The 243,793-nt window shown below is 38.3% G+C and overlaps 7 protein-coding genes and 1 long non-coding RNA gene across 16 annotated transcripts; 7 read left to right on the top strand and 1 right to left on the bottom strand.

Annotated features, from left to right (window-relative positions):
• Positions 1–1,603: 1,603 nt before the first annotated feature.
• Positions 1,604–36,558, bottom strand: setd2 (SET domain containing 2, histone lysine methyltransferase). 3 transcript variants are annotated; one of them, XM_082149953.1, is made up of 23 exons: positions 35,795–36,551; positions 33,969–34,068; positions 25,269–25,391; positions 23,823–23,844; positions 19,746–23,722; positions 18,117–18,248; positions 17,756–17,884; positions 17,539–17,662; positions 17,349–17,426; positions 16,973–17,070; positions 16,729–16,873; positions 16,002–16,136; positions 15,741–15,869; positions 14,397–15,563; positions 13,469–13,517; positions 13,091–13,367; positions 12,071–12,866; positions 10,704–10,829; positions 10,016–10,152; positions 9,720–9,831; positions 6,251–6,325; positions 6,045–6,146; positions 1,604–2,118 (listed from the first exon to the last, which is right to left on the bottom strand). In XM_082149953.1, the coding sequence occupies exons 3-23, from the start codon at positions 25,295–25,297 to the stop codon at positions 1,948–1,950; spliced, it is 8,010 nt and encodes a 2,669-aa protein (XP_082006079.1). In that variant the 5' UTR covers positions 25,298–25,391; positions 33,969–34,068; positions 35,795–36,551; the 3' UTR covers positions 1,604–1,947. The 3 variants fall into 3 exon arrangements, with proteins under 3 accessions (XP_082006079.1, XP_082006078.1, XP_082006080.1); XM_082149952.1 differs by lacking the exon at positions 33,969–34,068 and having other exon boundaries at positions 35,795–36,550; XM_082149954.1 differs by lacking the exons at positions 10,704–10,829; positions 33,969–34,068 and having other exon boundaries at positions 35,795–36,558.
• A 3,198-nt stretch (positions 36,559–39,756) lies between these two features.
• Positions 39,757–44,677, top strand: rbm12bb (RNA binding motif protein 12Bb). Its single transcript, XM_082149936.1, has 2 exons — positions 39,757–39,950; positions 42,310–44,677. Exon 2 carries the CDS (start codon positions 42,332–42,334, stop codon positions 44,225–44,227), a length of 1,896 nt encoding a protein of 631 aa, XP_082006062.1. The 5' UTR covers positions 39,757–39,950; positions 42,310–42,331; the 3' UTR covers positions 44,228–44,677.
• Positions 44,678–44,821: 144 nt separating this feature from the next.
• On the top strand, positions 44,822–53,718 carry gra (granulito). Of its 5 annotated transcripts, none has more exons than XM_082149941.1 (8): positions 44,822–47,939; positions 49,030–49,097; positions 49,241–49,269; positions 49,409–49,514; positions 50,936–51,045; positions 51,179–51,243; positions 51,372–51,496; positions 53,443–53,718. In XM_082149941.1, the coding sequence occupies exons 1-7, from the start codon at positions 47,884–47,886 to the stop codon at positions 51,379–51,381; spliced, it is 444 nt and encodes a 147-aa protein (XP_082006067.1). In that variant the 5' UTR covers positions 44,822–47,883; the 3' UTR covers positions 51,382–51,496; positions 53,443–53,718. The 5 variants fall into 5 exon arrangements, with proteins under 5 accessions (XP_082006067.1, XP_082006068.1, XP_082006066.1 ...); XM_082149942.1 differs by having other exon boundaries at positions 49,027–49,088; XM_082149940.1 differs by having other exon boundaries at positions 49,027–49,097.
• On the top strand, positions 53,579–56,826 carry upp1 (uridine phosphorylase 1). Its single transcript, XM_082149937.1, has 8 exons — positions 53,579–53,717; positions 53,887–53,937; positions 54,332–54,443; positions 54,534–54,692; positions 55,026–55,140; positions 55,304–55,513; positions 55,597–55,743; positions 56,009–56,826. Exons 2-8 carry the CDS (start codon positions 53,900–53,902, stop codon positions 56,155–56,157), a joined length of 930 nt encoding a protein of 309 aa, XP_082006063.1. The 5' UTR covers positions 53,579–53,717; positions 53,887–53,899; the 3' UTR covers positions 56,158–56,826.
• A 3,933-nt stretch (positions 56,827–60,759) lies between these two features.
• stmn2a (stathmin 2a) lies at positions 60,760–67,767 on the top strand. The gene is made up of 5 exons (XM_082149614.1): positions 60,760–60,949; positions 63,042–63,137; positions 64,467–64,642; positions 64,852–65,043; positions 66,209–67,767. The coding sequence occupies exons 1-5, from the start codon at positions 60,931–60,933 to the stop codon at positions 66,266–66,268; spliced, it is 543 nt and encodes a 180-aa protein (XP_082005740.1). The 5' UTR covers positions 60,760–60,930; the 3' UTR covers positions 66,269–67,767.
• Positions 67,768–67,936: 169 nt separating this feature from the next.
• fabp4b (fatty acid binding protein 4b) lies at positions 67,937–75,367 on the top strand. Of its 2 annotated transcripts, XM_082149489.1 has the most exons (5): positions 67,937–68,037; positions 68,232–68,332; positions 74,560–74,735; positions 74,871–74,972; positions 75,178–75,367. In XM_082149489.1, the coding sequence occupies exons 1-5, from the start codon at positions 68,000–68,002 to the stop codon at positions 75,229–75,231; spliced, it is 471 nt and encodes a 156-aa protein (XP_082005615.1). In that variant the 5' UTR covers positions 67,937–67,999; the 3' UTR covers positions 75,232–75,367. The 2 variants fall into 2 exon arrangements, with proteins under 2 accessions (XP_082005615.1, XP_082005616.1); XM_082149490.1 differs by lacking the exons at positions 67,937–68,037; positions 68,232–68,332 and adding an exon at positions 71,204–74,383.
• A 7,249-nt stretch (positions 75,368–82,616) lies between these two features.
• Positions 82,617–129,787, top strand: ankib1b (ankyrin repeat and IBR domain containing 1b). 2 transcript variants are annotated; one of them, XM_082149969.1, is made up of 21 exons: positions 82,617–82,772; positions 87,478–87,742; positions 89,074–89,374; positions 92,331–92,513; positions 92,675–92,792; positions 109,181–109,389; positions 112,335–112,423; positions 112,538–112,682; positions 114,078–114,244; positions 117,414–117,502; positions 117,628–117,758; positions 118,801–118,935; positions 119,149–119,235; positions 119,691–119,757; positions 119,975–120,120; positions 120,211–120,389; positions 122,752–122,803; positions 123,030–123,104; positions 124,343–124,454; positions 126,395–126,438; positions 126,532–129,787. In XM_082149969.1, exons 2-21 carry the CDS (start codon positions 87,555–87,557, stop codon positions 127,303–127,305), a joined length of 3,291 nt encoding a protein of 1,096 aa, XP_082006095.1. In that variant the 5' UTR covers positions 82,617–82,772; positions 87,478–87,554; the 3' UTR covers positions 127,306–129,787. The 2 variants fall into 2 exon arrangements, with proteins under 2 accessions (XP_082006095.1, XP_082006096.1); XM_082149970.1 differs by lacking the exon at positions 123,030–123,104.
• Positions 129,788–132,137: 2,350 nt separating this feature from the next.
• LOC309483935 lies at positions 132,138–133,863 on the top strand. The gene is made up of 2 exons (XR_014200674.1): positions 132,138–132,570; positions 132,637–133,863. It is a non-coding gene; the product is annotated as an uncharacterized lncRNA (long non-coding RNA).
• Positions 133,864–243,793: the final 109,930 nt, after the last annotated feature.

Below are 243,793 nucleotides of genomic sequence, written 5' to 3'. Positions count from 1 at the left end.
AAATTCTAGGGGTGTCAATAATTGTCGCCAACACACTTTTTTAAATGTACATTTATAATTGGCAATACTTGAAAATGTCTAGTTGGGTAGGGAGTTTAGTACATGACAATATAAAATTCAATTTACTTTTGGAAAAAAACAATTATATCAAGCTTTTCTACAGTAAATGGTTATATATATTAGAAAAGCTTCCTAAAATATATTACCAATTATAAATGTACATTAAAAAAATTTAAGTGTGAGATAAGGTTTGTTTCCAAAGATAAATTGGCTTTTTATATTGTTGTACTACAGCCAAAGCAAGTGATTAATGTATCATCTAAAAAAATGATTTCATCCCATTCTATTTTAGGAAATATAATATAACAATTTGTAATATCTAAACATATAACAATTTTAACCTAATTTGCATTTTTAAGAGATAATAAATGCATAAACTAGATTTTTTTTTTTTCAAGTATAGTTTTATAATTCTAAATAAATATTAATAAAATAATGGTAAATAAATTAATGCAAGTAGTTCCAGAGCAGCTTTTTGGAAGTAGCGGGAGCCGTTTTCGTCACCCAGGATCAAACACAGTAGCATGTTATTGCTGGACGCTGATGAACAGACACTATTTCTTCAACACATAGGCATTAGGTGATAAGAAAACCAAGCCTTATTTTTTAGAAAACAGTTTATTTTATTTTAAAATGTTTTTACACTCAGTATGACAATGTGCTTGCACAGTACTTACAGTGGAGTGGGGTGAGACTCCTATTTGCACATAAAAAAAAAAAAGATTTCTCTACAGAGAAAGCAAAGGAAAAACAAACCATAATGACACCCCAACCTTTAAAATTCAACCCAATAAACGGAGCAGTGGGATAGTGCGGAATTCTGCTTGATTTAGGAACAACGGAGCTGCACCCGCGGGGCGGAGGACTCGGATCTAGTTGCATCCTTCTAATCCCGTTTTCCCAGTCTGGTATATTACACATATTTACACAAGACATTGTGGACCTTGTCTCTGCTAATGGTCTCAAAAACTAAATCTCAATATATTCACATATAAAGCAATATAATACATGTCTTGAAACAGATTTAATGCAGGTTAATAAGGTGGGGTGAGTTAATTAATGGCCAGAGCTTATGGGATGGTAAACCTGATCAATCTATACGTGATGGCCACAAAAATAAGCTACAAACTGCCAGGAGGGCTTCACATATTGTGACATGAATAAAAAAAGTTAATGTAAAAACAGTGAAAGACGTTGATAAAATATCATTGCTACATAACCTTCCCCCCAGTCGAGAAGAAAAATAAGACCAGGGCAAATGGGGTTAGATCACAGACCTGCACACTTCTATAGACTAAAATCCATAAAAACAATGCTGGGCGACCCATGGCCAGTAAGTCCAAAATGACTAGTTCTGTGGATAGTTGATCTGAGACATACCATAATCCTTAGCGTCTGTCTTTCTCCTACCCTCTTTCCTCGACTAATATCAGCGAGGAATCGGGACCTTCGGCGGAGCAGGTAAGCTAATAAAAGCCCTTGGTAACAACTACAGTAATGGTGTGGGGATTTTAATGGTCCACTTATTCTTTCCCCCCCCCCCCCCCCCCTCTAGAGTTTAGGATGATCCTCTTCTCCAAATTGATGAGACTTGCCTTAGAGATAGTTTGAGAAGACAAAAAGATCTTGGAAAGAGTCTGTGTAGCACCCATGGATTGCGTCCTCCGCGCTTCATACCGCAGCAGTTTATCTCATAATTAAAACATCCCCTGCGTGGGACGGCTCAGGCAATGCCCCCTCCCAGAGCAGCATTTACGACATGGTTAGAGGGTCAGTGGAATAAAACAACAGGACTCGCGCTTGAGCCGCCCTGTCCTGACGCACCAAAACTGTTCAGGCCAGGGGTGTTCGGTTGGAAAGAGCTGCCAGGAGATTCCTGGAGTTGCTTCAGGCTAGTAAGTCCAGCTCTGTGTCTTCCTTGGGTCGGTACACAGAACCAAACTTCTGCATGTACTTCTTGATGTACTCCTTGGTCTTGTGTTTGACGTTCTCATTGCATTCAAGATCTTCAGGGTTCTTGCAAGACTTCAGTTCCTTGTTCATCACCCCATGAGTCAGCTGTGAGCAGACACACACACAAACACACTCAGGTTTAGAGATGTAAAATAAATCACATCTATTAACATGACATGCAGCAATCCAATGACATCGTAATAAAATACTTCAGTAAGCACATCATTTGCTCCCCCTTATGCCATCCCAGATTTATATGACTGACTTTTTCAAATGAACAAAAATGATCAATTACTTGTGAGTCCATAGTAGACAGATCGCTCATAAATATCTAAATAAAAAATAACCATGGGCAGAGAGTGGCATAGGCTAGGGGTGTGACGATAACCGCATCACCGCAATATCGCGTTAATGAGATGCCTACCGCGGTGTGAGGTCATCACCGCACTTTTTTTTTTTTTTTTTTTGAAAGTCACAGGAGTGCATATGGTGTGTGATATGAACTATAAACACATTAATATTTGCTTATAATTTACTGTATTCTGCGAGTCCCATGTTCAAGTGCTTCTGGAGAAAAAAAAACGCTTCCTGCGCAAGGGAGGGACAGTCCGTTAAACATATGGGGGATTTATTTTTGTGTGTGTGTCTGATTATTATTAATTAACTGCTAGGTTTCAGTACTTGTGATGTTTACAGATAATGTTCAATTAAATACAAACAAACACAGGCATAAAAGACAACGTGAACAGTTGGAGTTAGATTTTAATTGCAAGTAGCGATCTCTCTCATGTGGTAGGCTATAGGCAATAACAGTTGACGGCGCTAGCCGAATGATTTAAAAAATAGCCACGAATCTAGTGTCTAAGCCAAATACTGTGTCGCCTTTGAGGCAGGTGACAATTAAGGGGAAGCCGGTGAATTTGGACTAGGCAATATGCCGTATTTGTCGCACAAAAGTATCCGTCTCGCGAGAGATACCACTAACTTAAGACCACATCTTAGAAAAATTAACCATCCTGTGGCGTTTGCTGGACTTTAGTGCAGCACACCTGACCTACCTTAGGTCGGCGACACTAGCTGCGTGGCGTGTCCGTTTTTATTTCGGCTCCCATGTTAACAGGTTAGAGCTTGCACACTGCCTGCGTGAGACGCGCGTCTCAGTTGCGGCACGAGCCGCGCGGAAAAAAAGCGTGCATGCTAGAAATAGAACCGACGCCTATTTTTCACGCAAGCCTGTTGGAAGCGTTTCCTGGCAAAATAGAATAGGAAAAAAAAATTTGTATGTCATTTTGACATGAATACATATTAATAAATTACATTTTGATGTTTGAAAGTTTGGGTTTTGACATAAATGCAGATATAAATGTAATTAAAAAAAAATATTATCGATTTTCAAATATTGCACCTGTCAATACAGAACGAAATATTCTGTAGCCTATTTTGCCATCAATACTGCCGACGCTGTCTTTGCTGTTATATATTTATGTTTAACATTAAGTATAGGCCTTCCACAACTCTCTCCCCCATATGTCGAATATATCACCAATGAGGCTTATGTCTCCTAGCAGCAGCAGCGCTGTTTCTGGTGTGCAAAGACATAAAAAAAGCCACGCAGCTGACACGCAACAGAAACGCCACACTCACACCACGCAGCCAAGTGTGTCGCCGGTCTTAATAGTTAATTATTAATATTTACAATTTAATATAAATGTTAATTTGTTTATTTGTTAATAAAGAATACTGCTTTATGTTATTCATTTCCATTGTCATTTACAAGCTACATGCGTTCTTGATCGCGTCTGCAGTGTGTGACGCGGCCGCGGGTGATTTATTTTTATTTTTTTTGGGGGGGGGGGGGGGGGGGGGGGGGGGGGGGGGGGGGTGGGGGGGTGGGGGGGGTTGGGTGGGGGTCGGTTAACCGCCAAACCGCGAGATTTGTTGCTTCTTTACCGCGGTAAGAAAAAATCCCATACCGTCACAGCCCTAGCATAGGCACGTCAAATGTTTCTATCTACAACGTGTTTTTGCAGCATTGAGCAATGTAGCCAATCACAGGCATTTCTGTTGTTTTTCTAGATAGCAATGGCCAATAAGGGGTCTTTAAAGTTTGAATCAACTCACAGCTCAAAGCAGAGTTTTTGTCCAGTGCTGAGTTATGCTCACTCCCAAATCCTCTCGTTATAACGAAGTATAGAAAAGATATAGACAGCATTATTGATTATAACGGAACTTCGTGAGATCGCGTCATCGAAATGAACTAAGATGAGTGACAGCTTTTTAGTGATTATAAAGGGACTGATCTTTGCCCACTTTCAAGGCAATATAAAATCAGTTCAGAATTCGAATACATCTTCATGCTTGACCAGCAGCACATACATCCAGCAAAGTTTCGGGACTAGCCATCCTCTAAATTCATGTATCTGAGCAATTATTATTGTCATGTATACATGATTTATCTTATTTCCCACACACAAAAAATGGTCTCATTTAATTGGGTGGACCAACCATCAATCTGAGTGGGCCAGTCTCACCCTGGCCCTTGTGTAGCCTCACCACTGCCTCTGACACGGGTCGAGTCTGATAATAGTGGCCTCGGGTCCCGGGTAATTTAAAATAAATGTGCTTTTACAGAGTGGAATTCTTTTAAACTATCCCAACCTCGCACACAGAAAACCACTTTATAGCTACAAGATCCATCAGGAAACGCCACAGGTCACTGCATCTTCATGCAGGGTTTTTCTTTTGCGTGCAGAAGCGGTTCGCCAGAGCGGAGGTAAATAGTGTTGCAGTCAACACACTAGTGGATCTGTGATTTATTAGGCTATCCATTTCATTTTTGGCACGCCATCAACTTTATTTTTCCAATCCACTGGTCACAATTAAAAGAATTGAAATTCTGGCCGAAATTCAAAAATCACTTGTCTGCACTGGGCAGGCTATAATATAAAGTAATAATAAGTAAATAAATAAATGAAAATGAAAGGAGCAGTTGGCCAAATCAGTCGCCAGGTCACGGGGATTTCTAAGAGCTCCCGATGGCCAGTCTGGGCCTGACTGGTGCATGTGGTGCTGCAGGCTGTGCACACGTCAATGCCGTTTACGTTCAGTCGGATTTGAAAAATTGCCGTTGAGTCGGGTCTGATGTTATGGGGTCTGTCTTGGATTGGGATTTTCTTTTCTTTGTTTTTATTTATGCACGCTGGGTTCGGGTAAGAAGTGATGTGTGTACAGATGTTTGGACCAGAGAAGACCTCTACTTCTTGCCTGAGTTTCACAACATGCTTACATTATGCTTCACAACATGCTGACGTTTCAGTCACATGAATAAATGTATGACAGTTGGCTGAAAGCAGTGATTTATAGCTTAAAAAGTTGAAAATATGAGTATTTTTCTCACACACCCCTATCGTTTTGCTTCAAAAGACATTGTTTCGATTTATCAATTGTGAGGGATGCATGACATGGACTCACAGAGATGGATTACTTTTAAAAAAAATCAGTTTTTTGTTCATCTGAAGAAAGAGTTTTAAAAAATCTGGGACGGCATGAGGACAACAATTTACATTTTTGGGTGTAGTATCCCTTTAAGGGTGTGTAAACTACATATTTTCAAAATCGATTAGTCGGTAGGGTGGCTGAAAAAGGACACTGTGAATAATTAGAGTATTAGATAAGTTTCCTGTTTAATTTGTTCATGTATTAAATGTTTACATTTATTATATTGCTTTTTACGGTGTAATTTTTAATCAAAATGTCTTAACTGCATCTTACGGTGAAATGACAGACTTATCTCTGGTAACACACACCAGACTTCTCCAATCATTTAGTCCCGCTTTACCCCATTCCTTTATTACAATCAGCTAAAAGCTTGTATTCAGATCTGCCTCCATCCAATCAACAACTGATATATTGAGCCATTTTTTTTCTTTTCAATAATCCATTTCACACGGATGTATGTCACAGACGTAGAGTCAACTCTTTTCTTCTGTAGTGTTTCACAGTTTTAAAAAGCATACAGACACACACATTACCTTTCTAGCAAGATGTTTGAAGTCTTCTGTGTTACTGATACGGCCCAGCTTGCAGTCTGGCTTGCGGTACGGATTAAGGCATTGCACAATAAACTGTGACATCTGAAGAGATAAGCAGGAGAAATTGAAAGGTTAGACGAGTCGGACACACATGAGCTACCGCTTTAATAATTTGGTAAAAAAACCCAGGAGAATCTCAAGCTCACCTCCTTGCGGAAGACTTCTTTGCTTTTTTTGGCCAGCTCACTAGATGTGTCTGCCTCGGCGGTCTTTGTAGAAAACTGTGGAAAGGGGTCAAACAAAAGCCAACGCATGAAAATAAATAGTGAATTCTGACAATTTGTTTGGAATATAAAAAACACTGACGGTTTATTTCACATATTACTCATGTAAGTGTATCTAGAAATTGTTTTAACATTCTTTTCCAAAACATACTTGGGAGACTAAATTCTGCAACGAGCAACATTAAACACTGTAACTCCCAGTCACAGTCCCCTTAGGTAGCCGATATGACATAAATGAGAAAAATCAATGCCAAGAGTGTCAACTCATTGTCCCAGAAAGAAATCCAAAGGGCAAATCAGTGCACATCAAACAAAATGCTGACATACTGACAACAAGACCCCTTGGCAACGATATCTGTTAAAAGTTTAATAGTTACTATATTTTGAAGTCTAAAATGAAAGGACGATTGCTGAAAAGACAAAAGAGATTCTGCAAAGCTTGAGTCCCAAACAAGAAACCACACATAAATGAATGCAGTTTCAACAGCTGGGTTTGATTAGTATCAAAGAGAGCCAGAGAAAACACCAGCAAAAGCCTGAGAGAGAGAGAGAGAGAGAGAGAGAGAGAGAGAGAGAGAGAGAGAGAGAGAGAGAGAGAGAGAGAGAGAGAGAGAGAGAAAAGAAAAGAAAAGAAAAGAAAAGAAATGCAGAGTGGGTGATGAGGGAGAGAAGACTTTAGTGAATGACAGACCAAGCTGGTTGTGACCTTTGAGTTGACGTCTTTAAAACAATGTTTACTGTAACTTGTTTTTGACTTTGTTTTAATTTGGTTTGGCCCGGTCATACCTCTTGTTTATTTGCATCAGATAATGTCTTAGAAGCCAAAGCCTTTTAAATGCTGAGGGTAAATCTAAGTGCTCTAAGTGTTTTCTTAAAAAAAATCCAAATAGCTTTTCTCTATTTGGATGAGCCGCATCTGCGAACCATTCCACTCTTGATGACTGGAACAACATCTTCAATTATCCAGTGAGGCTAGGACAGTCTCAGGCCCAACATGCATGTACTTAAGCGAACACTAAAAAAGCACTTAAGTTCTAAGTCGATACTAAATCAATCAAATATAAATGAATAAAAAAAAAAATAAACACCAGTATTTTGACAGTATTGGGTACTTAATTTGGTACCAAAACTTTCTGAATGCACGTCTTGGTCAAAAAGACTTTGATACCGGTTCCTGAACGATACTTTTTTCGATACCAATGAAAACTGTTTTAACAAGATAACATTAGCCTACATATAACCTAAAAAAAACGTTGGTTTTATTTTTTTAGTTTGTTGACTATTTTTACAGACTCAAAGACTAGGCCACTGGGGGGTGGAATATATGCCCCGTGCTCAAGCGCAGCACTCGCAAAAGTAGCCTAATGGTTATCAATGTGTCTGGAAAAAATAGCAGTATACAGTAGTGAACCTGTGAACGCCTTTTTCGTTTGGATTACATAATCAGGAAGTATTTGTTTTCAATTCGAATTGGTTCGTTTTAAAGTAGACATTTCAAGCTTTCTATATGCCTATTTCTCATGTCTGTGAGGCAAGTAGCCTATAACGCCGAGTTTCGGTTCATTTGTGACGCGCTCCAGTTCTTCTTGCAGTCAAAGACGGAGCAACTTTCTGCTCTTAAGTTTATTCCGTGCACTCATCAGTGCTTCATCAGATTTGTTGTATTGCCTGTCTTGGCAGCAATTATCTTGTCACAAATATTGATTAATGTTGGCATCGTGCCTGGTGAAATGTAGCCACACTTTTGATCTTTTACATCGATGGGGGTTGGGGCGCTTACAAACTACAGCCTCACGTGTGAGCCACGTCTCTGGGTGTTACCGGCGTTAAACTAGTGTTTTTCCTTGATGCATCGCCACAGCCGTTGACGCTTTAGGTATCGAAATTTGGTACCGAACAACAAGACATTTTTTGATACTCGATGGTGTCGAGGCAATTCGGTCCGTGCCTAAAAAGTATTGAACTCGATTCCCAGCCCTAATAAAATTGGTTTATGTACCAATATATAAATACATAGGAAATGAAGGTTGACCAGATTTTGCTGATACAGTAATTATGTGTTTAATGAAAGGCAATAAACTGATTATTGTGGCAAAACTAGCAAAATCTATATACTGAATGCACTAAAACAACATTCTTAGTCTTTCTGTCTTGGAGGCAGCCCAGAGAGTCCAACTAAGTTTAAACGAAATGCCAAAAAATAACTGAAAATTGGATCATGTTCACAAATATTTCATGCCCCCCAGATTATTTTGTTGTATGAATATCTGAACATGCAATATGATCTTTCAATATGAAATTTCTTTCATATCTTTCAAAAGAAAGAATAGACACTGCTTTTAAACAGAAAAAGCTGTTTTATTCTAGCCTCATGCATTCTTTTTTATTAACACTTGAATGGGGGCAAGTTCCATAAAAAAAAGAGCAACATTTGAGCAAAAAGCTGAGAAAAATCGCGTTTTTGTCAAAGACTACATTCAGATCGGACTTAGAATGATGATCAAAACACAGATCGAGTCCATCAACACCCCTAATGTTTGCACAGTCCTGTAGCTCGTCCTGGGTCGACATTTCATTCAGTAACGTTAGGCGGTTTTGATTTATATGCCGTTTAATGTTGATGAACGCGTTATTTTACATATGCATATCATTTTATATGATATCGCTTGATTCTGCTGCTTCTTCGTCAGTGTTTTGATCAGGAAATTCTGTACTCTTTTAGAAGATGTGTGTCATAGCGCCCCTTTTGAAAACACGGAAAGCCAGAAAATTCCCTCAATGGCAGGGAAGTGTTGTCTCACAAATAACGGAAATTTCCGTCGATGGTGGGGAAAGAGATCATTTAAAAAAAAAAAAAAAGTGTGTTCTTTACCGTATTATATGCAAATACATATGACAGGCAGGTAGGACATCCTATTATTGCTATCGGACCGAATGCAATGATTGGACACATTTTTTGGTCCTGAGACTTCCACAGATGATATATATACACATCTTTTAATATTTAGACCACTTCTATTATTGATTGCTATCAGGATGTGAAGAGTGTTTCAACCAGTAGAACAAAAATTGTTTATGAAAAACTTAGCCTACTGTACCTTTAAGACATCTTAATGCAACTAATGCAATTATTAACTCCTATGCATGTGAAATGAGTAACAAATGTCCAAAGTTGCTGATCTAATCTGTAATCATGGACAGGCATCTGTTAATGTATTTATAGTGGTGATGTCAACACTGTAACAATTTCTGAATTATCCGTTTTTGCTGTTTCGTTTTAGTAGATGATCTGGGTGTTATTAAAGAAGAATTTTTCTAACCATATTTCTAACTCAAGGTTGATGAAAATCCCAAGATATTTCCCTTTAAAGCATGAGGAATTGTTTAATACCTTTGAAGGATTTTCATCATATGTGGGCGTCCCAAGGTCCATCTCAGCCTCGTGTTCTAGACTGCCTTCCTCTGTAGTCCCATCCCAGCTGGGAGGATCCCACTGTGTTTGCCTGAAAGAGAGAGAGCACATGAAGCAATTACAATAGGACAATGGAAGACATGGTCTGTCTGTGATGTCGTAACTCAATAAATCAATCCATGCTGATGTCGTCAAGCTTAATTGAATAAAAGGAGGTTTGATTCTTGAAGTTTTAATGATGTACAGACTGCTTGTTTAATAAGGACCATTCATACCTGGTGATGATGTGGTAGTAATAAATTCTGCCCTCTGGGTCTCGCGCCACTTTCCAGCTGGGAGGCAGGATAATGGTTTTAGGTTTGGGAGGTGAAGGAGGCGGCAGGTCAATGATGCTGTTGGGTACGATCATTTCCTGTAGTGAATCACAGTTCAGGGGAGGTTAGTCAGAATGTTGAGATTCCTGGAACCCTGTTTATAGTCTATAAAATACTAATTACAAGCTGTCTAACAGGACCATGATAGTATATTATAGACTATGTGACCACATTAATTCATATTTAAGAGTAATAAACATATAGCTTATAGTTCTGTATCAAATTTACACGCATCACACTGAATCAAACCCGCATTACAACTTGAAGACACAAATCTCCAAGTTCCCGTCTTTCAGAGTTCCCGTCTTTTTTCTTTTCTTTTTTTTCTATAAACAGGAATAGCTTGTTCAAGTCATCTTATTTTGTTACTGGTTAGTGAACGCATGTGGAATTTATTTATTTTTTGACTAATCGATTACTCATTTATGAGTTAAATTAGACTACAAAATGACTTGAAATTCCAATTCTTAGTCCTTACATGTCTTTATGATTACCAAGAAGGAATGCTTAAAAAGAAAGTAGGAGTAAGAGAGAAAGAGAGAGAAAGAGTAACAGCACCCTCGTCTGGTGACAGGCATGACTTGCATACCTGTTGAACTGTCTGAGAGGTGACAATGGTGGTGACGGTGCCTCCCTGCTGCACTACCACACCCTGTGGATGACCCGTGTACACCTGCTGCCCATGCAAGTAGTTGGCAGCTGGCTCAGTGTATGTCTGTACACAACCACAAACAACAGTATGCCATTACATGCTACCTGTTAAGACTGATTACGCTTAAGTGTTCACTCTTCAAAAAATGAGTGAAGAATGAAGTACATGAAGACCAGTGAGTTATGCCCTGAGCTGTCATTGGGTTTAGATATTGCATGAGATGTCAGTTATACTCCTGTGTGACAGCACTGGTCCCATTAGTGATTATTTCCCAATGGACAAAATCGAGTCCCGCCTATCATTTTTTTTTTCTCATTCGCAAAGTGGTTTCACTCAGATCCACGTCACAATAGCGAAGAAAAATGGTTGCAAATTCAGTTTCATGCAGACTTTAAAATAAAGTCAGTTACAATCTTTTTTCTTTTTTTTTCAGTCTAGCCTAACAAAAGTTGTTTTGAGATCCTTTACCCTCCCTGTAAGGATATCCTGTCTCTAGCCACTAACATAAACGGTTCGTGGTTCAAAACCAGCATGTTTCCAAATGAAACTGATCTGAAGACATTATTGTGGGGTACATGCAGGTAAAACAGATTATCGAAAACAAGAAAGTTTAAGTTTAGTAAGAAGTTTAAGTAGACTAAATGATTAGAAAATTCTAGCAAGAGAAATGCGTTTTTCACTGTAAGATTATTTTCAAATCAAGTAGAATCATTTACTGTAAGATCATTGACATGCATTTAGAAAACAGATGGGGTTGTGCAAAACCAGTTTTAATCAAACAAGAACTGCCTTTTCTTTGATGTAAATGCACAAATTTGTGCAGCGTCATAATGTTTTAATTACGAATCCATACATTCTGGCCAACACATAAAACTAAATGCTTTAAATCTCCAAAGCTCCAAAATTTATTTAGGCATTACATTATAATGTACAGTATAAAATAGGATTTTTATTGTGGTATTTGTTAAAGATTACCACTTATTAAATGAGAATAATATTATTAAAGGTAAACTAAATGTAAAAAATAGGGGAAACTAGCAATATATTAAAATAAAATCTGTAATATCTGCCAGTAACCAATATTGTACAGATATTTTTTTCATCCCTAGTTTTTTTTTCCTTTTGCATGTACAATGTTTAATTTGTAAAATGCCTCATTTGCTATCATTTTATGGAATAGCATTGCATCATATTTTGTATTTACAAAAATACCTCTCTGCTCTCGAGATATCTGCAATGAAAAGCGTTTACCAGTTGACCACTATGTGAGAATAATGATTAAAAGGGAAGTACTGGTATCCAACCTGTATGACAGGAGTGCTGGTTTGCGGGTAGCCTGCAGGAATGCTATAGATGGTCTGGCAGGGCTGGCCCTGATAGTAGATGGCCGTCTGAGGCTGTGCCGTGGTAGAATACTGCTGGGTGGGCTGCGTCTGCACCGTGACCGCCTGCTGTGTGTTGGGGTCCCAGAGCGTGGTGTAGCCCTGCTGACTCTGGACCTGCGTGTTGGCTGTTTGTGCAGGCACCGACAGGACGGCCACGCTCGGGTCCTGTGCTGGCACAGCAGGCTGGATGAACTGTGTGCCAGAGGAAAGCTCCAGAGAGGCAGAGATATGTGCCAAGCTGGAGGCAGGACAGGCCTGGGTGGTGGTGGAAGAAGAGGGTGAAGCTAGACCGAGATCTGATATGATGGGCTGAGTAGGTGTTTGTTCGAAGGGACCAGCAGCTGGGGTGACACAAAGAGGCTCTACAGGAGGTGTGGGCAGGAGCACTTTTCCTGCATTGGGATTAGTGGGATCCACATAGGTCTGGATAGGGTATCCAGGTGGGTAGGCCATGAAGCTTGGACTGGAGGTGTAGGCCAGTGGGTTAAACGGAAGCGTCTGTAATTGCTGTTGCTGTTGTTGTTGTTGTTGTTGCTGCTGTTGTTGTTGCTGCTGCTGCTGTTGTTGTTGTTGCTGCTGTTGTTGTTGTTGTTGCTTCTGTGCTTCACGCTGAGCCATTTCCTGTTCAAAGAGCTTTCGTCGTTCCTCAGTGGACAGCTTGTTACGAGACTCTTTGGTGTGGGGTTTCTTCTTGCTGCTGTTGGCCTGCTCATAACTACAGAAAATAATACAAGAAGATCTAAGTGCCGGTAACCAGACTTTGAACATCTCTCATGTCTTTTTAAGGAATAGTTTGTCTGAAAATGAAAATCATGTTTCATGTTGTTCCAAACACTTTCTCTAGGAAAGAATGAAACTTGTACAAGTTTGGAACAACATGAGGGTGATTAAATCATTACAGAATTGTATGCATTTGTTTTATTGTGCCGTAAATCTTACCGGTCATCGTTTCTGCGGCCCCTTTCATAAGCTGAAGGTGGAAGAGGGGAAGTGGAGCCTCGTCGTCTTTTCCTATCTGCACTGCGAAGGGACGATCTCTCTCCATCCCTCTCCCGTTCCCGTTCCCGCTCACGGTCCCAGTCCCGTTCACGCTCCCAGTCTCTGTCCCGGTCTCTGTCTCGATCCCGATCACGTTCCTTCTCTCTTTCCCGCTCTCTCTCTCGACTGCTCGAAGGAGTGCGAGGGGTCATCAGGGCTTCCCGATCACGACTGCGATCTGTTAAGAGGAAAACAATGGATCAGAGGTCATTACAAAAAAGTATGAAATGGTTTAAATTAAACTGGGTAGGATAAGAGTATGATGCGTTCTTGACCTACCATTTGACTCTTTTTCAACCTGGCTCTTCTTTGGTATCCTGTAAACCTCCTGAGAGTGAAATAAAACAGCTTGTTTATTTGTGACCAATCATTATCTAGTCTTCAAGTACACTATTTCTTTTAAAGGGTAACTCTCGCCAAAATGCTACCTAGGGTCTTTTTGTTAATCTACTCGAGGCAAACTTTCGTATAAAAGCATAATTAGAATGGAAACGTCACTTTTAAGTTTGACCGTATTTTCATTTTCTGTCAAATTGCCTTTTGAATGGGAGTGCTTGGGGCACTACTGTGATTGCATCAAAAATCGCTATTATGTTTTAGAATATTTTTAAAACACTAAGAAGGCTCGACTATTTTTGACTGACAAAATGCTGGCGGACACAGCTACAGTGAGTTGTTCAAAATCTTTTTTTTTTTAGTAACCTGTGTACATAAACAATATTCTCAATGCTCGAGTTCATGTGTAGAGCCCCTGGTGATACTTCGAGCAAAGTTTCATGTTGTGTCGAGCCTTCTTAGTGTTTTAAAAATAGTGATTGTTGATGCTATCATAGTAGTGCCCCAAGCAATTGGAACTACAACTACAATTGAAAAAAATTCAATGCGCGGGTGCGACCTTAGCATACAGAGTAAATGTGGTTAGAAAAATCAGACTGTGTGCGTACAGTATGCACTTACTATGCTAATAACAAACGCACTGTATGCATACCCTAGGATACACGTAAAAATTTTTTTTTAAAGTGTACTCCCGGCTTTTCTAGTATTGGCTTTAAGTTAAACGCTACCTCAAATGATCAGTCCCACTGTATTGTACTTAAAAATTACAGCATTACAAAAAATACAGATATTATTGAGAACCAAAAAGAATCAGTATTTGCACTTGGCCTCCAAAAAAACTATATCTGCTTTTAACAAATCTTAGTCTTGCCTTTAAGTCTTTCCAACTGTCCAGCAGCCGGGCGGCCATGTCACAGATATCAGAAGCCCGAACTTGTGGCTCCTGACTGCGCTCGCTTTCGACGTCAGAAACGCCTTCCTCCTCATCTTGAGAGGGCGTTCCCACTGCAGCGCCCTCGGCTGGAACAGCCACAACAGCCAGGGCCGATGCATCAGCAGACTCTGCAGCTACAACAGCCTCTGATGATGTGTTTTCAGTAGAAACAGTAGCAGAAACAGGTGGAATGTTCTCCAAAGAGACAGATGGAGATTCTGTAGGGGTGCTCTCTATTGCAACAGCTGTAGAATCAGAGGTTACACTCTCCATTATAACTTCTGATGGTTGCGTGGGTGTGATTTCTGCCATGCTACAACTTTCATTCCCTTCAGAGCTGCACTGTTCAGAAGATGCATTCTCCACCTGGGTCTCAGTGATGGGAGTTTCCACATCAGCAACTACATCGTTACTAACGTCTTGTGTAGATGTGGTGTCTGTGACTGAGGGGACACTGTCTTCAACGGTCACTGACTCTGTCTGGATCTCTGATGGCTCCTCACTCTTGGTCTCTTCCACCATCTTCTCATCCTCTAGTTGTTCTTCAGGCTTACAGATGAGTTGTTCTTCAGGTTCTTGCATTACAAGTGTCTCTCCCTCACTGACAATGGCCTCTGGTATTGAAAGTGAGATTTCTACAGTTTCAGGGGGTTCCTCTTTCAATCCTGCCTCAAGCTCAGCTTGACTTTCAGAAGGTGCTTCAATGCTTTCTACTTTCACCTCCCTTTCAATCGTGGCTTCCAACCGTGAAGCCTCATCCTCCATCTCTTCCTCTTCCTCTTCCTCCTCTTCTTTTCCATCTGAAGCTTTACTAGCATCGGACAGTGCGCTGTCCAGACTGTTTTCACTGATGATCTTCAACCTACGATAGACAGCTCGCTTGGGAGTGTCCCCGTCCAGCTCAGTGACCAGCTTGGCCGGTGGACCATCAGGAGTGTTAAGGGGCGTTTGGGCACGGGAGGTGCTCTCACTGGAATAACCATCCTGTTCAGCCGGTTGGCTGAGTGGTCGGCTTTGAGCCCAGCGCTGGATAAACTGCAGCACTCGGCTCTCCTCCAGCATGTTCTTCGTTGAGATGGGTAGCACTGCCAGAGCCTTCATTATCTAAATAATTTGCAACAACAACAAAAAAAACCTTCAAGAGGCTGCACCTTAAATTTCTATGTATGAGTTTAAAACTATACAGCCTTATAATAATTCAGCAACATTTACTAAAATATCAGGCCACAAGGAATTTCTAGAGTTTGCTAAAGGAACACAGCAGAAATATTGAACTTTTACCTCCATCTGTAGTTTAATGTTGTTTACAGAGTTGCTCTTAGCCTCAGAAAGTTCAACCATAAATATCCACAGCAGCGAGAGGCCGTGGTGATCCAAAAACTGCTTCAGGCACAAGGGATTCTGGGTATTCTGTACAGGTGTGCAAAAAACTCATTTTTAAATGCTTAACGCAAAAACATGCAGCAAAATGTCTTCAAACACTGCAATGCTGTGCAATCTAATAAATCAAATTCATCTCAATGTGACATTGTTGTAGTTTACCTGGATGAGTTTAAGGCAGGTAAGTCGCTGCTCCATCGTCTCCACTCGCACCATTAGTCTGCAGAGTGCGATCACATCTTTCTCTCCACATAAGCCTTCTCCATTCTCCTGCAGAGCCTCCAGTTCCTCATCCAACTGCAGAACAACGTCAACCAGTTTAGACACCAGCAGCGTCACAGGGGAAAACTTTCTTGTTCTCGATCAAACTGTGACCGTAGCAAAAGCTCACTTCCAATTTTAAGACATTTCATTTCATGTACGAGGAGGACGTTTCCATATTATGCCAGAAATGAAGAGTGCTAGAGTGCAAACAAACTAAAAAATCCTTAAAATGCAATTAGCTTGAATGCATGCAAAATATATTAGCCACGATATTTGTAGACTGGAACAGGTCCTGAAAGTCTCAGAGCAATTAACATGCAAGCAAGAACAAAGCTGACCCAATTCAACCACAGATCACTTCTCTGGTACTGCTGGTTTAAGATTACGCTTTGCCTACAACGATTTGAAAATCTAGCAGGCCATGTTGTTTGCGTCTAGCTTTAACACATAATTCTTCAAGCACAACTGTTGTGAATAACTAACAATGTGTCTGAATAAATAACAGATTAATATCAGAGGGACTTGACATGTAAAAGACTTTCTGTCAATGCATGGGTTCATTCTGTCTTTCTCCTGTTATTTCCAAAAGCTGGATGTAGCACAATAATTACGCCCTCTTCCTCACCGTGGTAAGTGCACTGTCAGTGTCTTTCTTCCGTGAGCGTTCCTTCTGTTTCTTCCCACCTGCTGCTCGGACACTGACCCGAGTCTCTCCACCAATTAAACCCCGACAGCTAGGAGCTCCACAGAAACACTTCTGGGCCTCTTTACTGGTTGATAGAAGAAGGAAGTTGTGACATTATGGTCAACATTTATGTTGTTTCATTTTCAAGAACAGTAAGGCCATATGTAATAATTAGATCTTTTACCCATATCTTTGGAACTGATAATCAAAAGTGAGCTCTGTCCCAGCTGTCACAGCTTTGGTGGTGAAGAAGCCAACACGGAGCTGGCCATTAACAGTCCACTGCAAAGGGTGCAATGGATTAGAAATTCAAAACAAAGATTTTACATGGAAATCAAAGGCTCTGAGTTCCAGTAGCACTTATTCCTACATAGGCAAAATCATGTAGGGATGTGCAAAACAGACACAATCAGATGCATTTCTTAGCAATATTTGGATATATGAAACAGATATTAGGTTATAGAACAAGTATGGCTAAATAACCATTTACTGCATGTTAGTAAGTAATCAAGTAGTCATCCTTGATAATTGACTAGCCTAATCATTTCAAGTGCACTTACTTTCTGAGTTTCGCAATTGGGTTCACAGCTATGATTCATGAAACGGGAACAGTTTCCTTTTAAAGTAGCATCAATTATCTGCAGACATAATGGAGACATATGCTCATCAATACATTTTTTAAACTTAATTCATGAAAGTTAGCAACAACACTTCTAATTTTCATCTTTTGCACCAATGACACTAACTCACCTCATTATTTTTCAAAGCCATGAAATAATAGTGAATGTTCTTGTTTCGTGCGTACTCCTTCACCCGTGTTTTAAATTCCCGGTGATCCAAAACTTCTCCGCAGTATTCTAAAACAAAGGTGTTCCTGGAAAAAAATTATATATAAATAGGTAACTTACATAAAAGACAAAATAACATATCTAATAAGCACTTGATAACTGAAGCAAATAGTACTTACGGCTGTAGGTCTTTGCCTGCTCGTAAACCCCAACCTTTGCTCTCTGTCAAAATTACCTCAAAGTCTGCATGCTGTTTCATTTGGAAGCGCCGGTTGGAGCAGTATGCCCCATTTAAACACCGGGAAGAGCTTGAAAGAACAAGAAAAAGGAAAAAAAATATATATAATCATTTTGCCTTCCATGTTCTTTCTGCAAATTAGAAAAAGTTTAACCAGTTGGAGATTCCAGTCTCAACAACCGCAATCTGCCAGTTATATAAAATAAGCCAGTAACATAAACACAATATATTAATTACAGTCTATCTCAACAGGTTATCTCTGCTAGAAAGCAAATATTATGATGTAGTAGCAGGATATCTACCACTCAATCATCAGCAAGCGATTGAGGCAATCTTCCCCACAGGCCATTATCCCTCGGGCTCGCTCTTCTCTTGAGAGGATAGCACACTCACACTGCATACGCTTGATGTCACGATGAGACTTACTCTTTTTGCTGCAAGGACAAAGATCAGATTTGATGAGCTTTAAGAAAGTTCAAATTAAATGGACAAACACTTAGAAAATCAAAAACAGTAGAGCATGGTGCTACCAACTAGAGCTGCACGATTCTGGCTAAAATGAGAATCACGATTTTTTTTGCTTGGAATCAAGATCACGATTCTCTCACGATTCTGAAAAGCTTTATTATTTTAAAGATCTACAAATCCTGAACATTAGGTTACCAAACAAGATAGAAACAAAATAAGACATAATACTCTTGCTTCAGTCAAATTTAAATAAATGCAGTAAACAAAAAGAATGTAATATTTAAATAAATAAAAAAAATGACAATTAAACATTGACAACATTAAAAGATTCAACATTCAGCCAGACTAGACCTATTAAAGATTCTTAGCAAGAAACACTATCAACATTTTTGGGTATGGTGTTGCGTTGAATAGCGCTGCTTTTATAGACGTTTGTTTCGTCTGGCCGCTGGTACTTTGTGATTGAGCAGTTTTGTTTTTAACCATCTCATACTGTAGTTTAAGATAAGTGTTTAATTGAGATAAGTTTATATTAACTTTGCCATCATTGCCACTACATTTATTACTTAAAGCTCAGTTGAAGTTTTTCGATAGCTACTACATTAAAAACTACTAGCCTAACTGATAAAGCTCACACATTATTTAAAACAAGTGAAATGTCAGTAATAAAATAAGAACAAATACACAAATTACAAGCAGAGATGAATACTAAATAAAGTTTACAAAGTCTAACAGTATATTCAGATACAGAAATTAATAATTAAACTTAAATGTAAAATAACACTATTTGTCACTATAAATTAAATATAGTTTAATCTTTGTTAAAGCTGTATTTTATTGTTTTATTTATATCAATGACACAGAAAACAGTATATAATATTAAGTGTGTGATGTCACTTTAAGACTGCACGGACCGAAAAAAACTGACAAATATCCGTTTCTATCTCAGCTGTTCACATATGACATAAACGAGAGGATACTTGTCGAGACGGTCATTTAGACCGGTATTTTGAAAATGTTGTGTTTATGTGTCCATTTGAGCGCTGTCTGAAATGAGCCTCTCTCTCTCTCTGTGTGTGTGTGGCTGTGCGCACAGATAACGTGCGAGTCCCGGTTTTCGGCTCTTCTTCCGCGATTAAAATTGTTTGAATGTGTAAATTGGCAAGTCGATACACATCCAAATGATGAACTTTCACTCTATGATGGTTAAATTTAGCAGTTAATCCGCAAATCACATTCGTGCCGAACCGAATCTAATGCGATCCGTTCCACCCCTAGCGCGTTATCTCGTTGAATATCATTGGCAGAATCGTAGAAATGCAGGATTAAGATCGCGTGGGGGGTTGAATCGAGATCGCGATCTTTTAACGATTAATCGTGCAGCTCTACTACCAACACAAAGAATATGAATTAATTTGCCAGGGACAAAAATGGGTGTAAAAGGGAAAAAAATAGACACTTACCGTTCAGTCAGATACATATTTTCTTCGATGAGGTCAAAGTAGGGTGGCATTTTTTTCTGCTTTGCCTTTTCCCTCCACACAGATGGATCCCGGAAGTTGTTAAGACTGAGCAGTGGGCGCTGCACCTCTTGAATTTGATGGAAAGATTCCTTACTATCTTTCAAACTCCTTGAGTTCTCATCCAAACTATCCCTTTTACTGGTCAGACCGGGCTCAGCCTCATTATCTGATTCAGATTCAAAATCTTGACGTCTCTTCTTAGGTGGGCCCCTACCTCGATGAGGCTTTTGGTTGTCTTCTCGAGGGGCTTCTGAGATGTTCTGATTTTCTGTGGTGAAGCTGCAGTTGCTACTTATCTCATGGGCTTGAACAAATGGGGATGATCCTGGAAGATCAGAAGACAGGATAGATCCTTGTTTGATCCCTACTACCCTTCTCTCACTATCGTAATCATGGTCATTGGTCAGAGAGTCTGGATGGATCTGGTTAACTGAATTGTGATACTGAAAAGGCACATGCGTGTTGACTAGTCTGCTGGTTTCAGAGATGGCAGAGTGAGCCCATGGAACTTGTCTGTGAACATTATCAAACAGAGCAATTCCTGGCTGAGAAGGGCGTTCGGTGCCATGACTGCTGTCGGGTTGCTGAAATGTACTGCTGGGCTGTTCTGACTGATTGAAGTCCCAGGCCAAGCAATAACCCTTCCCACCGCTGAAGTCATTTGAGTCCCCATATTGCTGCTTTCCTCCCTTCCTTCCATTCCAGCTATCTGGTCTATCATGGTACTGATGGTGATCTGATTCGGGTCGCCTGCAATTCTTCTCAAAACTCTGAATAGAGGCTTGGTTTACCTGGGCACAGACATTTGGTCTTTCTTGGGCACCCCAGTTCTTGTCCACATGAGCACTGGTAGCCTCTGAATGGCTGGTGCTATCAATCATGTTGCTCTGCGATTGGTAGGAGACACCTTTAACATCTGGAATTGCAGCTTGTGCGCCGGCCTTAAAAAGTGCAGCTGATGATTCTTCAAGCTTGGACTTGTTGTTAAAGCCATAAGCAAATTCCCTATTAATGCTTCCATGTGTATCAGTCAGTTGCTGGCCAGAAAACACTGAGGACCCAGGAGACGGTTCAGTCAAATCATTTGTCTCAAGAGCAATGGTTGAATTTTTTGGCACAACCACCACAGAGTGCAACCGTTTTAAGGAGACCCGCTCATCATCTGAATCAGAGTCCGATTCTTCACTCTCACTGTCCTCACTGTGGCATTTACCATCATGGTTTAAGGAATCAGGGTCTTGAGTTTCAGGCCTTGGTTTGTCTACATCGATTTTCTCTTTACCAGTAGAGTGGCAATTAAGGGGAAGATCACTAAAAACCGCGGCATTTGTTGACTGAGGAATTTCAACACTCTGATTTTCTAATTCACCATGGGTATATTGGTTTCCAAGGTCAGATGTGTGGGGAATTACTTTGTGATGAGATTCAACTGAGGTTTTGTCCTGTATTTGTCCTTCTACAGATTTTTCAAATGGTAATTCAGAATCCTGTTTCTGTGTACAAGATTCATCAGGGGTAGTATCATTGTTGAACTCTATTTGTTTTACTAAAATTACCTTTTTCACATCTGGATTCATTATTTTCATAGGACTTTGATATTCTGACGTGACTTGACCAACAATGTCCCATCTGGATTTTTTAGCACTACCATCCTTTTTCAAAATCTCACTAGGTTGTTCAGAATTCACGCTAAGTTGCTCAGAATCTTTTTCAAAAAGTTGAGCACTTGGTGTGACAGGTATACTGATTGTACTAATGCTTAGCGATGACCCATCCAATTTAGTGTTTAATTTCAAGCATCCTCCAGCTGGTAATTCTTTCACAGAAAGAGAAAGATGGTCTGCCAGTGATCCTACTGAATCCTGACTGGGAGAGTGGCCTACGCAAAATGACTCGGCCGGCTCTTCCGTCAGAGCTTCGCTTTGGATTGGAATCTCATCTTTTATTCCAGGTTTATCAGCCTCAGTGGAACTTCTAACTTCAAGGCTTCTACTTGTTGTGGAAGTGGATTGCTTCAAACTCTCAGGGACATTTGTGCACTTTTCCAAACTACTAAGATCTTGGTTTGGAGGCTGATGCTCGGTTTGTTGATTTGTTTCGAACAAATTAACTTTGAGTGTAGCTTCATGCAGCTGTTGAGAAATGCATTTAGCTTTAGGCAGAGTACAGTTGTCATCAATTTTGTTGCATTCCTTCTGAGGAGTAACTGAACTGGGGACTAACTCTGACTGTTTTGTGTTATTATTGTCTGTTGATTGTCTCTCTGTTCCAGTAACATTATTTAAAGTCTTGTGATCCATTGAACCTGTTTTTTTGGATGAAGTCCGAGACCCAGATGATCTGTCTGATCCTTGTGACAGATTTTTTTTTCTGTGCTCCTCATCAGAGTCAGAGCTGTTTTTATGGACCTTTTTCTCAGATGTTCGAGATGAGGTAGCTCGGTTGGAATTTGAGGTTTTAGCATTAATTTCCGATTTTGAGTGGGCACCGGATTTCCTGTGAACTGCTTCTGCTTCAGGAGAGCTCTTTCTATTGGATTCAGAATCACCAGCTTTTAAATTAGATCGTTCTGATTTTGAATGCGGTGTTCTTTTGTCTGACTCAGATGATCGAGAACAATCTGTGGGTTTTAAGTCCCTGTGGGATCTGGAGTGAGTGGATGATTTTGATTCTTTTTGTGAGCTAGAGTATGTAGAGGATCGGCTCGAGTCACTACCTCGAGTCCTTGTCCGCCGGTGGTCATCCTCCGAGTCAGAGCTGTCACGAGACCTGCCATCAGTTCGAGACCGCGAGCTTCTCCTTTCACGATGAGGAGAACTTCTATGAAACCTCCGCTCAGAATCATGGTAATGTGACCTTGACTGTCTCTCACTCCTTGACCTTTCAGATCTGGAATAAGAACTTGTTCGACAGCCTCGAGATCTGGACCGTGAACGACTTTTGGTCCTTCTTCTGTCTCTGTCAGAACGAGATGATCTTAAAGACGTGTGCCTGGAGTCACGCTCAGACTTTGTCCGACTCGACCCCTTTTCATCTTCTTTCCTATCAGGCCTCGGCTTTTCTAATTCCTCTGTTTTGAAATTAGAGGATCTTTTCACTTCATTTATCTGGGATTCAAATTTTATTTTATTTCTGTGGTCACTAGATTTCTGGCTAGATGATGTACGAATGGAATCCCCATCAGACTCCGAACCTGGAAGTGTGCTTTCTGATCGTGGCTGGGATTTTCTGTTTTCCTCATGCTCAGAAATATTGGAAGAGTCCATATCTCCCTTCCCAATATGGGAAGAAACAGGACCTTTAAGGCATGAGTCTAATTTCTCCTGAGGGTTTTCCTCTTTGATAACTATTTCAGAGGAACTATCAATGACAGAGTTCTTGTGAGACTGTTGCACTGAGGTGTCAGTTTCAACCTTGGCTGAAGATCTAATTTTGTCTGACTCAGGTGGGACTACTGGCTCTGAAATATCTGCTGAGGCAATGCTGACAATGGAGTTATCCTCAACAACACTAACGCTGAGAAACTGTTTCTTAAAATGCATCTTTCCAAGAACATGTTTTGATTTGAGTGGGATGGATACTGGAGCAGGTGCAGACTGGTTCTCCCCCACTGCTGGAGTACTTGTGTCCACATTCTTGGTTTCATCAGTCTGTCCTGCTAGATCTGTAGTGGGTACAGCTCCAACTTGCAGTGGAGAAGAATGTTCACTTGCAGATTTCTCTGGGCTTGGTGGGGCTAAAAATACATTTTGACGTGGTTTCTTTGTCTGTGCAAAGCTAAAGGAGACCTTCTGTCGACCCTGTTCCTCAAGGTTTACCTTCGCCTTGTTTCCTTTAGGCAGGAGATGGTTAGTCAATACGACCCTGGGTGCAAGGCCTTTGAATATGACTTGCTTCGGGAGGCTTTCAACCTTGATCTAGTGATGCATATAAAAAAAATTGAATTTAGCATTTTATAACCATGTTGTGAGTGTGTACATTTAACAAACAAAAAGATATCTAAACTTAAAGACCTACCGAACAATCGTTTACATCTTCCCTGTTGTCAAATGAACAGCATGAAAGAAAGAAAGCAGAACATTAATCCAATTTAAAATCTCATTTTAAAGAAAATTAACAACCTGCAGCCAGTTGCATAACCAACAAGCAATTAGTCAAATGGCAATCAGTATTTTTATGTAACTGGCAGTTATGAACAGTATTAAAACAAAACAAATTATGACTAACTTGTTATACTAGTTATAGCAGTTTATACAACCAGCCCCTTTCGTGAAATAACATTATTTTATCCAAAACGTCAATGCCTAAAAGTTATAAAAAGGTCTATGACACACAATTATATGGTTTATATTTTCTTCCTGTTTTTTAAATATCTTCATATCATACAAAACTGACACACTTGCAACAACAAATAAGCATACAGCTAGTTCTAATATGAAACCTAAATGAAGCTACCAAGCAACAACTAGGTTGCATGTTCCTCTGAGACCCATTTTCTTCATCTGACCTTCATAATGGAGTCGCCCCACAATGATAATAGTAGTTATGGGAGGGGCATCTCATGCCATTCATTTGTCATATCTGTCAGCAATATTTTAATCTACCATGACCCTATTTAATATTTTTTTTTTATAATGGAACCATCAAGAATCAGGTATAATAGAATGAATAGCATTTTGATGTGTGACCCACTTTAGCCATTCTAATGCAACATTTCTAATTATACTGCTAAAAAAAATATATCCCTAATGACACTCACTAGAAGCATAAAATAAACTGAAACATCAGGCATGTGAAATTCATTTTATACATGAGCTCAAATACTGAACACTGCACAAAAGCTAAGTGCTACACTGTTTGTTAAAAATGCATACAGCCATTTTCAAGCAAGTCCAGCACATAAACGTGGCAAGCAAATGAGTAACAAAAGTACTGTCTAATCTGAATTTAGCCCACAATATTCAGGTTTGAATACAATTACTTATGGATTATACATTATACAGCCCATGGCCCCACACATTCCAGATGATGATGTCGTATATTGTGATAAAAATGCTTTGGCGTTTCTCTAAAGTTTGTTTTAAAATAACTAAGGGGCAGACTGAGAGGTGAAATGCAAAAAGGTTTTAAAATCTTTTAAGCCTACATAATATATGCAAGCACTCGGTTATCTAAAATCCCTCAATAGTGCAAAACCAAATTTAGCCTGGAACTGGAGAAGCAGGATTAATATTGCGGGGATGCATGGCTTAACATTCTTGCATACTGTCCGTTGACATAAGGAGCTAAAGATATAGCCTATTGGCCCATGTCAAATTGAAATTGGACATTGAATTCTGCAATTCAAGTTATGTTCACTGAAACACAATTGAAGATTACTGCAAAGCCTCTGTTCTATTAACAGCCAAAAGTGAAAGTTTTGTTTTTGCTTGCAGTTTAAACAAATAGTATAATGCACCCTACCTGAGATCGGGATTCAACAGAGCATCCATGTTGAGGCAGATCTGATGCTGAGCAGCTTGAAGGAAGCTGCAACACTGGGGCAATCCAACTCAGAGAAGTATGCTCTCTGACAAAATGTCACACCTATGGAGAAGAGACAGCATGCCTTAATTTAGTCAATGTAGATCCCCTGATGCAAATATATTTGTTCTCCACATTTGAACATACAGTATTTTGTCTACAGATGAAGCTTCCAGGTATCTAAGTGTAAAAAAAAAAATCCTCCACAGATACATCACTAGATGTTTCTATAAGTGCTAAAATATATTTTAAAGTTGCAATGAAATGGATAGAGCTATAGAATATAATCATTTTTACGATGCATTGCAATGTTGATGTGAGCGATTCTGAATTGATGCATGAAAACTAACTAATACATTTTTTAAATGTAATTAAATAGGCCTATCAAACATACTAATACACTGGTGTATTTCAAATAAAGTACTCTTCTCATGTATTAATACAAATGGTTGCATCCTTCAGAAGCAAAGCACTTGCATCTGATGTTGGCAGATAATGTACCAAGCTTCTTGAAAGCAGATATTTGGGCACATTTCGGCTTTTATGAAAAGAGCATGCATGAATGAGAAAATTAAGTGATGTTAAAAGGAGTTATTAAGCACAATAAGGCACGAAAAAGATCTCAATGCATTACCCGCGCTGACTGACACACCTGAAGCGTGTGCACAGAAAGACCGTCCGTTTGTCCTTTGTGTCAGAAGTAGCGAGAGCATTTGGAGTACTGTCAGGAATTTAGTGTGTCATGTTGCGCCACGCCACATGTAGACCGCATCGCTGATTATAATGGGTTCAATTTGATTTTGTGTTGTCCCACCACTTGCTTCTGGTGTAGACACATTGTTTTGCTAGTTGTGACGTTTTAAGCAAATTCATCATCTGTTTTACCTTTACCTGGCACTAGCAGTCCTTTCACAAACTTGTCCATTATATTTTTACACGGCAATACTCAATTCTGATTCTTCAATCGGGCCGTGTAGTGCTCTGTTATTCCACGACAACAGCCACTGATAAGTGGTTCCAAAACTGCCGTAAGTGATTGTAAAAAATCTGACGTGTAACATGTTAGATCCATGCATTATGTCTTAATATAATAAACCTGCTGCTGCATGCTTCATTAATGTTGATCAAACAAAAACAATAAAAAGAGGGAATCACCCACTGCTCTTGACAGAATAACTTTTGTATCATCATCGTGATGCACTGAGAATCGTTTTAATAATCGAATCCCTTTTTGACGTCACTTTCCTGCCGGAACACGCCCCCTCAGCCGGACTGAGTGGCAAAAGAGCCTGTTGTGTGATTGAATAGGCGAAACTGCGAAAAAGCGGGTAAAACAAACGATTATCAGTTTAAACTAAAGGTTGGATTTGACACAGGGTTCCTTACAACTTACCAAAGATCCAGTGATCCATGGATATTGACATGCAGCCAGGAATCACTTTCCTGACATTTATATGTGCTTGATTTCGACGTGGGGGAAATACATAAAGCAAATTTGCCCGTAAACGCTTTATATAAATAAAATATAGGTAGGTCTAAATTCGGGTGATCACTTATATCAATGTTATATGTATCATCCAGCCCTAAAACCTTTTTTTTCAGTTTTTTGTCAGTGTTTATTTAAAAACATCCAATTATGCAGAATGTACGATGGTAAATATTTAATTGATGAATTGTCAATACAATATATAACAATACAATATAGGGTATGATTTTACCCCTAAATTCAGCATATTAACACAAAATGGTAACTCGCTGCCTGGAGTCCAGTTGTTTCTATGAATTGCAGCATTCCATTTGTTTCTCTGCTCTGTAGCTTTTAGGGGTATTTGCTAGGGCTGAACGATTAATCGCAATAAAACCGCACGCGATTTGGCAAAGGCTGCGATTATTTTATGCGCAGCTTGTCAGTGGAGTGCGGCTGATTGGTAGTAAATACTGCCCCATTTGAACACCAGAGGGCGCTCTCATGCAAACACGATAAATATGCCCCGCTGCGGCAAGTACAATAATGCTCATCATTCCAGGAAATCCCCAGGGGGGCAGGGTTTCATATTATTTTGAAGTTTCCCCGGGCGCCGCCATTGGCTAGCGGACCCCCACCTGCTGTTAGCATCCCATTGACTCCCATTCATTTTGGCGTCACTTTGACAGCGAATAACTTCACATCTGAGGCGTTTAAAGACTCCATTTGTCCATTATTTCGAAAGAAACACAAAAATATATAAAAGGCTCCATTACCTTGTAGCTTCCATTATGGTCCCGTAGAAGCAATTTTTGTAAAAATAGGCTAACGATTGCGTCATAACTAGGGCTGTAGCTATCGATTATTTTAGTAATCGAGTATTCTACGGATTATTCCATCGATTAATCGAGTAATCGGATAAAAAATTGTGGTAATAAAAATAGATCCAAGTGAACAACAGCCTTTAAAATTACTTAAAGACAAATAGGTAACACTTTACAATATGGTTCGTTAGTTACTCAGAATGAACAATATTTATTTCTACAGCATTTATTAATCTTAGTTCATGTTAATTTCAACATTTGCTAATACATAATTAAAATTAATGGTTGTATTTGTTAACATTAATGTAATGAACTAACATGAACAAACAATGAACAGCTTTATTTTTTATGAACAAATGTTAGTTACAGATGTAGCTATTGTTCATTGTTAGTTCATGTTGATTAATACATTAATGTTAACTAATGAGCCTTATTGTAGTGTTACCCAAATAACAATAACAAGCAATAATTATTGGTTCAAATAAAGTATCAAAGTAATCATATGGGTTTTATTGAACAACGCTGTTAAAATACACCATGTAAAATATATGATAACTAATAAACATAACATTTAATTCAAATGTCAACTTAATCTTTCATATTTGGTCACTTCTGTACGATAGAAATGCAACAGCTGCCGTAATTTCTTGAAAAGAACATGTGCACGTCAAAACATGCAAGCAGTGCAAGGGTTAAACTTCTATTTTTGAAATCGCGATGAACAACAATTCGCACATGAGAATATATGCGATTGCGAATATATTTCTGAATATATTCAGAAACATACTTATGTATTCTCCTGTGTTGGCGAAGATTTATAAATGAGCTGCGTTACGAATCTTGTGAAACGGCGCAGACTGCGTGCAGATGAACGTTATAAGCCACACAAACTCACAGCATGCAAAGATGGAGTTTGAGAAACCCGAGACGCTCCATGCATATAAATGATGACAGTAAGTTACTATGAAACACGCGTCCGGGGTTTTGCGTTCCCAAATGCACATTATTGGAAACTTAAACAAACAGCACATGCAGAGACTGAGTATACGTGTGGAGCAGCGTTTACTGTGAACGGAGCTGAGGTAGGCCTATTTTTAACACAATCTGCACGCATGTAAATAATTCAACCGTCATGCTTCTCTGTGGGAGAAAAAAAACAGCGCATATATTTATTTAACTTAATCTTAGCCTTTGTGATTTCACAATATCATGATTGTAAACAGTTAAATATATCGCGTAGCCTTAGAAAACTGTGTAATGCGGTTCATGGACTCTCGTCTGTGGAATGCGCCACTTCCGGTATTTTGCCGGTTACTCGACACGGGTAAATTGCAATCGAGGATTTTTTTAAATCGAGTACTCGACTTTAATCGAGGAATCGTTACAGCCCTAGTCATAACCACGCGACTCTGTCGCACAGTAGAGAATTACCGTATGGACAGGAGGAGAAGCTCGCGCGCAATCGGGGGGACGTGGAGGCAAAGTGACAAAATAATTAATCAGAATACAAAGCAAAAGTTGCTCCTGCTCCTAGCTCATGGACACCTCCTACTCACACTCTCCGTCTCTGCAAGTTTCAGAAGGGAATGATTCAGATTTCTCTTGGCACAGCTACTAGAAGACAGACGGGTTGCTCACGTCACATCTACGTCGTCAAGCTCAGTTTGAGTCTGCGCAGTACGCTCGACCATCAGGAAGTAAGTGCTTCTAATTGACTTCACTTGTCTCCGTTGAATCCAACGCTGTGTCCAGTTTATATACTGTCTATGGAAATCCCTATCGCTGTAGCTGAATAAACAGAAGATGAAACGCTTTGATTAAACATGACTTATAAATACACGACTGCCTTATTCTGTGTAAGAAGGCACATCATCTCACAGAAGGATGCTCAACTGTCGTTATGAAGTGAGTTTGGAGTAAATGCATGTTATTAAATGTTGTCTGTTGTTGGACAAGAGGTTCATAAATGCTTCATGTTTTGGAAAAATGTTTGACGCGTGTTGTTTTTTCAAATGCACGTTATAAGTGACTCAAACTCACAGTGCTTTCAGATGGAGCAGCTAAAAGCCGTAGCCTAAACCTAAACCATAGCCGTACATCAATGACAAGCGGCGCATATAAAATAATAATCGCAGCCTTTGCGATTTTAAAATGGCGATAAGCCATCTCGATTTAAGTGCGATTACAAGGAAAGTGCGATTAATCATACAGCCCTAGTATTTGCTGCCTTTTACTGCTAAGAGGCACTACAATCACCGACTTTGAAAAGTGTCAGTTTATTCTCTCTATTGCGTAATCTGACGCGGCTCGTTGAGAACTGGCCAGCAGATAAATTCAAGTGAAACTTTGTAGTTAAACGAATTCATAATCCCAATACTGAAATTACAGCACAAATTTAGAACTGAAACAAATGTAGCTTTCTATTATTGCATCAAATTTAAAGGGGTGGTATAATGCCCTTTTCACAAGATGTAAAATAAATCTCTGATGTCCCCAGAGTGTGTATGTGAAGTTTTAGCTCAAAATACCACACAGATATTTTTATATAGCATGTTAAAGTTGCTATAGTAATATCTTCACTCGTGAAAAATCCTCTCACCGGCCCCCGCTCCCTCTAGTGAAGATATTACTGCGCCAAGTCGAAGTGCTTACAAGCACTTGCTATGGTATTCCGCCATACAAAATAGTTATCCATTTTACACGCTTAGAAAAGCGCAACGTTTTGTTTTGTGTCACCGTCCTAGGTCGAGTTACACTTCGCGAGTAACTATTTAAATAGGGAAAACGTGGAGGTGTTTGGTAGCTTCTCTGCTTGGCCCATATTAAATGAAGTGGGCTAACAAAGTTTCGCCGCAAGACAGAGGGATTTAGTGCACGCACTGAGACGAGAGAGGTATGCATCAACTCGTCTTAGTTAAGGGAATAACATAGTTTAATATGAAAAAACGGTAGAGTATCCCTTTAAAGGACAACTCCAGTGAAAAATGAACCTTGGGGTAATTAACACATGGTTACCGAGTCGATCGTTCCCTGGGGTGCGTTTTCATGAAAATCGAATATAAAGTGTTTTATCTCTAAAAACAGATTAGCTCATAACACTAGTATATGGGGCAGAGAGTAAGTAAAAATAAATCGCTAGTTAATACCACTAACAAGGCTCAAAATAGCCTCACACTAACACGGTAGCATAATGAGGGTCCCTACATACAAAACGAAGCATGGAGAACTTTGTAAGTTTACAGACAGTTTAATAAGAAGATACTTTATAAAGCCAGTACATTACGCATTTACAGGCAGGATCCATCTTGGAAAACAGTATCGACTAGTCGAGCCACGAACGCCCTGCTACATTAGATTTCACAAACGTAATTCCTATCGACCAGCTCACGTAGCAGGGCGTTCGTGGCTCGATTAATCGAGTCTGTTTTCCAAGAAATCCTGCCTGTAAATGCGTAATGTACTGGCTTTATAAAGTATCTTCTTATTAAACTGTCTGTACACTTACAACGCTCTCAATTAGGGATGCACCGAATCCAGATTTTTGGGGTTCGGCCGAATACCGAATCCACTGTTTAAGATTCGGCCGAATCCGAAACCGAATACCGAATCCTACTCGCATCCTTACTGCTTAGGGTCCTTGCCACCACGAGACAAATCGACATTGCAAATTGAACATAAAGCTCGACTTGAATCGCCTTCTTTTGGTTGAAAGTACTGCCAAACAAAACTTTTTTTGCTTACGAGTTCCATTTTCAGATTCTTACAGCCTACTACATTCGAACGGTCCTATGTAAACACCTTCACGTAATCAACGGCCGTGTGACGTCGACCAGCGTAGTGCAAGTCTAGGGTTCGGTTTCGGTGGAAAATAAATCTAAGGTTCGGCCGAAACCGAACCCTGTCAAAAAGCCCAGGATTCGGCCGAATCCGAATCCGAATCCTGGATTCGGTGCATCCCTACTCTCAATGCTTCGTTTTGTATGTAGGGACCCTCATTATGCTACCGTGTTAGTGTGAGGCTATTTTGAGCCTTGTTAGTGGTATTAACTTGCGATTTGTTTTTACTTACACTCTGCCCCATATACTAGTGTTATGAGCTAATCTGTTTTTATAAATAAAACTCTTTACATTCGATTATCATGAAAACGCACCCCAGGGAACGATCGACTCGGTAACCATGTGTTAATTACCCCAAGGTTCATTTTTCACTGGAGTTGTCCTTTAAAAATCGATTTCTGTAAAAGCAAATATCTCCCTTTGCTTTGAACTTTGAGCATCGTAACTTTGCAGATGTTGCTTATGCTCAAACAGCAACATTACACACTAACTAAAGTTAGAAAAGTGAAATCATAATCAACCACCCCTTTAAGCAAAGTACACACGTTAACATTGTGTGCCCAGTTTTTCTATAGCTAGAAAGGCAATGCATGTAAAGGTTACGTGTCTTATACTTCGTGTTAATTTAATTTGTTAGTAGCCCTAGATTTATGAACTGAAACACAACAGTGAAATGAATTAAACTAAATGATCATAAAATTTAAACATTGTCAGGACTTGCTAACTGATGTTAGCCGGCAGCATTTGTGTTTAGCATTAATTAAGAATTAAATAGGCTTAAAGTAGGTTGTTATGATTAGCATAATTTTCTTTAATAAATAAATGAAAACATTTAACAAACATTGCAAATAGAAAAATGTCACATCAATGAGGCTTTGCGTAAGCATAAGAGGTTAAGCTCATGCTCATAAGACAGCGTTCAGACGATAGCTCTGTGGTCAACGCTTCAGACGGTCTTAGTTCAAATCTCAGCTCTACCAGCTTCATACTTTTTTTTCTGTATGTTTCGCCCTGGCAAATCGCACCTTGCTTACAACCATTTTTTTTTTTTTACTCTTTCTGTATAGGGAACATTTTCTTTCTATTTTTAACAGAACTGCTTTTGAAATTATGATTGGAATTATTATACAAATGTAAATTCAGTCATTCTGTTGGATAATACTTGTTCCTTAGTGTAAAACGGAAATGCATGGTCATTTTATTTTATAAATATAAGCAACAACAAAAAAAAAAAAACATGGTGTAACAGAATTATAGAACTAGACATATCTCTCTCCATTAATAAAAAAAAAAATTACAGTAGCCCATGTTTGATCGGGATTTGAATCCGTGTCATCTAAATCATTGAAACCTAAGTTCTACCATTCGACCACGAATTTACTTGAAAGCCCTGAAGTTCGGTTGTTTCGCTCACACGAGAGAGGAGCGCTCTCTAGAATAGAATAGTAAAAATAATCAGCGTCACTGCACCTAATTTATTTTCACTGACAGCAAGATATGCCGATAATGGTCTTTTGGTGTATTTTTTGTTATCGCGCTGCTCCGCAGAGGAATAGGCTTCTGTTGCCCACCGACATCTACAATATGAAATATAGGCTAAAACTTTTTTTTTTTTTTTTTCTAAACGTTTTTTCAGACATTTGGTGCGTGTGCTTGGCTGAGGAGCCACTGGTGCGAAGCTACCATCTGCGGGATTATGACTGAACGCCTCTAAGTCATTTTTTTTCTCGTTCTTGTTGAAATAATGAAATTTTTTTTTTTTTTTACAAGACCTGTGTGTTTTTTTTATTTATTTATTTTTTATAAACAGATAACCTACAAACAGAGATATATTATAATATAATAATAGGCGGTAATCGGCCTTCTGGTTGACTACCTACTGTATAACATACATTTTTCAATTTTCATTTCATGTTGACTTTAAGAAGCAACTAATTATATAATTGTGCAAAATTAGTTCTGTCATCATTTACTCACCCTAAAGGCCCAGATATACTTCAAGCGAAATTGAAGAACAAACTGATGTGATGTCATTTCGAACAAAATCGGGCCTAAACGAAGTTCGTTTGGAGTTTGAAACAGCTGCTAAACATCTTCCTGCTACCATTGGTCTGTGGCTACCATTGGTCTACATATTAGGTAGGTGTGCTCGGATGCTCCGCCTTCTTTCACATGCAAATCTTTTCTGGTTCATGACATGTGGCCTGTTCAGTCGCTCACGGTCTGACGTCCTTGAATGAAAACATGAACACCCTGGAGAGCTGCTTTACAGTAAAAAATTAAGTTGTACTTCTGATGAAACGAGACACAGACACTGTTATCATGTTTAATACGGTAAAGCTGCTGGATTTTAATCTATTGTATAAAGTGATATGTAAATAAACGTGACTTTAAAATATCCACAATGCTATGATCATATGCTTTTCTTATGCTTTAATAAAATGCTTGCTGTTTTCTTAATTTTGTTGTGTATTAATTTTGTGATTGAGAGGATAGTGTGCAGCACATATTTACATATTCATCTAAACAGCGTTCTCCTCTCATCAGAGTCGGCGGCGTCAGATGTTTGATAACAGTATATCGCTGCACACGTATTTCGAACTTCGTTTTACCCCTAAATGAAAAACGAAAAAGAACTTTGTTGTGAGTATATCGGGGCCTTTACGTTGTTCCAAACCTGTATGAGTTTCTTTCATCTGTTGAACAAAAAAGAAGATTTTCTGAAGAATTTTGGTAACAAGACAGTTGACGCTTAGCACAGTAGGAAAAAAACACTATGCAAGTCAATGGCTACCCTCTACTGGTTACCAACATTCTTCAAAACAGATTTTGTGTTCAGCAGAAGAAAGGCACTCATACAGGTTTGGAACAACATAAGGGTGAGTAAATGATGAGACTTTTTTGGGTGAACTATCCCTTTAAGACAGTAAATTAAATAAGCTTATTGACATTTCAAAAGGGAAACACTTTTCATTTAGCTGTCAAAACTATCTTTACAATATTCTGCTGCAAATTAATCTGTCACTTGTCTTGAATATTAATATGGCTGCTTATAGTAAAACAATATTTGGTCTAGTGTTTGTTCCATGTTTCTGGCTGGTAAATTACTTCTGTGTTATTCATGGATTTACAAAATGACTTTTCATATTCAGCCTACATGTCATATTAAGCATTTTGCATATGAAAGGATATTCATGCATATGCAGTTAATTGTAATAGGCTATTCATTAATTTCAAGTTTGATTTTTAATATCTTTAAGAATAATAATAGTTAAAGCCTTAGATTTGCTATGCTTGTCAAAACGAGAAAATGTAGAATTGAAATGGTCATCTGGCTGCTTGTAGCAGCAGACAGAAGTGGAGGGAAGAGCACTTATCTGGCTCAGCAGGACAAACTGCCTTTTGTCTCAAATGTGAAAGGTAAACTACGTGCCCTGGACGCACAATATGGGTTCTGACATAAATGAGTAAGATTGGATTATGTCGTTTGTTATGTCCAATAATTATAGCTTGATCGTTGATCATATAATAAAGGATTATAAATCGACATGTTGTGGTTAAGTGGCAAAATAAATGCTTAAATACGGCAGAGGAGCGCATGTGGGTGACATTTGTTTGCACAACATAGCAATGTTTTGTCTACAGATGTCTCAGTTCAATTATTGCTGTGGACGACCATAACGAAACTGAGGTTATTTAATAACACGGCCTTCGGTTAGTTACCAGTAACTCCAGCAATGACTGTCTGGTTCATAATGTAAACGAGCTGGCCCTAAACCGCGCGCGGGCAGCTAAAAAATTTACCTCGTGGATATGAGGCCTACACGGAGGCCTCGCTGCATCTATTTTCACTTGTGTATCCAGGACATTCGATATACATTGACATTACAATATTGTCTAATAATATTTTAGACATTCTGTGAATTTCCAGCAGCAAAGACCATCACATTTTATATAATCTTACTTACATTTTTTGATCGGTCCCTGCATGTAGTAACGTTAGTTCCCTCGGCTCGCTGGCTAACAGTGAACTGTCGCTATGGTCACCCATTTGAAACGTCTATGATTGTTTATTTTTCATAACCGAATCAATTTGTTAAGCTTAACGGGTTATCTACAATGCCCTTTTCTCTACAAACCAAAATGTACAGTTTGACCTACGGTTTATGCTCTGAACCCATGAAAACGGGTCACCGTGAGCGTTCGGTTAGCGAGTTAGCAGTAAAGGGACTATATAGATAGCTCAATGGCTAACTGGTTAAAATCTGTAGTGCATGTAGGTTTTCATTGGGTATGTTTTATGTACCAAAACAAACGCACAGCAGCTGTAAAGTACTTACTTCGTATACTTCTCCAGTTCGGTCAAGCACTCCATCTTGTAGGACAATGATGGCAGTTTCTTTCACTTGTTTTCTCCCTAAACATCCAGCAGAACACAGACGTCAAATCCACACGGGTCAACAATTCGCCTGGTGTTAGATAGCATGCAGCTAGATCCAAATGCTTGCGTTTAATGCTCGGTCCACGGTGATCAAATAAATACACATTAGACGACTCCTCTGTACTGTACTACTGGTTTATCAGTACGAAGCGGGTTGTGGAAGGCACCATCCTTTTTGTTTCATGGTGTAGTAGGGCAGCCTCAGATGATCTGGCGGAGTCGATATGCGATGCACCGGTCGCGGGACTCGCGGCTCCTCCTCTCTCGTTGCGAGCCACAGCTCATGCAGTGAAGAAGAAGGTCGACTGATGTCTCTGCTGTCCAGAGGGACTGATGACGATCCTAGTCGACGATCTTGGGGCCTTTGTTAAGCTACGAAATCTTCCATTACTAGATAACGTGGAATCAAATAGTTTTAATGCAAAGAGAACGCGCGACAGGCTCAGCTAAAGACTATTTAGTGCAATGCTTTTGGTCAGACAGACAACATGGAACCCGGATAGGCATTCAGTGGTGTGGGAACCCCAAGAAGTCAGTTCAGCATCTTTAGTAGTATCAGGGAAATGTGAAATTCGGAGGAAAATTGGCAAGTTGTATATGGCAAGCAGTTTATTATTTAACACAAACTAGAATCGATTTTAATGTTACTAGTTCCAGTGGTAAGTAATCCAATTGTGACTATATATTTTTCAATTTAATTTCACTAGAAACTGAATAGGCCCATTTGTCGCTATTGGGAAAGTTGTAGCAAAGAAATAAATAGTAGTAGGTTATCTAATCAATATACTTGCATTTATTACTTTGCTACTACTCACTTTCCAAATAATAGCAAATGACTATTCAGTTTTAATAGTATCAAATTACTAATTTTGCCATATTTTAGCTGTGGTCCAGATATCAATTATTCACTTAAGACTGGTAAATGCTTCAGTTGTTTCTGATGCTTGTTTCACTTTATCTTGCCTTACCAAACCATTCATTACTGTTAGTACTTGTTTCTTTGTTACTATTTCCATTTCTAATATATAATATGAATAATACTAGTGACTAGTTGAATACCATTAGATCACTAACTACTAGTAATTAAAATAAGTATTAGTAACATAAAATACTATATACAATAATATATAAATTGTTAGTTTTAAGAAATCAATGTTAAACAGCTTGTGGTTTATATGGATGCAGATAAAAGCTTTGGAAATGCTGACTTTTCTCCATCTGTTGTATTCAGCAGTATCTTAATAAAATATTTAATTTATAATATATTGTGTCTGGTTTTATGAAAAGCCCTTCCAGTGATCTCGTTTTGAACCATTCCTTGTCATTTTTGCCAGTCTTTAAAATAACCAGTAGGGTTTATCATTGCACTCAGACTATATATAAAGTATTTTAAAAGACATTCAGTGTATACAAATTGTCAAATGCTTTGCATAGTGATGCCACAGATACCTACTGGTAGGTAATTTTTAACTAAATGTCTAATTGCACAATAGCTGTTGTGTTTGATGTTTTCTGTGGTCGGCAATTCACTCAGTTAGTTTAGTTACTAATAAAACAATTAAAGGCAGATATTCTCACACAGAATTACTAGCAGAGATCTCAAGCCACAGGTATGGACATTGGCTCTTCAAATAAAGGCATGTCTTAAACATTTTGATGTCTATCTCTTCTGGGGTCTATTCATTTCCAAACATGGTTAACTTGCTAGTTTGTGTTTAGAGCTTGAGAGTCTATCGTCTTTACTTAGTAACTTCATTACCAATTTCAGCTGAAATGTAAAAATATTTGGGCTCATAAAAAGATTAAAATATATAAAAAAAAACAGTAGCAGGATTATTTTGTAATAACATGGTGTTTGGTTTGGTGATGATGCACAAGCCTTGCTGATCGAAGTACATAATGTAAAGTGTGTTGGTTATCTGTGTCTGCTTTATCTCACTGTTCAGTCATTGCTCTTAGCTTCATGAGGAAATTTGTGATGAGTTTCCAGTGGGAAACATCCTGACAGTTCCAGGTGGAGCCTCGTAGTGGAAATAGCCCTGCCTAATCCATCTTGTACTGTGCAGGACTCTTTCTTGTCTTCAAAAGTCTCACACTTGATGAATTGTTTGTAATTCTGTACATTTTCTCTCTTCTACAGGTCTGATGTTTTGTTGTTATCTTCAAATGGCCGTGTCTGTCTAAACATATTTTGTTTGGTATGTTTGTCTTTAGTGAGAGTTCACAGTGAGAACACTTCAAAATTCCAACTTGATGACAGACCTTTTTTGACTCATTTACTGTATTTTCTTTTTCAGTTAATTCCTGTGTTTTATCTATGCTACCTTTTTCCTGATTTTCTATCATTTTTTATTTATTTGTGAATATGGTATCTCAGCACCAGGCTCAGTATGATTATTTAGGCAGTGTTGGCAGCTGGACAGGGTAACCAGCACAACCCCTTTATCATTTCTAAAGCCTAACAGAGGTTAAAATGAGGGCATCATTGTGTTCAATGGACCACTGAATCAGTAACCCTTTGTTGTAGCCCTATCTCAGTTAAAGGGATCTGCTCAGAGGACTATTCTGAAATCAGGTTGTTTGTAAATTTCTAGATTACAGGCGTCATTTGCTTGTTGTTGTACCAACCGTGAAACAAGTATAGGGTCGTTTAACCAGTATAGACAAGGGGGGCCAATCTGCTTTTCATGTTTGAAGTTTGCATTTTCAGGCCCCCAAAACGCCAATATCGTGTAAATGAACGGTCAAAATGCATAAACATTTTTCCGGTTTTAATTTGAAAATGGTGACGTGTAAAGGGCCTCCTAAGACAAACTTTTGCAGAATCAATATAAAATGTAATTAATATAAAATACTGAATCAACTATATTTAAAATTGTGGTTTGACATTTAATTGAACAATTGATCAAAACAGACAAAGCCAAATCCCAGCTCTAAAAGAGATTCATCTGAAATTTACATTTATTCTATGACTTAAATACAGCCCATATTTAGATGGAATCTAAATAGACGGCACCACCACTAGCCCATCTTACCGCAAAGGTCTACTTTTTCCTTTTAACTTCAAAATTAAAAAAATATATGTTTACTCCATAAATCTAAAACAATGTGCACTCAAATCCCTCATTAACAAACATGCACACAAAAAAACTTGATATTCAACATAATATGTCATAGGTCACCATCTCCCATGTTCAAGACATGGTTATGGCAGCAGGAACCCACAGAACCTGTGTAAACATATGTCCCTAAAAAGAGAATTTCCATTGTCATCAAAGCATATTTTTTAAATGTGTAATATTAATATAGTCAATAGTTGATAATATAATATAAGCTAGTCAAAATTTCTAGGTTGTGTAACTGTCAGAAATTAAAAAAAGAAAAGAAAATTAAATAATCGTAGGCTTAGTATATGTAAGCATAGAATTTGGCATAATGTTTCATTATTTATTTTTTAAATTTAAAAAAAAAAACATTTTATATATCACATTTCAACTTTTTTTTTTTTAAATGTCATGTTTTGTCCAGGTGTAGGGAGATGTTAAAAAAATATGTTTCAAATACAGTTTGAACTTATCTGTAAATATAAAGTTGTATACACTGGTATTCAAGATGAAATAAAATGTATTTTACACCACATTACACTTTATAGCCATTAAATATACATTTTATAAATAGAACGTTCAATAAATAATATATTTGTAGTCTGCAATTTTGTATAGGCCTACATCTTTTGAGAGGTATCATTTATTCGTAGGAAATGGGTCGTTGAAGATATTGGAGATATTCTAGAATGATCAGACAGGCGTCTATTGTGCCTCGTCTATGTTTCTCGGTTGCGTTTTTGTGTTCAGCGCCTCCGGGCTTCCGTAGTTTTACAGATGGCGTTGGAGGAGATGCGGATGCTCTAGTTTCTTTCGGTTCGTCCTTGCGTCAGATATAACAAACATCGAAACTGTTGTTTAGTCACGATTGGAATCGGATATACGACACCGCAGATCGGCATTAGTTTCGCATTCCTTTATATTTGGAAAGGATTGATATCTTTGTTTTGTGTAAGTTTGATTAATATTGTGCGCTTCACATTCTGGGCCTCTCACGTTTAGCATTGCCGATACTACGGAAGACAGCTGCTGCACTCTTTGTTTACTCCAATGTTTTTTTGTTATGACGGAATTGACGTTGCTCTTTATGTCATATGTTTGTTGCCGAGTGTTCGTCATTGTGTATAAACTTATATTGTACTTATTAAAACAGTTGGGTTGGTTGGTTCGGCTGTATTCGACGACGCTCGTGAATGCTAGCTGTTTGATTCGGCGCAGTTTTGATTCTGAAAGCACAGAGCTCGCGGTTCAACACAAATAGAAAGCACGAGGGATACTACAGAGGTCTACTTGTCGAAAATAAGTTTGTAATTGTAGCCAGTGTTATAAAATCGTTTGAATTTAAAGAGGGGATTTTATGCACCACGGATTTTTTTATTTTTACCGGATGAGAAAGCGGAAGCCATGTACAGACACTGGTTTTTGTGTGTGTGAAAATGCGCCCTCAGTCTTGTATTGGTTACATAAAGAAGTGCAGCGAAATGGGAAACTTGGTTGTGAATTCGAGTTGTAAAAACACCTCTTTCTTTTATCTGAAGAGTATTGCAACTGAAAATAGGACTTGTTTACTGTTCCTAGTGGATGGGCTCTGTGACATTGGGAATTGACAGTCTTAAATTGACTTTTTTCTAATAGAGAAGTTTGTAGAAAATATTTTTTCCTGGATACTTGAGATGTAAATGTGGTGTGAGCTGTATGTGTGTTTTATGGGCAATAAAATGGCAAGTTTGCTGAAGGGTATTGCATTTCTTAATCTCATAATTCGCATTTAAAACAGTAGTTCTCACTCTTTTCTACCCCAAGGGCCCCCATTACGCAAAACAGTGAAGGCTGATATTTCTTTAAATTCTTCTGCTGTAATGACTTAAATCTAGGGATGCCCTGAAAAGAAAATTCTGTGACAAAAGTTCTGGATGCACATGAATGCTTTTAAAAAAATATTTATTTATTTTTTAAAATGAGCTTTTTGGGGGGGATAATTTTATTAATATAATACTTTTTAATAAAAAAAATGATACTGAATTTTAAAAAAATGCAAGCCAATAAAATAATCACACTTTTATTTTAAAAAAGTTAGTCTAAAATTGAACTGAAAATATATTTATTTAATATCAATATATTATTCTTTATCCAGTTTTATGGAACAATCATATTTATCATTATTTAATTTTTTACCAATTATCCAAATAATGTATATTCATACAAAGCAATTGTTATCAGAGCATGTGAGCAGAGCATAGCAGGAAGTGGATCAGTGAACGAGAGGGTGGCGTTATTTTACCAGGTTTCCCCAGAATGGCTATATGATTTTGCTTTCCTGACGAGCATGCATATAGCGGAATATTGAGAAGAGCGTCACACTGCGCAGTGATAACGGCTAGAGCGAGAGTGAAACCCGGGCGCTGAACACTGAGGGGCGTTGCAGCATATATTTTTGGCCAAAAACCGGAAAAAAGCCATTTTCGGCCAATAATTTTCCGTGGCCGAAATTTCGATGCATCCCTACTTGAGTCAAACTTTTTTTTTTAGCTTGTGGTCCTTTGCCGATCTTGTTCCCCTCTTTCCTTCCTCATTCTTATGGCATGAATAGCACAAATAATCTATGTCGTCTTTGCTGAGGCCCCCTTGTGGGCCCAGGCCCCTGCTTGAGAACCACTGATTTAAAAGCTTTTATAATTCACAGTTTGCACACCGGTGAAGTGGAATTGTGTGTGTGATGTATTGGGCTGTTGTTTTGTTATTTGGTTTGATGGCTGTGCAGTTTGTAAGTGGCTGTTGAGCTTCATGTAAAGTGCCTTGTTATTTTAAATACTTAATGAGTTGCTGTTGATCGGTTTCTGTTGGAAATTGTGGATATATAAAACAGTAGCTAATAGAATTTAAAAGGACAAAGTATTTTACAGTTAAGCATCTGCAATATGTGTATGGATGCTAGCAGTGATATTTGTAATTTATTGTTACTTGTATACATTTTTTATGATGTTTCTCTCTTGATAGTGCGGTCAGCTGATGTATTTGTGAATGGAGTTCATATTACTTGCACATTTGCATGCGGAAGCTGAAAGAACGAGGTTAAAGGTTGGAAAACTAGTCTTTCCTGTTAATCCGAGGCACGTTATCTTGTTTTTCTGGATCAGAAGCACGTTATTACTTGCTGCAAACTGGCTGTTATTGTTGTTAGCTATATTTATTGGCCGTGAGAGGTTTGTTTCTCCTAATTTTGTGGTTTAACCTCGGTTTGAAAATTGTTATATGGAGGCAATGGTTGTGTCAGCGATAACGCTATTATATGTACCCCTTTTGTCTGCAGGTGCTGTTGTGTGTGCTCCATCATGGCTGTGGTCATCCGATTACAGGGACTCAGAATCACGGCTGGTTCTGAGGACATTCGCAATTTCTTCACTGGGCTCAGAATCCCTGATGGTGGGGTTCATATAATTGGTGGGGAGCTTGAGGAAGCTTTTATAATATTTGCATCTGATGAAGATGCAAGACGAGCGATGGCGCGCTCAGGGGGCTGCATTAAGGGCTCTCCTGTCAACTTGCTCCTGAGTAGCAAGTCAGAAATGCAGAGTGTTCTCGAGGAAAGCACTAGAAGGTCTGAGTTAAAAGGCAGGGGAATGTACAAGGAGGGTGTCAAAAGACCTTCTGCGGAACGAGGTCCTCTGCCATTCAATAAAGACATAAGAGTAGACGTACGAAGGCCGGATCATCAAGACACAAGGAACAGGCCCTCTCCATCTTCATTCAGTGAGATACGACACCAGAGAGAAGCAGAAGTGCCAGAGAGAGCGGATCTTTACTTAAAATTGACAGGGATGCCATTCTCTGCAACAAAGGACGACGTCCATACATTTTTCAGTGGGATAAAGATTGAAGATGTTCTGTTTTTGAGAAACCCCCGAGGAACGTTCAATGGACAAAGTATTGTGCGCTTGGCTTCCAAAGAGGATGTAATCGAAGGTCTGAAAAGGGATCGACTATACATGGGGGCACGGTATATACAACTATCAAGATGCTCCGAGGAGCAGTGGCTGGCAGCAGGAGGTGTCCCTAGACAGGACATTCGGAAAAGGCCGTCCTTAGAGCGAACGAGATCTCGATCTCCCGTTTCCTTCAGGTCTAGATCACGCTCGCCCCCTCACGAAGAATACTGTGTCATGTTTGAGAACTTGCCTCATGCGGTTGAAAAGAGGGATTTGAGGATGTTTCTTCATCCGGTTACTTTGAAGGATGACCAGATTATTATCTTTTCCCAAAAAAAGGACGATAAGACCAAATCGGCTGTTGTGGTGTTTAGAAATCTCACAGACTATTGTGCTGGCTTGGCTCATAATAAGGAATTGTTGCTGCATAAGGTAGTGTACGTGTCACCCATCTCCAAGGAGAAAATGGTCACCTTGTTGGAATCGTCCATTGACGAGAGAGAGGAGGTGAAAGGGTCGAGACGATCAGCTGAAGTGCCCCAGCCTCAACGAAACACTCCTGACTCTCAGTTGAGGTGTGTCTACGTACGCAATCTCCCGTTTGATGTTCGCAAGGTGGAGATCATGGACTTCTTTCATGGATTTCCACTTTCAGAGGATAGGGTTGTCTTATTGCATGACGAAAGAGGAGCTGGGCTCGGTGAGGCGTTGGTGATCTTCCAGTCTGAGAAGGAAGCCATGACGGCACAGTCCCTAAACGGACAGAGGTTTCTTGGATCCGAGGTCATGCTTAAGTGCATAACGATGGCCCAGATGCAGAATTTTGGTGTGAATGAGCAGTTGACGGTTAGCCCACAAGAAAGGAACGAAATTTTGAATGATGGTCCTCGTTTTTCGAACACCCAGATGCCTCGAGATGATTGTGAGATGCAGCCTAATTTGCGCCAGGATTATGGAGGTCATGATCGCTTTGAGCCTAATTTTGGCCGCAATAATGCATTTGGGCCCGGACTGGATGGTAATGGAGGTCAACGTTATGGATCACCTGACCAACAACTTGATGGTCCGACCGGTGTTAAATTGCTCAATCTACCCTCTCAGATAAGGATCGATGAGATTTATGATTTCTTCTATGGATACAGATTGATTCCAGGATCTGCTTCATTGCAGTATGACAGAAATGGAGCTCCCAGGCGTGCTGCAACCGTAGTGTTCGAATCCTACAGGGAGGCGCTCACTGCTCTTCAAGAATTGAATGGAAGACCAATTGGCACCAGGAAGATTCAGATTGTGTTTGATTAGATATGCTTTTGGGCTACAGTTTTGATGAAACTTGTGCTTTTGTTTCTTTCTCTTATAAGTTGTATGTGCATTTTCAGTGATTTGACAAGTGCTTGTTTTCTTTTTCTTTTCTTTTTTAAAATATTGCTTTAATTTAGATTCATACCTTATCTTGACTATTCGGAAATTATGCATTTGTATGCATGTCAGTGACAGTATCTAGACTCAGTATTATTTGTGCTGTTAAATAAAGAGTAATGACTTTTGAAAGAATAAAGAGTAATGAAAGAGTAATGACTTTTCTAATCTAATGAAATTTCACTGTACAGATGTCAGTAATGTGTGGTTTGCAGATAAAAGCAGATTTAAAAGAATCTTCTTAACATTGTGAGATTGTGAATTTCCTCCTACAACCATAAAAACTGTAATTTCGTGTTCAATGCAATTAAAGACATCAGCTTGTTCTTCTGATTTCTTTCTAAGTGTGTGTTTTTTTCTTTTCTTGCGGTGCTCCCCAGCGGGTTTATTATTCACAGTTGGTATGGGTTAATTTGCAATCCAGTAATAACAATATTTTCATTAAGTCTGAATACTTAACCCAGAACTGAATAACCCAGCAGCTGGAGGGCTACCTTTCTTCAGACTTCAGTTTTAACCCTGCTCCAACTCACTTGACTTTTATTAACAAGACGGAATCCTGAACACAGACTGCATCTGAAAGCGCTCGCTCTCTCAGTATGTTCCTATTAGGGGTAACCAAGTAATTTTTAAAGTTATTTTGAATGTGTGTAGTATGAATGTAACCCTAACTCAAATGACCTATCACCATCAGTTGCGTCCCTTCCCTGCCATTCACAAATCCTCTCCAGTGGCTTCATTTCAGAATCTCGCCAGAAGTAGTAGGTCAACTAAGTACTTTTTTGCCAACTCTTGTATGAGTCCTGTGAATTCAGACATACTACTAGTCACATAGGCTTACTGTTTTTGCCTACCATGTAGTTTGGAAGCATGTTATTTCGGATGCAGCCCTTGATTAGCCAGTTCAGGATGATAGCCTTCCAGGAGAAGGGTTGGCTACCCCTGATCTATCCACATTTTTTTAACACAAGCACGGACACAGCCATTTTTACCTTGAAATGTGCAAGGCTTCCGGTGCCAGCTGCTTCCAGTTATTTTAGCTGTACAAAATAAGTCCATTATGCTGCAGTGCTCGATGCAGCAAACTGGTATTTGCAATCATATTTGAACTAATCTTAATCATATAAACACTGTAGTGCAAATAGTTTCACCATTTACGACACTTTGTTATTCTTCTAGTTTAGTAGTTAATGAATCAGAAGTCTCAAAGATTCACAGGAAATAGTTTAATTTTGTGTGAAAAACTAAGGTGGATAGGGAAAGATCTGGTGGCAACAGCTAAACCACATAATGTGTAATTATATATTTATTATTATTATTCCATGTTTCAAAGGTTTTCTCATAACATTTGTTGATGTGATGAAGTAAATTTAAGGAACATTTTTAGAAAAAAAGAAAAAGGAATTTAAATTAAAGCTGCAAGCAGCGATGAAAAGGGCCCTCGCACCCATGCCACCGCCACCCGGCGCCTTTAGGAAAACAGAGCACGGTGGGCAGTAGATATATAGGAGGACTATGTCAAAGTCATTTGTATTTGCCACACTTCCTGCCACCAGCAGGTGGCGCTATTACTATAGCTTAATATTGGCATGTGGCTGTCTTCAGGACAGGACTCTTATCAAACATGTAAAGGTCGGACACACCCTTCAGCGAAAACTCAAGATCTTCACAATTTACCACCGCTAAGGCCTTAAGATTAGACTGACCATATATGATGCTGAACTGGTTAAATCTCTATAAGGAGTTAATCACAGTGTAAAACGTGTCATTTCCTGTTGTCTTCAGGCCAGGACTTTAATAAAACATGTGAAGTTTGGGGCAGATCGGACACTGTATGTCCGAGTTACAACAAATTCCTGTTTCATAGTGAAACATCAAATTTCTGACGCGTGTGCAAAGTTTTGTGAGTGGGCTATATGTAAATATAGGAATATATTTATTATTTATTATAAGAATATCCTTATTTTTAGAAAAAGGGACTATTTGCTTTTGAGTTGCGTGGATTTTTTATGAACACTAATGTTCTGATTTTTGGATGCAGCCTATAAAATGTGTTTTAATGCCATACTGATCACACATTATTTCACATTATTACTGTGACTAATAATGTGAAATAATAAAAAATTGCACATAACTAGGTTTCTGTAGGCGTACCATGCAGCATTAAGCATCACAACATCAATTGTCTATTTGAAGCAACTGAATCAGTATTTAATGAATTATATGTATATGCCTATTTATATGTAGATTGTATAAATTATATTATGCTTATTCCATTTAGTTTTTTCACAGCATGCTGTTCACAAGTGGTGAAACTATTTATCAGCATTCAGGCTTTTTTTCATTTTGCCTTACAAACTGTAGCTCATTGTCATGGGGCCATTTTTCCAGGTAATTCAAACCGCAGTTGACAGCAATTTTAACAGCAAACAGTCAAATACAACCCACAACAGCTTTTCATACTCATATAATCTACTGAAAAAGAAGAGGCCACTAGAGGGAACTGCAGCACAACGGATCCTGTAAAAAACAAACCAAAAAAACAAACCAAAAAACACTGCTATGGTAGAAGTGGGCCTTATCCTTAAAAAAGAAAAGTAAGAAGGTAATGCAAATCCTGTAGATGGTTCGTAATAATTTTGAAGAGTTTGGGACACCATGTGTGAAAAGGGTGCAAAAATCATATAATACACTAAAGACAATGGTCATATTGTCACATGTAGGGTGCAACCAAAAAGGCATAAATTATAGGAGTTAAACTCAGAGATTTTACGCAAAGAACGAGCTAGTTGGCCTATGTGCATCATTGTGATTTCTATTGTCAGATATTGACAGAAGGGTTGCAGGAAACAAGTGCACAAGCAACAGGTTGGTATTGAGGTCATACTATTGGGTCAAAATGGCCAGTGCAAAGGTTTTGTGCATAGTCAAGTAAACCTAAAGCAAAGGTCTGGGTGAGAAGTTGGTGCACAGGTGAAAAGGGGGAACAATAAGCCTTTGTTTCTCAAAACTAGTTTGAAAAGTTTGTTCAGCAGGCTGGCAGTCAAAGCTTGGGCTTCCAACTAAACAAACTGACTTGAACAACAGACCATGGAACCAGTGTTTTTGGCCTCTTACCAGAGTTCACAAGTTCACCAGACCAAGAATCAGGTAGCCTAGCCTACTAGTTCAATGAAGAACTTGCCTTCTGGACAGTTTACCTTAGTGAATGCTTATAAACCTCATGACCAAATCATAACTCAAAACCTTTCCTCGAGGATTCATTTATACCTATATCAGTGGGTGTACTAGATACATTTTATGAATAATTGCATTTGCATATCATAAAATTGTTTTTGGGACGACCTTGAAAAAAAAGTATTAAAATAAACAATTTTTTTTCTTTCTTTTTTTTTTGCAAAACTTGCTGACAATCAAAGATGTGGATAAGCACAATAATAATAATTATTATTATTTTCTATATGTGATGTTGGGTGAGTTCAGTGATAATGAACGCACAGATGGAGTCACGAGCTCAGGCGGAATGAATTTGTTTGGAAATGACAGAGATCTACAGCGCGGTGACTGAGGCTGGACGCTACAGTGAGAACAACATGTAAGTTGCCATTATTATATTTACTCGTTTATTTTAGACTGATTGTGTGGTAAAATTCTTTTACATTTTTGTCTATCGTAAAGATGTTATGTGGAGAGAGAAAAATGTGATTATCAAGGGAAAAGTTCGCAGTCATGGTGGCTAGCAGCTAGCAGCACCGTTGATGCCGATTGAGTCAAATGATAAAGTTCACGCCACCTTTATTTTTTTATATTTTACACGTATGTCGGTTTTATTTAACAATGGTATGCGCCGTTCTAGTTTTTACAGCTCTGCAGGACACTTCGATGGTTTTCAAAAAGTATTTTTTCATGACTTATGCGTCGTGTGAAATATTACTGAATTAAAGCTGAATAAAATTTGCGTTTGGTAGCTTATAATCTATCATCATAACTTTTCCAGGGGTTTTTGTATTTGCATTGCTAAAAATGCAGCAACAGATCTGAATGCACCACCTTGCACTAGATTGGTGACCATCTGCCTCAGTTGTAATGCACACTGGACAGGTTATTTGTCTGAGTGTGAATCAGGATAATACCCAGTTAAACCGTGATAACAGAAGCCCAGAAAACAGCTATTGGTGATCTACAAATAACCAATATTTACTTAAACTAAAATATGCCCTTTATGGGCATCTTGAAAATTGCATTTAAATAGGCTAGCCTAAACAATAAATGATGGTAATCCAAATAGCATGTTAACCGATCTAATTGACTTCACAAGGGCATGAAAAGGATATTCTGATAAAGTCATATAAAGCTATTTATGAGCTTAAATTCCAGTTTTACTCAGACTTGATCCTTAAAAGTAGGGGAGGGCTCTTTGTGGGAAGAAAACTGACATTTGAGTACTTGAGTAAACATTCTGAACTTTAATTCTATAATGTTATGGCTTTTAGACAGAATAATTTGAAAAGAAAAAATTGTGGCTAATTCTTCTAGTTGATCTCGTCCATCCATGTGGAGTCGGAAAATGCCCAGAATTTACTTGTCAATGGAAATTGATGAAAATGCAAATGAGAAAACATGCATTTATTACTTCATGAATGTTTGTCACACATTAATATGCTGAAATGTTTGTCCTTAAGCAGAAGAATGGACAAGAGGATTGTAAAACATCTGGAACCAGCAAGGCCACTGCGCCGTCAAGGTTCAAAATGTGAATGTTCTCACTAAGTTTGATTCTTAAAAATGCAAAACACTGTGTCACTGTTTCATTTGATGCCAATTTTGATTTCTTATGTGTTTTTTTTCTGTGTGTGTTGGTGTGTTTGTATGCTTCTTTGGATATCTCACTTATAGTGCCTCAAAGCTGTACTGAGATTATGCCAGTAAGTCCACTTTTATTGTCCTAAGATAATATTGTCAAGTTTTGGATTTTAATTGTAGCTGGTGGCCTCTTCTTTTTCTTATCAAATTTCTCAGAAAGAGTGTATTTTTCTGTCAGGTAACTGTTTTTACTGTTGACAGGACAACATTATTAAAGTGGAGCATTTCTATGAAATCCTGCATCTTCAAAGTCCTCAACCAAAGAAGATAGGCATGTGTCCACCTCAAAGCACTCTTCAAAATAAAGGTGCTCTATTTGGTATTTATGGTCCAATGGAAAAAAAATCTATGGAGCCTTTCAATAGGCTCTATGCACGAACGCTGCTGACGTATTTCCGGTAGGATCTCAGCCAGTGTCTTTACTTCCACATAGAGCATTCTATAGCGAAGTGTATAGCGGCAAAACTTTAATAAAATTCATTTTCTCAGAAACGGAGACAACGATTTTAGAAACTGATTCGCTAGTCGGATTTCGCGCGATATGAGAGAATACTCACCCTCAAAGTTGTCGATGTAACTCGAAATTTATAATTTAAAGCCCTTCTCTTTCTTTCTCTTATGTGTGACAGCTAACTGCCTCACAATATTGTTAACATCATTCACATTAACCGCTGCAAGTTCTTGTAAACAGCGAGTGTAATTTGCCATTATCTCCACCTAATGCAAAAACGGCTTCCGACGCAGCACCGGATGTAACTGGGCGGGCTGAGACAAACCGCGGAAGCGATCGTGCATAGAGCCTATTGCACAGAAAGTTCTTTATAGCAGAAAAAGGTTATTTAGATTATTTAAAATATACTTCACACTATTTTAAGAACCATTTAATGAAAGATTATTTGGGGAACCCAAAATGGTTCTCATATGGCATCACTAGGGGCTTTCGCACTGGGTAGTTATAGGACCTTTACACCATAGCAGGGCAGAGAACTAAATATTCTCCTGGGGCCATTTTCCTTGTTGCATTTGCACCACCAGTTGGAAATCTGAAATGATGTAAACCGTCCGACAGCGACGTCATTTAAGTGCGGTATTCTACAACTAGTGTAAAGGTTGAGGAGTACCTGGACTTTGGCTTCAGTCCATCTGTCACTGGAAATTCCTATTTTGCCTGGACGAACCCTACTCTGAAGTAGGATCTAATTGAGTTCAATGGGTGGAGCTTACATCTAGCTCCCCTTCGCTAGACGTCCAGCGAAGAGGAGCGAATGTAATTTGGGTCTAATGAGTGGAGCTAGAATATCCAACCACACCCTAACCCTATTCACAACTCTGTCCCTCCACCACATTAGACGTCCAGAGAGGTGGAGCTGGACGTCATTTGACTCCGCAGCGAGTACCACTTGAAAGGCGTTCCTATAACTTATATTGTTCCCAGTTCCTGCGGGGTGAACAAACCAAAAAGCTGGTACTTCTGCCAATAGTTATAAGAACCATGAAACCGTTCCTCTGGTGCAAAAGCCTTTTGGAGCCTTTATTTTTAAGAGTGTATAAACTTTATAGAAGTATTAGGGAGATGACTATTCTGGAATTAGAAGTAAAACAGTGGGATGATAATAATGAGTACAGGTTAAATATTTTAATTTAACTAAAGTATTAAAATATTTTTACTAAAGTAGCCCTTATAATATTATTATTATTTTTTTTTTTTTTTTTTTTTTTTTACTGTAGCCGAAAGAATTTGCTACACTCGGGACTTCCTCATCAAGATGGCAAGTTGTCCAATGGCTAAGAAGAAACCTGAGTTTTTACCAGAACATCCAATCGTTTTGGAGAATGGAGTGAGTTATCCACAGATTTGATTTGATTTAGATTTTTTGAAGCACTTATTTGTCAGAAAATGGTTTTATAGGTGTGTGTGATAATGAAAATGCACAGCACAACTTCCGATTATCATCTTTTCACCCAATCTAGAGAACCAATGCCGTGCCCAGATACTTCTTCACCAACTACAATAACAACAACGACGACGAGGACATGTAAGTGCATTCATCAAACTAAGATCACAACCAATGCAAGAGTTGAAATGAGTATTTTGTGTGTTGCATATTAACGGTTTCACTTAGGGGATGATTAACAGTTTATCTATTTACATTTCTTTACACAGGGCTGCCTAATGTGGAATTTCTTAAGTCTTTTTATACAATGGTCTAAAACTGCAGTGCATGGGGGCCAAAGTGGAAAGTGTTAAAAAAAAAAAAGTTAATTTATTAACTTTCATTGTTATAAAAGGTAAAAACAACTGAGGTTTTGTAAAGAAAGAAAAAAAAATACTGTCCTTGAATTCTTGACCACATTTGTATTCTATGTGGGTGTTGCAATGCTTGTTCCTGACCAGTCCACTGTACAGTGTTAAATGATACTAACAGGACTGATGCCTTTATCCTTGCAAAAGATTCCACAGCCTAATTTGTTGTTTTAAACTCACTTTTTGTCCTTTCTTGACTTTCATTTTACCTTATCTGACGGTGTTGATGTCGAACTCAGGCTTTTGATCCTTGCCTAATATAGGTTGTGTTACTAGTCTAGTTTCATGATCTGCTGTGTGAAGATTTAATTATTGTGGATATTTGGACTTGAAGTGTTTAAGATTGAAGTGAAGTGCACTTTGAATTATAGTTTGACTTCTAGCAAGTTCATATGTCAGATTGGGAATTTGTTCACTTTGCTTAATTGTATTAACACTGAACACTATGGCAAGCAAAACAGAATTTTTTGACAATTATTGAGCCTGTGGATGGGTAATAATAAGCTTTTTTTTTTTTAAGGTACAGTAAGTTATTTTCTCTTTTTTTGCAAGCATGACACTCGAAAATAGATCTCTTTTGTTTACATATGCCTTTGCCTATGTTTGAAATGTATTTAATTCACTGCTGTAAAGTGGATTAGAGCACAGAATAAGTGTTTGTTACAGTACTGTAGCCCTTTCAGTATTTTAATATTGTGTTATTAGGGGTTGCTAAAAATGTAAAAATAATCAACCACTCTGGATCTTATGCAAGGATGTGCTTTATTGTTTTATTGAATTTCTTGCATTTTTATATATATATATATATATATATATATATATATATATATATATATATATATATTATTATAATAATAATAATAATAATATTATTATTATTATTATTATTATTCATGTTTTTGAAAGAAGTCTCTTATGCTCATCAAGCCTGCATTTATTTGATAAAAAATACAGCATTTTTTTTAATATTGCCAAATATTATTACAATTTAAAATAATTGTTTTCTATTGTAATATAATTTAAAATATAATTTATTTCTTTGATCCAAAGCTGAAGTTTCAGCATCATTACTCCAGTCTTCAGTGTCACATGATCCTTCAGAAATCATTCCAATATGCTGATTGATTTATTATCAATGTTGGAAACATTTGTGCTGCTTAATTTTTTTTGGAACCTGTGATAACCCTGTGAATAAAAAGTAAAAAAGAACAGCATTTATTCAAAATAGAAATCTTTACTATCACTTTTTTCAATTTAACACATCCTTGCTAAATAAAAGTTTTAATTTCTTTAAAAAAAAATGAACTGACCTCAAACTTTTGAATGGTAGTGTAAAGTTACAAAAGGTTTCTCTTCTAAATAAATACTAATCTTTTTTTTTTTTTTTTTTTACTTTTTATTCATTAAAAGAATACCGAAAGAACGAAGTATCACAGGTTATAAAAAAATCTGCATATTAGAATGATTTCTGAAGTATCGTGAAGACTGATTTAATGATGCTGAAAATTCAGCTTTGCATCACAGAAATAAATTATATTTCAAAGTATATTAAAATAGAAAACCATTATTTTAAATTGTAATATTTCACAATATTTCTTTTTTTTTCTTTCTGTATTTTGATCAAATAAATGGAGGCTTGATGAGCGTACAAGACTTCTTTCAAAAGCATTAAAAATAATGTTTCCAAACGTGTGTGATATATTTTAAATGTACACATTTTATTGCATTGATTGCATATCAAACAAAAGCTGTTGTTCAAAATTAATTAAAATATTAATTAATACAAATTATAATTATTATAAAGTTAGTGTAACACATCTATAGTTAATGTAACGTGATTTCAGGTAAATTAAGCAACTTGTGACGGTCATCTTAAAAATGAAAAATTAGCCCAATGTTGTGTGATTTTTGAATGACGTCACGGCGTCAGTATCCAGCCTATGGAATCGAGGCCCCGCCCTTATCCTGATAGTTGCTATGAAGGACTTCTCAACTGTCCAATCCGTTGCTTCATCGAGCTCATCCTGCCGCAGGAGGCGGGTCTTGCGTGGAAAAAAAAAACACGATACTCGTGCTGTGGCGTCACGTACACCAACGGCACAGCCGGATGTTTTACAGCAACCGCTACTGACAGAAACTGGCCGTATTTTATCAAGTGACCTTCCCGGTGGACACTGAGTCAGGAGGCGTTATAAACATCTAACGGTAACGAACACTGAGCTTCACTGAGAGAGACTATTCTTTTAGGAATGCTGTTCAGTACATTTTATTGTTCGACAAAGTTAATTCTGCATAGATGTAACTTAATATTTATTTGTTATACCAGACGATTTTTTTTACGTGGAAAAGTAATCTGTTGATGTGTCCATCTTAGGAGAAAACTGAAAATGCCGCTGGATGAAGAGAAGAATGGAGCATGCGTCAGGTACGAATCAATCTAATGTGTTAGTGTGTTAATTTACGTCCTTGTCATGGGCTTTCAGCCCTTCCGTTTGATATACCATTGAATGATTTATGTAAATATTTCATATTCTTTACCCAACTCAAAGCATTGTATAGCGCACTGGATAAATGACAGATTTCATTCGCTGGACACAAATGTTACGTTTAAATTAACGTTGGATTCAGTTTTGAGAAGTGATACAAAACGGAAATGATGTTCTCTCACGACCCCTGGGTTATAGTCCTCCTGACTGACTGTTAATGTTATGGTGTGTTGTTAAAGAGTTACTTTAAACCGTTTTCGTAATACTAGGGACAATAACCAACAGCTATGCTGTTTCACACCTAACTGTCAAACTTGTATTTTACCTGAATAGGTCAATATATGTGAACAATCCCCATTTAGACTCCATGACAGATGACATCCTTTACCATTTTAACCTGGGAACATCCACTCACGACTTGCCAGCGATGTTCGGAGATGTTAAAGTAAACTTTATTTCCTTTTCACTCTAAAACATGACACCTTCAGAATGATCTGGGTCTGTCTAACTCACTTGGTTGGACTTTTTGTCTCAGTTTGTGTGCGTAGGGGGAAGTCCATGGAGGATGAAGTCTTTCACTGAATACATTGCCAAAGAACTGGGGCTTTCAGGCACCAATGCAGAATATCCAAATATATGTGCAGGAACCGATCGCTACGCCATGTACAAAGTTGGGCCTGTGCTGTCTGTCAGTGTGAGTGAACTCAAACTCGTCCATGTGCACACTACTATTCCAAAATGTTGGGGTCAGTAAATGTTTCTTGAGCACCAACTCATCATATAAGAATGATTTCTGAAAGGATTATGTGAAACTAAGTATGTTTACATGCACTCATTTTAATGGAAATGAATGTGCACAAGATAATTTTGAATCTGACTGAGAAATCACGTTCAGGCGTTTACGTGCTTAATTTTTTTTCAGGTCTACACCATCCCGTTCAATCAGGCCGTAATTAAATTTAGATTGCGCTCTGTCATTGCAAATGAAGTTTTTCTGAATATTTACATTGAATATTCTCTGTTTTAGCATGGTATGGGCATCCCATCAATCTCTATAATGTTGCATGAGCTTATCAAGCTCCTGTACCATGCCCGCTGCACTGATGTCACCGTAGTGCGCATCGGAACGTCAGGTGGAATAGGTACACTGCATTTACTATTGAACTGCTTAATCAAAAGGGTGTTTCCATGCTTTCAAAATCAGCTCTGACCTCACCGTGGTGTTGTAAACCAGGGGATTTTTGTGAATCATTTCCTAAGTCTCAGAGTTGTCTTTGAGCTGTTTTTTTGTCTGTCTTTTGTCAGGTTTAAAGCCAGGGACTGTATTGATTACCAAAGAGTCGGTGGATTCTGTGTTTCAGCCTCGCTTTGAGCAGATCATCCTGGGTAAACCAGTGGTCAGGAGCACAGAACTCGACGGGGAACTTGCAGAGGAGCTGCTTCAGTGTGGCAAAGACCTTGCAGAGTTTGACACCGTCATTGGTAACACAATGTGCACCCTTGACTTCTACGAAGGTAGAATTATTTTCAAATACACTCTTAAATATAATAGAATATTATGATCATTTTGCACTGAGGTGTTTGCTGTCTTTGTACAGGTCAAGCACGGCTGGATGGGGCCTTCTGCTCGTACAGCGAAGAAGATAAACAGAGATATCTTGCTGAAGCCTATGCCGCTGGGGTTCGTAACATTGAGATGGAGTCGTCTGTGTTTGCGGCCATGTGCAAACTGAGCAATCTTCGAGGTATGTCGTCTTTAACACACCAATTCTTCAAGTTAATGAGTAATACATCCACGAGTTTGTGTTGTTCCATTGGTTGTTTAGGTTAATGCAAATGGGCGTTTATGCATTTGAAATGGGTGCTAGAGGTTTATGATCTTTTATTGCAGTTAGTCTGTTTGAGCTGACTGCTTTTGACCTCTTGTCAGGCATTAAGCCTGCTAATGTTGTTTATTGTGGATGGGTTGAGATTTGATAATATGAAAGAGCTTTTTTCCTCTATTTTCAGCTGCGGTTGTTTGTGTAACACTGCTGGACAGACTGAAAGGAGACCAGCTGACCAGCTCTCATGACGTCCTGAAAAACTACCAGGAGCGACCTCAGGCCCTGGTCGGACATTACATCAAAAAGAAGCTGAAAGACTCCAAGAAAAGCTAGTTCACTACTAGTCAGAAAGCTTTCCAAGCAAACTTTCAGAACAGTCCTGAGCTGAAGGTAGGGAACAGTATAGTGCAGTTTTGATCAGGACAACGATTATATTAATATATGGTAAAAAGAAAAAACGCAGCTCTTATAAGTTGACCAAAGTAACATAAATATCGTAAAAATTTTATACGGTTTAACACTGCAGTTACTTACAAGCTCATATAAAATCATGTTTTGAACATAATAGCTTCATTTACTTTTTTTAAAATGTTTTTTATGTTCTAGACGGTTTGATTTGTCTTAAATACCGGCTATTTGTTATTGTTTTAAAATGCGCTGTATTTAAACTACTCCTGATGAAGTAGTTGTGTAAAAGGGAAAAATGTTTTAGAAATGAGAGAGAACTAAGCAGTTTTAGCAATAGTTACTTTATAAGAGTCCAAAGAGACTTTTTAAATGACAGTAAATCTCTCTTGCTTATTTTTGTCACTGTATGGTTTTGCTACAAACAAATTTTGTAAAATTCTACTGTAATGATCACAATCGTCTTAAAATATTATGCAATATTTAATTAAGTTTGCAATGTTTAACATGCAAAGTGTTATTTTAATTATGTCTCTGAATGTTTTGTTTTACACCATTCTGAGAAAAAAATAATTTAATAAATGAAAGTTGAATGAAGTTAATTTGTCTCATAAATGCAAAAAAACAAGTGTTAACAATGTGACAAGATTATGCACATCAAAGTCCAATAAGACTTGAAGAATATTAAAATATGAAAATGTAATAGAGAATATTAATAGAAATGTCTGACTGAGTCTCGGAGCCTACTGAGTTGCCTCAACAGCAATTATGTTTGTATGCAAGCCTTTTAGATATATTTGATATATATACTGTATATTTACTGTTACTAACATAAAATTAACCTAGCATGGTGGTTTAGACCTTTATGACTTTATCCAACATTTGAAATGAAACAATGTCACAATTTTAGCATATTACATCTATTTCATTTGTTTAATTATGCTTGGTTTCTCTATTAACCCTTTTCACATTTCCGGGTTTCTCAGAAGCGGAAGTCATCATAGTTGGGTAAACTTTAAATATATATTTTTGTGTTCCCATTTGCTCAAATAGCAAAAGAAAAACTCTGTAATAGTGTTTTCACACCTTTCAAAAAGAGTAAAAAATAGATGGAGATTGAAAACGGCAGTCAGAAGAGAGGATGATGTCGATTTTACCTTCACTCCCATAGACGCTGTATTAAAAACACCCAGTGCCGTTAACTAGTTTTTTTTTTTTTTATCATTTATTGCAAAGGTAACATAATACAAAGTATAGTAGCCTATATTATAAATGTACATAAATGTAAAAAAAGGATTTTTGCAGGATTTACGTTGCTGATGACCATTAAAACGTGTCATCACAGTCTGTGAAAAGGGTCCATTACAAAAATGTAACATTGCTTAAAATTGCGACAAAACATAATTTACATCCTTCTCTCACAAATTAAGTTATTGTAAAAAAGCACATAATAATAATAAACTTTATTTTATATAGCACCTTCTCAAGGCACTTTACACAATAAAAAATAAATTCACTGATAGAGAAACAAAGCAGAGAAAGTGTAAAAATATATATATATATATATATTTAAAAACATACAATTTAAGAAAAAAATGCTATGTATCTCTATGAGAAGGGTTCCAGAGTCTATGAAAATATGAGCAAATGATGCTTAGGAATATTAGGGGTGGTGGTAGCGCAATGGATAAGACACATGCCTTTGGTGTGAGAGACCCGGGTTCGAATCCACTGTGAGACACCAATGTGTCCCTGAGCAAGACACTTAACCCCTAGTTGCTCCAGAGGCGTGCGACCTCTGACATATATAGCAATTGTAAGTCGCTTTGTATAAAAGCGTCAGCTAAATGAATAAATGTAAATGTAATGTAAATGTATTATAAGCGCAGACAGATCTGAGGGGCCAGGCCATGCAGTGATTTATATGTGAGCATAAGGATTTTAAAATCAACGCAGAACCTGACTGGGAGCCAGTGCAAGGACTTCAGTATTAGAGTGATGTGTTATTGATGCTGTGTCTGATTATTTTGCTCAGGTTTCCTGGCTGGAGCAATGGTGTAGGTCTAGCTTTCTGTCAATCAATGCTGTGAAAACAAAGGAGCTGATTTTACATCATGCAGAACCATCCCTGTCGCTTACTCTCTGTGGTCAAACAGTGGAGATAGTAAACAGTTTTAAGTATCTAGGTGGATGATAAATTAAGTTTCACTGAAAATACTGATTGCGTCTGTAAAAAAGCCGGGCAGAGAATGTTTTTAATTAGGAAACTGAAGGAGTTCGGTGTTAGTCAAAACATTCTGGAGAAAGTGTATGTCAGCCTGATAGAGAGTATTCTCGTGTTTAATATCTCGGTCTGGTTCGGTCACTTAACACTTATAAATAAAAATAAGTTGGGCAGGATAGTCAAAACAGCAGGAAAGGTAATAGGTCGGCAACAAAAGTCACTGGATGTCCTTTATGGTACAGCTCTATATAGAAAGGCCCTGAGCATCATTGATGACAAAAAACACCCCCTCCATATTGAGTTTGAGCTGCTCCCTTCAGGACGATGATACAGAGTGCCTCTGGCAAACAAGAATGTCTATAAGCGATCTTTTATACCTAGTGCAATACATTTAATGAATAAACCACACTAAATGGTATTTTTCTGGAGAGAAAGTATACTGTACACGATGTGTATGGGGCAAACTGCAGTGATGTGATGTGATGTGATGGGCGGAGAGATGTACGGCACCGATGTGATAGGATGTTGGTATGTTTATATTATGTTTATGTTTGTACAATGATGTTTTTATAGGTCTGGTGAGACCAAAGAAAATTTTCCAGCCTTGGCTGGACAATAAAGTGGTATTCTATTCTATTCTATTCTATTCTATTCTATTCTATTCTATTCTATATATAATTATATAGGCTTTATTTTATATAGCACCTTCTCAAGGCACTTTACACAATAAAAAATACAAGGAAAAAAAAATCACTGATAGAGAAACAAAGCGTAACAAAAAAACACAACAAAATATAAAAGAAAAGAAAAAAAAAAGCTATGTATCTCTATGAGAAGGGTTCCAGAGTCTATGAACATATGAGCAAATGACGCTTAGGAATATATAAAGTTATAAGCGCAGACAGATCTGAGGGGCCAGACCATGCAGTGCCTTATATGTGAGCATAAGGATTTTAACATTTTCATTTCATTTTTTTTCATTTCTTTATTTATTTGAGCATCTGAGTTCCACAAAGTTCTACGTAGTAACAAGTTTCAGCACAGTAGGCAAAACTAAAGAAGGATACATGCGCAAATGATAAGTAAATAAATAACAATGTGGATATGATGCTCAAAAGGAGTAGGCAGAAGCTTAAGCTTATTGACGCCTACCCCATTTTATACATTTGAGCAGTAGATACATTTATTACAATCAAGAAGACAATTGACACATATCTATGTTGTCCAATTCCAGTAACTATACAATCAACAATATTAACTCACAATCATTCTGCTGATTCCAAGACAAGGAAAGAAGACTCTTCAATAAGTACAAAGACCCATCATTACCAGTGACAACTAGTCACCAATCTTTTAATTTGATCTTTTGTTCCTTATTGTTATGAATTCAATACATTCAATGGCCACAATTGTTTACAATTATAAATAGTTTAATTAAATTTTTTTTATTATCTTATATTATCTTTTTTAGTATGCCAGTCAAAAAATAATTTAAAATACAACATAAATGGATTGCTCTGCAGCTAATTCCCTTTCATTAACATTCTTCCGTCCAGTACTTAGACAGTATGACTTGTTTATACTTTGATTTGAATTGATAAATGAATGGGCACTGCTTGAGTTGGGCTCTCAGGTTATTCCAGAGCCTGACACCACACACAGAAAAATCAACAAAATAAAAAAATCTAATACTTCAGTATTAGAGTGATGTGTTATATATCTTTCTTAAACCAACATTTGGTCCCAAAGTGGCAGTTTAATAAAATAAAAACTCTGTTTCCAATTTTTTCCTTTTTTATGATTTAGTTTATTTAATGTTGATGTTTATTAATTGTTACGAAATTACAGAAATTAGAATTATAAACATTTGTAACAGGGTTTTTTAATATTACAGCTAATATAATATTTGATTTTGTCCTTGTAATGGATTAATGAAATTGAATGGATCATTGTTGTTTGCTATTGCTGTGATGTCATATGAGTGACAGGTTGTCCCGCCCCCGCGGCAGTAAACACGTCATCGGAGAAGAGATTTCGTTGCAAGACGGAGGGGAAGTTATTTTGATTAAAGATTACGGTGGCATATCAAAACAAAAAATTATGTGAACGGATAAATTATTTAGAATAGGCTACTACAATATTCCATAAAAAATATAGTCGATTGATTTCATGGTGTATTTGATCCAAGAACATGGCTAAAATATAGCGGACCGCGATGGTTACAGCATCTAGCGCTCGATGAGATGCAGGCCAGTTTTTTTTCCTCCCACACACGTCAGTGAAGTGAAGTGCTGCCTGTGGCCAATCTGCTTTTGCGCGCGGACTGGATCATAAGTCAGCCGCTCCCATTCCTCACATCTCTCCGCGCTCCTCATTGTGCTCTGCTGACTCAGTGCCTTAAGCATCATCCGCTCTCAACGCCACTGGCACAAACCACGACCATTGTGGAAAATAACACGGATTCAAGAAAGGACACCATGGCCAAAACAGCTATCGGTACGTGCTGCGCATTTCTTCACTTGTCATCTTATTCCATTGTTGCATTTGGAAACGCGTCAATGGAGACTGAATATGTCTATGAAAAGATCCACTGCGCGTTATACCATGTACGATCTATATAGACTATATTAAAAAAATGCTATATTAAAATATTTTTCATATAATAGCCTATTCGTGCATAAAACACATTGTACAGCTATAAGCAACTGCGACTAGAGTCTACGTTTACATGATCGGAGACATCCTATAAAGGTACGTTTGGCATTTCCCCCATTAATATAGTTTAGAATATTCAGTGAAGTGAATGTAACTTGCATTATGAATTAGAATAAATGGCGTACTTCGTACATTTCGGAATATAGTGGCATGTAAGGAAGATGATTGGCGATGGCGCACCTGCTCCTGCTGCCTCGCATCATAATGCAGAAAGACCGCACCCAAGAAACGCTGCCCAGACAATATAGCCATAAAAACACACACACATTCCTCCTCACGGAGCATTTACCTTAATAAGACATATTTAACCAGCGATACTTGCTTAATATGGAGTAATCATGAAAATTAGAGCAGCTTTTTTGTTATGGATGTCATCGTCCTTGTTTCATAGTCATGAAGTCTGAGTGCTGTCATTAACTGGCATCAAAGATAAGGTGACAGATTCTCATTCACACTCCATTTTATGTTTTAAAATAGCCACTTTATGCATTTATAAACTGAAAGCAGACTAATAAGGCTCGTCTAGAGATATAACACACAGGCCTGGCTCATTCATCACATGCATTGTTATAGGCTATAACAACATTGATATTGCTCTGCTCATTTTAGTATATAAAATAGATAAATAAATACAAATCTAAATGGTCTATTGTGTTTATTTCCCTTGTAAAATCAGCCTCTATTTTGTTGTGGAGTCTGGTCCATGCAATTCATGACCAGATGGCATGGGCGGATTTCACTGTGCATTTTTTTTCGGGCTCTGGGTATCTTGTAGAATTACTGAAGCAGTAAAGTCGACTTTCCGAATATATCGTGGGCTGTTCTGTCAGGATGCATTGATCAGTGTAAGGCTCCTGAGCCGTGGGCCTGCTTGTTGATATTGTTAAGAGTTGCAGGAGGCCGAGGAGACGTAGATTGGGAGACCGGCCAGCCCTGCAGCAGTGGGATGCTGCATGGTGGCCTTTGCAGCACCGGACAAATAAGTATTGACACTATTTTGGACACCAGTATGTGACCCTGGGAGGAAATTGCTCCTGCGTGTGATTTGGACATTGAAAGTATGGGATATGTAGCTCATCCTAGATTAGAACGACTTGATGACTATCATATTTACTTTATTTTCTTATACTTGTCTCCTAGTCTGACTGATGTGTGACTGTAATTTTCAAGCTAATGTGCTTGTAATCTGTAAAACGCTACAGAGGGCAGGAAATGGGAAGTGTCATTAGTGTGCCTGCTGCATTTTTCATGAGTCTGCCAGCTCCATTTGTTCGAATGTAGAAAAGTCTCTCAGTAGACTCCATTTTTATGCTTTGTTGTATTTCAGTATTGCATTTATCCACTAAGCTGTACAAAATGATTTTTCTAAATTGTAAATGAAACAGATTATTGAAGTATGTTTTACAAGAAAATGCTTTTTCGAAATTTCACATTTAATGCAATGTTGCTTGCCATTTCTTTGTATTTGTGAAATCTACTAGCAAAGTAAAAATTTAAATCCTACACTTTTTTCAGTGTGTATATATAGTGATAGTGTTTCGAAATGTCCCATATTTTTTATGTATGTTCTAGTATGTTCACTGAATTCCAGACGAATCTACTTTTTTCATTGTTCATGGCTGTAATGATGATAATAATAAGCTTTTGAAAAGAGCTAATGTAGCTAAAGTAGCAGTGTCAATCAGTCACTCAGTTGAAGCATCATAGAGACAGACACTCAGAGATGAAGTACAGGGTATGTTATAGCCCCCAATTGAATCCTCTAGAGACCGGGTGATATGCTCGGGCCTGTAAACTTCAGCACATTTGTGCTTGAGTAGCCTATAGTGGATGTGTGTATGACTAACAAGGGGCCAATTTTGTGTTGTTCCAGCATACAAAGAGAAGATGAAGGAGCTGTCCATGCTCTCGCTCATTTGCTCCTGCTTCAGCCCACAGACGCGCAACAACCTCGTCTGTGAGTTTGAAGGTAAGCGAGAGAACAAATTAATTTTCATTTGAAGCAATATAATATTATATATGAAATGCATGCTGTATGCTATTTTGGTAACACTTTACAATAAGGTTCCATTTGTTAGCATTATTCATCTACATTAGTTAACAACTTACAATGAATTTTTTTTATTAATTTTTATTATGTTAATTTCAGCATTTACGAAAACATTAAAATCAAAAGTTGTCTCTGTTGCTAGCATTAAAATCAAGTTGCTAACATGATCTAACAATGAACAGTTGTATTTTTATTACCAAATGTGTATTACCAAAGATTAATAACTACTGTAGCAAATGTATTGTAAAATTTGTTGTCAATGTTGTTAGTTAACATTAGCTAGGGCCTTGTTGTGAAGTGGTAATGATATTTTATAAAAAAAAAATATAGAAAAATACATTTGACATAATAAATATAAGGAAATATAAGATGTTTATATAATAAATATAAATAGATAAATATAAGAACATATGAAGAGTTCAGATGCAAAAGCCTCTAAATGCCATCTGAAATTTTCTCATACAATGATCATTTTTTATCAAGCTTGTGTATTTAAGTTCAGTAATTTCACTTAAATGACAATTAATAGGTAATCTTAATTGCCATTTAAGTTAAACTATTGAGTTTAAATATACGAGCTTGATAAAAATGATCATTCTATAAGAAAATGTCAGATGGCATTTAGAGGCTTTTGCATCTGAACTCTTCATATTTAAAATGCTGATAATTTCTTGATCAGAATCTTGATTAATTATGCTCTGAAATTTATGAAAAATAAATTAATTGAAAGCCCATTTGCACCACATAAGAAAAAAATCATCCTTTAGTAAATCAAAATTATGACATAAAAAGCTGAAAAAATTTCTAATTGATATAAAAAGTCTTATTACAATCTAAGTTGAAATTATGACAAAGCATCTAAATTCAGAGATAAAAAGACAAAATTAAACATTTTGTCATAATTATGACTTTGTAACTTAATTAGTAATTAGAGTAATAATTTCTACTAATATTCTCATAATCGACTAATGTCAACTCAACTTTTTATCTCATAACTATGACTTAGTATCTATTTTATCTCATAGTATCTCATTATTATGTTATCATTTCTACTTTTTGGCATAATTATGACTTAGTATGTCTCAATTTTGACTTTATCTCATGATTATGACTTAGTATCTCAGTTATGTTATCTTTTTTTTTTCTTATGTGGAGGAAATGGGCTTCCATAATGAACTGACATGCATTCATTGAATCTATGCCTGCTTTATTAAGTGAGGTCATTTAACATTGGTCATTGTCTTGTAGATATGGAAGTAAAGCCCATAAACAAAAGGGCATCAGGCCAGGCCTTCGAGGTGATCCTGAAACCGCCCTCACCTGTGTCAGATGTGGCCCACAGCATCACCTCCCCTCCAAAGAAGCGGGATGTGTCACTGGAAGACATCCAGAAGAAATTGGAGGCTGCTGAGGACCGCAGGAGGGTGAGTGGAACTGAATGTATAGAAGCTTGCTTAGCTGTAGCAATAAAGCTTAGAATTTTATTAACACAGACAAGTGTACATGAATCAATGCATCAATAAATATTATTCTACCACTTTGAAATCCATTTAACCCTCAGGATTCAGGAAATGCATGCCCTTCCATGCCTTAATGCTTGAATGCTCATGTATATAATGACTTTCATCAACAGTCCCAGGAAGCTCAGGTGCTCAAAGCTCTGGCTGAGAAACGTGAGCATGAGAGAGATGTGCTGCTCAAAGCTATGGAGGAGAACAGCAACTTCAGCAAGATGGCAGAGGAAAAGCTCATCCTGAAGATGGAGCAGATCAAGGAAAACCGGGAGGCTTACCTGGCAGCCATGATGGATCGCTTGCATGAGAAGGTGAGCAAAATCGTTACACACTATATATATAAAATTATTTAAAATATTATATATATAGTAAGTTAATTGCTTATTTTTTATACTATTGCATTATATCTAATAATAAATAATAATAAATTAGTTTGTTAGTTAGAGGTACACTGAATTCTTCATTTTGTGGAAGGACATTGTTTTGGTTGTGCTTCAGCTCTGTGTGACTGAGAGAGAGATTATCCTACTGCTAATAAAACATTCACTATAGGCTTATAGTGGCCTGCGTATTCACAACGAGTACAAATAGTAATGCAGATTAAGACTAGGCAATTTCCTAAGCAGATATTGACTTGGGACTATATTGAGGGGGAAGCACAGGCAAAGCACTGCAAAAATCCGCTGAAATCCGCTATCTCTGCGCCCAAGATATCTGATATCTCTGCGCCCAAGTAGCTTTTAACATTTTTTTTTTATCACTTTTACTCACGACATGCTATCCGGCAACAAAGGATTCCATTTATTATGCTAAGCTAAGCTAGCGGCAGTGCTGCCAGACTAAGACAATGCATGCACTGAGACAAAAATGCGTTTGCCTACCTATCTAAATGTAGGGGAGATGGTGAATAACCCTATTTAAAAAAACGGTGGCGTGTTCCTCTAAGACATATAATCAGTTTAGATGGAAGGGATCTCAAGCTGGCTTAAGACATTGCTGTAGCTTTACCCATTAATAGACACGGTACTTCCTTGAAAAATAAATTCCAGCACAGCGTTACAACGACCCTAATGAAATGACCCTTCACAATAGATAATGCTTTACAATGAACTCCGAGGTTTAGTTGCTTCATGTCAACCTTTCTCACTCGCTGTGACAACTAACCTATGCCTTTCCCACACCACACACGCGTCAAAGAAGCCAGAGCAATTTTTCTCGATTCACACGGCGAGTGACATATGTACGCAATTTCCGACGAAAACCATCACAGTCTAAAATATAAACACTTATAATAGGCTTACCATTGTGATTCAGCGTAAGACAAAAACATTTTTGTATTGATGTATTGACTAATTTAAATTTTGTTAATTTTGAACAACAAAAAAGTTAGTGTACCTTTAATTATTCTAATGTATACTTAAATTAATGATCAGTATGATAGTATGTGATACCATGTGTCTGTTTTGGTCCTATCAGGAGCGACATGCTGCAATTGTCCGCAGGAACAAGGAGCTGAGGGAAGAGCTAATAGCATGAAGTTCTCCTCCTCCTCCTCATACTCTTCATCAGCCAACCTGTCATCCTATCCTGTCATCCTATCCTGCTTACGCACACTCACACACAACCACTGGTCAAAACCAGTCAAAACAACTAGTATCACACTCGTATACTGTTTGAACGGTCTTGCTTGATTTCATAGAGTAATGGGAAGACACAAGTATTATTTTGTAAATACATCTTTTTTTAATCTATCTATCTATCTATCTATCTATCTATCTATCTATCTATCTATCTATCTATCTATCTATCTATCTATCTATCTATCTATCTATCTATCTATCTATCTATCTATCTATCTATCAGATTGAATGATAACAAATCAAATGTATCAAATCTACAAGATACATTGTTAATTCTTTTATTATTATTGTAAGTCAGTTTCTCAGTTTTTATGTTTTGTTTTTTCGATTCAGGCACGTCTGGTTTGATCATGTGAAAGGTTTTTGGTGTTGTGAGAAAGCTGCTCGCTTACGTTTGCAGTGTTAAATGATGTGAAGTTTGGTGTAATTGTGAAGAATGCAAAAAGCTTCAGTGCTCAGGCCCCAGGTCAAGTTAGATTTACATTTTAAAAAGCAAACATACCCCAAGACTCATAAATATATATTGCACTTAAGTTTATATACAGCATGATCAAGACATAGCTACTTTTTCCTGACCAAATAGCTTGAGATATGAGTACTGAAACGAATAAAAACATGTTCACAGTGTCTCATTTGAAATTCTGTATTTTAGTTCCTTTGCTTAACCTCTGTGAAATGAAATATCCCTTTCTTGAAATGTTATGAACATCTGCATGTCGACATCTGCAAACGTACTCTTTTGTTGGCTGACGATTGGAAACACTGCACCCTTTCTGGACCCTTTGGACTAGACAGCTTGATATCGCCTGCATTATATTAAAAGAAAAGGAAAGAATAACCAGCCAGTTCCTATCCTGTTGCTCTATTTGGTGGCCTGCTCCACACCCACACATTGATTCAGGCCTTCGGCTCTCAAGGCTGATGTTTGTCATCTGTCTTTAGCAGGACATCTTCATTAGTACAGCGGTGTAATTAAAGGAGTTGTATCTCCCCGAATGTTCTGACATGTGTTTGGCTTGATAAAATAGGTAACATCTTTACCAGCTGAATGTATCCCCATATACTCCCAACTACAGCCTTTGACGTGTGACTATTTTCTATTTGGTTTATTTTGTTGAGATTGGAGTGAGTGTGTGTACTGTAAGTGTGTGTGTGTGTCCATGTTAGGTTGACCGAGCATTTGTGTCCTTTCTCTCCAGAGGTGAAGTGATGGGCAGATGCAGAATATGCACTGAATGATTATGATTTTATTTCGATTCATTTTCTTTCTTTTTTTAGATCACTGTCTCTTCTATAAATATGCTTGAAGTGTCTCCGGCTGCCAAACTTGTCTTTCCCCCTCTCATTTCTGTGTGTGCAAACTTTGGTGAAAATAAAGGTTTGGGGTTCTGTGAACATGGTAGACTGTTGTTTGCTTTTTTATATAGCTTTTCGTAATGTCATTATAGCGCTTCACCAGCAGATGACAGTAAAGCTATTGTAACATGGGCTAAGCGAAAATGTAAATATCTAATCATCCAATTGCATGGCAGCAACTCTATGCATGTGGGCATGCAGACATCGTCAAGACGATCTGCTGAAGTTCAAATTGGGCAACAGAAGATTGGAAAAACGTTGCCATGGTCTGATGAGTCTCTATTTCTGCTGCGACATTCAGATGGTAAGGTAAGAATTTGGCGTAAACAATGTGAAAGCATGGATCCATCCTGCCTTGTATCAACGGTTCAGGCTGCCGGTGGTGGTGTAATGGTGTGGAGGATATTTTCTTGGCACACTTTGGGCCCCTTATTACCAATGAGCATCGTTTAAACGCAACCTGAGTTTTGTTGCTAACCATGTCCATCCTTTTATGACCACAGTGGACAGTCTTCTGACGGCTACTTCCAGAAGGAAAACGCACCATGTCAAAAAGCTCAAATCATCTCAAACTGGTTTCTTGAACATGACAGTGAGTTCATTAGTAAGTATATTTAAATACCTTTCACAGACAAGGAAGGGTCACAAAGTGCTTTACAGTAAAAAATAATAATATCAAAACAAATCAAATAACAGCAGTACAAATACCATAGAAATGTAATAAATGCCAAACCATATTTTTAATTAAAAAGCTTGTCCAAGACATTGTCCAAGCTTGTGTCTTCAGGTTTAAAAAACCTCTTGTCTTAAGATGTGTTCTGGGAATAGTTAAAAGGTCTTGGCCTGAAGACCTCAGAGACCGAGGCGTGTGTGCATGTAATAAATCCTGGATGTAGGGTGCTTGACCATGCAAGGCTCAGTAAGTTATGACTAAAGTTTTAAAATGCGCTCTTAAACCAATAGGAAGCTCTTAAACTCAAATGGCCTCCACTGTCACAGATCTCAATCCAATAGAGCACCTTTGGGATGTGGTGGAATGGGAGATTCGCATCATAATATAATGATATCATGTCAATGTGAACCAAAATCTCAGAGGAATGTTTCCAGCACCTTGTTGAATCTATGCCACGAATAATTAAGGCAGTTCTAAAGGCAAAAGGGGGTCCAACATATATATATATATATATATATATATATATATACAGTACTGTGCAACAGTCTTAGGCTTGTTAATAATACCCTAATAAATATCATTTTAGAGGGCAAAAAAGAAAACCCTTTTGACAAGAAAGTTTGTCTCATTCTTTCCACACGGATTCCACTTTACCAGCTGCTCAGTAGCAGTGAGAGCAGGTTCAGCCTGTGGGAAAATATGCGGAAGGCAGTAATTGATGCTAGTGCAGCAGAACAAGCAATAACATAATCATCCCTCTGCAAGAAGCCTGTTATTGCCCTACATTTTCTTATTTTCCCCCTCGTTCTGCTCTCTACAGATTCCTAAAACTAATTATTGTTTTGTTGAGTGCAGATATTTACACTCAAAAGACCTTTGTGCTATATTGTGTATTCCATTATGGTTTGCTTCATTCTGTATTTGCGGTTTCAACCACATAATTGTGATCCCCTAAAGTCCCCTAAAGTGCTATTTTCATGTGCTGCACTGTTTGTGAAGGGAGTAGATTAACTTGACACACAAACACAAGCACTAGTAAATATTATTTACTACACATGCAACTTTTTTTCGTAAATTACTATTTATAATACTAAACACATTTGGTTGTAATTAATTAATAGCAGTTATCTGGTATAGGTCAGAGATTGAACAGCAACGTATGCATGACTAATTAAGGGGAATTAATGTCTGTGTTTTATAAATTAATAATTGGAGGTGAGCTTGATGCCGATGCACCTGCACTGCCAACATGTTTGGGTTTACAGTGAAAGGCACAAAAATGAATATGAAAGTCTTCATGATTTTTAATAATAGATTCATTGATGTGAAATGAGTATAGGATGCAATCATGACACCATATGTTTTTCAAATGGTGAGAGAATCGATAAACATGTTAAATACATTCTAATGACTTTTATTTTTAATGAAAAATATTGGCATATGATTTAAATGGAATATTTGTAAATTGATTTTCGATTTTATTTTTGTTTTAATTAAACTGAACATTTGCATTAGAGTTGGGGGGTGTTGCACTGTCACAATTATAAAGGTCCAAAGATGAAGATGAGTCAAAGGTTCCAATGCAAATGTATTTAATAAAGATATAAACTCAGATAATCTACTACATAACAGCATGTCTACACACAAACAATAACCGACAATGAACTGAGGAAACACAGGAACTTAAGTATACAAAGATAACGAACTCAAGTACAAACAGCTGTCATGATTAATGAATATCTATGGTAACAAACATGTGGCGGGAAACATGAACAAAGACAACAGGAAATAATGACAAGCAAACTAAAAGTCCATGAAAAGTGAAAACTAAACTGACAGTTTGTGACATTACGAGAAGGCGTGGCCTCGTGCTGTGGTAAGGGAGACGAGGCAGTTTAGGAGGCGGATGAGGAGCAGGCGAATGGTTGGTATTTGGAGGTCTGGTTGGCAGGAGAGGCCAGGTAGGAACCGGAGGTGGCAGAAACCAGGGATGTGATGATGGGTGTGACCAGGACGGAGCAGAAGGTGGTAGAAGCCAGAGTGATGTGATAAAAGGGTGATTCCCAGCTCCCCATGGCGACGTTGCCGGAGAGAGGAACCATGGTGGTACGGAGTTTAACACCACCATGAGGACGTCGCTGATGGAGAAGGAGCCCTGGGTGCAGACGGAGGATAGACGGATCTGCACGACACTGATGGCATCGGCGACCGTGATGGATCTGCCACAACGACCCCCCGAGGTTGAGATGAAGATCCAGAGGTCTGCGTCGGAAACGGTGTGACTGAGGACTGTCGCGAAGTCTGAGGGAGGGCCTCCACTCCACGCTGGAGCCAGACTGAGCCGCAGGGGTAGAGTCCATGGCGATAGGCTGGCGAGGTCTGACCCAGGTGGAGCTGGCAGGTCAAGTGAGCCCGGTGAAGTTGTGGGCCTGATGGTCGAGCCAGACTGAGCCGCAGGGGTAGAGTCCATGGCGATAGGCTGGCGAGGTCTGACCCAGGTGGAGCTGGCAGGTCAAGTGAGCCCGGTGAAGTTGTGGGCCTGATGGTCGACAGAGGAGCCAAGGGAGGGAGCAATAGAGGCAGAGGAATTAGGGCAACGGCCCGAGGTGGAGTAGCAGGGACAGTGGCCGGAGGCAGAGCCAGGGAATCCCCCAGCCCGGTCGAGGATGGCTCATGGGATGTCTCAGGTGAATCCCTGATGCAGTGAGGAGGTAAGGGATGAACAATGGGGTAGACAGGAGGTGACAAAGACAGGGCTGGAACTAGAGGTGGTGGTAGAAAAGGGAGGGAAGGTGGGATCAGCATATCAGTCTCCCAGTCCAGCACGCACTCACTGCGATGAGGTTGTGGACGGGGAACTCCTCCATTCTCTCAGACTCCACTAGTATTTACTCTGTCACGGGCTCGGTGGTCGTCTCGCACTCCAGGTCAGACGTAAGGGGCTCAGGCTCCGGTGCGATGGTGGGCATATCCACTTCCATTGCCGTTGGCAGCTCCATCGTACCAGGCGCTGGCACTCAATCTGCTGGGAGCTCTGGCTGTTGCTCCGTGTCGCAGGGTGGTAGTGGACTGGGCTCTGGGTCCGGTGATGAGATGGGCCGGGGGTATAACCTCTCTAGACATAGCAGAATCGCATTCCTCCATCTGAGTCCTTGCATGTCTGGGAGATCTACTTGATGTTCGTAGTTCGCCCTGATCCAATACAGAGGTTTGATTATTTCGTCATCAAATGGTGAACGAATGGAAAGGTGGCAGAATTGAAGGGTGCAGTCCAATAAATTTTGGCCACTCATGGCCAGCGTAGCAAATTCAGCTGCATAATCCCTTTTGTGGTCGGTTATTCTGTTTCAATTATAAAGGTACAAAGATGAAGATGAGTCAAAAGGTAGTGATGTTACGTTTTGTGCCGAGGCTTCGGAGCATGTGTCGAGAAATCCCGGAAGCTTTCAGTGAAGCACGTATCGAGGCCATAGACAGTAAAAGAAATGGACACAGCGACCCCATAGACTTCGACGGAGATCAGTGAAGTCAATTAGAAGCACTCTCTTCCTGATGGCTGAGCGTACTGCGCAGCCTCAAATTGAGCTTGACGAAATCTGATTTCTCCATAGTTATGTTATACAATCATTATATACCACCAGAAAATACACATTATATTCATATAAATAGATTAGTCTATTTGGAAATAGATTTTTTCTTCACCGTAATTTCTAAGCCTTAACTGGCGCAAAATACAGTGTATTACAGATCACATCAGGTCATCTGTAATGTAATGTCTATTGTTTTACACTCTTTGACCACCAGGTGGTACTGTGAGCAAATGAAGCCTCGGGAAATTAACCCTTTTGTGAACCACTTGGCTGAAAAGCTTCAATGCTTCATGAGGCTTCATCTCACCACCACTATCAAAAGGTTCCAATACAAATGTATTTAATAAAGATATAAATTCAGATAATCCACAACATAACAGCGTGTCTACACACAAACAATAACCGACAATGAACTGAGGAAACACAGGAACTTAAGTATACAAAGATAACGAACTCATATCCAAACAGCTGTGATGATTAAATGAATATCCATGGTAACAAACAAGTGGCGGGAAATGTGAACAAAGACAACAGGAAATAATGGTTGCGTCCAAAAACTTAGGCAGCTGACTTGTTGCCTCACTGCCCTATCAAGCAATGAATCTGCAGGCAGTGTTTGCGCACGAAGGTACCTCACGAAACTGATTTCGGACAGACTTCAGGGGCAACGTAGCAGTTTAATGATCTACCAAAAAATATAGCGAACTTTGGTGGAAACTAAGTGAATATTTAATGACTAACGTTACAATAGTAATTTCTCGCTAGAAATGACATCAGGGGAAAACGTTGATCAAAAATGTACATTTACACACAAACTGACGACCAGCCGCAAATTTCAGATGCCATCTTTATTTTTCTAGCTCAACTGTCACAGAATGGAAAGTACAGGATTGTAGGATATCAAAGGCAGCGAAGGATCCATCTATGTGGCCTTCAAAAATCGATCAGATGAAGGTATCTCAGGAGACAGGAAGTGAAACTAACATTGCATTCGGACGTGCCTTGATGCCTTCCTACCTTGGAATGCGTTCTCCGAAGGCAGCATTTATTAGCTTTCGGACACAGCCAATGATGAGCAAACTAAAAGTCCATAAAAATGAAAACTAAACTGACAGTTCGTGACATGTACATGGTTTGGATGTTGAGAGGACAAATACTAATTCAATTCAATTCAAATTCAATTCAAATTTATTTGTATAGCGCTATTCACATATTAATACATATTGTTTCAAAGCAGCTTTACAGAAAGTGCATTTCAGAAATGTACATAGAAAAATACAGTTAGTTAATCATGTATTAATTTAGGGCATAACATATCGCCGGCGTCGAGTCGTCTCTTCACAGGCGTCGAGTCGTCAATTAGTATTGAATTAGTATTAGTACTGACAAAAACACAGGAAAAAAGTAAATACCTTTATCATCCGACTTTTTAAGGTAAAATTCTTTTGAAAATATAAAGCTTGAAATTGCTGAATTAATTTGCTTATAAAATTTGAGAGTAGTTTTTTCTCTCAGACGAATTATGATTGTAAGTTATGACTGAGGATTGCTGTGGATTTGAAATGTTGCTTATGATGGCAGGGCTGAGACTTCTTGCAGTGATTTTAGATTGAATACCAAACTGTGAACACTATCTCTGTTTGACATGTCAGTGTAACCTCCAGCACTGACCCTGAGAGAATAAAAACAGAAACCCTATTGATGGCCCATCTGTGTGACTATAATACTCTATATCAGGACTATAATCCTGCCGCCTATTCTTTGTTGCAGAATTGCTTTATTATTAATCATCACCAGTAGATGTCACCGTTTCCTTTCTGCACTAAACTTGACCAGCGAGATTTATTAACCTATTTATGGACTTGTGCCAATTTTGAACTGTTAAGCTCATCAAGAACAAAGCTTCAGTTTTGCTCTTGATGTGCAGTCTGTGATATCTAAACTGCATCAGGTCATTCCATATGGTAATTCTTCTTGTTTAAAGAAGTTGTCAAGTTAAATGTTTTATTATTATTATTATTAGCATGATCAACATGCCCACTTTATTTATTCTACAGAAGTAAACAATTTCTTTCTTTTTTTATATGGCTTGACTTTTGACCTTGTATTTAAATACAGATCTATCAAGCCCTCCCCTTTTAAAATCTGTTATCCAATCAAATTCTCAAATATCACAGCAATGCCACTGATTGGTCTGCGGGTGGTGACTCTTATCCCTGCACTCTTTAAATCTCCCTCTGGTCTGCACTTTTGCAACACTTTATAGCCTATACATATATTAAAGAGTAAAACGTCTTGTCTTGTAATTATCCTGTAACAATGGTTGAGCAATTCGTTGGTAAATGGAAAATGACTTCAAGTGACAATTTTGATGAATACATGAAGGCTGTAGGTAAGACAGAAATCAACTAATATTATTGTAAATACACAATAATAACTATGTTTGTAGCCTACTATGTTTTGTTTTCATGCACTTATGTCAGAATGCAACTTTTTGTCCAGTTGTAGGCCTACAGTCATGCACCTGTTGTAATACCATAATGTAATTATTTGTTTTGCTGGTTGCAGGTGCTGGTTTTGCCTCTCGGCAAATGGCTAACCTAGCAAAGCCCAGTCTGACGATTGCTTTGGATGACCAGGGGTTCATCTCTATGAAAGCTGTCACTACTTTCAAGACCCTGGAAATTAAATTCAAATTAGATGAAGAATTTGATGAGACGACAGCAGATGACAGAAAAGTGAAGGCAAGGGCATTGAAACAAACAAATAAATAAATGTGTGTTAGAAATATATATAATATATATATAATATATATATATATATATATTAAGCATTATGTGTCCTTTCATTGTCATTCATTTCTTCATTCTCTCATTCAGACTGTTATGAGCCTTGCAGATGGTAAACTTTTCCAAACGCAGACCTGGGAGGGGAAGACCACAATAATTGAAAGAGAGGTTCTGGACACCAAAATGATAGCGGTATGTGTACAAGTCAAATGCTTTCTTTACCTATGAAAATATTTATAAAAATTATATTATAAAATAAAATATTAATTATATATATATATATATATATATATATATTTATATACACACACAATTATATTATAATATTTTTTATTGATTAGGCTTTTAAGTGTTACATCCATTGTTAATCTCTCTCCTTTTTTCCATATCTGTACAGAAATGCACCATGGATGATGTGGTCGCTATCAGGACATATGAGAAAGATGCATGACCGGATCAAACTGTGTTTCAATACAGATTAAAAACTTTGTTAGATTTTAATGACTGACTCTTAATTTGATATGATATATAAATTGCTTTGTTGCAATAAAAACCTTTTTTTTGCTTTATAAACATAATAAAGTAATAAAAAATATCAAATGTCTCTTTACTCATTATTGATTGGATATAAAAAAAATGTTTCCTATATAATAACAAAATATATGAGCAAATAGGTAAAGAATTGGAAAATAATGACATGAAATTAGTTAAGTACACACACAGCATAACTTAAAACAATTAGAATGAAATAATCCTAATGTAGACACTTTCATTTGAATTTGGACACAGATAAAATGGTAATCAACATGTAAAAAAAGTTGCTGCCTTAAAGCCTACAATCAAGTTGAATGTTTAAGTCATTTCAACTTAAATTACATTAAACTGACTTGGAAAAATGAGTTGAATCTTGAAAATGGCTTAACTTTTTGACGAGTTAAAGCAATGTAAAACACATCTTGTAATAACTCATTGATCATATAATTTTTTACAGTGCAAGTTTACAAGGTCAGATCAAGTTCTGCTAGTTCAATGCTATTGCACACTTTTCTCTTCAGACTCCCCTTAAAGATTTCAAAGGCAGCCAATGCAACATTGCAGCTCTAGAATAAAAATGATATCAATTGCCATGAAACAGCTGCCACATTATGAGCCTGCATCATGCCCAATACTGTTTTCCATGCAAAATGATTCATATTTCCATTCATCTGTGGCGTAAAATTCAAACCGCAAATGACTGCTATGGCAAGATGCTTAACATCCAATCACATACGTAAAAAGATATCATCCGAGCACTATTCATCAGCACCTCCTATAGTGCCCAGTGAACATGTGATGTGTTAATCCTCAGCAGTCCAGTTCACAATAGTTTCCTGAGTCTAATAACCTCAATACCCCCAGGATTAGCACTACTTTAGCAGTTGGAGTGGCTGACCATGCACTCCTTGCAAACTTCTGCTTCTAAAATATTTATTCCTCTTCTGTGATCCTAATCTTACCGAGTATTATAATGCAATTTATATTAAAGCATGTGGTATGAAAGAGGATTTTGATTTACTTGTAAGGATTAATGTGCATTCATCGGGACCCAAGTTAGGGTATACTTTGACCAAATAATATTTTAGGAGAGGCATTAAGTATTGTGCATTTCTATGCTTTTAATTAGCTTGCTGGAAACCATTCTTTATTTTCATTTAATTGTTACACAACATTTGTGTGTTTAGTTTCATTTTCATAGACTTTTAGTTTACATTCGTCAGTTGTAAAGTTGTTCGACAGTTGTTTCCTGTTCATTTCGAATGCTGTTTCCTGACATTCGACAGTTGTTTCCTGTGTTTCCTTTGTCCCTAGTTCCCCGCCAGTCATCAGTTGTCATGGACACTCATTTGATCATCACACCTGTTTGTTATGTTGTCATTGGCCCTGTCCCAAATGACACCCTAAACACTTGCGGTCTTCCTACGAGTCCGCACTTTCATGATGTAACGCCGCTTTGACTGTCAGGAAAAAGTCCAGTACAAATGTTACTGCCGCTCATCAACGGCAGCTGTCACAGTTGCTAGGCGACAAGAACAGTCCTCCGTAGGCTAGAACGTCCCACTAAACAACGCTCAGTCCGACCTTCGTGGCCTTCAAAGGATCCAGCCTCTGAAGTCTGAGTCCTTTGAAGGATGCAGCCTCTGAATTGGGACACACTGCGTATTTAAAGGGATAGTTCACTTTGAAATAAAATTTTGGTATGTTTTAGCTTACCTCAAGGGCATCCAAGATGTAGGTGTCTTTTTTTCCGCAGTAGTTTAAATTTTTATATTTTTAGGTCAAACCGTTCTTGTCTGTCAGTCATATAATGCAGGTCGATGGTCACTGTCTCAAAGAGCATGCACAGAGTCCAAATTAAAACAATTCCCCATCGTCCAAATTAAACAATTCCCCATCGTAAGTACACATTGATGGCCCAAGACACGAAACGAGTGGTTTGTGTGAGAAAACGAACAGTATTTATATCGTTTTTACCTCTTGTACACAGCCACGTCCAAGTGATCTGAGAGCGCGGGCGGGTATAGATATATACACTAGATGTCGCATTGGCTACGGTTTCGTTCCAATGAACTGCAGTAGCCAAGGCGACTTCTATATCTTTACCCGCCCGCGCTCTCAGATCACTTGGACATGGCTGTGTACAAGAGGTAAAAACGATATAAATACTGTTCGTTTTCTCACACAAACCGCTCGTTTCGTGTCTTGGGCCATCAATGTGTACTTACGATGGTGAATTGTTTAATTTGGACGATGGGGAATTGTTTTAATTTGGACTCTGTGCATGCTCTTTGAGACAGTGACCATAGACCTGCATTATATGACTGACAGACAAGAACGGTTTGACCTAAAAATATAAAAAATTTAACTACTGCGGAAAAAAAGACACCTACATCTTGGATGCCCTTGAGGTAAGCTAAAACATACCAAAATTTTATTTCAAAGTGAACTATCCCTTTAAGTTCCTCTTTGTGCTCCTTTCAGTTGTCTGGTATTGTTTGTGTGTTCACTCTTATTGAGTTCTACACGCTGGTCCATTGCTGTTTCTAGCCATTGAATTACCTGAGTTTACTTTGTTTCACTTTATTTCAATAAAAGGACATATATTTGATCTTATCTGCCTCTCCTGTTTATCATCATACTTACTACATTGCAGAATACCAGACCTTAAAAGAAATGAAGCTGGATCTTGCCTCCATTAATTTCGCTCCAATGGGGATCTCTAACAGACCCATCGGGACGATTTTTATGTTTCAGGGAGGTAGAGACGTATGTGGATGAATTAGTCCATGTCAGTAACCTCACCCATTGCAATGTCGTGAAGGGGTTTTGGATCGGACTGGACGATGAGATCCAGCTGTTGATGCTATGGGGAAACTCCTGCTGAACACTGGCCAAGTACATCAACTTTGCCCTCTAGGTAAATGGATCTTCTTTAACTGTGGGCTAGGTAGAAGAGGATCCCGCCGCCAGCGTCCAGCCCCACTCACCATCCATCACCAGGCCAGACCCAGCGACCACACTCTCCGCAGATAAGGAGCCAGAGCACACCGCAGACAGAGACCCATCATTACCCACCATGGACATCACTCCTGAGGCTAAGCTCGCAACGGAGACAGTGCCAGCTGCAGAGTCCATCCCGGAAGAGATGCCTGAGGTTCCAACTAATCAGGTGTGTCAGCCAGCCATTACATCCGTGCCTGTGGGAGTTTTAGTGGAGCTGGATAAGTAAGAATGGCCCCACCTCGTCCCTCTGAGTACTCAGCTTCACCTCGGACTGTTGACCCTTCAGCTCCAAAGGACTCCTTCGTCCCACCAGCTCCGCACTGGTCAGTCGTCACTCCACCAATGCCAAGGACTTCCGGGCTGTCGAATGCGCTCCATTCCTCAACCCCTACGGCATCCCTCCGGCTTCACCAGGGTCCTCACTCACACCGACATCGCCTTAAGGTACATAATAAATAATACACTGGCTAACTTTTTGAGCAATGTTGTTGGGTAATGTCAACGGACAACCAGGTGAGACACAGGGCCCACGACCGATCTAAATGATCCAGATAGCAATTTGTTGCCCATTCTCAATGTAAAAGTGCCCAAACAACAATCGCTCGGCAACATTAGCCGCGGTCAGGCCAGTGTGAGCCAGGGCTTTAAACGGGTCGTGCCGGGCTAAAAGCCTCGGGCCTGTAGCACAGAGCCCAAAACCACGCTGCGTTTCCACTGTGGGGCCAGAAGCTCCACAGCGCTTCACTAAAACACGCCCGTAACACGCCTCTCTGGAACAACGTCACACAAACCCATCATTTCAGCAACAAATGGAAGTTTTATCAGAAAACTAATCAGAAAGAAATCACTGGAAACAGCGAGATCGCAAAACAAACATGATAAAAGCGACCGTTTGCCGTTGTACAGTGGAAACGTGGCTAATGCCCAGCAACATTGCACAAAAAGTTGCCCCGTGTATCATCACCTTCAGTCTTCCAGGCCCACTCAAGCAATGTTGCTGGGTCTTGAGGTCCATCGGACGTCGCCTGGGCCTCACTATCTTCCTTAGTCGGTTGGGCTCAAATTACCATCTTGGCTCCTCCGTCCATCACCGCCGTTTCCTGGGTCAGTCTGAAATCTCGTTTACCGTCCGCACCTCCTTGGACCCTACCACCATCCACTCCTCCATGCAGGGGCGCGACCATCAATTTTGGGCCCTATGAAAGAATAAGAATTTGATATGACCGCACCCATTCCGTTAATAAAATCGATCTCTGGGGCCCCCAAAAGTGCCTGGGCCCTTAGAATCGTCCTAACTTTTCCCCCCTTAGCGGCGCCCCTGCCTCCATGGGCCCTTCCACCGTCATCTCCTCCATGGCTTCTCCTGCTGTCTTCTCCGCCCTGGTTCCTCCCATCTGCCCCCTATGGGTTTTCAGAGCATCGCCGGTGCCTCGTCCACCTCTAGAACCTCCTCCCTCTTTTCCCTCGATACCCATCACGGCGCGAGGCTGCTTCATTGCTGGTTTTGTTTTACTTTATTTAAATAAAAGGACTTATATTTGATATTATCTTTTTTCATCGGACTTACTACATTACAATAATAAATGTTCACAATGAAAAATGATTATTTTCATATTATTTTCATAATTAATTATTCGTATTATTAATATATACAATTAATTGTTATTTTCATAAATTATTCTTCTCCTACATACAATTATAATAATCATTATATATTATAAGCTAATTATATATTGTTTATTATTATTATTATTTAACAACAGAAAAAAAAAGGAAAAAAAATTTATATTAATAATAATCCTTCTAAAAAAAATCCCCAAATGCTGTATTTCTGTACGGCTTCAGGCAGTGTTATATCAAATGATGTAAGCTTTATAGGGTCATGAGACAGGTTTAAGTCTGAGAGTGTGAAGCCTTGCATTTTCTCTCAATGGTCCATTGTTTTCGAGACTTTACTTATAAGGGACACCCTTTTAAGAATGCCCTTACAGCTTAAAATGTCATGGAATTTGATGATATTACCCTGCAGCAGGAGCGAACTGTTGGATTTGAATTAGCCTGTCAAGTAATTAAAGGGATAGTTCACCCAAAAATGAAAATTCTGTCATCATTTACTCTCCCTCAAGTTTTTCCAAACCTGTATGAATTTCTTTCTGCTGCTAAACACAAAAGAATATATATATGGGTAACCAAACAGTTGATGGGCCTCATTGACTTTTATAGTATGAAAAAAAGTCAAAGAAAGGAGAAAAGTGGATACAAAAGATACAAAAAATATTAGCTTAACAGAGATCCCTGTAAACTCTTAGACAGAGTTTATATGCTACAGTTAAGCTAACATCTGTCTTTAAAATATGAATCTGTCTTTATTCAATATGGAATTTTACAAATGCAGTCTCGTCTTTGTCTGACAGTTTAAACAGTAGTTACATTTATATTTGTTTATTTATAACTAAAAATACTTATTATAGTTATTTATAACTATAATATTCATAACTAAATACTTATATTTAGTTCATTTGTGCAACTTGAAGCGTGTTTGCAACGTTAAGTAGGCTATGAGGAGCAACATTTTATTACAACACTGCCACCTGGTGTTCAATATTATATCACGTTTCTTGTTATCGTGTTCAATAACTAGTCGAGCTTCCCAGTACTAGTGATGTCATACTCTTCAGTATTTTGTAAATTCCAAAATGTAAAATGTATGCTATTTTGGGTGAATTCCTTAAAAACATTTTCTATTTAAAAGACATTGACATGTATCAAAAATAGTTAATAAAGAATTAAAGATGAAAGAGAAATTTTGCAACTTTTAAGCATATTTGTAATCATCACCTACAAAGAGACACTATAAAAGTCTTGTTTCCATAGTTACCCATTCATTGCTAAGGGGACAATGAATAGAATCACTCCAAGTTTGTGAAAACAATATGATTGTATGAGAGACAATATGATAAATGTAAGGTAACACTTTATTTTACAGTGTCATTGTTACATAGGTTACATGTTAGCATAGTAATAACAGTAAATTATGCATGATTACATGCAACTAACCCTCAACCAAATCCTAATCCCTAACCCCATAAGCACATGCAGTTTATTAATATTACCCAGTACTTAAATATATAATTACAGCGTAATAAGGACACCTTAAAATAAAGTGTAACCAAATGCAATAACTGGTAATCAGATTCCAAAAAAATAGGCTTGTAATTAGACTATATTCTGCTTTAAAATGCTCCTAATCAGATTACAGTTAGCCTACTTTTTATGGATTAAATGATTATAATAATAATAATAATAATAATTCATTACATTTATATAGCGCTTTTCTCGGCACTCAAAGCGCTTTACATAGAAGGGGGGAATCTCCTCAACCACCACCAACAGAATGTTACGTTTACAGAATGACAGAAAATGATTCATAAACTATTGATTCTATCTAATTCTTCTTGTTTCACATGTCATGTCAGATATAAAAAAAAACAAAAAAACATTTGAAGATATGCTGGTTTTCTCAACACTGCATATATAATCAATTCCTGCATGGCTAACAAATTTAGTCTTTCAAATATTCCATTTATAGTCATTTATTTATATTTAAAAAAAAAGTACATTACCTGAAACATGTCTAATAGATTATGCTACAATTTTCTTAATGTAATTTGTAATCAGTAACGGACTGCAATTTTAACACAGTAAACACACATCTCAGCATGTATGTCATTATAAATAGAAATTGTAACCATATACCATGGAACTGGGATAAGGGATTACAGTTGTTCCAATTTAAAATATGATAAATTAATTAATTCGATAACACCAGGGAAACTGGCAAAAGTTCGATTTGTGCTGCACTCTAGTGGAAGTCAATTTATTAATCTAATTGATTAATTTTTAAAATATACAAAGCAAAAGCAAAGTTGTTTGTTTAACGATTATTTTCTTTTAGAAATACTTGCATTACCACTTCTAAAATAGAATAGTTAGCCTACCAAAATTATTGTCATTACATTTAAACGGGGCTAACTTAGCAGGCATACAATATTTTACGGGTGTCAGAAAAATAAATTATTATAACAGATTAAAATGTGTATAATCGTCTTTTATTTACAATTTTTTTATTTAATTTTTTATCTAAGATTAATAAACAGTGAACTTGGAACATATTTCGCTTTGTAGTAACGAAAAGTCGCGCTTAAAAATAAGACAACCCTTCCTTTCGGTACTGTAGTATGGGAGCGCAACTGGTGGGACTTTTAATTTGAAAAACAGAATTTCAGTGAAGGCATCGGCGTGATTGACGGAGGCTTCACGGCGGCCGAGGAGGACCCGTTCACAACAAAGGCGAGAGGCAGATTTTTATTTGGTCAAGAGTTTCACCAGACAACCGCTAAATCATTCGGAGTCAGAAATAGAAAAAACGGCCGCTATCGTCGTGCTAATTTGGTAAGTAGGTTATTTAGATTATTGTTCTCCATCGGGGAAATGACTTGTTTATAACGACATGCAGTATTATTAATACGTGTATGTGTCATATGGTTATAAGTTATGCTTATAAACAGTTTGCATCTCTCTCTTTGATGTAACATCTTGGTTGACAAGTTGCCAAGCTAACACAGTTATCATGACTGATCTGTACATAAGCGAGCAGCTCGTGTATTGATTTTATAAAAAGAAGTAACAGATGCGCTTTTGTGCGCAATAAGGAACGTGCAGGAAAAAATAAAACCGTCCAGCTATTAAAACAGTCGCTGAAAACACGCCCCGGTGACTATTTTCGTCAGTGTAAATAATGTTTTGCAATACATGACAGCACAGTCGAGTGTTGATTTCCTCGTGATTCGAGTGTGTATCTATGTAATGTGTATGTAAATTGCAGAGGCTGTAAACATGTCGCCCAGCCCCTTCTAGGAAATCGACGTTTGGCTATAAACAGCGCAAATAATCTGGAGCAGCAAGAACACACACACACACACACACACACACACACACACACACACACACACACACACACACACACACACACACACACACACACACTCACAGCTGACTTCCTGCATGCCGAGCATTTCACTCTCCAACTGGAGAAATTAAACGTTAACTTATCTTAATACCCTTACAAAAGTTACCATGGTGCCCATAGTGTCCGCTCCAAAATGCCATAGTTACTACATTTGTTGTTGCTACTGATGACGAGCCATAAAAGATTTAATGAGGTCTGCTTCAGATCGTGTTTTACAGTCTCTCTGTCTCTTAAAGGTGCAGTCAGGAATTTTTGCTAATTAAACATTTGCACACAAAGGTAGCATTTTTGAGAAATTTCACATAAATGATGTACATCCACATAAAATGAAGGCTCCAGATAAATCAGGCTTCTAGAAAAAGCTGCTTTGTTCTACATGGAGTGGGTCGCCCACTTGTGGGTGCTGCCATGCTGACACCACATGACTAGCATTATTGTAATGTAGAGGCATGCATTTTCTGTAAGCTGCTTTGAAACGATATGTATTGTGAAAAGTGCTATGCAAATAAATGTGAATTGAATTGAGTTATGCAATTGAGATGCATCTAATACTTCATATAGGCCTAATGTTTTACATAACAGACATATAAAAGCACAAAAGTTATTGAAAGTCCATTATATGGATGAGTTAAGAATGTGATGGAGAAAAACATGCATACAAATGAACAAAACAAGAAACCAACAAGTACTGCTGGTACGAAACAGATGCAGCTGCTAAACAAAAACTTATTTTTGTGAACAATTTTGAAATTGCCATAGTATTATTGGGAGTAACAACTGTTTTATGGTGGAAACTATGGGTAGCATGGTAATATATTTTTTTAAGGGTAGATATAGAAAGAATAAAATGATGTGTGTGTTAAGCAATCATAACCGAGTGGCTTTCTGGTATATTTTGCCTTGGAGAAGCTTAAAGAGATTGTTCATTAAAAAATGAGGTTACCCCTCATTTTTTGTACCCCCTCATGCTGTAACAAAACTCCATGACTTTCTTTTTTTCTGTGGAGTATAAAATAAGATATTTGGAGAAATGTCTTGGGCTGAGTCCCAATTCGCCTACTTATACTACGACCTAAAAGTATGTACTTTTTTTGTGATGAAAAAGTACATACTTTTGAGTGTGTAGCAAAAGAGTATGCACGTTCTGGGACATACTTCGATGACGTCATGCAACGTAAACGAGAACGTGGTTGCCTAGTTATGCACACCGCGACTGTTAACAAAACATTTTACATTTTATTCATTCTTATATATCCAATATAATTTTATTTACTAATCCCATCTTTTTTTCCACAATACATTTACAATGTGTTTTACCAAATGTAGGAGTGAAGCAGGGCGTCGTCGTAGATCAAACAAACGCAGGTCGTGTGTGAGGTGGCTGGTTCTGACGTTCATGTGCAAATGTGTGTAACGAAAGCTATTTATTTTCTGAGTTAAAATATTTAAAGTTTATAGTGTAACTATTGTTTAACGTATTTTATACTTAATCTTATACTTATGTATAATACTTAAAAATACCCAGATGAAAATGAACCATGCTTTTACTATAGTAAAAGTGTAGTAACCATGTTTCTTTGGTTGGACTGATAAAGTTAACATTTGTACAGCCACAGTATTACTACAAATAAGTCAGACAGAAACATCAAAAGAAATACATAAAAAAGACACTTGCATGACACTTTACTGGAGCCTTTTTATTTATTGCTTTTTAGCCTGCAATGAGGCGCTCAGTATCTTCATCGGACCCTACAAGATAAACACGGTGCTTTATTGGCACAACATAAACCCATTAATATTACGAGACAATAAAATATAACTTTAATTAGGGTTAAACATTTTAATTCTTACACTTAAAAACTGAGGGCGCATCTCCGCTGCTGCATCCGACTGCCATGTTTACATCACCACAAAGCTCCTCCCTCCCGCACGCAATGGGTTGTGGGCAATATTAGCCGTTAGAGTGTGCATTGATCTGCACTTCGAATTCTAACCGGAAATAGTAGACCATCCGGGTATCTTTGGAATACTCATTTGAACATACTACGATTTGGGACGTACTAATTCTAGTTTCGCATACTATTTAGGACGGATAGTATGCGAATTGAGACTCAGCATTGGTGTTTTTCCCCCCAGATACAATGGAAGTCAATGGGAATCAAAACAATTTGGTTACCGACATTCTTCAAAATATCTTTTGTATTTCACAGAAGAAAGAAAATGACATGAGGCTGAGTAAATAATGGCAGAATTAATTTTTTTGCATGCACTATCCCTTTAATGTTGTGACTGAGACCCCACTTTAAAATATAGTTCACTCTTATAGCTCTATAAAAGCCAACTCAAGACCACCCAAAGAGGTTAGCCATGAAACTAGGCCAGTCGAGTTTTTACCCATGAGGTTGCCTGTCTGTGGTGAAATTGAGTCTGTTTTTGCAAATGGCCTGATTTATTTTTTCTGCTGTTGAGATACTACACCCATAATGTCAGTGTAAATATGAATACAACTGACACCTCAGGTGTCCATGTTGACAGATGGCATTTGTGGGGGCATAACTTTTGCCCTGCTGAATCCTGCCCCTCGACAGAACCTGCTCGCAGTAGGCCGACAGCAGTTGGCGGAGTGAGCCGGAAGCCCCTAGTGTTCCTGGAGGAAGTCTGTTTCTTTCCTCACAAGCTCCTACAGAGAATGAGTCAGTGTTGTTGAGACAATTAGCCGTCTGCCTCTGATCCAAGACCTGTTTTAATTTCTCTCTCTGGATGGTCGACAAGGATTTGTGTAGAAGATGCGCTGGTTTTAGGTCAGTTCTCAGTGGCGTCTATGCTCTTGCAGGTCTTCTAAAGGGCACACATGTGAAGCGGGACACGTTTAGCATCTGTTTCTGTCAGGCCTCTTCTGTGGTTAAATGCATTAGTTTGTTTTGTAAGTGCTGTTTGGTTATGGTGGCGACTTGGGAGTCAGTTCACTCCTAATAACACTTCAGGCCTGTTCCTGCAGGTTTTGACTAAACGTGGTTGTAAATGTTATACATTTAATAGATTTTCAAATAGGATTTATTTTCTATTTGGCTAGTTTTGCGAATAACATGCTCTGTGGTGGAGTTAGATGTTTCCGATATTTGGTATGACCATGTGGACACTGATGTTAAATTCAGTTGTCAGTTCGCCTTTTAATGCTTAATCCTGTTCTGTAAGCACATAAATCAACTACATTCTACAACCGAATTGACTCCCAAAAAATTCAGGTAGTAACAACTGCATTTACAAAAATTCTACGCAGTGTGTACGGAGCCGAACTGAACAACTAGGCTATTTGTTAATGATGTATTTAAACGCCCATCAGAGTTCTTTCTCTCTTCTGTATGCATGGTGCAAGAAAACCACTGGGAAAGAGGCTTGACTCATTCATGTTGACAGATCTTGTTGGAAATGACACCAAACAAGAAAAATCCCATAATAAACGGAAATAAATCCAAATGCTTTAGATTGAAAATAAGACCAAATATTTGTCCCTCACCTTTTTGCTTTAATAACTTCATAAACCTGATTGTTTTATGTGCCAAGCCCTAAAATGCTTATGTTAAGTGGACATGGCAAAACTTCAAGAGAATGCTTCCCGAAGCAGCCTTCCGATTATAAACAAAACACAACGTTTGATGTTTGTTGACAGTGGTTTAGTCAAAATCGTAGGAAAATAACGAGAATTTGGTCGCTGTAATATTACTTTGGTCAAAAATAGTGGATAACAAATGTTAGAACATTGGAATCTTTGCAATTGTGGGAGTGAGTCTTGTTCCATTCACACACAGAATAATAATTCAGGGGATTCACTCCTGAAACTCTACAGTCTGTAATTGGCCTATATCAGGGGTGTTCAATCCTGCTCCTGGAGGGCCACTGTCCTGTAGAGTTTAGCTCCAACCTCAATTAAACACACCTGAACCAGCTAATCAAGCTCTTACTAGGCATACTAAAACATCCAGGCAGGTGTGTTGAGGCAAGTTGGAACTAAACTCTGCAGGACAGTGGCCCTCAAGGACTGAGTTTGGCCTACATGATATAGCCAATGCCTATCTGATGAAGTTCTCCGTACATTGGACACATTGTTTGCTTTATTCTTGTTCCCAGGAAGCACACCATGTCTTCTATCTGTGGGCCCACAGGCTGAAGAGGTCTGATCGTTCTGGAGAGCTGGGAAGCGAGAGATGGGGAACACGGCCACCAAGTTCCGTAAGGCACTGATCAATGGCGATGAGGTTCTGGCCTATCAGCTCTACGAGGGCAACCCTCAGTTCAAAGAGTCACTAGACCCAAACACCTCATATGGGGAACCGTACCAACACAACACCCCGCTCCATTATGCTGCCAGACATGCCATGACACGCATACTCAGGTAAGACATAGTTTCTCCAGTAATATTTAGCATTTGGGCATTCTGCTTTGTTTTTATTTATCTCTCGCAATCATTATGGGTCAATGGCACTGTTTTAGCATCTATTAGGCCTAATGTATTATTTTGTAAAAATGTCATTCATTTATCAAAGTACATTTTATCAGTGACTTGATACACCTATTCTTTGATGAGCATATTTTCAATTTCTGAATTAATATTAATATTGATATTTTTTGGTGGGCATAAAATTAAATTAAAAAAATGCTTCTCTGCCAAATACAAGTCATGTGGTCCAACCAACATGAAAACATTTTACAATAAATAATACTATAAATAATCATGAAAACCCAAATGACTGTGTGTCAAGGTCAGTATGTGTCTTAAATTATCTCATAATTTAACCTTTTTATGACAAACTAAGGTCGGTTCTGGTTGTAAATTTCGTAAAATGTCATGTGGTGCAACAACTTAAAGATATAATGAAATTTATGAATTAATAATCCATATTTGTAAAAAAAAAAAAAACATGATGAAGACTCAGATTTATTCAAAGTGACAGGAAAATAAATATGATATTACTTTTTTGATGGTTACACCTCTTGACATGGCACTTGGTGTTTTAAGCCCCCAACGGCGCCTTCCAGGCAGCGAGGGGATGGGTAGGTTTAAGGTTGAGGGTAGGGTTAGCTGCCTCTAAGGAGCCATTGGGGGCCTAAAACACCATCGAGCTCTTGACATGAATACAGAGGAAACAATTTGAAGAATTTGGCATGTTTTAAACCTTTCCATCATTGTGGACTCTCCTATATGTCATTGACCCGCATAGTGCGCATACCAATTTAATCTCACTCTCGTAGGCCATCTGCCAGGCTCCAGGCGTGATTTTTATAAAGGATGATTTGTTCTTAAATGCTTTCATACTGTTAGAAGTACTCAAGTCATGTACAATCAATTTCTGCAATCTGCTGTCTTTCCTGTCCAGTTTGAAATGCTTTGGCCTAAAAAGTGAGGAACCTAAGCTTTGAAAGTTATTTTAAGGCAAACCAGCTGTTTCAACTACAAATGTGCTGAAGATTCTGGGTCTGAATCTGCAGGCCAGTGTTGCTCAATTTATAATTTTTGGAAAGAGACTTGGAAAGCTATATGTTCTATCTGAGGGTAGTGTGATGTCAAAATAATTATCAGCTTATTGTATCGTCAGAATTTTAATATCGATATATCCTCAAAATCTGTTCCTTCAGTGAAACCAATGATTACTCATTTATTTCGCAATATTTAAGTGCTTTAGTTTTTACCATTTATTTGTGACTCATCATGCCATCTTTTCACAGGTCCTTCCTCTTCAGCAAGGATGGGAACCCCAACAAACGTAACGTGCACAATGAGTCCGCACTGCATGTGTTGTGCATGGGGCCGCATATCCTGCTATCTGAAGGGGCGCTGCAGCCGCGACTGGCCCGGCCCTATGAAGATGAACGCAGGCGGGCTGAGTGCCTCCAGATGATCCTAAAGTGGACTGGTGCCAAACTGGACCGTGGTGAATATGAGAGTGCAGACGCCAGTGCCACTGATAACAAAAAGAACACACCATTACACTATGCCGCTGCTTCAGGGATGAAGACATGTGTGGAGGTATGTAAAACACATTGTAGCCTAGGTGCTTGTATTTGTCAAAATGTGCATGTGCACTGACACTGTTTTTCTGACCCAATTCATGTATAGTGAACACTATCTAGAGAATAGGGAAAAGTCTTTGCACACAGTACCTGTCTACACCGAAACAGGTATAGCACGATACTAAGGGTACGTTTACACGACAACAATGTACTAAAAACATTTTTCCTTTGCTTTTTTTTGTGTGTACAGACGACAAAGTTCCCCATTCACATCACAAAGTTCCCCGTTCACACGGATCCACGGAAATTATTAAAAATGCTGTGTGTTATGCTGCCAGGCCAGTAGTTAGCGATGTCATTTTGTAAAGAAAAGCTACACGCCTATAAACTGAACATGGTATACGCATGCGCATGACGTCACTGTTTTCACGAATTCACGTTTTTGTTGTTTACATGAGGACGATAATGGTATTGCTTTCAAAAACTTGCACTTTGAAACCCGTTTTCAAAAGTTTGCGTTTTCAGGCCCCCAAAATGCCATTGTCATGTAAATGAACGGCCAAATCGCATAAAAAGTTTTCAGTTTTTAGTTGAAAAGGGTGTTGTCCATTTAAACGGTCCCTAACATCTCTCTGTATAGGCAGATCATAGGGAGACATTTTAATCGTTTAATTTTAATCGTTCTTGATCTAATATCGTCATGTCACATATTTAGACCCCTGACCTGGAACATTGTTTGTTTTGACAGTAGAGATTATTAAATCATCTGTTTGCAGAAGCCTAAGAAATCCATTCAAAGAACATTAATTCCTAAAAAGTGTGCATGTTTATTGGACAACACTTTACAATAAGCTTCAATAAGGTTAATGTTAGTTACAGTGGAGAAAATTATTATTCGATCCCCTGCTGATTTTGTTAGTTTGCCTACTTAAAAATAAATGGGTCAATCATTTTTATGGTAGGTTTATTTTTACGGATAGAGACAGAATATCAACCAAAAAATCCAGAAAAAACACATTATGTAAAGGTTATAAATTGATTTGCATTTCAGTGAGTGAAATAAGTATTTGATCCCCAAGCAAAACATGCCTTAGTACTTGGTGGAGAAACCTTTGTTGGCAAGCACAGAGGTAAGACGTTTCTTGTAGTTGGTCACCAGGTTTGCACACATCTCAGGGGGGATTTTGGTCCATTCCTGTTTACAAATCCTCTCTAAATCCTTAAGGTTTCTTGGTTATAGCTTGGCCATTCGAAGTTTCAGCTCCCTCCACAGATTTTCTATAGCAGGGCTATTCAGTTAGAGCAGTTTCAAAGTCAACTAAACTGCGAGTTGAACTGAAACTAAACTGAAAACAGCGCTATTTGTTCTATATTTGTTGTTACTGACCGAGAAACAGCTTCAGATGATTCAGTGGCACTGGTGAGAGTTTTTCATTTCCTGAAAGAGCAACACGGTTGCGTTTGCGAAAACGTTTCTCTGGTTAGTCGGAGCGCTCCTGGTACGCACAGTGCGTATAGACGTACAGCTGCACGCGCCACTACGGCCACTCGCATATCTAGCCAAATGTAGCCACACCGCCAGGAAAAGAGGCGGAGGGAGGTTGGGGTGCCTTTGGCCCAGATGGAGATGATTGGCGGGGCCGTATGTGGGCCGCCAATTGAATAGCCCGGTTCTATAGGATTAAGGTCTAGAGACTGGCTAGGCCACTCCAAGACCTTAAAGGACAAGTTCGGTATTTTACACTTAAAGCCCTGTTTTCAGATCGTTTCTGATGAAATACAATGGTTAAGATTGAAATTTGGACAAATGCTGCTGGCCCGAGAATTTTCGGTTTCTGTGGTAGCACCCCCCCACCTCCACAATGGTTGCATAGGTGCACTGGAATAATCCTTCCTAAAACGCATTCAACTTTCGTTTACAAAGACGTGAAACTCACTGATGTCTCTATACATTAAAATAAACTACCATAACAATTATAGACCCTTCATTTCTTTGTAAATGGGCAAACTTACAAAATCATCAGGGGATCAAATCATTATTTTCTCCACGGTAATGCATTAGGTATCAAGCTAACATTGAACATCACATTTTTTTTTTTTAAAGCTAATGTTAAATAATAAAATAAAAATGTTCATTGTTAGTTCATGTTGATAACAGATTAACTAATGTTAACTAATTTGTACAACTTGAAGTGTTAATGTATTAGTACATATTGAAATTTACATTAAAATTAGATTAAAGGACCTATAATGCACTTTTTCAAAGATTTGATTTTGTATTTGGGGTCTACTAGAAAAGGTTTTCATGCTTGACGAAACTGATTGGTTGACGAATGTTCTAAGGTGTGCAATTATTTTCAGGAAGTAATTCCAGGCAGATCTTGACTGCATTACAGTTCCATATCACTTCGCCAAATGATTTAAGTAATTTCAAAGGTCCTTTACAGCCAAAAAAAAAAAAAAAAACACTGACCGAGCAAATAAATATAGTAAACAATAGGATAAAAACGACAAATTATTTCCATGTTTTTTGCCACAAAATTATGTTTTATATTGTACGGAAAGCACATAATTCTCTGTCTCATGCTCTCTCTCCCACTCAAACACTCATACAGTATGGACACACACTTGCACAGATACGTGTTGTCAGCGCTGCTCTGACGATTTTATCTGTAAAATAATTTAACAACTTAAAAGCTACATTAATTTCTCACTAGCGAGATCATAACTGCCCTGTTCTTGGAGCAGATAAACTTACAGTTTCGCTATTACTGACGCTGCTGCCGAATACTGTTGAGAGAGACTTCACTTGCTCTCTCTCTCTCTCTCTCTCTCTCTCTCTCGTGTTGATCTTCATGCATTAAATGTACAGTATGTTTTCATAGTTCAATGAACACTCGTTTCAAAAGATCCAGGAACTTTTTATTATGAACTGTATATTAACAGTATTTCCCTCTCGAACCCCTCTGCAGTTTCTGGTGAAGCGTGGTGGAGACCTGTTTGCGGAGAATGAGAACAAGGAGACCCCATGTGACTGTGCAGAAAGGCAGCATCATAAGGAGCTCGCGCTCAGTCTGGAGTCTCAGATGGTCTTCTCCACTGACCCCCATGCCGAGGATATCGAGGCAGAGTATGCAGCCTTAGACCGCAGGGAGGTAAGCTCTCCAAATAAACTCTGGAATTTCTGGACACTAACATTGGCCTCAAGCCCTGATGTCCAGATGTGACAGATTTTAACCTGCATTTTTTTGCAGATGACTGAATACTGATTTCGCTGTGACTGAATGATTAACACGTAACTCTGTCTGTTTTTAAGTTTTATGAAGGTTTGAGAGTGCAAGATCTCAGAAGACTGAAGGACATGCTGATAGTGGAGACGGCAGACATGCTGCAAGCTCCTCTCTTCACCGCAGAGGCTCTTCTTCGGGCTCACGGTACGATTGTGTCACAAAATATTTTGACTCCATTCGCAGGCCCAAATTTAATTGTTATGTGTTGAACTACATATTGGTAGCTGAAAACTGGGTTTTTCTGAGGGCAACCCTCTACAATGCAAGGTAACATACCAAATTTCAAGACAGGCGCCTAAAAATGCCTCTAATTAGCCAATGGCTAGTAAATTGTATGATTTCACTCGCATGTGATTGTAAGAGGCAAAAAAAAAAGTTTAGCTCAGATATAATTTCATTGCCTTCATAGCTTTATGCACCATCGATTGGCCGATGCCCTCTGTCGCTTTCTCTCACACATGGCACTCACCGTGAGCGAAAGAGAGAGGCTTACACATGCTATGTAAAGAGAATTGAAAGTGGATCATTTGCACGTGTTTTTAAGTCTTGGCAATTTTTCAAATTTTTTTTTATTGAATTTTTTGAACTCAAAAACAACTTCCATTCATTGACAGAATATATTAACAAACATACAAGAAAAAAAAGAAAAAGGAGTATAATCTTCCATTGCAAACTATTAGCTCACATTATGGATAAACAAAGTGCTCATCAGTAAAATCCAAACAACAAAGTCTTGCCAATTTAAACATTCAAGCGCAAGGAGACGTGAAAGAGAACTCAATTTGGTACCCGCTGCGCTTGAATGGACAATTTCACACAAAATTGTGTCAAAATGCCCATCTTGGCGAGTATCCTAGTAAACATAGCTGGTTATGTCTTAAGTGAATGTAAACAGTCGAGAAAGACTATGCATGTGTAACAGTATCAGTATATTGGATCCGTGCACCGTCTTAAAGTGACAGCAGCGTAATATTCCTGCTGCTTGCTGTGTTTTTAATGTTAATCAAACAACGGACTTACTGTAAAAAAATCACTCAATGCTCTTGACTGAATAACTTTTGTAACTTTAAAGAAATAGTTCACTTAAAAATGAAAATTCTGTCATTTACTCACCCTCAAGTTGTTTCAAACCTGTATAAATGTCTTTCTTCTGCAGAACACAAAGGAAGATATTTTTAAGCATGTCAGTAACTAGACAGTTGATGGACCCCATTGACTCAATGACATTAAAGGGTTAGTTCACCCAAAAATGAAAATTCTGTCAGTAATTACTCACCCTCATGTTGTTCCAACCCTGTAAAACTTCTGTTCATCTTCGGAACACAAATTAAGATATTTTTTTATGAAATCTGAGAGCTGATCACTCCTTCATAGGCTGCTAGGTAATTGATATCTGCCAGCCCGGAAAAGTTAGTAAAGACATCGTTAAAATAGTCCAAGTGACTACAGTGGCTCAACCTTAAGTTTATCAAGCGACGAGAATACTTTTTGTGCGCAAAAAATAACTACTTTATTCAACCATCTCTTCTCTTCCATGTCATTCTCCTAAGCTGTTGACGTAGTGTAACAGCACAGCGCGTCTGGGTTGTACGTCAGAACGTAGGCTCACTATTGGACGACGCTGGTCATGTGTAGTGGTGCAACGGATCATCATTGATCCGTGATCCGTTCGGATCAATATCTTCGGTTCGGCACTCACGTGATCCGCGGATTGATTGATGAAAAAAAAGTTGTGCGCATGTTCAGTCCACACACAGCGTGGTCATGGCGAGCGTTATGAACCGCAGAGAGCGTGACGCCTCATTCGCGCCGCAAAACCTCCAGACGTGCGTAAACGCGTCTTTACATTGACTTCACATTGAAATCACTCGCGCCAGACGCTCTATTCGCGTTTGGTGTGAACGCAGCATGGGTGACGGCGAGAGAGAGAGAGAAAGAGTGCCTGCGAGTGCGAGCGAGCAAGGTAATACGTTGTCAAATATGTTTAAACTTAAATGAACTACACAAGTAGTTATGTCTCTTTGTATTAATTTGTCCTGTTATTGACATAGGCCTAATGCGCATCATTGACAAAATGCGCAACCAGATGTTCGAATAATTGTGTTTTATGTGTTTTTTAGAGGGAATATTCGAACGTCATTTTTGAGCAATTTTGACAGCCCTATATGACAGTGGAAACACATAAAGCATTGGTCCATGTTTAAAGGAAGGAGATGCCTTTTTATGTTGCACTTTAAGTTGTTTTTCATTAATTATGTTAAAAAGAAGATATTATGCCTTGTGCACTTTAAGTTGATTTTATATATTTTAATTTAACAATTTAAAAGTGTTAATAAAAAAATAAAATAAAATTTTGCTGATCCGAAAAATGATCCGATCCGTGACTCTGATCCGAGAAACGATCCGAACCGTGAGTTTTTTGATCCGTTGCACCCCTAGTCATGTGTGTGATGCTAGCCAATAGTGAGCCTACGTTCTGACGTACAACCCAGAAGCACTGCACTGTTACACTACGTGAACTCAATTAGAGGCCCACACAGAAGAAAATGAATAGTTGAATAAAGTCGTTATTTTGGGGGTTTTTTGTGCACAAAAAGTATTCTCGTCGCTTGATAAACTTAAGGTTGAGCCACTGTGGTCACTTGGACAATTTTAACAATGTCTTTACTAACTTTTCTGGGCTGGCAGATATCAATTACCTATCAGCCTATGAAGGAGTGAGCCAGCTCACTGATTTCATCAAATATCTTAATTTGTGTTCCGAAGATGAACGAAGGTCTTACGGGGTTGGAACAACATGAGGGTGAGTAATTACTGACAGAATTTTCATTTTTGGGTGAACTAACCCGTTAAGCATTTAAAAAAAAAATCTTTTCGATCAAAACCCGCTTGACTAAAAACTGATGGGCCATGTAATTTGGTTTGAATGGATACAGTGCTACTTACTTTTATGTATATGTTGCTTCTGACTATTATTTAACTAACAAACATGCAAGGGGCGAGAAATTTGTAGAACTTTGTGTTGGCTGGCCGTTTGAATTCTGTGTAAATATGTAGGCATATTCAGTGCTGGTCTACTTATTAGGTTCATTCTGATGCTATCCCTCCAGTTCCTAACTCATGAAAAATATTGCTTCATGTGCATTTGAAACCGGTATGGTATTGTGCCTGGAGAAGTTTAATAAACTAAGGTATTTTGCTTTACAGCAAATCTAAAACGCATTTGTAATCTCAGAGCAGACCAAGATTCTTTCTCCTTAATTTTACAAGAGCACTCATGTTTCGGGCTGCTAAACTCTCTGGCACAAGACTCATAATTGGATCAGTGCTTTCTTTAATAATCTCCAATTATGTGAGCAGGCTGTCTAGCAGGCCTTGTTCCAGATGACTAGAACCCATGGGAGAAAAGGGCAGAGCTCTGATTCGTGTGCGCTGCTATTATTGCCACAGCCTCTCTTGAGACCACCAGCTGAGGCTCAATATATGCAGTCTCACCTTCTTTTAATCTTAAACCCAAATTCACAGTTTTGACTCCTACAACTATGATACTAAACACAGTAGAGTACAAACAATTGGGCTTGCTGATGTAATGCATTTTGAGGATTTTCATTTGGGAAAACCTTGCTTCTTTCTTTGGAAGTAAATTTTATTTGGTTGTAATTATTTGTTTAGCCTTGGTCTATGGACTGTGTTATCTGTCTTTTGCTGTCTGGACTGTCTCCAGGATTTCCTCTGAGAAGTGGCATTTCTTATCTATTTTTACCCTAGTGCTCTTCATTGATGCTGACCGATAAGTTAATTCAAAGATATCAAAGTATATGTCCTTTTTTATATGTCACCACCACTGTCCCATTGTGTAGCCTTGAACAAGAGGAACCTTTGTTCTGTTAGCAGAAACCTGGAGCTTGGAGCTAGTTCAAAACTCCTGTTTTTTTTTTGTTTTTTTTTAAAGAATGTAATGTCTTTTTGGATTTATTATGGATTGAATGTCTTGACATGCGTTTTAATAGCTTTTTTTTATTGTCTTATTCTTAGTCCTGTGTCAAATGTCTTTTTTATTTGTTTTTTGTTTAATCAAGTTTTAGATGACTATCCCCTGGTTTCACAGACCAGGTTTAAACCTAGTCCCAGACAAAAATGCAGGTTTGAGCTGTTTTAACTGAAAGCAACTTGTACTGACACATCTTAAAATATGTCAGTGCCATTGTTTTGTCTCACGATGCACATTTTGTAAGGCACGTTTAAAAAAGCTACTTAAATGCCCTAATTGAACTAAGATCTAATCCTGGCTTAATCTAAGCCCTGTCTGTGAAACCAGGCCTAAAAGTCTGGGTATTTTTGTCTAGATTTAGTCAATGAAAACTTTAGTCATGCTGCACAAGTTAAACTGATAACAACTAATTTGCTCCAAATTGTTTACTGATCATGTCTTTTTTTTAAATACTTTTTTTTAAATCAGAATTATTGTACTTACACTTACAAGCACAAATCAAGACATCAACTCATAAGCTTGATATATTTTACTTATATACTCATCAAGTTTCCTGGTTTATAATATTATCATATAAATTAAAGGGATAGTTCACTTTGAAATTAATTTTTGGTATGTTTTAGCTTACCTCAAGGTTCAAACAATTCACCGACGTCCAAATTAAACAATTCCCCATCGTAAGTACACATTGATGGCCTAAGACACGAAACGAGCGGTTTGTGTGAGAAAACGAACAGTGGCTGTGTATAAGCGGTACAAACGATATAAATACTGTTCGTTTTCTCACACAAACCGCTCGTTTCGTGTCTTAGGCCATAAAAATATCAAAATTGAAACTACTGCGGAAAAAAAGACACCTACATCTTGGATGCCCTTGAGGTAAGCTAAAACATACCAAAAATTAATTTCAAAGTGAACTATCCCTTTAACGCTCTCTAAATTAGCCTTTCGCCGAGCCCCGCCCCCCTTAGTTACTGTTGCTACGTCCGACAAACAAATGGTCAAACACGACCAGCGCCACAGATTGCCATGACGGGAAGAGGTATACCCGTGCGTGTCAGTGACCTTTTTTGGAGCAATACCTCCGCGATATCCTCCAGATCGAGGCAAAGGTGGTTACAGTATGCAGTGGAGGGATATATTCAAAATATAAAAATACTCAATGAAGGAGACACGACTACTATCGAGGCTTACCGGTCCATACCTGTCAAGTTTTGGATTTGAAAATAAGGGAAATTTTTCCGGCGCCCACCGCGAGCAGTCCCACCACCCCCAACCAAGCTCCAGTATCCCTTACATTTTAAAGGGATCGTTCACTTTGAAATTAATTTTTGGTATGTTTTAGCTTACCTCAAGGGCATCCAAGATGTAGGTGTCTTTTTTTCCGCAGTAGTTTCAATTTTGATATTTTTAGGTCAAACCGTTCTTGTCTGTCAGTCATATAATGCAGGTCGATGGTCACCACCTCAAAGAGCATGCACAGAGTCCAAATTAAAACAATTCCCCGTTGTCCAAATTAAACAATTCCCCATCGTAAGTACACATTGATGGCCTAAGACACGAAACGAGCGGTTTGTGTGAGAAAACGAACAGTATTTATATCGTTTTTACCTCTTATACACAGCCATGTCGAAGTGATCTGATCTGACGTGTACGCAGACTGGTGCATAGAAATATACACACTAGATGTCGCCTTGTCTACGGCAGTTCATTGGAACGAATGTCTTTAAGCCGACATCTAGTGTATACATCTATGCACCAGTCTGCGTACACGACACGTACTGTGGAAAAAAAGACACCTACATCTTGGATGCCCTTGAGGTAAGCTAAAACATACCAAAAATTTATTTCAAAGTGAACTATCCCTTTAAGACAGGTGTAGCCTACAAGAAAGCTAAAATCACCACTTGACATGCAGTGAACATTCATTATAGCCTAAATGAAATATGAAGAGCATTTATTTAAAGGCGTATTTGCGTATTTTCTGTTCATTTAACATTGCTTGTCTTTACATTTACATTTTATTTTCATTCCACACATTCTTTTCATTTCATATTGCTTTTCTTTTACAGTTTTTCTTTTCATTTCACATAACTTTTCTTTACTCTTTTAGTGAGTTATTGTACAAATTTGTTGCAGACTTTGCATTCGCGGTATTTAACTTACATGAGGGTTTTGTTTTTTTTACAGGAGTGCCTTCCGTCTCTGTCGTAGCGTCCATCATCCGTCTCTGTTTTTATTTATTTATTTTATTTTTTCGCGTTGTCACTCATCATCTGAACTCACACACTAACCTCGCGACAACTGCCACCGACAGTACCTAGGCTACTGCAGATGGCAGTTATTGCGAGGCTAGTGACAGAGCATTGGGAATGTTTTTTTTTGTTTATTTTTTTTTACTCCGCCCGGGCCCGGGGTATTATTATTTTTTAATAACGCAGGTTAAAATACGGGAGATTTACGGGAAAATACTAATACGGGAGGACGGCGGGAAAGAAGGGTAAAATACGGGACTTTCCCGGCCAAAACGGGATACTTGACAGGTATGTACCGGTCTCAAGCGAAATCTGAGAAACCCCATGACAATCGCAAAAAAAATAAAATATGAGCCTTTATATACATAGTGTTTATAGTGCAGCAGATTAATGGCATATTTCAAGAGAATCGTTCAAATTGGTATAAAAGCATGAAATTTGGCACAGATACTCTCTAAGGGTCACTTTTTGGGAAAAAGGCATTGGCCACCGAAAAATTCAACATGGCGGCCATTTTTTCAAGATGGCCGCTATTTCTGTAAAATGCTCATTATGTCAATTGTTCAAACAGTGATGTAGGCATAACATTTTGTGAAAATACTCTCTTCAGAATGTTTTTTTGGAAAACGGTGCTTGTCCCTCAAAAATTCAAGATGGCTACCAGTTTTCAAGATGGCCGCCATTTCTCTTGAATCTTTACATCTTTTTTTCAAATGGTGCTGCTATCATGAAATTTGGTACAAATATTCTTCAAGGAACATTATCATGGAAAAAGGTGTGTGCCGCTCAAATTCAAGATGGTGACCATTTTCAAGATGGCCACCATTTCTGTCAGAGCTCAATTTAATGTGTTAAGGAAGGTTTTGTTTAATAGAGTGAACGTCATTACACAGCCAGGGCACACTGGTGACTTCACTGCTGTGGAACTCAGCATGGGGTTCAGTGTCAGCTGATCTAGTTTTACTTACACTGTAGTTCTTGACTAGTAGTAATAGTATAGCTAAGTTTAGTGTCCCAAATGCTGTCTACCAGCCCCTCATCAATTAGCTAGTAATAGATGTAGTTAGATAGCCGCACCTGAATTGACTGGTTGTGCCAGCGCGGGAGAGCCGAGCCAAGGGTAAGCGGGGCAATACATGACTTGTTCATGTATGCTTACCTGGAAGGTGTACAGATCACACGGGACTTAAATGGCACTGGATGAATGATCGGGCTAGGTGTAGGTGACCCGTACCTAGTTGTATCCCATACCTGAATGTGTACTATGTCTATGATTGAGGTGGTAAAAGGATAACCCCTCGGCCTTGATCAGACAACAAACCCCCAAAATGGCAAATGAAAATCCCTCAAACAGTGATGTAGGCATAACATTTTGTGAAAATACTCTTGTAACGTAAACGACTCGGGGTAAATGTGAATTAGCTCAAGAATATAGGGAATATTAATATTTATAACGCATGGTCATAATTCATAAGTCGCATGTACATTTATTTTATCAATTTTCGAGATTACCTTGTTCTGTACTGTCTGATCATTACAGTTAAGAAGGGGTATCCCTTTTAAACTCCACGAAAGTTTTATCTTCTGGCCGCGAATATCAAACTTTCTGAGTTTATGAATTAAAACTACTCAAGGTAGTCAATATCGAGCTTGTAGCTTAGATCTTGAAGTTTCATTGACTTTTATAAGGTGGGTTTTCAAACACAGAGACAATTAAAAGTATAAATGGGTTTATTAATAAAATGGCACACACTAGAGATTATATAAACTACAAACATAAACGTACGTAAAAATGCAAACAAACCAATAAACATTTAACCGAACACAAAAACATGAAATGAAAGAAAGAAAGATATAGAGGGAAGATAGAGGGTAACTTAGTCCACAGACCTAAGACCTAGACACCTGGAACAGCTTTTATAGGAATCAATATACTTGCGAGTGTTCTTTTTGGTCAGGCTGAAGCTGATGCAAGAAGCGAGGATGGTGTCCTGTTTCTGCTGCGTCTTCCGGTGTCGCGGGAAGCTTGAAAGGCTCACTGAATGTGATGTTACCGAGAAAGTTCAGATTCGTCTCCCGGGATGGGAGAGGCTGGAAATCTTAGTTGCAGAGACCGGCAGCTACGACTGGAACATGGGTTCGTTCGATGGAGAAGGCCAGGGCCTCCTTCAGATGTTCCTTGGAGAAGCGCTGCGCCGGGGAGGAGGGTCCAGAGAAGTTGGATGAGTTGGAAGCGGAAGGATGAGAGAGAAGAGAAGAGATTTTGGACTTTTATCAGTGTCCCAGGTGCCGTCCCCTCCTTCGTGAAGGACGAATCAGCTGTCGAGATTTTTCGAGCGGGAAGATTCCTTTGTCCGGTTAGACACGCCCACTCGAATGAGTCATGATTGACTTTAACTGGAGAGGATTTTCTCCAGACATATGAACTTATAAAACAATGCGCATCACTGAATTCTGTTATAGGAATTCAACTCCGTTAGCTGGAGAGGATTACAAAGATATCAAAAATAGAATCTAGGCGTTGTAGCCATGCAACGATACATTATTATGCATTTGTATAGGCAATAGCAGTTCTATTAAGGTCACAAATAGGACATATGCTTTCCTATGGGTTACACACACCTCTTAACACACAAATTTATATATTTAGTACCTTTAGGAGTGACTTTATGGGTAAAAGTCCTTTTCTGTAGGGGGTTTCTGTTTCACAGTCCAGAGTGTGTTTGTATGTGTGTGTGTGTTGGAATGTTGCGACCCTGTTATCTCATGCATAGGGCTGGATAGCTCTGTGGTCAAATTTTATGACCTGCCAATGAGCTCGGGTTACGGGATGCGATTCTACTGGGAGAACATTCTTCAAAAATACATTTCAGATCCAAACACTCGAAGATCATAACTGTATGATCACAACAACATTAATCACGCATACCTACAGGAAATTCAGATACCAGTCTGAGTTACACACATTTTAAGTTAGACACAAAAGGATGTTGGTGTGTGTGTGTGTGTGTGTGTGTGTGTACGTGTGTGTGTGTTCTGGAATGTCACGAGTCTGTGAGGTTGTAAAAGTCACAGGGAGTCCAGAGCTGAAATGGGGGTTTTAGAGGGGATTCTAAGAAAACAGGGTTTCCTTATGTGACTCAAATGTCCCTCGGGGGAGCCACAAAGATGCAATTTTGACCGTTCAAGCAGACTTGGAGATCAGGATTTACTAATTTGAACAGCATGTGACCGCATGTCATAGTCATTGTCGTTACACTCTCTTCAGAATGTTTTTTTGGAAAACGGTGCTTGTCCCTCAAAAATTCAAGATGGCTACCAGTTTTCAAGATGGCCGCCATTTCTCTTGAATCTTTACATCTTTTTTTCAAATGGTGCTGCTATCATGAAATTTGGTACAAATATTCTTCAAGGAACATTATCATGGAAAAAGGTGTGTGCCGCTCAAATTCAAGATGGTGACCATTTTCAAGATGGCCACCATTTCTGTCAGAGCTCAATTTAATGTGTTAAGGAAGGTTTTGTTTAATAGAGTGAACGTCATTACACAGCCAGGGCACACTGGTGACTTCACTGCTGTGGAACTCAGCATGGGGTTCAGTGTCAGCTGATCTAGTTTTACTTACACTGTAGTTCTTGACTAGTAGTAATAGTATAGCTAAGTTTAGTGTCCCAAATGCTGTCTACCAGCCCCTCATCAATTAGCTAGTAATAGATGTAGTTAGATAGCCGCACCTGAATTGACTGGTTGTGCCAGCGCGGGAGAGCCGAGCCAAGGGTAAGCGGGGCAATACATGACTTGTTCATGTATGCTTACCTGGAAGGTGTACAGATCACACGGGACTTAAATGGCACTGGATGAATGATCGGGCTAGGTGTAGGTGACCCGTACCTAGTTGTATCCCATACCTGAATGTGTACTATGTCTATGATTGAGGTGGTAAAAGGATAACCCCTCGGCCTTAATCAGACAACAAACCCCCAAAATGGCAAATGAAAATCCCATGTCAGCCAAGAGGCCAACTGATTGGAAGAAATGTTGTCTTTGTCAGACAGACACAAAGGAACCCCTCCAATCACCACCTACCCATCATGTTTCTCAACATGATGGCTATAAAATGATTGCCACCAACATTCCACTCTTACACAAGATGAACAAAATGCCAATGACCCTGGACCCGGAACGACTGGATGAAGGTGGTGGTATAGAAGCTTTGAGAAGGAACCAAGCGAAGTATCACTACAATTGTCGACTTCGGTTCAACAACACAAAGTTACTTCGTGCCCAGAAGCAACAATCCGATGCTCAATGTAGTGAGATAGATGAAGGCCAAACAAAGCATCGCAGAACCATGATGCAGAAAAGTCTAGATGATCAGGTTTGCTTTCTTTGTGATAACATATCTCCTGAATCTGACCTACGTCAGGTAATGACACTGCAACTGAATGACAGACTACATGAATGTGCACAAACACTGAATGATGCTAAATGATTGTCTCAACTAAGTGGTGCTGATGCCATTGCACAGGAGCTGAAATACCATCATTTGCGTCTCATTCATCTTTACAACAGAGAGAAACCTCAGAAGGCTTGAGAAAGAGTCACAGAGTGAAACGATTCAACCAGCCATCTTTCCTATGGCTCTTTCTGAACTGGTCACCTATATTGTTGAAACCAGTCTCAATTATGATGGTCCTTCCGCCTTCCGTCTTGCAGATACAGTGGGGAGAACAAGTATTTGATACACTGCTGATTTTGCAGGTTTTCCCACTTACAAAGCATGTAGAAGTCTGCATTTTTTTTATCATATGTATTCTTCAACTGTGAGTGACGGAATCTAAAACAAAAATCCAGAAAATCACATTGTATGATTTTTAAGTAATTCATTTGCATTTTATTGCAAGACATAAGTATTTGATACATCAGAAAAGCAGAACTTAATATTTGGTACAGAAACCTTTGTTTGCAATTACAGAGATCATTCGTTTCCTGTAGTTCTTGACCAGGTTTGTACACGCTGCAGCAGGGATTTTGGCACACTCCTCCATACAGACCTTCTCCAGATCCTTCAGGTTTCGGGGCTGTCGCTGGGCAATACAGACTTTCAGCTCCCTCCAAAGATTTTTTATTGGGTTCAGGTCTGGAGACTGGCTAGGCCACTCCAGGACCTTGAGATGCTTCTTACAGAGGCACTCCTTAGTTGCCCTGGCTGTGTGTTTCAGGTCGTTGTCATGCTGGAAGACCCAGCCACAACCCATCTTCAATGCTCTTACTGAGGGAAGGAGGTTGTTGGCCAAGATCTCGCGATACATGGCCCCATCCATCCTCCCCTCAATACGGTGCAGTCGTCCTGTCCCCTTTGCAGAAAAGCATCCCCAAAGAATGATGTTTCCACCTCCATGCTTCACGGTTGGGATGGTGTTCGTGGGGTTGTACTCACCCTCCTTCTTCCTCAAAACACGGCAAGTGGAGTTTAGACCAAAAAGCTCTATTTTTGTCTCATCAGACCACATGACCTTCTCCCATTCCTCCTCTGGATCATCCAGATGGTCATTGGCAAACTTCAGATGGGCCTGGACATGCACTGGCTTGAGCAGGGGGACCTTGCGTGCGCTGTAGGATTTTAATCCATGATGGCGTAGTGTGATGGTTTTCTTTGAGACTGTGGTCCCAGCTCTCTTCAGGTCATTGACCTGCCGTGTAGTTCTGGGCTGATCCCTCACCTTCCTCATGATCATTGATGCCCCACGAGGTGAGATCTTGCATGGTGCCCCAGACCGAGGGAGATTGACCGTCATCTTGAACTTCTTCCATTTTCTAATAATTGTGCCAACAGTTGTTGCCTTCTCACCAAGCTGCTTGCCTATTGTCCTGTAGCCCATTACACAGCTCTCTGGTCTTGGCCATTGTGGAGAGGTTGGAGTCTGTTTGATTGAGTGTGTGGACAGGTGTCTTTTATACAGGTAACAAGTTCAAACAGGTGCAGTTAATACAGGTAATAAGAGGAGAACAGGAGGGCTTCTTAAAGAAAAACTAACAGGTCTGTGAGAGCCGGAATTCTTATTGATTTCGGTGATCAAATACTTATGTCATGCAATAAAATGCAAATTAATTATTTAAAAATAATACAATGTGATTTTCTGGATTTTTGTTTTAGATTCCGTCTCTCACAGTTTCAGTGTACCTATGATAAAAATTACAGACCTCTACATGCTTTGTAAGTAGGAAAACCTTCAAAATCAGCAGTGTATCAAATACTTGTTCTCCCCACTGTATGTGCAACCTGTACCAGCAGCGTATCCTTTTTCTAACAGTGGCACTTCCTCTCTGTGGACTACACCTTGCCGTGGTGGAGAGGCTTGTGTACTCCAATGAACCTGAGACCTATGCCGGCAGGGATTTTATATCCCTGGCTAATTTTATGCTTGCATCACCATTTGAACACTTGAAATAATTAATATTCGACAGGAACGGTGGCCATCTTTAAAAATGGCGGCCATCTTGAATTTTTGAGGGACAAGCATCTTTTTCTATTAACATGTCCTTTAGAGAGTATTTGTATAAAATGTTATGCTTGGATCACTGTTTGAATAATTGATATAATAAGCATTGAATAGCAATGGCGGCCATTTTGAAAAATGGCCGCCATATTGAATTTTTGAGTGGCCAACGCCTTTTTCCAAAATAGTGGCCCTTAGAGAGTATCTGTGCCAAATTTCATGCTTCTATACCAAAGTGAACGATTTTTTTACTAATCTGCTGCACTATTAGTACTTATTCAAACAACAAGATCTTTGTTTACCCTTGCAAAACTTCAGCTGCTGTCTGCGGTGCGGCTGCTGCGGAATTTCAGTTCATTCAGTCAAGATAGAGGGAGCGGAGTTTGAGGATCAAACAAGATTAATGGCGCTTTTCCATTACCAGTACCAGCTCGACTCGCCTCGTCTCGGCTCGCTTTTCGCTCCGTTTTCCATTGCATATATAGTGCCTCCACAATAGTACCTGGTCGTCATAGCGACGCCGCAGGAAACTGCTGTGACTTCTACGCGACACAGACCCGCTACCCACACACACAGGACAATGGAGGAAATCGAGTGTATGCTGTTTTTGTTTTTGTTTTGCTGTTTTTTATTCAGGATACTCCATCTGGCACGTGCAATGATGACGCAGTGAATAGTGACGATTCTCTCTGACCAATCAGCAGTCTGCTGTGTTTTCACGTCACATTTTAGTATTGCCTCAGCTTGCTCCAGCTCGCTCAGTCAGAGTCCTGCACCCGCGGGTACCCGCATAAAGTGGCTAAAACGGGTGGATTGTGACATTCCTAAAATTCACGGGCGGGGACGCGGGCGGATAATGAACTCCTTGCGGGCGGGTAGCGGATGAAAAATATGTGCAATATTTTGTATGTCTAAATTACCAGCATTACACATACACAAATATGTGTTTTAGTCAGGCCATCCTTAAAGCCACACCGTGGACTTTGTGACCTAAAGAGTTGACGCATACGAGTTATTTTAAATGGCCTCTGGCCGATTCCTCAGGCCAATATACAGCGTTTGACACTATTAATGCTCCGATCGGGGCTGCCCTCTTGAAATACCGCCTATGTAAGTTTGGAGAAGACGGACCGTCGTTGGCCAGGTCATGTGACCTGGAGAACGTATCGCTTTACGGCCGTCACGTGACCATAGGCTCTGATATACTCATAGCTGTGTCTGAAATCGCTCCCTATCCACTATATAGTGCACTATTTAGGGTGTCGGCCATTTTGTAGTGGTGTCCGAATTCTGAGTGAACGACATCATTCCCTACTTTCGTTCACTACTTTTACCCACAATCCTCTCTGAATTCGAGTGTACATCCGATGTACACTTGCTGAGACACTATTTCCCACAATCCAACACGATAAGGCGTTAGAGCGCGAATGAAAAATAAATATAACAGACGGCAACAATGTCACCATAGCAACGGCGCACGCGAGATAGAAAACAATCATTTGAAGGACACTTAACAATCATTTGACTGACTGGAAACCCCGCGAAAGTAATGAAAGTAATGTTTAAATAACGGAGGGGGGTTTTTTGGACAGTTTTATGTGTTTATTTATTTATATACCGTTATATCTATTTGAATAAACAAATGTGTAGTGTTTTGTTCTCTTTTATTTTCACATATAAATGTAAAAAGTAAATAAATATGACAAGCAAGTCTTTTTTTAAATCAAATAACGCAATAAACGTGAAAAATACATACATACAATTGTTACATACAATTCATACAGCCAAAAAAGGAAATTTCAAAGATGGGTAAGTAATGTTTATGACGAAATTGTCCGAGCTTTCTGGCGCGTGATGATTATGTCAGCGTCCGAATTCGCTCACTCATTTTCGTTCACTCTTTGCTGATGTAGTGCACTCAACTGCCATTCACTATGTAGGGATTAGTGAATGAGTGAACGAGTGAGCGGTTTCAGACACAGCTATGGAGCTAAGGCATTTGCTACTATTTTCCCGCCTGCTCGGCTCGCGGACATGGCTGAGGCAATACAATTTTTTAAAACTCTCCATCGTCGTCCTCCTCGTCCTCTCCCTGTTTCGGGAGAGGACTCTGAAGATTCTTCAAGCGGTGAAGAAAATGACTGACAATAAAACGAACATCGGCATAAATGTGGATATATAATGTAATATTTACTGCGAAGTCTGGAAATCGTGTAACAAAACTGATATAAGTCACAACATAGCCTACTGCCGTTATTTGTAGGCTTCAGTTTCTTTGTCCTTTTACACATTCATATATGTGTGTATTATTATTATTAGTGGCTTATATGATTTTAGATACAAACGTGTATGTATTATTAGAGGCTTATATGATTTTAGATTCAAATTCATAGGTTACTACAGGAAAAACACAAATAAAACGATGTAAGTCCGATCTAAAGATAAAATGACTCCAAAACAAGCACAATAACAACTTAGTTTTAGGTACAAAACGTCTATAACCTGCTCCCGCCGATCGACTGTCCTGACCTGAACATGTTTATCTCCAACCCTAATCAAACACACCTGAAGCAACCAATTAACGTATTCAGGATCGCTTGAAAATTAAAGACATGTGTGTTTGATTGGAGATGAACTGTGCAGGACAGACGATCGACAGGAGCAGGGTTGTGCACCCCTGGTCTATGCGACTTACCTGATCAGACATTATTTTCTGTTCACTTTTTGTGCAATTAATTTATTAAGTGGATGTCTTCTAGGCTTTTGCGACAGTGCTGCGGCGCTTGTGGCCTCTAGGGGCGTTAGACGTGAAAGTTACAGGTCTAGCGCCCCTAGCGCCCGCAAAAGTTCCGTGGTGTGGCTTTAAAAATATTCTTGTTTGCCGTAACCCGACCGACCCTGTCAATTTAGGACCGACCCAATTTTATTTTTTTCTCCCCTTTTAGTCCGACCAAGTTGCGACATTAAATTTCTCTGTACTGTAGGCTAATAGGCCTATGTGTTGTAGCCTAGTCATTAAAAAACGATTTAGTTTCATATTCATGTTTAAATAAAATAATATACTTTTTTTTTTTTATTTCATGTTGATTATATGAAAAGTGAAAAGCATGAATAAGATAAGATTATCCCGAATATCGTGAGACAAATGGAGTGGGCAGACATGATTTTGACCACTTCATTAAGTTTGTTAAGCCTTTCTTTAAAGTGAATTTCGTTTTGTATTAATTGTATCTTAATTTTAATCAATGTTTCATCTACCAAATTCATGGATTTAATAAATAAGAAGTAAATATAGCAGGCAGGCAATATAATCAGGACCAGGAATAATAAAAAGCGCCATTACACAAGCTCTTTGTAAGAGCTTTCTTTGGCTAAATATTTGTATAAACAGACATACAGTAAAGGGTGACCAATAGCATTGATTTATTGAAGAAAAAAACCCCCGACCACCTCCAAAAAAAGGGCATTTTGGAGTGTAAGAGCAAAAAGGGTATGTGCTCTGCACAGGTTGAGCCCTACCTGTGCACGTGCCTGCTGGCAGGTTTAATTGGATGACAATCAAGTTTTCTTATATCCAGTGGGAAAGCAACCTACTAAACATCTGGGGTTTTTTTTTTTTTTTTACTCAGAGGAACAGCCTTGTTGAAACGGTTTAATTATTTGTCAATTCCAGCTAATTCAAAACATTTGAAATGTGAAAATGTATATTTTTAGAATTGGTGTGACTCTTCCAATTGTTGTTTTTTTGCCAAGCACACTGACCCAAGTATCCCTTTGAAATTTAGACTGGGACAGGGAGAAACTCCTGGAAGCTTGGATGTCTAATGCTGAAGACTGCTGCCAGCGCTCAGGTGTTCAGATGCCCACTCCCCCGCCTAGAGGTTACAACACCTGGGACACCCTGCCTTCACCCCGTACGCCTCGCACCACCCGCTCATCCATCACCTCTCCGGACGAGATCAGCCTGACCCCTGCCGATGACGATCGCTCCCTGGTGAGAGATCAGATTTGGTTCTCTATTAGTAATATTTGTAGTTAATTCTACAGCCTCTTCTGTGGAGATGATATGCAATAGTTTGTTTTTCATTTTTTTTCAGTTTGTGTAATAAAATTTAAATGATTCAGTGGTAAATTTGAGTGGTGTAGCAATGGGGTTAGATTGGGGCTACTAAAAGTTTGTAGAACTTTGTTTGTAGCAGTTTGTAAATCTAATAAACTGAATCAATGAACTGCTACCATTGTTACCCTTAAAAAAAAAAATCAGTATTCAGTATTCCTCATTATGAATAAAAACTGTGAAATGCTAACTCAAAATATTACACAGACCTGCAATAATTAAATATGTTAAATGGCACAAATATACTTTATGTATTTAATCTCACTTTATTAACCATTGTCTTTACTGCTGACCTTCGGTGACCCAATTTAATTATACTAATAATAAGCAAAAATGACTTTAGATAAATATCACATTTGTGTTTCTTCAAGTAGTTGGCTGCATCCGAAATCGCATACTCTGAGTTGATTCTTATTTTGAATAACTTTGCAAATAGGTACTTAAAATCCTGACGTACTACATTTGCCTATATTGTCATTATCATAAGACCTGCCAGCATCAGTTGCATCACTTCACTGCCATTCACAAATCCTTTCTTGTTGCCTCATGGGATAGTAAAGTGTACACTTTCGGTCATCCGAGTACTTTTTACAGGCTATACAGGTGTGAATTTGCATTTCCTAGGCTGAGGTTTTTTCATTTCTCTTTTGGTGTGAAATAGCCTTTACATTTGCCAAAAATAGATGTTTTTTTTGTTATTAAAAAAACTAACAAGCAATACCAGCCCAGATGAAAAAAAGTAATATAAAAGTAACGTAACTCATTACTTTCTATAATAAGTAACTAAGTAATGCAATTATGTAATTCACTACTTTTAAAACCATCTTTCCCCAACACTCCTCTCAGTATAACATATTTGAGTGTCTTTTTACACCTGCCTTGTTTGCAGAGGCTATTTACTCCCACCTGATTGAGTCAGACAAAATTACAAAATAAATCCCACTGGTAACCAGATCAGTGGCATGGAGAGTAAGGCAGGTTGCGTTAACTTTCGACCCAACTGACCCAAGTTCGTGTTCTGAACTCATTCTTCTCCCTTTTCCCACCGAATAGCAGCTCAGAGAGGCATTTATTTTAAAGCTGCCGTCGGCAACATTTTTTTTATCATATTCAGTGAAATCGACACTATAATCCGACAGACCAACATAAATAAGGTGGTTTTAGAAAAAAACCCGAGCTTCTAACTCCACCTGGAGCGTGTTATTTGTTTTGCAAAAATCCACCGCTCCCGGATCATCGGGTCCAATCAGCGCAGGGGGGTGTGAGATCTGACTGTCGATCACAGGTCGTGCACACACCACAGATCCCACTCCCCCTCGCGCACGTTACAATTAAATGCACACGCCTGAAGTTCGCGGGGACATAGTCTTCATCCGAGACTTGTATCTCGCTTTCAAAACACTAACAAATCAAATAAGCTCATTTAGAGTATAAATGACGTTAGCAATTGCAATCTATGGGTAGATTAGCCAGGGCAGCATACCTCCGAGTACTCCATGGTGTTGATCGATGCTGATGAGACGGGCGCGTTCACAGAAAATCTGGTGCACACGCACTGACGAGCACGAACTCGATGGGAGGGTATTCGTTGATAGTGGGGGAGGGGCATGAGAGTTGTAAACATTCAAAATTTTGGCTAAGTCCACTCAGTCTTCCAGGGTTGCCGACGGCAGCTTTAAATAAAAATGAAGAAAATATATTTGAAAAGTGAAAATAAAGTGCCTTGGGTATAAAGTGTTGGGTTGAACCTGCTTTTCCTGCATCCTGTGCTTTTGATAGCCGAATGGCAGACATCAGTTAAGTATGAAAGCACCTTAAGTTGCTTTTGGAGTGTTATCTAAGGGCTGGGACACAACAAGGGCTAGTTTTTGCAGTGTGTTCCGCACTTCGGCTTTAGTCGGACTTCAGTTGGCTTTATTCTGGCCGGTTGAGCATGTTGGTTAACTGGTTAGCTTTGTAAACCTGTGCACGAAAAGAAAAACGAAAGTGACAAAGCAAGCAAACGCTGAAGAAAAGTGGGCACACAAAGAAGGTGCTTATAAATTTATCTACATCTTTATATTCCAATATGCAAATATTTTCATAGCGGCATGGCCATATGTAGCCCAGTTAATATAAGTGAAGACAAACTGATCAGCATGATTCATATTCAAAATGATAAGCAAGCGGTGCTTTATTTACAGTTTGTATATTCACATTCCTAGTTCACGTTCCCTTTTTGAATGAATGTACGTGCTTTTTGGCCGTCGGCTGTAGTTTTTGAAGTGTGTTCAAGCACAACTTTTTTTGCCCAGACACAGCTGATGTGAGCTGTCACAACCGTCGGCTTTCATCGCTGCTAGTTCTTTTACCTAGATTTGGTGTGTACCAGCCTTAAAATGACAAAATAGTAAAAAAGTCAGCTTTTCTTACACTCACTTACCAGCATATCACCCAGGATTATCTATATTTTTCAGAAGACCTTTAAAATGCTTTGTGAAGTGAGCTTGGTTCATAAGTGAACAATCAGTTCTTTCACATATCAATAAAGAAGACATTGTAGTCTAAAAACGGGTTACTTTCGGTGCATTATCACCACTTTCACAAAGCCAGTGAAAGCCTACACCAGAAATTAACTTGATATTCATTGAATAGGTATGAAGAGTTTGGCTAAATTTCTTGTATAGTGCAGTTTGTCATGAGATGAATCGGCTAAATGTGATTATATCAAACTTTTATTATTCTGATCCATTTTATACTGTTTCATCTATGTATAATGTATTTTATGTCTAGGTATACATTCAATTTGCTCTTACTAAGGTTGTTTTGTTCTCCGCTGCCAGTGCGGTATTTGTATGTGTGCAGCCTCCATGTTTGAGGAGCCTGTTGATATCCCATGTGGTCACGAGTTCTGCAGAGCATGCTGGGAAAGGTGAGCGTTTTCCTTATTAGAGCCTTTCAGCATTTTAGTCACATTACAGTCACTGTCAGTTCTCACTACTGCTCTATTATCATGTAACACTCATATGTACGTTGTCCTTGGCAGTTTTCTGAATCTGAAGATCCAAGAGGGGGAGGCCCATAATATCTTCTGCCCAGCCTATGACTGCTTCCAGCTGGTTCCTGTTGAGGTCATTGAGAGCATTGTGTCTAGAGAGATGGACAAACGTTATCTGCAGTTTGACATCAAGGTATAATTACATGATCAGATGCACATTAGTCTGAATTATGTGGATAGATGTCATTGTAATTGTATTATTTTGTGAAATCGTGAGTTAAACATGAGGATAAATTAAGAAAAACAGCAGTCAGTCAGCATTCGGCCAGAGTTTTGATTTAAACCCAGTGATTCTGCCTTCATAGCTGGTTTTACAGTCACACAGAGCAGTTCTCAGTGGAGTTTTATGGTTAAATGTCATTGTGAAGTCAGTTCGGAACGGTGGAACATTGAAATGGGAGCTGAGAGGATTGAAGTAACTGTAACAATGGCAGCTCTCATCTGAAAATGTCTCATAATGACACTTCTCTTGCTGGGGAGTCCCAAGCCTTTCATTGTGTTGCCATGGTGATGTTGACTCTTCCACAGGGGTGTCTGCGCCCTTGCAGCCATTTTCAGGGTCCGAGTGTACTGACGGACTTCTGGAGCTGTGGGTAAAAATTAACTTGCATCCCGGCATCATGACAAGACTCAGCAAATTAGTTGAACCTTAGAGGACAACATATTTTAGCTTAGTTCTGTTCAATTAACAAAACTTTAAGGCAAATTCAGAAGATTGGGGTCAGTAAGATTTTTTTTTTTTGAAAGAAAATCAAACTTTGATTCAGCAAGGACACATTAAATTGATCAAAATTGATTGAAAAGACGTGCAAAAGAAGCTGCACAACTTTTTTTAACATTGATAATAATAATAAGGAAATGTTTCTTGAGAACCAAATCAGCATATTAGAATGATTTCTGAAGGATCATGTGACACTATAGACTGAAACTTTGACAATAAATACATTAAAAAATATATCAAATTAATGCAGCCTTGGTGAACATAAGAGACTTCTTTAAAAAAAAAAAAAAAATCTTACTAACCCCAATTTTTTTAAACGTTAGTGTATATTACTATATATATATAGAGATTTAAAAAGATTTATTTTTGGATTTATGCCACTGAGGTGGGAGAGAGAGGGGGGCGTAATCGGGAAAGGACCACGAGCCGGGTCTTGAACTCTGGTTGCTTGGTTGCAAGTGAAACCATGCTACATGTTGGAATTCTACCCATGAGGCCATCACGCATACATTTATATTAATCTGAAGCCGTTTAGCTTGGATATTTGCAATGTAACATTTTATAGATTTTATCTCATCTAGCTCTTTGTATCTCATAATTTAGCATATATTTATATATTATTACTCATTAAACAAAAATATTTGACTACTCAATGCTGCATTTGACCAATCGGAATCAGAGAATTGCAGAGAGCCACGTAATAAATGAATAAGGAAATGTTTTATGTTTTAAATGACTCCTTTACTTGCTCTCTCCTCTGTTCTTCCTTGCTCCTTCTTTTTACTTCTTTTTCTGCTTCTCCATCAGGCATTTGTTGAGAATAATCCTGCCATCCGGTGGTGCCCGCGGGCTGGCTGTGATAGAGCAGTGCGATTGGCCGGGCAGGGACCAAGTGGCAGCACCTCTGACCCACTCAGTTTTCCTCGCCTCCAGGCCCCTGCGGTGGACTGTGGAAAAGGCCATCTCTTCTGCTGGTCAGTGCCAGTCACTGATACAAATCTCTTAAGCCATAGTTCCAGAAGAGAGAATTTATGATTCTGAACAACTCCAGTTCACTAGAACATGATTTGTAGGGCTCATATTCAAGAATGCGTGTTTGTATTGTGGCGGGAGGAGCAAACGACAGACACAGTGTCAGGCCTCGGAGAGGCATTTATTAAAATAAATAAACATAAAATGTTCAAAAATGGGGAAAATAAAGTGTTAAATTAAAAGGGGATCTGGTGTCCTCGTCGTGCCAGGGAATCGTGAAGGATGGGTAGTGAAAGATGGGATGGGTCCAGGTAAGGGGGCGGTGTCTGGCGGTCGCACGCGCTTCTCTCTGTTTTGTCTGAGGCGATGCACTCGGTATCGCGCTTGTCCTCTCTAGGCCCGGGCAACTGAGGGGCATAGCGGCCCGGCATCCTAGCCCGTCAGCAGTGTCACGCATGTTTAGGCTTGGGTATCGAGTATCGAGTATCGACTGGAACCGGGACTAGCTTTGCGATTTTCCCGGAATCGTTCAAAAGTTTAAATTTCGATTCCTAGTTTCGATTCACAGTCCGCCGACCGGAAGAAGAAACCGCTGTCTAAGTCATTTCTAGCCCTATTCTGAACTGAAGTAACTACTACATAATCGATTTCAAACTGCCAAATGTTAACTCGCTGACACTTTAGTTAAACATTTGTAACGTACACACGGCATTTGTAAATGCGTGTACAGCACAGGTGTAAGCGTATATTGATTGTTATGCTAAACTGCGAACCGACACATTTTATGAGACGCTGTGTGAGTTGCCTTTTTAACTCACACAGCGTCTCATAAAATGTATTCAGAGCAAACAACCCTGACGTTAAACCTTAAAAACGTACATATGATGTTTTCTTATTCTTCGGTATCTTGCAAGTTGCAACCATATTCTCTCGTCCTCTGCTCGTCCGTTTGAAAACTGCGCGCGATGCCGGCGAACGTAAAAAAAAATATATTCATGAAAACACATTTACGAGCTGCCAACTCTCACGCATTTACCGTGAGACACACGCAATTGACACTTCTCACACCACACATCCATTTTCTCACGCACAATAAAATCGTGAAGCAAAGAGGACACGGAGACCGACAGACTAGACAGAGCAGTTACTTTGATATACAAAAAAATCTCAGCTCTCAGATTCTGTCAATTTTATTACGAAATTCAAACAATAAATACCGTTTTGGCGCTTGTAAATGTGACGCGACAGATCCCTAGCGCACGTGAACCGATCATCTCGACTAGCTAATAGTAAATAAACACGAACACTGTTGAAAGATACAGTAGACTACAACTTACCTAACTGTATATTCCTCATACATAATATCGATCAATCAGTGTTTTTTATCAGCGTGAAGAGGTCAATAACATAGCTGGAGAACAATTATGTCATATTTACCTCAGGAAAGAAATTGAATGAACATATAGGCTGTAGCACATAGTTGGCAAGAAAAAAAGAGCTATAGAGAGTATTTTGCTAAATATGTGTACTATATTACATATTTATTATATTTGTACTTATATCATTAAATAAAGTTGTTATTATAATAAAAATAAAAAAAACATTATATTTAATTTGAGTTATTTTTAACCTTAAATAATACTGCCAGCTGATAGGGCTCTCTGTATGTTTACAGCATTAGGGGAGTTGTTTTTTTCTTGAGAAAAATTAACGCCTATCTTGAGTACCTAATATTTATCCAAATGAGTCAATTTTAAATCAAATCACAATAACTGAATTGAAATGAAATAATAAAAAAGCGTAGCTTACCAGAAATTGTACCATGTAAACATTGTAACATGTTGTCACTAAACCTAATAAAATTCAGTTTAGTAACTAAAATGTTAGTGACAATCACATACAATACAATACACTTATTGTGATGCAATTTTTTTTATATTTCAATTGATGGAGAAGGTCAGACTATTTCCTTCAGAAAGACCGTTGGTTAGCTAGCTCATTTAAAATGTCAAAAAAGTTGTTTAAAATAGATTTGACATTTATATTGTAGTTGAAAACAGCCCTGTGAGAAATTCATAGTAAATTTCATAAAAAGTAAAAAGTTCATAGAATTAAAATTGATCTAAACTTTTTTGACCCTGCCTCTTAAAAGAATCGGAATCGAGAATCGTTAGGAACCGGAATCGAAACAAGGAATCGGAATCGGAATCGGAATCGTTCAAATTCAAACGATACCCAACCCTACGCATGTTTCTCCATTCCGGACCACGGGTCCGGCGACTCACATATTGGAGGTGCGGGAATCCCTCCGCGCTCCTTTCCTGGACCCACAAGGACACCAGTGAGCATGCACAGGGAAGTGACCGGTCTCTCGAGGAGAGGCACGCTCAGCATTTAACAGCGGCGGTTCACACACCCCCAATTCTCCTCTTCAGCGCCCCTCCTCTCCAATCACACCGACTCCAGTCGGGAACCTGGCGAAGGGCGGTAAGTTAAGGGATGGGGTGGCGCTGGTTACTAGGGAGAGGCAGTCGATCCGTCACAGTATGTATGTTCTGCTCGCAGTGATCTCTGCCGATGCAGCTGGCTGTGTTTCTCTTCCCCACAGCTCTGGTCCTTATGTCCCCAACACACAAACACATAGACACATACACACACCCACACAGTGGGCTCGTATCTCATCACTGCCTGTGCCAGATCTGAGCATTATATTTGAGTCAAAACACCCTCCTCCCTTTCTCATACACAAACATTTCATCTGTCTGAGTGAATATGGATTGAATCTAATATGGAAGAGCATTCCCTAGGCTGAAGCTGTCATTTAAAGGCATTTGCGGTCAACAGTCTGCCAATGTTGTTTAATAGCAGTGGTTCTCAACTTGTGGGTCACAGTTCTGTTCTGAGTGGGTCGTGGATGGCAGGAAAAAACAGTTCTAAATGTTAAACTTGAACAGTCTCCTGAAATTGGAGGGTAAAGATCAAAAAATGTTACGTTACTCCATGTTAATATGTTAGCATAGATTAATCTTTTGCTCATTTTTGACACCAATTTATCCCTAAAAAGCCATTCGTCCAACAACTCAAATACATTGAACAGAAATAAGATATTCACTAGAAATGGAATTTCCCTTATACTTGGGCCCGACATCATGCTGGTGTTTCTCTTCACAGGGAGTGCCAAGGAGAGGCCCATGAACCATGTGACTGCAAAACTTGGAAGATGTGGCTTCAGAAAGTCTCTGACATGAAACCAGAAGAATGTAAGCATGTTTTCCTGTATTCTTTGCAGTAACCACCCAGATACATTTTCTGAAGTGCTGTTCCTACCTGTCCAAAAATGGTTTTGGACCAGCAGCATCTTTATTTCTGTCTTTTTCCATTTCAGTGGCAGGTGTAAGTGAGGCGTATGAAGATGCTGCCAACTGCCTGTGGTTGCTCACCAACTCCAAATCTTGTGCCAACTGCAAATCTCCCATTCAGAAGAATGAAGGCTGTAACCACATGCAATGTGCCAAGGTTATTTGCGTAATAACAATAATAGGATTTATTTATATACCAGGTTAAGTATGGGGCGGAGACATGGAGTTTTTCAGAGGTGTAGAATGCAATGAGTTGGTGTGAAATCTGGAAGTGAACAAAGGGTCAAACATGATACCAAGGAATTTTAAAAGGGATTGTCAAAATCTTAAATCAATATGGCCCACTTAGTTTTAATTCTGCTTTAAAAAAAAATAAAATTCTCTGTGCTGCTGAACAAAATGAGTTGGGAGGGTGTGTATCAGAACAGGTGGTAAAAAAACAACAACTCATCAGCAAAGCAGTTATAAGTAAGACCATGATGGCTTGTGATTTGACGAAAAGAAAGTTTATAGATTATGAAAAGGAGAGGGCCAAGAACAGAACCTTGGGGGACACCTTGACTGGGGGGTTATGTTTCTCAGTAGAGTTTAAATATTATCTTCCAATAGGAAGTAAACCAGTGGGGAATTGTGCAGACATGGCTGTGAGCCAAGAAAAGTGTAAATCAAGAAGACCAAAAAAGTGGAACTTTGGATGAAAACCTGATTGGAAGGATTATTTGAAAGCGCTGAATGTAAGCTTTGCCGCTTATCATTATGGTCTTTCATTTTATATCATAATTGAATGTTGTTGTAAAGATTAAGATTTGTTTCTAAAAGTTCTGCCTCTGCAACAGCAGGTTGACGTTGAATCATTTTAAGAATAATAGATGAGGAAATCTTGATAAATCTCTTTGATTAAAGAACAAGAAATGCGTATATGTGCCTTAGGATGTAATGCTTTACTGTAAATTCAATCTTGATCATCCTGCAACAAGGTTACTAAACAGAGACTTTGCAAATACTAGCACTCCAAAAATAAAAAGTGAGAGAGATAGTCTCCTAGCAACACACATAATCCCTGCTGTCAGAATCCCACAACTTCTAGTGTGCCTCCTGCTAGACTGATAAATGCATTTGCTAGTGACATAATGAAAGTTGACTAATGGTTTGTTTTAGCATAGGTGTTATTAATAAAGAATGTTTGTGTGTCTGTACAGTGCAAGTATGATTTCTGCTGGATCTGTCTGGAAGAATGGAAAAAACACAGTTCCTCTACAGGAGGATACTACCGTTGCACACGCTATGAGGTCATTCAGCAGGTGGAGGAGCAGTCTAAAGAGATGACTGTTGAGGTACACATTATTTACTCATGGTGCTCATGCCTTTTAAATTAGTTCTATACATTTAAAGCACCACACAGATGTAAAGGGCTTTATTTTTTTTATAAACATTATTAGATTAATAATATAATTTTTAATACTGAATAAAGAAAAAGATCTCACTAATGAGTATGCCTGCACTTTACACACTCTTAAATATTATTATTGTTATATAATTATTTGCAGGCAGAGAAGAAGCACACCAACTTCCAGGAGTTGGATCGCTTCATGCACTATTACACACGCTTTAAGAACCACGAGCACAGCTACCAGGTAAAAGTCTACAAAGATCAGCCTGATTTTATGTACAATATTTGACTAAACACAACTATGTCTTGTTCACAATGCAGCTTAGTCTGGCCAAGTACTGCCTTGACTGGAATAGACCGTCTGATCGTTTTTGTTTTTACATGCTGTTTATCAGAAAAAGATTATACCTTAATAATAGACTGGTGTGAAACTGTTAGTTTTATCAACCCCAGTGCATTAATCATGACTTTTTCTTGGTGACTAGTTAAAGACCCTGTGTGTCCTTACTCACAGATATTGCATAAAGACAGCCTATCAGATTAGAGCTTGCCAGATCATGAAAGTTATTTTCCAGTTTTGTAGAATATGCGGTCAGTGAGCAGAGTTTTGGCAGTCTGTGGACTGACATTAGATCTGACATGATGGTCTTTATTTTAAAATAGTGTATCTGTATAAATCTGTATTACCCTGTCCTACAGCTTGAAGAACGCCTGCTTAAGACGGCCAAAGACAAGATGGAGCAACTGAGCAAAGTTCTGAGTGGAAGTAAGATGCAAAACCACACTTGTATAATTTTAATAAATTATTTCCAAGCCATGTTAATGCATGGTCAACCTTGTGTCCTTTCCCTTTGTTATAATTTACAGACTGGAAGTACAGTGTAGAGAGTAAACTTCTACATTTAGCAGCAGTTGAAGTTTAATACTTGTAGACTTTTGAAATTATATTTTAACTCCTGTTTCGCATTACTGTGTTGTTGCAGGAGAAGGAGGCCCTCCAGACACTACTTTCATTGAAGATGCAGTGCACGAACTACTTAAAACTCGTCGTATTCTCAAGTGCTCTTACCCTTATGGGTTCTTTCTGGAGCCCAAAAGCACAAAGAAGGAAATATTTGAACTTATGCAGGTTAATAACACAGATGCTATAGTCTTTGGATATTCTTAACGTGTGATTTCTGAGTTAGTGACAACACAGCACTCTTATTTTTCTTGTTAGACTGACTTGGAAATGGTGACTGAAGATCTTGCACAGAAAGTCAACCGGCCTTACCTCCGCACGCCTCGGCATAAGATAATCCGTGCCGCCTGCCTGGTGCAGCAAAAGAGGCAGGAGTTTCTGGCATCTGTGGCAAGAGGTGTGGCCCCCAATGATTCACCTGAAGCCCCTCGACGCAGGTAAGAGCCTCTTCCCCAATGCCTCTTCTTCAAATAGTTTAAATAAAAACTGCATTTGTAACCAAGAATGGCGATATTTTAGAAAGGCTGCATTGCCTGCAATGGATAAATAGCTTTTTGGCTGTTGGTTAAAATCTGGTTAACATCCTGTCCGTGCAACACAAATCTATGCGTGTGGCCTAGGTGAGGCCATCCTTAAAAGTATTATTGTTTGCCGTAACCCAACCGACCCTGTCAATTTAGGATTTTATTAATTCATTTTATAAAAAATGTTTTAGTCCGATCGACTTGTCGGTTGTTAACTTGCGTTAAGAACGACCGATTTTTTTTATTTTTACTCTTCAAACGACTTATACAAATGCAATAAAATGATATTAATTATATTTTAGTAAGTATTGTGAATATAAATTGCCCATAGGCCTACATACAAACGTAGGCTACGCTCTTTCTTTTAAATAAAAACCCGTGGCGTCATCTATGACTATAAGGGCTGTAGGCTATATACGAAATGAAACCGAAATCACGACACTCAGGGCCACGAACCTGTGTCGCGGTGTGAGAAGGCAGAATCGCGACACACCCCTTCCACTCCCAGAGTTATCCTTCCCATCCAGATCCAATGCTACCACATCTTTACATTACTATTGGGCAGTTCCAGCGTTATGGACGTGACATTTGCAGTCAAAACTTGAAATATAAATGATCAGAAAATACGTTTAATACTAATATATTGAAACGTCTGTTTATACTCCCTTAATAAAGGAGTCCAGACGTTAGAAAAATATCAGTATACACATGCCTTTTATATTTAATATGAGAGAAGTACACTTAAGTTAAGACACAAAAAATCTTTAACTTTTAGGTGGTAAAATATGTTTTAGTAATTCTATGAATTACACTGCGCAAACCAAAAGTAATATACCCACCGGATGAAGAAGGTTGGCTCTCCACAGAACATAATTCATTTTATTTTATTTTTCGTGTTCGCATTTATGAGGAAGAAACAATGTTACGGACGTGACCGCTCTGAAAGCGGCACTACAAGACTGCTTTAAAACTTTCACAGAGATCTCAAACAGGCATTTAAAACACCAAATATTAAGGATTGGAATATCAACCAAAATAATATTCGATGATTGATCGAAAATCGTATCTCTCCCCCCACATGCTCACCGGCAAGACGCTCCGACATTACATTTCTCTGTAGCCCTGTAGGCTAATAGGCCTAGCCTATGTGTTGTAGCCCAGTCATTAAAAAACGATTTAGTTTCATATTCATGTTTAAATAAAATAATATCTTTTTTAAAAAATTTGATGTTGATTATATGAAAAGTGAAAAGCATGAATAAGATAAGATGATCCCGAAAATATCGGGAGACAAATGGAGTGGGCAGACATGATTTTGACCACTTCATTAAGTTTGTTTTTGTAGAAAACCTTTCTTTAAAGTGACTTTCGTTTTGTATTAATTGTATCTTCATTTGAATCAATGTTTCATCAACCAATTGCCTGGATTTAATAAATAATAAGAAAATATAGCAGGCAATATAATCAGGACACGGAGATCTTTTTCTAATATATATATATATATATATATATATATATATATATATATATATATATATATCTTATATATATATATATCTTTTTCTAATATATATATATATATATATATATATATATATATATATATATATAGAAAAAGATCTCCGTGTCCTGTATATATATATATATATATATATATATATATATAGGAAGAGTTGAGATGCAAAAGCCTCTAAGTGCCATTTGAAATTTTCTTCTAGAATGATCATTTTTATCAAGCTCGTATATTTAAGTTCAGTAATTTCACTTAAATTAAATAAATAGTTGTTAAAGCTTTTTATTTTCTGTGTCATTGTGGGATAAAAAGTTGTGAAGCAGTTTTGTTAATATATTATACGCATCTAAAAATCTTTTGTCCACCCAATTAATGCCATATGATGCAATCAGCATAGAGGACAAAAGCAAAATGGGAACCTTTGAAACTGTATTTAATAAAAAAAAAAAAGAATAATAATGAAGATGTGTCATGCCACATTTGTAGTCTTCACATTTAAAAAAAACTATATGAAAACAACATAAATACAGGGTACATTTCTAAGAACTTACCGTGTGTTTTAAACTAGATTTTTAAAAGACATGGCAAACTCATTTCTATGAAATGAAAGAAAATAGGGTCGATTTTGATTTAAGTATTGTTTTTCAGCACTAGCATTGTATTTCCCAAGAGCTGCTTTTCCTTTGTAACAGAACTACACCTGCAGCCTAAAAATGTATAGGATCACATGGAACTTCATTCTTTTTTTGTTTACGTCCACAGTTTTGCTGGTGGAACATGGGACTGGGAGTACTTGGGTTTCGCCTCTCCCGAGGTAACTGTTTTGTTTTGCTTGTTTTGAGACTTTGGCCATAGTTTGTGTAAGAGTGTCTTTGTTAAATGTATATTTGTGGCCAACTTAGTTTGTGAAGGGTGCCTGAGGTTTTGCCAGTGCATACCGGCCTATAGAACAAGATGTAGTCTTGTTGCAGCAGTTGTGAATGTGTAAGACCTGTAATGTGCAGTTAAACAGTGTACCGCTATTTTGTTCTAATCTAAAGATCCAGAGGAATCATGCCTTTCTCGGGGGAATTGATCCGAGAGAGCACTGTCAGTATACAGGAAGCCATCCGCAGGTATTAAAGAATCCTCATTAGACCCCATCTCTGGAACGGCTGAACGAACCGTGGAATGGCACCTGTCATGTACACCCCATCACTTGTGTCATTGTCAACTTTTAGTTGGTTGCATGTTTTCTTTTTTTCTGTTCATACTCTATTGCCGCTGTTTATATTTCAGACGATTGCTGTGCACTCCAGATTAAGAATTCCGATGCTGTTTTAACATCATCTGGAAACCGAGATCTTTTTCTTTTCTGTTCATATTTCCCGACATGGTCTTCTAAAAGATGCCTTTGGTCTTGTAACTTCAAAAGGCAGATTCCTGCTTTTTGCTTTGACTATGCCATGAAAGGTCATGAGAAATGGGTTTTTGCAGACATTCCAAGGTGAACCAGGTCACCACTTCAGTCTGTATTGCTGGTTGCTGCTCTTCTTTTGAAATCATGTATGCAGGCTTGCAGTTTCATTTTGCTCTGGATTTATGGCTTGTAGAAAGAGGAATAATAGTGATGCACTTTATTCAACTTTTTATTATTGATGCTTGAGCGTTATCTCTCAGGAATGTTTTGTCTAAATGTATGTATTTTTATTTTTTTTGAGTTTGCTACCGTTGTTGCATGCTTATTGCATTCAGCTTCAGTTTGGTTTAGATTTGTCAACCTATTAAGAAGAACAGTATAGATCAGTTATGATCTGTGAACATATATATACTCGAAATGCCATATCTTGTTGGTTTTGTAGTAAATTTCATTACAGACTGTTTGAATATGTACGTGATTTGAGGAGCTTAAAGGATTAGTTATCCAAAAAATTTAAATCCTGGCATAATTTACTCTCCCTCATGTCATTCCAAACTTGTTTGTCTCATTAATTTCACAAAATACAGAAGGAAAAACCTTTAGTAATGCTGGTCACCCTTTTCATTTCAAATGATAGCTCTGTGTAATTTTTGCACATTATTAAAAATGGTCTTCACAGGTCTTGAACAACATGGTTAGTACTAATAACAGGATTTAAATTTTTGGTTGAACCATTCCTTTAAAAGGCTTTTTGACTTTCCTCAAAAAGTCTATCTGTTATTGTGAAATGATAAAGCCAATAGCCCTGAACGTTGATGTCACACAACAGAATTCCTGTAGAGAGGTGTAGGGTTCTTCTGAAAGTCTGACTTGTATCCACAGGGTCCAGTGGGAAGGCTGGTACACCTCATGAAGCAGCTTTGAAATGGGGTTGTGTGCGGTTTTGTGTTATAGGAGTATGCCGAATTCCAGTACAGACGCAGACACAGGCAACGCAGGAGAGGAGACATGGCCAGCCTCCGCAGCAACACGCCCGACCCTGATGACCCAGGCCACGGCACTTTAGGTACGTTTTGTGAACATGTTCTCATTTTGGAGCCCATATTTGGTCCCACATGTGTGCATTTGGTGCTCCATAGTTCAAGCAGCTGCAAGTACAGTTTCATGATTGTTTTGCTGTTCTTTCCACACTAAGCTCAGCAAAAAAAGCACTGTAAATCTATTTATCACTTTCTTTTGCAATATTGGCTTTTATGAAGCAGCATAAATTCATGTAATGAATCTGAAGGGCCTGATGTTCTGCATATGATGACACTAACAACACTTTCTATACATTAAATCTGACTGAATCCAAATTAAGCAGTTTATAGCCAAAGTTTGTGTTCCATTCTGTGTTGATTACATGAGGTGGATTACATCCAAATGATCATTAGAGGGGCTGTAATCCCTTGTGAAAAACAAGTACACTTTCTTTTTAAATGGGTTGAAATAGAAGTGATGAACATGTACTTTATTAAAATTATAACATCTGCAAGTAGAGTTTTGTGCAGGTTTCTACAAATGCATTCAATACAATGAAGCACACTTTTTTGTTGCAAGGAATAGTTCACATAAAGTGTGTTTACATGCACTTTAAAAGGTTGATTGATTTCATTGGAAATTTGGATTAACTGACCTAGATAATGTAGCTCAGCTTCGTCCATGATGTATTCACCATAACCGGACTGGCCTCATTTGGCCTCGGTCCTGTGCACTTGTGCCGAAAGACAGCGGTGGTGCATTCATTGCGTGTGTTTAATATCTCAAATATTTGATTACGTCAATTAGTGTTATCACTATACCAAAATTACAGTAGCCGGTACCAATACCAGTAAAAATTTCACGGTTCTTGGTAGTTGGTAACAATTTTGGTACCAGAGCAAAAATTATTGGAACTATTTTACTATTTGAACTATTTGAAAATAAAAATATTGATTTAAATGGGTTTATTATTTATGATGATAATAATTATAAGTAAATAATAAATGTAAACAGCATTTAGCCTTCAAATGCTTAGTAAATAATGCTTATAAAAGGATCAAGTGAAAAATTTGTAATAGAATGAAGGACAAAGAAACATACACATATTACATATTACAGGTCTATTACACTCATACTACTTAATCCACATCTATTTTGACATAGTATCTGATTGTTTTGTCCCGTCTGTTGCTATAGTTATATCACTGTCAATCATTGCAATTTCGGATTAATTCGCGCATTTAAATACTGTTGTATATCTAGAAACTTTGCAGTGTACTGAGTAGCGTGAAAAACAAAACTTTTTTCAAATTGTATATAGGTTATAAGCAGAAAGTGAACAAAGAGCACTCCCTTTATAATGACTGAAGTTAATCACTTAGGCTACATTCTGCACCTGCTCACTATGATCTACACTACTTCAAAAACTCCTGTTATAATAAAAAATCTGTCTACACTGCACAATGAGTCTTATTTATACTTTGTTGGTAAAAATGAAAAGATTCACAAGTGTGCAGAACTCTAAAGCGTGTGGTGAACACATTTTTTTGAGTGGATTCGGACTAACTTAAACACCTCTGATTGGCCAATGAGTTCACGCGCTCAACAAATATCTCTGATTGGCTACAATGGTAAACGCTTCAAAAACATGTTGTAAATGGAAACCTTTGACGCTCTTCACAGTGCTTAGACAGACACACGTGAGCGTTTGAAAGCAGCCGCCTATCAGTGGGTACCAAATGTACTCAGTAACACCGATACTACCGGTACTTATAAAATGTGTCACCTTTTTCAGACCTTCTGAGTTTGCAGGTATGATCTCAGAAATCACTGTGGTAGCAAATCCCACCATCCCCCTTGATATCAATGATTTTGTAGTGAGAGGGTGACCTCAGGGTTATTCCTTAGTATGCAAAAAGAGGAAAAAGTGGAACTGCTCTAGCAAACTAACAGAACAAATGATTTTCCATTTGTCTTGTCTTACAGACACGCAAGAAATTGGTGGTGGTCACAGACAGGGTCTACCCATGGTGAGTCGAGACCCTTTTAACAGAGGTTCTGTGGTAGAATGTCACAGGTGTTTATCCTCAGCTGACAGTAACGTCTGATCTTTTACCCTACAGCCTCACAGTTCCCTGGATGAGGATGATCCAAATATCCTGTTGGCCATCCAGCTGTCCCTGCAGGAGTCTGGGATAAATGCTGGCGTTGATGCTCAAGAGATCCTCGCTAACGAAGCATCTCTGGGGGCCATCGGAACATCCCTGCCCACGCGGCTGGATCCGGTGCTGTGCGGGATAGACGTGCCCCGTGCTGCCCTGAGCAGCTCCGAGCTGCTAGAGGTGGGTGACAGCCTAAAGAAGCTGGGTAATATCAGTGGCCAGAATGTCCCTCTGCGTTTCGACAATCTCAACAATCCTTCCCGTGAGTCTGCAGAGGGCCCCTTCCAAGATCCTTCGGGACGTATGGAAACCTCTGATTTCGGTTCAGACAACGCCAACCTTCTAGGCAACATCATGGCTTGGTTTCACGACATGAATCCGCAGAATATCAGTTTGGTTCCTTCAGCCGGTGCAACTCAACAGGAATTCAGTGCTCAGTCGGCGAGGATGATGTCAGAGCAGACCGAGTGCGTCATTCCAGAGTGGACAACAGAGGGCGATAGAGAGGCGGAGTTTGACACCGGTATCGGCGCGGGAGAGCGTGAGCCTGTCAGGCCGACACAGCTGGACCTAGTAGGTCTTGATATGTGTCCGGTACCTCTTACGTCCATCGAGTTGGGCGATACTCCGAGTGGTTCAAACCCGTGTCACTCCGATACCCCAAAATGTGACTCAGACCCCGACCAGCCTAGCAGTAGCTCCTCTGAATGGGAGGGTCAAGTACACCTTGTATGAAATATTGACTTCACCCACTAGTTAAACCACTTTTTTGACGAAGTAGCTGCCGGATTCTAAACCTGAGGAACAAGATCAATCCTGACGAGAAGCTTTGTATTGTCAGATATGTAGAAATTGAAACCGAGATATGTAAAGAGGTTGTTTTTGAGTACTCATTCAGTACTCGTGTGTTTCAGGCCTTTGTGCTTGTGAGGCATGTGTTCTTTGCTCCCTAAAAACTCTTTCCAATCCTGGAGTGTTAAACACTTTTAAAAGAGTCAGCAACTGAACTAGAAAGAGATATAAAGATGAGATAAGAAGTGAGGTAGCCAGAAAAATCTACTGTATAGAACAGGACAGTATTGGGTGCGAGTTCCTGTTCTTTTGATTAAAAAGGATGTAAAAGATACTGTAGGTGCCAAAAACACTGGCTTGCACACGCCGAGGGGAGGGTGTGCTTATCGTGCCTGCTGCTGAGGGCCTAGTCGCCTTATTGAGTACACTATCCTTCCTCTAAACTAGACCTGTAGTATCAGAGAAGTACACATCAGCATCAGGCTCACAAGAGCTGTGAGGCTGATAATAACAGAAACTAAATGAACAGTAATTGTAGTTGCGGACAACATTTCTTTTTCTATCAAACGTAATCACTGTAATCCGTCATTGGTTAATTCGAACGGAAAGTACCTGCGAGGTTCGACTCGGTTCAGGAGCACCGCACCAGCTCTGGAAAACGTTTTCTCTCTGCAACTTATCACAGTGCCTTTTCTGTGAAACTTCTCTTTATTTATAGCCTCTCTCTTGTGCTCAGAGCCCGGAGTGTGGGAAGTTCCAATACACATTGTACTTGTACTTTCAGGTGGCGTTTAAGCAAACTGAGCTCAATGTTTTTTAAAAGAAATTTTTTATATATGTTCGGTTCCTTTCGCATGCCTCTGGCCCCTTCCCCCAGGGTGTTTTTAAAACCATTATTAAAAAAAAAAAAAACAACGTAAAAAAAAAATTATAATAAAATTTGCGGATTATATCCATCTATACTATACATTGTGTGTTAAGATGTGATATCCACATGGAAACAATGTGTAAAAATCTAATTCTCAGATAAAAAGAAAATCCATAGATGTGGTCCAGGTGCATCTCTGATAGAAAATTATGAATATGTGTATTTTACTTTCGTTTTTTCAAGACGTACCACTTTTTGAAACCATGTTTTCTCCTCAGAATATCTAAGGTCTCATCTATGGATCATTCGGTAGAGGCTGAGACGTCTCAATGTGGTGTCCAGAAGCTGTTTTAGCTGCAGATTTACAGTACATTTCTACACATGGTGGAGCTTACCCACAGTTACCATTTTTTTTACGATTAATTTAACTCTGGTATTTCTCGATAATAAATTATGGAAATGAAATTTCTATTTATTTGAAATTGAATGTCCTTGAAAATGAATAAAGATAAAGTGGTTGACAATGAAAAAAAAAAATGAAAAAAAAAATAAGCGCCAATATATATATTTTTGTTGTGTATATCAAAATGTAATAACACAGTGCCACTTTTCAATATCTGCTTATTACTTAAAATGCGACTGCTGAAATGATTGTTTAAAGCCGTTCAGATAAATTAAAAGAATGTTTTTGATTTGCTTTTATTTTCTTGCGAACACCTGGCCAACTTATCATCAGACGAAACTATCATTTCAGCTAAATCAGAGCAGCACTGAGTTTTAAGCACTTCAAAAAAAATTGCACAAAATTAGTTCACATTTCAGCCTTGGAATAACCCATTTTAGCTCATAGGTTTGTCATTATAGTGGCGGTTTTAGCTGTGGGTTTGATCGAGCAGACGCCTGATGCTTTGCTGTGGGCTTGATGTCATATGTATGTTAAAAATGACCTTATGTCCTAATGCAGTATTGCATAGCATAAAACTTTACAAAAGTGAAAATGAAGGCAAATCTGTTTGCGAAGTGTTTTTTGGAATCATTCCAATAGTTTGGAGGAGTGCACACATGATTTTTTTCCCTGTATGTACAGTATGTGTGATCAGAATCAGTTAAGCTCACTAAATCGCAGTATTTCTTCGGACTAATGTATATCGCCAAAGGTGGAGGTGGAGCTGATGTCTGTTCAAAAGAAGCATTTGGTAGATTTTGAACATCTGTCCAAACATGACAAAAAAAGTGAATGACAAAAGTTGTCCTGTATGTGACAGTATGCTGTGCATTAAGTAATTATAATAAAAATAGATCATGTTTTCTTGGCAAAAGTGTCAAGGCTATTGTTTGGGGGAGGGGGGTGGCTTTTGTTTTTGGGGTGAGTAAAGCACATTTTGTAACCCATTACAGATTTTATATTGTTAAACATCTAATCCTTGAAATGGTATTTGCACTTTCATAATCTCTACTTGATACATTCCCAATTTATATGGAAAATACAAATGTGTGATGTTTGGCCAATGAATTGGACCGATTTGAGTGTGAATCTGAATAAAGTTGCTAAGACAAGTTCATTTGTAAAAGTGGTAGTATTCTTTGAACATAACGTACAATGAAATCCCAGATGCAAAATCAACATGCGGAGAGAAAAAAACTATTATTATTATTTATTTGTAACCTCAGACTTGCCTTCAGATTAATTTATTTGTATCTAATAATAATAGTAGCTTAATAATATTTGTAATGTATATTTTTATCATTTAATTTGTATCATAATAATAATAAATATCAGTTAAATTATAAAAAAGTATAGTATATATAAATCCAGTACAAATAAATCCACAGCTAGCTGTGCATTAAGCACGGAGGCAAAGAACCAGACGTGAAGCGGAGTGCATTTAAATCCTTTAAATCACAGCTAGCCGTGGATTATCCCTCTTATACCATGGCCATGTGCCAGCACTGACAACGCCAAGCTGGTTTTGATGTTTACAGTGCCATATTTGACTGGAAGGGTTAAAATGATGGTTATTTTCGTTGGTTACGACACGTTCGATTTAGCATTCTGCCCGCTTTGAATCAGACACAGAGATAAAGTAGTGCAAAATATTACATTTATTTGAATTAATAAATGAATTATAGCATTTATTAAATTCATTATCGAAGAGAGAGAGCGAGAGATACGTATAACCTGCGCCTGTTCAGGGTCTCTCTCTATTAACAAAGCTATGAGTGTATTAACTTCAAAACCAGCGGTTACTTGTATGAGAAATATAATGTAGCGATTTAGCAGAAAAGCTATTTTATTAATAAAAGTCGCTGGGCAGCGTTAAGTTTCTGGGCTCTGAGTGACGTGTGTGTGCTTCAATTCTCACCTTCCAGCCAATCAGAATTGAGTATTCAGACAGACCATGGTAATATACAAATTAAATTATAAAAATATATACTACAATTATTATTATTCAATTATTATTATTATTACTAATACTATTACTAATACAAATTATTAAAGGGACATATCATGAAAATCGGACTTTTTCTGTGTTTAAGTGCTATAATCGGGATCCCGGTGCATCTACCAACACAGAAAACGTAAAAAAAAAGTGACAACCTTTCTCTGCAAGCATCTCAAAAAATAAGCCGATCAGATTTCGCTCCCCTTCTGACGTAGGAAGGGGATCTTATTATTATATTACCGCCCCTTTATCTGTACGTTTCCACCATAGACTGTAAAAAAAGATGGACTACGCCCCTTCACTCTCTTCCATTGGTGAAAAGTGTAGCCGCCAAAGTTCTAATCTAATCAAATCAAAGCGCTGACATCTTGCGCAGATTTGGGACCTGATTCTGCGCAGTAGTGAGCGCGGGACCTGAGTCTGCGCATTAGTGAACGTGAAGTGGAACCGCGATATCAAGGACCCGCTCACATTCTCGCAGAAACTGCAGTTTATTGCAGAACAACTCATTATGTTGGTTTGAAATAAATGGTTATGGAAATGTAGAAATTAAAGTGGAAGCTTCAATCTCCTCCCGAAAATCCCCCAAAAAGTCTGTTGGTGCCTCAGTGACTGCTTCGTTTAGTGAAGCTGTCAATCATGATGTCACATTCCCGTTTTTATAGCATCAAATAACTGTTATATGTTATAACTATGTATAACTAAGACCCAACTTGTTTAAAAAAACGAACACTTAAACTTACATCAGCGTGATAAAAACTACCTAAAATGACAGGAAACATCTTTGAAAATTTTGTTTTGAAGTGTAATTTGATTGTTGTTTAGTGTTGTTAATGTTTAGTTTCCGTTGTGTCCATTAGACTACATGGAGAGGGCGGGGTTTATGACCTATACTGGGACCAACCACCGGAGGGCGATCGAGACGCTTTGGCTTCACTTTTCAGGGCTTGTGCGGCACGCTTGGTTTCCACCCACGGCGCCGCCATTTGGTTTCACAAGCGACAGTGGTGTGACCATAGATATTATATAATAAAGGCTAGATGTCTCGTGCGCGCTGCTGGCCAATGGAGGTCGACGTCCGCACACGGCAGCCATCTCACCACAGGGTGCTCGCTCACTCGTAACATGGTGCGTGTACTTTTAAATAACCATAACTTGCTCAATTTTCTACCGATTTTCAAACGGTTTGGTTTGTTATAAGCGTCAGACTTGTAGTTATGACACTGCATACATATGAATAATTATAACAATGGACTTCCAAATTAAAGAATTATAGCCACGTTAATAACGTTTGTAAGAAACCAAACCGTTTGTAAATCCGTCAAGATTTCAGCAAGATAAGAGGATTTGTGTGCGTGCTGATCACTCACCTTAATTCACAGCTTCCCTGTGGTAAGATGGCATGCCGGAAGTGACTCCGCCGTAAGACATCTAGCCTTTATTATATGATATCTATGGGTGTGACCAAGCGTGGCGCACAAGCCCTGAAAAGTAAAGCCAAAACGTCTCGATCGCCCCCCGGTGACTGGTCCTAGTATGTGTCATAAACCCCGCCTCCCCGTGTTATTCAACGGGACTTGAGACCAACTAAACAATTTAATTACACTTCAAATATCTTTTTTCCGAAGGTGGTTTCTGTCATTTACTGTAGTTGTTATCACGCTGATGTAAATTCAAGTGTTTGTTTTTAAAATAAGTTTGTTTTTAGTTAGTTATTTGATGCAATAAAAACGGTGGTGTGACGTCATGATTGACAGCTGTGATTGACAGGTTCTCTGAGCGAAGTAGTCACTGAAGCACCAACTGACTTTTTTTCGGGATCTTCGGAGGACTGAGGAGATTGGAGCTTTAAATTTAATATCTAAATTTCTATAATTAATTATTTCACAACCGAGAGTGAGGGCGGGGCCTTGATTTCGCGGCTTTACTTCCTGCTCACTACTGCGCAGGTCTGGTCCCGAGATCGCTACTGCGCAGACTCAAGCCCCGAGATGTCAGCGCCATATCGGGACACTGGCGGCTTCACTTCTCACCAATGGAAGAGAGCGAAGGGGCGTCATCCAAATTTTTTTTTACAGTGTATGGGTGTGACCAGTTCTAAAGCAGTGGCAAAAGTTTGAGCAAAGCATGCAGACTGTTCTGTCGTTGGCTGCACAGACGAGAACACTATTTGACCAAAAAAAGTCACAGCTGTCTTATAAAGACCTCAGGGAACTGTCAACTTGAGTAAAAGTTAAACATGATGGTACATTCAAGTCGATGAGATGAATCAATGTAACAACAGAGACTACATAACAACTACATAAATTAATCCACTAACCATTCAGAAACTTCCAGGTGCGTCTAAAAGTTGCAACATCTTCCTGAGCCTCTCCGTAAGGCAGCACTCCGCTACTGGTTATTTCTGAGAATGGATGAGAACTGAAATTTGAAAGTTGAACATTTTGTAGATGAAAGAATATTTTGAACTGAAATTTCACAGACACATTCTGGGAACACCATAGATTTATATTACATCTTGTAAAGAGAGGCACCACCTTTAAATACAAATTATATTATATATAATTTAAATTTGAATTATATAATTCATTTGAATAATAATAATGTGTTTAATAAAAAATATTTTAAGGCAAGGCTGAGGTTACAAATAAGATTCTTATTTAAAATGAAATCTGTGAGGTTATTTTGTGAGCATTTGGCCCTCTAGTGGGCAAAATTGGAATGACGCTTTCAGGCCACACAAATTTCAATGCCTGCTTTCTTGAACTGTAACTTCCCATGAAGTACATCTAGTAGACCACAGCAGTTTAACATTCAGAAATGGGCAATTTAGGCACATGCATAATGATAGTTTTCAGGGGAAAAAGGAGCTGGGTAATGTTGTATAAATCCATGCATAATTTATGACTTTATTTATTGGATAGATACTCAGGGGTCAGAAGCTGGGGGAATACCAGGAGGTCACGAGAACAGTGGCTTTCTTTCAAATGTCAGAATTTGCAAACTGCTGTTGAATTAGGGCCCATTTTATTAGGGAGGAACAGAGATCTTGCGATGTGAAGGTCCTTTTTAGGACCAACAAAGATTCACTTTCGATTAGGTTATAATAGTACTGCAGTGGACAAAAAAAAAAACGTTTTTGGATACTTAAGCCACATTTAAAAATGCATGAACAAGTTTGCTTTATATTTTACATAAAACAATATCAAACCAAATGGCATTAATTTTGAACAGAGAAAACACAAGCACACTTCTCAATGAAAGTTTGTTAGGTTTTCCACTAAAATGATCTTGGCAACAGTAAGAAAATGGTTCAGAAAAGTGAATTTTGTTCTAAAATAATAAATGTCTCTACATACGACATTCAGAAGTGTGGTAGTGTGAATAATGTGAAACATTGTAAAAATGTAATGATTAAATAATTGTTAGACTTTTGTTGATGTTTTTTTTAGCCTATAATTTTGAATACTTGATAATCTAGTTTATTTACACTTCATGCTTGATGAAATGTGATACATCCAAACCTACAGTATATATAGGATTTTCATATTTGTATACTGTCAACTCGAATTGTAAGATAATCCAAATTAATTCCTAATTGATTTACATTTTTACTGACGCTTTATTATAAGTTACATAGAAAAAAGTGACAATGTCTACAGTGACAAAAACGGTATTGATACACATTGCAGCAGCTGATGAAAGAACTTTAAAGCGCTATAATAGATGATGCCCTTGCGGTCCAGTAGAGAGTAGTAAGTTCCCAGAGAACGAGGGAAGAGTTTCGACTCTTTTCTTGGAATCACTCTGGCACGAGGGCGTCTGTGTTACTGGCAAGCGTTGTTGGCACTCTCCGTCCCAGACTCATGGAAGCAATTCAAGACATCATTTAGAGGAGGAACTCAGAGGTTCCTCAAGAGGCCATTAAAACATGTCAGCAGAACATCCTGCATTAGATTCCCACAGTCAAAGCAAATTCAAGGTAAATCATATAGTTCTGAAAGGCATGTGAAATTGCTGCTAGTGTATTTCTGCATTCATGGACATGCATCCCTGATGTTTTTATGGGGCTATTTATAAAGGCCTATGTACTGTATGATTACAAATAGTTTGACAGTCATTTGTTTTGTTCTCTGGTATAGCACAAAGACCTTGGCGTGTTTGGATGTTTCACTGGCTCAGCTGGAATTGATTTCAAAGAAAGGATTTCAATCCGTTATGGAATTCTAGAAACAATAATTTTCCCATGAAAATCTCTTTGAATGTAACTAGGCTGAATCGTTGTCATTCATGCAACACTCACCCATCTAGTTTTTCATTAAATAGGTTTACGTTTGGAATCGGGTATTTATTTGTTTACTTTCTATTGTTATTTCATTTTGATAATACTTCAGAATTTCATTCAAGAACATCTTTAAACTTCAAAGAGCCGCAGTGAACTGAGAAGTATAGGCTAGTTCTTGACCCTTACTAAGTGAATCATCTGTAATCTAGAATGAAGGTTTCTAGACATGTGAATGGACTTTTCTGAATGGTCTCCGTAATATGAGAGATATGTCTGAGTGGTTGACCCCGAGACTTCCTTGTGAAGTTTAAACAGATAGCCTTGACAAGGCAACTCACTGGAGGATGTTATTGTAACGAAAATCCTAACCTAAAACTGTCCGTGAGGCATCTTTTGGTCATTACACACCAGAGAAAAGCAGCCAGATAAATGAATAAAGGGTGAATAAGAATGAGAACTTGTCTTGAGAGAATTAAGCAAGAGGAAAAACCCCAATGATCTTATCTGGTCTGTGATTATACAGCATTTTGAGATAAAGGAGTAAATATTCCATGATTACGTTTTATCATGTATCAGTATAGATAATTTTGTTTAGTGGGAGGAAGTTGCTATTTGCAAACTGATGTTGAATTAGGGCTCATTTTATGAGGGAGGCGATGTGAAGGTCCCATTTAGGACCAACAATGATTCACTTTCGATTTGGTAAGTAGTGGACAAAAAACGTATTTGGATACTTCAGCTACATTTAAAAATGCATGAAAAATGTTGCTTTATATTTTATATAGGGGGTAAGTGTACCCATTAAGCCCATGTACCCTTGAAGCCCACTTTCAACTCTGAAGTCAAATTAAAAAAAGAGAAAATAATATTTTATGCTGCTCATTATTTTAACCAATCCAGTGATTTGTTACTTCCCTGGCATTTTTTATTGCATACCCAATCACATTTGGCAATGTTGGCTTAGCCCCACTCATGTGCATGCTGTCTCAGGGGACTTCACACAGAGTCACCCCCAAAACTTTGGTGTTTCGGGACCCTTCAGAAATCAACACATGATTTTGAATTCAACACATGCAATTTTCAGCCATTTCTTTGGTAACTACATTGATATTATGTCAAATAAGAGATACATGTATTGGTTTTTTTTGTGTGTATGAAAAAATAGTACTTTATCATTTTATATAATTTTCCTTTAAATGGAAAGATGAGTTTTATTAGCTTGCGTTCAAAGCTAATCTCTAGGTCAAACCATTAGCCTTACAGAAAGGCAAGACTGCCAAAGAATTAAGCATGTGAACGGCAAACAATAAATGTTTTGTGACTCATTTTACATTAATTTACAAATAAATACATCATAAATTGTTTTGTAGAGAAGATTATTTTCATAAATTAACTTTTTTTTAAGATGGGCTTAAATGGTACAGTGCCACAAAACGCATTAAAACTAAAGCCAACACAAGCTAACCTTGAATGAAAAAAATTTACATTTCTCAATGTGGGCACAATGAAAATTACTATGATACTTAGTCCACAGTATATTAATCTCCATGCATGTATTTGTAAACATATCTTTCATTTTTAAAGGAAAACATTGTCTTTTTTCACCATTACTCACTGTGGAACCATTTAAGCCCACCTTATGTGTTTCCATGAGGAATCCCTCTAATTGCAAACTTTGATACATTTCCTGAAAGTGTTTAATGATAACATTTCTTTGTGTGCTTTTACCTTACTAACCTTTTAACCTTATCTACTACCTTAATTTACAACTATATTTAGATAGGCCTACAAATTACACACATTCATTCAAATGAGATAGAGCCCGTTTTGTCCTAAAGCCCCTTATGTATAACCGGGCATAATTCAGGAGCCAAGCAGAGTTAAGGTTTGAGATTCTGGGCATGGAGAGGTCCCAGAGGGACCCTACATTCCCCACAGTCCTGAGCCCCTGGGTCCGCCCGGCTCCGAGATACTGCCACTTTCTGCTCAGCTTTGACCGAGCAAAACTCTGCAACCAAGCTGACTTAAGGCTCCATACTCCAGGCATGGGGGGGCAACTATAGGGGCCAACTCCCGGTGTGGGGGGCCCACTAGGAGAACCCCCGAAAACCCAGAGTATGGAGCCCCAACTCGGCTTCCTTCCCGAGATACACCCGGTCAAACTTCCAGCTCGACTCCAGCTACAACTCCAGTCAAACCGACTTAAGGCTCCAGACCACCGGCAACTAACACTTACCCATCCCACCCAGGGCTCTAATCAAACATTAGCAAAATGATTTGTTTTAATACTTCCCTGTCACTGAATAAATATATTGATGTTTTACTTCTTTAAAATCAATACCTTTTTATATTTTGTGAATCAATGCTGATATGTGCTTATTTGGAACACATGCGGGCTTATATGGTGCCAAAGTACCAATTAAGCCCATGCCAGACTTCTGACTTCATTCCTAAATTATCTTAATTTTATATTCTAAAATGTACATCAACTAATTAATACATGAGAGATAAATCTTGCATTTTAACAAATTAGTTTTCTTATAAACCATGTCAATATCTATGAAAAAAAACCCCCTAGACTTAGATTTTGGTGGGCTTAATAGGTACACTTACCCATGGCATTCATTTTAAAGAGAGAAAACAAAAGTACACTTCTCAAGGAAAGTTTGTTAGGTTTTCCACTAAAATGATCTTGACAACAGTGATAAAATGGTTAAAGGGATACTCCACCATTTTTTCATATTAAACTATGTTATTCCCTTAACTAAGACGAGTTGATACATACCTCTCTCATCTCAGTGCGTGCACTTAATTGCTCTGGTGCGCGGTGACACTTTGATAGCACTTAGCTTAGCCCAGTATATTCAATGGTATCTAACAGCAATGAATTTAGAAGTGACCAAACACATCAACGTTTTCCCTATTTAAAAACAGTTATACGACCAAATAGGGTGACACAAAATAAAACGTGGCACTTTTCTAAGCGGGTTAAAAAGGATAACTATAATGTATGGTGGAATAGCACTTTTGGGAGTAATTCGACTCGGCGCAGTAAAAAGTCACGCCTGATCCGATCTATTTTGTGTCACCCTATTTGGTCGTATAACTACTCGTGTAACTGTTTTTAAATAGGGAAAACGTTGATGTGTTTGGTCACTTCTAAATTCATTGCTGTTAGATACCATTGAATATACTGGGCTAAGCTAAGTGCTATCAAAGTGTCACCGCGCACCAGAGCGATTAAGTGCACGCACTGAGATGAGAGAGGTATGTATCAACTCGTCTTAGTTAAGGGAATAACATAGTTTAATATGAAAAAACGGTGGAGTATCCCTTTAAGAAAAGTGAATTTTGTTCTAAAATAATAAATTGCACAAGAAAACAATCTTATTGCATAGGAAAAAGTAGCAATGTCTACTCGCTATTTCACATGAGTAGCTTAAGAGTTGTCGCTCTTCCATGTACTTTATTAGACAGGTGAGCAAATGTACATAAAACTAATCAATGTTATATAGCTTAATATGATGAAATGTTAGAATATGATCAGTATGTTATTCTAATGTTGATCTAGCTTACTGCTATAGTCTCATACAGCCAACAAACTAACACATAAAATAACATAACTTTCAACACACTCAAATGCTGTTTAGTGTGATAGTGTAGACCAAGTGAAACAGCGCTTCGTTACCTCACAAGTTTAATTCGTCAAATAAACTGACCTGTGTGAGTAGTAATTCTGCACTTGCGTGTAGTTCGGTAGAATGAAATGTCTTTATTCCTTTATATCCGCAGGACTCGCGTCTGGCGCTGATATCTGTCTTTCATTAGCAATCGCTCCCTTCTTTATACCACAGTCAAAACATCAATGTATTCACTCATCCACAAACATTATTAGATCCATCAGCATGCCGACAAGTTCCATAATTCCGCTTAGGCCTATGCGTCATCAACCTACGCCTTTGTTATTTATTTTAAAAATTACATATTGTAGCTTTAATGCTCTTTCACTCTTCCATTTTTCCTGTTGTCAACAGATGCAAGTGCGTGGAGTATTTCAATGACTGAATGCGCATCTGTATTCTGTATCAGTGTAGACCGCATCAGTGATATTAGGTTCTATTTGCTTTTGACACGACGCTCACATACAGTGTAGGCAAATGTCAGCCTTTAAAGGGGTGGTTGATTATGATTGAACTTTTTTAACTTTAGTTAGTGTGTAATGTTGCTGTTTGAGCATAAACAACATCTGCAAAGTTACAACGCTCTAAGTTCAAAGCAAAGGGAGATATATTCCTTTACAGAAATAGCTTTTTAAGGACTACAACAAACACCTGGTTGGGCTACAATGAGCTTCACTGTTAGTGACATCACTAACCCTAATATTTACATAAACCCCACCCCCAGCAACGATATTTATAGATTATCATGACATAATATGCTAATCAATGATTAGATAGTTAACTTCACCTCAGCTAACGTTACATAAATTAAACAACTTACCATTCAGAAATGTCCTGTTGCATTCTACATGTTGTCACTTCTTCTTGAGTCTCTCCATCTTTGTCCGACTCCGGTTTGAACATGAAAGGCTAAAAGTGTTTGAAATTTTCAGTGTGTCTGTGTGAGGTAATTCGAAGATGCTAACACACGCTCTTGAAGCTCCACCTTCTGTGTGGGGAGAAGATGCTCATTTGCATTTAAAGGGACACACACAAAAACGGTGCGTTTTTGCTCACCCTCAAAAAGTGACAATTTTACCATGCTATAAAAAATATCTTTGAGGTATTTTGAGCTAAAACTTCACATACATACTGTGGGGACATCAGAGACTTAGTTTACATCTTGTGAAAAGGGCATTATAGGACGTGACTGATTGCCAATGTGCATTGTGCCTGTGGTGCAATGATTTTTAGCGGAAGATCAGCGGAAGAAAGTTTGGAACAATAATGAAGGTGAGATTTTCTTTTCTTTTTTATGTGATCTATCCTTTTAAGATGTTATGGATTATAAACAGCAAATTACTAAATATAAAATATAATGGGGTTTTGTTGTGTGTCTTCTTTTCCATATAGTTTGAAAATGGAGCCATGACTACATCACTACCTGCCTCTGAATAAATTCAGCCTCCATTTCAGCCTCAGAGTTCAGAATGAAAATCAGTGAAATCAGCCTCAACATCTGCCTGCATGGGAACAGGTGGTTTTCATCTCAGGTAGATCTCAATAATTGCTCCTTTGGAGTTGTAGAAAAAAAGGACAAATGTTGTATAAAACATTGTGAAAAATGTGTTGCCTTTTTCTTGCAAAAGTCCATTGTTATCCAGGGACTTTAATTAATTAGGTTAATAGGCAAGTCTCTTCAAAGACTGCACAGACACCATTAGGGCAAGTGACTCTAAATGATTGTAATTAATCCCAGTCCTAAGAACAATTCTCATGTTGTTATCATTAATACAATTATTTATATGATGCATTTAAAAAGACAGATTTGTTAATAAGGCACATAATTGTTGCTCCGTTTCAATCACAGTCACAAAGCTATATGAAACATAAGTGGTCAGACTTACATCCAGTAGTTGTCTTGAGCAGAATGAATGATTTATGCGCACTCCTTTGAATGCCATTTTGGTTACCTGACTCTTAAATTTCTCAGCAAAAATAAGTGGCAGAGTTGGTGGGAAGAAAAAGCAAAAGTCTTCTAAATACCAACTGAGAGGCCCAGGGGTAATGCCAAGCCCCTGGAGATGGAGCCCAAGATGTTGTCCTGAATCAGGGTTCGTGTTGGATTACTGGTATAATGACAACACGATTACCACACAATGATTGTGCCTGCCCTGGTTACAGAAACACAATAGCTAACTGCCAGGCTTTGTTATATTGAGAAACACATAAGATGGCTGGATCCATCTAATAGAACCTTTCTTATTGTTAAACTTTATGATAAACATGCGTTTTCAACAGTATAATTATAACTTTACTGTTGAAAAAGCATGTTATCATAAAGACCCTCTATAGTGAGTCTATTCCTGAATATGTTATGTATATCTATATGTCTATCTGACAGCTTTTTAAAGACTGGTCAGAAATCATGAGATTAATGGCTATTATTTTATTCTATTCAAAGTACTACCTTTTTAGCAATAAAAAAATAAAAATGTTCCTAGATAATATTTTAGAAATTCTTTAGTACAAGGGCAATATAAAGACTTAATTTAATTTAATTTGACAAATAATTCATTTTGTTGTGTTTTTTTTTAATTTGACCCCCCCCACATGTTTTTATCACACATAATACACAATTTTACACAATACAATATTATATACCTTTATATTATTTTATATTTAAAATATATACACTACAGTTCACAAGTTTGGGATTTAAAAAAAGTATATATGTTTTTGACAGAAGTCTTTTATACTCATCAAGGCTGCAATTCAAAGATACAGAAAAAATCTGTAATATTGTAAAATATTATTACAATTTAAAATAACTGTTTCCTATTTTAATATGTAAACAATGTAATTTATTCCTGATGGCAAAGCAGAATTTTTAACATCATTACTCCAGTCTTCAGTGTCACAGTGTCTTCATAATCATTCTAATATGCTGATTTGCTGCTCAATAAAGATTTCTTATTATTATCAATGTTAAAAAAAAAAAAAGATTTGGGATCGTTTTTTATTTATTTCAGGAAATAGAACGCTGTCGTAACATTTACTGTCACAAAAAAAAAAAAAATAAAACTATTTAATACAACCTTGCTGAATAAAAGTATTAATTTCTTTTCATTTTGGGGGGCCATTCCCTATAGTGAAAAATAAATATACTAAAATGTATTTGAAATACATTTATGTTACGCTAAGTATACTACAAATACACTTAATATAAATACCCTGCAATTGTACTGTTGGTATACTAAATTGATATACTTAAAGTCTGCTAAATTGGAACAACTAATTTTATACTTAATCCACTTCAGTTATCCGGGAATAGTGCTGAGTTCCAACTAAAGACATACTTAAGTATATTTGATTGTGCTGAAGTGTAACTATTGCTAGTATACTTTAGGTGCATTTTAAATATCTTGCATTTAAAGACTGATATTATGGAGATCGTACTATCCTTACTAATAGTGATATTAAAATACATTTTAGACTTAATATTAAGAGAGGTGCATTGTGCAATAAAGAAGTACTCCAAATAAAGTCTCATTATAATATTTTTATCAGTAAGTCTCAAGCAATATGCCATTAAATATGTTAATGGATACTATACTCAGTATGAAAAAAAAAAAGGATTTTAAATACATTTTGGTATAGGTTTTTTTCACAAGGGTTGGCATCAAAAAGTTTGAAAACCACTGATGGAATCAACAGAGAACACGTCAATATTTGAATTGCAGTATCAAATCAATAGTCTGTTGGGGTGCCTGCTTAATTGTTTGGAGAGCAATAACCTTTCGAAGAAATCTGTAATCGATTGAGAGATGTAAAGATATCTGAAATGACTGATATCTATAGTAGCTAAAAGACTATAATGTTTTTCAAAGGGCAATTCGTAATAACGGATTCATGTCTCCTGGACTCATGTGAAGGTACCAGGAGATCATTCTCTGCAGGGAAAAACTAAATCCTGTATGTAAACTACCTGGGTCATACCTTCTGTTCTCTAACACCAGCCATATGGAGAAATGGCAGGCACATGTGGTTTTGATAGGGGTGCAGTGTTAGTCCTGCTCCATGATTTCTCAGAGCAGTAACCACAGAGCAGGACTGTTACATGAGCAAAACTCACAGTGACCACATGCAGAGAGGACTGAAAAATCAACACACATGTTTGAAGTAATATGAAGGAGATCTCCGTGTATTAAGTCAAGGCCCCATGCTTCTGTGACTCACTAAGAATTTAGTTTCATAGTGGAAGCCTGATCATGGGGGTCCATCACTGATGACAGAATTTTCTGAACTATTCCTTTAAAACATGGAGCAAGATTGGTGCATCGATCTGCTAAATGTGTACTATCCTGTGTAAAGTAAACAGAAACTTTAAGTAAATCCAACAAATTTTAAACATCTGTCAATTTAGTTCCTCTCCATTTAATGATCAAGCTTTCATTTACTCACACTGTCATTCCAAACCTGTATGACTTTCCTTCCTTCTTTTCAAAAGATACAGTATATATATATATTTGTCAATGGGGTCCATAACATCTTCTTTTGTGTTTTTCTAAGAAAGTCATACATTCTCCAAAATTTTAACTTTCATTATTAATTTACACATATACTGTCCTTGGTGTGAAAACTTGAACTGAAATAACATTATAATGAATATAATGTGTTGTGAATTCTTCATGCTTCAGTTATTTGTTGTGTTTTAGTGTGTTGTAATGGAGAGAATGGATTCACAATGCAACTTCTGACTAGCATTTAACTGAGTTTAAAGGGCCCCTATGGATTTTTGAAATTGACCTTTCATGTAGTGTGTAACATAGCTCTAAGTGAATGAAAATATCCTGCAAAGTTTTAAATCTGAAAGTGCACTGTATATAGTTATTGTCTTTCAAAAGTAAGAGTCGACTCTTGAGTCAATGAAATGAATCGTTTTTCAAACGAGTCATAAACCGTTTTGTTGTGATGTCAAGAAACATTAGCATATTGCGCACGCAGACACCAGGGAAAACTTGAACCTTGAAACTTGAACCACAGCTGATTCCTGTGGATACTTGATAGCATCATGTCGAGAAGACGCTGTGCTCTACAATGTGAAGGTAAAGCCCGTTTCTTTTCACTGCCCAAGGACGAGCATGTGAAGAATCAGTGGTTAAAATGAATCTTTACCATGATATCACAGGAGTATAATCCTAAACTTTTGCTGTGTTCCCTTTATTTCACTGACGACTGCTTCTCAAATCTCGGAGTTCAATGCAGGATTCGCAAATCACTTGCTCTTGAAAGATAGTGTTCAAATGACTTAGTTTTGAGTTTTATATTGTGTAGGTCTCCTGCTAACTGGTTAACTCACATTACTGTCTTACTGAAATACTTCTGCTAATCAGTTGTGGGCCACTGTTAACTATAACTGTGTCTATTAATGCAGATTGTCTGTCGTTCTCACTACTTTGAGGAAAGATTAAGTATGGAGCAAGATTTGTTTTACCAACGTTTGTTACATCAGTCACTCACGCTAGAGCTCAGCTAATACATTGCATACATGCACTGTTATTGATACAGTTTCCACGTGTTCAGTTCACCGCAATATATGACAAAAATACTCGGTAAATAAATTAGTACAAGTAAAATAATCGGTTTGTTGATGGACATGCACTTGTTAATGCTTATGGTGAGGAATTACAGTTGCAACATCTCATAATGTACCTCAAACTGAGTAGTGTATCACTGAGAAACGTCCTGGTCGAGTTGTCCTTGCGTTGGAGGTTCGGGTTCAATAACTAGTTCTTCCAGTGTTTCATCATCGGACTCGCGCTCGCATTGATATGGTAAAATCGACGTCATTGTTCGCTACTGTGTTTAGTTTACCCTCATGACAGCTGACGTTGTTATGGCAATGGCCGTTTTTGTTTTCGACGCGCTCTGTACGTGGTAAACCAATCACAACAGACTGAGCTGTCTGGCCAATCAGAGCAGAGTCGCTCGCGGAAAGGAGGGATTTGAGAGATTGATTCATTTGACGAGTCGTTTGAGAATCATTGAAAAATGTGATGTGCAAATATATATTATGAGGAAATTAAACAGTTTTTTTTTACCTTTGATGCATGTAAACCGGTTGTAGGAGACTCCAAAACAATATTAGGAAACTTTAAAATAGCATAATAGGGGCACTTTAAATTATAGCTTGACCATTTGTGTCATTTTGTGCATATTGGTTGTATTATATTTTTGTTGTGTGTATATCTGCTTAATTCACATACTATAGGATGCGTTTTAGTCAATTATCTTAATCAATTATCTTTGTCAATTAACAAAGCGCCTCAGTTGTAGCTCAAGTGGATCAGTCCATTATTGACTATGATTGAATGATTTAATCTTCTTCTTCTTCAAAAACATTAATGTCTTGCAGTGGAATGAGATTAACACTGCTAGCAATGCTGCTTTTTGTAGCAGTTCTTTCTTGCAAAAAGCATAGATTTAGATTAGATTAGACATACAGGTCCTTTAGATTACACATATGAGTCAAATGTGTATTCACACAAACACAAAAATAATTTAAGCTGTGAGTTTTTGAGGAAAGTAAAGTGTTTAGTGAGACTCATCAGTCACTGGTCTAATTCTGGGACTTTTACACAGCTGCAGCACCTGACGTCATGGTCGTCCTCTCAGTCAGGCCAAGAGTGGCTTCTAGTTTCCGTTAAACGGATACCTCTAGAGAGAAAGAGAGAGAGAGAGATAGAGAGAGAGAGAGAGAGAGAGAGAGAGAGAGAGAGAGCCTTTGGACACACATGCTGAATAAATGAACTCATATTGGCTTTTCTGTCGCATATTTGACCTTCGGTCAGCTGTCAGCTTTCAGAGACACTCCACATGGGCTCTGAGATGTGTGGTTCGTGAGTCACAGGAAGCATTTTCTATTTGATGGGTCGAGAATGATGACAAGAGATAATAACAACTCCTCACCAGTCTTAGTTTTAGCGCATAGGCCACCTCAGTTTCTATAGGCGCCTATTGACAGACTTGAACTATAACAGTGCTATAACAGTGTTATAATATCATCTAATTATTTAATAGATTCTATTATTCAAAACGACCTTCAAGTTAGGAATATTTGAAGCAGTTTATCATATGAGCCAACAATAATTACTGTACTGTAATGAATCATCCTCATGATTTATTATCTTTTAGCTATAATAAGTCTGTGGAACTGTTGGGGGAAACAATCCTATCAGACTGAACTAATGAGTGATTCCACAGATATCCTTATGATCTTTTCACTGAATTGCTTGTGTTCATTGCAGTCTTCTTATAGCTTATTTTATTGAATCAGTTCATTGGCTGAGAAAATGAGAGTTTTGGATGCTTTGCTGTCTTTTTCTTCTTTTTTAATTTCTTAAAAATATATTTTAATTTTCACCCAGAAGATGCCTAGAAAGAACATAGAGATGATAGGCGCTTGTTCACAGATGCTGACTTGAGTATGGATCATATTTCATATTTATGTGCCTGATTGGACAAAGTTGAATTTCCTATAGCAGATTGTTCAAAATGGTCTGTGATAAAATTTGTACTCTTTCATGAGACAAAAAAAAAGGCTACAATTCCTTGAAGTCTTTGTGTTCATGTTTGCTGAGGTTTCTCAAGTTCGGGCTTCTATGGCTGAAGTGGAAATACTGGCACCAAATGAGTCATAATTTCTGTTTTAGGTTTAACAAAGCTAAAAGTAGTGAAGTGCCACCAGTTTGAAATCGCCGTAGGTCCTTTGGCATATAAATCAATTGTGAACAAAAGCCTTTAGTGTCAGAAACCACTGCCATTGCCCTTTTCTTTTAATGACAATGGATTGTAAATCTGTGTGGTTGTGAAAATCTGTGGTTCAACAAAGGGAGGACAGGAAACACTTATTATTTAGTTTTATCCTGGTGATCAAAGCAGCTGAAAAAACATTTGGTAAGAACAAATGAAACCGGTCAGATGCAACTCTCCCATGTCTTCAACAAAACCACACTGTTTGTATGGGAATCACCATTTAATCATACATTGTAATCAATGTAACCTAAACAATATGATCGAAACATCTAATATTCAATTTCTGTGATCTCAAATAGTAAACCATAAATGTGAATAAATGAGTGAACAGTAATAGTTGTCATATAGTCCAGTCATTTTATGAAAAAAGGTAGGACAAATTGCAACAGAAGCAAACTCACAGATTTTGTATCCTCAATATGTCCTGAGTAAGGGGAAAAAAAAATCCCAGAAGAATACCATTTGGGGGAAGTTTAGAAAAAGACCCAAATATAGCCTATTCATATGCCTATTCATTCCTTTTCTCACGTGAAAAGGGTAAAACATTTAACCTTTAGATATCACCATGAAAATTACTGAGTTGATTACTTGCATCAAGACAAACAAAACATTTATTACAAGCTTTTTGAAATGGTTTGTTAACATGGACAAACGGTGCATAATCTAATTACGTATGTGCTAATTTGCCACAACAGATCTAAACATTGGGTATAGGTAGGTGAAAATGTCTTGTTGAATCTTGTTGACATATAACAGTAAAACACTTAATGCTAAAGTCCATTTAGGCTACCCATGAACATTAATACATAGAGGCAGGAAGAGGTACTTTAAACCAGCCTTTATTATTATTGCAGAGATGGGGTTTGGGGCTGGGTCCATGGGACTGTTTCTGGGGGTTCACTTTTTATTTTACCTACATTTTGTCTTCTGCATTCTCCTTACCCTTGTCTCCTGTTCTTCCCTCAGACTCATCCCCCAGAAACAGTCCCATGGAGTCCCAATTCCATAAGTTGGAATTGCCCCCTCCTTCAGTATCAAATGGTGAGCGAAGCCTGCTTGATATTGTCCCAGGTTAGAAAAACTGTCAGTGGTGAAATGGGCAGAGCAAACTAACAACATTAAAATGGTGCGGTCACCTGTTTATAAACATCAACCATGCCTGTTGACAGTTCTGTGGGAAGGGTAAGTGCTCAAATCCCCTGCACAGCCTGGAACATAACATTTATATCCATGATCTGTAATTTTTGCTATTGTCCTTGCTTGCTTCACAATACCTGCAAAACTTCTGATGATTCGACTGTGCAAGTCCACGTTAATACTGCCTGACCTACCCGTTTTTCCAGTGGTCTTTTGCAAACACGAGATTTACATATGAAGTTTGAGGCTCACGGTATGTCAGTTCCATGCATGTACAGAACTCTTATTATTCAACTATGCCAAGATAAACACAGTTTTCCATTCTATGGCACCTTTAATACATTTTATAAAATTTTATTTGGGTATCTGTACTGTATCTGTACTGTCTTAAAAGTTCATTTTAAGGTTTAGGCTTAGGTAAAGTGATGGAATCCTTCTAAATGAGTTAAATAAGAATTCAGACAAATTTGAATGAAACTGTTATAACGTCAAATTAGGTAAATGCATTCAATAAATTTAGTGCCTTTAAACATGTCTCTAAAGTTAAAGTCATACATAAAATGCTTACACTTTAGATGCCGTAAACATGTTAATAAATGTGTGTTTCCGTGTCTATACAAATGTGATTAAATGTTTTTGTGCTAGATCCACAATATATGTACGATTGATGAGACCATTGGCAAAGAGTGAGACAGCCGCAATAAATGACTTAAATTATAAATAATTCACTGACTTGCTGTGATGTGAAAGGCCACAGTGCTAACTGGACCATTAGCCCAAAAAATGTGGGAGCTTTAAAGCCCTAAAATGTATTTTTAAAGCGTTATGAACTGTTACTTATATATAGTCTAATGGCTGATCCAGTGAGAGATGGTAAACTGACATTGAATTATGCCTGACAGAACAATGAAGCTTTGACAAAGACTTTTCTTCGAAAGTCGGCTCTCATGTAGAGTTTTAAAGTAATTGCCCATCTGTAACTTCCTTATGACATCTGTTTTCTTTTTATTTCTTCCTCAAGCAGTTGATAAGTGACCTCTCCTGCGGTGCTTGGCTGTCATCTTCTCCTTTCCTGGATACGGGATGGATGAGCACTCTCTCTCTCTCTCTCTCTCTCTCTCTCTCTCTCTTTTCTGTTCCATCAGGGAGAGATGATCAGAGACAGGAGTGATGAAATCCAAGAAATTTGAAAGGAAACAGGCTGTGGGAATGTTGCATTCTATGGCTAAGCATTGGTGAGTTTGACATGTTAGCAATCGTCTCGCACCCACGAAATCACATTAATCTTTATAATAACACTTAGAATTCACCTAACCAACTGTAGTCACTTGATTCATGCTTAATGATGCATCTGATTGCTAAACAGAAGGAGACAACCACACGTCTCTCACTCCCGTAACTCTTAAATATTTTGAGTTTGGACAGGCTAATGAGTATTGTGAAAACACTGGTAGAGGGTTGAACCGGAGGTTCAGACTACAGACTTTATTTCTGAATCACCGTGCAACATCAGACATGCTTTATTTCCGAGACAAGGTATTGGGTGGTCTCAGACTAAACGTTGAGAAAGCAGAAAAATTGCAGTCAACTGCCATCTTTTATCGCTCTATTTTAACTCTCTGACTGTATGAATTCAAAACCTCTGAGGAACTAAAATCTAAGGAAGGTTGGAATGCTGGCTTGACAAAGCTGTTTAAATTTGTTTAAAGGTTATTTTGAAATCTGAAAGTTATGTAGGCCTTATACAGTTTGAATACTTCAGGGAGGTTTTTGAAGGGAGGTTTGATGTTTTGAAGGTCATACAAGCTTTGTGTAGCTTGGAAACGCTTATATGCCTTGCTATGTCATTGCTAAGTTTTTAGGCAGTTGGTATTAGTGAGACAGTCATGAAATTGGGAGCTTTGTCCCCTGAGAGGGATTTTTCCGCTGATGATGACTGGACGGAATCAGTGTGGACCTAATCAAAACTCATTAAATACAGCCACACCAGCCAGGACTAGACACAAACTGGATAAGAACATCCTGATCAAACCTGCCAGATCCTACAAAAAATACAAGTTGAAGATGCACTGAATCCGATAAAATGCATGTAATGTTTGCATATAGTCTAATAAAGGAAAACTACTTGAGGAAATTTATATTAGTATAATGTGATTTTTTTTTACCTATATTTTTTTACTCTGATTGTATAGGTCCTGTAGAGTAAATTACATTGTATCACTCGAACCTTCACTCGAAACCAAACTGAATGCCAGTCACAGAGCCAGTCACAATTAACAAAGCTTATTAGTTATTTATTTAAAACGTTATCAGTGATGGCAAATAGGCTTTTCAACTAATGTAAATCAATATTTACATAATATAATAGTGGTAAATTTGTCTCTCACACACATGCAAAATCACATCTACTGTCCTGCAACAGAATAATAACCATATATACATTACATATAATGTAATTATAGGATGGTAACCCTAGATGGTGTGGTGTTGCAAGGTGACGGGTTATGTGCTAATATACACTTAACGGACACTTTATTAGGTACCCCTGTTCAACTGCTTGTTAACGCAAATATTTACTTGAAACATTTAGGCATGTAGTCATGGTCAAGATGATCGGCTGAAGTTCAAACTGAGCATCAGAATGGGGGAAAAGGTGATTTTAGTGACTTTGAATTTGGAATGGTTCCTGAAACTTCTGATTTACTGAGATTTTCATGCACAACCATCTCTAGGGTATACAGAGAATAGTAAAAAAAAAAAAAAAACTATCCAGTGAGCTGCAGTTCTGTGGCCAAAAATGCCTTGTTGATGCCAGAGGTCAGAGGAGAATGACCAGACTGGTTCGAGCTGATAGAAAGGCATCAGTAACTCAAATAATGTTACAACGGAGGTCTGCAGAAGCGCATCTCTGAACACACAACACGTCAAACCTTGCGGCAGATGGACTACAGCAGCAGAAAACCACATCAGTGCCACTCCTGTCAGCTAAGAACAGGAAACTGAGGCTACAATTCAAACACTTTGTGCCCTTTAGTACATATTGGAAGCATTTTACCAGTAAAGGGTTTGGAGGCAGTGATTCATGCTTTTGTTTCCTCTATGCTGGATTACTGCAACTCACTGTATCTTGGTGTGGATCAGCTCTCCTTATCCCACCTTCAAATGGTACAAAACGCTGCTGCCAGGCTTCTTACTGGAATGAGGAAAAATCGAACATATTTCTTCTGTTCTGGCTTCACTACACGAGCTGCCGGTTGAATATTGTGTTAAATTTAAGCTTTTATTAAATGTGTATAATGCCTAACTGATACTGTTGCTGACATGTCCATCCCTTTGTGACCAGCAGGATAACATGCCATGTCTCAAAGCTCAAATCATCTCAAACTGGTTTCTTGTAAATGACAGTGAGTTCACTAAACTCAAATGGCCTCCACAGTCACCAGATCTTAATCCTATAGAGCACCTTTGGGATGTAGTGGAACGGGAGATTCGCATCATAAATCTGCACCAACTGCGTGATGATATCATGTCAATACGGACCAAAATCTCAGAGGAACCAGCCATGCTGGTTCAATCTATGCCACAAAGAATAAAGGCGGTTCTGACAACTCGGTACTAGCAAGGTCTACCTAATAAAGTGTATAATATAGATGAGAAAAGAACACATAGATAGATGGTCTACCTAAAAAAGTGTATAATATAGATGAGAAAAGAACACATAGATAGATGAATGGATGGATGGGTGGATGGATGGATGATGGATGGATAGGCATCTATAGATGGATGGATGGATGGATGATGGATGGATAGATGGATGTATAGGATATGTATCGATCGATAGATAGATAGATAGATAGATAGATAGATAGATAGATAGATAGATAGATAGATAGATAGATGGATGATGGATGTAAAGGATAGGTATCTTTCTAGATAGATAGACAGATAGACATATACTATATATATATAGTAGATATATGGATGGATGGATGGGACAGGCATCTAAAGATAGATGGATGGATGGATGGATGGATGGATGGATAGATAGATAGATAGATAAACAATTCTTAAAAAATAATTTTGTTTAATTAATAATGAAATGGGTAATTGTTAGTAAAAACAAACAACAAAAAAACAGTAAAACTTCAATTAAGCAACAAAAATAATGTGACTGAGTGCTAGAGCCGCTACATCAGTCAAAGCAAAAGAAATGCGAACCCCACTTCAGATCTCCACGCCTGGCACAGGTAGTCAATAAAAAACTGTTTTGCGCTTCATAAGAGCAGCAGCGTAATGTGAGAATGGAAAACTGAAGCCCATCGGGTTTAAAGAGGGAGAGCGTGAAGAACCGTGTTAAACAGTGAGTGAGATCAGATGCCACATCGACACAGAGGTCTAATCTCAGTGTTATGACCTGGCTGTCTTGCATGCACTTACACCTCTCAGCCACCAGTGGCCACTCTTGCTCAACGAGCCGAGCATGGCTGTGCGCCTCAGACTTTCACTCAAAGACAATTTCCTTAATATTCACCTTTTTATGACTGTATGACTGTGTTTATGACAGTAAATTGGCAGGCCCCATAAAATTAAGTGGGAAAGTGACTATTAGTTCAAATATATTTCAGCTAGTGGCACTAATGAAATGTAACATTAGCCATTCGACCTTTAACATGCACAAACTGCTACATGTGTGACCCAATCCCTTAATACTTTTACATGTTGTGATTCTCCAAATGAAAAGGTAATCTGATACATCTTACTTTAGTATGAAAATATACATATGGGGTTTGATTCCAATTAATTCCCAGAAGCCAATTTTTGTGGTTTTTCCATATGGAGGAACATCTGTATACAATACAACTGAAGAAACCTAATGCATGATATACAGCGAAATAACCTCTGGATTATTTCCAGCTTCAACAAACTGACAAATAAGAGTACATTTACCATTTAGATAAAGTTAATACGACGGAATGTGAAGTGTTGTAAACATTTAATTATAACATCACTCTATTTTTTTCCACCTTGAAGACTGATAGGGGCCCAAAACAAAAACTACAGCTGTGGAAAGGTAATGTACACTATGAAGTCCAAATGAGGAAAGAGAATAGAAATTACATATTTAATGGAGTTTGATTTGGAATGAAAATTTCCGTCCTATGTGGTACTTAAACTTATTTCTTAAGCTTTTACAGCCAAATGTCTCCATCTAATTAACAAGTTTGGCTATTTCAGCTGGACCCCATTTAACAAGTGCATACAATCAGGCAGACAGACAGACGTACTGAATGCCACGGTCATTCAAGAATAAGCTGTCCATTTACTTTCATTCATACATATGCGAATGTGAGACACTGTAAACACAAGCTCAAATACTTTTTGACTTCTGCTGTGTACCAAAGTTCAACTTTGAATGTGCTTTTGTATAGTGTAACGACAACAGAGAATATAAATGTCACAGTTTAGAGATCGCTAATGGTAAATATTATAGCATATTCTGCATAAATGTTATAACTCTAGCTAGTATAGTAGGCCTATCTCTTGCTGATCCGTTTTTAAAATCTAATATGTGATGGATGGCTGGGGAGGCCAGTGCCTGTATTTATATGGGTACTAAAATGTCAGATCTTGAAAAATAGCATATGCACATGTAGTTTTCCATGTGTTAAATGCTCTTCTAATTTCTCCTCAAACAATCTGTTCATCCACTAGGATCATGTTGCGTTCCAATCCAATTATGCGGCCGATACAGCTTAATTTGTCACTTGAAGTATTTCAGCAGCACTATCATCAGTAGAGCTGTGTCCCGCTGCAAGGAAACACGGCGGGGAGCAATTTAATGGAACACAGCAGTGCTGGTGCTCACTGATCACTCACACTTCACTGCATTATAAAGCATGTTTTGATCTAATAGGATGTTGAAATCCAAACAGGATTTTTTTCTTTCAAAGTTCAAAGGAAAGTGACTGAATTGAATTGATGACAAACTAATAATAAGCTATTATTATTATTAAAAAGAATACACATTTATTATACTATAACGACTGAACTTCTGAACTTCCCTAACTTATAGCAGCAAGAACCCCCCCCCCCGTTTGGAGTGGAAACGGAGTATGTTTTCATAGTACATCAAGTTATTTTATGATTTGATCTCTAGATTGTAAATCCAACACAGTTCGGAGGTCTTTTCTCCTTCAGTGAGCATACAATTGGGGCGTCAGTCTTGCAGTTTTCTCAGCATCCCGGCTACATATGAGAGCCCCAGTTGTAGTCCCAGTACGGCAACCCCACCTTCCACTACAGAGAAATCCAACCCAATAAACAAAACTTGGGTTAGCGGGACTCATGAACTTGGTCCTGTAAAATGACATGGCGGCCCTGGAAAGTGCTCAGTAGCTTTGCACAGTGAAAACAGTCTGGACAAATATAGGGATCACGATCCAGCTGAAATACTACATGACAAGCCAACAAAGAAGGCAACGTGTCCCATCATAGCAAGACAAGTATAACACCTAGAGGCAAGCTGATACAAAACTAAAAGTGGATGAGGCATTGGCTAACTGAATGCAAATCTTTGGTAATGTCTAATATAATCGTGGTCTTAAGCAAGATGGGCATTTTTAAAACTGGAATTGCTTTTTTTCCATTGCCAATAAACCCCTTTTAGGTTGAATGGTGAAAACATCCATTTCAATTTTCATGCCAAAAATGTTATACTTTCAATTTATTACTTAATTTATTACTTTCCCTTTTTGCCTTCACTAGTTTGTTTTAATAGTCCCGACTCTTGCAGTGTGACAAAATATATATTTTCCATTTAGTCATAATTAGCAAAATGCTGTTTAAATAGTCTAGCAAGTCACACCCCATGACGTTCTTATGAGCAGTATTTCTTGTCAAGTACCCATTGGCTGTTCAAATAAAGGCTATGTAAAGCAAAGTAAAAGTCATCATGAACCATGAAAAAAATCCCAAACATAACACTGCAGTTATTTTGGACCCCATGTACAGCCAATGAAAATATTGACCATTACCACTGACATTTCCTCTGGTGCTTTTCTGATAAATATTGCAAAATAAGAACAAGGGAACTCCAAGTTAATAAAAAAAATCCTTCAGTTCATTTGCATTTATGAGGGGATGATATATTTTTTTTCCTTTGGTAGAGCCCGAGAGTGTTCTTTATGTGAAACACAACTCAACTTTTCGGAGAATCCTAGATTCATTTGGCGATTCAATAAAATATGAGTATTTCTCAGGAGAGTTGGGTTTATATAGTAAATAAAGTACTCTCCAGCTCACATTTGGAAATAATATCTCTTGTTTGGTTGCATCGTTTTTTTAATGGTTGTCCTGAAAGATAAGAAATAAATGTAACACTTTATTTTGACATTCTGTTGACTATAAGTGACACTCTGCCTACATGCCAACTAACTCTCATTAGAGTTAGGGTTAGTGGAATAAGGGATTAGGACTAATAAATTAACGTACTTGCAAAGTTATAGTCAGTAAAATGTATGTTGGGGGAGGATCACAATAAAATGTTAGCAGATATTAAGCAGACAGTATACTAATACTCTAATGACAGTTGGCGGACATGTAGGTGCAGTGTCACTTATAGTCAAAATAATTTCTAAAGGGGACCATCAAAATAAACTGTTCCCAAAATAATTTTCTTAAAGCATATCAACACATGGTAATTCGCTGTCATAGTTTAAGATGTATGACTACAGAAGATTGTCCCATAGTTTTCTGCAGTGATGACGTATTTTTGTAAGCCAACCCGGAAGATCACCCTGGTTCCCTTGACAAAATCCTAATAGGATTTTTCCATTGGCTTTTGGATTATTGCAGAAAATAAGCTCTGTGGCTAACAAAAGTGTATGATTCTTACACATGATAATCACAAATGAACAAAACTTGAATTTTAATGCCAAAATGTAATTGCTAAAAAAGCTAAACGTAGGCTATAAAAAACTACACGCAATGACCTCTTCTTCAAAGAACTCTTTTTCAGTCTTTAAGTGTGATGATAAACACAATGACTGAGGCTGTGAAAGCAGACTAGTGAGTAGATGAGGCTGATCAGACTAGTGAGGCTGGGTGCCATGTAATATATCACTGATTCATGTCCATGCAACCTCAACATCTTCTGACACCCAGCGGCGAGAACATGTTCTCAATGGTGATATTGTAGTGCAGAGCCATCTCGGGGTTGTCTGTCAGCATTTTGTGCTTGCTTGGAATAGGAGATAATAAGGGGGAAAAAAGGAAAGATAACAGAAAATAGGGTCAGATTCACAACAATTAATGATGTATTTTATGTCATAAATGTGTAAATACTGAGATTGTGTGATGTGCACATTTAACATTTCAGCCATTTAACCAAAACCCCCCAAAAAAACAATTTCAGGGTTTTCGCCTACAAAAATACATCATCCCTGCAGCACTCGACAGTAAATAAACGACTAGATAATATTGTATTATCTCTCAAATATATTATAGTGGACAGTCAAATGTAAACTTCTTGAGTAGGAATTATACAGCTGAGTAAACGTGAGTAAATGAGTAAAGGTCATAAAAAACAAATTGTAATCATGACCATGAAAAAGCTTTGAATGCACAGAAATGCCGTCCTCTGGGGTGTAGTGATAATAGCTGCAGTGCTAGTTAACTAAAGCCTATTTTGAGCAGAAGTTGAGCAGTTTCTGCATGTGAAAATCATTTCACTATAATTATAAACTAATTGTCAATAAGTGCACATCCCAATTAGTACATTAATTCCTAATTTGTGTAACAGGAAACAAATTTATATATCCTCCATTTATCTCTATGTATATTAGGCCATGTGTTAGAAGGATTAATGATGGTTTCAGTCAGCTGAGTGTGGTGGCTTTAGTTCAAAATAACAATCACTGTACCACAAATCCAACACTTAGTGGTAATGATGATAAAATCACTCTCCACTCTCCATCTAGATCACTTAATCTACCCCTTTAGGGAGGAGGAAGCAAGCAGAGCAAAATTGAACGAATTAGTGGCTTGATTGATTTCCTGACAGTGAAAACATCAGTAAGGTCTGTGGCAGATCTCATTAAAAGACAAGGAAGTCCAGCCCTGAGTGAGAACTTTGAGTCCCGGGCCAAGAGTGAAAGGGTGCAGAGCGTTACTTAGCAATAAAGTCAACATGGCAATTACGCTTCTATTTTGCCGAATGCGTCTGGCTTCACGTCCTCCATGTGTTCCAGAGGGACACACCCGACCCCTGGACGTCACGGAGAACAGTTCTACTCCTGGTCACGCTCACAGGAGGATTTAGAGACGTAAACACGAAAAAGACCCATGATCAAGCTCAATCAGCCTGTGGGTGGTGTGTTTAATCAGACCGAAAGCTCCAAGGCAACATACAAATATCGGAAAAAAAGAAGAAGATTTTTTCGTCAGACAAATTGGCCAAAAAAACCTGTCCCTAATCAAGTGCTCAACAACAAAGGCCTCCCATCTCCTCTGGTGCAAGCCCTGTGACTGCTGTTCAGGGATCGTGATGTTAATAGGATAACATGACCCAGAATCAAACCCAGCTCTGTGTGAAAGGGAGTGACAGCAGGGGGTGTTCCTTCCAGTAAACAGTCAAAGTGCTCAAAACATCATCTGGGGTTTAATTGGCTTTAAGGTGGGCAACAGGGCGATGAGTTCATGCCAGCATTTAACCCCAGCCTGTGAGATTTGTCAGTCCCTCAGTCTGATTCATCTCCAGTTCTCCGACTGCCTCTGAGCCTGTCAAACTCAACCAAGTGTAGAGAAACTGTAATAAAGAGATTAATTTCACAAATGTTTTTCTCTCTCAAGGAAGAGTTCATTTCCAGTCAGTCGCTTACATGCTGAATATGACAAACAACCACTGTATTGATTGGGAAATGTTATCTGGTTTGTGTGTATTGGTTAATCATAATGTTTTAGCATTTTCCCTCGTAGTATCAAGAGTACACATTTTAGAATCATTTTCAGATTTTAACCTAACTGTCAGTGTCCCGCTAGCAGGATGCTACTGTAGGTGTGGCTCCACAATTTGTCATGATGATTACTAAAATCTTTTAGTCATCATCATAAATTAAGGATCATTTGAAAGCTCAAAAACTCAAAATTCAGCCTGTGAAATCCGTGTCGAAATAGGACAGTGCCTTACCATGGAAACTGTACTTTAAAAACTGTGGGGTGAGCAGTTTTTTGTTGTTGTTGTTTTTAACGATTTTACTAATTTGATTTGACTATTTTAAAATCAAATTCTTGATTAATCTTAACAAATCACATTTAATTGGAAAGGACTGGGATATTGCATATTGGGACAGATATTTATTGATTTGTGACAAGAAAATGCATTAAATTTTTTCTTTGTATTTAAAAAAATTAATATATTTTAACTATTTTCAGCCATCCTGCAGCTCCCTTGGAAGTTTGCTTAGGCCTCTGGTTGAGAACCACTGGTTTAGATTCTTCAAAGCTGCCACCTTTTGCCTGCATTCATGGCTGGATCCTATTGCTGAAATTACTCATTTTAATTGATACCATTAGAGTAAATGCAGACACCAGATCCTTGTGGAATATCGCTACCACAGTATCATCACACAATGACAAAACATTGCTTTTCTGAATAATGGATGATTCAGTCATATCTCCTCTGAAGTATGAATGAAAGCCAGATTCAGTTCGTGTATATACTAGAATTAAGTTTCAATAGGTTTTTGTCACTCTTTAGTGGTATAAGATGACAAGGCGCTACTGCATGAGAGGTGTGAACATGGCAACCTTTTTTTTCACTGGGAGCATGTGTTAAAAAGATTGGACTGGGTTTTGGCACATATACTTGGGCTGAAGCCCATGTGACATTTGCATTTTGTAATTTATACAAAACTATGATGATGATGAGAATTATGATGAAATGATGATGAATACTCTTGCTGTAAGCCTGGGAAAGTCTAGGAGATTTAAAATATTATTTCTACAATATTAATATATTTTTTAATGTGTATAATAAACAGTAAAGAATGACAAGCAAAAAAAATAAAGAATCAAAATATAATAAACAAATAATTGAAAAATTCAAATGAACAATATAATTATATAATTTAACAATACACTTATTTTATTTATTTATATTTATATTATTTATATATTTTTCTTGTTTTTGAAAGTAATGCAAAATTATAAGCATATCTGAGAATAGAGTTACGACTAAATGTCGTAATCCTTTGTTTTCATTTTTGGGATGTCACAACATGAAGAGTATCAATCATAATTTTAGACTCTGCATCATTGGGACACACTCGCCACATAGTGTTGATATAATAATATGAACCCCCAGAATCATTCAAAGAATTAGAAAAGGATTTCATGCGTTCTCCAGAACACCGTGGGCCTGTTTTACTATTGCTAAATGTGGTGATCTATGCATGTAATAACATGCACAATCACCCACCAAGGAGCAACCGCATACTGTAAACATATGCTGTGTCAGAGTACGGTTTATTGGCATTTAATGCAAGCTGGGTCCAATCCAGACCCTGAGGGGTTTTTGTAAAAATGAGAGATCCCTCTTGCACATAGTGCATTAATATTCAGGCTCAAAGGCCGGGGCTGAATCACAGAGGAAATGATGGTCATTTAAGTGTTCAGTGTTGTAAAGTAATTGTCCAGCAACCTTAAACCTTGTAATTGACATGCACGGCTATTGCGTGTGGCCAACGCAACTATGGGGGCTGGGGGGGGGAAGGAGTTCTGCACACAGCCCATTCTGCCAATAAAGAGTCTGTGTTTCATCATGTGATTATTGTTGCGACATCAGAGTTGCTTCAAGAACCTTTTTAGAAACAGCTGGTTGTTGAAGGTGCAGTACTGTTTTACTGTATGAAACCATTATGTGGCACCATGTGAGATTTAAACCACTGTCTTTATTCCAGGAACTTTGGAAATGGACAGAAACACAATCATTCAGGGGGGTCATGAACCTATTTTATTTTTGAGAGGGCACCAATGCAGTCCTGGCTCACTTTTTTTTTACTGAAATGGTGTTGGTGTTTGTGCTGGAGCCTGCTTAGCTGGTGATCTTAATCTGGGGCCGTCTGCGATCTTTAAATGGTTATGTTAATACAAAACTTGCTTACAAAAACAGGCACATTGCTGTCTTTGTTGAGGATTTTTCAAGTAATTGCTCTATAATAATTTAATTCAGTATCTTTATACCATCATTTGACGTGACTGTAAGAAGTTTAAATGATAATTAATAGCAATACATTTACACAGTTGTTGTTATTTTATTTCAGACAGACAGACAGGAAAAATAAAGTGGTTGAAGTCCCTATCTGAGAACTATCTGTAACAGGATGTCTGTCAAATGAATGTGCATTGCTTCATCAGGAGCTTACAGTGTATCATTGTTTTTAAGTTGGGCACCCTGACAATGGAAAAGAGGCCTCTGTGCTCTAAGTGGTTGAATGTTGCAAAATTTTCAGTTGAAACTAAATGATCTGCATAGTTCATTGGACTTGGAGTAATTTATGACACACTTAAGGGTTAAGGGTTTGGTACTAAAGTACTAAAATAAAAAATTAAGGTATATTTTTTTTTAATAAATAGAAATAGTTAAAAAAACTAATAAAAATGACAGAAGTACTACAATTACTAAAAACTTCAACTAAAATATGAAGAAAACATAAGAATAAAAGCTCATTAAAATATGAATAAATAATATAATAGTAAATAAAACACTGACCCTGATATTGAATATGCATATGGTTGTCGATTCCTATGGTTATTCCTTTATGACTTATGTACTGTGGCACTTTAACTGTAATAGAGCCAAACAATGAACATGTGCAACTGCTGGGGGTGCAAGCCTCTTATTATGGTTATTTTCCCAGATTTGTTGAAAGCATATTTAGTCGTAACACAAAATGTAATCATAATTTGTGGGAAGTTTTGCAACATTTTGATGTTTTAAAATAAATAAATCATACAATATAATGAAATCAAGCTATGTTTAACCTTATAATTAGAATTTCAATACTGCCACATGACAAGACCGTGTGATCATATTGCTTTGGGTCACAACCGTGTAATCACATCCACACACGTTTATCACAGCTCAGACACACTTCTGGCACCTGGGCCAGCAGACTCCTCCTTCCCAGCTGAATTTCTCATGCATCGAGCTCTTCCGTGGCTCCGTTCCTTCAAACACTCTGTTAATTTCAAGTCACTGGGGAGAACTTTGAGTGGCAAGACAGATGTGTTTACAATGGCCATTTCATTCTGTTCCAGAGACAGTCTGGGGGTGGGTGGCTTTTTGGGAAAGATCGGCTCTTAAGGAATGCACCAAAATCTGGTGAGTTCTCCCATGTGCACGAAACAGGATGTTAATAGTTTTACCAAACTATAAAGAACCAAAACACATGACAAATGATTGAGTGCGGAAATGAGTCTGATCTAGTTCTTGAGTTGCATTTTCTCACTAAAGAGAAATACCAGTAAAAATGACTTGCATTTCCATCCGTTCCTCATTAAAAGCCACCAAATGACTTCAGAAGACTTGGAATATAGTGCACAAGTCATATGTACTACTTTTATAATATTTTAATTGTGATTTTCTAAAGCTTTAAACACTATATTCACATATGCATAACATTGCATTTAAGCATGCATCTGGAAATAAATGTATTTAAAAGATTTTGTGCCACAAAAGAGCACTAACATTGCATTATTACAGTGTCACAAGCAGTCCGGCATGTAGAGCACAGAGTTCGAGTAGTTCTCTGCTCGTATGAGCTCACATCTTCTGGCAGCTCTGATGGGAGCCAGTCTGCGCTGCTGCTCTCATTAACCCAACCCTGTGACTTTGTTTCTTCTTCTTTGTTTCTCCCCTTTCTCTTGTTTTTTCATTTGTGCATTTCTCAAACTATTCTCTCACGCATCTCTTTTTCTCCAACTCTTTCATATTGTTCCTTCAAGGATTAGTTCATCAAATAAATACATACATACATACATACTTACTTTCTGTAATTATTTACTCAGCCTCATAATGTTCCAAACCTATATATTGTTATTTTATCTGTGCAACACAAAAGGAGACTCTCTAAAGAATCCTCATTTAGCTCTTTTATAAAAACGTTCAAAACAATTTACAACCTTATGTGACTCATACATATTCTCCATAAAAAATACTTAGATTTAGGTGGAATGCGAATATTTGTGTCCGTCTAAACAGATTGACAAGCCTTAACAGAGTGTCTTGTCCTCGTTTGCAGCTTGAAAGATGTGGCCACTGAATTGTTGTTGTACAGTCCGGAAAAGAACTGCATGGAGATCCTCGAAATACACAACATACAGATTTGGAATGACATGAAGATGAGTAAATAAAAGGATTTTCATTTTTGGAGTCCTTTAACCCATAATGTCCATATGTGATGTCATACAACAGCTCTACTCTCAAGGAAAAGTAGGGTACTGGAAATTCAATTTGAATAAGGTGGCTTCTAAAATGCCTCATTGCAGCTAAGGCCTGTTTCATTTTGACCGCAGCAGTTGTTAAAAGAAAATAAACTTTTTCGCATGGATATATGCATATCATTCTCAGAGGAGAGCAGAACTGATTTCCCCAAAAGAGTGGAGAGTTGATCCAGATGTTGAGCAATGTAAATATGTAGGCTGTTAAGATGGATTGCATTTGCTTTCGCTCTGCCAGATTTGAGTGATCAGTTGCTTCTGTGATAGGATGAAGAGTGACAAGATAGCAACCGCAGGCCCTCTACAAGATCTTCTGAAGTCGAAATTAAACACATCCATACATGGGGCTATCAGGAAGACAACGTGACGGGCTTGACCACTATAGAAGTCATTTAAGAAACTTGTGTATTGGACTGACAGTGATATCTGTGACGTCCCAACACACCTTTGCCTTGTTGAGCTACGCTGAAAATGGAAGGTAAAAAAATAACTCTGTAAAGCACAGGTGCTGTTCATCCACAAACCCATTCTAACAACATTTATGTCAGCATGCTGGAAGTTGAACCCAAATAAACCCTTAGGGTTTCCATTCACTTTACACAATAAACTGTTGTGTTGTCAGACTGGATAAAATACAGGGCTTAAAGCAGAGCTTTTTAAATGGGCATCAGATCCTGTAAACCCTCCAAACTGCTGCTTATTTAAGCATGAGCTCATTTATATATGCCTGTTGCACAAACTACTTCCAAGAAAATGCATACTCAGAACTGAGTCAGAATGTGAAGTGGTTAGGTTTACATTAGTTAGGAATATCATTAGTTTGGTCAGTGATAAAGAGTTTAGGATTTGAGTAATAACTCATGAGGACGAGAGGGAGATGATCAGTCCAAATTGATCCTGAGCCAGGTCCTATGCTAGGACTCTAGGGTTTATTTATTTCCAATGCAAAATTATGTACAAGGTCCAAAGTCAACATTACTTTGCTTTACGTCAACTGAGAGGTCTGTGTATTTATGAATGTGGTCTTATAGCACCAGTGTTGCCTTCTTTTTCTATAATCCTTATGGAGTTGAGTCAACTAAACCCCGGGTATGAGAAAATCTCGCTCTCGACCTGTAATATAGAGAAATACGTCAGCTTCAAGCCTCTTGTCAGACAGCTGAATTTAGCTGTTAAAAAACTCCTTCACTTGCACCACGCAGAGACAAATTGTTTTCGATATTCTGTTTATATTTTAAACAAGTTAACCTGGCTGCCTCTCACAATAGAGTATTGTTTAAAAAGCAGTTGGGGGTTTCATTAGGAGGGAAAATTGTGCTTGTGCAGGATATCTCAAAGAGCCAAAGCTACCAGCTGACAGACTTTCATTCATTACATTCCCCCAAGCTTCTCCAATAGGGTTCTTCATGAACGGAGAGAAAGAGGAGGTTTCTAGACCACAAAGGATTTTTCATTGAGGTTATGAGGTTGTTTGATATCTATTTGAGCAAAGACATTATAACCAGATTAATAATACTTCTCCCTTAATGATAATGATACTCCTAATAAGCGTGCTTAATTGTAACGAATATATATATATATATATATATGAATCAGGACAGTTAGGGAGCACCCTATTTTTATTTTATTTATTTTTTATTACCAAACTCCCTTCACAACAGTGCAACAGTGTCCATCGTATTTGTTGTTACTGGCAAGAACAATATGTTCTGTTATTGCTGTTGGGTTGAAAGGGTGGAGCATCCATTTTATTATATGTAGGCCACTGCTAATTGTACGACACTACAGTCCTGTCCCAGTATATTTTATGTAAGCTGGGAGAGACAGAGACATTGTGTTGCCTTGACTTCTTTATATACATTTTCTCCCACAGTAAGGTTACCACTGGCAACACTAAGCTATAAGAATGACAGAAGTACTGATAACATATTTTATGCCTTTCAAAACAATTTCTGAAATTAAATCTACCGATGAAAGAATTGTGATCTACTATAATGTGGCATAATTTTGAGTTTTTATATATATAGTATATGAATAAGTATGGTCTTTGATGTTTGCAAGTTAGCATCACCATTTGAGACGCAAGTCTCACCTCAGAATACACCTCTTTCCCTCTTCCCCCACTCCTTCTCTCTCATGCTGAGATCACCAAAATTCACCCAAAAATCTATATGGTTAAATGTGAATAATTATCATACAGTATTATACATGTTTGGTATCATATGAAATGTCTCAGTGCGACTGGTACAAATGTCTCATTCCCAAATAAGTAAACCAAAAGGTAATAAAGTTCTAAAGAGTTTGGAGATAACCTGCACACTGTCACACACCTCAACGGCACTACACTTCCCAGCATCCCTCATGTTTCCCATCTGCACACTATCAGCCATACTATCAGCCATCACCTGCATGTCATCAATCACCATGGACACTATCATCACAGCTGTCTGTCATTGTCTCGTTATCATCTGTGTATTTAGTTCCTGCTTGTCATCAGTTCAGTGTCTGGTATTGTATGGTGTTGGCTCTTTTGGTAGTACTTGTTTAATAAACCTTGGAATCATCTCCATCTCCATCTCCATCTCCATCTCCATCTCCATCTCCATCTCCATCTCCATCTCCATCTCCATCTCCATCTCCATCTCCATCTCCATCTCCATCTCCATCTCCATCTGCCAGCGTTACACACACAGAGGAGGGTGTGTCTTCCAGGCAAATGGCATTCTGCTCCCAAAAGGTGTAAACTCTGAATGCAAATTCCCATTGTTAGCAAATGTTTCCATGTGAAATAAGTTTCTGTCTATATAAAGAAATGGAACAGGGGGGTATTCCAGAAAGCTTGGTTAACTTACCATTTGGTAAATCATAACCTCTGGGTTGATTTACCCCAAACCCGCATACCATGAGTATGTCGGTTCCAAAACACCTGAGAAGAGTTTGTTTAATCAACCTCCTACTGGTTACCCAGAGTTAATGCGCGCGCACGGTGAGTACATAAAGACATTTTCAATGGATCGCCGATTTCAGGAGTCACCATGGAAACCCAGGGAGAAAAAAAGCGAGCTACATAGGCTACTTAGGTGAAACTGAGTTGGAGGTTTTAATGCTTGCTTATGAAGACTATAAGCCCATTATAAAAAAAATAAAAAGCAATACTGCTGCATCAGCAAAAGAAAGAGAGTTGGCTTGGCAAAAAATAACGGACAGAGTAAATGCACGAGTTTATAAAATTATAAATGGGCTATTTTCCTCTTTCATTGTGACGCAAAAAATTATTTGGGGCATGTAGTAAAAATAGACAAGAATTTACTTGTTGGCCTCCATACATTTCTTAATATTACAGTAGTAATGCACATAATTGTCTAGTAATATGTTGGCCTCTTGTTTTATCAGGTGTAATCCTTCTGGAGCCAGAAGAAGTGTGACCTAAGTCAAATTGAAACACAAAGACATTCTCCAACAATGTAATTTAGTATTTAATGTAGCCTAATTTAGTTTTCTATGTAGCCAATAGAAAGAAGGCTGAGGCCCGTAAAACAGGTGGGGGTCCACCTCCACCTTCCCTCACCCCAGCTGAGGAGCTGGCACTGTCCCTTAATAAAGGGCGACCTGTGGTCGATGGGATTCCAGGGGCAGTTCATCGGACTTAGCTACCAAGACAAGTGGCTTAGTAAAATGTAGGTGTATCATATTAATACTTATGATTTATTTATGTTTTCACTGTTTTTGTCAGTGTTTTAATAAAGCACCATTTTAAATAGGCATTTTGAATGCATTTTACAGTCATTGATTCACTTGTGCAGTATGCATGCTGCTTTGACTGCATATGCTGTGTACTGTAATCTTATTACTAGTACTCTTAGATGTTCCTAATGTCCTTCTTTATTAGTTGTATTTGTTTAAGAATATACATTGAGTATTGAATATGCATGATTATCTTATTGGTTTAATTATCTTGCAGTTGCTGATGGCCACATTGTATTATTGGATCCTCCTGCAACACCACACTCTGTCACAGTTGTAAGTGATTATTGTCTTTAAGTTTCTGTTTGCTAGACCAAGCATCCTTCCTTATTTTCACTGTAGGCTGACGATAAGAGACCACTTCTGCTGTGACAGAAACAGAAAATGTGGGGAGGCCCATTAGAGGTATGATGCATAGAATGAATTCCCCCTTTTTTGCATAAGAGAATAAATAAATAGTCATTGTCATTTTACAGAATATGGCAGGAGATTTTAATACAGATGAGGGTCCATCTACCTCCACACAGAATCTTAGCATTGTAAGAAATGTTCTGCAGTTCTCCTTCCTCATTTAAATATTTGGTCTGTGTTTGTATTACAGACTTTATCAGTCATGTTTAATTATTCTGTTTTTCTAGTTGCTTGCCAAAGAGCTGTATAAGGTCCACCTTCAAAAGCAAATCAGAAAAAGTGACATGGAGATGGACCTTATACAGCTTCAAATGGAGGAGAAAAGGCTTAACCTAAAAAAAGGCCAGACTTGACTTGCTGGAGCACCAGCTTAAGGTGGGAAACAGTGTGTGAACATGAATCTGTCATTTGTTGAATGAAATCTAAAGCAATAAATACAAATGTCTTTTGTTACAGGAAATAAAGAAACCATGAACAACACTTGACTGTTAACTGGTTTTAATTAAAGTGATTTTGGCAAATCATGTCTCGTACCACCCTGCCATCTCTTTGGTCTACTGGGTTCACTGGGGGTTCCTCTTGGCCATCTTCATCAAGAGAAGGGGGGGGGGCCCTCTCACCTCTCAGTGTGGCAATGTTGTGAAGAACAACACAAGCAGCTGTGATGTCACATGACCTTTCTGGGTTGACCCTGAGCCCACGCAGGCACTGAAACCTTGCCTTCAGGATGCCTATGGTCATTTCCACCTTGACCTGTGTTCTGCTGTGGGCCAGGTTGAATTGTGCCTGTGGTCCAGGCTCAGGTTCAGGGTAGGGTGTCATCATATAGGGCAGACAGGGGTACCCTCTGTCCCCCAGCAAGTAACCATTGAAGTGTCATATAAAGGTAGTTAAAGTGTATAATTGCATTAAAAAAAACATAAAAAAAATTAATAAATAAAAACATTGTGTAAGGCAAAATTTGTGGCACAATGATGCCTCCCTAAACATTCTGGCATCATGTACAGACCCTGGCCATTTGGCTTCAACATTAGTGATGAGGTGGGTTGCATCACATATTACCTAGTTAGTGGGGACCAGTAATGAGGGTGATTTAATGGTTTAAACACCCAAACATTTAGCACCCAAAAAATCTATTGTCACCTGCACATTGATGCTATGGATTGACTTCCTATTAACATAGTCTCCTTCATTGACTGAAGGAGCTTTAATGGGAATGTGGGTTCCATCAATGCACCCAATTACATTTGGGAACCCTGAAATTGAAAGTTATATAATTAGAAACTTTTAAAATTATTGTGACTGTCACTGTATACAGTATGAATAGATTAAGTATAGTGCTATGTAACTAAAATGGTCTTTCATAGAATATCATAGAATGGACAAACCCGCCACTCTGTGGAATTCCTCTTTAATGACCCTCAGTGGTTTATGGCCAGGGAACTGCACAAAAGTGTGTAGGAACCGTTTGAGTGCAATGCATACTGTACGAACAGCCCTACACACAGTTGCCTTTCCCACATGCTCTGCATCGACTATTGTATACAAAAAACTCACCGTCGCAAAAAAAGTTAAATAAATGGAGTTAAATATTTAACTCCATTATCTTCGTTTAATAAATTAACGATTCTTTTGAAAAACGGTAACGCTCCCGCAAATATTCATGTGGATACGAAAACACATTGATACGTGGTCGTATCACCGTCTCACGGCGGAAAAGATTTCGTATTATCTGTGCTTCCACATCCACTGGATCGTCTTCAAAAGGGCACGCCATGCTCAGTAACCTTCTGAAACAAACTAACCCTGGAACATAACCTGCTACCGAGCAGGTTATCTTCAGAGAGTAAGTTCCTATGGTTACATACATACCCAGAAAGTTACCTCCGTTTTTGGAACCGAAAGTTGAGGTTATCCACTAACTTACCCTTAAACTTACCCGGGTATGTCACATAACCTGCTTTCTGGAATACCCCCCAGGAGGCTCAGGGCGATTTGTAACTCAAATTAGCCTGTGATGCAGAGTGTATGTTAACGAACAAGTGTATGTGCATCATGTATTTTATAATGTCAGGTTCGCATCTTCTCTCTTTATTCCAGAGCATTTGATGTTTTATTATCTTTGAACTGATTATGAAATTGGCATGATACATTTACCTGACATAATAAATTGTTACATTTGATTTTATTCCGACTGACTCTGAAATTGTTTTCCCAAGTAGATTACACGGATTTGTATGTTACCGCAAGTTTGTGTCAGATTAGTGATGACTAATATTTGGCACTAATTCAAGTGTACGTCCGTGGTTCGCAAAGACAAGAAGTGACTTTCTGTTTAGAAACAGCAAATGCTGCTTGACCAATCTAAATTTGGGTGTGTCTTACCTAGATAAGTGTACGTGGGAAACCACGGCATGGCCAGTCCAAAGCTATTATAAGAAAAGTAATGTTGGTAAACTTATATCTGTAATAGTGGCCATACCTCTGCCTGAAGTAAACGTTACTTTAATTTCCAGTATATGCAATCATGGGGGTTATACCAAAATATCTTTGTGTAAGCATGAATGCGACCAATCTCAGGTATATGCCAATTACCTCTGTTTAGTGACCAAAACTGAGGAGCTTGTGATCATGAGACCCGCGTTAAGCAGAAGGCGTGAGGACCTCATAGCAACATAGCTTCCTAATATGAATGGGTAAAATATGAGTAAAGAGTTAAATAGAACAATCAAATGTATTGCTAAACTATTATATAATTGACCAATAACCAATTGGCAATCTAACCTAAATTCGAGGTTTTGATAAAATGGAGTCAAATATAAAATGGAGTAAGATAAAATTAAATTACTTTGCCATGCGGAAAAACAGTAACGCACAGAGACCTTCACCCGATCTTAATGGGCTGACACCACCATTTATTTGTTATTTGTTGGAAAACTAAGGTAATACTAACAGTAATCGATGCCTAAACCATGGTTCATTTCCCTAAGGAGCGGTGGACCGTTTTACAAAAGCGAGAACTTACAAAAGCAACAGAAAACAACCTCTGATAAACGTTCGGGTTCTAATGTTCAGGAACTGTGTTTAAAATAAAATGTAACCACTCTAAATTCTCTTTGACATAGCGACAACACGGTCTTCTCTAATGCTGCTCAGCCAGGCCTTATCCTCTTTATTTGCGTATTCCGTGGGTGGAGATTGTTTAAATGAGTAACATTATGATAGTCCAAACGAGTCGTTCGCAGTAGTTCTTGGAAAGTAGATTCTGTTAAATAAAATATCTCCCTTTGGAGTGGACTTTGAGCTTTGTAACCTTGCAGACCTTTTTTTGTGCTCAAACAGTAACATTACACACTAACCAAAGTTGAAAAAGTGGAAAAGCATAATAGGACCCCTTTTAAACAAGAATAGGCAGTTAGACACCATTTGCAAATCTCATGCACTGTTTTCGCAACTCAAAACACATTCTCATTCACTAAAACACATTTCACACTTTGAGGCACTTGTGTTGCAAAACAGTAAACACAAGTGGCAAAAGTTAAACACTTCTACAACACAGTTGTCATCGGCTCACAATTGTTCACACTTGTTTTTAATGATGTGATCAAACCAACTGTACAAAATGTAAGCCAGCTCAGAGTGCACAGGTGCACTGAATGTTGATACGAACAATGGATGGAAACAATTTTAGAGGGAGAGGAGGAAGAGTATGTGTAAGAGGTGGTGGACGGGGAGGAAGAGGTTTTTCCCTTTGCTTGGCAAGAGTCAACATTGCCTTCAACATTGTCTGTGATGTGGACAAAGTCCTCAGGGCAGAACCAACACGAAGACATTATGCTGAGGCAGAATGAATCTCTCATTGACCTTGATTTTGCAGTTGCACAACTGTTTTGAGTCTACTGTAACATGCTTTTTATTTAGAGTTTTCTTAGATTTTTTGGGCTTTTGCATTTGGACTATTTTTTTTACATTTATGCAAGTTCTGAATATACAAACATTCAGTATTACACAATATTCAATACAATACTATACTTGCAGTACATACATTATACAGTATACATTATACAAAATATGATGTATTATACAAACCTTACTAAGTTGCGATACGTTTTTTACGTAAAATTTGTTTACTGTGTACAAAATACTTTTTTTCTGTAACTACTCAATTCTGAATGACACAGACAGCCAGTGAAGGGATCTGAGTGTTGGAATAAAATGTGATTTCTCATTTTACAGTGAGTTATCATTTTTCCAGCTCATTCTGAACTCTTTGTAATTGTTTAGAACTCTTTGGTAATCCAGCAAAAACGGTATTGCAGTAGTCAGATGTCTAGTCTAGATGTGACAAATGCATGAAGATGTTTCTCAATGTCAGAAGGGGAGATAATATCACATACTTTGGAGGCGTTTCTGAGGTGATAATATGCTGTTTTAGTAACAATGCTATTGCAATTTTATGCAATGCAATGTTTAAAAAAAAAATTGAGGCCACTGTCAAACACGATTCTACTCGAGACTCAAACATCTGCCAACACTACCTGCGATCCCCATGATCAAAGTTAAACCAAAGTGAAACACAGGGGTGCTCGCAAAAGCGAGCATTGCCCCTTCAGTTTCGATTTGTCCCCCCTCCACCCCTGAAACGCGATTGATTTTAACCCATTGACGCGCACGTTCACACCAGTGCGATTAGAACGTTCAGTAGGCCTATGTCACTGCTAAATTCAAACGTGCAGTCGCACTTTGGCTGGCACTGAGACAGAGAAGGACACGCTTAGTGCTTTTCAAACATCCCAACTCTTCAGTGTTCTCAACCACATAATGTTTATTTGAGGTTTCAGAGATTTAAATAGACATTTGAATGAAGTACTATATGAAAAAGACATTTATAGTTTGTTAAATTCAAATTCCATGATGTCTATGGAAGCTGCAATAATAATCCTTTCAATTATAATTTAACAAAGTGTTTTATTCATATCAGAAACACATTGTGCATGAATAAAATTAAGCTTATTTTTCTCCTGCGTTCACCGACCACTTACTTTTATGTATTTCGGGGAAATGGATGAATTTACGTGATGTAGTCTAAATTCGACAGATCTTATGAATTGCAAACTCATCACGCGTTATATCAACTATCATTATAAAGGTATTTAAACGACAAAACACATACACTTCCACATATTTGACAATCGGAATATATCATAATTCATGATATAGTTAACAAGTTAGTGAATATTTTGAATAAAAAAGGAAATAAACGCGATACATATCTGTAGTGTGGCTGCATGACGCGCTAATAAAAAGTTCTAAATTAATATTCTAAAATAATGGTTGTAAATAAAATAAAAACTCAAGCTGGGTGCTCAGCTAATATAGAGCCCCTAGAACGTAATATCCCCCCTCCCTTTCCCCCCGGGCAATGGATAAGAATTATGAATGCCCCCCCCCAAGTTTGTGTGTCCTGCTGCCAGCTCTGGGTGCAGGGGTTTGACTCTCATTGAAGACAGCCAAGCTGGATCAGAGCTTGCAAAAATGGCAATTTCTCACAATGAACGCAGTCAGCCCCCTCAAGAACTGACCTCACATGCTCCTCACCAATACAAATCACACACTTGTCACGAGTGTCCTCGCCCCTAATAGAACACAGACACGGCATCACACATCTCCTATACTTTTTTCCTGACATTTTGGAAACTAACTCCTGTCTTTGTTTCAAACACACACACACACATACACACACAGGATCAGCCAACATGCACTCACACATATGGCTTCTGAAGACAAAGAAGCTGGCAACACGCTGGTATGGCGTCTATTTATAGATTCAATGAAGTACTACGCTGAAATACACTCAGAAAATCCTTCAATCTAATCTGCATTGAAATTAGGATACTGCCAATGTGAAACAACCCGATTGGGTCACAATCATTTCTGTGTTTCTGGTTAGAGGAAGGTACATTTAATTAGATGATTTGCACAGTTAATGACTCCCAGCCCTGGGTTGCAGCAAACAGAGTCCACCATCTAAGCTAAGCATCTTCCAGTAAGACCCACATGGAGCAGTCCCTGGAAAGGTGGAAAAACTGACGAATGAGTGTCCCTTCTTTGGCCTTTCTGTCTCCATCTGTTACTATCACAACGTGACCCCCTGTCTTTGTTATACTGTTGCAGATAGAAACCACATTGCTTCACTTAGGGCAACAAGGGTGCCAGCTATCTTTTGGGACACATGCTGGTAGACTTTACAAGGAGTAACAGGTGTTTCTAAAAGTTCCCTTTGCGTTTTTGTCTCGTTAAAGGTAAATCAGCAAAGAGGACTATCCTTCACATGGGCACCATCTCTCCAACGTCCTGTTCGAAGCTAAACCAATAACTGCCACAGGATAGAGTCAGACTAAGCGAAGATTAAAATGCACATGTGTTATTGTTTTGTGTTTTTTTATATATATATTATTTTTTTTACTTTGTTGGCTTATGCAAGCCACTTCTCTTTCACATCTTGGGATCTTTTGACAAGCAGTCATGGCTCATATGAAAATGTACTTGTGTTGGTAAGCTTATTTTCGGTATCTGTCATGGTAATAGTTACGGTCTATCGAAGTTAAAATAATAATAATAATAAATAAACAATGGCAAAATAAAACTCTCTAAAGATTGTGTCCAAATACAAGCACAAATAAAACTAACTGAACAAAATAACATTGGGAGAGTAGAGGACTGAATATAATTGTTTTTCATAAATTGTGTCCAAAATGATGCATTATATACTATGCTCTTATACACTATGTACTGTGTAGTGTATGTATGAACCGTGTAGTGTATGAACCGTGTAGTACATTTTATAAGGTTATTAATTGTCATTCAACATCTGAGTCTGATAACCCCTCCGCTACGTAGTTAAAGCTGCGACAGTTGAGTAAAGTATCCAACATTCCACACTTTGCTTTTGTTTCAGTTCATTAAAGGAGTAGTTCACTTTCAAAAGAAAATTAGCCCATGATTTACTCACCTTCAAGCCATACTAGGTGTATATGACTTTCTTCTTTCAGACGAATACAATCAGAGTTATATTAAAGGTCCCGTTCTTCGTGATCCCATGTTTCAAACTTTAGTTAGTGTGTAATGTTGTTGTTAGAGTATAAATAATATCTGTAAAATTATAAAGCTCAAAGTTCAATGCCAAGCGAGATATTTTATTTAACAGAAGTCGCCTACATCGAACGGCCCGTTTGGACTACATCCCTCTACTTCCTTCTTTAATGATGTCTGTAGAACAGTTTTTTGACTATAACCTTTTGACTTTACTCAGCTCTTACGGTGATTTTCTGAAGTAAAACTGACGCTTCATCTTTTGTGTGATACAATAAACTTTATTAAACATCAGTATATGTTTGATCATCATTCGGACCTGGTCTGAAACAGCAGACTTGTAGGCTATTAATAAATAATGGATACATATACAAGCAGATGACAAATACGTTATAATAACCGTAATTAAACTACTAAACTATACCTGTTCCATCTCTATACAGTACTCTGACTCTGTAGGCATTATTGTCCGACTCGAAATGAACACCGTTACTGAGAGTTTCTGATATTATCATCATCATTCCGTGAGATGAAATTGTCCTGAGACTGAGCACGAGCTCATGAAGATCCGCCCCCTGGGTCGTCCAGCAGCAGCTTATTTGCATTTAAAGGGCACACACTAAAACAGCGCGTTTTTCTGAGCCCCAAAAAATGACAATTTAAACATGCTGTAAAAAATGATCTGTTGGATATTTTGAGCTGAAACTTCACATACACACTCTGGGGACATCAGAGACTTATTTTACATCTTGTGAAAAGGGGCACAATACGGGACCTTTAAAAATATCCTGGCTCTTCCAAGTTTTATAATGGCAGTGGATTGCAACCAACAGATTGAAGATCAAAAACGTGCATCCATCCATCATAAACGAATTTCACACGGCTCCGGGTGGTTAATAAAGGCCTTCCGAAGCAAAACGATGAGTTTGTGTAATAAAAATATTAATCTTTAAAAATTACCATACCATCTTCTTCCGCTTATCTGTGGCCGGGTTGCGGGGGCAGCAGTCTAAGCAGAGATGCCCAGACTTCCCTCTCCCTGGGGGACACTGAGGCGTTCCCAGGCCAGCCGGGAGACATGATCCCTCCAGTGTCCAGGAGGCATCCGGAACAGATGCCCGAGCTACCTCAGCTTGCTCCGCTCGATGTGGAGGAGCAGTGGCTCTACTCTGAGCTCCCCCCGAGTGACCAAGCTCCTCACCTTAACTCTAAGGGAGCGCCCAGCCACCCTGTGGAGAAAGCTCATTTCGGTCTCCTGTATCCGGGATCTTGTCCTTTCGTTCATGACCCACAGCTCATGACCATAGGTGAGAGTAGGAACGTGGATTGACCGATAAATCGAGAGCTACGCCTTGCAGCTCAGCTCCTTCTTCACCATGACAGACTGGTACATCGACCGCGTTACTGCAGAAGCTGCACCGATCCATCTGTCAATCTCCCGTTCCCGTTCAAAGATATTCCCTGCTAATGCTGTATAATAGACAAGACTTTTATGAGCTAGTTCTTTTACTGATTTGTTCAAAGAGTGATTTGTTCATGAATCGGAATTCACTGGCCTTGCTGTATATTTTGATTCACTCAAATGAAATGGCCCAACAGTTATTTGTTCATGAATCAAGCTACATGGGTTAAACTGTATGTTTTTGATTCAGTATGTTTCTTGCCATTATTTTGCAGTACACAGTCTTATTACGTTACTTTTTTTCCCCCTGTGGCACAAAAGATTAATCAGAGACTGCTTTTGACAAGGGGTGCAGGAAACACTGATACAAGAAACCTTCTAACTTAGACCATTCCGGAAAAAAATATTTCCAAACAGGGCTTAAAAGATGCTGCCAAATTCAGTGACATCTACCGGACAAACTGTGTTACTTTATCAGCATTAAAGCTGCAATTATAAACTAAGTGTCACATAGCCACTGAAAAGCAAGGGGCGACCTTGCGCCATAACAGAAGGAAGACAAGCAGGGGTTCCGGATGGGTACCAGAAGAGGGCGAGGATGTGGCAAAGGGATGGTGGCAGGATGTGGCAAAGGGCTGGTGATGGCAGGACGACCAGATAAAGAGATGATGAGATGAGACCCCGATGTAGATGGTGGAGGAGTCCCGATGGCACAGACCCAGAGCTCAACAGAGCCGACAGCCCACAACGGAGACGGAGACGAAGGCAGGAGGAGCCTAGATGTAAAAGGCATGGACGCCAACATCTGGGGGACGACCAACAGAGATGAGGGCCAAGGATCCGATGGTGCAGAGCAACAGTCGCTGGTACTGGTGACCCAGGCGATGTTGCGGTGACGAGCGTCGCAGGTGGAGCCAGAGAACCCGAGGACTAGGCTGACAGTGGTGAGACCGAGGACAGAGGCGATGCTAAAGGGAGGAAAGAGCCGGCTGCAGCCGTAGGGGAGAAGGGATGGAGCATAGTGGATGGCCCGTATGTCCATGGCGTAAGTGGAGTGACCACCGACCAAGGGGGAGCTGGTGGGACGAGGGAACCCGGTGGAGTCACTAGACAGAGGGTCCCTGGAGGAGCCAAGATGGAGTTGACAGGTCGAGATGGAACGAGGGAAACTGAGACCGGAGGCAGAGCTGCAGGATCCTCTTGCTCAGGCGCTGCATGGTTGCATGACTTGCGGCTCGACATCCTAGCAGGGCATCTCCAGAAACAGCGAAGGGCTGAAAGCTTCTAGCAGCGGTGGAGATGGAGGACTGGCTGAGCTCTATGAAGGAGGTGATATCAGACTGGACAGGATGATGGAGAGTAGGGTACAATCCACACAAATTAACGAGGAGAATATCAGAGTCGATATCATTCATCCTTAGTCTTCAGCCCATCTGATCATCTTCAGCCCATCACAATCTCAGCACCTACAATACAAAGAGACAATTACTACCCAGCTAAGTTCATTCAACTCATCTTCATTCAGAACACTCACCTGTTGATTCTATTCAATCTCTGCTACCAGTCAATAAACCATTCTGGGAATTATCGGTGTTGTCTCCTGTCCGCTGAAAGTAGACCAGACCACATTATACGGAGAACAATGAGCGTTCTATTAACCCCTCTGATCACCAGATCACCCGTATTCAAGATGGCCACCCGATCAAGGACAATGTAGAGGAATTTCCTCAAACCTGGAACAATAACATCCTTTTTGGTGTGGTTTAGATGACTATCTATACCAGCAAGTGTTGCAGGAAACACATGAAGATGCAGTTCAAACAAGGCAAACATGACCAGACACTGACTGATTGTGGAGGGGGAACTTAAATAGTAGACAGAACAAGACTAAACAAGTTAATTAATTAAACACAGCTGACACAGATGAACTAATAATGTTAACCAAAGAGACAGATGAGTGGCAGGAATCGAAAAAAGAAGATATCTGACAAATGAAAACAAACTGAAAATTCATGAAAACAAAACAAAACTTGAAAACATCAAAGAATGGTGACAGAATCTATTGCAAGAGGAGCCTACAAAGAAAACCATCATATATAGTCCACAATAACATAAATATAATGGAGCTGCTCCCCCGCAGTGTATGGCCTGGCAAAGGCTACTTCTTTCCACAGGAAATTAGCCAACCCTACCTCCGTCTCACACAGAGATCCCCAGGGGTAACTGTACATTGCTTGCTACATAATCCTAAAATACCCAAGTGCAGATAAAGGAGGAGATAAGGTTCAAAGATTTCTTTAAACAACAAATAAATTTGTGGGTTAAAATGTCTGGTAAAGACAGTATAGATCAAGGCACTGACATTTCATCATATTTCTTATGGAAAGTAAAAATCCCTGTGTAGCTACATTGCAAGTACAGTTCTTACTGTACAAGAGTATGAGGCACTTCATCTGGTGGTTCAGTTTGGATTGAGGCCTGTCAGGTTTGTACAGCAGCATGTGTTTTCCATTATATGAAGTTTTGCCATTAATTTTATACTTTTTCTGAAGCTTGTTTCCTCCTTAGTTCTGATTTAGACAATGATAGTCAGGTCACCTTTATTTATATAGCAATTCATACAATCCATGTTGTTTTAAAGCAGTTTCACACTGATAAACAGGAAAATAATGATCAATGATCAATGATGAAGACATTAGGTGTGTTCGACATCGGCTGCGGATGGATGTAACCGATCAGCGAAAGTAGCCGCGTGCAGGCGGGGAGGAGCTGCAAACGGAGACGTGAAGTCGGACACTTTCTAGTTCCCGTAGTGACCACTCAGGTGGTGTTTGCATACTTTATCACAGCTGAAGTTAAATAAATGCAATATTTGCCAAATAATACACAGATGTTTCTGAGACATTTTCATTCAATACTTTATGTACTGCTTCATACAGCGTCTGTTTGAACAAGAATAAAGTTCAACATAAGCTTCTATCAATGAAGTGGAGTCTATGTTTTTTAATCAGTTTTAATTTGACAAACATGACACAATATAACATCGCAACTACATGAAAAGAGTGTTTACTGTTATAAAAAACTGATTTGTGAGCTTTAGAGGAACTAAAGGTGTTCGAATAAACACGAAGCACATGTGATCGTTGTCATGCGGTGAATCCGGCCAATCGTGGAGCAGCTGTGTCGTCACCAGAGCTTGTGCAGCCCAGTGCAGCCGCTCTCGAGAAGCTGCGCTGGCTGAGTTCTCCGGCTACTCTCGAATCGCCCTTCGCGGTACTCTGATGGCATACGTCACAGTCTCGTGGCGTCGGCGCTGTATCAAGTCGGACAAAATTTCTAACCGGCATGCACTGCTTCAAGTCAGCCGCCGATCAGTCTGCGCAGAGCTGCATGAAGTCGAACAAGCCATTTATCTAGCCTGGATGCCAGCCGAACTTAACCCGGCTCACAACATTTGAGGTCGGGAAGATCGGTCTGGACTTGCTCCGTTGTAGAGCAACAATGCTCGAACCAGAGCTGTTCGGACCAATCAAATTGTCAGGGCGGGCTTTATACGATGATGGACAGATGATCAACAGTATAATCATCCACGTCACCAAAGAGCACTTGGGTTGAATTTGTTTACAACAAAGATGACTGCCGCTGGAGAATTGAGATGTGTAGATTCCGCCATCACGTCTGTTATAGAAGATATCGACAGCGCATTAATTTTAAAAGAGGAACAGAGAACCGAGATCAAGGCATTTGTCGATCGGAAAAATGAATTAAGAACATACGTCACTTACTCCGTTGCTCTGATTGGTTGTAGGTCTATCCAGTTGAGTGCAGAGGCATTTTCTTTCCTGGTTCGGTTGAAACATGTCCCTTAATCACAGCCCAATGGAGCAGTATCAGACTCACATTCTGACTAGAATTTGAGTATGACAACGTCAGGATTAAACAAATTGTAATTCTGCTGTAAAGCAGTTCTAAAAAAGCAGTGTTATTGTCGAGTTGAAATCAGTTCAGTTCAATAACTGTGTGAAGTTCATCAATTCAGAGTTTAATTCAGCTAGAAGCAGCTCTACAGAAGACAATTGTCACGTCTCAGTGCTCGTTTGGACTTTAAGTTTGTGTTTTGATTTTCCTGTTTGCCTTTGTTCTTTTCCTGCCACTCCTTTGTTTCTATGGTTACCGTCATTATCAGTTCAGTTGTTTCACCTGTTTAGTCATCTTCGTCATCTGTCTCACCTGTGTTCTGTTAATCAGTGTAATCTGTGTTTGTATTTAAGCTCTGTCTGTTCTGTCAGTCCTTGTCTGATCTCTGTCTTATTTAGTGTGCGTGTTGCTACTGATTCTGTGTTTAATTACTAATAAACATATGTTGCATAATTATATTCTCGTTTCCATCTGCCTTCCTGCAACCTATTGTGACAACAATAATGTTGTTATGCACGTGAGTCAGTTCAGTGTTGATTCAATTAAGTTCAAAAACAGTATCAATGTTGTGAAACAAAGTCGAAACAGATATCATAGAATAAAATGATAGATTGTTCTAAACACTGGTTCATCCTTTCTGGCACTGTGAATATTTATTTATTAGCAATCTTAAATAGAAAAAAATAGAAAATTTCAATCTCACATTTTAGTTAAAGGAGGAACACAATAAAATGTGTAATTATTATTGGTTTCTGCAGTTTTTGTGAATAAGAGTTGTTGATGGCTTTTTGAGATTCAATGACAATTCAATTTCACAATAGACTACAAATTATTTCACTTTTGTTAAATGTCCCATCTAGATATAATTTACAAATACATTTTGGTCATCAGGATCTTTTTCAATTTTTTTATTGAAAAAGCTCTCAGAAACCCCACAGAATGAAAATCGTCTTAAATCATGTTAAACATATTTATTTAATCGCATGCATTCCCACATCAACGTATTTGACACATTTGTGTAGTTTTCATGTTTTGGCAATATTGAAGGCTTAAGTCTATTGGTTCTGCATATGCCTTCTATAAAGTATTAGTGCAGGACTAATTCTTGATATCACATGACCAGTTCCTGGTGCTGCTTCCTCGGCTGTCATGGCATGTGCTGTGTAATCTGCTTGAAACCAGGCACCATTAATTTGATGTCAAAAGATGCCAAATAACAGGGAAAGTCCGCACAATCATCAGAACTAATTACTCACTTTTGAATGCCACAATCAAACGTTTACAATGACGAGTGTTCAGTGGTGCAGAGTAAGCCTTTTAATGAGAGGACTAGAGTCTATTTTACTTTAGTACATCTCATTGCTTTGGAAAAGTTTATTACAAATAAAACCCCAGTTGATACAAGTATGATAAAAAGTTGTCTTGAATATTATGGAACATCATGAATCTGTAGACATTAAGATAATCTTTTAATGAAGACTCTTTTAATGAACAATTCATGCTAATCTTTAAGTAACAAGGGTTTCCAAAGATTTTTTTAAAAAAAAAGAACAAAAAAAAAGAAGTTATTTTATGTATTTTAGCTAGAACAATCATACCTAATTCCATATAAAACATCTCTTATCTTTAATGGTCAGCTATATAATGAAGGCAGATTTTAACTGAAACATTGAACTCTGTTCTCAGGACAAGGGCATTTTTTTTGTAAATTGAGATCAGATCTGGCAAAGTTGTCCAGTTTTTATTCTATGGCTTTTAATGTTTTATAATAATTTTACTGTTTAATGGCAGGTTCAATTTTGACAACTGTAGAGTGACAACATTTCTCTTTCCTTGTCACTGTAAGCTTCTTATGTGACATGTCAGGTTTGTGGAGCTTAAATGAACCCAATTATAATTAAAATTAAAATAAAGTGAAAATGTTTTTTGTGTGGTATTTACATGAATGAGCTGACATACATCTGGATGTTGCTTTTTGTGAGCTCATCTAAGGTCCCTTAAGGCAGTGATGCAACAAACCGACGTAAAAGACGATAAAAACTGACTGTTTCGGCTGTGTCTGGGCCAAAAAACTGAGCTTGAACACACCACAAAGACTACAGGCAACTGTCAACTAGGATGGGCATGCACCTGCATGTAAAAATATAAATATCTATATCAGCAGGTATCAAAAAGGGAAACCGAAACTAGGACTGCAGATATAAAAACTGCAAATAAAGCAGCACTTGCTTACCATTTTAAATATCAATCATGCTGATCACTTTCTTCATTCCAGGCAACTCATGTTGCAATGAAAATATTAGCATTTTGGTAAGATGACGTAAAATGACAACAGCTTTCTGTGCCGTCTTGACTTCTTTGTTCATTTTAGCTTTTATTTTCATGCACACAGTCTAAACTGAACAGCCAAAAGTCTGGCAACGAATTGCTGAATTGGGCGAACTGCCGCTGACTTGGAACACATGCACCGCAAAAACTAGTCTGACAGATGCTCACAGGCCATGGACACCAAAGGCCAGATATTGGGTGCTTCTCAATGCTTAAATTGATGCTTCCTCGTGTCTCCTCCATCTTCAGCCTGTGACCTGGAAACCGATTGAACTCTGCCATCTTGAAGGGCATCTAAATTCGAAGAGTGAGGAGGCTTCCTGAGGAGTCATGAGCGAGGTGTATCCTTCCCTCGCATCCTAAGGGGATGGAGCTAAGACGCGAGGAAAGGAAGCAGGGGAAAAAAGCGAGAACGTACAAATAAGAAATGAGAAGCACCCTTTGTGTCATTACTTTACTGAGAGCCAATGAGAGGTGTGCATGGGGGTTTAAGCCATAGAAACGCAACTGAAAATAGAGAGTTGGTGTCAAACAGGAAGATTTGAATCCATTATTCACTGACAGTGGTGCTTTTGAAGAAGGTACTTTTAAAAACTACACATCTTAGAAGAGGAAAATTGGCAAAGAGATATGGTGCTTCCCTGGAACAGAGCATGAGAAAGCAGAATGATCAGGAGACACATAAAAACATGGAAACATTTCATTGTCTTAGTGTGTGAAGGACAGAATTAACCATTTCATGACTCTCAGTATGTAGTATGATAAACGTGTTGGGAAAAACTTGTTGGTTGTTGGTCATTTACTTCCACTAGTGTGCATTTTAGCTGGAAACTGGAGTGACTTTTATGTATAGATACATTTTTGGTGGTTTGCAAACATGTAGATAGAGGCACGTTTTTCCAACGAACCTTTGTTGACTCTATTGTATCACTGCACCTTTGGGAGGAAACAGAGCACTTCACTATTTTATTCCAATTTAAAAAAAAATAAAGAAAACAACATTCATGTTTAACCTGATTAAACTAATGATTACACTGTTTACATGTCTCTCTAGGAGTAGAAGGTCAGAACTGCTCCATGAGGTGAACATGCATGATGTCAAGAGAGTTGTACATTTGAAACTACTATCTGCACTTGATCTCTGAAGGCCACTGTATCACATGGATGCTTTGCAGTGAAAGGAAGAACAATGGACAAGAAAGACTAATTGCTGAAATTATGCCTGCAATCAAGTTTCTTGCAACCATAGGGATTAGAAATAGTCAAAATGGTCTGAATTGGCTTATTTTGCCTCTGAATGTGACCTCTGTATTTAGCCAAGCTCACATGAGAATATAAAATGGGGTGTTTTGAATTGCTAGGTTTTTTGGGGGTTTTATGGAAAGCAAGAGATGTTTACCTCATGACTATTGGTGTAATTGTTTCATTGCGATTGTAACCCCTCCAGACCTGCTCGCCCTGCTCTGAGCAGGACTCGAACCAGCATCTCCAGCATGGGAGGCAGGCACGCTAACAAGGACGCTAAAGACCACACTCTCTAGCGTTAGTCGCTAGTGCTCCTCTTGAGATCAGGGAATTGAGGTTTACCTGCACAGCTCTCACTAGCTGGCCTCCGTTACACAATCAAAATCCATTAAATATTCGCTAATTCATGTATCCCTTTTTCAACATATCAACAGATGTGAAATTAGAATGATAAGAAGGATAAGAAATTAGACAATATCTGAAAGAATAATTAGAGAACTTCCGTCAAAGGTATTTTTCTAATAGTAAAAAATCTGTAACCGGTAAGAACAGATTGAACAGTGACAGACCAGAGCAACACTGGATGAATTGCTTCCTCTACCTAATGGCGCTTTTCCACAGCATAGTACGGCTCGGTTCGGCTCAGTACAGTTCGACTCGGCGCGGAACGGTTCGGCTCGCTTCGCTTTTCCACTGCGTGGCACGACTCGGCGCGGTACGGCACGGTTCGGTTCGCTTTTGCTCGGTTGCTTTTCCACTGCAGTTAGTACCGCTTCAAAGTGGGTGGGACTGATCGTTATAGTTGTCGTCTCTACTGCCATTACATCATCATATTAAATGCGAATTTTTCATTCCGTGTTTCCCCATCCACTCCTCGGCAACCAACGAGAGGAGCGTCTGCACCTCGTCCACTGACCACGATTCAGCCATTTCTTTTTTTGAAGTTTATACTCTCTTTTTTGAAGCAAATACTTTAAAAACAGGTGCTAAAGCGTTGGCTGTTGTCTACTGACTATTTAAATCTAGCGGGTTTAGTGTCTCTTGTCGTAAATACAGTGACGCTGGTAGTGATGATTCTGTCTGACCAATCAGTGATCTGCAGTGTTTTCACGTCACATTTTAGTATCGGTACGGTACGCTTGGAACCTCAACAGAGGTGGTACCATTTAAAGCGAGCCGAAGCGAGCCGTACCGTACCGTACCGTACCATGCAGTGGAAATGCGCCACAAGTGAGCCGTACCGAACCGAGCCGTACCGTACCATGCAGTGGAAAAGCGCCAAAGCATGCCGTACCGAACCGAGCCGTACCGTACCATGCAGTGGAAAAGCGCCATATGAAAGGACTGGGGTCCCTCTGCTGTCTTTGCAGTTCAGCTTTTTAGCAGATACTTAGCAATGGCTGCAGACAGAGCTTTACAGGTTTGACACGGTGTTGAAGCCTACAAAAAGGCAGGTTATGGAAAGTCCTGGATTACTAACGAAGGTTATAAAAGGTCTTAGGCTTACCTCCAGAAAAAGATACTGCACGTGGGCTGTAAATCTAACCCATAAACAGGACACCACCCACCACATAATTGCAAACAGTGCTTCTATGAACTTTAAACTGGTTAAGCTCATTTCAGTTTTTTCATTCAATTTTTCTCTTGCTTGATATGTGTCAGTTTGCTTGAACAACACTATATGTTGAAGTTTACTTATTTTTAAAAGCATATGAGATGTGAGCTCAATGTGAACATTGCCAAAATATATTACAGATAACAGTGCGTCCAATGTGACTTCCTTTAAAGATTTAGAGGTCTTTGAACCAGAACCACAAGTTCCTAAAAGACAGGTATATATTTTACAAACCCTTAACCATGTGTAATTTATTGGGCAATACGAGAAAGGGAAACCAGTTCCTCTTTAGTTCTTTGAAAACTTGAAATAAATAAATATTTCCTTCGAATTCCAGGAAGCCATATACTTGTTCTCAATAGGATGTAACAAAATAAGAACACAGTGACTTTCCAAGTTTCCAAGTTTCCTTGGTTTTGAAACAAACTTTGTGGTCTTGGTTAGCCATTATTGCTGGATAAAAAAATAAAATCAAAATCAAAATAAAAGATGTTTGAACAATTGCAAGGTATTTCTTCAACACATATTGTCTCATTAAGGTTCAAATATACAATTAAAGTAAAAAAAATAATAAATAAAAAATAATAATATTTAATTAAAAAAAATTTTTTTTGTGTGTGTGTGTGTTTTTAGTTCTTTTTAGAACTGTTCACTGAAAGTTTTTTTGGGGGACCCTAAAAATTGTTCTTCTATATGTCATCACTGAAGAAAAGAAAGAGAGAAAAACATTTTGTAACCTATATTTTTAAGAGTGTAGTTTTAAGGCAATCTCAATTTCTCTTTATACTGTCCATCTGAAATGGCTTTTTACATCCCTGCATGTTTACCAATCTCTTAAACAGAAAATAATCTCTTGTATTGTATGGCAAAGGTAGTGTTATTCTTTTACACTGAAACAGAATACAATTTTAGTCCAAAAAAAAAAAGATGATTATGTAAATAAAATAATTGTTAAAGTAAAATTAAAATAACATCTCTTGCTCCAGTGGCGACAGTAAAAGATCTTGAGTAAAAGATCAAAATCCACATCCACAAATAACACACTTTCCACTAAATGGCCTGTTCTGTTCCATCTCGCCTAAACAAAGACAGATAATTGAGTGCAGTTCATTAAGGCGGTGTGAAACTGAATGCATTAATAGCTGGGACTCTATCTGTATTTTCTTTACTATCTGTGTGAGCAGCCATTCCTGTCGCCCACTCCAGCAGATAACCGTCATGGGAACCTGACCGTACGTCTCCTGCAGTACGACTCCGTGCCCTTCAGCCACTGATAACAGCAGCTTTGATCCGCAGTATAGGAGTGAAAAATACAGCTTCATGATAACTTTTTTTATTGTTTTTGAAAGAAGTCTCTTATGCTCACCATGGTTGCATTTATTTGATCAAAAATACAGTAAAAACTGTGAAATAGTATTACAATTTTAAATAACTGATTTTTTTCCCTGTGATGGCAAAGCTGAATTTTCAGCAGTCTCCAGATACTCCAGTTTCCAGTAGCACTTGATCCTTCATAAATCATTCTAATTTGGTGCTCTAAAATCAATTACTTTCAATGGTGAAAACTGTGTGAGTAGAACTGGGGCACCAGAAGACAGGCTCTGTGCCCCGGACAAACCCCCATGTGCTGACAGGTGACGTCAATCTAGATTTCTTTAGATTCAAGGCAAGTTTACGCAACGTCGTACTAAAAATGTTTTTCATGTATACAGAAGACAACGTTGTGATGCCCATGATCCTCGAATTATCCCCGTTCACACAGATCCGCGGAAACAACTTAAAATGCTGTATCATGCTGCCAGGCCAGTAGTTGGCGATGTCAATTAGGAAAAAACATCATCTATAGACTGAACACATAATACGCATGCGTAAGACGAAAACGGTATAGTTTTCAAAAACTTGCACTTTGAAAAACTAGTTTTTTAGGCCCTCAAAACACTGTTGCTGTGTAAATGAACTAAGTTTTGATCATGTAAGCTTTTATACAGCTCATGGATATACTTAGAGGGCCATTTAAATGACACTGTTGTCTAAAAATGAAAAGAGAAAATATGCTTTTTGGCCATTCACCGACACGGCAACAGCAAAAACTACAAAAACGTGAATTTGTGAAAACGGTGACGTTATGCACATGCGTATTATGTGTTACATACTAAAGCGTAGTTTTTTTTACAAAGTGACATCACCAACTACTGGCTTGGCATGCATAGCACAGCGATTTTAATAGTTTTTTGCGGATCCATGTGGACGGGGATCATTTTGACAACGTTGTCGTCTGTACGCAAAAAACGCCAAACTTCCTTCACAAGGCCTTATCTGTTCTTCTGAACAGCAGACATGATAAAACAAACATTTAAGGATGGTGATACAATTCACACAAAAAGTTAAACTGTTTTTACAGATCGCATTTTGAACAGTAGTGTATCAAATGTTATTATATTTAACTATAATATATTATTGTTAAGTAATATTTATTACTAATATATTACATGGTATTCAGTACGTTTCTGCGTGGTTTAAGCTTGTTGTTATGTTTCACATTCTTTTGGCAAGTGTCCCCTTTTGAATCCATTGCATCCAAATAACCTGTGGTTAACACTTGTTCTTTTCTTCTCTTATGTTGTTCTGTTCGATAAGCAGCTGAAACCATAATTTAAAAATGCATCACAAAACCATCTGGAATGTGCCAGGACAGATTTGACACAAATCAAGAAGCACATTTTTTCAGTTTACTAGAACAACAATTAAATATTGATCCAACAGCATAGTGCACACTGTCACCAACTAATCCAAACCACAGTGGCAGTGGAGCCAAACTTTTCACATATACCAAAATCTTTCAATATTTTGGGATAAAAGCTAAAGCTTAGTGACATCAGCTACTTTTTGTTAATACCAATTGCAGTAGCAGGGTACTGTCACAGAGAAAGTGTAAAGATTGACGTCACAACACATGAGGGCTTGTCTGGGACACAAAGCCTGTAGCCTGGCGCCCCAGTTCTACCCACACAGACACATACTGATAACAAGGCCAGAGCTTCTCAATCAACCTCTCATCCTGTTTACTTAAACCGCAAATCAGAAGCAACACCCAAAGAGAATGAGGAGGCGACCAATTTGGATAGGATTTATGACTCTGGGTTTAATATATCATTCTCACCGTAGTTCGGGAGTACAGCCATATCGAGACACACAAATCACTTGCAATCTAATCTACCAATTTTTTTTAGCTGACGTGAGTATTTATTACTGACAGCTACTGAAAACATAGATTTGATTTCATGGCTGTTCATACACATTCTTGTCATTTTTACTTTTCCAGTTAAATATCTTAAATACAATAAATACAATCTAAAAGAGGGGAGACCTTTTTCCCCTCAGAATTGGACTTCATAACTCAAAATTGTGAGTTTATATCTCACAATTCAGAGAAGTCAGAATTTCAGGATACAAACTCTATAAAAAAAGTAGAAGAAAAAAACTGAATTGAGAGATATAAACTCACAATAAAAAAGTCAGAATTGCGAGTTTATATCCCAAAATTCGGACAATTCTGAATTCTTGGCAATTGCGAGATAATTGTCAGAAACAAGCTTGCGGAAACAAGCTTCCGTAGTATTTTGTTTTACTGCACTGGCACATTTTTTTTTCCCAGTTGTTTTTAACTTGTTTAAAACAAGTAAAAAAAAAATCTGCTATGCAATATGAAATACACTTGAACTAAAGATACATGTGATGAAATATTTAAAATGTAGTGTTGCTTATAAATAATTATGTTTGAAGAGTTGACTACTAAAAACATTAAAAACTGTAACAACTCATTGCACAATCTTTCTGTCTCTTAATGGCTGTTACAGTTTTTTTGTATTGTTTCCTCTCTCCAAACATGGCAGCAATTTCACCATACTGCCAATAACATGTGATTGCCCTTATTTCACCCCAGTGTGAGTGTTCATCCCTCAGGGAATGATGCAAGATGTAGCAGAGGAGCCTCAGCTGCTGAGGGTACTGTCACATCTGGATCTGTTCTCACTTGCTCTACCTGTGATGGGACCCTGTTCACCGAAAGGAAATCTGGACCTTCCTCCCTTCCAACCATATTAAAATCTACCCAAGACAATGCTTTAGTTTGTAGACTGAACACCGTGATGTAACTTGTTGGCTCTGGTTTAAATTAAAGGCATTCATTTCCCTTTGGAGGAGTTCAAAGCCTATAATGATTTCTCATACAAGGAACACAGAATTAAATGTAAAGATAAGATGTACCTCAAGATTTTCGTAGATTACATTTTGATCATGGAAGAGTTCCATAGCATTTATACAGCTACAGTACTAATACTAAACCATTAGCAAAACAAGGCAACACTTTCAAAAGTTTTGTTAAGCATTTAATAGCTCTTTGTTTCTAATGCCAAACTTCCTTCAAATGTCCTTATCTGTTATTCTGAACAGCAGACAAACATTTAAGGATGGTGATACAATTAACACAAAAAGATAAGTGGATTTACAGATTGCATTTTGTTTGATTATGATGGGAAATCAAATCAATGCTTAAGTAAAAAAAAAAAAGAAAAAAAAAGAGAACAAATCATATTTTAAACCTATGAAATGAATGCATCAGAGTGTTTGTTGCTGTGCTAGTTAATCCAATCAAGTTGACATTATCAAAATTGGTTTAACGCCCAACATTTTTTTTTTTAAATCAATTATTAGTTTATTCTCTATTTAACAATTATTTTTTAAGAAGACCATTGCAACCTGAAAATGTCAGATTTATTCAATCTCCAGGTCTGATGGATTTGGATCTGATGAAAAGTATGGACATGCTGAATCAATCAAGCAATCAATCAATCAATCAATCAATCAATCAATCAATCAATCAATCAATCAATCAATCAATCAATCAATCCATCCATCCATCCATCCATCCATCCATCCATCCATCCATCCATCCATCCATCCATCCATCCAAATAAATAAATAACTTAAGCAACTACCCCTAACAAACCCTAAGCCTAACCTTAACCCTATAGTAATAGTTAATTAATATGACTCAGTACTTATTTGTGTAATTACACTGTTACAACATCACGTTAAAATAAAGAGTAACTGTAAATACATTTGCATAAATGAGCCGATAACTCCATTCCTACCCTATACCTAATCACTTCTCACCAATATAAAAACATAATATGCTGATACAGTGATAGTTACATAGAAAGATATTTTAAGCATACACTGTACATTTGAATAGACACTGAAACATACAATATCAACATTGACAACATTTAAAACAAACCCTTTTATGAATTAACAACTGCAGAGACAACTTTAAAAATTAACCTTTAAAGTTCATAGAATATCAAAATATGGAATTGTTGTGAAAACATACTGTAAGTTTCAGTGTCTATTGTAGGCTACACTTTATACAAATACCTAAATAAAAATGTGATCACCCTGAAAACCAGGATACATGTCAGATCTTGTTTTTTGATTAATACACAGTATATCCCCGTATTTTTCTGAAACCTACTGGGAACCTCTAACTCTTTATTCCAGTAATCTTATTTTCTCTTTCCACTCCAGGCGTCATGGAGTACATATTGAGTAATGCTTGTAGCATTAATTCATAGTATATGTGCCAACCCTGGATACCACCTGCAGAGGATACATGCTCTTTCCATTTCTATTGCTCTTTCTATCTTTTTGCCAAGACAAGAGCACGTCCCCAGGCACTGGTGCATTGACGAACCGCAAACAGTGACAAAAAACAAACTCTGTGTGTCTGAATATGTACAAAGACAACCAACCCGTGCACTGCATTATTCTGCTGGAGAGCTTTTCTACTCTTTGTGCAATGAAGTACAGATGGTCAATAAAACAGTGAGAACTGGGTGAAAGTTTACCGGAGCAGTTTTGTGATTTGACACACTGTGCACACATTAAAATTTAAATGCAATCCGTGTTAACTAAATTTACACTGATATATCTTCATGTATCAGCAAGCCCTATGCTCTTTCTGTCATGCTCTTTTAATTTAGACTTCTTTTCATGAAGTCATGCAATCCCCTTTGTTATACTACGCACTACACACATTGTTATCTAAATCACAACAGTAGCCTTTTCCAGTGATCTATCAGCAGAGGTGGGCTGAACATGACATCATATATATCATTGTTTTGGTTTTTCATGCATTTTTCTATTTTGACTGACCATTTTCCATTTTAATGCCACATATGCCACAATTTTTATTTGTACTGAGTTTCAGTTTGCTTAAGCAAAAGTTGCAAATAAGGAATTCTGTGTTATAGTTTGTCTTCTAACCCAGGCCCGGATTACTTTTGAGGTCTGGTACAAATATGACATACAAAAATACATAGGCTATAGGTCCAAATGTATGTATGATTCATTATTTTTTTTAAATCGTGATCTCGATTCAAACACACACAGTCTTATTCCTAAATGACAATGATTCTGCTATGTCTATTAAACCTTTGAAATTACAATCACACCTGAATATTTAAATTTGCTTTCGTTCTGCTGCTGAGCCAGAGAGAGCAGCGGTCAAGTAACCAAATGTTTGAAACAGCTTGACAAGTATTGCTTTTTATGTGTTGCAAACATCATAATAACGAAAGTACTGAGATAAAAGCAGTGATCAAAATGAGTAAATGACCTTTGAAACTGTTACGCTTCATATCTATTACATTGTTATGCCAGTAGGTGGCGACCAGTGACTTTTCAAATGTATTTGAAGTATCATTAGCCGCGTTTCCACCGAAATTACCCGGAACAATTTGTACCAGGAACTTTTTTCCCAGGAACTTTTTTTGCCCCAGACCGGTTGCTTTCTGCGTTTACACCGCGGTCTAAAGTACTGGGAAGGTAAACTGCGCGCAACTGCTCCTCCCAGTCTGCGACGGACATAATCAGTTGCGCCACATTTATAAGTATGGAGGAGATTCAAACTGTGCTGCAGTTATGTATTGGTTTACTAACGAGGTAATTAACAAAACAAAATAGGCGAGCACTGATACTAAAGCGTGTTCAGAAAGCTCATATGTGTATAAAATTTAGACAACGTATGTTATCAGTTATTGTGAGATGGCTGAGACGAACGCGCAGAAAGCTTCCTCTTCCACAAATACCCTTAATAAAGCCTGAAACTCGTCGCCAGTCCACCAGTTTTTTTAAAATTAAATTCCATATTTGCAGACAGACAACTCTTACTGCATGAAGCCACGACACGAACCGCAATAGATTTTTTAAAAAGGGAGGTTAAAAATAAATAAATGCTGCGTGGAATCATCCAACCAAAAAGCTTGTGCAGCGCACAAGTCCCACCCCTTAAAGTTCCTGAACTTTGAAAAAGTACTACCTCGTGAGCAGGGACTATCGGAGGGGGAAATATTTACCCGGAACTTCATTTAGACCCTGGTTCCTGCGGTGTAAACACATCGAGTACCAGCCCAAAGTTCCTAGTTCCTGGGGAAAGTTCCTGCGGTGGAAACACGGCTATTGAATCATTCATTCAAAAGAAACTCTGGATGAAACAAGTCTTCATTCATTCATTTCAAATATTTTTTACATTTTGAATTCATTTAAATTAATATTGTTTTATAGACTCATTTAAAACACTTTATACATTTTTAAATAGACGTATTTATACACCCTCCTCCCTTCTTTTTGAGGGTTCCACAGTCCGTGAAGTGTTATTTCATCTGTATTAAACATGTCTCGCAAACCATTTCTTATCATACACAAAGCATCCTTCTTCATGAATATACACCTTCTTTTTGTTACTTGTCTGAGCAACACAATGCAACATTCACAACAGTTTGTAGTCTCATACTCAACTAGTAACATAAATTGTGCAACAGTCACATTCATATTTGCTGAATTTCAAAGCATTTTTATCTGCAATTTGAAAGGGTGTTTTTTGATTTCTTAGATTCACTGTGCCTATTAACTGGATACCAACAAAGACCACAGAATATAGGGACTTTCATACTAATTAACCAATTCACACTTCCAACCAACTTAGATCTTCCTATATTTGATTTGATTTGAATTGATTAGATTAGAGTAGATTACATAAGATTAGATTAGGTTAGATTTGATTTGATTTGATTTGATTTGATTTGACTTTATTTGATGATATTGTTAAACGACATGCCCAATTACAAGTAGAATTTTGATTGCATTTGTTTGCACATTAGGCCTCATATTCTCAGAGATTGATGTAGGGGTCATAAGGTCACCTGATTATAAGGTTGATCATAAGGTCGTCGTTGTCTATTTGCAAAATCTCAAAAAAATTATCCAATGTAAAAAATAGAAAAGAGCAAGAAAATCCCTAAATGTAAATGGGATTGCAACATGAGTAAGAAACACTTCCATATTGACAAAAATGGTCTTAGGCCGCATTTACATTAAATGGTTCGAGTGACCCAATTTCGGATATGACCCACGCAGAAAAAAAGCACATGGATTCTGATATTCTCTGATCGGTTTCAGGCCTCATTCATGAGTTGAAATAAATCTGATATGAATAGGATATGTGCATTTGCGTCTGCCATGTAAGCGGACAGATTGGATATTCCCCTGACAGCGCAAGTTGTATGTCGTTGAAAAAGCATTGGTGGAGAATGACGTCAAATCAGGTTGCAACAACCGCGATCACACGACTCTTTTCAATGGCGCAATGGAGGACGAAGGCTCAACCCAATGTTTTGCTGACCTTTGAAGATGGTGCGGAAAGCAAAAGGTTGAATTATCATTTTGTCTGCGTCCATTGCAAATCACGCCGTTTTACTTTCTTTTCTGCCTTTCCAGATCTATCTTGGGTTGTTTCACCAATAGTGTAAATTCAGATATCGTATATGGGTCACTTTTAAAAGAAGATGTAAGCTGGTCGTCAAAAAAAATCTAATATACTTAACAAATCAGAATTTGGCACCAATACCTGCAGTGTAAATGCAGCCTTAGTGTCTCTGAACACTAAGAGCATTATGTTTTCAACATGGTTATGTATTCAACATAAAAACAGTTGTTTCAGATGCAAAAACAAATTAGAATTTTCTCATCCCTAGAAATCCCTGGAGGAAATGAGTTTGTCTTTTGAAGGGTTAAAGATGAGATTCTATGATAAGCCTCCGCCAACTGCAAATGAGTAATCATCACCCAAGAAATGTGCTGACGAGTTGAAGCTTTGTATGTGAGGGTGGTCAGGTTTGGAGACCAAGTGAATTAGTAGGAGCTCAACAATACTTCCATGACATCATGTATCTTTAGGGGTTTTATAACTATCTCTTAATCTTCTACAAGACTTTCACATGCAGTATGAGGTAACAGCCTGTTCGACCCTGGTGTTCCTCATTCAGAAACTAGTATAAAAACTATTAGAAGGACATGTAATGCAGGAAGGATCTGCTAAATCTTCTTAATAAAATGGAGGAGCTTCAAAGAAAGAGCACATCTTGTCCATTCCTCTTACTATCTGAGCTATAAACAAACTTCATAAAGGGATGTTCTATCAGAGCTGTTCTATTTGATTTCGTCCAAGATCCTTAATTTTGGATGACAACACACTTGTATCAAAAGTGTTGTTGACAACAAAGCCATGGCAACCACAGCTTTCATCAGAACATTTAAAGGGACAGTTATCCATAATTAGTGTCACTCCAAACCTTTATGCCTCTTTCACCTCATTTTGATCACTTCCCTTTGAGTTCCATGAAAGAAAGTAAGTCATTCAGGTTACATGAGGAATACACGAGAGTGAGTAAATGACAGAATTTTATTTTTTGTGTGAACTGCCCCTTTAAGAAGTACCCTGACAACCAACAACATGGACTGAAATGATTTTCTTTAATGTCAAAAAATGGAAAGGAAGCTTGCGAAGGCTGTTTTCACAAGTGCTACATAAGAATGCATTGTGTCATCTCCAGTGATCAGTGCTAGGGCAGCCTCTTCTTCACCTGGTGTGTCATCCTCTAACAGATGTGTGTGGATGGCCACCCAACAAAGAAACCTGATCATGACCGTAGGGGAGTAAAATGGGTGGGACCGCTGGATAACTGCTGGATCTAACTGAGGTTTGGCTGAGAGAGTTTCTAAGTTCTGCTTCCACACACACATTCAGCACAGGAAGGATGCCTGCAGAAACATGGAAAATCTAATTTTCTCATTAATAGTCTTTTGTTCAAGAACTAAAGGTCACGGTATTACATTTGAAATAGAATATGACATGCATTTCCCCCCAATATCTTAGCGGTTAGCAGGACAACTGGCTGGAATTATAATTTTTTTATTTCAAGGATATTTTAGGGCAAAGAAAAAGGACGCAATTTCCAGGAATAGACTTCCTGTCTATTCATATATTTTATTACAGTTGTTTACTGTTTAGAAAATTGGATTACCATGGTGCCTCACTCAATATGAGAATATTAATAATTATATTTGTACTTTGCTAATATATATATTTTTAATTATTATTATTGTGGTCTTTTTCTTTTAATTTTGTAATTGAATTGTAATTTGTATCTGTACAGTCTTTAATGCAATTTTGGTTTAGAAAATGATTCTGTCAATACTTGCGAATGTTTATTGACAATTAGCATTTACAACAGCTATTTCACCTTGGATGGAACCTTGGCAAGTGTACCCCAAATGTTGTATAAGAAGTTCTATAAATTCCGCTCAGAAGCCACTGTCTAATCATTCTTAATAAAGTATTGAATCGTTAACTTAGCTACATGATTACACTAAATCAAGATTGTTGCTGTTATTTGGTTATTTAGTGAGTCAGCTCAGAAGACTTTGAGATACAGCCAATAGCAAGTGTTTTTTTTTATATATATTTTTTTTAATATATTTTATTTGTTTTGTAATTTTAGTACTGCAAAGAACTTAACCTGCTGGATGACAGGAACAAGTACATGTTGAACTGATCCTGTTAAATTGTGTGCTAATAATGCCATTTTGTAGGCGTGCAGTGGTGTTTTGAAATGAGGAGACAAAGTCCTTAGTTAAAAAAAAAAATCGAAGAAGTCCCAGTTACACTTAATGTTGTCACATTTTCCTGGTTAAATAAACACTACATCAAAAAAAGAGAAACCAAATACAATTGTATTTTGCATTAACTATGTCATTAATGTTCTTTTTATTAGAACCAAGTATAAAATTAGTTACAATTTGATAGATTTTTTTTACATGTATTCCAAAATAATAATAAAGGCAGTAATAATTTAAACAATGTATTTTATTTGCAGCTGTTCTTTTTAAAAGCTGATTGCTCACTTAAAAAAAAAAAACACAGTCATCATGTTTTCTGGCCATTTTGATTTGATTTTGACGTCACATGAATTCACATGTCACAGTGATATCTAAGTGGCTGAGTTGTTTACTTTTTAATTAGTCTTCCCATTAACGCCATAATTTTGTTCATTCAGACCGATTTGCAAATGTGCATGAAAATGAGGTGGGATTTATAGCACAAACCAATCATAACCAATCATATCCAATGATAGCGCGATGGAGGCATTGCCCCATTCATTCTCAATTACCCCCCATCACTCCCACCTCATGCTTTAGGGAGTCTGTTAAAACTCAATGGGCTCAGGAGAGGATAGAGAGATGCGGACTCCTGCTGTAACTTTACCTGTGGGTGTCGCTGTTGGACAGTGTTGCTTTAGAAAAATGAGTGATTTATAATTTGATTTATTTGTTTTATTTTTGATCTTTGGATTATTTTCTCACTGCATCCCTTGCCTCCTCAGAGGAAACACCACTTTATTTCGATTGTCCACTTTAGACATTCGACTAACTATGAGTAACTTTGCAATTAAAAGTCAACTAACTAAGGGTAAGGGTTTGTAGAATAAAATGACATGTAGAACGTCTGTTGGGGGACCATGAAAATAAAATGTTATCAGATATTAAGCAGACAGTCTTCTAATACTAATAATGACTGTTAGTTGACATAGTTGCAAATTTATAGTTAGAAGAATGTCTAAAGTGGACTATCAAAATAAAAAAGTGTTGCCTGAACCTGCAAAAATAGACTGTGCTGTAATGTGTTAAACATTTTTTTAAATGTAAATATTTTTTTTATTTTTTTTTATGTGTAGGCCTACTTGTGCTAAAAAATTCTATAGTCATTTACATCTTACAATATTTGGCGTCACATAATTTTATCCCACTTTACAGCAGACCAGACCAGACCTCGTCTCATTGAGACGTGGTCTGGGAACCACATGTTCATTTTCTCGTATTTGAGGCGTGGTTTACGAATGCCCAGAGCCGTTTATTGGGCACTACGAATGTCTATCAAATGCGCCTGTACGTAGCTCATAGCCAATCGTTTCAATTATACCAGATGACGTATGTAGAGACGTATGTAGAGCGACAGAAATTCGACGAGGAAGAAGACGATGGGTCAGAGATTTATGTGTACACGATGGCGTTCAGCGACTATTGCCGTTTGTGCAAGACAAACATTAGGGTAGAAGGTATATGGACACTCTACAGACATGTTTTTATCGAAAAAAACGTGTGTGTCGCGTCGTCATCGTCTTGCTGCTCCATCCCCGTTCTGTGATTGGTCCCCTCGCTGAGGCGAAAATCTGGTCCATGGAATCCAGGCTGACTAGCAGCATGAATAAAATCGCGCTGCGCGCGTTCTAGAAACAGTATAGACCACTAGAACTGTTTTGTCTGACAGGATGAAAAGCATCTCTAGAAGAGTGTGTTTGCACTTTCTGAAATATTTCCTTGTGGGTAGATGGCTGGGGATTACCCAACTGTGGAGGAACTAGACAGGACGTTGGTCTGATTTGTCAAAGCCACGGCAAGATGACTTCAAAGGCTCAGTCACATACTTCCGCCTCCCTGCTGGCCAACTACTGTACACGTTTCACTCAAAAATGGCCAAATGTTGCTGACTGTGTTCAGTACCTCAAACATTGGTCTTTAATTTCAGGTCATTACACAGCCAGCAAAAATGATGTAATCAATCCTGGGACTTGCATTTGTTTCTGTAGAAACATTACAAAAAAAGCGAAATTGTGTTGCACAAGTAAGGAAGAAATTTCTATTTTTCTACATATCTGTATGAGGCCATTTACCCATTCAAGCCATAAGAATGAATTTCCTGCTGTTGCTATAAAATAGAGTTATTGAGCTACTCATGCTACATGCTGTGTTCTAGTAGTTTCACCTCTTCCTGTAGCTCAGCTGAGTTATAGCAGCCTGCAGTATCACAGTCTCCTTCTCTCTCGCTCTCACTTACACAAACTCTGGGAAAATAAACAAAAAGGCCGACCTGAAAACAAACATTCTTTCATTCATGCGGTTTTTATTTACAAAAAGAAAAAGGGGGAAGTGGCAGAGGAAGTTGTATTATAAAGCATGCAAATGTGGATCATGGTTTAGTGTTGCTATTGACTTATCAACCGCTAGATCATTACTGTATCAGGCCATCAGTGCCAGAAGCACATTTAACTGGCTCCATATAAGCAGCACAGAATGTGTCCTTAATTATTGTGCCAACTGCTGCAAAGTAAACTTTTCCTTGTGCTGGAGAAGATCCATGCAACAAAACACGTGGCTGGAGGGAGGTTGGGATTTGAACCTTGTGTCTTGTTTCACACTAAGCAAAAGATTTAGCACTGGACATCCCATTTTATAATTAGGCTAATTGATGAATTATCCATCTTAATCTTTGTAATTTGAAATATTATATTTGAGATATTATATTAATACTTAGCACCCCTTTCACAAATTGATATTATGTATATACGCTAATGGTACAAATAAGCCCTCAAAGTCTGTGCTGAACACAAATCGCATCTTGTGTGATGGCTCTGAGTGCTAGTTTGTGGTGCAGCAGATTACTACGATCTGGCATATTTTTCTAAATCCAACATTTTTTTTTTTTTTTGCTTATGCCCAATTATAATGCTCTTCTCCAACATTTGCTCATCGATGAAATCATTTAGCCATGATCCTTTGTAAATGAATGTGACGTTGATTCCAACAGGCTAATAGCTCTGTCGTTTGTAAATAAGGTGTCAAAGACTTAATGTTGAAGACTAAATTTAAAGGTACGCTTCGGCACTTCGGCCGGTACTTAAAATGTAAGTTACTTTTACATCAGTTTTTTTTTCAGTAGTTTTAACTATACCTGCCTGCAGATCCACCAAGACTCACTGAGAGTAATGGTGGGTTCAGACTACACGATATCAGCCCGATTTTGGCACAATCTGTGTGACGTAGAGTGTCATGGTGATTCGTAAAAGTCAATGGGCGTCGGGATCTCATATAGTGTGTCATAGTGGATGACAACTAACGCCGTGTGTGCAACGCTTCACGACATCCTGACAGAAAGACAAGCATGTTTAATTTTTTCGGTCCTCCATTATTGGTTCCGTCACATCTGTGACGTTGACCAATAGGAGCACAGAAGCTCTTCCGCTTTCAAACATGGTGAAAAGAAAGTGCTGCTAGGTGGAATTATGCAATGGAGGAAAGGTTTGTGGAGCTATGGCAACAATACTATTATTAAGTTATTAATAATAGTATTTATTAAGGATGATAAGCGATGATTGGTCGGGAAGCAGTGTGCAGTCTGACATGTTTCTTGTCCACGACGCAACAAGAATATAGGAGTCAAAATCGTATAATCTGACACAGTGACTATCGTAACAGACAAAGATATTGTGTAGTCTGAACCCGGCATAAGAAAGTCCTACATAGTGTATAGCCACAACTTCTTTTGACACTGATGATTTTTTTTATGTACTCAATAATGGTATTTAGTTCATTTTCACTTCACATTTAAATACGCTTAGATCATTTGGCATCTGTTATTTTGTTCTTAAAAACTGTGGCAAAAGTTGTGCCAAGTGTCTCCTCTTTTACTTAACCATAAATCCATGAACACAATAAGGCAACATAGATAAATCTGTTTCAAAAGAGTGTTTACCAAATGTGGTAACACTGAGTATTGTTTAGGAAACAGTGAATTTCTCTCTGAAGTGTATTATTCAGGCTATTGTTCTAAAACATAATTATTTCAGATAAAGCCTCTAATGCTAATCAAAACAAAGTTGCATCAGGGCAAATTTCTCCATATATTTCAACATTTCCTGTATTAAAAGCTTCATCCAAACCTCAAACACAGTCCAACATAGCGTCTCCATTGTGCCATATGAGCTGTGGATTTTAAAAGGAATTAAGCTATACACTATGATATAACTAGAGTGGGCCTACAGGTCAGAGCCTGGTGTAAAACTGATGACAAACAGTGAACAACTTTCATATAATTACAGGTCTGTTGGCTGGACCCAGGTATGTGATGCATTCAGCATGTAATCTTCAGTGGTGCTGCTTTTCCCATGGGAGCTGTGAGTGTTCAGGGTCAGGGCAAGCCTGGTTTAGACTACACATGTAAGACTAAACACAGGATATGAGAGGAACGAATCTCCCACTGCTCTCCAGTCTGATCTACAGTGACTCACATATACAAGTGCTGCCCTAAAAACATTTTTTAAATCATTTTTGGAAGGCGTTCTATATGAAAGTATGAAGGGAATGGCGTAAGGTAGACGACTGGTAAATGATTAGTCATGAAATACAACAGAAAAGCTACCAAACTGATAATTTTCATAAATTATATTCATGTTAATTATACATTATACGGACCAGTTATTGTATGAATAATATAGATCATATTAAAAATAAATAAGTATAATATATTACTATAAATTATTTTCATAAATTATCTTATGGTCAATTATTAGTGGTCAAATAAATCTGTATATTACGAATATTGTTGATTCCTTCATATATTGCTTTGCTCCTCTTTTGTAAGTCGCGATGGATAAAAGCGTCTGCTAAATGCAAAAATGTAAATGCAACACCTGGTTTTCAGAAGCCTGGGAACTGGCTCCATTGGTCCGGCCCATAATCCGTTCTTAAATACGGAAAATCCTACATTAAAGAGGATGAAATAGAAGGTAAAAAGCTTGGAACAGTTTCTTGAACACTGAACGTTTGTATAACTCAGAAATCCCAGAGAACTAAACTGTGTGCTCTGGTGGTCCAACCACAAGATCTAGAATACTGTAGCTTTTATAGAATGATTACACACCCAGACCTTGCATAAGTCAGTCAAAAGTAAGCCTTGCAATGAATTCGTTATCACACAGTCAGCCAGAGTGTAAAGGAGAATGATTTGACTTCCTTTAAAAATGATGGCAATGTTAGTCACTCACACTCCACCAGATGTTTCGCTCTAGTTTCAGTCAGGACACTGACTCTCAGTTGCCTCTGGATCTTCAAAAGAGAAATGGATAGTACACACGTCACAAATATCAAACCACATCTGTTGCTTCAGCAGGAGAAAGTATAACAAACACTCATGATTTGGCACTGACAGAATCAAAGCCGTGAATGACACTGCTGAATGCTCTGGAATACAGATATTACAGAAGTACAAATATTTGAAGCATAAAATAAAAAAAAAAAGTGCTTACTGACGTTATTCCTAAATTCCCTGTCAACCCACATTCATTTTAAACTATATAGTAAAAAAGAAAAAAACATAAAACTCAGTCACCTGCATGTCTTTAATTTATCCCTTTTATGTTTGGAGTCTCACAGGGAAACTTCTCATGGGTTCAGAGGTTCACATAATAATAAAGATGAGGGGCTTTTCCTCAAAAGGGACCGGGGCTACACCTGGGTATCTCCAGGGCTTGAGGGCCCTTCCATCTGTGCTCGGTTTTTACCATAGTTTCTCACTGTAATAGCTCGGCAAGGCAATTACTGTGATTGCCTTTAATTTCAATGTCGGTTTATTCCACTTGTGAGCTTATGAGGATTTCTTATATAATTACAGAACTGCTGAATAACAGATACATAACCCTTCTGCTCTGCCACAGGGCATGAACTTACGTCCTATAAGGAATCTCTTCTCATTAATGTTTTTACATCCACACAATGTTTTGATCCACCTAAACATGTGTTTTATCTTTCAAGGTAATTGTGCATTTAGTCTCGTTATATTCCCAATGAAGAAACATTATGAACAATTTACTGAATGATTAACATTTGACCAAAAGAATCCCGTGATATGTCATGGTCAGATTATCCAATCAGTACAGTTTAAGAACTTACCTATTACCTATCTTTTTTTTATATATAATTAATTTAACTACTACTACTACTACTACTACTACTACTACTACTAATAATAATAATAATAGTCAATTACTTAGTCAGTAGAATATCTAAACTGGACCATCAAAATAAAGAGTTACCATTTTATTATATATTTTTATATAATTAGATGTATTATAATTGCTTTATTATGAATACAAATAATTGTATTATTATAATGTATGGTTAAATATGATATTTATTATAATAATATATAAATATATCATAGATTAATTATTGTTATAATTTATAATTTTAATAGTTTATTATTATTTCTGTTAAAGGATTAGTTCACCCAGAAAATAAATACCATAATTTAGCATAAAAATATAATTAAAGGGAGAAACAGATTAACATAAGTTGTTATTCACTGAAAATCTTCTCTACTATTGTAGATCTCAAATCAAACATGAAAATATTAGAAGATATCAAATTTTCAGGTTTCATTCAGGGATGCATTTTTTCAGTGTATGAGTCAGCATAAAGCCAGCGTTCAGGATTCTCACAGTACGGATGCTGGTTGGCAGTAGTTAAAGGTCTTAAAACTAGGAGCTTGAAGTCTTCCCTGACAAAAGCACTTCAGCACTTGGGTTCCTGACATTTCTGGCGTCTGTCTCAGCAGGGTGTACACAGAGCATGTGGCGCCATGACAGACGTGCAGGTACTCTCGTTCTCTGACTCTCCCCGTGACACGAATGACCTGGAACTGCTCTTGCAGTCGAAATTCAAAACCCTGGAATCCAACTAAATTGCTACGGATCAGGGCAATGGAGGCCTTAGAGATCCATTCATTACATAAGGTGAAAGAAAAAAGGGCCAAATTGCAAACTGAGAACTGCTTCCCCATGGCCAAAACATTTTAATTGTGAAATTAAATAAACTGTTATGTTTGGTTTATTATGTTGATGCATAAATTTATCATACAATTTGAGGGCCAAAAGAACATGATGGAGCTAAAAGAGGAGAAATCAGCTGCTTTGTTTAGCAAATCAACTGCCAACACATCTGTTCAGAGGTTAAATAAAGCATTTATGATGAATGTACGATGCATAACATATACAAAACACTGAGGGTGTCACACGTATTATGTTTTGTTTGTCCTTAGTTTCTGTTTTCATGGACTTTTGGTTTGTTATTTTCAGTCACATGTGTTTCTTTGTCTTAGTTTTAGTCTACAACTTATTGTAGTTTAAACTTTAAATTGAAACAGCCAATTAAGTCTAAAAACACTTTAATGAACCTGTATAAAACAACCATATGTATGTATTATTGAAATGTTCTCAGATGTTTAACTGCATGTTATTTACAATTAAATGAAAATGTGTTTGCGTTTAATTTGTTATTGAGAGTAAAGCATACAGCACGTTTCTACATATTCATTTACATTTACATTTATTCATTTAGCTGACGCTTTTATCCAAAGCGACTTACAATTGCTATATATGTCAGAGGTCGCACGCCTCTGGAGCAACTAAGGGTTAAGTGTCTTGCTCAGGGACACATTGGTGTCTCACAGTGGATTCGAACCCGGGTCTCTCACACCATAGGCATGTGTCTTATCCATTGCGCCACCACCACCCCGTTTAAACATCACTCTCAGCAGTGTGGACGGCGTTGAGATGTTCGTTAACAGTATGTTGCTGTAAAGGTATTTCCAACTTCATTTACTTCTAAGCAAATAACGAAAAAGAACTTCAACGTGAGTACCTGTATATCGGGGGCCTTGATTCACATTCAGTGTCTTGTACGTTACATATGAACGAGTGAAAGTTGCTGGCTGTAGTTCACTTAACGGCCACCTGTGTTGCTAATAACAAAGGTTTTTGAATTCTACATATAGCCCCTTTAAAGGGATAGTTCACCCAAAAATGAAAATTAGCCCATTATTTACTCAACCTGAAGCCATCCTAGGTGTATATGACGTTCTTCTTTCAGACGAATACAATCAGAGTTATATAAAAAAAAATTCCTGGCTTACAAGCTTTATAATGGGAGTCAATGGGTACAATATATTTGTGCTTGACACGGCTCCGGTGGGTTAATAAAGGCATCGTCAAGTGTTACTCTATTGGCATAAGTCGACTTGCGTACGGCCATCTGCCGGAAGCTAGTTATTTTAGTAGATAAAGTTTTAAATATGGATATTTTTCATACATGAACGCATCGCTTCACTTCAGAAGACCTTTATTAACCTCCATGAGCCGTGTTGAGCACTTTTATCATGGATGGATGCGCTTTGATGGACTTCCAAAAAAATATGCCCATTGACTCCCATTAAAAAGCTTGGAAGAGCCATTTTTTAATCTAACTCCGATTGAGTAAATTATGGGCTAATTTACATTTTTGGGAGAACTATCCATTTAAGTGTCCTTTAATTTCATTGATACCTGCAAGTGCAGTTGTTTTTTAACCCTTAAGTGCTTGAATATTTCGCCAATCATTTTTACATATTCGGGTCTTTAGTGACCCGGCTTTCCTGTAGCTCAGTGGTAAGAGCATTGCATTAACAACGCAAGGTTGTGGGTTCGATCCCAGGGGATTGCACATGCCTATGTATAAATGTATAGGATAATGCAATGTAAGTCGCTTTGGATAAAAGCGCCTGCCAAATGCATAAATGTATATCTAATATGGATGGATCTCTACCTGTCACGATAATATAAAATTTTCCTGATATTAGAATAACAATTACAGAAGAATAAAATAAAGCATATTTTGTTACCTTTTGGAGCTTGGAAGGGTTCAGTTTGATAAGATGTTTTATACCATCATCACTGTCCTCGTCAGAGCTCATTTCCCAGTACATTCATCATCTGGCTGATATTTGCGATCTCAAACATATTCTCAAAACTATAGCTTTTAACATCTTCAAAATAAATATTTTTAATGCTGACAGCTTCTTCACCAGATTCACCATCATGAAAGTGACACTAATATTTGATTGTGTTCAGTACTTGCTCTGCTGTAAATCGCTGAGCCATTTCAAGTTTTGCTGATGATACTTCCTATTCTTTTGTTTTCTGCCTGTGGTAACAATGAGTGAAACGTCACTTCATCATTGTGTATCATGACATTGACACCTTGTGGAATCAATTGCACTTATTCAGTCATCAAAGATTCAAATATTGTTGTGCAAAAAAAATATATACTTACACCATTACACATCTTGGGTCATTAGCGCCCCTATACAATGTAAAAAAAAATATATATATTTTTTGTTATATTATTTATAATAATTCATGAATACTAAGAAGATTGATGCCTAACTTAAAAAAAATGTATGAGGAGTAGAGTAGTGAACGACGTCCTGGGTCACTGAAGACACTAAAGGGTTAATATACAATACAATTCAATACAATTAAGTGTACTTCTTTTTCGCTTCACAAGTCTTCCTAAAGAACATCAATGTCCCCCAAAACCGGGGACAGCTTTGATTTATTTTATACGTTTGTGGCTATATTGCCAACAGATGTGCTGTATTGTACCCCCACCCTGCCATTAATTGGTTCAGAATGGTCGGTGCATTGAATTCCCAAAGCAAAGCTCTGGCAAGGTAATGCTCTGCATTTACCAAATCATAAATCATGTTGGTTCAATGAAAATGAGCTAAATCATGAAAGGACATGTATTGTTCATGAGTCAGGATGTGTATGATCTGCGTATTCTTTGGAGAGGTCTGACGCAGACAGACTTTGAGAGGGAGTGTTTTAATCTCTGAGAATCAAACTTTCTGGTACTGCAGTGTAAAGCAATACTTTGTCATCACACTGAATATAAATTAGGCTGCCTTCTTTAAGTGCACGAAACCATAAACGGTACATTTATGAGAATATTATATCATGAACCTTGCAGCATCTCTTTGAAAAGGTGATGGCCACCAAATTATGATGTTATTCTATTTAAAGAATTTTGTTTTTAGTATTTTAAAGTAGTATATTTTTCACATTTTCAGACACAGATTTTTTTACAACATAAACAATAAAATACCCTAATATACAAAAATGACAGCTTAATGAGAAGAGACACGACTATTAAAATTACATATGAACAGATATATGTCACGCAGATCATTTTGAGAATTTCCTTTTTAACAATGTTTTAATGTAAAAGTAGATACTGTATACTGTCTTCTTGATTATCGTGGAAAACTATAATAGATTTTACTGAATACTTTTTACTGTAGAATACTTATAGTGAATTATAAACATCATAAATTAAATTTTTATATTTTCAGTTTTCCTTTTAATTTTAGTTTGACTTTTAGTAATTTTGTTATGTGCTTTTGTCATTTATATTACTTTTCTTAATAGGCTACTTCAATTTAAACATGTTTATTTCTTAATAACCAGCTTTATTTCAATTTAAATACAAAACAATTTTCATAGCTTCAGATTTAATTTCAGTTAACAACACTGCACTGGACTGTTATGTTAAGGTAACTAACAATTTAACAAGAACTCCCCACCTCCATAAAAGGCTAGGTTTTGAATTTCCAGCACCCTTCTGTGGTCACTTTGTACCTTTGGTCATGGTGTCTCCACCATTAGGCCAGTCTGTTCTATGACTGCATGAGCTGCGTTCAGGCAGAGACAGTCAGTCTACTGCAGATAGGTGAGCTGCACATTGGGTGCAGAGTCACGCTTGTGTTACTATTAGCCAGAAACAGTGTGCCTTTCACCTCTCCTTAAGTTGACCTACATTCATACTGCCTGTATTGTTTGCCGCCTGGATAGATAAATGGTTCCAGATGTGAAAGCAGCTCTCTGTGGGTCCCCGTTGGTTGAGGGCTTTTAAGGCTATGTTGTATGAGGGTACTCTACTCATATGGAGTGCCAAATAATATTATAGCAAAGAGAAGGTACCCCTTGGAGCAAAGTGGATGGATGGTTGGATGGATGGTTAGATGGATGGAGAGAGGGTAAGCAGATACATAATGACATTCATATAAATAATTACATGCGAGTAATAAGTTAATCAGACACGTGTAAGAAGTTAGAAACTAACCTAAGAATTTAGAGTTATGCCCCCCTTTTTGACAGTAGCACTTACTGGTCAATGTCACAAATTGAGCTTATTTGATCTTGCAAAATTACAAATGTGCAGAATCTTAATGGGTTAATTCACCCAAAAGATTTAAATTCTGTCATTAATTACTCACCCTTATGTCGTTCTAAACCCGTAAGACTTTTGTTCATCTTCAGAAAAAAAAAATGAAGATCTTTTTAATGAAATCTGAGAGCTTTCTGTACCTCCATTGACAGTATACGCAACTACCAATTTCAAGCCCCAGAAAGGTAATATTAAAGTAATCCATGTGATCCAAGTGGTTTAACCTCAATTTTATGAAGCGACATGAGTGCTTAGTTTGCGAAACAAAAAACACATAATTTACAGCTTTATCTGCAAAATATTAATCTCCAATGCGAATGTCTTACGGGTTTGGAACGACATGAGGGTGAGTAATTAATGACAGAATTTTCATTTTTGGGTGAACTAAGCCCCAGTCTCATTGGAAAAATGTTGCTTCTCGCATGTTTCATGACACTTTCTAAGAGAAATGTTGGGTGAGTGACACAAAAAGCACATTCAGTTTTATCCGAAATACATCAATGTAAATCCGGCAACATTTTATTACATTAGTTGTACGTATTGCGTACCACCTACGGTGTGTTCCATTTGTCCTAGGAAGTGCGAAATTCATAATTCCCAGTAAGATCTTTTAACTGGAATGCCCCCTCAAGTCAGAGTTGCAACTGGGAAACTCAGAGGAACTGCAACAACCCCGACTTCAGGAGTTTGTAGTCTGAAAGAGCAAGCACAACAGGTTTGCCTTGACTCATACATCTTAGTTTTCCAACCTGTGTACTGGAAAGTGGTCAAATCTGGTTTGACATCATTTCCAGCTCATGCATCCCTCTTCCGAGGTAAATGGAATGTAGCATAAAGACTACAATAGCTTTCATGTATGAGCATAGTTTGTTTTTTTCTGTTTCATAAAACTTTCAGTTGAGGTATAAATTGGATTGTGAATTCTAGATTCAAGTCTCTGACTTTAGGACACAACAGGATGGATGGAATCATTCTTAACTGAGGTAACCATCAGGACTAAACATGGTGAGAAGATGTAAAGGAGAGGGCAGAAACAAGTTTTACTTCTAAAAAACATAATTTTACAGTATTTAAATAAAATATAATTTTTTTTTATTTGCCCTTTATTTAACCAGAAACAACTTTCTGAGATTAAAAATCTCTTTTACAGAAGTGACCTGGTCCAGATGAGCAGCACAACATTATCATAAATAAATAAAAAGAAAGAAAATCACCATGTGTCAGGTCCAGGTTGAGGAAGGAGACAAGCCAAGCAAAGTACCAAAATAACAAAGGTTTATTAACAGGCGGTAACTAAAAACAAACAAGAAACAGTGTGCTGGTACACAAACAATAACCAACAAAAGACAAGTGAAGACCAGGAACTTATATACACACACAGATGAACACAAGACAGGTGATGCAGATGATGATAATGATGAACAGGTGGGTAATTGAGGGAGTGAGTTCAGGTGTGGAGACAAGGAGGATTCTGGGAAGTGTAGTGAACAGGACGAAGACAGACGGTGAATGTGACACCATGACATTAAAACATATCATCAAAACAATTAAAAATATTTACAAATTGTTTCTTCCTTTAACAGCTCACTAAGCAAAGATCTAAAAATATCATTGCCACCAGGGTCCGCAATTTCAGGTCATTTTGTAAGTCATGAGTGCCGCATACCGAAAATCTATTTTTCCAAATTCAGTTCGGGCAAGTGGAACTGAGAGGGTATACAAAACCTGTGAGCGCAAAGAATAAACTCCAACAGGTTTGTGTTGGGTAAGAGAGCAAAAAATATGGAGGCAATAGACCCAAAATTGATTTATAAATAAACAGGTACCAATGTTTACATCTGTGTATTGATAATGACCACTATTTGTGTTGAAGTGGTGGGATTAATATAATAAGATCTTGAATCTCAAGACTCCAGTTGAAGCTATAGGTGAAGTTTGGATTCACTATAGGCCAGCATAGACTTGGCAAAAAGCAAGATGACTGAACAGGATATTTAGAAAATTAAGCAGAAAGCCAACTTCCTTTTGAATTATCAGGCCCAGTTCTGGGAAATGGGATGACTATGTTTTTGGGGGAGGTCGGCTGTTAGTGAGAAGGAATGGGTTACAAAGAGCTCCCTGAAATGCTGAACATGGTAATGTACGACATCAAAATGTCAAATAGATGCAATATTTCTGAATGAATCATTTGATAAAAGTATGTTTTATGATGCTTCTCATAAAAAAGGCTAAAACAGGAATATGAAGATTCCCAACTACATAGTTTGTAGGAAGTTAGATTTAGTGGAAACATACCTCAGTACTGAGTGCAGAGCCCTGATCAGGATCTCCATGAATGGAGGTTTTTTGGAATTTGATCAAACAGCTCAGAGCTGATGTCAAAACCTCCCCTACTTCAGTGTCCCTATGATGTGAAATACTGGCAGAAAGTAGACACAACAACATAGAGTGTGTGCCACAGTGACCCTGGAAAACGTATTCAGCTGTTGCTATAGGTATACAAACAGCAGGACAATCTTATAATTTTGCAAGAACCAAAAAAAGTTAATAAGAGAGGAGAAGTTAACTCTGATGTTCCTTTAATGTCTCTTTATCTTGGATGCGTGAGGGAGAACCAGAGTGGACAGTGAGACATCTCTCGAGACGCCGATCCACTTGTGCCTGGCCGAACACCCTCCATATCTGGAGGGGGGTTACACTGACAAATTCTACTGATAATTACTGATAGTTCAAGTGTGCAAACAAGTGAAAATAACCATAATAATATACCATATAGTATATAGAAATGTGGAAGACGTCATATGGCAAAATGTGTTAATATTATAAGAGGAACTATACTAGTAAATATACTAGTTTTACATCATTTGAAATGGGGAAGATGCATGGGCATTAAGTTGTTAATTAGTTTAATTAATTTAATTAATTAGTTTTTGCGCCATCAGTAGCATGCGCACTCAAGCTCAGAGGATCACCCGTTCTTGTGAATTCAGTGAATTGTTAACTGGAGACTTGCTTTGAGTCAGACTTGTGAATTCAGTGAATTGTTAGCTGGAGACTCGCTCTGACTCATTTGAATCACAGAGTTGTTGTCTCGAGAACAAATGCAATCGGATGAGTATAATTCTCGAAACGAATCGTTCAGTGCGATATGTTAACTGTTTGAACAAGTTATTTGAAAATGATTATCTCCTTCATCTTTCTCAGTCCTCCTAATAAAAATGTAATTGTCTACAAAAAGGGAAGTGTCAGGATTCCCTTTCAAGGGAACTCGCGCTGCGTCGATTGATGCTAAGGGAATGCTTTGCGTGATGATGTATTAAAGCACATGTAAAATCAGTCCAATGGTGTGTGGGAACGTCAAAGGTGGGTAACGTCATGAACCAGGAAACTATAAAGCCTGCCCAAACAAAGCAGCGCTAGCTTCTGTGTCTTCACAAGCACTCTCTGGACATCTCTGGTTGAATTTGAGCAATATTAAAGAAAAAGATAAGAACTTTTTAATAGAGGCTCCTATTTCACCCTCTGGCCTCTTCGGCAACGCTGTAAACTCGGTTGTCGAGAGGTTTCAGGAATCAGCTAAGCAAGCAGTTGCATTCCAGAAACTCCTTCCCAGCCATACTCATGTCTCCAGGGCTGCATCCCCAAACATCTAAAGCCAACTCCTCACACCATGCCACACAAAAACAGAGCGTGGCTTCCCATGCTCCTCCACATAAAGACTGGGGACACAGAAAGTTTGCTCAACCGCAGCCTTCAAGGGGTAAGACGGATCTGAGGACCTTCATTATTTCCAAGAAGGCTGCGGGGAAAAGGTCCTGCCCGCCCATGTTTATGGGGGTCCTATCCACCGTGGTGGGCCCCGAACAGGATCTGGTAATGGAACAAGAAGTGAAAACCCTGTTGGAGAAAGTGGCCATAGAACATGTACCTCCCTCCAGCAGGGACACTGGGTTTTACAGTCGGTATTTCATCGTTCCAAAGAAGGATGAGGGTTTGCGTCCCATTTTGGATCTGAGAATTCTGAACGAGTCAGTCATGCAGCTAAAATTCTAAATGCTAACACTGAGACAAATCGGGCCACAGATCAGATCCGAGGACTGGTTTGTCACGATAGATCTCAATGATGCAAACTTACACATTTCCATCCTTCCATAGCACTGGAAGTTCCTGAGGTTTGCTTTCGGGGGCAAAGCATATCAATATCGAGTTCTTCAGTTCAGCCTAGCACGATGCCTACGTGCCCTGGTTATGTGAAAGAAACCTTGGCTCCTGTCCCAGGGCCCAGTGCTGGGAGCTTCTTGTCGTCACAAGATGTTAAGGACAGATGCCTCCCTCACAGGCTGGGGAGCGATCCTAGAAGGACGCTTGACTCAGGGTTTATGGGGGGACCATCATCTCTCCTGGCATTTCTTGCCCTCAAGAATTTCCTCCCAGACCTCAGCGGCCACCATGTGTTGGTCTGCACAGACAACACATCGGTGGTCGCATATACAAATCACCAAGGGGGCTTGCGTTTGCGTCCGCTATGCAAACTAGCGCACCAAATCCTCCTGTGGTCTCAGGGGAAGCTGTTGTCACTCAGAGCAGCTTACATCCCTGGGGCCCAGTATATAGGAGCAGACATCCTGTTGAGACAGGGGCCGAGGCCCGGGAAATGGAGGCTCCACACCGAGGTGGTGGAGCAGATATGGAGGGTGTTCGGCCAGTCACAAGTGGATCTGCGTCTCGAGAGACGTCTCACTGTCCACTATGGTTCTCCCTCACGCATCCAGCTCCTCTCGGACTGGACGCGATGGTACAGACATGGCCGAGGCTACGTTTGTATGCTTTTCCCATGATCGCTCTTCTCAGGGGAGTTCTGGAGAAAGTTTGCAGGGACCATGTACGCCTACTCCTTATAGTCCCGCGGTGGCCGGGCAGAGTTTGGTTTCCCGATCTAGTGTCTCTCCTCGACAGGGTCCACTGGAGCTTCCCGTCAGGAGGGACCTTCTGTCCCAAGCAGAGGGCTCAATCTTTCACCCTCGACCCGAACTGTGGAACCTGTGGGCTTGGCCTCTGAAGGGGCCCAGCTCATAAGGGTCAGGTCTCTCAACCGAGGTTGTAGAGACCATTCTACAATCTAGAGCTCCCTCCACGAGGAAACTTTATGCCCTGAAGTGGAGAGTTTTCACTTCATGGTGTAGTGACCATCAGTTGGACCCAGTTAACTGCCCAGTGGGTACAGAGCTGGAGTTCCTGCAGGAGCGGTTCACTGCAGGTCTATCCCCGTCCACTTTAAAGGTTTATGTGGTGGCCATAGGTGCTTACCACATTCCTTTGGGTGGAATGTCTTTGGGTACAGACCCCTTGGTACCTCGTTTCCACCGTAGCACTTTGAGGCTGAGGCCCAGGAGGAAAAGCCCAGGAGGAAGCCACTCTCTGGGTGGAGTGTGCCTTCACCCCTAGGGGGCATGGATGACCCTGCGTCTGGTAAGCCAAAACAATTGTGTCCACCATCCAGTGAGACAACCTTTGCTTGGGGAGAGCCTTTCCCTTCAGCTTCCCACCAAAACAGACAAATAGCTGGTCTGAGGTCCTGAAACACTGCGTTCTGTCTACGTAAACACGGAAGGCACGTACTGGACAGAACAGTGTCAAGGCTGGGTCTGCCTCCTCTGAGGGCAGCGCTTGCAGGTTCACCACATGATCCCTGAAAGGAGTGGTAGGAACCTTGGACACGTATCCAGGCCGGGGTCTCAAGATAACGTGAGAGTTAGCCGGCCCGAATTCTAGGCATGCTTCGTCAACCGAAACTGCCTGCAGGTCCCCTACCCTCTTGATGGAGGCCAAAGCGACAAGGAGCTCTGTCTTCATATACAGGAACTTAAGCTCGACTGATCACAATGGCTCAAAGGGAGCTCTCTGCAGGGCTGATAAGACCACTGTGAGGTCCCAAGAGGTTATAAGAGGAGAGCGAGGAGGATTTAGTCTCCTCGCCCCCCTCAGAAACCTGATGACCAGGTCAAGCTGTCCAACAGTTTTTGATTCCACAAGGTCGTTGTGCACAGAGATCGCAGCCATGCAAACCTTCAGGGTGGAAGGAGACAGTCTTTGTTCTAACCCTTCTAGGAGGAAGGAGAAGACGAACCTTCTTCACCTGTGCGAGAAGAACACCAGGTGATGAAGAGCTTCCACTTCAGAGCAAAGGCGTGTCTCGTGGACAAGGCCCTAGCAGAACTGATGGTAGCCACCACCTGAGGTGGTAGGGTACTCAAACCTGCCACGTCCCGTCCAGAACCCACACATGCAGGTTCCATACATCGGTACGTGGGTGCCAGAGGGTGCCCCATCTCTGAGAAAGGAGGTCCTTCCTCAGAGGAATTGGCCAGGGAGGGGCTGTCGCGAGGAGCACTAGGTCGGAGAACCAAGTCTGGGTGGGCCAAAGCCAGTGCTCAAGCGGTCTCTTATGAAGCAGTCCGAGCTGCGTGGCTGCCACTGCGGATGCCATATGTCCCAGGAGCCTCTGAAATAACTTCAGTGGAACCACACTCTTGCCCTCGAATTGACTGCCCAATTCAGCAGTGACTGCGCGCGCTCGCTCGTAAGCTGCACCTCAGAAAAGAGATCCTCTGCACGGGGGAGAGTTTGCTCTTTTCCCAGTTGACCCGAAGGCCCAGACGGACGAGGTTCCAGAGCACCAGGTCCCTGTGTTCGCAAACCTGCTCTCGAGACTGAGCTAGAATCAGCCAGTTGTCGAGATAGTTCAGGATGCGAACCCCGTGTTGCCGGAGTGGCACAAGGGCTGCTTCGACGACTTTCGTGAAGACCCGAGGAGACAGGGCTAGCCCAAATGGAAGTACCGTGTACTGGTATGCCTACCCCTCGAAAGCAAACGGAAGAAGCGGTCTGTGTCGAGGAAGAATGGAGACATGAAAGTACGAGTCCTTCAGGTCGATCGCTGCAAACCAATCCAACGGACAAACACATTCGAAAATGCGTTTAGCTGTCAACATCTTGAATGGAAGCCTGTGAAGGGTTCGGTTCAAGATGTGCAGGTCCAGGATTGGCCATAACCCACCGCTCTTCTTGGGTACAATGAAGTAGGGGCTGTAGAAGCCGGACTTCATTTCGGCTGGAGGGACGGTCTCGATCGCACCCTCGCCAGTAGGGTGGTGCGAACTGAATCGCATAGCTGAGCCTGATGGTTCTCGTGAGCCAGCAAGACAAATTGGGAAGCTGAAGCCAGGATCCCAAAAACTAAACGAGCGGGGTCATGTGAACCACAGACATACCCACAGAGGGGCAGCGAGGCAGAACGACCGGCCCAGACATGGGAGGCGTAGCGTCCCGGTGTGGGGGCGAGGTCAAGTTCCGCGTCCTGACAGAGGAGGCCAGGGAAGGATGAGCGTTCCGCAGCGGCGTCCTCGACCACACCGCCGAAGAGCCCATATATGGGGGAGTTGAGAAAACGAGTTCTCTCAGCCTCCCGCATATCGGCCAGGTTGAGCCACAGATGTTTGGGAGCCTGAGTCGCTCCTGGACCACACAGGTGGACACCACCTGACCCAGGGACCGCGCACTGACCTTTGTTGCCCGTAGAGTGAGGTCGGTGGCAGTGCGCAGCTCTTGCTTGACCCCCGGGTCAGCTCTTCCCTCGTGTATGTCCCTGAGCACCTTCGCCTGATGGACTTGAAGGATGGCCATGGTATGCAAGGTTGGCCGCCGCTCCGTCGAGGGAAGAGAAGGCGGAGGACGCCGCTGGGCCATGGAAAGTCAACGGGGACCTGGTGACCTCCTGATGCACTTCCGGGAAGAAAGGCACTGAGGGCGGATGCCAGCATGAGCGTCCCCCAGGAACCAATCACCCAGCCTTGAGCACTCGGGGATGGCGGCGAGCTCCACTCCAACCCGATGCTCTCAGCTGCCTGGGCAAGCATGGCCATCATCTCTGGATCCAACTCAGGCAGTGCTGGCATTTCCGAGGGAGGCAATGCAGCCGAATCCTCATCCCCAGAGGAATCAAGCCCGCCTTGTGATGCTGTAAGCGACATAGCATCATCCACTGGAGCTCCGAATGAGACACTGGGTCTCCGAGAGGAACCAGGCTCACCTGGAAGCTCCACGGCTTGCGATGTGCGGGGGGGTGTGGCCCAAGGAAGAATCTTCGGGTTGTTCCACACCGTAACCCTCAGATCACCATGGCCATCAGCCAAAGTATCCGTCTTGAGGAGGAGATAAATTGGGGTGTGACAGAGGGGACTCTCCTTCCATGGAGGTCATTGAGTCTTGATCTCAACATCAAGATGGGCATGTTCCCGCAATGAGAACATGACTCATCCACGAGCGCTGCCTGAGCGTGATTAAAGCCCAAACACGCTAGGCAGCGCTCATGACCATCAGGCAGATGGACCATGCTTTAAAAAGATGTGCCTGTGCAGCTCTTTTAGAAGAGAAAAGCTCTCTTAGCAGTGCCGAAGCACCCAGGGGAGAACATGAGCCGCGTGCAAAGTCACTGCACAGACGAGCAGCAGGACCGTGAACCCGCTGAAACGCGCCTTCACATCAACACCACTGAAGAGAGACTCTCATTGCTTTTGAAGGCGAAGAGAAGCACATAACACTTTGGCTCTGAAGCAGAAACATAATGCGAGATTGCACTCGCGGCTCCTTTTATACCTACACGGTGGGGCGGAGTTCGCGATGCAAATTCCACAGACCCATGATATTTTCATACCATTGGCTCGTTTTCTAATAACTCGAAGGTGATAGGGCTCTCTAGCGAAACCCCCATTTCGTCATTCACTGACATAACTCGTAGTGACTGAACAAAAGGGAACCGAGGTTACAGTCGTAACCGAGGCGTTCACTTCATGAAGGAGAAGAAGTAAATCTCAACAGAGCAAGTTCAACAAGTAAAAACATCTGTTTGCTGGCAAGCCAGACATATGTGGAGACGGGTTGAAGGAGATGAAGAAAGGAGAATCAACGATGTGCAGTAGAATCCATGATGTTCTCTGGCTAGCAGAAGTCATGGGTTATTGCTGCTCAATTCGGCCAAGTGCACTGTTTTTTTTTTTTTGTCATATTACCATGATGTTCTTGTTGTTACCATGTTGTGTAGTAGGTGACAGATGTTTGCTTAATTGACATCAACAAGTAATACTGAGAGATTTCAGGAAATTATTTATGATTAAATGTTGCAAAGACCATGGTGTGATCAGTCACTCAGTGGTCCTGTCAGGAAATCTGGTCATTAGAAATGTGTGAGCCATGCCAGCATGTTAGAAAAGAACATCCTCTTCTTCCTCTGCAGATGAGATTCCAAATTTTACTTATGGGACATTTTTCAGACAAGACCAAAACGGTGTCAACTTGATCATCACTGCTGTGAAATTACACATCCTCCTCATAAATAACAAGAATATGACAGATAAATTAATTAATTAAATTAATTTATGCTAATTTAGACTTTAGATGACATGCAACATAGTGGGGTACGGTCATTTGGCAGTTAAAATGATTGCTCATTGACTGTGTGGCCTGTGAATAATGGTTTGTGAATGGAATTTAGCTTTCCTTGTGGTAAGGGAGAAAGGGAAAATTTGTGAAATTGTGTTCATTGCTTTTCAAAGGGTCTGTGCCACTACCTATATGATTAGTCCCAAGAGATCTATAAAGCCAGTGAGTAAAAAGTCATCTTGATCAGAAGTTCCATTGTGGAGAAGTAGAACAGACTCATTCCTTTCGAGACTAAATGCAACACAGTAACAGAGGTATGTCACTGCTGTACTCTCCTTCCAACCTCTATTTTCAGCGCTGTCCTGGGAGCCAACCAAAACAAATCTTTATCGTGTTTCTTTGTTTCCTGTTGTGCCGTTATCTTGCTACTTCAGAATTCAATCTCAGACAGCTTTAGTCATTGCGGGGAAAATGAATAAGCACAGTTCTGTTCAGGCAGATGTTAGTGAAATATAATCGAGAGATCAAGAGATCGTTTTCCCCGAAATACAAACAAAACTAATGGCTAATAATGATGAGTATTATGACAAGAAATTGAAACTAAATGGAAATTACACAATGTTTCTCCACTATCTGCATTGTTTTAATATATAAAGTAGACTTCCAACTGTATTTCATGGAAAGTCTAAATTAGTCCGATGACCCGTTTACTGCATTATTTGAACAACTGTCAATAAGTCTTAAAACCAGCCAAGTCATCCCAAAATCACTGTAAACCCTAATGCTCAAAATAAGTAACTGGGTTGAGTAGGGCAAACTCAAATTAAACTAGTTCAATCAAATTAACTTTTATGAGTATTTAGAACTTTCTTTTCATTTGAGTTGATTCAACTGACATATTTTAAGTAATCTGAATTGTTTAATTGTTTTGAGTTTTATGAAGTTGTTTCTTTAAATTTAGACAAACTTAAATTGAACTAAACCTGGTCTGGGATTTCCATTTCCCAGCATGCTTTGCCATGACACTCGAAAGAGAGGGTAAATACTCAAATTAAGTGTTATATCATTTTTATTTATTTATTTATTTATTGTGCAAGATTAATGTTAAGTGGGAGATTTTGTAGTGTTTAATGTTTTGCTATGCTAATTTAGAAGAGTTTCTGTTATGTTGGGTTTTTGGGGGGTTACCATCATGGTGACAAGTGGAGCATGAGATTGGTTTGAGAACAGATAAATGTTCTTTATTTCCGTACTCTTTTAGCAATTGCTATGCTATGCTCATGTTTTCAAAGAATTATGTTACCAATCAGCATTTACTGAATTAGCTAGATACGGCTAACTGAATTTCCTCTACTATTAAAAGTATTTAAATTGAGATTGCGTGACAGTTTTAAGTTAAATCTATGAAATAACTTACTTAAAATTGTCATGTTGAGAGCAATTAAAATGTGTGAGTACAAAGTTTAAATCTGCCAGTTCTGCTTACTTAAACTTAGAATTTCTTAACTTAAAATATTTGATATAACTGATTCCCAAATTTTTTTGAGTTTTGCCAACTTATTTGGGTTTAAAGTGCTGTTGTCATTCTAATCTTGGATCTTTATGGGATTTTCTAATATTCCAAGAATCAAAATGGAGATATAAAGGGTTAATTCACCCACAAATGAAAATTCTGTGATAATTTGCTCACACGCCACATGTAGTTCCAAACCTGTATACATTTCTTTCTTCTGTATAACACAAAAGATTCTGTTTTGAAGAATGTCCCAAATGAGTCAAAGTCAAAGGGTCCAGTATTTTACATACTTTTATTGTATGGACAAAAAAGGCAAGAAAGGCAAGAAAGTCAAAAATCTAAAAAGATTTAAAACAACATGTAAACATTAGTAAATAATGACTGATTGTTTCCTTCTCGCAGTGCACAATTTAAGAGTGCAATGAAATCACGGTTTCACCGTATATATAGACCTTATTCAGAGAAGCACCGTGACAGGTATGAAAGCGAGGCTATGAAGGATAGATTTGTCGTGTTTTCAGTGGCATCTGCTGTAAAAAGCTGTATAAATCTCCTAGTACACCTTTTTTTTAATAACTCATGTTTAATGAAGGTTTTTGTCTACTAAAGAGGCTTCGAAATATTTAGTGTTTCGTCAGCAGAACAATTCAAAAACACATTAAATAACAATATAGCAAACTGAAGAGATGTATGTATCGCTCACAGCTTCACTTTCATTCCTGTTAAAAATCAAAGATGGCGCTGCTGTGAATAAGGTCTAGAGCTTTAAACATGCCTGCTGAATGAAGCTTTCCCTGTGTAAACTTGTCCTTACTCAAGTTACATAACCCTATCACCCCAAATCCCCCTTTAGCCGGAGGGGGCCCGTTTTAGCGTCCTTAAAATAAGGTGATAAAATGGTTCATCTTTGCAGCTCTGTCACCTCTGACTTTGTAGGCTTAAGTGGTCTTGGCAATCTGTTTAAAGCCAACGCTAAAAGGAGCTTACCACTAATTTACAATTCAAACGTTTTGTTTTGTGTATATTTTAAGCTTTATATTGAGGAGAGCTAAATTCTATTCAAATATCCTTTATAGACACACACACACATACGCGTTAGTATATATATACGTACATATACATATACATATACATATACATATATATATATATACAGCAATATATGTGTGTGGTGTGTGTGCGTGTGTGTGTGTGTGTGTGTGTGTGTGTGTGTGTGTGTGTGTGTGTGTGTGTGTGTGTGTGTGTGTGTGTGTGTGTGTGTGTGTGTGTGTGTGTGTGTGTGTGTGTGTGTGTGTGTGTGTATACGTGTGTATACGTGTGTGCGTGACGTGTGTGTGGTTGTTTGTTTGTTCATCTCATTTTCCCTTTTTATATATTTATCTTCTGTCATAACATGATGTAACGCTTAACACCGAGAATATTATTCTACTGATCTATAAACTTGCAGGTTGTCCAATGAGGTAAAAGTTCAGTAAACAGTTTGAATCTCTTTGAATTGATTGAAAAACAAAGCACTTTTTAGTACTTGGCAATTTCAACCATGTAGTATTTCACAATTCCTTAAAAAGACACAGGCCAATGGGACAGTAACTCGGTTTTATTTACTCTTCAAAGCTAATCTTTACTCACATTTGGCACTTGACTAATGTTAATGTTGGATCCTGGAGTAGAGGGTTAAAGCAATCCAACAAATATTACATTATCAGCTACTGTGTCCCCCTCAGTCTCCCTTCATTTCCCTCAAAATTAGAGGAACTACATCAACAATCTGTTAAGATTTTGCAGGAGTTGTCAGTTTATTAAGTAGATTTATAATATAATATGCTTTCAAATGAGTCTAGCTGATGATTGTTGTTGCTATGGGTCATTTCATCTATGTAAACCACTAAATATAAAGTAGCAATAATTCAGACTCACTGCATGTTCTTCTGGTGTTACATTGATACTTTCTTTAATAAGAACAGATTTTGGATTTCCAGGAAGCATAAAGAAAGCTGGTTTAAAGAGTTCAGATGAGAAATGAAAACCGTTTTTTTATCTTATTCAAAAGCTAAATCTTGATGGTCCTTTTCAATCTGTTCTTCAGCATTTTGCAGACTAGAATAACTCGGACAGGAGGGAGAAAAGAAAACAATGGAATCACCAGGGATATTAGTCATGTTTCGTATTTTCAGAGATTTGAAAAACTGCCATTTGTGCAAATTGTAAACACTTCTATACACACTATTATCCAGTCTGCTGGCGGTTGGTCATGAGATCCGCCGGGGTTCATGGAAAAGCAGACCCAGAGGTAATGTTGTTGAGAAGTGGCCTTTCCCATAAGACTCGAATGATCTTTGTAATAGTGCATGTGCAAGAGACAATGCAAAATGAATGTGCAAACATGTTTTTCATTACAGGATGTTTGACTTGCCATAAAGGTAATTAAATAGATCTTGATGGAATGATTACAGGAATATGCGACTATACATCAACACTAATTATTTCCCATAAACATCCCGGTTTGTTGTCCTAATCTGAGATGTACGAGTAAACAATAGCAATCAATACAGAGCTCGCTGCCAAAACATGTAGCATCTGCACGTCTCTTTGCATCAAGTCAATTCCGCTTCTCTCTTCTCAATAGAGTGGATGTTACACTCTCTTGAAATCCTATGAAAAATGTTATTGTTATGGTATGAAGAAAGATTGAAGTCAATACAGCCAGATCTATTCGTGAGGTTTGTTGACATTAGAGGAAAATGATCATGGGTGATTATGAATGATATACAATAATAAAACGTAGTATTAAATGTAAAATAAAATGTATTAGTCAACAATGACATGCTACATTTCGCTTACAATACTTCAAGTTAAGTTTATTAAATAGTAAAGTTCAAGTATATTTTTAAGTGTACTTTATGTAGTAAGTATATCAATGTACTAGTAGTAAACTTGTAAGTGTAATATTTCAATACTACTTAGGACTAGATTGGCCCACTTTTTAGTGTATAAAAGCATACTTTTAAGAATACTTTAAGTATAACAGTTTTGAAAGTACACTTTTAAGTATATACTCTCAGTTAACAGCTAGTTTAGTAATTTTATATTACTATACTTGGAAGTTTTCTTTGAGTGAACTTAATATCATACTTATAGTTTTTTGTAAGGGTTAGCTTATTATTTTATGAATAACTCCAAATGATGAATGTTTTCTCTGTCGTTAAAATTCCTTATGATACGCTAACTAAATATTGCTGAATAAGTAAAAGAAAAAAAACATAATGGTTACACTTTACTCTCGCAATCACCTTCCAGCCATTCGGGACCTGATGCTTTGGAATGAAGCTCTGTGTGCTGTGGGATATGAAAATCCTTGAGTTTTATATGATTATTATTCCATAAGGGGATTTATGTGAGTACATTTTGTGTTGGTGGTTTGGCGAGATCAACCTTTTTGCCCATTTGACAACCCATTTACACACACATAGAGAAACCTTTAACCACAAAACTACAGGACATAAAAATGGATTTTAACTATCCTCTGAGAAAGCATGATGACATTATGATTTTGATTTCTGTATCTGTTTGTCATTATCCTCTCTTTCTTTCTCTTTCCTCGAAAACAGATCACACTTCTGTTTTGCAGCTGGTTTTATTCCACTACTTATTCTCTCATTTCTTAGATATCAAAACTGTAACTATGACCACACCTCAGCAACAAGTCAACATATCCATACAGCTGGTCTCAAATGTCCCACAATTACAGCCGTCTGCAGTGAATGAAGGTCACTGAATGAGCACACACATCAGTTAGCACTTATAACGTACATGATGCACGCTAATGTGAAAATGTGATGTTTGTGATGTTAATACATACAATTAGTTCTTCAGAAGTGCTTCATGATACAAGTGATTTGAATAAGATTTAAGGTTGTGTTATTGTAAAGTGCTGTTGAAATTAAAATGAGTTTTTGCATCCTAATTGGGCTCCAACAACAAAATCATGTTTTACTAAAAGGTGTTGAAAGGTGTCAAACATATGGCTGGTGGGTTTCAGCAGTGTCACTCTTATGCACTACATGTGGTGTACCAAATATAAAACAGGTGTCAGTTATTTGGCTCAAGGGCCTGTTTGCCATTACATTGTGAAATAATGGCATCCTAAAGTGGTGTGTACTGCATCGGTGGCCCAACACTGACCTGCTCTTGTTTTGTGGATAATAATTATGGATAATTTGTTTTAAAAATCTAAAATCTATTAAATGAAGCTGGACAAAACTTAATGATTAGTAAATATATATTGCATGTTCACCCCAACAGCCAATAAGTACATTTTACAAGAATATAGTATTTCAGTCATTCTACTTCAATTTTCACATTTAACTTGCCATTTCTTTGTAATTCTTTGTGAAAATTAATAGCAATTTATGTGCGAAAATTGTGTCAAAGTAAATCCTATACCATTTGATTTCAGTGCATAAATACTAATGTCTTGCTTTCTAAATCATAAACCATAAATTTGTAAAATACGTTTTGGAGTATAACATGGGCGACTTAATGAGGTGACACTGGGAAACTGAGGACATGATAAATCCCAATGATTGAAAGTACATTAGAGTAACAAGGAAAGGATCTAAGCACATAAACCATGGATGTCAGCACAGGTACAGAGCGCTGTCCAAGCATTCTATGCTTTCGGATTCAACCTTTAGATCAATGATCCCCAGTGGTCCATGTTAAAACATACGGTTACACTTTATTTTAAGGTGTCTGTGTTACAGTGTAATTATACATTCAAGTACTGAGTAATAATAATGAACTACAAGTACATACTATAGGGTTGGGATTAAGATGAGTGTTTGGTTTAGGGTTAATTGCATGTAATTATGCATAATTTACAGTTATTCCTACAGTTATGTAACGTGTAACAATGACACTGTAAAATAAAGTGTTACCAAACATACTTAGTTCTGACTGATGCTGCGGCACATACGCATGATGGAAGCATTTCACATTGTTTACAGAGTGTCACATATGACATGTATTGTTGTCTGGGAGAAACATGCTTTTACTTTCGGTTTCTTTGACAGCTGATGGCATCTTAGCACGGCTATAGCAGAACTTCACAATTTCAAATCCTTTAGAGTTGGACCCAGCCCATTCGGGTCATATGGAGAGCTGGCTGAATGCCTGAGGGGTGAGATAAAACTCATTGCTTCTTCACTTCCTAATCCTAGAAATAAAGAAGGAAAATCATCCCCAAATTAAAGAAAAACATAGCTGAAAGTCGCTGTCACAGAGTGTCCATACACATGAAGGAAAGCCTGATGATGACATCATTTCCCCCAGTGGGACGCTGATAGCAGCTTGTTTGCGGGTGAGCTGAACATTTGACTCGAGATAAGAGAGTAGGAAACACAGATTGGAACAGCTGTTAGGAGGAGGGTCCAGCTGTAGCTGAAGGGCAAGACTGCATGAGGATCCCTGGGATCTGTCAGTATAAATAAACAGGAGGTTCCTTCATTTTCTTTGACATCATCCTTGGACATACTGATACTTAACCCCGTCACCGCAATGCACATGAGCATTGCCATCATAGAGGGAAATATGGGAGATATGGAGAGACAGTACAACTTACTCCACAATATGCTCTGCTTGTGGTTATATACACTCTGCACCAATGAACTCCCATTAATTCTATTATGTTCTAACAGTAAAACTTAGCTAACAACAAAACTAAAAGACAGATTTTTGCAAGCAAGCAAATGAATGAATGAATGAATGAATGAATGAATGAATGAATGAATGAATGAATGAATGAACGAACAAACAAACAAACAAACTAACTAACTAACTAACTAACTAACTAACTTTCAGTTATTACTAATACATGAACATTTCTTTAATTAATGTATTTGATGTATTTGTACACTTGAAAAAAAAGAAAAAAAAGAAAGAATAAATCATCGTTCCTAAAACCATAAAAATGATTCTGACATTTCTCTGTTGTCATTTAGAACAATTACTTGACTGATGTGTTCCTTTTTGTCTGAAAATAATAAATACAAATGATATTGTTATTTATGCATACATGTAATTTTAGCATGGTAAACACTTCCGAATAAATGCATAAATGTAATAATATGCCACTGTCTATAAAAACAATCCAGATGCATTAGTGCAAATCCACAGTCATTATTTTCCATTGTTGGTACAGTGTTATCATATGGCATTTGTCACATTTTCTCGACTTTCTTAATGAGTTAACTACAACAACAACAACAACAACATCTAATTAGTCTATCAAAGATGCAGAAAATCGTGACATAGAAGAAATATACTTTGAATTTGTAGAGCACTTCAACAGGGTTCCCAAATGTGGCTTAAAAACATCATATTATTGCTTAATTTAAAGGCTGTCCTTTTACTTCCAGCAATACATTATGTTGCAACTTTTTCTGAACAGATTATGTTGCCAAATGCTTACTTGATACCATTCAAAGACAATTGTAGGAGGGAGAAAAAACATATAGCCAGAACCCAAGGCTGCTGATATTTGGCCCATCCTCACAATGCAGTGTTTTACATGGTTGAAATACATAAATACTCCTGCTGGAATACACCATATGATGTTAAAGATAAATAGTTATGGTTTGAGTGTGGTCTTTAGAGTGCATATACAATCATGCATTGGTATTGAGATCTCAGGTGCCATATTTATCGCTGAGTAATTGTACTTATAACAACATACTGATATACTCCATATCTTTCCATGGAACATTATGGAAATGGAGTGCATAGCCTGAATATTTTACAGGATATAGAAAACATATAATAAAACAATAAAACGCTACAAGTAAGCCACTCCACCGAATCGAAAGATTGTTGCAAATGGTCTGATAAAAAGTGAAGCAAAAACACAAGCTGTTTCATTTCCACTGACTGGCTATTTTTCACTCGCACACAGCGGTTAAGCTGCCATGCCAAGCTGATTATGTTCATCATGGTCACCTTTGAGTTCCGCAGTCCAGCTGACTGCTAATGGAGAAGCAAACTGTGCAATGGGAAGTTCAGTTTCTCATGCACAGAATATTCCAGCAGGACACCAGATTTGCTCCAACAAATACAACTCAAAAAACTGGAAAGAGAGAGAGAGAGAGAGAGAGAGAGAGAGAGAGAGAGAGAGAGAGAGTTGTATGAAATCGCCAAACCCAAATTGTTGTGCATGAAATAATTATTCATGGATAATTGATTGATTGTTAAAAACTGGAAACATCCCAAAGCTATTATACTAAATATCAGCAATGTGGAGACAATGCTTGGCCAATCAAATTAGAGGACTGGAAATGACTAATAAACAATATGGAATAACATGCAATATTCTACAACGGACATCAAACGGATAACAACTGTAAATCCAAAACTCAGAACAAGGAAACAATTGCAAATAGCAATTATGATGTACTGATTCTTCACAAAACTGCAAAGTTTTTTTAACTTTCAAATGATGGGCATCGTCCTACTGTGACTTCAACAGTGATGTTGTACAATGTTGTTGGCTTAACTTTCACTATCAGTCATGTAGGTAGATGAGGCTGTGAGTTATAGAGCTCTTAGTCTTATCTTTGTGAAGCCTTTGCTGACATGTAATATCTTCAGGCTTCAAGATATGGGGCCATCAGGGCATCGTATGAACGCAGGACCTCTCAATCTGCTTAATAGAACATGAGAGGGGGAGTGTGTTATCAGTAATCAGTATCGCAGACAAGACAGCAGCTTTATATAGAAGTGTCAGTTTCTTTAATTTATGAAGTGTTTGTGTTATATCATTTAGGCCTCTAGTGGCCAGCACCTGCAGTAGAGCATCTGTAGACACAGGAGAGGCTATTAATCCACTTATTTCTCCATTGTTGATACTATGATGAAGGCCTACTTGGGCTAAAAAACTTTTTGATGAAGTTCAATATTGGGGTGCCACTTTTTAAAGCAATGCTTTACAACATTGTGTTACTCTCTAATAACTAATTGCGTAACTTAGTTACTTTTTCTAAAGTAACTTTTTCTCACCTTGGTTGGGCTTGCTTGTTTGTTTTTTAATAACAGATGTTGTTGTGTTTTTGCAAATGTGAAGGCCCTTTCCCACCCAAAGTGAAATGAATAAACCTTAAAAGCTTAAACCCTAAAGACTGAAAGAAATGCTAATTCACAGCTGTACAGTAGAGGGCGCAGCTCAAACAAACCTTTCAGCTGTATGCTGCCATATTGGATCACTGAAGAACAGGACGCTGGGGAAGAAAGTTCAACACTCTTACTTCAGCAACAACAACAAAAAAGAAACACATTTTCGTTTAGACATTGGTTAATAAAGTGAGATTAAATACATAAAGTATTTGCTTTTATTAACATATTTAATTATTGTAGGTTTGCGTAATATTCTGAGAATGCATTTTTATTTATTTTGAGGAATACTGGATCTGTTTTTGTGCAAGTGAGATGAGTAAATTAATGCTCACATTTAGTCTAGAATTACAATAACCAGCGTTTACACAGTGCACACAACACCTTATGCCCGATTTCAGGTGTCAGTTAATAAATGGGAAAATAATGTGTTACTTATTTGAAAAAAGTAACTCAGATATTTTGTAAATTTAAAAGTAATGCATTACTTTACTTGTTACATGAAAAATGTATTCTGATTATGTAACTCACGCTATTGGTAGTGCGTTACCCCAACAATGATGAAGTCTTTTTAATTTAGCAATTCACCCATGCCCATATAAAGGATTTATGTATTGACCATATAACAACACATCCACTTACAACAAAATAGCCAAACTTTTAAAAACATTGGCAGGTCATGAATCTATATATACACTTCTTTACCACTTACATAGACCACATTTTCCATTGCAGAAGGGTTTGTTCATATAACATTCACCTGATTTAACATTAAATATCTAAAAACATGGTGATTTTTGTTTTTCACAGTATTTTCTTAATTATAAATATAAAAATAAATCACAATATACTGTTACTTATCAGAGCAGCACAGTTAAGCACTGAAATGTGAATCGGTCTGTGAAATTATTTCACTGCATTGCCTATTCTTTTATGGCTCTGGCTCATCATGATGTAGATTAGTTGAAAATCCCAAACAAAAAAAGCCAAGAAGCAAAGGACCATTATACAGATCAGAGTTACATGATCAGAATAGTTTGCCTTTTGTTTCTTTGACCTAGTTTTGTCAGCTTGATACACAGAGAGACTGTCCAGTCAAAAACCTGGGAGTAGAGAAAACGAATATTAGCTGCAACTCCAAACTCCATGATGTCTTCATCCATTTAATCTCTCTGATATACACTGTAAAACTGTTTGCATTATTAGAGCAAAATGTTTTGCTCATGTTTAACTTGGATTTTAGAGGGACTAAATGAACACATTAGCAGAAAAACTGGTTATTTTATACATTCTGCTTTCATATACTGAGAATCAGAGTGTAAATGACTGCCGTCTAGACGAATCTTATTGCAACTACTGGTGTTTGCTATTTTATTACAAGGTTCTGCCATTTGCTCGCTGGTGTTTCTTTGGGATCTCGGCCAATTGGCTTGTGGATACACCTGCGATTTACTTGGATGGCACCATTAAGTTGTCACTGGAGGTCTTACAGCAGTCCATAAAATGGAAAGCGCCAAAGATGGAAGCAACACGTGCAGTTCCCCAGCGCAAAGCCCTGCCAGAAGGAGTTAAGCAGCCAGTTTGCCTCTGTGTAGCATAGTGTGATGTAATGCATTTGCAAAATCTCTGCCGATTTGAGCTCTGGCAGTTAAAGGCAGTGAGCAAGCGAGAGTGAGCGTATCATGATCTCTGTAGCCAAATGGCATAAGGGTGTGTGAGTATTTTTCACCCACCAGGCAGTCGAGGCCAAAAGGCATGAAGGTTTCATGCTTGTTTGAAAAGATGGGGGTGAGAGGCAACAGTTTGTTTGTAGGCTGAAACAACAAGATCACCCACAAAGTTTCCTTCTTTGAGTTCTTGAAATCGACTCCGACAAAGGTTAGATTGGCCGTGAATGGTAAAAACTCAACCTTTAAAATACCATTCTTTGGTTAAAATAACCACTGCATTTTGTCAGTTCAAATAAGTAGTTGTGACATGCTGTGAATCACTCTGCCAAGAGTGAGAATTGTGATGCAAGCATGTGGCAGTCTCAAAGCTTGTTTCATTCCAGCTGGAAATGTTAGAAGTCTTAACATGTCATAAATTATTAAATCCTGTTTAACCGTTTCACGGTCTTTACTTTTCAATGTGGAGTCTCTGTTTTTTTTCTTTCAGTTTTCCTTATAATGTTGGGGTTTTGCATTAAAGGTGTGGTTCTTTTATTTATTCATTTCTATGCCTTTATGAGGTTCTCACCGCTCTGCTACAAACATAGTGAGCCGTCAGCCATTAAAGACAGCTATCTTCTAGCTGATGTCATGCTTTGTTTTTCCCTCTGTCTCTATGTCTCACGGACAGTAGCTACTCCATTGACTATGGACGCAACCGCTAGGTGAGCACCAGGCAATTGTCTATTGTATTAGCTTACAAATCATGCACTATGGTAAAAGTGATTCGAGATCATAAGACAGTAGGGACCACACAAAAATAAGTCTTTATTAATCAATACTCTGCCCATGTAATCATCATTTGAGTGAAAAGGAATACAAGTTGGTGTTTTACTGCCACTAAGCTGGAAACTGCAGTGAATTGTATGTATAGGAGTTTTGCAAAAATGTAGGTAAAGGCACATTTTTCCAATAAGCCCATGTTGAATAATCATTAAAATACACTGTATAAAGCCATTTTATAATTTTTTTTGGTACTGAATAAATCAAAGCATATATATGAACCTTTCTCTTGCTTTGTCAGCCACAATGCATTCTGTGATTGTCTACTCATGAAGTGCACATGGAATACTCTCTTATTTGGCTAAATGAGGTATCTAAGGAGACATCATTACACTGTCTACCTTTTGGAACAGCCTTCACATCGGGAGAACACAAATGATGCCTTAAAATGCTGTTTATGTAGGCAACCTCAGGCTTCGGAACAGAGCAAATATTTAAGGCTGTTTCTCTGTACTCCGATTTCTTTTCTGTGTTGGCATCTAAACCCAAAATTTTAAGATTCATGCAGCTTAGTGTGTAGGAGTGAAAACAGATCTTATTTCCCTCTCTCCAGGAAAACCAAAATGGTCTCATTTAGAATGAAGTCCTGGGCATTTTTTTAATGATTTAATGACAGGAGAAGTCATAGCATGGACTCTGGTGCTGGTTTGGCACCCAGGCCATTAAAAACACAAAACCACACAACAGCTGGGAAAATTAGCTTTACAGAAGGAGACATTTTTTACACCCTAGGACAACAATTACAAGGAAAACGCTCATTTGATTGCACTGACGATGTACAAATGTTTACAGCTCTGACCAGTCAGTTCAGTCATCATTGTGGCTATTTAGATGCAGCAGTGTCGTTAACTAGTGTGTGGTCTTTCTTTTCACATTAAACATCAGTCGTTCTCAGGTGCTAAAATGGGCCATATATATAAGCTAGGGGCTAAATCAAGGTTGACGCTTGATCTTAAGATGGATTTATTTCAAAGAGCCTGAAGTGTACTGTAGAAAGCTGCCCTTCCCCTAAAAGGGAAAAATGGTCAGAAATTTGTTACGGATTGTTTCAATCTCATTTCATGCATACGAAACAAAGAACAATTACCTTGGCTCACTTAGCAGACTCTATGCGTTATGTCAACCATATGTTAAGGGGCTATTTCAACTGTAATATTTCAAATGTTCACAAAGGGCATCATGAAACTCATACCCATAGTCAAGTCAAGTCAAGTCAAGTTTATTTGTATAGCGCTTTTCACAATACAGATTGTATCAAAGCAGCTTCACAGTATTAAATTTAAATAATACAACAAAGTTTGTTTCAAGAGGAATTTATTGATTGATAAAATTAAATTAAATATCCCCAAAATATCCCCAACTGAGCAAGCCAAAGGCAACAGTGGCAAGGAACCGAAAAACTCCATCAAGTGACCTAATGGTGTCCTAAAACTCCATCAGGTGACCTAATGGAGAAAAAAACCTTGGGAGAACCCAGGCTCAGTCGGGGGCCAGTTCTCCTCTGGCATTTATGAGCTAGAGGCCGGATTGTAGTTTGAACTGTGGGATTATATGAATGCCTGGCTGAAGAGATGCGACTTTAATCTAGTTTTAAACTGGGAGAGCGAGTCTGAGCAACGAACAGTATCAGGAAGACTATTCCAGAGTTTTGGAGCCAAATGTGAAAATGCTCTCCCTCCTTTGGTGGTTCTGAATATCCTAGGTATGACCAAAAGCCTTGAATTTAGTGATCTTAAAGAGCGCGATGGATTATAGGGCGATAGAAGATCCGTTAAATAGACTGGAGCTAAGCCGTTTAGGGCTTTATAAGTCAGTAGCAATACCTTGTAATTAATACGGAACTTTATAGGTAACCAATGCAGTGATGATAAAATCGGTGTTATATGATCATATTTTCTTGATCTCGTAAGAACTCTAGCGGCGGCATTTTGGACTAACTGTAGCTTGTTTATTGAGGATGCAGGACAACCAGCTAATAAGGCATTACAGTAATCCAGTCTCGAGGTCATGAATGCATGAACTAACTTTTCTGCATCAGAAACTGATAGCATATTACGTAGCTTAGCAATGTTTCTAAGGTGGAAAAAGGCTGTTTTTGTAACATATGAAATATGATTTTCAAAAGACAGGTTGCAATCGAGTATAACACCCAGGTCTTTTACTGTAGCGGATAAAGTAACAGGACATCCTATGATGTTAAAGTTGTATTGTGCGAGGTTTTGTGGGCGGTTTTTTGAACCGATAAGTATTACCTTATAGTGAAATAGTGAAAGTGATCTCCACACACTTAAATGCAATTGTGATGTGAGAAAGGTGCTTGACTGTAATCCTCCAGATCTCTTACGTTCACAGGCAGCACTCATGAAAAAAACATGACAGTTCAGAGAAAGTGCTGTCCTGGCTTCAATATCATAAGAAACTGTCACATTATCACTTATAAAAATGACCTGCATTGCAAGCCTATGCGTTCTGAAGTCATCAGAAAATATTTTATTCTGTACTGTACAGGAAAGGAAAGACATGAAAAAGTTGCAACACGTGTGCTCACTAGGATCTGCAATCAGTCTTACAGTATATTGCGTCCCATATTTCTGTTCATGCTTTCTTTTGGAGAGTGCAGCTTTTGTCCCATGTCAGGCCCTGGGAGGTCAAATATGGATGACAATTATTTAGGGGAGCCTCAAGGTCCACTGTACACAATCATATATTGAGAACACTTCCAGTTAAAAATCATGAGAACAAAAAGTTAGATAAAAATATGCATTATCGAGTGTTATGACAAGTTCTTTACAGAAGTCTTACTCAAGTGCTCCGCATTGCAAATAACTGTAATGCCCAAAATACTGGACAGGAGCATACATAATTTGGAATAGATTGACAAACAAACTGCTAATCTTTATTTTTTCAGTTTTTTAAACAAATGTTCAAGATGTTTGTATCGTAAATCTGCATGTACATGGTAAAATAATCATTTGACTTTTGGAAAGGCTGACATTGAGTAAATTAGTCTGAATTTCAGCAATAGTGTGTTTTATAAAATATGGGTGATATGTGAAATGAGGTGCAACTTTGGCAGTGAGTCAAAGTCTATGATAACAAAGCCTTAAATCTCTCTCAGCACGTGGCAACATACACAAAACATGAAATAGAGTAGCTTGTATGCACTGTAAATCATGAGCCATATTACTGTGACCTGGACATTAAAATTTCAGCCCCCCTAAAGAGCCTGAGGGCATGAATCATGAAGGATGAGGATAAATTTGGCTATTATAGTCCCACTGGATACAAGATGTAAGTCTCTCACATCTTAGTGCTGTGAAGAGACTGAAACATGCCCACTACTAACCTGAAATATGACCTTTTGAAGACCTGAAAGGCTCTTTTAAATTTTGGCAGGATTTGATGGTCCAGCATTTAGACTGAGGAAGAGATTTTCAGCATAATGGAATGTCAAAGGAAAACATAAAACACAGAAATATCCAACTCAAACAGGGGAGGATACTGGGATCATTAGTTTAGCAATAGCCGTTGGTTAATCACACTAAAATTACATTTCTAAGGGGGAAATAAGGCTACTGCTACATCTTTTTCTAGAATTTCCACAGGCACTCGAGAGGACACATGAGCTACTCTCTTAAACAAATTCCAACACCAGTGAGGTTGAAATACCACTGCATAATCTGATAATATTTTTCTTACTCAAACCTGATTCCAACTTTGCTTGTCTTTAAATAAATCATAATATAATAAAGCTAACTTTGCACTCAATGTTACTGCTGTTTCCAGATGGTCAAGTCATCTGGGTTGGAAAAGTGAAGCAAAAGGCTTATTTGGTTAATAATGGATGTTTGTGTTTACCTTAAGACGGACTCTTTCCTTCAGTTAGATGCAGTCGGAGAACACCTTCTCCCAAGGAGGAAGTAATCTTCTTACTTTAATAACAAATATTGCCACACAAGATCTGCAAACCGAACCTCTGGAGACCTTGTGGGTGAGTGGACATCTGGGACTGGGGTTTCACACGATCACATGGCTCACCATGAGGCAACCAGGTCAAATATACAGTTGAAAACCTCACATGGAGGTATTGGGCAAGCTTAGCCTTTAGCAGCAATAACACACTGAACATCTCACTGGTAGATTGATAGAAATGCAAACATCCTAAAAGCTCTGTATCTCTAACAAGGTTAGGATATTACAAAAACATTCTCATTGCAATTTGTAACTATTTTACATTTTGGTGAATTGGTAGTTAATTTGTATGAATGTGTAAGATCCTATGCTTCGTATGATCTGCTCACACTCCACTGACTGAGTCTTTAGGGGTGGAGTTTAATGCTTATTTTTCTAAAAATCATACTTTTTCATATCAGTCACATTGTACAAATTCATTGGCATTAAATTTACAGTAGTCACACTCTCTACAAACCTCCCTGTCCTAAAATTTCATTTGGTCGAAGTAGGTGGCTTAATTATGCCATGGCATGTGTTAGGCAATACCAGAATGTACGATTTGATCAAAGTATGTTTTAGTTAACATATGTACATTCGGCAGTTCACTTTAACCATATTTCAAACAATGGAATTATGAAATGATACATAAAGATATACTAAAGTCATACTTAAGTGGGTCAACAACAGAATTCTAAAGTTCATCTTACATGCAAAACACATTTAAACTATAATATATTTTCATTGGATTTCAATTGACATGTAGGCTAGTTATGTGCAGGAAAACATTACATTCAATTTGTATATTCTATTAGACACTTTGCAGAACATGAAAAGTATTTTGATTCCACACTATTTTTAATTGAAGTTAGTACCAGGCCAAGGTTGTACTTTTGATTTTCAGTGAAGCTCCTCTCAAAAATAGGATTATTTTTATAGGCTGAACATAAAAAAATAAAAAAATAAAAATAAAAAAAACAGCTTAGCAGTCCAGTATCTGGCCTGTGAGTGCTCTAAAAAACGTAATCTGAATGAACATTGCCAGTGGGAATAAAATAAGATACGGTTCCCAAATCAAGTAATGTTTCGACAGACGACACATTGTGTGCTCTGACAATCTCTGTGAAATTCCTTAGAGAAATACAGCTGTTGGTGATCTCATGGGACCATAAAACAGTAATGACTGTGGTATAATGGAACACATTGACAGCCCGGTTCACGTTTGTGGGCAAAATTTAACTCTGCCGTCCAAATTAAAACCGCTCCCACCCTCCCAACGTCATCTTCTGTAGGGATACTCTCTGTGTTTGCTCTGGCTAAATACTGATAAACCGAATCATTCTTCATTATGAAGAATTATCCATAACAGATCTAGAATAGCACAACCTAGACCAGGATCTCTCGGTTTTGAAATTTCAGGGGCCACAAAGCATTACACAAAACACTATAAGCATCACACACAGATGAAACCTTCAAAAATCTGTATGAATTTCTTTCTTCTGCTGAACACAAAAGAAGACATTTTGAAGAATGTCGGTAACCAGACAGTTGATGGACCCCATTGACTTCCATAGTAGGAAAATAAATATATACTATGGAAGTCAATGGCGTACATCAACTGTTTGGTTACCAACATTCTTCAAAATATTTTCTTTTGAGGGTGTGAAAATTATGACAGAATTTTCATTTTGAAGTGAACTATTCCTTTAAGCTTTTGGGATGTTGTTACATCATTTCTTACATCTGTTTGCAGTTTCTTTCCCTCTCAAACGGTAAAGCAATTCAGTGAACATTGCACAGGTTCTGACGTTACCAACATTGTTCAATGATTTTGGCATTCCCAAAACCACAGTTCCAACAAAGATTAGCAAACAGCATCGCAAACTTAAGCAGTCAAGCTGTGGTTAGAAGCATAATTTCTTGTTAAAATGAAATGTGGACTTAGATCAGGCTCTTGAGCAAAATGAGCAAGCTAACATTCAGTACATTATATATTTTTTTTTATCTCATTTAAATATATACATTTTAATATATATATATCTTTGCCTGCAAACAATCAGTGCCCGTTTCTGATGAGTGTGCATGTGCATAAATGCACAAGGAAACGTATAAGGGAATCCGCAATGAATCAAACGACGGGGAAAACAAAACGACGGGGAACAAACACAGTGAAATAGCCCTCAGATAGTTGCAGCAGCATTTCAGAGAAATGATCCAGAGAGCAACATAGTGTCGGCCAAGATCCGGCCCACATCTGATACACGTGGATTCCACACGTACCAGATGTGGGCCGGATCTGGGCCGACACTATGTTGCTGTATGGGTACATTGTGGTGAAAGCTGCTGACTGAATGAACCACATGTATACGGGAGTAGTGTATGCCAAATGTTAATGCGATTAAAAATTATTGGCTTTTTGTTGTCTGTGTAAATTAACTATAATAATATGACATTAATTATGATTATGAATTATGATTATGAATTATGATCTCAAATTGATTAATTCGCCGAAGTTGTTACTCCACCACTTGCACATGACATCATTAAAGACAGTGCTATACTGTTAAACCAGCTTGGTTCATAACGATAGAGCCGCGACCGGTAACACTTTATTTCAATGGTGAACTTTAGACATTCTACTAACTATATATGTAATTTTGCAACTACATGTCACCTAACTCTCGGAGTATTAGAGTAACATTAGAGTATTAATAGACTGTCCAACCCGATCTCATGGCAATTCATACAAATTTTATGAGGTGGCTAATTCGTACGAATTCATATAACCTCACTCGTATGAATTTGTACGATTTTTGCTAAATTGTACATATTTTACGAGTTGGCCAATTTGTATGAATTCGTACGAATGACCTTCCCCTGACCCGCCCCTAAACCTTTTGCCTGAAGTAGACCCAGCAGGGTCGAAACGTGCAGTGTTGCGGACATCACATTTTTTTCACTTTGTCCTCCCCTAAACCTACCCATCACTGAGGTTTAGAAAAATTGTACGAATTCGTAGGAGTGAGGTCGTACGAATTCTTTCGAATTAGCCACCTTTTACTCACTCGTACGAATTTGTACAAATTGGTCGTGAGATAGCGTTGGACTATCTGCTTAATATCAGCTAAGACTTTATGTTGGTGGTCATCCAACATACATTCTACAGACTATAAGTAACTTTACATGTCAATTTATTCTACTAACCCGAACCCTAACCGAACAGTCCAGACTACTACAGTCTACTGAGAGTTGTTGATGCAGGGAATACATCCCTTTTTAGTTATACTAAACTAGGCATTACTAAACAGCACAGTTAACTCACAATTCAACCGCATTATTGAATCTATTGCTTCAATAGTTGGTGATCATTTGTGCTGCAGTGAAGAGAAAATTGTAACAGGGAGTTCCCAGGACTCCAATTAGAATGTGGTGTGAGGTCATGTTTGGGTTCAGTGGCATCAGCAGACAGGTATCACCGGCAGCTGAAAGGGAAACCTCTTGAGACCAGCCCCTCGTGAACCCAGCGACCACCAGGGCTTTATGACATCAGCACCAGCTTGTGTCAGACGTGTTGTAATTTGTGAGCACCTCAGAACAGAACTCTGTCTGATGTCTGACTTTAACGAGAGGGGGAGCTCTCGAATGACGCATTATACAACGTCTCAACGGCACTCTTCCCTCATCCCTTGCCAGCACTTCATGAACTACATTTCCCATAACCCATTGCCTGGACTCATCATGTTCTGATTACTACCACCTGTTTATCATTTATCATGTTTGCCTATTTAACCCCAGTGTGTTCATTCACTCATGGCGAAGTCTTGTTGGTGTTACACTGCATTTCTGAGCACTACTTCTGGTTTCTGTTTCATGGTCTTGATCTTCTGCCCGTCTCCCTGGATTTCCCTATTTGCATGTGCCTTGGACTTCTGTTGTTATCCGGATGGTTTGCTCTGTCGTTTTGACCTATTGCTTGTTTTATGGATTACGATTTTGGATTACCCCAATAAAATCTGCGTTTGAATCCTCAACACGTGTTTCAAAGCAGTTACATAACAAAAATAAAAATAAACATTAAAAAAAAGATTAAAAAACGTTGAAACTTTTTTAGTTGCCAAGGCAACATTTCTCATTTTCATTTAGTTTACCTTGTTAAACTAAAATAACTAAAACTGAAATAAAAAAATAAAACTATAGACATATATAAAATTTTAAAAAAAGAATTAAAAGACAACCAGAATAAAAATACACTAAATTAATAATCCTTCAAAATTAAAATGAAAACTGAAAACTTAAGTTTAAAAAAAGTATATATAATAGTATTGTAACAGTTATGTTCAGAAGTTCTGTTTTATTGTCATTGTGATTTGTGCACACGAACAACCAAAACGCATAAAAAGTTGTATGTTTTTAGCCCCTTAGTTTCCATGGTTTCAAATTAGCCACGCACCTGTTTTAGTTCCTGTTAATTATAGCCTGTGTATTTAAGCCCTTGGTTCTCCTTCTTTAGGGTCTTGTTTGTTGGTAAAAGTAAAATGATTATCTGTACAATAACATTTACATTTACATTTAGTCATTTAGCAGACGCCCTTATCCAAAGCGACTTACAAATTAGGACTAAGTTCAGCGAGTCATCATAAAGAGGCAAAAGCAACAACAACGCAGGAAGTGCTCAAAATACGAAGTTCAGGTATTATTCAGAGTAGCATAAGCCTGATAAGTGATGTTTCAAAGGGAAAGGATTTTTTTTTTTTTTTTTTTTTTTCTATAAGGTTAAGTGCTCACGGAAGAGATTGGTTTTCAGCTGTTTTTTGAATGTTGTCAGGGATTCTGCATTCCGGATGAGGGTGGGGAGAGCGTTCCACCAGCATGGAACTGTAAATGAGAATGTCCTGGAAAGTGATTTTGTGGCTTTCTGTGATGGAACCACGAGACGTCGCTCGTTGACCGATCGTAGGTGTCTGGTAGGGATGTAGACTCGTAGGAGTGAGTGAAAGTAGGAGGGAGCTGAGCCTGTGATAGTTCTGTAAGCAAGCGTCAGTGCCTTGAACTTGATGCGAGCAGCTAGAGGTAGCCAGTGCAGAGAGATGAACAGAGGAGTGACGTGGGCCCTCTTGGGCTCGTTGAAGACAAGACGAGCTGCAGCATTCTGGATCATCTGTAGGGGTTTGGTCGCACATGCTGGGAGTCCAGCCAGAAGGGCATTGCAGTAGTCAAGCCTAGAGATGACCAGGGCCTGGACGATAAGTTGTGTTGCATGCTCAGTTAGGAAAGGCCTGATCTTCCTGATGTTGTGCAGTGCAAACCTGCATGATCGAGCTGTCTTTGAAATGTGATCTGTGAAGGTCAGCTGGTCATCAAACGTTACTCCAAGATTTCTGACCGATCTTGATGGGGTGATTAATGATGACTCTAGCTGGATGGTGAAGTCGTGCTGTAGAGACGGATTGGCAGGGAGGACGAGAAGCTCAGTCTTTGCCAGGTTGAGCTGCAGGTGGTGTTCCTTCATCCATGTGGAGATGTCCGCCAGACAGCTTGAGACCCGTGCAGCTACTGTGGGATCATCTGGTTGAAAGGAGAGGAAGAGCTGTGTGTCATCAGCATAGCAGTGGTAGGAAAAACCGTGTGCCTGTATGATGTGTCCCAGTGATGTGGTGTAGATGGAGAAGAGGAGGGGACCAAGAACTGAACCCTGGGCAACCCCTGTGGTCAGCTGATGTGCTCTGGATACCTCGCCTCTCCATGCGACCTTGAAGGACCTACAATAAAATGTATATATAATATATTTTTAGTTATTTATTATTATTTGTATTTACTTTTGTTATTATTATTATTATTAGTGTTTTTTTTAAACCAAAATAAGTACTCAATTAATCAAATTTGTTCCCACCATTGCATTTTGGGAAAGATTCTTTAAAAAGTAAAATTATATTATTATTATTATTGTTATTAAATTGTTGTGAAACAGCATCTCTGTGATGTTTAATCAGTTTTCATAATAAAATGAATCATTAAATAATAAACATTAAATAATGTTTAATCAGTTTTCAGCATAAAGAGTATCAGCAGAGTTTTTTTCCATACAAAACTTATTTCCATACAATACGTTTATATTGTATTCTTGGGTAAATCCATGTGATGCAACTAAGGACAGACCACATGGGATTTGATCATTTTCAGCAGAAGCATTAAGACTTTTCATCGAAAGGCTTTAAATTGGCCAACGCAACCCTATCTACAGATTAGACCTCTGCTGCAGGATATGTTTGGTGGTATGGATCATAATAGGCTAGGAACAATGACTCCATTCTTGGTGCTACAGCGCGATAAGTGATTCAACCAGATGTTCCCAGTGTGTATAAGGACCACTCTGGTTCCAAAAACATGTTCTTCATTTCCACTGGTTTAAGAAATGTCACACACAGACCCCCATCAGACTACGAGCATCTCTCAGCATGTACCCCCATTGATGACCATCAACAACAACTCTGCACATCCTTTTGTCCACACACACAAAACACTACCACACACCAAGCCATTATTGTTGGAGTGACATTTAATATTCTCGATTGATGTGTATTTTTTCCTAGATATATACAAAGTAGATGTATGTTGCAATCTTTCCTGGAAATGTATTATTACTTCTGCGTGTTGCTCTCTTCCCTCAAACTGTTTTTTATGGTTTTAGGATTACTCTCTTTCCTCAAAAACCTCAATTTAGTCCAAACGAGCGACTTGCAAGACTTTCAGTACACAAGGGTGTTGAATGTAATCTGGAAGAGTTTGTTAGAAACACTAAACAGAAAAAGCTTTCTTTCACAGTTTGAATCCGCTCTAAAAACCAGGCCATATATCAGCAGGTAAACACTTCCAGCTGCACTGCAGTGGTACAGCTCTGGATGTGATGGCTTTATTCAGACCCCCAAAAAGCAACAACTTTTTTCAATAGAGGCAAAGTGTACTATTATCTTCTTTAGTAATCACATGAAGACAGCTGGACGAGCAAATTGTGAAAAATGAATCATGTAAACGTGTAAACCTAATCTTTAAGTTCGTAAATGCACACACACACACACATAATATAATATAATAAACATAACATAACAATATTTCACACAGCATTGAATTATAAACACTTTTTTAAAATGTGATCTTTTATTATTTAAACATCAGTTACAAAAAATAAATGATCGATAAGTGATGGCAGTATATGTTTTTACATTGCTTTTTTTTTCATAACTTTCTTTCTAAGTTATACAAGGTTCAGCTAATTTTTTTAAGTGAGTTTAATGTAATTTTAGTTGAAATGTCTTAAACATCCAAGTTGACTGTACTTAAAAATTTATGGCAGCAACATTTTTCTTACAGTGAATATATCCAAATATAGTCTGAACTGACTGCATTCATCAAAAGCGTTTTGTCTTTCATGTTGATAAATTAACAAATAAAGTAGAAAGATTGTGAGCATTTTCTTTCTTCCCTGTGCTCCCTATTATCCAGAAGCAGTAAGTGATTCAAAACCAGACGCGACTCAAATTAGCCAAGGTCCCAAAGGCTCAGCTGTCGTAACATTACCATTACACAGGTAAAAGTCGTACTTCCCAATGTAAACTGTGAAATAGTTTTTCATCCAACAGAAATAAATACTAGCTAGAAAATGATTTATTTTTCTGTAGCAAATTGGTTTATTTTGTTCCTAGATATTTGAAACTTGAGTGTCCCTTTGCAGATCTTTGAACAAAACCAAAGCTGGACGGCTCTGTGAGAATGTGCGTGAGTTTAAAAAACAGACTCTTATGTTCTCTGTAATATTGCAACATCATATAATCAAACCGCAGATCCAGGGCGTTTGTGGTACAACAACTGGTTCTGTCTTGTAAACTCAATTATAAATTCACTTGAAATAAGAGAGTGATTCAAAACAAACCTTCATGTCATTGCTTGTAAGTTCTTGTAAGAAGGACAGATTCACAAAATGAGTAACAATCCTTACTGCTATTAATCAGACTGGCTGTTTTTGTCCCCTCTAGAGAGGACGGAAGTGGGTGGTGAACTGACGCCATGTTCTGACACTGCTGACCCACTGCATTCAGGGGTTCACAAAGCAGGGGGAGTGCGGAAGAGCCAAAGCTCATAAAAAGGCTTCACTTTCATAGTGGTCACTCACTTTTCCAGCTCAACAGGACTGTTATCACACTACATGAGCTCATAGAGGTGATAGGGCCAGCGTGACAGACAGAGGAGACCCCAAGAGGGCCGCAGATCATTGCTGAGGTGATAAGAACAAGCTTGGGTGTTGCTTAAAGTGTAAATCCTCAGAGTCCTTCTAATGCTCTGTTTAAGGTGGAGCTGTTTTGTCACAGCATGGATGTGTCATGAACAGAACAGGGAGGAAAACAGTGCTCTCAGAGCTGAAGTCAATGTCACATCAATGCCAAAGACTCGACAATTAAGTGAGATATTTGCTTGACTAACAGACTTTCACTTTATGACCTAGGTGTGCTGTCCAACTCTCTGATCTCTGTGAAGTCCTTGTTAGGGTCTGACCTGGAGGTCAATAAAAATGCACTCAACACTGATCAGACTAACAAATGGGGATGTTCGTTTAGCACCTTTGGTCATTGTGCCACATCCCCTTATTTAAAAACATTTATATGGCCCTGAATGGTGCCCCTTCCCAACCCTGAGAGTAGCTAAGCTAAGCTAAAATAAATCAAATTGGTTTCACTTTATTTTGATGGTCCCTTTTGCACATTCTGTTGACTATAAGTTATGTTGCACCTATATGTCTACTAGCTCTCATTGGAGTATTAGTAGAGTATTAGTAGACTGGTAGGGTTAGTGTTAGAATAAATTGACATGTAGTTGCAAAGTTACTTATAGTCAGTAAAATGTCTGTTGGAGGACCATCACAATAAAGAGTTAGCAGATATTAACACTTAAAAAAATACGGATAAATCAGATAAACTAAATAATCAGATAAAACTCTGAACATCACAAAACAAGCTACTAAAAAGTTGCATCAAAAACAACAGCAAAAATAAAAGCAGATAATAATAATAATAATAAAAGAAAATACTAAGGCAATTCAGCATAATTTATTCATGCTGCAATGCATGCTGGGAGATATTGATGAGTTTTGATTGATGGCTCCCATCATGCACTGCACTTTTATCATCACCGTTGTTGAGATTCATATGCTGAATCTTGATGTCTGTGTGTGTCTGAGAGACACAGTAGTTCAAACCTTTATTGTGCACAATGTTTTAAAAATTCTTCAGATTATCACAACACTGATGGATCACGTGCTGTAGAATCATAGGGCTACTACAACCAATCATGTAAAATGAATGACTCATATAATCAAATATAAGACTCTATATGAGCTCAGTGAATCAGGCCACTACATGATGATCATGTATGTCATCATCAATTTCAAATACATAACCAACATCACCTGATTTATTTTCTCTCTGATTTTCTTGCCATAACCAATGTGTCTTATAAACACAGAGTTATGGCAGCCGGAGAAAAACTAATGTTAGAAAGTAAATTAAACTAAATACAACACTGAAACAAATGAACAATAAATCATCAACATCTAAACCTCTGTTAATTCTCTAACAGAACTGTAGATTTATGACAGAAATACATTCTATCTGGTTAGTTATAAGTGAAGTTGGTAATGATGTTTGTGTAGTTGTTTAATCCTCCTCTGCTGAGATCTTGAGAGATTTAATGTTTTTTTTTGTTTTTTTTTAGCTGATCTAAGGCTGTGGCTGAAGTCATTTGTAGTCCTTGTGTTTCTGCTCATCTCTTCTCTTTTTGGGGCAACGTCTGTTGTTTGGAAATGTGCTATATAAATAAAGTTGCTTGCTTGCTTGCTTTTTCTGTTCTTGTTGTTTCTCTAAATTGACATTCCCAGAATTCCCTGCATGACAATTCACATTTGATGTTATTTCATTTAAATAAGTATTTTTCTTCTTAGTTTTTGTTATCAGTTATGTACATTTGGGGTTTATATTACATCATATATTGTTTAATGAATGTGTATGGCATTATTTGGAGCCATGTGTGTCACCATGAGGGAGTTTTGTATTTGTGTGTATGACACTCTGAACCTTCTTTATATTAATATGTGCCTCAGTTTGTGGAAAACTAATGGTGGTAAACTTTGAATCATCATGTGGTTTTCTTTTTTACCACCTGTGTTATTATGGTGGTTATCGCTATATTACAAAGGTATAAAGCAGATTTGAATACTAGTGAAATTGAATGATAACGTTTATCGTTTAATGAAATATAAGGATTGTCCCGTAAAAACTAAAAGGTTACTACTGTATTTTTTATGGTAAAGTACTGGGAACCACAGATGATGTTTTTTTACCACACATTTAAATCCTGCTGTTGTTTGTTTGTTTGTTTGTTTGTTTGTTTGTTTGTTTGTTTTTAACAGTGCGGCATCAGAACCGCTATTTCCTTACATCAGATCTTCATTTGTTTCTGTGACATTTTATGAGCTTTTTGTGAGTTCTCAGCTGGTCAAATACCACCATATGAACACACATTCAACAAGTGTATTCAGCCCAATACACAGCACTGTTTTGGATGTTCGGTAAGTTCCATTGCACGTCATAAATATGCTCAGGTTGTGAGCTTATCCTTAAGCTTTATGTTTTTTAGCTTTAAGTTCTTTGTTAAAAATGACAGTGTGAACACTAAGCAAACAGGACTAAACGTATCATTTTATTTTTTAGTCTGGACCAAAAGAACCAAGCGAGCACACCCTTAAAAACAAGGTGCGAGACACTGGGAAATAGCTGGAAGTTTGCCTTCCAATAATGTAATGTCTTGAATATCCTATTTATAAAATTGTAAATGTAATTGGTCACACTTCAGATTAGGGTCCAATTCTCACTATTAACTAACTATTAACTACAACGTTTGCCTCATCAAACTCCTAATTACTGCTCCTACATTCCTACATTCCTACTCATCTAATCCATCTTTCTCAGCCTATTAGAGCAGGAACAGAAGGAATTGGCTGTGTAATTGGATGATATGCTTCATCACAACCATTTACAGGAGTCATCGCACTATAACATCAATGGTGTTTGTTTGCTACAATCTTTCAGAGTGAAAATGAGCAGTGCTCTACGAGAAATAATGTAATTGTGTGGCAAAGGCCAGAGCCTTGAGTATTTAGCCTACAGGCTGGATATTCATGCAGTAAAGTTGCTTTGAAGCCTAGAGAAGTGCTTCAATGTGGAAGTGAGACTATAAACAGAAGCACTCGCATTTCCTGTCGGCCCAAGCAGCTGTGGTTAACTTTCTGACCCCCTAAGCTCCATGAAATCCATAATGAACACAAAGAAACCAATCCACCTTCATTCACCCCTGTGAAACTTCAAATATCGACAGCTCCCTGGTCCCATCTAGTCCATGTGGTTTTGGTATGTAATTTGGTATTTTGCCAATTAAAGGAAGCTATGTCATTTCACAGTAATTAAATAGTCTGTATTTTTTTAGCCTAATCACTATCTCCATGTAATGACAATGTACACAGCAACAACAGATGAAAAAAGTATAGGACATAAAAGCCAAAAAAATACTAAGCACATAGATCACATTTCTGACAGGAAACCTCTTGGTTCAGTGCATACACAGTAAAGCAAAATATCAAGTAGGCTAATATTTCTGCAATCTTCACTGAGGCAAACTTCAATTCAAGGAATATTCCAGGGACTTTCATTTTAAAAAAGCAAAAATCTGAGTTACAATTAGGTATTTACAATGGAAGTAAATGGGGAAAATCTGTTAACATTAAAATAATTACTGTTTCTATAGTCACAAGACATAAACAATGTCATTTTTATGTAAAGATATATTCAGTTTTATAGTTTCTTTGTCATAACAACACAACACCTAAACCCCTAGAATGACCAAACAAATGATGAAAACAACTTTACAGCTTAAATAAAACAAGTTTTAACAGAATAATTCATTTAAGTGCTTCATAAAATTCTAAACTCAACATTTCTGCTTTTAAAACCTCTAAAAACTGCCCTTATTCACTT

This window comes from Leuciscus leuciscus (genome assembly GCF_965113295.1).
Source record: "Leuciscus leuciscus genome assembly, chromosome: 20".
Classification (NCBI taxonomy): Eukaryota; Metazoa; Chordata; class Actinopteri; order Cypriniformes; family Leuciscidae; genus Leuciscus; species Leuciscus leuciscus.
The sequence above is the reverse complement of the archived record's forward strand: the minus strand, read 5'-3'. Positions and strand labels throughout refer to the sequence as shown.

Excerpts from the sequence above, each read along its gene's own strand:
- gra (XM_082149938.1), top strand. The coding sequence starts at position 48,965 with ATGCATTTATTACTTCATGAATGTTTGTCACACATTAATATGCTGAAA. Across the intron at positions 49,515-50,935 it reads AAGCACTCTTCAAAATAAAG|CCGAAAGAATTTGCTACACT; the intron begins GTGCTCTATTTG and ends TTTTTACTGTAG. Across the intron at positions 51,046-51,178 it reads CAATCGTTTTGGAGAATGGA|AGAACCAATGCCGTGCCCAG; the intron begins GTGAGTTATCCA and ends CACCCAATCTAG.
- upp1 (XM_082149937.1), top strand. The coding sequence starts at position 53,900 with ATGCCGCTGGATGAAGAGAAGAATGGAGCATGCGTCAG. Across the intron at positions 54,693-55,025 it reads GGCCTGTGCTGTCTGTCAGT|CATGGTATGGGCATCCCATC; the intron begins GTGAGTGAACTC and ends TCTCTGTTTTAG. Across the intron at positions 55,514-55,596 it reads CACCCTTGACTTCTACGAAG|GTCAAGCACGGCTGGATGGG; the intron begins GTAGAATTATTT and ends GTCTTTGTACAG.
- ankib1b (XM_082149969.1), top strand. The coding sequence starts at position 87,555 with ATGGGGAACACGGCCACCAAGTTCCGTAAGGCACTGATCAATGGCGAT. Across the intron at positions 112,424-112,537 it reads TGCAGAGCATGCTGGGAAAG|TTTTCTGAATCTGAAGATCC; the intron begins GTGAGCGTTTTC and ends TGTCCTTGGCAG. Across the intron at positions 120,390-122,751 it reads CCTGAAGCCCCTCGACGCAG|TTTTGCTGGTGGAACATGGG; the intron begins GTAAGAGCCTCT and ends TTACGTCCACAG.
- rbm12bb (XM_082149936.1), top strand. The coding sequence starts at position 42,332 with ATGGCTGTGGTCATCCGATTACAGGGACTCAGAATCACGGCTGGTTCT.
- setd2 (XM_082149953.1), bottom strand. The coding sequence starts at position 25,297 with ATGGATGCTCTGTTGAATCCCGATCTCAG. Across the intron at positions 15,870-16,001 it reads CCTGCCTTAAACTCATCCAG|AATACCCAGAATCCCTTGTG; the intron begins GTAAACTACAAC and ends ACACCTGTACAG. Across the intron at positions 13,368-13,468 it reads GGTTGAAAAAGAGTCAAATG|ATCGCAGTCGTGATCGGGAA; the intron begins GTAGGTCAAGAA and ends TCCTCTTAACAG.
- fabp4b (XM_082149489.1), top strand. The coding sequence starts at position 68,000 with ATGAGTCTCTATTTCTGCTGCGACATTCAGATGGTAAG. Across the intron at positions 68,333-74,559 it reads ACATGACAGTGAGTTCATTA|GTGCTGGTTTTGCCTCTCGG; the intron begins GTAAGTATATTT and ends TGCTGGTTGCAG. Across the intron at positions 74,973-75,177 it reads TGGACACCAAAATGATAGCG|AAATGCACCATGGATGATGT; the intron begins GTATGTGTACAA and ends ATATCTGTACAG.
- stmn2a (XM_082149614.1), top strand. Across the intron at positions 63,138-64,466 it reads CCTCGTCTGTGAGTTTGAAG|ATATGGAAGTAAAGCCCATA; the intron begins GTAAGCGAGAGA and ends ATTGTCTTGTAG. Across the intron at positions 65,044-66,208 it reads TGGATCGCTTGCATGAGAAG|GAGCGACATGCTGCAATTGT; the intron begins GTGAGCAAAATC and ends TGGTCCTATCAG.